The 288358-nt window shown below is 38.0% G+C and overlaps 18 protein-coding genes, 1 long non-coding RNA gene and 6 pseudogenes across 24 annotated transcripts; 9 read left to right on the plus strand and 16 right to left on the minus strand.

Moving 5' to 3' along the window:
- Positions 1–1621: 1621 nt before the first annotated feature.
- Positions 1622–22534, minus strand: LOC131769734 (DNA repair endonuclease XPF). 2 transcript variants are annotated; one of them, XM_066159094.1, is made up of 30 exons: positions 22464–22534; positions 21467–21579; positions 21039–21078; positions 20351–20464; positions 19746–19838; positions 19442–19497; positions 19161–19214; positions 18459–18528; positions 17599–17687; positions 16860–16888; positions 16216–16305; positions 15416–15477; positions 14712–14802; positions 14148–14206; positions 12962–13071; positions 12564–12589; positions 12157–12182; positions 11514–11608; positions 9880–9973; positions 9162–9236; positions 9016–9078; positions 8047–8184; positions 7149–7235; positions 6822–6907; positions 5799–5886; positions 3611–3691; positions 3469–3528; positions 2712–2807; positions 2107–2150; positions 1622–1889 (listed from the first exon to the last, which is right to left on the minus strand). In XM_066159094.1, the coding sequence occupies exons 2-30, from the start codon at positions 21505–21507 to the stop codon at positions 1721–1723; spliced, it is 2226 nt and encodes a 741-aa protein (XP_066015191.1). In that variant the 5' UTR covers positions 21508–21579; positions 22464–22534; the 3' UTR covers positions 1622–1720. The 2 variants fall into 2 exon arrangements, with proteins under 2 accessions (XP_066015191.1, XP_066015190.1); XM_066159093.1 differs by having other exon boundaries at positions 12564–12595.
- Positions 22535–26976: 4442 nt separating this feature from the next.
- Positions 26977–30496, minus strand: LOC136277277 (probable glycoprotein hormone G-protein coupled receptor). Its single transcript, XM_066159098.1, has 4 exons — positions 30276–30496; positions 29623–29694; positions 29061–29132; positions 26977–28351 (listed from the first exon to the last, which is right to left on the minus strand). The coding sequence occupies exons 1-4, from the start codon at positions 30473–30475 to the stop codon at positions 26977–26979; spliced, it is 1719 nt and encodes a 572-aa protein (XP_066015195.1). The 5' UTR covers positions 30476–30496.
- Positions 30497–44574: 14078 nt separating this feature from the next.
- LOC131798287 (tetratricopeptide repeat protein 28-like) lies at positions 44575–47551 on the minus strand (annotated as a pseudogene).
- A 5285-nt stretch (positions 47552–52836) lies between these two features.
- LOC136277275 (uncharacterized) lies at positions 52837–55593 on the minus strand. Its single transcript, XM_066159092.1, has one exon. The coding sequence runs from the start codon at positions 55591–55593 to the stop codon at positions 53077–53079; it is 2517 nt and encodes an 838-aa protein (XP_066015189.1). The 3' UTR covers positions 52837–53076.
- Positions 55594–55640: 47 nt separating this feature from the next.
- Positions 55641–57078, minus strand: LOC131793098 (uncharacterized). The gene is made up of 2 exons (XM_066158838.1): positions 55726–57078; positions 55641–55676 (listed from the first exon to the last, which is right to left on the minus strand). The coding sequence occupies exons 1-2, from the start codon at positions 57076–57078 to the stop codon at positions 55641–55643; spliced, it is 1389 nt and encodes a 462-aa protein (XP_066014935.1).
- A 10812-nt stretch (positions 57079–67890) lies between these two features.
- On the plus strand, positions 67891–71962 carry LOC131769733 (uncharacterized). 2 transcript variants are annotated; one of them, XR_010715832.1, is made up of 3 exons: positions 67891–68337; positions 68479–68721; positions 69172–71962. It is a non-coding gene; the product is annotated as an uncharacterized lncRNA (long non-coding RNA). The 2 variants fall into 2 exon arrangements; XR_010715833.1 differs by having other exon boundaries at positions 68579–68721.
- Positions 71963–83876: 11914 nt separating this feature from the next.
- LOC131769938 (DNA repair endonuclease XPF) lies at positions 83877–112909 on the minus strand. 4 transcript variants are annotated; one of them, XM_066159089.1, is made up of 34 exons: positions 112833–112909; positions 112643–112754; positions 111478–111557; positions 110472–110594; positions 104739–104796; positions 103822–103934; positions 103390–103429; positions 102698–102811; positions 102073–102165; positions 101762–101817; positions 101481–101534; positions 100779–100848; positions 99873–99961; positions 99133–99161; positions 98513–98602; positions 97739–97800; positions 97035–97125; positions 96492–96550; positions 95017–95126; positions 94595–94620; positions 94185–94210; positions 93541–93635; positions 92130–92223; positions 91232–91306; positions 91087–91149; positions 90078–90215; positions 89192–89278; positions 88865–88950; positions 87866–87953; positions 85690–85770; positions 85548–85607; positions 84792–84887; positions 84344–84387; positions 83877–84120 (listed from the first exon to the last, which is right to left on the minus strand). In XM_066159089.1, the coding sequence occupies exons 1-34, from the start codon at positions 112907–112909 to the stop codon at positions 83952–83954; spliced, it is 2748 nt and encodes a 915-aa protein (XP_066015186.1). In that variant the 3' UTR covers positions 83877–83951. The 4 variants fall into 4 exon arrangements, with proteins under 4 accessions (XP_066015186.1, XP_066015185.1, XP_066015187.1 ...); XM_066159088.1 differs by having other exon boundaries at positions 94595–94626; XM_066159090.1 differs by lacking the exon at positions 91232–91306 and having other exon boundaries at positions 94595–94626.
- Positions 112910–115652: 2743 nt separating this feature from the next.
- Positions 115653–122808, minus strand: LOC136277276 (follicle-stimulating hormone receptor-like). The gene is made up of 5 exons (XM_066159097.1): positions 122720–122808; positions 119280–119489; positions 118627–118698; positions 118033–118104; positions 115653–117320 (listed from the first exon to the last, which is right to left on the minus strand). The coding sequence occupies exons 2-5, from the start codon at positions 119477–119479 to the stop codon at positions 115946–115948; spliced, it is 1719 nt and encodes a 572-aa protein (XP_066015194.1). The 5' UTR covers positions 119480–119489; positions 122720–122808; the 3' UTR covers positions 115653–115945.
- A 597-nt stretch (positions 122809–123405) lies between these two features.
- Positions 123406–128189, minus strand: LOC131769900 (actin-binding protein IPP-like). The gene is made up of 3 exons (XM_066159095.1): positions 126878–128189; positions 125915–126058; positions 123406–124667 (listed from the first exon to the last, which is right to left on the minus strand). Exons 1-3 carry the CDS (start codon positions 128187–128189, stop codon positions 124384–124386), a joined length of 1740 nt encoding a protein of 579 aa, XP_066015192.1. The 3' UTR covers positions 123406–124383.
- Positions 128190–128691: 502 nt separating this feature from the next.
- On the minus strand, positions 128692–133183 carry LOC131769880 (lymphokine-activated killer T-cell-originated protein kinase-like). Its single transcript, XM_059085607.2, has 2 exons — positions 132335–133183; positions 128692–129572 (listed from the first exon to the last, which is right to left on the minus strand). Exons 1-2 carry the CDS (start codon positions 133083–133085, stop codon positions 129310–129312), a joined length of 1014 nt encoding a protein of 337 aa, XP_058941590.1. The 5' UTR covers positions 133086–133183; the 3' UTR covers positions 128692–129309.
- Positions 133184–133864: 681 nt separating this feature from the next.
- On the plus strand, positions 133865–141306 carry LOC131769855 (heterogeneous nuclear ribonucleoprotein U-like protein 1). Its single transcript, XM_059085598.2, is given in 9 exon segments — positions 133865–134231; positions 135659–135704; positions 135707–135768; positions 137227–137331; positions 137333–137440; positions 137442–137808; positions 137811–138446; positions 138449–138604; positions 138607–141306. Coding segments are annotated over 9 exon segments (1920 nt in total). The 5' UTR covers positions 133865–133976; the 3' UTR covers positions 138792–141306.
- A 6423-nt stretch (positions 141307–147729) lies between these two features.
- Positions 147730–148785, minus strand: LOC136277153 (adenosine receptor A2a-like). Its single transcript, XM_066158839.1, has one exon. The coding sequence runs from the start codon at positions 148783–148785 to the stop codon at positions 147850–147852; it is 936 nt and encodes a 311-aa protein (XP_066014936.1). The 3' UTR covers positions 147730–147849.
- A 1143-nt stretch (positions 148786–149928) lies between these two features.
- On the minus strand, positions 149929–164963 carry LOC136277456 (succinyl-CoA:3-ketoacid coenzyme A transferase 1, mitochondrial-like; annotated as a pseudogene).
- A 5126-nt stretch (positions 164964–170089) lies between these two features.
- On the minus strand, positions 170090–172670 carry LOC131770002 (uncharacterized). The gene is made up of 4 exons (XM_059085723.2): positions 172571–172670; positions 172137–172268; positions 171798–171929; positions 170090–171372 (listed from the first exon to the last, which is right to left on the minus strand). The coding sequence occupies exons 3-4, from the start codon at positions 171820–171822 to the stop codon at positions 170090–170092; spliced, it is 1308 nt and encodes a 435-aa protein (XP_058941706.2). The 5' UTR covers positions 171823–171929; positions 172137–172268; positions 172571–172670.
- A 1981-nt stretch (positions 172671–174651) lies between these two features.
- LOC131769948 (succinyl-CoA:3-ketoacid coenzyme A transferase 1, mitochondrial-like) lies at positions 174652–189815 on the plus strand. The gene is made up of 18 exons (XM_059085679.2): positions 174652–174773; positions 175352–175463; positions 176585–176675; positions 177228–177270; positions 178026–178118; positions 178986–179135; positions 179688–179794; positions 180049–180109; positions 180401–180508; positions 180663–180777; positions 181182–181276; positions 182158–182206; positions 183868–183940; positions 186202–186277; positions 186703–186789; positions 187057–187137; positions 187952–188053; positions 188547–189815. Exons 1-18 carry the CDS (start codon positions 174699–174701, stop codon positions 188583–188585), a joined length of 1557 nt encoding a protein of 518 aa, XP_058941662.2. The 5' UTR covers positions 174652–174698; the 3' UTR covers positions 188586–189815.
- Positions 189816–190660: 845 nt separating this feature from the next.
- LOC136277154 (adenosine receptor A2a-like) lies at positions 190661–191691 on the plus strand. Its single transcript, XM_066158840.1, has one exon. The coding sequence runs from the start codon at positions 190756–190758 to the stop codon at positions 191689–191691; it is 936 nt and encodes a 311-aa protein (XP_066014937.1). The 5' UTR covers positions 190661–190755.
- A 5568-nt stretch (positions 191692–197259) lies between these two features.
- On the minus strand, positions 197260–198200 carry LOC136277488 (melanocyte-stimulating hormone receptor-like; annotated as a pseudogene).
- A 3954-nt stretch (positions 198201–202154) lies between these two features.
- LOC131769890 (adenosine receptor A2a-like) lies at positions 202155–203210 on the minus strand. The gene has a single exon (XM_059085614.2). It carries the CDS (start codon positions 203208–203210, stop codon positions 202275–202277), a length of 936 nt encoding a protein of 311 aa, XP_058941597.2. The 3' UTR covers positions 202155–202274.
- A 1143-nt stretch (positions 203211–204353) lies between these two features.
- Positions 204354–219385, minus strand: LOC136277455 (succinyl-CoA:3-ketoacid coenzyme A transferase 1, mitochondrial-like; annotated as a pseudogene).
- A 2827-nt stretch (positions 219386–222212) lies between these two features.
- Positions 222213–223942, plus strand: LOC136277155 (uncharacterized; annotated as a pseudogene).
- A 4735-nt stretch (positions 223943–228677) lies between these two features.
- On the plus strand, positions 228678–240097 carry LOC131769960 (uncharacterized). The gene is given in 23 exon segments (XM_066159303.1): positions 228678–228738; positions 229004–229231; positions 229234–229285; positions 229889–230121; positions 230505–230726; positions 231148–231321; positions 232002–232013; positions 232016–232027; positions 232030–232191; positions 232194–232209; positions 232818–232875; positions 233344–233496; positions 234037–234092; positions 234537–234634; positions 234637–234673; positions 235206–235244; positions 235246–235372; positions 235943–236047; positions 237197–237313; positions 237315–237416; positions 237751–237973; positions 238507–238698; positions 239119–240097. Coding segments are annotated over 23 exon segments (2778 nt in total). The 3' UTR covers positions 239418–240097.
- Positions 240098–240352: 255 nt separating this feature from the next.
- Positions 240353–241825, minus strand: LOC131769980 (adenosine receptor A2a-like). Its single transcript, XM_066159455.1, has one exon. It carries the CDS (start codon positions 241635–241637, stop codon positions 240678–240680), a length of 960 nt encoding a protein of 319 aa, XP_066015552.1. The 5' UTR covers positions 241638–241825; the 3' UTR covers positions 240353–240677.
- Positions 241826–245660: 3835 nt separating this feature from the next.
- LOC131769970 (transient receptor potential cation channel subfamily A member 1) lies at positions 245661–262612 on the plus strand. Its single transcript, XM_059085700.2, has 29 exons — positions 245661–245813; positions 246304–246388; positions 247052–247227; positions 247539–247646; positions 248258–248366; positions 248932–249029; positions 249421–249468; positions 249824–250009; positions 250761–250949; positions 251326–251412; positions 251751–251836; positions 252252–252413; positions 253410–253524; positions 253975–254144; positions 254365–254449; positions 254654–254710; positions 255053–255127; positions 255732–255802; positions 256160–256298; positions 257402–257440; positions 257806–257886; positions 258248–258414; positions 258741–258801; positions 259690–259758; positions 260179–260349; positions 260845–260913; positions 261252–261362; positions 262033–262151; positions 262528–262612. Exons 1-29 carry the CDS (start codon positions 245661–245663, stop codon positions 262610–262612), a joined length of 3171 nt encoding a protein of 1056 aa, XP_058941683.2.
- A 10293-nt stretch (positions 262613–272905) lies between these two features.
- On the plus strand, positions 272906–273907 carry LOC136277156 (uncharacterized; annotated as a pseudogene).
- Positions 273908–282408: 8501 nt separating this feature from the next.
- Positions 282409–283238, plus strand: LOC131796262 (uncharacterized). The gene is made up of 2 exons (XM_066159352.1): positions 282409–282422; positions 282593–283238. Exons 1-2 carry the CDS (start codon positions 282409–282411, stop codon positions 283236–283238), a joined length of 660 nt encoding a protein of 219 aa, XP_066015449.1.
- Positions 283239–288358: the final 5120 nt, after the last annotated feature.

The raw sequence follows: 288358 nt of genomic DNA on the forward strand, positions 1-288358 counted from the left end.
CGCTCGCTCGCCAAAATTACGCTTCCTCTGCAGGCTAGCAAGCTTCCCGTGTTTGCTACCGTCGTTTTTAGAGCGACTGAGGGCCAATCGAGCCGAGTTGATATGATGATGGAATCTTCACTTAAATAGATTTATTGTCATGTCACCAACCAGAATGAAGAAAACTAGTCATGCCTATTGCTTATAATTCACGAGAAACATAAGCAACATAGGCAATAGGCTATTTGCTCAAAACAGGTACTCAGAGATATTTCTCCAGGTTTTGACGTGAACGCTTTGGTATGATTGATACCTTGCACAATTGTAGTTTGCTACCCAAGTTTTCCTCAAAGTGAGTCCACTTAGTGCAGTTGTCCTTGCTGCTTATTTGTGATACATCAGTTTCATAAAAATTATCTTCTTTACAAGCTTTTGTGAGTCTGACGATTAATTTAAGCAGTTATTTGCTGGCTGTTTGCAGTACAGTGGTCCTTGGATATTGAAAATTGTAAATGTTCTACATTCAAGGTCTGTGCACAGTTCGTCCACTCAATATTATTAATATCTTGTTCAATTTTTAACACAAAAAACCATCTACGGGTATTTAGATTACGTTTTCTATTTAAAATTTACCTATAGCACGTCGTTTTATTGTTTATCGTTACAGGCCGAATTTTTCCGCTCGGATTTATGGTCCAAGCGCAAAGCGTGCAGGCAATAAATCGAGTGGAAATCGAGCGTTACTAAAACTCGAAGAAACCAACTCTAAAGTTCGGGATGTCTGCCTCTGAGTTTTGTTCCTTCTTTTCGTTTGCGTGCTTTTCTCTTCAATATATTTCAAATTTTTCTTCGAGACATTTTGGCGACCAAAACAAACCTTGGAATTTGGCGGGCCGTGCAGTGAAAAACGGCCCGGAAAATTGACCAATTGCAGCGCACTCACCAACTGAGAGATAAGTTCGAGTGCGCGTCCGTTACTCGGGAACCACATTTTAAATACCACATCGTCACATTAGAGGGAGTGCAAAGGGCAGCAGCCCGTTTTTGTACAAACGACTATGACTGGTAGTCAGGCGTCACGTCTATACTAGAAAAATTAGAACTTTGCACCCTTGTAAAAGGGACAAAAAGATCTCGCTTGATCTTTATGTATAAAATGATTCATGGTTTGGTTGACATTAAGATTAGCGCTTTTTTAAATTTTAGTAATGAGATCCGAACCAGGAGCAGCCATATGCTTCTTTAACCTCACTGAAAGAAAGACGTGTTCAAATTCTATTTTTTTCAAGAACCGCTATAGACTGGAATAAGCTCTTCCCTGCATGTCTGATGTTACGTCTCTAGCCGAATTTAAGAATTACCTTAGTTCATTAGGTTAATAAGAGCATGTCAATTTGTAGAGTTCACTTTTTAGTCTGTATTGAACTTACTGTAGCTTGTAATTTTTACTTTTGCATTTTAAGTGGTTGGTGTGTTGCCTAACCGGCTTTTACCGACCTAATTGAGATGGTGATGATGAAAGAAACCGTTATAATCTACAACAGCGATCCTCGCCTTTCTTTACTCGACCCAGCTTTCCCTGCTCGTGTTTACACATATCAAAGGTGGGCTATCTTATTCAAAGAGTAACTTGCCTGACTTTTTATTGAATATCCAAACAATCGTGTTTGCCCATGGTAAATTTTTATTTCCTCAATACATACTATACTATGACAGCTTGTTTTCAACAAGTCCAAGAATTTCATCTTCTTACTTTCGAGGATGTTTGTGGCTGCACACGACCTTTGTTATTGGTGTGAATAAACTCCCAGAGTTGTTTAGCACTGTTAGCATTGCCCAAAATATTTGCAAGCCTTTCCTGTGGCAGTGTGAAAAGTTCTTGAACACTCTCCACGTTTCTCATGACAGATCTGAAAAAATAAATAGAAAAAAATTAAATTTATCTTTCACAGAGCGAACAAAAAGGTTTCAGGATGAGGTCTAAACTGTCCGTCGTAACCTACTACTGGGCCTAAAACAAGAATTTCAGAACTCCTCCATAAAAGTAGAGATAGAGAGGTCATGTCTTGCACAGGACCAGAACTCAAATAAGGCATATCATTGAATAAAGCGATCCGAAAGTTTTACCGGTAGTTCTTGAAATTTATGCCAGGAAGCTTTAAAATGAAGTCCTTAAACAGAAAAGAAAGCTAGAATAAACAAAATTATAACGTACATGAAAAAACAAATCTACATTCAGAACTATTCAAACGAAATAAAAAAACTATGCTGAAGAGATCAGAACGAGACCCTAGTTTCCATTCGTTTTCCGTTTAACCCAATACTCAAAAGACTATCATTTCACCTTTAACACCAAATTAGACTTAGCCAGTATTTTGTCTTCCCAAGTCAGAAGTCCGTATCGGAAATCTTGATAAGACACCTTAGCACTGACTTTACGTCTTTCTTAAAACTCAAACAACCCATTTCAAAGTCTTATTAGCGGTCAATCTTCGTTGTCTTTATCAACTGTTCCGTCTTTGTGCGGCCTACTGTACCGTTAAGACCGTCAGCTTGTATCATATCCTTAAACAAGCCAGGGTTTTAACCACTTTTAAACGGTAGTCTTTCCTGATACTTCCTATGAACATTGCACCGTACGCGAGTCCTAGCTACCCGTGGCCGACAACAAACATCTATTAAGGTCTTTGGAGACTCACCCGGCCTGTACCAGCATCCCTTTACTGACTCACCTGTGGTCCAATGTTGTATGTAACATCTGAAGCAACTGCTGTGGAGTCAGAGCCCACAGCCATGGCTGTGGCGGCATCTGGTTCAAGACATTTTGCCTGGAAAACAACACAAAAATAGAAAAAAAAGTCAAAATCAAATAAACTACTCTTCGCATCTCCAAAACGATTACTATAATCCATTGGGCGGTATGGCTCCCTTTTTATACCTTTTGCTGTTTATTACGACAAAATGTTAATTTAGTTGCGTGAAAAGGCGAACAATTGCGTAAAGATACATACATTAGCGATCAAAACGATCATTTGTGCGTAAATCAGATTCAATAACGATTTTGCATTTGAATCAAAATTCAATAACATTTTTGGGCATTTTGGGCATAGGCGTCATTCGTCAAACAAAGGAGAAAAATGTATTTTCATTTGCGCCAACTTTCGAGTCATTAACAACATCATTATATAGACAATACACAAACATAGTGCATTTAGTAACATTTTATCACACTGTTTGAAATTCAATAGCGATAGCAAGGACTGTAGGAGGGTGGGGGGAGGGGGGCATTTTAAGTAACTAACCTGCTGGTCACCTCCTACTGCATCAAAATTAAATTAGTGGATCAAGACCACGTTGTGTGGAGTCAGTTAACACGCGGGTAAACGTCACTTGATTTTTCAAAGGCTTCCATAGGTCTGTTCTTTACGACGCCAAGCAAATATTACGAAAGCCATAAACAACAAGGTTGTTTCATCACGAGAGACTCACCTTCAGATCATCAAAAAGCTCAGCTGTTGCATACGGGCTGTGACACCACAAGATTTTCAACTGGAAGATCAACCAGGATCATCATTAATTACCATTATTGCTTTAAGACAAAAAGAAGCCAAAAAGCATTCATAACACGCACCTTAGGAAAATGAAGTGTAAGTAAAGTCAACTTGGAAGATATGTCATTGAAGGATACCTCACTAGACAAACTTGACTTCGCCTGAAGGAAAAACAAACAAACAAACGGGTAAACAGATAAATAATCAGATGGATAAAAAATGTCGATAAAAAACTGTTAGAAATTCACGATGGGCGATTCCAAGTCTTAATTCCTAATTTTAACAAGAGAGTTAAAGAAAAACCAGGGGTAATTACAACATCATTGGATTCTGAGGTTCGGTTTATACGTCACGGAAGGAACAAAGGTCAGTGACAAGAACTATCTGTGTCCGTGTGTCCTACAAGAACTAAACTTGTCTACTTCACACGACCATACAGAAGCATAGAAAATCAAGATCACTTGCAGTGGATTCTTAAGTTTTGGATCACTCCTAAACGAATAACGGGCAGTAATTTCATTCTAATGAAAGATGATGTTTTCAGTGAACAACACAGACATACTCGCACAAAACAAACTCCAAGTACTCTCGATAAGGGACGACCTTACGACCTTCCGAGCTGTATTTAGGATGCTCTGCCACTGAGCCACGGGAGACTCCTGGCAGGCTAGGACTTTTAATTCTTGTAATTAAATGCAAAATTTTACCCGATCCTACCAACTGTGCAGGTGTTGGGAATTTCCGTGTATCAAACAAATTGTTAATTTCGAGTATTAAGAGGTTAGATCTTAATATTTTCATTTTCGTTTTTCTTCCACTTAATCTCACTTTTTCCACCTCAATACAGATGGCTTACATCGGGAGAAGATTTTCCTAATATTTATAATACAAACAAGTTGTTCGATTCAGTTTTTTCTCATTCTAATCTTAGCTCGATTTGTTCTACAGTGTGTTCACAGCGCTTAATTGTAGATATATTTGGGTCTAGGATTCTCGATGGCCTCAGATTCAGCGCTCGCAAAAACCCCTGTGCAGTAGTACGGGAAGGGCACGGTAGATTTCCCACTCGGACGAGCAAGTTTATCTCCCTTCTTGCAATATCTGATAGTTTAAGAGTTGACGCTAAAACATCTTAGTCTTTTTTTTCCTTTTTTCATCCCCTACGAGGTAGGGGTAGCGGAGGAATGCCTCTGAAAGTGACATATGAAAGTTGCTTTCCCGAAGGGCAAGTTGGCATTTAAACTTTTTTCAAGCCCTGCCTTGGATGTTGTTGACTAGCGCAAATAATCCCCCTCCGTTAAATTAAAAAATAATCAGAAAAAGCTACAGAGAGGTCCAGTACACATCCCATCAAGAATTTCCACACATAAATCTACAATTCTCCCACATGTAAAACGGCAAACACTCAAACAAAGAGCCAAAACGATAAAAATTAGGAAAATCATTTTATCACATAAACTACGGTGTTATATAGGGATTTCCAGCCCTGAGAAAAGCGTAACAACACACGTGAAAAAAATAGGATATTTTTCCACGTGTTTGATATCGTCAATCAGGTGCTGAAACGTCCCTCGGCTTTCGCGCCACTCGGGCAGGTTGATGAACGAACGGCAAAGCATTCACCATTCACAATCCAAGGTCGTTTAACAGAATTATTGCGGATTATGGCAGCTGAGACGCTGAAAAATCCGTATCGCTTACAGACAGTGACGTGCAAACTTTCCTAGATGGGGAAGAAAACCAAAATACGAAAAGGGAAACCGCTTTGGTGATAGCATTTCTCGCGGCCGGGAACGAAAATCGACAACTGGAAGATTTGCCACCAGCCGATTTTGGCCGTGTACCTGAAATATTTCTTCTGTCGCTAAGGACGACATAAATAACTGACAATTTTGTATATTGAAAATTAGGCCCATTGTTTGTTTCCATCTCGAGTACGTCAAGCTCTTTAGCGTTTTTTTTTATCAGGGGATTGTCGATCCTTTTATTTTCATTCATTAATAAAGTCGACTTTTGTTGGCAGTAAAGGGCTATTGTGTTGATATGATAAACAAAATAGTACATAGTTGTTTGTAGATGTGATATTTCTGTTCTTGTGTTCAACTCGACATCTCACTCGTGAGCTATCGAGCTGAACACTCCAAGAGAAATTCCATATCTACGCACGCCCATGATCTCATGTTCAACTGTAATTGAAACTTGAAAATTACTTAATGGACACTTCGAAGCTAATTTAATTTTCACCACAGGATTACGATGGATACTAACCTGCAGGGAAAATGACTTGTTTGGATCGAACTCGATCAACAAAATGGGTCTTTTGTAGAACCTGACCATAGCCACAGCCTGGTGATACCTTGAAAGTTAACACAGAAACCATAGACATGGTGGATATCTGCACAGAATCGTATTTAAAAAGCTTTACACTTAATTTGATCAAATTTAAATCTTAGTTTAATCACTCCAAACATCATTAGGATGGGATGACACTAGCACGTGATCAACAGTGGTACAGAACAACTGCAGTGTTCGATAAGCTTGGAGGTCATCAAACGTGTTCATCAAATGCAATTCAAATCAGACAGTGCCGACATTTCTAATTTTTCTCACCTTACGGGTGAAAAAGTAAAAAAAGGGCACGAAGCTGCCAACTTATGTTAGTAGAGAACGTTTGTGTCAAAATCCATGAAATAATTTCATTCTGGCCCCCAACCACTCTACCCAAAATGACGAAAAACCTGTGCGTTATAGCATTGTTCAGTCAACTTTGCACTAGAAATTGGAGGGAAAAGATTCACAAACAGCAAAATCATTTCAAGACTTTTCATCCCACTTCGCAATGACTAGTATTAAAACGAAAAGAGTAGTTATTTATTTCATTACAATTTGTAGAAGAAATCGTTATATTTATAGCATAGTCATACTACGTTACCCAGAGACGAGAAGAGCATTGTTACATTTACACTACAGAGCTAGCAGTTTGCCGATCAATGTTTGTATTTGAGCAACTGCATACCTACCCCTCCCTCAACCCAACTGAAAAGTCAACTGATGACATGTTAGGGTTAATGTTGGGTCAGGGGAGGAGTAGGTGCACAGTTGCTGAAATGCTAACATTGATTCCCGGTTACATAATCATGCGATGTTACTAAGAGAAAAGAGTACAATAAAACAAGTCAAATAACAGATCTACCTTAAAGGCTTTTTTTCCTGTCAACTGTCTAATATTCTATACTATGTAATGACAGATAGAGTCTATAGATCGTGGTAATACTACAGACAAATACTCACAGTCTTCCGTTGTTGAGCGAGCCAATCAAATCACTCACACTCTTACGCTCCACACAAATGTCTGGGGTAAGAATGTAATCACCAACCTGTAAATGTGAAAGAAAAATAACATTATTTTTTGGCAATAGTGGTAAAAATTACAGAACAGAGCCCCACAAGCACAATGTTATGTAAACGCTACAGCTGGCTACATGATCAGATCACTCAAAGCAGGTCACCCAAAAGGCGACTTCCACTGTAACTTTAGTCGCCAGATAATTTCTTTGTGGCGATGGAAAACATATCAGTCGAAGCTTGAGGAGATAAAGAAGATAATTATGTACAAACCTCTAAAGTCACAGGTTCTACATCAATCCCTCTCCGATGAATCAGTGAAGGAAGCTCACTGCGGAACTCCCGCATGTCGACAATGACCTTGAACAACACCAAGTAGTTACTAATGTGTTTGGCTAACTCCTCACCGACTCTAGTCCAAAAACAGTTCAATACCTGAATTTTGGACCTATTTTTTCAATTTCATTGCGCTTACATTGCTGAGTCCAAATATGCTCAAAAAGAAACTTTTTTTCCCGGTGCAATACACCTTACAATTTCTTGGGGACTCTTTGAATTAATTTACGCGTGCACCTCATTTCCTCCCCTAAACACCCAGGCGTTCTTTTCAAACTTTATTGGCAAACTCGGCGTGGCACCGACCGGTAAGGCCAGCGTTTGTTATCGGAGAGCACTTTTGGCCTTTTATAAATTTATGTTGCTTGTTTATCAACCAGCCTCCGAGAATCAGGTTTAGTTGACCGAGACAGAACAATTTTTCCCTTCGTCCCACTCCCGACGCAACAAACTGTTACTGAGTTTTCTATTCGAATCGAAATTTCCATGTAAACACTTTCACGAATGAAATGTGCAAATTATAGAAAGGTTATACCACCGCAGTGCTGCCCGCGAATAAAGTTACATTAAGGGTTGAAAATTCAATTTTGAAACAAATCATGAATAGACACTGAGCTCAACACAAAAGGTTAATAAGAACTTGCTGCGGATCTAGGAGGTGAATTTTTCCAGCCTGTTCTACAAAGAAGTGGTCACTAAATTTTCCATTCGCCCTCTGTTTTAATAAAAACTTCGACCAGAAGAAACCTCGGTTTTTACTGGTGCCCATTGGGGATACCAAAATTACCAAACTGATTATCCATAAAATACTAAGTTGCTAAATTATTTGTTATACCTTTCTTGATTGCTTATTTCCTTCGTCGCATGTTGCTGCTTTCCTAGTGCTCACAGCATCTGTCGCCTTAGACGGGTCTCTACTCAACATCATGGCTGCACTTGTTTTACCTTCACGTTCCTCTGGGACAACCATGGTCTGCCATGTTAAGAGTAAAATTAATAATAATAATAATAATAATAATAACAATAATAATAATGATTAAGAAAGAATAAGCAGCCTATATTAGTCTTAAAGTACGACAGATATGAGATGTGGGTGCTTACGTAGAGTTCCGCTTCGTGAGCCTCATTAAAAAAACATAGTTGTAAAGTTGAAACCCAGTCATTCACATCGATTCATTTTCAAGGAATGAAAGCAGGGGAGAAAGGTGTACATTACCTTACCAAGCTTCACTCCACTAAAATGGCAAGAGGTTCAGTTATACCTTTGTCCTAATGTGCAAATGCAAAACTTTTACAACAGCTAAAAAATAAGAGTGCGATTTCTGATACTTTTATTTCACTACTACGCCATGTTATCATACAAGGGCATCGGAACACACCCAATATGCCACTGTATTACACTGTAGATCAGAGCAAAAATATGGACGGAAAGCACAACAACAAAATGGCCACACTGAATTATCCAACTAGAAGTTGGTTTTTTTTCTGTCTTTTAAGGCTTGGGTTTTTAAGAAACGATCTAATTACTTCTATGACTGATCCCAAACTGCAAACTTGGCGTTAAGAGAACACGCACTTAATCGATACCAGGAAATACTCAGGAAAATTCAACCAAGTCATCCCACTTAACAAAATGTTGAGGCCTCAAGTTCCTGAGTCATGTCCATTATGGTAACTGTTGCTATATTCTGTGGTCAAACCTAAGAGACAGCTTTGGACTTGTTCATAGCTGATTACATATCTGAGCGTGGATCAATAAATCAATGTAATTCAGGTCTAAGAAATAACAGAGAAATGAACCTACCCCTTTATTTTTTATCAGCACTTCAAACGCTTCTTTTTCTTTCCGAAGAGTTGTCAAGTATTTCTAAAATAATGGTTTAAAAAACATGTCTCACCTGCAAAGTTAATTTAACGAAAACTGAAAACAAAAAGCTTTTGAATCACTACCTGTTCCTCGACTGAACCAGCGTAGATTAAGAAATAAACACGAAGAGGAATTCCAGGTCTGGATGCCTTATAAACCTGTGGAAGAGATACTGATGAATTTCTCATAACGATCTGGAATTATTGACTTGTACAAAAACAAACGTAGTACTACATCAACCAACTGATAAACGAACGAAGGAATCAACCAACAAGCTTAAAAATACTCGAAGGAAAATCTAAGAATTAACTTAAATAAAATAGATAACATGTTAACGAAAGAACCAGTAAATTCTCGCGGAATAAAAGATCATCGAACGGACCAACAAACGAAGTGAGGCGAGATAAAGAATCTAAGAACAAGATAACGAATCAAAGAACAATCTTACCAATGGACGAAAGAAATCACGAATCCACAAAACTGAAAGGCTCACGAATACACGAATGAACGTACGAATGAATGTACGAATGAACGTACGAATGAACGTACGAATCCCCAAAAATTGAATCAAAATATGTGCAGTCACAAACACGTCTTCAAACGGTCCAAAAATGACGGCAAAAAAGAAGAGAAAAAGCAAACCAAACAAACACACGTCTAATTTCGTAGATGCAACGAGAAGTTTTTTGGGAAATAAAACAAAAACAAAGAGCAAAGGAAATGATCGGCCAAGACAACATATTGGTAGTACATTGTAAAAGAAAAACAGGGAACCGAAAACGAGAAAAAAGGTAAAAATACCTCAAGTTGGCGTATAAACTGCATTTGCGCATCATAAAGCACAACATATCGAGGCTCTACTTCCCAGAGAGTTCTTAGCAAACTGTAACGATCACTAAAAAAAACGGTTTTCCATCCTTCAGATCAAGTCTCATATTATTTTATAAAATAATTCAAATAGTACGCGCGCTCTGATTGGCCATAAAACCATTTTACATGAGCGTATGTATACAGGGTTTTCGTTCCTCTTTCATTTACTCGATAAGCTGGAAACCACTCCGCTTCGCGTCGTGGTTTCCTACGCTTATCTCGTGTTCTCCCAACCTCCCGCGTGTTTACATCAGGCTATGTAAACACGGAAACCATTTTACATTTCTTCATTCATTTATTAATACAAGACACCGAAGATTGATCATGATTTATTCATCTATTAATTTGTTTATTCATTGATCTAATTGTTACTTAATTCATTAATTTGTGTAATTCTAATCAGTTCATCTAGTTTTGTTTTTCTGTCGACTCGTTTATCTGTGTATCTATTATTTGAGAGAACACGATAAAAGTTTGCCAAATTTTCGAGTGTTCTCTCAACATCCCAAGCAGTTTATTAACCGTTAAACCAATAGCAAGTGTGGTATATTGCTTTTATGACATAAATGTGAGTAAAGTTTGTCAGAGAGAATGATAAGTTACTGATTCCCATGAAACACATCAAGGTGCGAGAAACCAATTAAAGCACCGGAAACTGAATGAACTGGAAGGCAAATGGAATTGCCATAAAATTTTGAGTACACATTCACTTTCCAAGTGGTTTTGACTTCATGCAAATAGGATTTTCATTAAATATCCAAATGACAATACAGTTAGTTTATCGCTACATTCTTCTTGAAGCAAAAACATGCCAACTTTCCCTTCTAGGCGAGCAATTTGGGGAATTCTAGTCGAGAACTTCTGAAGTTCTTCCACATTAACAGCGCAGCTGGTTAAACTTCATTTCAAGTAAAAAATTTGATAATGTTAGAAAAATAAAATCTTTGTCCTTGTTTTTAACGTTCAAAGTTTTCCAAACCAAAGGCCTTTAACAAATTAAAATCTGGGAATTGGCCCCGTGTGGCGCCATTTGACATAACGGGAAGATGCTTCAGTTTTCTATGGGTTTACGGGCAATTATACTATAGATTTTTGACCAATCAGAGCGCGCGCTGTGTCTAAGTTATGTTATAAAAAGGTCAAGAACCTATTTATCACTACATCGATATAACCAAAGCTATTTAGTAAAAGCAATATACGACCCTTTCACTAACTTTCAGTCGTGTTACTGGCATAATAATCCTCTTAGGAATTCCAGTAAATCATTCGCCAGTTGCCCTTTTTCTTGCGTTCTCTCGACAACCCGAGTTGGTTATCAATTCGGTAAAACCGCCAGATTTACATTGTATCGCTTTAATTCGGTCCATTATTGCGCATACGAGTATGGCTACCACTCATTATGGTAATTACAGTAAGACGTTAGAAGTATGCAAATATGGCACGTTTTTTTTGTCAGCCATTGCCGCCGCGGTTTTTTTTAATGAGCGTACTACATGCATTGCTGATAAAATGTTTGCACAGCTGTAGGGAGATACAGGTATTCAAAGCGTGATAACAGTTATTACCTGCAACCTGTTAGAGGATGAATGATGGTCATTCGTGATGACAGCAGTTTTATTGGAGGGGAGTCCTGTTCTGCCGCTTTGTTTACTTCACCTGGCTGAAGTAAAAATGATATAAATACCTCATTACAAATCTCTGTTTTATGACCCGAAGGGTCTCTGTTACGCAAACTAACTTCTTTAATGACAAACGCAGACACAACATTAAATAAAAATTATTAAGCTGAATGCTTTTCGATTGAATGTCAGACAAAACTACAAATTAAAACAACAACAACAAATAAACAAAAAATGAAACAAAACTACAGACAAACAAACACAAAATAAAAAACCCGAAACCAACCAACAAAAAAGGTAATCATAATGGCCTTATGGAACAGAAACTAACATCACAAGCAGACAGTGAAGAGTCACGACAGATTCAGGAAACCTACCCTTAGTGTGTTGTTTGTATGAACCAGCGGCACTTAGGCCTATCTGATTCATCCTCGTAAAAAACGTTTCACATCTATTTTTATAAAATTATGTTTCCCCATTGACATCAATTTTTAATATCTCATTAAGGTCAACGATAATTGTATGTTTGTATTTTTCAATAATATATCCATGTATCACATGCATGATGTGGATACAGTCTATGACTTACCCTCAAAAGAACATTTGATCTTGATCCTTGGAGAGAAAAAAATAATAATTTAAAGCTCCCTTTACTTCTCACTACACCGCGTTTTGATAGTAATTTCAAGATCGTATTTATTACAATTCTTACATCTTCGAAAACTTGGGTACAAATACGTAAATAATGAGAGTGAATATCTAGATAATAACACGTTTATGAATTAGCAGTTTAACCCTTTAGTTTACACCCTAACATCAGCGGGCATATTCTCCATACTGTTCTCTCTACATTTCCTATGGTGCTGAAAAGGAGAATTTGTTTAACAATCAAAAGCTTCGTTAGTCGTTGAACATTTCGTTTATTCTCGTGACCTTACTGTGTGATTCAGGGCGATATTGCTAAAAACTAAATAAAAATAAAAAATTTTAAGATACCTTTGAATAACTGGGTCTTCGATGCACTGTTTCTAAATGGGAAAAATAAAAAATTAGTTGATAAGGAAATGATCCAAAAGACATTTCTTCAGTTAGATTAACGAAGCCAATGGGAAAGCAGACGAATAAAAAAACTACTCCACACCACAAAACGAGCAAACAAATTGACCTTGCTAACGAGTCGATAACCTGGCAAACGTGAAAACAACTACACCAAATAACGACCAAAACAGTTGAAGAGGAAAAACTCAGCGGACACGTCAAGAGAGAGAAATGCTAACATCCTTTAACAGAGACATCTAATCTCCACGACGTTAAGAAATTACTTGTTGGATATTATCGGCCACTGGAGGAGCAATTTAGAGAAACTTTCACTAAGATACTAGGCAATTTCATACCCTTCATCTGACTGATCTAAAGGCGCTTTCTTCCTTGGGGCAGCCACTTTCCTTTTTGAGTTCCCTTTTGTTCCAGGTTGAACACGGCGTTGACGGGATGACGGTAAATCCTACAAAATTGGACGACGACATTATTTTGATCAAAACTTACCGACATTCAACTTATTTACTTACTTCAGGTAATGGTTTGACCCGGGAGTAACATTTGATCGACCTTAAAAGGAAAGCCGGATTAAACTCTGATGATTACTCTTGCTAGGGTAGTCAAAACATCAGTCACTACCGCCTAAAACAGTCCTTCTTGGGACTACTCTCACCTGGACCATTAGACCATACGTGTTGCAATCAGATATTTAGTCAGTACAATAGAGAAAATTATCAGTAAAAAACTATTGAGTAGAGAAATAAAGAAACCCGGATTAACATTTAACCCTGGGTTAGCAGAAATCGGCCTTAGAACAACTGGGCCGCGCGCATTCACCAGTTATTGCTGTTGATGGTAAGTCATCAATCATTAAATAATCAGGGCACTGGATTGTCGTTATCTTGAGGCACGGATGCCCTGAAAACTCATACTTCCGAGTCTAGGTGCAATTAAAACCCGTCTGTCCCGATCTTTCCATCATCCTGCATACCCCGAGGTAAACACAATAATTTTTGCTATTAGCGCATAGCGCCTCTCAGAGGGACATGATTACGACAACTCTGTAGAGAAGGCAGGCGAATCTGTTTTGGACGGCGCATCTTTTTCTTAATATCACCTCTTAATAACCTCGTTATTCTCAATTGTTTCCGTGGTAATGCTCAAAGTTCTTGCCACCATGTAATTTACTTCTCTCCAGAATTTTCAAACTGCTATTTGATAAATTGTTTTCCATTTGAAATGAATTCGAAACGAAGCAGCAACAAACAAACATTTGATCATTATTATAATTAAACATAATTATTTCACATCAAGAAAAATTACTGCCAGCAGGTGCCGCATTTTTGAGTAATTGAGGTATAGGAAATTAAAGAGAAAGAAACAATGAACAGCTTTTCCACGGCATCAAATGGTGGAACGCCGAGAATTCGTTTTAGCTTTACCACGATTGCTATCGGTTGCACAACCACTCCGGTCAACAGATCTGTTTTCGTCAAACAAGCCAGAAGTATGTTGGGGTTGTTTTGCAATTGGCGCCCCTACCTTTTTGTTAGAAATGTTTGCACTAACGTCACTTTGCAGAGTCTCTCCACTTACGGAAGCTACAAAATGAAAACAAATCTCACAATACTACATCACTTAATACCCCTTAGGAATATATCAAGTTTCGAGCATTCGCGGTTCATATCAACGTTATCATTCTGCAGTTAATCCTGGGGAAGATGGGGGGGGGGGGGGAGATTAACTTGATTCCAAGTTTGATAAGGAGGCCAATCATTTAAAGACATGCAAACCCTGACGTAGCGTTTCTTTACACTTTCACCCTGACACCAAGTTATTCTAGCTTTGAGACATTAATGAAAGAAAATCTTATCGTGAGAGCACTGAAATAAACTCGCTTGACTTTTGACATAGCATTTTCTTTTTCTCATCTCTCGAAAAACCCGAGGAACCTAATTTTGACAATCTACTACCTCCTATTGGGCCTCCTTGCCACACCCCTAAAAATCATATCGTGAAAAAGGCCAAGACTGTTTTATTAAACTGAATAAACACAGTTAAGGTGGAATACAAAGCAGTGGCTTGAAGGTGAAAACATACATGTACCTGTCTCTGACGTCTCAGCCACTGTTGCTGCAGGTTTTATTAACTTGTTGTAAAGGCGAGTGAGAACAGCTTCGCTTCCATCACAGAGGTACTAAATTACAAAACGATGAGAACACCATAACAATAAGATGTCCGCAAAAATATTTCAATTCAACAACTTTATCAAGCATCCTGTGCATTAACTTTTGGAAAACTATCTTCCCTCTCTTTTTCTATCACCTGGTTACTGAAAGATTCAATCTGAATGGCAAAATGCAAATGAAATCAATTTCAAACTTCATCGAAAGCTGGATAATTATAGCGAGGGATACTGTTTTGTTTGGCGCAAAATTTGAACTGAAATCATGGCTGCACTATAACAACCACCCCCCCCCCCCCAACCCCAACCACCTCTCCCTCGCTAGATTAAGATTACAACTTCGTCAAAAACAATTGAAAATCCATGCGAAAAAATGTATGACATTCCAATCGCCTAGTTCACCATTAAAGACTTCGCATTAAGCAGTCAGTGAGGTGGAACATAAAAGCGACATCATTCGAAGGGTTTTGCATTTCAACTCTTGAAAATAGCCGGTAAGTACCAAAAGTCGTCCTAGCCCATACCAATAATCAATGAAATAATCAGTACTTCATTAAAAAGTTGGTGCATATCATACGTTGTAAGCTGTTAGCCGAGAGAAAAAAGTCGCTGAATAAACACTTACATCTCTGAGCTGTGAGCACGTCCTTTCGTCATAAGCAGCAATCAGAACATGACCAGGTCCAACTGTAAAATAAGGCAAAACAAAACTAATCACGCAACAACTCGCAAAAGAAACCGCAGGAAAATCCGTATATTGTGTAATCTTTCAGCATCTTGATGTGCGTCTGGTCTCACTTATTGTACTTCTAGACACGATTATGCACTAATGACACTCAAGAAATTCACAGAACCACGAATTTCTGGCAAAGACAAGCAACAGAACAGAAGCTTTGAAAAGACACCAGAATCAAGGACTAATCTTCTGTAAAAACTATCAATGACAATTCTACACAAAGTTTCTTGGTTCTCAAAGATTCCTCTCGTTTTTTCCCAACATCAAATTTGAAGGGTGCAGAGAGATATCAAACATAGATCTCGAGCGTGGAAAATCAACTTCAGGTTAATCTTGGCAGCTTTACGGTTCAAAAACGAAAAAATATTTACGGAAATATCAAATTGCAGTGCTTCGCTAATTAAATACTTCTTCCAAAGGCAATTGAAGATATAAGTAATTCTCAGAGCATTTGACACGCTACGACGAAAAAGAATCTTTTCTTAGTCTTTTCAAAGTTTAAAACACTGACCAGTTCTAAACATTGGGAGAAAGTATTTTGCACGGCACTCTTTGCCCAAAAAAAAAAATTGGAATAGAAAGCGAACGACGATAAGATCTTTTCAGTCGTAAAAGCAATTTAAAATCATTGATTGACGTAAAAATGACAGACAATCAAACGAAATACAGACAGTAAGTGTAACAGGTACATTTGTCATTATCAGCATCATCCCGCTCAATCTCTGCTAACACTTCTGACACAAGCCTCCACTTCGGACTCTCCTCCAGAACTAATTCCTCTGTTAATGGAAAGCAAACCAAAGAAAGAAAAGAGAAGAAAGAAAAAATGTCACAAGTTGTTCTTCTACATAACATCAACTGCTAAATCTTATCACAAGGTACTCAGTCAGCAAGCACCTTACCGGATAATTCTGCTAATTCTGTGATCTGACTGGTTACACATGCACCAGCTAGATGACCTCCTCCACTCAAGATTGCGCACCTTACCGGCTCAACGCGTTCTTAGATTCTGGAAAAATCTTCTTAAAAAAAGGGTATTCAAGGATATTTACAGCAACAGAAGGGCGAATAAAACTGCGATCAATCTTCTCCGATGTTAACTCGTTGGACAAGAAGACAGAAGGCCGCACTTTCACTGTTGCTAACCACTTCAATTTCCTCCTTTTTTGTCTTTGTTTGATTTGTCCTGTTTTGCTTTGTCTACTGTAAAAGTTAACAGCCTGCTAAGAATACAGCCGCTTAGAGTCTTCTGTCACAATACTTTCTATACATAACTTGTCTTTTTTTCAGCTGAGAGAAGTTGCAAAAATAACAAAAGTTATCTACTACAAACCTTTCTGATCCTTGTCACTGCTGTAGCCTCTACAGAAGAGAGAGATAGTGAACTAAGCACAGTTGGAAGAAAAGGGAAAAAGAGAGAAACTTTGGGTGCATCCAGTGTGAAGTCTCCTAACCCTTTAACCCCTAAGAGTGACTAACATCTAATTTCTCCTTACAATATCCCCCTGAATTAAACATGAAGGTCATGAGAATAAGGGAGATGATCACCAACAAAAGAAACTCTTGATTGTTGAAAAAATTATCCATGTCAGAACCCGAGGAAATGTGAAGGGAGTAGTATGGAGAATATGCATACTGATGTTAGGGATTAAAGGGTTATCACATTGTTCATAAGATCACAACTCATAATCAGTATTCACATCACTTAAATACGTTTCGCAACACAGATAATCATAGTCAGCATACATTCATGCATATCACGGTGATCAATTCCCATGAAGGAGTCCTGCGCAAGATAAGATACTACATCGACTACCAGCAAGTCGAGAAAATACAATGTATAACCTTTTGAGTAAGACGAGTGCTTTGGAGACCCAGCCCCTCAGCTTGATGGGGGAAAGGAGGGAGGGGGGGAAAGAAATCAGATCAGAAGATATACACTGGTCACCAAGCCCCCAAAAGACCATCTTCTTCCTTAATTCCACGTCAACCGTATTCACATTAGAAGCCTACATTGTGCAAAGGGCAGTATTGGCAACAGAATGGGAATACTTAGGAGAATATTCACTTACTTAGAATTTTCTTCCTTCTGTTGTGATGTTTCTCCTTTCGTTTTCTTGTTTTTACTTTCAGTAAATTCAATAACCCTTGCCTTTGCATGCTTTGAAAAAGAATTTAAATTAAAGTATTGATTATAAATATATGAAAATCATAATAAGTGCATTACAGTTGAAGAAATGAATATAGAATTGATCGTCGCAGTTATGAACACTACTGAAATAGTAGTTGAAATAAGGCCTGAAAAAGATTCAGGCCCGTACGGGATTTGAATCCATAACCTCTGGGATACCAGTGCAGCGCTCTACCAACTGAGCTAACAAGCCAACTGGGAGCTGGTCATTATGCTGGATCCAAATAAACCTTCCAAGTGGTGAATAATGACTGTAAATATATGAAAATCATATATGTGCACTGCAGTTGAAGAAATGAATATAGATTGAAGCGATCCTCGCAGTAACGAACACTACTGAACTAGTAGTTGAATAGGGCCGGGATTTGAACCCACGACCTTTGCGATACCAGTGCAGCGCTCTATCAACTGAGCTAACAAGCCAACTGGGAGCTGGTTTTTATGTTAGATCTAAATAAACCTTCCAAGAGGTGAATAATGATTGTAAATGTTTGAAAATCATATATGTGCACTGCAGTGGAAGAAATGAATATAGGAGTGATCCTTGCAGTTGTGAACACTACTGAACCAGTACTTGAAATAAGGCGACCCGTATTGCAGAGGTTATGGGTTCAAACCCCGCACGGGCCTGAATTTTTTTCAAGCCTTATTTCAACTACTAGTTCAGTTGTGTTCATAACTGCGAGGATCACTTCTAAATTGATTCTAATACAAATATAACCTGACAGAAAAACAGCTTACCACAAACAAGGAATCTGCAGCATCCATGAACATCCAAAGTGAATGATTCTTGACATCACGTTGACTAGCTCTGATGGTGCATTGTACATTTTGTATGTTAAAACATTACAAAAACAACTCAGTCAAAATGTATCTTTTCTTAACAGATGGTTTGTCATATCATGGGAACGGTTTAAACCACACAGGCAAGGAGGCAAACTAGTGGGGTATTTTGTGAGTATGTTATATGAGTTAAAACCAAGCACTGGACAAACTACATGTAACATTATATGGCAAGTTGAATTTTACACTCATCTACGGATAGATTTAAATTTATTCCTACTTATGATTGATTGGAGGACAGACACATTGATAATGTTACCATTAACAACATTCTGCCTTTTTATCACATAAAAAATAGATTCTTTTTTGTCATAGGTTTTGTACAGTAAAACATCAAAATGTAAAAAGGACGTAAGTGACACACTTGGCTGAACCACTTTTTTCTTCCTGTCACATTTTCACATCATCTGTGATACTGAACAGACACATCCAATGTCACCCTGTGGGCTGTGAGTGCAATACATGAACATGTATGCTGGCCTATTCACCATGCTATATAACTTTTACAGTACATCCAAAATATGTTTACTTAACACATTTTATACATAAATGAAGGAAAATGTGAATGCTGGAATAATTATAAGTACATTTTAAGTATACCTGAGTGATTCCAGAAAGTTGTAAAATGTCACACAGTCATATTGTGTAAGATAGCTGCGATGAGAGAAATAATTATGATCATCATAAAGATTAAAGTTAGACTGAATTATTTCAAATTATTATTTTCTGGATGCATTGGTTAAAAATAAAGCCATCCCAAATGCAAATTTCCAGTAACTTTCAGAGAGAAGTGGCCCATACTTAGAAATCAGTAAGCCTGGCTATCACTATTTAAATCAACAGTTTAACTGTTTTAAGTACTTGAATATGTATGCAATTACAGTAGGATAAGCCGGAGAACTTTAAGATCAGCAACCAACTGTCTTGTCTTGTTTCCCTACAACATACAAATGCATAAAATTATCACTGATAAGGAAATAGAAAGCAATTTCACAAAAAAAAGAACCACAAGCCCCATAAATGCCAGTTAGTTACTAATTCTTTCCTAATAACCTAAGGTCTTTGCATTTTAGCAACTTACATTGAGTAAATCAGTCATTATTTTCTTTTTTTTGCTCTTTTTTTCCCCTAAAACTGAACAATTGAAACTGACTGAGTAAAGGAAATCTTAACATAGAGTCTCACCAGTTGATGCCAAACAGGATTAAGTTGAAATCTCAGGATTTTGTCAAAGGATTTGCTGATACTGTTCTCTACAGTCAGATCATCTGCATCAAGCTACATGATTAAGAGAGAAAATCATGGTATTACTCATAAAAAGCATTATCATGAAGTTTCTCCACAACTGGTCCATTTTCAAAACTTTTACCTAGAAACTTAAAATCTATTCACTTAATATCTTCTCTACAATTTTTAAATTCTTCCAACTACTTTGAAGCTTGTCTAAAATCCTGGCAAACAATTTTTCCCAGTTTCCTTCATTCTTAACACAATTTTATTTGGTGCAAAAAGGCTTCCAATGTCATGACAAAGTTCTAAACCAACCTAAACCTTTCTAGCATGACAAAATGAAATGGTATTGAAATTGTAATTAATTCATAGTTATTAACAGGAGGGAGGCATCTAATAAATACAATCTATATTAACTTCACCCTTCAATTATATCCACATCCGAAAAATTCAAGACATCATCAACAATCTCTTGACTAAATGTTAGATTGTAAATGATGTAGACAATCTCTCTCTTTGTCAAAAAGACGAAATTTTCATTGATGCAACAGGAGACTCACTGTTGGATTTGCTCTCTTCAGCTCCTTAAGGCATGTATTGATCAGATCAAGAGCTGCTGTTTGAATTGCCAGCATGGAAGGTGTTAGATGGAGATGAAGCTCAATAACCTCTGGCTTAAAAGCAAAAATTTGCACAAAACATCACTAACAGAATGAAACACAATGAGCATTATTTGATTCTTTGACAGTGTGTAATTGTCAGTGTAGAGACAAACCATGATGACTTGTTAATAAATAATAAGGGATGTGAGTCTATCCTACTGTAGGTTACTCCAAACATTTCATCAACTTTCCCAAACCACCGACTTCCCACATTCTTTCAGAAAAGTAGTGCCCAAGGACACAACAAATTGACCAGGGTCCACACTAAAACAAAGACTTAAATCTTGCAAACCCATAATCAAATGTGTTAAACCTGTTAAAGCTTGGACCATAGCAATTCCAAAAGCCACCTCTGATGGAATCCTTCATGATTAAAGTCTAAAATGTGCCAAATTAGAGGTGGACCAAACTACATTTGGTGATATATTTTTGGATTTAACATCGTATCCTCACCTTCACTTATTTAAAGTCCCAGTACTAAGACTAAGCATTTATATATGTCCAGTCACTGATAGTTGGTTTTCAGGGAGACATTTTTAAGCTTAAAAGATTCAAGCAGATTGGCTGCCAAAACTCCAGAACATACCTTGTGTTTTTCCAGAAATGCTGAAACTGTTGCATGAAACCTAGATTTAAAAAGAACAAATATATTAAAAGAAAGATTAGATTAATGCTCAATCAATATCATAAGGACTTAAGTACTCAATTTTATTGCTAATTATTGTTTCTGAATAAATAATCCCAGAAGAATCCCTAATCCCTAATTCTACACAGAACAGCAGTTCTGTTGTATTTTACACATGTCAAACTATGATGCCATGAAATTGTTAATCGTTGATCTTCCAAAATTAATTTAGAAATACAAATCTGAGTTCACAATTATACACTGCACACAAATTTGGACCAAACTACTCTTCCTTAGGTGCTGGTTCCATATATCAGACTACATGTAATTCTTATTCAAATACAAATTTTCTTTAATATGCAAGTCAATTTTATTTCTGTTTCCCATACCTAGGCCAAAGATATAGTCTTCTTACAAATAAATTCTTCATCACTTTTTCCACTTGAAAAAAACCTGAAGTAAAAGCCTGAGGATTGTCTGATAAGGCTTTGATGAAACCAGTCTGTAAAGAATCAAGCAACAAAGTCAATCAATAGAAAAAAAGGGCTTAAGAAGGGTAGAATGAGGTGTACAACAAACTTCATCTGTATATGGCGTACATGTATATGCACATGTCCTTGTACATTACACATCAATAACCCACTAAGTACATTTTACATCAATTAAACCATCTAATTCACAACCCATCTCTTTCCTTTCTTATTGCAGTACCTACAATAATGAAGAACTGTTAGTAGTACCCACATAAACTGTTGTAGTGGCTATATAAAGTACAATTACATGATTGTACTGTAGTACCAACATGAATATTGTTGTACCTACATGAAGTGTTATAAGATATTTGATTAGGTTATCTCAAAATGACAATCAGATGGGAGTGGGGCAACTCCTCATCCAGAAGGGGAATTGATAGTTGCTTGACAGTGACACCAAATGAGCCTCAGAGTGTTTGTGGGTCATTAAGAGATGTTGTCGTTTTTTTTTTGTTCTTTGTGGCAATAATGAGTCATAGATTATCAGACCCCTCTACAAGAGTGTGATATAGATCTAGATTCCCCATTCCTCATATATAAAGCAACATTTTTTCTTCTATGAAATAAAAAGGGTATATATACTGTATATACATGTACCGATGCTGTGTATATAATAATTAACAATAATCAAAACACAATTTACTAATTGGTTGAACCAATTATTATCATGAGATTCAAGAGGGACACTATCTTTTTTTTAAAAAACTCGATAATACTATTAACACCTTCAGGTGATAAAATTCAGTATCTCTATTAAATCAATGAACATAAACAGTACTTCACCTTATTGTTTAAATAAAAGCAGATATTATTAAAAAAGCAACAAGGGGTCATTTCATGACATAAAACATACCTCTCTGAAGAGGTGAATTCAGTGGTGATAACTTTTGGAAGTGGAACATCTGAAGACTTAAGTTCATCAAGAATATAGTCCTGCAAACAATAAGCAATTATTGGATGAGGTTGAGCATGATATCACTAATTATCAATGCCAAGGTCTAAATTACTAGCTGAAGCTGAACACTGAGGCAGACAACAGTGACACAAGGTTTGATAATTCACATTATGTAAATACCGAATTTTAGATTTCTTTTAAATAATCTGCAAAAGAAGATGCTTCTCTCTGAGTTTACAAAAGTTTGATAGCACTACATGGATGAGGGGCTTGGAAACTAGGCAGACATTGAACTTGACATGATAGCCCAATATCTGCTGCTGCAAATTATTAGTAATAAGTAATTTTTTTTCAATTAGTCTTGGCCATCTGTTGTTGCACATGCTATTTGTAACTTACTTCAGCTATCACTGTGCCTTTCATCCATAAACCTCAGCTATGAATGCAAATACTGAATTTGAGAACAACAATGAAAGGCACTACATGCAGTATAAAATAATCATTTCAAAACTCATGGCAAATTTGACAAGATTGGACAAAAATTGTGTGAGGCTTCCAATTTTCAAGGCACCTGTACCACTTGCTGCCCCTATTTTGGGGTTGCTTGAGAAGCCATTGACCATCTTTTGATTTCTTTGTATTCCTCTTAAGTTTAACTCCACATCAGCTTGACACCAGTTCTGATTAAGTCTTCATTTTCTTTAAGTTTTGTACATGTATTTGCCTAGGAAAATCTAAACTTGTTTACAAAAGCAAGGTATTTGCAGTTTTTACAAGCAGCACTATTGACCACTGCTAAGTTAAAGGAAAAGATCTCTCTATATTTTTTTAACCTGTTGTTGTTGTTTTCTTTTTGTTGTTGTTATTGTTTGTTTGTTTATTTATATATTTTTTACTAGTTTCATCGGCTTCTCTAAAAATAAAATTCTTTCCAGCCCTGCACAAAAGGGTGTCATCCATTGGAGGGGAGGAGGGGAGTTAACGATCAAAAATGTTGTCTTATTTTGTTCGGAAAAAAATTGCAGCCACATGGGAAAATTTCGACCCAGCTGACAACATTGCACGATGGGACGGGGCTTTTCTTTACGCATCGTAATGATTGATGTGGAGATTTAGTCAGTTTCATTCAATTTATTCCCACCTAGACTCAAGAAAAAGGAATAGGACCTACCTCTTCCTGATCTGTCGTGTTGATCACAAGGACTAAAGATATTGAGGAAGGATCGCTCGTAACACAATGAATCTTCAGAAAACTCGCGATAACTCGCTCAAAACTCAAACCCCTACAAGCCACAAATAAGCAAAAATGAGGTGCGATAGAGTAAAATAATTGAAGCTCTTCTCGCTGATGTACTTACTTGGCTATGACAAACAGCCCGTCATCATCCATAAGCTCAAGGAACATAGCGTTTTCATATTCAGATAATGCCGCCATTTTGGTAGTCCAGAAATTACCGCTGGCCAAGGAAACATCGCTCATTGCTTCTCGAACCCAGGATGTGCAGTAACTTGCCCTAATGATTCCTGCACTGCGTGATAAGAGTAACCACAGAAAAACAAGTTATAGATCCCTCAAAAAATAAGAAAATTACTAACTGTGAGTGACAAAGTCATATGAGTTGAGTTCTAGCGAAAGCAGCAGAAAAACAGCATGGCTGCCCGAGAGCTAAGGAAAATATTCGCGTGACTTCATAACCATACGGTATAAAAACTTTCCGATGTTTACTTGAGGCCTTGCCCTGTAAACTTGATGTTTGTTTGATTGAAAAACACGATACGTTTCCCGTTTTTTCGAGAGCGATCATGTAATGATCACGAGAATTCCATTAAATATACTAGGATCCAACTCCGACTGATTTTCAGCTGAAGCAGAACATAGTAATCATGCGGTAAAAGCAAACCCAAAAATCACTTCCACTCTGTCTATGACAGTGGACTCAACGAGTAGTTGTCTTTGAAAAGAATGAAACAAGCACCGTTTTCAAAACTTCGGTCAGATTTTCCATGATATTTATGACACGTTCGTCAAATGTGGGGGTCAGTTTTGAGCTATTAGTAAAATTAAATGAATAAAAGGGGTAAGTTTCTGTAGAAATTGTGGTGATGCGTCGGCAGGAGAGTATAACAGGGTAATTTAGTATTCGTCAGAACGAAAGACAAAGGGCCAACGCTCGAAACGTCAGCCTTAAACTCTTTACGGTGGCCAATTCACGTTATCAACTCAGTTGATGACAGGCAAGTCGAAGGTCGTCTAATCATTCTCGGAAATGAAGGTTGGATACGATCCAAAGAGGTTCGTGGATGAGTGAATAAATCATTCTCTCTCGAAAAAGCACTGCTTCCCGAGTAACTAAGCTGTGTCATCGTGTTAATAAGATTCTCTATTGTCCTGAACACGCTGCACCGCCTCAATTTTTATTCTTAAAATCTTAATATGCGGCAAGACCTAGACTATAAGCAAATTTAGCAAGTTACGTGACTTGTTTAACTTCATATGTACAGTGTCTTTTTTTATTGCAAATGGACTCTACACAAAATTGTACTAATAATTTTTCAGAAACAGTAGCCCATCTCAGAGGAGGGATTTTTTTTTAACTGAAAGGAGAAACTACACACCATCTTATGAAGCGAATGGGTGGGTGAAAACTGACTGAGGAGACTGAGCTGGAAAAGCCGAGAGGTTCCCCTTCATCATCCATGTCCCGTGTAAATCCTCCACAATCTTCCTCTGTTTGTGCTTACCAACACCTGACATAGGTAAGTCACGTTATGAAATAGAATCATAAAAGTGGGCGATATACTGAAGTAACAATCGAACGAAGGGAATCCTAAAAGTGCATGAGATTCTAACGAAAAAATACAACGAGAAAAAACATTTAAAATTGTGCGAAAGGCAAACATCACAACTGAATGGAGGAAACTCATTAAGGTGCACGAGATTCTAATGAAACAATACAACCAGAAAAAAATTTTAAAATTGTGCGAAAGGCAAACGTAACAACCGAATGGAAGAAACTCATTAAGGTGCGCGAGACATTATCTTATAATCCTATGAAAGAGAAACGTAAATGTGCTTAAGATACTAACGCTACAATCCAATGAAAGAGAATCCTAAAATTTAGCGAAGGAATAACGTTATAATCAAATGCACTAGAATCGAATCTTAAGGGCGCGCGAGATAGTACCGCGACAATCGATCCGCGAATGAAAAAGAATCTTAAAGGTGCATGAGATACTAATGTAACAATGGGGAAAGAAAAGCCTTAAAGTGTGCGAGTTTTTACGTTACAATAGCCAGTATGAAAAAGAATCCTTAAAATGCGCGAGATCATGACTCACGTTACAATCGATTGTTTCCGCTTTCAATTGTTACGTTAAAGTAGCGTGCGAGATATTTACGAAACAAGCGAATAAAAGAGAATCCTCAAAGTGCGCAAGAAACAGAGAATCATACATGGGTGCGCGTAGATATGGAATTTCTCTTCGAGTGTTTGACTCGATAGCTCGGGAGCGAGAACAGCGAGCGAGTGAGATGTCGACTTTAACACAAGAACAGAAATTTCATATCTACAAACAACCATGTATTATTTTTTTGACTGTAAACACAATAGCCATTTACTGACAATAAAAGCCGACTTTATTAAAGAATAAAAATAAGGAAACGACAATTCCCGAATCAAAATCGCATAGGAAAAAAAATGGAAAAATACGTTGAATCATGATTACAAAAACAGCAATGGGCGTAATTTTCAACTCGCAAAATTCTCATTTATTGACTTTGTCCTTACCGACAGAGGAAATCTTTCAGGTAAAAGGCCAAATCGGCTTGTGGCAAATCTTCCAATTGTCGATTTTCGTTCTCAGCCGCGAGAAATGCCTTAACCAAAGCCACTGAATACGTAACTCTCGGTTTTTCTTTTCGTATACTGGTTTTCTTTCGCTTCTTGGAAAGTTTGAACTTCACTTTCTGTAAGTGATACGGATTTTTCAGCGTTTTAAGCCGCCATATATAATCTGAGAAAATTCCGACAAACGACCATGTATTGAAAGTGGCGAAGGCTTTGCCGTTCATCCATCAACCTGACCGCGTGGCGCGAGTGACGTATAAGCAGCTGATTGGCGATATCAAATACACGTGAAAAAAATATCGTATCTTTTCACGTTACGGCTTTTCTAGGGGCTGGAAATCCTTGTATAACACCGTAGTTAATACGATAAATAAAGGTAACAATCCAATGAAAGAGAAACCCTATAGCGCGCGAGAAACAAACGTTTTAATACGATGCAAGAGAGTCCGAGAGGTGTGAAAACATATAATTAGGTTTGAAGGAACTTAATTTGATTACCAGGAACAAATATTGAATTCAAGTATTATGCCATTAGCATATAACTGGCTTTTACAGTCTGTCTATTTCAGTTTCCATAACAACACAGTCTGACTTTAGAATTGTGCATAACACATTATTCCACATCACACACTGCTGAGCTGAGTAATTTTGTAAAGAACTATCTGAGATGAAGCAGTGCTCAATTGTGACTGCGATCTGTTAGTTCCTTGTCTTCGGAGGGCACCAAAGGACGGAGGAATTCTGAGCCATTTGAAGACATTTTTGATCTGTTTCAAGAACACTCCTTGCCTAAAAGCGCCCAGAATTGGATTTATGCAGGAATTTAGGCCAAGACAAGCAATGGGAAACCAAAATCCGAACACAAACAGAATCTGATTATGGCGGTCACTCCTCAGTTTAATCTTATCATGGATATCTTCAACGGGTACAAAGGTAATGATCAAAATCATTGGTGTTAAAAGTAAGATAAAATTGCTTCCAACAACAAGGGCAATTTTCTTGAGGATGGTGGCTTCCCTTTTCACCCCCAATTGAGAACCTGAGTGGCGAACAAATAGAAATATCCGCACGTATAGCGGGATATTAGCGATGTAAAATGCCACGAAAACGCAGAAGCAGATAAGAAATGTGTCTCGTCCCGCCACTGGGAAGCTGCACATCATTATTGCGCTATAAGAGAGATTGAGAAAGTGAAACTCAGAAGAAATGGCGTATGCGAGCGATAGAACCCAGCAAAACACCAAACACATCGTAGCCACCTTTTTTCCCAAACGTCTGTCGGGATTCATGCAGTGTACTATTGAACAATACTTTTCCACAGTTAATAAAAGAGAAGTAACTGCTGCAACACATTCGGCTGAGGTAAATATGGCGGTAGCAAGCGGACAGAGAATTCCATCCCCAAAAACAAGCTTCTCGACTTTCTTCTCAAGCTGAACACTGGAGAGAAAACTGAAAATGTTCAAATTGCCAATGATTATGGAGTAAATCCCAATTAACAAGTCACATAGCGCCATGTTGAAAATCAACAACATGGATGTTGTTTTGCGAAGAGATCCCGCAAGAATGATAGTAATTAGGACTATCAAGTTGAGTAGTATGGCAACTGCTCCCATCACATACGAACTGTAGAATAGTTTCTTCGGAACGTCGATAGTCTTGGTGTTTTCCTCGTGCTTGGGATGTTTGATCGCCAAGGCAGAACAGCTCTTATGTAGACAAAATATCAAATATCCATGCTCGAAAAATTTCTTTGTTGGTCTTTCATCATTGTGATCCACATTTGGTGCTAATGAAAAAGGTATCTCTGCCTTGAACAATGTACAATTCGCGCATTTGTCGCTCCAGGTTACACCCAAAACAGTTACGAGAGATGGAATTTTCAAGATGTTACTATCTGGTGTCCAGACACTCCCGGTCACGACTAAGGTCTTAAGGTTTGGAAGCTGGCTGATGACGTTACCTTCCCATTTGTGAAGTGGATTAAAGCTTAAATCTCTGAAATGTCAAAGGAATTGTCATAAATAAAAAAAAACGTAGAATCTACATTTACATGTGCTATGCTAAGTACTTTGACAAACCAAACTATTGTAAATATACTTACATGGGCCCTTCTAGAGTTTCAAGTTTCGCATAAGTTCCGTTCTCTGGTGAGCACCCCCCCACCACACCCTTTCCTTCTGCTTCCCCCCGGCTAGAAGTCCAAATTTTTAATATAAATAGGTTACGTTTCAGTGCAAAATATACTTATATTCAGAGCTTACACTAGCTTTTGTTCGAAACATGTTCGCTTTTTAACAATACAAGTGCACCAGTTTTCAACATCAATAGTTGAAAATGAATGCCGTGGGAATTGAAAAGCCCTCGTTGACCAATAACAGCATTTATATTTGTGTAGTAGATTTGGCAGCAGGAACGTGACAGACTCTGAAAGAGGTTACATGGATTTAAAATTAATCAACTTCGTCTCTAACACGAAGTTGTGGTGATTGCACTAGGGTTAGTTCAGTGAAAAGAAATACATTTTTTCAATATGGCATTGAACAATGGAAAATTTAAAAGCTTAATTTTCTGCCTTTCATAGTTCAAGTTTATTCAAGCAATTGCCTTTTCTGTTATATGTCATTTTAAGAAAAACATTGGTATCCAATCATTTAAAATCAGCACATTAAAAAAGCCCTGAAATTGAGACAATATATATACTCACAGAAAAGTTACATTGAATAACCTTCCAAAAGCACCATCTTTGATAACGGATATCTGATTGTAAGCTAACGACCTAAAACCAAAACAAATAATATTGTTATCATTATCATCACTATCATTATTCGCCATTACTATTTTTTTGGGCGAGACACTCATAGTTCAAATTAAAAAAGACATGAGCGTTTTTCCTCATCCTTCAGGTAAAGAAATGAGGACTGAGATGCACAACTCTTATCAACTGTGGACGCGTTCGAGAGAAACGGAATACGGCTACAGCGCTCTTAGATGAGTGTCGTAGAACCAAAGCAAAAGTAAAGGACAAAAATAAAAATTATAGGAAGCCAAAGAGACTTTAAGTCATGTGATAACGACCTTAAGTGCGATAAAACACGTGTAACCAAGAAAAGAATCTTGATTGCGAGGGTGCAACAAGTTTTCTACAAAAAAAAACATAGGGTGCAGTTGAAGGAACAAATGTGAATCTATACTTCCCCCACACTCTTCTGAAAATTTCTCTTTTTCTGCTTTTTTTTCCTTTTCGTTTTCTTTCGTCAAGTACTTACAGGTTCACTAAATGAGTTTGATTCACCAGAAAGTCTGTGGGTATGTCCTGTAGGTCGTTCCTCGACAAATCCCTAAGAGATAATGTAAGGTTTGGGGTGGTTAAGGTGTAGTTTAAAAAGTAAATTTTGGATAAACAGCGCGGGCGATATGAAGCATCGTTTCGCCTCAGCCGAGACATGCATCATATCATCTTATAGAATTTTAAGCACATTTAAAGTTCCGTCTGCAAATTCAAGATCAAAGCAGTGCAGTCTGGCCCTCTATCGCAAAGGGATTCCCAACCACGCAAATACACTAACTGTTTTTATAAAAATTCTTAACGATTTTTATTGTAAACATTTGGCTCGTGAATGTGCTCTTAAGTAGAACCTCTGTGACAAATATGATACATACGATCGATGACAACTAAGATTTGCTCTGACTGAGAAACTTTTCAGGGAGAAGAATGTTCTCTCGACGAGCACCTCCTAGCGTGTTGCATATACTTTGCACCATTAAGAATTAGGTTTGAAGAAAAAAAGGAAATTCTGCAGGTGTAAACCTCTTCCACTCTCTGGCTAATACAGTAATTCAGGTAATTGCATCAAGTTTTTTTATTTTTTACTATCAATGTTCCTAAGAGTAACAGTTCACACAAGGCCGTGTAACTTACAAGGATTCGAAGAGCACCATAGGCTTTGGTGACCTTGTAGAACCATTCAGCTGACATCTAGTATCCCATAATCCTTTTGGTGAACAGTCACAGCGTGCGTCGATATCGCAATGGAAGGTAGAGTTGTCGAGGCCCTGGACACCAGTTACCGGATTTCGTAGCAACAGATAAGTGGCAATGAAAAACCAGGGTGTCTCCATGTTACTTCGACTAAAAAGAGCAAGAAGAACGTTAAAAAAAGACTTTTCTTTTAAAAGAAAAATTTTCTTTGTTTCGTCTCAAGCCTGGAAAAAGAGAAATTCCCAGTCCACCTCGACGATTCGAAACGTCTTCTTAAGCTGTAATTACTCAAGAGCTCTAAGCACGGAGTTAAGCGGATTGTTTGCCGATTGATGTCTATTGTTTAAGTGGTTGAAATTTAACGAGATCCGTTCGTCATTGAAATTCACGGTCATTCATAGAATAATTTCGAAGATAAAGAAGTTATCTTACGCCGGAAAATCGGTCATGTTAATTCAGCGCTCTACTACTCAGAGAATAATATTTTAAGATAGGAGTCAAATAATTTATATTCAGTTACCTTCAAAAGTTCCGACTTGTGTAAAAGCTTTTGAATGATTGATTGGCATATGCCAAATTTTATCAACTACGAGTCTCCTCGGAACTGTCTTTCAACTAAAGGTTTGATCGTAATTCGAGCGGCAATCTCGGACAGATTAACAGGAACACTAAACATGTGCACCTCATCTCCAATTTTTTTTTTTCGCCAATGCATTGAAGAGAGAGTGCGAAGTGGTCACAATGTTCCTTTTAGTTTGTTTGAGATTGAAGTTTGACATGATAAGCAAACTTTAATTTTGGCGTAGCAATCAAGAGTAAACATATTTCTAATCAGAAAGAAACTGAATTTAGTTTGAAATTTGAACCACTTTCCTCGCATTACGCAAATTCTCTCCTTCAAACCCGACGAAATGACCACGTGGAGTTACAGGAAGCAATAAGTGCATTTAAGGAATTGAAACAAATGAAAATTGAAAAATTAAACGATAAGGCAGTGTCACTTTCGATATCAAGAAAAATGAGCACTGATCAAAAACCTTCTCATTTAATTTCTTTCTGGACTTACAGGAAATTAAGTCGAAAACCGATTACCTTTGTATTTTTCTAGCATTGGGCAAATAACGTACATTTTAAAAACATTTTCATCTTTTCTGGTTGAAAGTCGAAAATGGTATTCTTGGCTATTTCTTGGTTATTTTTAACTCGAGGATACAAAAATGTTCATGAACTCAGGCTTACTAAGTGAATAACTTAAACAGTGTTCCAGTCAGTTAAGGCAGTTTTTTAGTCGCGCTTTAATGACATTTAGTTTAGGATTTGATTTTTCATTCATTTCTGTTGAATTTAGCCTTGCAATACTAGGAATAATTCTATTTTTATCGCTTTTATAATTGAAATAAGCGAACTAACAGCACACTTACCGTAACTGATTTTCACTAGCTCACAGAAATAGCTGTCAAAAGTCAACCAAGCAAACCTGAACTGTGCTTGACTGCAATCAGTGGTAAGATTGAAAATACAAGTTTGTTTTCCAGCACATGGATGCATAAACAGTCCTCATAAACACCTGTTAGTCCGGATATTGGAGCCCACTTTTCGTCATTTTCATTAATATTACTTGTTTTTTTTTAATCTATACTACCGGAATGGAAGATATCCGTTTCCTTCCCTGCTAGCATTTCGCGTAAATTTTCCATTAAATATTTGCAAAGTGATGCTGTTTTTTAATCGTCTAGTGTGGATCCAATTTTAACATCCTTTAGCTTGTTCATCTTAATAACTATTTTGACAGTTTCCGCTTGATATTTACAGAGGCGTTCCTCATTGTAATTATTATCTCTCTCTCAGACTGCAGGATGAATTTTATGTAGGGGTTTAATTCAGTTCAGAGAAATGATTTGTCCTTGACCGTTCTGCTTTGATCAATTTTAAACTCTCTATATTGCACCGGGTTATCTGCTACGTATGTTTTTAGTGAGAATATGGTTCTATATCAAGCAAGCCTTGTCGACTTTTTGTATTCAATTCTTTTCAATTAGATATGTTTCCCTTTACAACAGCTTTTTACTCATACTAGGATTTTTTTATGTAATTACGTACGGTTTAGTCTCAGTATTGAGTGACACTTGCCAGGGTAAACTTTTAATACAAAACAACACTCCAAAAATGATGGGCGCTCATTCATATTTAACTCAGAAAATAGCCGAAAGCCATTTCAGAGTTTTTGTCCTTTACTGAGCTACCTGAATGGTGTTTGCAATTTCTCTTATCTGTTGCTACCAAAAGCGTACGAATTTAATGTTCTGTCACTGTACTGAGCCAAATGATCAGCATTTTGGCGAAATCAGTATGTAACCAAGGAAATAGTTCTTGAATATACTATCGAATGAAAGTTTAACGGAGATCTTCGGGAGTAGATTACATACAAATGTTTTTGGTTTGTTTCCATGCAATTCCGATTGATGCGCTCAATTGTGAAAGAGCAGATCGATATTGCTTAACTGATATCACTGAATCCGACACTTGAACATGTAATCACACCAGCTAATGAACGTTTCCATTTTAATTCTTAATTTTACGAATCACTTTGTAAGTAACGTATAAGCTTTTCAAATATTATTAACAAGACCTCCTCCGTCTAAATGTATCTCCTAATGAAATTTTCGGTTTGATAAGTGAGGCTAACGGAAGCATTTTCCTCCCAAACGTCTCTTTCGAAACAACGAGCAAACAAATTCTCTCTTACTTTGTCAAGTGACGTCTCTACGCTTCTCCTCCTTCGCCTTCTTCTTCTTCTTTTTCCCCTTTTTCTCTCCCCAAGTAAGATTTAGTTACTGCTGCTATAAAGATTATCACGTTTCTAAGCCGGATCTTTCTTTATCTTTAATTGCATTTATCAGCAATTAAGAATCTACCATTTATTTGAACTGGAAACGACAACCTACTGGTAGTGTTTGTGGGTTGTTGCTTTTTTTTTTCTGGAAGAATCGTCCTCTAAAAATCTACCTCTCAAGATTCAATGAAAGAAACACGATGGATACTCAAAGCCCTGGCTTATGTGTCTACGAATTGCTGAATTACAAGAACTGCGTTCCTTTGGCACTTCAAAGACTCTAATAAAGATTTCTTGTGTACTTTTTACTAAGGGATTTGTTAAAATTCAAAACATACTCCAGATATCCCAGATCAGGGCAACATATACCAGTGAAAAAATAGTCTGTAAATCATTCGAAACTAATAACCCAGTTGGTAAGAACTTGCAAAGGTTTTTCTTGCTTTGAAGATGTTTTTACCGGCTACTAACTTGCTGCTACTTGAATCGTAGGTTTTGAAAATTTACCTTCTTAAGCCAAGAGCACTGTTGAAAACTCGTTGAGAACAAATCTCTCCAATTCAGCAGTTGATACCCCAACTCAAGTCTCCTCGGCACGACAGAATTCTACACTCGTCGTTTTCTACTGCACTCGTTTCATATAGCAACATTTTTACTGGCGCGGCTTCTCATTCTTTTGAAAACAGCTGCCAGTCGGAATTTGACTTACAAAACAAATTATTTCAAAGCAAGGGCATATTGCCAATATCGTGTTAAAAGTTTACAAATTACCTTTTTCCCGTACTTCATAATTGACTCAAACGATCACGACATTGAACCATAAATGCTCAATCTGCAATTTTCATTAAGCCGTTCTTTAAAAAATTATTTCTTGCCAAACATCTTCTTAAATCTTCTCCTTTTTCGCTAAAGTGAAAAAAACTGGAAATAAGCCCACTGGTAAAATCGTATTGAAAACAAGAATTCAAGCTTACAATATTAGGCACGCATGATAAACTTTACAACGAAAATAAAAAATAACAAGGGATCATTAAATTGAAGCAGTTATTAAATTTAACTTTTTCCTTTTGATCTCTAACAAGAAAAGATTTCCAAAAACAGAGTTGCATTTGATTCTCGAACTTTATGTTTCATATTTAAAGGTATTTTCTTGACAACTTTTCAGTTCGTGTTTAACTATTTTTCCTTTTTCCAAATCGAACAAGACATAACATTTTTAAATTTCTGGTTAGCACAATGTACTCACAGGAAATTATCCACGACAATAACTAAGAAATGGATTTATTCCGAAAATTAATTTGCAATATGCCAGTGGATTTTTTTAGACATCACAAAATCCGAACTGTCAAGGAACTATCAAATACCTCTGGCATGTGATTACGCCAAGAGAACCGTTGAATTGGTCGATAAGTCCAAAAGAAGATCGCATAACTGAAACGAAAAGGTCTGTACTTATATATGTCACAATTCCATTTGAAATAGGTATCAGCAAGTAAAGAAGAACATAAGTAATCACGTCAGGAATAATGGCCCGGTGTTATTATGGAAAATCTTCCATAGAGATCTTGCCTTTTCCTTCTGTAATGATAAGGAGAGAAGTTGCAGTTTGTTAAGTAAAGGAGAACGTAATTCAATGCATTATAGCGAAACCGTTACGCAGAAAAAAAAACTAAAAGAGACTTAAAATGATCAAACAGACAGAAAAGACCAAACAAAAGCAAAAGGGAAGCAGTATACTCTCAGCTTACAAAATTACTGTATTGCTTTCTGAACACTCCTTTTCCGTCAAAAAGAAGAGAAAGATAGATTTAAAAGTAAAGAAATAAAAAAAAAACATTCACCATGGGAAATAAATGTTATTATGAACCCGAAAGTAATCATGAAACATTTTATGAATCTTTTTTCACTGCAGTCTCTATGAGCCATTTTAGATTTGCATCACATTGCTATCAGACAATAATTGAAACTGAACGACTAGAAATATACAATTTCTATATGGTGCAATCTTCCTGATGGAGGTTATTGGTCAAGCAATAACTGTATGAATTGTATGTCTACAGTTCATCTGTAAAACAACATTTGGAAAAAAATGGCAGAAGAGAATTTTTCTTGGCTGTCTCCCTCCTCAAGACATTGTTTTTAAGGGATCACAATCATTGACTGCTGTTAAAGTGACAAAAGGACCATGTTCCTCTCTACCCTGGAGTCCACTCCAAAGTTAGACAACTCCAATACCAAAGTCACACCGGCTAAAACACAAGTCTGTGACATGTTTCCATTTCTTCTCCTTGGGATCGTACAATTATCAACTGCTGTTAAAGTGACAGGTGGAGAATACTCCTCACGAGCTGTCCGCCCACCAAACACATACAACAATCCACTGCTAACTGCTACTGACAGCCCAGCCCTTGGGCTGTCCATAGGTGTTACCTCTGTCCATTGACTTGCGTCCAGGTCAAACCTTTCGACACTAGCCAAGGCTCCTTCTGATTCATTAGAGCCACCTATTGACAAAGCAGTAAATATGACCTGTTACTTGCTGCCTGTGAGGTCTGTACAATGCTTAGAAAAAAAAGAATGGGATGTAAATAGAATAAGAGAGATGGTAAGTTTTGAGCTTGGTAAAGAAATAGGGAGAGATGTTTTTACATCTTGCCATGAGTGTGGGACAAAGAAGAAATCCTGAGTTCACCTCAGAACTTAGGATTCTGAGCTCCAATGGTCTACCACTGAGCCAAGGAGACTCTGCGGTGAGTGAGATCTATTACAAAGTTCACATGACACACGTCCTGCATACAACCAAGATCAGCAATGTTAATAGCCTCATGTTTGTAAATAGAATAAGAGGGATGGAAAGTTTTTTTTAAGCATTGAGGTTCGATTCCCCATTGGGACTCAGGATTTGTTCTTTGTTTCATGCTTGTGACAAGATGAAAAAACATCTTTCCCCTGTATATAGGTTGTTCTTAAAATACCAAGGGACTGAAGACCTTACTTGCAAAGGCCAACAATTTTAAGAATTTTTATGTCAATGCTGATTCATTTTCTTTGCTTTGAGCACAACATAAAAATTCACAAAAATAAAATTTTAGCTTGAAGTAGAGCAATAAGCATCAGCTATTGTGGAGTCAAAAGAATATTCTCTACTATTTTAAAAGAACATGCCTTGGATGGTTTCAAAATGTATTTCTTGAAAGGAATTTAATGTGAAGAATATTAATTCACTCTCCCTCTACTCAAATTAACCCTTTCAATCCCAAGATCTCATAAGTAATTCTCCCTACTGTCTACCAAACAGTTCTTGTGATGTTAGTTTGGAGAATTTGGTATTGGATCAACTAATAATCCCCTAATTATTTTTCTTTTTTCTCACCATCTGTCTACTTGATATTGTATTTTATTGAGAAATATATTGTATAGATTGTAAATATATATTGTAAATATATTGTATATATTGTAAATATATTGTATATATATTGTATATATTGTATCACAATGTATTGTAAGGAGAAATTCTGTCTTGGCTACTCATGGGAGTTAAAGGGTTGAGAGAAACTGTTCGAACACACGTGTAAAGACAATAAAAGAATCAAATGACAGGAATCTTATAGTGATCTGAGCATCTGCTGTAAAATTTTTCAGTAACAAAAATTTGAAAAAATCAGCCACATGTAATTGTATATTGAGGCAATCTTTTACTGTACACAAAGTCAAACTGCTATTACCTGGAATATCTCTTTGTTACCACCCATATTGTTGGTTACCAATAAAAAATATATGTATACCTTTTTTAACCATTTCCTTTGGTGTTTACTTACCCACGGCATACAAGACGCTACCTAATGTTGCAAGTCCTAGGTAAGCCCTTCTGTGACGCATGTCTGGCTGCCTCATCCAGGAATCGCTGACAGGATTGTAACACTCAAACACTTTAAGTTCCTCTCCTAGGTCACTCAAACCACCTTAAAAATCATATAAGGAACAAAACAAAAATTGAATGGTATTCATTGTGGGTATGACATATTGATGATGGTAAAAATAAGTAAATTTTTTTTATCAGTATTAATGAAGATTGTTTTTTTCTTCTGCAGTATAATTGATATCAAAACCAGGGTGTGGTCAAAATTTTGTGAACAAAATGTAGTCCTCTTCTGACATTTTTCAGAGCTATCATTTGATTTCTAGCTCTACAGTTATGAGTCAAGTCATATCACTTACACAGAGTAGTTTAAGTTAAGAGTTTAATGTCCCCAAAATGTCAACATTAGGTAACCATGCCAAAAACCATTAGTCCTAGGTACCAGTATTCATGTAGATTTTACACACTCAGAAAAAAAGTTATCAGTTAATTTACCAACCATCAATCTCATTACATCTTTCATCTAACCAGTTCATCATTTCTTTTGCTTTCATGATTTTCTGATCATTTAGTGATAGTGTGTTTTTAATTACGGCCACCACAAAAAAAAAAACAAAAAAAAAAACCAAAAAATCAACTTCTCTGGAATTAACAGTATTTCCACTGACGTTTTCCTCTTAAAGAGGGGAGGGGGTGGGGTTTTGAACCCAGAGATGATCAGATGTACATGTAACTTTCAGTACAGGTACATGTATATGGAACATTGTAAAGGGCAATTCCATGTTACAGGTATTACATTCAGAGACCAATTTTTTGGAAACAAATTTCCTTAACAAAATTTATATTGCACAGTTTTTAATTTACAATTTGTCCAAAAAATCCTCACAGGGTACTAGATTATCAGCAGAAAAGAAACTTTCCTTTCTTTACCAAAGGCTCCCAATGTTTTTGTTTTGAACTCTATTACAGACATTACAAAAAAGTCAACCTATAATTTTATATGTTCATTTGACACTTTTTTTCCTGTGAATTGACTATTCAGACAAAAATCAATAATAATAATAAGAACAAAGCTGCTCTGTGACTTTTTAAAATTTAGTTGTATCCCTTATTCTGTAATTAGATTTAAAGTTTGAGGTAAAAACTTGTTGTTGCGGATGTTAGACCAGGCCTCGCGTGATGCAGTCATCATCTTAGGCGAACTTGGCGGTAATACAGTAGTTGAAATAAATCAATCGATGAATTGAATCGTGCCGGAGTGGTTTCCTCTATGACCGCAGAAGAGTTTCAGAGGGCTAGAGTTGAACGCGAAAGATATGTTTTTCGAGTTCTTAAACACAAAACTATGGACACCCATGGTCCAGCTCAGGTGGTACTAACAAAGCTCTTGTACAGCTACATCAATGTTTTCATAAAGGAAATGAGACCTAGACTTCCTGCTGCACTGTCCGATGGGAAACAGGCGTTGTTTTTGTCATGGTTTGGAAATCAAATAGAGTCAAATCAAATGACCAAGGATCTTAGCTCCATTTTCAAGAAAGCCGGGATCAAGGGACCAGTCCACCACACTCTCTACCGAAAAAGCGCTGTATCTCAATGTCATGTCAGAAGGTACCGCCGAGAAGTACTACAGACTTTTCGAGAAGAACAAGTTAGACAAAGAGTCTAAGTTTTGCGTGTTCACAAATTTCCCACGTGCTCTCGTCCGTCGTGATATCGCGGGTCGGTTTTTTCGCGATAGTAATTCGTTTCGGATAATTCGTTTCATGGCAGCCGCTGCTCCTACAGCTCTTATTTTAGGCCATTCCTTTGTGAAGAGGCTTAAGCGCGATTTAAACTCGGGTTTTAATCGCCGAGCGGCTCGCGATTTCAGGCTTCACGGCACGGCCTCAGTTTGTTTGCATGGAATTGGCGGGCGAACAGTGCATTCATTGAGAGCTTATGACCTCCAATGGTCAAGGACCTGGCTCCAGATGTTATAATCTTGGAAATAGGCACTAGCGATCTCTCTCATGCTCCTCCAGAAGTGGTTGGATCTGCGATCGAAGATCTTGTTAGTTTATTACTCAATGAATATTCTGTCCGCGTGATCGGCGTATGTCACGTTATCCCACGTGGCATCGCTTCTCCTCAGGCTTTGTCCTTTCTTCAGCAAAGTACGGTTTTAAACCAGTATGTTAGTGTTTTTTTGGAGCAATTTACTAACGTTTTCTGCTGGTCTCACGCCGACTTTAACAGCCCCCTCAAGGACTTTTATGTTGCGGATGGGGTTCACTTGAATCCTTCAGGACAGTATTTGCTTTACCGCAGTTATCGCGGCGCTGTTCTCAGAGCGGCGAGCATGTTGTCGGAGCAAAGCTGATCCTGGTTCGCTTTCCCCATTTCCCTTTTTGGGTTTATTTTGTTAATTTTTGGCTAGTCATATGTAGTTATACTAGTCTCTTGATGCATGGCTAGGGTATGTAGTTATCCTAGTCTTATATTGCCTTTTGTCTGTAATCTCAGGCTTTGTTTTTCTTTGGCTAGTCATATGTAGTTATCCTAGTCTTATATTGCCTTGAGGTTTTCGTGGGCTAGTCATATGTAGTTATGCTGGTCTTATGATGGCTAGGGTATGTAGTTATCCTAGTCTTATATTGCCTTGAGGTTTTCGTGGGCTAGTCATATGTAGTTATGCTAGCTTCTGGCGTTTTAAGGGCTGCCAACTCGTCGCAAATTGTCTTGACATGGTTGTCCCTGCCACTTTACTGTACGTGTATTTTGATGCCAATCACTTGGTCTTGCCCTCTGTTTCACTTTGGGCTATCAATTTTTCCTTTTATTTTCTTTTTTTTTCTTTTTCTGCCGAATGTTTCTTTTCCCTTTGCAGAATCATGCCAAAAGCAAGAACACGCACATCACGGCAGCGTCAAGTTAGGCCAGCGGCTGGACCATCCAGGACACGTGCTAGTCCCCGGGCCAGTGTCAGGGCAAGTACTGCAGCATCAGCAGGAGCTGCAAGAGGAGCCCCAGCTGGTACAACCCCCAATGCCACTCCAGTAACCGATGGAGAGTCCCATACACAGATAACACCGCAGGAAGCCCTGTTGTCCAGTCAGTTTATGGAGACCCTGGTAAATAGAGTGGCCGATGAAGTCTCCCGCCGGTTGGCACCGGCTCCGACACCACCTGTTCCGACATCCGATCTTCAGGAAGTCCCAGCTGGTCCTTTAGCCGATAAAATAGCTCCTACCCCAGTGGATGCTTTGGCTAGGAATATAGTGCAGGGTAACCTGCAAAAGGAAGCTGCTGCCATCACGGGCCTGCCACAGCAGTCATCCCACAAAACTGCCCCCCACATACCAGGTCAGTTATTCCAGTCAGTTAGTTTGTCTGTCGACGCTCGCTTATCTGACAAGTTCCGCACCAAGATTTGGGGTCAGGAATATGTTGACTTTGGCTCACTTCTCACAAACCAAGTTTTGGATAATCAATATCAAATAACCGTCCAAAATGCAGCGAGTGACACTGCCCCTTCTTTATGTATTGAGCCCGTTACGAAGCCAAAAAAGATTACTTCTATAGAAGCTTGGATTAGCAGCTTCCATGTGTCTGTGGGTGTGTACACAAAGAAATTTCCTCACGAGGCCCCTGCCCTCATGACATATGGGGAAATTATACAGGATTTGGCAGTGAGGGGTCATAATTGGAAATTCTATGATGAAAATTTTCGTTTTTTAAGACAAGCGCATGGCACTTTGTTGCCATGGGACAGGATCCATGGTGAATTATGGCTTAAGTCACAAAATGTTCTGCGTAAAACCTCTCCACCGCAATTTTCTGCACCGCAGCGCACAAAGCCTGATTCCATCCCAAAGGGCTACTGTTTTCGTTTTCATAAAGGCCGCAAATGCCCTCCGGGTTGTGCTTTCAAGCATCTTTGCTATAGGTGTGAAGGGTCGCACGTGGTGACTAAGTGTAATTTTCGTGACTCGGCCAAACTCAACCATTCCCAGCCCCAAGCTGCCAAATCCTTTCTTAGCCAGCCTTCCCACCCCAATAAAAGTTAATAGTTTAGTTTTTCTTCTTGATGGGTACACACCTTCCACCGTTGAGTTTTTATTATCAGGTTTTACTAAGGGTTTTCCGGTACACTTTGAGGGTGAACGTACTTCGCAAACAGCAACAAATTTGTTATCAGCTCTTGAAAATCCTGAAGTGGTTGATGCTAAACTTGGGAAGGAGTTAGCGGCCCATCGGCTTGCTGGCCCTTTCTTATCCCCTTCACTGTCCCCATTTCGAATATCCCCTTTGGGCATTGTACCAAAGAAAGTTCCAGGTGAATTTAGGTTAATCCACCACTTGTCCTTTCCTAAAGGTTCATCAGTTAATGATGGCATATCCCCTGAGCACACCAGTGTTCGATATGCTACCATCGACGAAGCTATCAAACTGATTATGAATGCTGGCCAAGGTTGTTTTTTGGCTAAGACAGACATTAAAAACGCTTTTCGAATCATCCCACTTCACCCAATTGATTATGGTCTGTTAGGTATGCAGTGGAGGGGTTTCTATTACTATGACCGATGCATGCCCATGGGCTGTTCTTCTTCGTGTTTAACATTCGAAACATTCAGTACAGCAGTGGAATGGATTGCCCGGCATAAGTTAAAGAAAGATTATATATTACACCTGCTCGATGATTTTCTTTTAGTAGCTTCCTCCTCTCAACTTTGTAAGAAGCAGCTAGATTTATTTTTATCTCTCTGTTCTTACCTCGGTATCCCAATGGCACCAGAGAAGACTTGTGGTCCGGCCACCATCATGTCTTTTGCGGGCATTGAATTAGACTCTATTCTTTTGGAGGCTTGAAAAAGTTGAAAAATGTGCAGACTTTCAGACAGCTGGCCCCAGTTCATATGGACCCCTTCCCGACAGAGGTTCCCTTGCATCTGCAGCCTCAGAGCTGGGTTCTGTAGTAGGCATGCTTGCGAAATCTAGCCTCCAGCCTTCTTCCATCCCCACATATAGGCGAGCCTGGCAGTTGTTTTACCAGTTTTTAAATGCAATTTTTCACTCAGTTGTAACAGAGTTACCTATCTTACCCCATACATTGGCTCTTTTTATTGCTTATATGTATGACAAAAACTATGCACCATCAACAGTTAGTTCGTATGTTTCGGCCCTAGGGTACTCTCACAGATTGCTCAGTTTCCCTGATCCTACAAAAGCCTTTTTCATAATCCAAATGCTCAAAGGCTATACTAAATTAGGTTCTCGTTTGGATAGTCGACTGCCAATTACACTTCCAATTCTCCACAGAATTATTGAGGGTGCATCTCAGCTGGCCATTTCCCAGTTGCACTGTTGTCAATTTCAAGCCATGTGTGCAATAGCCTTCTATGGTTTTTTACGAATTGGTGAAATTACTTCCAACTCTCTTAAGAATGCTGATGTTCCGTTACAGGTTCATCAATTGGTTAAGCTCATTGATACTTCACAACACGTTGTTGCTTTAAAGATTGTTTTTGGTAATTTCCAACACAATTACAACCAGCGTCCATTGTCTATCGTTATATCCCGACAGGCTTCTGTTTGGCCTGTGCTATTGTTGCTGGCCTATTTAGCTATTCGAGGTAATAGTCCAGGTCCTCTGTTTATGAATCAGGGTAACAGTCCAGTTTCTCGCAGTTTCTTCACAGACCTACTAAATCGTTCATTACGTACATGTGGGCTCAACCCTGCCCTTTACAAAGGTCATATTTTTTTCGTATTGGGGCTGCCTCTTTTGCTGCAGATCGGGGAATGTCTGACGCACAGATCAGGGCATTGGGTCTAACGCATTCCTTAAGTATATCAGGATACCTTCTATGTCAACATAAGTATTTTTAGTCTGTGCATTGCTTGCAGGGGAAGTAATGCACAGGAACACAAATCTTGATGGGACTGATAAGCAAGGGCAGCAGTACCACCAACGTTTGTACTTAAATTGGTTAGGATGTCATGATTATTTGTTTCTTCAATAATTTATTATATCTCTTTATGCAAGGGTTAACAGAAATGAATGGGACTGATTAGCAAGGGCGGCAGTCCCACCCCCTTTTTCTGTACTTGCATTTCAGAAGGGATATAAGGTGCTGATTATTAAGGGCAGCAGTACCTCATCTCCCTACATTGTATGTAATTTTCGTTTGTTTTCTTGTCTTTAAATAGCACCTTGAACTGATTTGCAAGGGCAGCAGTTCACATTCTCTAGTCTTTTATAACTATATGTGTTGCCATGTAATTCGTGGGCTGCATTTCCCTTGGGTGGGGTGGCAGCATGACCGGCGTCATGCTGCTTTGGCGTTTTTTCAGCCCTCACCTTTACTGGGCAAGCTATTTTTCCCAGATTCAAATATTTTGGGTAATAATTGATTCAGTTTTGATTACTGATTAAACCGGCTTTGGGCCTTTGCCCTCAGCCATTTTTAGTCCAGATCAATGTGTTTGTGTGATTTTTATGTGCCCAGTAAACGAGCCCGGGAGATGCAGCCCAGTATTTTAGTTACTTAGCAAGCTGGATAGGGGGAAAAAGCATAATTAATTTTTTGAGAATAACAATGATTTGCTGCTCTTACAAGTAAAACCGTGTAGAAAAGGCCGCCATTTTGTTGTATGTGCGTGTGGTAAACGAAGCGTAACATTTTGCCTCGTAAGGTTGCACAATGCAATATTGAGCAGTCCTTTTATGGCAATTAAATCTGCAGACAATAGTTCGGCCTTCTTGCATGGATTAAGGAAGCCTTTGCTTTTAACGATAAATTTATGTCATGCAATGTAGTGTCGTGGAAAATTTGACAACGTTCATACATTCATCCATTTCTGATGAGACGTGTACGATGCAGTTCCTTTCCTCTGAAGTATATGTTTAGGAAAGTGTTTCACTTGTTATCTGTAGTAAAAACACACTTTTCAGAAATATGGCGTCACCGAAGTGCCACAAAAGTTAAACAAGTGCCACAAAAGTTACATTAGTGCCACAAAGTTACAGGAATGCCAAGTTACAGTAGTGCCATAAGTTACGTAAGTGCCACAGAAGTTACAGAAGTGCCATTTTAGGTTACATAAGTGCCAAAATGAGGTTACAAAAGCGCCTTTACATCTAGCTCCCCCCTCTCTCTCTCTCTCTCTCTCTCTCTCTCTCTCTCTCTCTCTCTCTCTCTCTCTCTCTCTCTCTCCCCCTCTCTCTTAAGGTAAAGTAAGTTTATTTTGGTTTCTAATTACTCAGACAATAGACCACGAAATAAATACGTGTGAGTTTATTTCAGACAAACAGGAACGTTTTTTTTCTATGTTTTAACTAAACTAATGCGTTATTTTCGTTCTTTTTGAGGTTAAGGTTCTTTTTCTTTAACAAAAATGAAAACATTAGTTACACAGTGTCCCTCCTCAACTCACACAGCCGAAAAAATAACTCTTGCAAGCATTGCATGCCTATGATTTTCCTTTTTGTCCAGTCCACTGTTTCTTCTTTTAACTTTGTTTGTTGCAATTATATTGAGAACTGTTTTTTTTCACTGCCCTGTTTGGTAGTTTTGTTTAGTTGTGTCTTGTACATGGCTCGTTCTCTCCTCCGATTAAATATTTCGTTCAAATCCTGCACAATGCTTTTCTCGTCTTTGTTTGATTTCTTAGCTAAATATCTACATCACTCTTTGTTTCAACTAAAATTTCTTTCCTATATTTAAATCTAGCCCTCTGTTTCTTTCCTTAATTCTGGCTGATTGTCACGTTCATATCTTACGAACTGTTTGCACTCTTCTGTTTGACGTTAGTATCTCGCCCAATGTTTTCTCCTAATTTTATCTTAGTAATTCGTTCACCGTTTGTCTTCTTCTCTATTTGTTAATACTTTTCTTTTAGTATATTGTACTCTGTTTGTTCCCTTCTCCACTTAACTTTTAGATTAATATTTAGCGCCCTGTTTACAACACTGTTTGATTTTTGCGGTAATTCTCAAACATTTTTCTCTTCTCTGTCTGATTTTTACATAATTGCCTTCTCTTTTTTTTTTTTAGATTGTGTCTTCAGTACTTCGGCACTTTTTGTTCCCTCTTCTGTTAGTTTGTTATGTTATCATCTCCTGCACCTGTGAACAGTCTTAATCACTCTTTAATGATCACATGTGCGTCCAACGGGAGAATTGAAAACAGAATTATAATGATTTAAATCAAGGATTAATTTTGAGTTTTGACGAAACTTTGCCACATTCTCACATTTTTATACATTAAGCTGATTTCCTGTGTTCAGTTTTCCCATCCCAATTTACTGTAGTTTCTTATTGATAGTGTACTTAATAGATCAAACGACTTAATTGCAGGTTTTATCGTCGCTGCCTTTCGATTACGCCTTGCTTACAAAAGCACGCGAAATCAACTACTTGACAGTGTCCACTGAATGACAGTGTACAGGAATAAGAATCTTTGTGTAGGATCAGTAGTCGCTCTGTTTCTTCTTCGTCTCGTTGTTGTCCTCCTCGAGTTCCTCTTTCCTGAAAAAAAAAAACATTATAAATTTGTCACTATTTCACCTTAAAGTTAAAGGAACAGATTTCCAATTAAAGAAATTACTTTCTTCTTCAATTCCAGTGGGTATAATTGTCCAAACTTGTCGAACATACCATGCTTGATGCGAAAGTGACTTTAAGATTGTCAATTTATTGTTATTTTTGTTGATTTTTCACAGATAAAGTTAACTTTTTCAGCTTCTCAAGTTACCTTCATCGTCATAACGTGTAGTATCGCATCGAATTTGACTAATTATTTCCGAGTGTATTGCATACTAAAGAAACGCTAATTCAAAGCCAATTTTAGAAAGCCTTCTGTGAAAAACTTCTTGCTCCAAGCGCTAGACAAAATCAAGTTCTTTTTCGAGGCATTTTATGGATGAAAAACAAAGACAAAAACAAACAAAAAAATTACGACAACTGAGTGAACTGAATAAGTTAAGTGTGCTAATCGGTTTATCGTAGAAAATTGCTCATTATAATCAGACTTACCCTTTTTTTATAAAATCAAATGTCACGTTATCCCCCATCAACACAAACGGAGCCCATTGGGAAGGTTTGGAGAATCCATTGCTTCTCAACCATTGAACGGCCTGGTGAAGAGATTCACTGGCACTTTCTCCACGCACAAGGTGTTTATAGAAATGTTTCATGAGCTTCGCCGTTGCTTTGTCTTCTATAGCCCACGATGCTACCAACACTGAACGTGCACCAGATGCTAAGAATGCTCGAGCGATTCCAATAACTCCTTCTTTTTTAACCAATCCACGCCCACTGTGACAACAGCTGAGTACTACGAGTTTAGCTCGCACTTGAACTCCTTCAATGTCGGACATTGTCAGGAGGTAGTCTTCCTCTTGTGGAGTACTGTTAGTAGTACATTGAGGAGAAAGGGCAATCTCTCCTCTTTCGACATCTCCATGTGCGGCAACATGTATCAGACTAACTGAAGGTATTGCTTGAAGAACCGCCTGCTTTGTTGCGCGACTTCCCAATAAAGGCTGAACGCCCAGCAGTTGACCAACCATTTCTGCTTCCTTACTTGCACAGAACAATGGTGTAATGTCAGTAAGACGTCCATTGTATTGCACTTTGCCAACCGTAGGATCACCCACAACCAGTCCGCCAGTTTGACTGTGATAGTCTGCTGGACATTCTTGAATAAGCCGGAGAGTTGTCAATGAAGGGACGATGCATATTCTGTACTTCTCCGATAAATACTTTCCGGCTTGTTCATCGCGCAAGGCAGCAAATGGGACTCGGTACGAAAAACGATCCGGTACAATAATGATTTCGGGCTCTGTGAGTAAATCTACCACAGGTGCGATGATCCATTCGTAGCACAAATGATGACTTCCTCCGGTATCTTTGGTTTCGTCACCTCGCAGATTTGTTTGGCTCTCTTCATGAAGAGATGTCGTCATGTTGTCACCCAGCGATCGGTCTTCGCAGTTCGCTGTGGGTAAAACACCAAAGCATTTGGCGCTCTTTTTGAAAACTCCTTCCACTTCGCAAACTTACTCAGCAATAAGAGTGTCTATTTTCACTTCGTCTGTTTTTCGAAAGAAAATGTCTCCATTTGCTTTCAATACCCAGAGCAGAACTTGCCGATCTTCATACGAAATGTACAAAAAAACACTGTTACTTTCTCTTCTCGCGATGTTTTCAATCCCGAACCGTGGATCAGCTGAGATGTGGCTTTCAGCGGAGTACTTGTCTGCCATGAGTTCTGCGAGGACTCTTGCTCGTCCCAGCTCCTCAGCATAGAGAGCATCTTGAAATTTTCCGGTACCACAAAGGAGGTAAGTGAGTAACTTGTAGGGAAAAGTACCGTGTTCCTCTAATAGAGAAATTTTAAATTCACTGTTTCCTTTCTGAAGAGTTCTGATTTTTTCATATTTTTCAATAGCTTGAAAAAGATATTTAGTTGCCTCCACAACCTCGAACTGCAATATCTTTAAAACTGTAATACCGAGAAGGCTTTGAAACTCAGTCATTTTGTGTCCGATTTGGCTGCTTAAGGAACAAGCTTTCTGTAAATAATATACTGCCTTATCATATTCACTAAACGATCGGAATAGACCACCAACGGATAGGTATAGTTTTGCTTCGAATTCTCTATTGCTGCATTCTCTACTGATTGTAAGCGCCTTCTCACAATGTTCTTTTGCCTTCTGAATGTCATTTACAGAAGCAGAAACATGTGCGAAACCTACAATAGCCGTGACTTCCAGTTCTCTGTAACCGATTGCAATACTGACGCCGACTGCTTTGTCCAAATATTCTTTAGCTTGCAAATTTTTATTGAGATTACTGTACACCATTCCAAGATTGGAGTATGCGAAACCTTCTCCTCGTCTGTCGCAAATTTCTATCGCGATGGCAAGTGCTTTCTCGTGATATTCTTTAGCATTCTGATATTCGCCAAGGGAACGAAACACACTTCCGAGGTTCCCGTTTGTTGCTCCTTCTCCTGCTCTGTCGCCAATTTCTATCTTGATGGCAAGTGCTTTCTCGTGATATTCTTTAGCATTCTGATATTCGCCAAGGGAATCAAACACAGATCCGAGGTTCCCGTATGTTCTTCCTTCTCCTGCTCTGTCGCCAATTTCTATCGCGATGGCAAGTGCTTTCTCGTGATACTCTTTAGCATTCTGATATTCGCCAAGGGAATGAAACACACTTCCGAGGCTCCCGTATATTATTCCTTCTCCTGCTCTGTCGCCAATTTCTATCACGATAGCAAGTGCTTTCTTGTGATATTCTTTAGCATTCTGATATTTGCCAAGGGAATCAAACACACTTCCGAGGTTCCCGTATGTTCCTCCTTCTCCTGCTCTGTCGCCAATTTCTATCGCGATGGCAAGTGCTTTCTCGTGATATTCTTTAGCATTCTGATATTCGCCAAGGGAATCAAACACACTTCCGAGGTTCCCGTATGTTCTTCCTTCTCCTGCTCTGTCGCCAATTTCTATCGCGATGGCAAGTGCTTTCTCGTGATACTCTTTAGCATTCTGATATTCGCCAAGGGAACGAAACACACTTCCGAGGTTCCCGTATGTTGATCCTTCTCCTGCTCTGTCGCCAATTTCTATCGCGATGGCAAGTGCTTTCTCGTGATATTCTTTAGCATTCTGATATTCGCCAAGGGAATCAAACACACTTCCGAGGTTCCCGTATGTTCTTCCTTCTCCTGCTCTGTCGCCAATTTCTATCGCGATGGCAAGTGCTTTCTCGTGATACTCTTTAGCATTCTGATATTCGCCAAGGGAACGAAACACACTTCCGAGGTTCCCGTATCTTGTTCCTTCTCCTGCTCTGTCGCCAATTTCTATCGCGATGGCAAGTGCTTTCTCGTGATATTCTTTAGCATTATGATATTCGCCAAGGGAATCAAACACACTTCCGAGGTTTCCGTATGTTGTTCCTTCTCCTGCTCTGTCGCCAATTTCTATCGCGATGGCAAGTGCTTTCTCGTGATATTCTTTAGCATTCTGATATTCGCCAAGGGAAAGAAACACACTTCCGAGGTTTAGGTATGTTGTTCCTTCTCCTGCTCTGTCGCCAATTTCTATCACGATGGCAAGTGCTTTCTCGTGATATTCTTTAGCATTCCGGTATTCGCCAATGGAACGAAACATAACTCCGAGGTTCCCGTATCTTGTTCCTTCTCCTGCTCTGTCGCCAATTTCTATCGCGATGGCAAGTGCTTTCTCGTAATATTCTTTAGCATTCTGATATTCGCCAAGGGAATAAAACACACTTCCGAGGCGCCCGTATGTTGTTCCTTCTCCTGCTCTGTCGCCAATTTCTATCGCGATAGCAAGTGCTTTCTCGTGATATTCTTTAGCATTCTGATATTCGCCAAGGGAACGAAACACACTTGCGAGGCTCCCGTATGTTGTTCCTTCTCCTGCTCTGTCGCCAATTTCTATCGCGATGGCAAGTGCTTTCTCGTGATACTCTTTAGCATTCTGATATTCGCCAAGGTAATCAAACACAGTTCCGAGGTTCCCGTATCTTCTTCCTTCTCCTGCTCTGTCGCCAATTTCTATCGCGATGGCAAGTGCTTTCTCGTGATATTCTTTAGCATTCTGATATTCGCCAAGGGAATGAAACATAACTCCAAGGTTCCCGTATGTTGTTCCTTCTCCTGCTCTGTCGCCAATTTCTATCGCGATGGCAAGTGCTTTCTCGTGATACTCTTTAGCATTCTGATATTCGCCAAGGTAATCAAACACAGTTCCGAGGTTCCCGTATCTTCTTCCTTCTCCTGCTCTGTCGCCAATTTCTATCGCGATGGCAAGTGCTTTCTCGTGATATTCTTTAGCATTCTGATATTCGCCAAGGGAATAAAACACACTTCCGAGGCGCCCGTATGTTGTTCCTTCTCCTGCTCTGTCGCCAATTTCTATCACGATGGCAAGTGCTTTCTCGTGATATTCTTTAGCATTTTGGTATTCGCCAAGGGAACAAAACATAATTCCGAGGTTCCCGTTTCTTGCTCCTTCTCCTGCTCTGTCGCCAATTTCTATCGCGATGGCAAGTGCTTTCTCGTGATGTTCTTTAGCATTCTGATATTCGCCAAGGGAATGAAACATAACTCCAAGGTTCCCGTATCTTGTTCCTTCTCCTGCTCTGTCGCCAATTTCTATTGCGATGGCAAGTGCTTTCTCGTGATATTCTTTAGCATTCTGATATTCGCCAAGGGAATCAAACACACTTCCGAGGTTCCTGTATGTTGTTCCTTCTCCTGCTCTGTCGCCAATTTCTATCGCGATGGCAAGTGCTTTCTCGAAATATTCTTTAGCATTCTGATATTTGCCAAGGTAATAAAACACACTTCCGAGGTTTCCGTATCTTCTTCCTTCTCCTGCTCTGTCGCCAATTTCTATCGCGATAGCAAGTGCTTTGACGTGATATTCTTTAGCATTCTGATATTTGCCAAGGGAATCAAACACACTTCCGAGGTTCCCGTATGTTGTTCCTTCTCCTGCTCTGTCGCCAATTTCTATCGCGATGGCAAGTGCTTTCTCGAAATATTCTTTAGCATTCTGATATTTGCCAAGGTAATAAAACACAGTTCCGAGGTTCCCGTATGTTGATCCTTCTCCTGCTCTGTAGCCAATTTCTATCGCGATGGCAAGTGCTTTCTCGTAATATTCTTTAGCCTCCTGATATTCTCCTAGTCTAGTACAGACAGCTCCGCTTCTTCCGTGAGTCACTGCTTCTTTTCTTTTGTGACCAATTGTTTTCATGATGGTGAGTGCGCATTGAAGGAGTTGCTTTGCCTCTACAAACCGGCTTTGTGCTATATTTATGTCTCCCAGTTCGATGATTAGTCTCCAGGCATGGTTAAATGTGTCAAGAAGTTTGGTGGCATGTCTTTCTGCATCTGTGTAACCAGAGATGGCGTAGTACGCATTGAATAGTACATCGGAGATATCAAGGTGACTACCAGAGTTGAGGTTTTGAAGTAGAATTAAACATTCATTACATAACTCAGTCGCTCGTAGGCCACGATCAGTGTTCAGAAGAAATATGACGACATTTAAACCTATCTGGACTGATTTTAGGATTTCTGCAGCGTCACTCATAACAGCTCTCTCCTGTTTGTTGTCGTAAGAAAGAATCAACAAAAAAAGGAAGCTTAAAAAAAAGTAACACTGATAAATGTTCGAGTTTCTAAACATGACACGGGAATTTCCCAAAAAGTTCGTTCGTGAAACACGATCAGGATCCTCACTCTGCTGCCCTTCAAAAACCAGGGACTAACTCAGCTCTGATATCCGTTGTTATTCGTTTCAAAATCGAGGCAAATCAATATATCTTGAATCGATTCGGAGATATCCATCTACGTGACGCACAAACGGCCCCAAGCTCCAGCTGTGAGATGATCATCTTGCACAATAACAGACGGAACTTTAAGAGTTTGTATGGGAATATTTACGACCGCTCTAAGGAATAAAAAATTACGCCAAATTCTCAATAAAAATACCTCAACTTACTTCCACAGTGTATCACTTGTTATCTGACCGCTTACTCTGATGAAAAGAAACCATTTTAGTGAGTTGTCCATTTCGAGGTGTTATGCGTACATAGGAAAAACCTCGAAATGGACAACTCGTTAAAATGGGTTCTTTTCATCAGAGAAAGCGGTCTAATAATTCTGCCTTGACTGGTGTTGCGCAAGATGATCATCTCACAGCTGGAGCTTGGGCTGCCTTTGCGCGACATATATCTAGTTTCGTTGCGTGGTGGAAAAATTTGATGGACATAAATCCAACAAAAAAAATCACATTCTACAATTAAAAGAGGTATAAAACTGTTCAATTGATCCCAGATGGAAATATTTGTGCAAGATTTGTGTTGGTATTTCTAACCGTTTGTTCCATCGAGATCAAGCCGGCATGTCAGTCTTAGGGAACTCGCATAATTAATTTGAGAAAAATTCAACCCAACTTTTCAACCGCTCACATGATGCTTTGTTTTTCAGACGAAGGAAAATCTTTCTATTTCATTCAATTACATACGCGTTACTTCATTAACTGATATACCAACTTCTCCAAATTTTTTGTTTCGTAAAATAATAAAGTCAATTTCATTCATGGAAATGAAACTGAGGAAGCAAAAAAAATGCAGAAATTAAATAAAACGAACAGCTCACCTTTTGGAAACAGAACATGCCTTTTACATTGGTGCCTGATAGCGTGACTAATGAAAACAAAAATAAGAAAATGAAATTCCCAGACAAACAAACATAAATGCAAATAGCTGGTGTAATAACATTTTACTCGCACGGTTGGTGAGAAAAAGTCATCAAAATAAGAAAAAAAAAACTAAGATGGAAGAAAGATTGTTTCCTAAGTTGTCCATAAAGTTCATCAAATAACATACGGGATCTTCTTAGTTTCAATCATCACAGAAATTGATCAACTTGTAGTTTCTCCTTACAATATCAATATACACTAAATGTATGGTTCCGAGGGAAACATTTAGTTTTTTTCCCATGAGTCCAATGAGAAAACAAAACTAACTAGTTTCCCGAGGGACCATACATTAAATGCTTTGTTATATCATTAGACTTTCCTTTAACAATCATTTGGCAAAATCTTGCTGTTGTATTCGGCGCGCGGGCAACAACTGCAAAATTGTATCCCAGTCGGGATACATTTGAATTTGATCAGGGTGTCGGAAATGAGACTAAAGAATCTGCTATGTTCCGAAACTTCACGTTTTATTTTATAAAATCAACTTAATCTCCCACTCTCTCTCACCGTTCTCTGTCTCACGCTCTGGTCTCTCTCATTTTAAATATATAATATGATCCTATTGTTCAATCATCTGTCACTTATCGCAAAAAGTCAACCGGAAATCAATTAACGCTGAATAATCTCTCACACACTCCCCTGTTTTTCTCAACGGAGAAAAACACTAGAATGGCGCGCTCGATAAAATTTGAAATTCAATGAACGAAACAGAAAGTTAGTCCAGTATATCAGTTCAGTGTTCCTAAATATCTCTAATCGGCATCAATGTTCGCATCTTGAATGCGATAACGAGCGGCTACCGCTGCATCCCTCCTGGGCCTGAATGTCGGGGCTAAGGGGTTGAGCTGCAGAGGAGCCTGTACATTCTCCCGATCGCAGGACAGCTCCAGTGGGTAAAGGTGTTGTACCGCCCGTTCAAGTGTTCCTTTCCCCGCTCGAAGTTTGGCAGCTCGAACGATTCCGTCTCGTCCCGGAATCAGACCTTCCACGATTCCAATTTTCCATTTATTGCGATTTCGTTCCTCGTCCTTGATGATGACTACCTCTCCTTTGGCCAAGGGCGTGGTTTGACCCTTGTGTTTCATCCGGTGTCGTTCTCTCAACCCTCGTAAATATTCGGTAGTCCACCTGGTCCACAAAGCCTGCTTGCACCTTCGCAAATATTTAGCTCTTCTACGCAGATCAAATTCTCTTAGATGGTGTGGTTCCAGTTCTGGTAGCTGGTTTGATCGAAGAAATAGCAGTGAGTTAGGGGTAAGCACGGGTAACTGTATGTCGTCTTCGACGTAACATAAAGGGCGATTATTCAAAGCAATCTCCACATCCAGTATCACTTCACACAGCTCTGTCCAGGTCAACATTCCGCATCCGATAGTCTTGTTTAAAGCTGTTTTTACCAGTGCGATGAGGCGCTCGAACTGTCCTCCCCACCAAGCGGCGCGGCTGAGGTTGAATTGCCACTTGATGTTCTCATGTGCTAAGTAATCTTGTGTCTTCTCGTCACGCATAACTTGTTTGAGCCACTTCTCGGCGCCAACAAAGGTTTTGCCATTGTCGGAATATATCTTCTTCGGACGCCCACGGCGCTCGATGAGCCGTTTTAGACTTCTTAGGAATTCACTGGTTGCCAGGTTTGGTAGTACTTCCAGGAATAATCCTCGGGTAAGACTGCACGCGTACAATGCAAGATAGGCCTTTCCTTCTGTTTTGGCTTGTAAGTCACTTGGTAAGGGCCTATCCCATGCGATCTTCGTGTCGCAGGCATCTCTGTAGAGCATTTTTCCAGAGAGGGTCACGGGTGAAGCCAGACCGAGTGGATCGTAGATTTTTGCGACTTTTCCAAGAATACCTCTTTTTGTCGGCTCAGCGGTTGAAATCGGGAAGCTGACTTGAATTTCGTCCTTTTCTTTGTCCCAGGGGACTCCTAGCAGTTTTGATTCGCCCTTTCTGGTTCCCAGTTGTTGTTTGGCGTAACTCTGACTTTCTTCATCTACAGTCGCAGTTTCAACTTCTAGTTCCCGATCGTTGGAATGCCACTTGTGCAGCTTGAAAGTCGCCTCACCAAAGATGGTCGTGGCTGTCATCTTGATGTCTAACGCTTGTTCTGTTGTCTCCCCACCACTGATTAAATCATCCACGTACATACTGCGCTCTATCTCCTCTACTAATTCCGGGTTCACCATTTTGTATCGCTGTAGATGTTCTTTGATAACTGCGGCCAAGAGGAATGGAGACGGTGCCAAACCAAAGAGTACTCGAGTGAATCGCAAGGTTTCTACTTGTTTGCTTGCCAGATCCTTTATCCAATGAAAGCGTAAGGCATCTCGGTCTTCTCTTCGGACGCGAATTTGCAAAAATGCTTGTTTTAAGTCGCCAGCTATTGCCACGGGATAGAACCTATTTCGTACCAGCACGTTCCAAAGCTGGTTTTGTAGTGGAGGGCCGATTTCGAGGCACTCGTTGAGTGAGGGGACACTTGCATTAGCTCTTGCAGAAGCATCATAAACAATGCGTATCTTTGTAGATTCTGCATTCTCGCGCACGACCGCTTCATGAGGAATGTAGAACTCTTTTCCGTCCTTGACCACCTCGTCAGCGTGTTCTACGATCCCTTGGCTCAGTTGAGTCTGGATAATGCCGTTGTACCTCTCCAGCTCGCCTTGTATCTCTAACTTCCGCACGAGATTTTTGAGACGTTTTAAACTTCCAGTGTGATTGTTCGGTAGGGGGGGGTGATTTCCTTTCCAGGGCAAGTTCGTCTCGTACCAGCCTTCTGAACTCCTAGTTAGTTGCTCTTTGAATTCTTCGTAAACGGTTTCCTGGTCTCCACTTGGATTGTCCTTCAACCCCAAGACGTCTAACTTGCACAATTCTTCGTAATCAATTGCGGAGGTCTGCGTTAACAACATGTTGCTGAGATCCAACTCCGTTCCAGGTGACAAGATCGTCCAGCCGAACTTCGTGTATTCTGCTACTGGTTCTCCCGAGCGCCCAACTCTTGGTCTTGCCCCTGTTTTGATCTTAGCGTACTCGTTTGTTCCAAGGATCAGATGAACAGGCAACATCGCTTTCTCGTCGTTATCATTTGTGGTTACGCCCTTCAAATGAGAAAACTGAGCTACGATTTCTGCGCATTTTGGGTTTTCCAATGTCAACAACTCATTGCGGTCGACTTTGTTTACTTCGGCTTCTAAGGTGAATTTACCATCAACGCTTCGAATTTTTAGGCCATAGATGTCTATCGCTTTGTTTGAAGTACCAAACATCATTTCAATGCGCTTGAATTGTTGACGGATAGGGCGCAAATGTAAACAGTTCAGAAGCGTTGATGAAGCGTAGGAACTTCCGGCTCCTGTATCCAACAATGCTCGGCATTTAACGCCGTTCACGTCAACTGTAACCATAGGATACACCACTCCTTTCCTTTCTGCGCTCGTTGTGGTCATCAGCTGGTCTCGCGATGTATGTTTGTCACAGATCGACGTATGATGTCTTCGACTGCAGATCTGGCAGCCAGAACGGCATTTGCACTCAGAAGCACGGTGTCGACTTCCGGTGCAGTTAAAACAAAGCTGTTTCAGTCCTAATTGCTTCCTGCGGTCTCCAACTGTCACAAACTTGTCGCAATTCACAGCTCTGTGGTCAGTTGCGTCACAGTAGACGCACCCTCTTTGTGTTGGTGTAGTTTCGTTTGCGTGAAATGTTTTCTCGCGATCGCGGAATTTAGCACCTTGCTTCCCCGCATTATCCGCGCCGCTCCCAATGGGGTTGATTTCCTTCCAACTTTTCAAAGCTTTTATCAACTGTGGGAAGTCCCAGTCCTGCCAGTCCACTTGTCCTCTCACTAGATCTGCTTTTACACCCTTTAGTTTGTCGAGCACACTCCTTACATTTCCAGTGACGTCTTTCAATTTGCCCAGTGTCTCCAAAGATTGCACATTGAACACGAGCTTCTTGTAAAATTCGTGGATAGGCGCAGGTTGTGTTCCTGTAATGACAGGCAAATTTGCGATGTTCTGGACGTACGCATTCACGATCTCGCTCGTTTTCCCATATTCGCCGATGAGGATATTCTTTGCCCTTTCGTAGCCCTCTGTTGTGAAAGGAAGTCCGTCTATCTCCGCTCGAACCTTTGGATCTACCAGCTCTTTTAGGTATGCAAACTTGGTCACAGATGCAAGGTTTGCTTTATCAATTTCAGCTTGAAATTTGTTCCAGAACGGCAGCCATGCTTCATACGTCCCATTAAACTTTGTGATCTGTAGTTTCGGTAGCCTTGTTGTCCTTTGTTCAATCTGATTGGCCTTCTCAACAGGTTGCTGTTTTGCCTTGGTCTCTTCCAGTTGGCGTTCGAATTCTAGCTTCATCTCCATTTGCTCTCTTTCGAATTTAAGCTCCTCTTCACGAGCACGGGCTTTCCTTTCTTCTTCGTCCTTGTGCTTTCGATGTTCGATCTCTCTATTCGTCTCCACGAGCCATTTTTCTAGTCGCGAAACTTCTTCGTCAGCTTCGGCGATCGGTTCTTCAATGCTACTGCTCCAACTTCCAACGTCTTCTGCACTTTTCCCGGCCTTGAACATGGTCTGTTCAACCTTTAGTTTAAGCGCGTCTACTTCTTTTACTAATGCTTGTAGGTTGTCGCGATGTCGCGCGACCGCTCCTAGGTTTCCCTTTTCCACAATGCCCCGTGTTTTTCCATTAGTGTACAGCAACATCTGCAATTTAGTCTCTGCTTCTTTGGTTAGTTCCTCCATGCTTCGCGCGTCCCGTCGGAGGTGCCACTGTGTCGGAAATGAGACTAAAGAATCTGCTATGTTCCGAAACTTCACGTTTTATTTTATAAAATCAACTTAATCTCCCGCTCTCTCTCACCGTTCTCTGTCTTTCGCTCTGGTCTCTCTCATTTTTAAATATATAATATGATCCTATTGTTCAATCATCTGTCACTTATCGCAAAAAATCAACCGGAAATCAATTAACGCTGAATAATCTCTCACAAGGGCAAGTGACCAAGAATCAACCAACCAAAGTCTAAGTATATAACAATATACCATATAGCAATGCTAAAAGTAAACAGACTCATCAATCAGAGGGTGTTATCTTTATGAGTAGCAAGTTTCCATCCAAACCAAGCTAACGCATAATGTTTATGAAATAAATTTTTAGCCGCTCACCTTTAAAAACTAAAAGATCTCTGGATAGGTAGGAGACCAAAATCACAAAAGTGATGTAAACTTTCTCTGCAAAGCAATGAAGAATGCGAAGAGCTACTGTAAGATTGAATAGGAAAATTATCGGTTAAAAGTAATCATTATAAACATAATAAGGATGGAACTTGCATTCCAACTTGCCCATAAGATATCTCAATAAATATTGGAGCTCACATATCATTAATAAGAGTTTGGTGGATTTAATTTTGCTTTGCTCGATTTTTATAATTCAAGTTACAGAAGTGAGGAACATGTTGCTTCTCTTTCCAATATCAACATGTTATTCAGTGAACAATCGACGAGAATACTTATCAGCTGAGGGTTTTTTCTTTATACAACATTAAATTTTCCTTACTGACAAGCAAGGTAATGTGAGGGAGCTAGAAGGAAGAATCCCTGATGAGATCATAAATTTAAAAGGTAAAGATGATGCAGTCTTTTAATATTTGCAATCCAAATCAAAAATTTATTCCAATTTGGAAGCTCTCCACAAATATTATTAAATTGTTTGGAATAACAACCTTTCTTATCACTGAATTTGCTACAGTAAACCAGAAATATATTTTTTTCGAAGCGGGAAAAGAATAACTATTACTAAATTTAGTTTTTTCGCTGATAACCCTTTCAAAAATAAACACGCTTTCTTTGTGTGATGAAACCAAAAGTGGCGAGAAACAAAGATAAATGGAAGCAACTCGCGTGAGAACAAAGTGCTAAGTTTGGCCATGGATATAACATTAGATGAGCCGGTCCAAACGGAGATTTTATGAGAAGACGGAAGACTTCGTTCTCTAAAAATATTTACCGAGGTATTTGTAAGATTTGCAAAGGAATTATATTAAGATCATAGAAGTTAAAGACCTAAAATTGAGTTCATCATTTTATTTTGCAGACTATGATCAGTTGAAGTGAAGTTTCAAGTAATGAATCTTTGCAAAAACCTAAAATTATTTGGAGGTAAATCCCCTGGCTTTGAATGTCCGGTGAAAAAACATTTCAGTTTTGTAAAGCGGGAAAGATTATTTCTAAATACATTTTTTTACTACTAACCTTTTGCACAAGAAGCTTGTCTTGTTTGATTTTCCAGTCGTATGACTGATGAAACTAAAACTGAACAAGAAACCGAAACAAGACTTCCCCTGCAAAACAAAGATAAATGCAAATAGCTATTGTAAGAAAGACGTGAAAGCTTCCGTAAAATAGAAGTAAAATGGGTGAATAAAAAATTGATGAACCGAAGAGAGAAAAATGGTTACCATGTATAAAGATTGAGCTCGATTTATATAGAACACAAGAAAAGGCCATTTAGGAACCTGAAAATCAATCGCTCATCATCCTTTCCATAAACTAAGCTCACAGGATTGAATTATCAGACAGACTAAATTTCCCGCCTCGAATTAATTTGAAATTTAGCAGTACTGTGTGATTTGTGTATACTCGGCGGTTTAACTGACACTGAAAAAAGTTGACCTACCTATGAAGGCCAAGGAAACAACATTAGAAGAGCCGGTCCAAACGGAAATTTTATGAGAAGACGCAACACTTCGTTCTCTAAAAATATTTCTTAAGATATCTGTTACATTTGCAAAGGAGACTTAATAAGATTATCGAAGTTAAAGGCCTGAAATTGAGTTGATCATTTTATTTTGCAGACTATGTTCAATTTAAGTTAAGTTTTAAGCAACAAATCTTTTCCAAAGTCTAAGACTATTTGGAGTTTAAATCCTGTGGCTTTGAAAGTCTAGTGCAAAACATTTCAGTTTTGTAACGCGGGAAAGATTGTTTCTAAATTTATTTATTTTTTTACTATTAACCTTTTACACAAGAAGTTTGTCTTGTTTGATATTCTAGTCGTATGACTGATGAAACCAAAGCAAGAAACCGGAATACGACTTCCCCTGCAAAACAAAGATAAATAAGAAAAGCTTTTGTAAGAAAGACGTGAAAGCTTCTGTAAAATAGAAGTAAAATGGGTGAATAGAACATTGCTGAACCGAAAAAGGAAAACGGTCTCCAAGTATAAAGATGGATCTCGATTTGTACTGAACAAAAAAAACACAGGCCGTTTAGGAACCTGAAAATCAATCGCTCATCATCCTCTCCATAAATTAAGCACACACACAATTATCAATCAGACTAGATTTCCCCGCCTCGAATTAGTTTGAAATTTAGCAATACTGTGCGATTTGTATTATAGAGGATATTATGTGGCCGCTTGGGGATACGAATTTTATCTTCGAAAGCTGAAAGTATCCCTCAAGAGTGAGCGAAGCGGCCATGTAATGTTCTGTTTATTTTATAGATACTAATGAAATTCATACATAAAAGAAAACTTTTTTTTAAAAGAACCGGCCGCGCGCCTGAGAGGGAAGCTCTCTTGTAATTGGCTAATCATGTTAGTAACCATGGCAACACCAATATCCTCACACGTGAAAGATAAATATAGTATCTTCACTGCGCGCGATGAAGATATGATTTTTTAGTAAAAGGAAAAATCTTAGTATTTCATCAGTATCTAGATAATAAACTCTGTTACAATTGACACTAAAAAACGTTAAGTTACTTATGAAGGTCAAGGAAACAACATCAGAGGAGAGGGTCCAAACGGAGATTTTATGAGAGGACGCAAAACTACATTCTCTAAAAATATTTACTGAGATATTTCTTACATTTGCAAAGGAGATTTAGTAAGATCATGGAAGTTAAGGTCTCAAAATTGAGTTCATCATTTTATTTTGTAGACTTTGATCAGTTTAAGTTAAATTTTAAGCGACAAATCTTTGCCAAAATCTAAGACTATTTGGAGGTTAAATCTTCTGGTTTTGAATGTCCAGTGCAAAACATTTCAGTTTTGTAAAGCGGGAAAGATTGTTTCTAAATTTATTTTTTATCGCAAACCTTTTACACAAGAAGCTTGTCTTGTTTGATATTCTAGTCGTATGACTGGTGAAACCAAAAGCAAGAAACCGAAATGAGACTTCCCCTGCAAAACAAAGATAAATGCAAATAGCTATTGTAAGGAAGACGTGAAAGCTTCTGTAAAATGTAGTAATATGGGTGAATAAAAAATTGCTGAACCGAAGAGGGAAAACGGTTACCAAGCATAAAGATGGAGCTCGATTTGTACAGAACACAAAAAGAGACCTGAAAATCAATCGCTCATCATCCTCTCCATAAATTAAGCGCACGAGGTTGAATTATCAAACAGACTAGATTTCCCGGTCTTGAATTCATTTGAAATTTAGCAATACTGTGTGAGTTGTATCATACTCTGCGTTACAATTGACACTGGAAAAATTAAGCTACTTAGGACGGCCATGGAAACAACATTAGAAGAGCCGGGCCCAACGGAGATTTTATGAGAAAAAGAATTTCTGCTCCTTTGATGGACATATTCATGAAAAAAATTTCAATTTCGAATGGCCTCATTTCACCCATTGTTTACATTGGGAACACTAAAAACGGTTACCATCTTTCTCAATCTTAAAACTTGTTTTGCCGAAGATAACTGACTCCCCGCGTAAAACATAATGCGCACATTATGTTAGCATTTGTAAACTTCTCATGACGTTTAAGGCACAGATTGGGCATGTCTATTCAAGTCTGATTAAATTCACACTAGTGGTTTGATTGTTAACAACTGATGGAAAGATATGAATGAAACGAATTTGACTCAACACGGCAGAAGTACCGATGTTAATGCGTCAGATATTCTTTATCCAAGCGATACAAAGGAAATTTTGAAAAAAGATAGAGTTTATTAAAAACGACGTCCTTCTATGGCAATTCATGTTGTGAAATAATATTAATCAGTATAATAATGGTCGATGTAAGAGCAGCTCTGATTACTAAGGGCGCTGAAATATGAATCGGAAAATTGATGAGAGGTCGCATTAACACATCAGCACATTAACAATTAAATCTCGTACTTACCTCGACTCTAACTCTGAACGCTTTATTGCTTTGTATAGGGAAGCAGCCAAATTTAAAATTAGAATCAGCAGCATGTGTCTATTTTAAGGTTACAGGCGCGTGGTAAATATCAGCCCACCCCTGAGGGGCCGAGATTGAGTATGCATTGTAAGACAAGTCGGGGAGAGGTTTTCGGGGAATCTGGCACTAATTATCAGTACCAAAGCCCGGACAGACCTCTCGCTGGCTCATGTTCCTGAAGACCTCATACATTCGTGCGGGCAAAGAAGTGCTTGTGACCAAATACCAATAATGAGGTCTTGTATGCTAGCGTATCCTCCTCGTAGCCTTTGTTCGCTCTCGTCACGCAACAGGAGGAGAGAGAGCGTGTTGCGTGACGAGACCAAACAGTGGCTCTGAAGAAGACAACACTGAGTGTTGCACCAATGCAGTTTATTTTTGCTTATATTTAGACAACAAAGACAATAGACCGCAAAAGACCTGTGCCTGAGTTTATTTCGAATGAATTGAAAGGGCCTTTTTTCGCTCTCCATTAAACTATATTTTCGTTAGAATCCTTTGAAAAGTAATTATTTTTTTCTTGTTCAAAAATGCAAACGTCAATTACTTGGTGGCCCATCATAACCCACAAAACGCTTGCATGCGTTGCATGCCTATGTTTATGAACAGCGTGGCCAAGAGGAGAAGAATCTCGTTTTAATGCGTCGTTTAACGTAACGCTTGATGCCAGTCAGTCTGCAGGCTTTTCCTCTTTAGTGCTGCAGCGGACGCAAATAACATGGACAGTATTTTTTTTTTTATATTTATCAGATATATTCGCTTCAATTCTTGAAAATTAACTTGTAATTTCTCATGCATTACAATATCAATGCATCTGTAATATCCGATAAACAGATACGGAAAAGGACCAAGCTTTTCAGACGAAGTATTCAATTGATGGAACGCCAAGTTCTCTCAACTGATTTAAGAGGCTATAGGGGGAAATTTCTAATTTGATCTTAAGGGGTTAAAGAATAAAGTTTTGTTCTCGATGAATTTTTTAACTAACTTTGGTCTTACAAGCAATACAAAAAGTTGTGCTATTTTTAATTCGGAATGTATGCTTGTGTTTGCTGCTTGTTCCCTCCTCTTTAGAGAGAATCAAGTCAAAAAGCACATTCATCGAGGTCCACTATAGCCTGCCACGAATCTCCCATAGCTCTTTGGTAGAGCGTCCGAACACAGGCATACCACACTATGTATACGTGGTTAATGATTATTGACATGAGACAAACAAAATCTATGAGGGTAATCTCGGTTTGAGTATCTCAGTTGAGGGCTCATTTCCAACCTTGATGCAACGCGCGCCGCGATCCAATTTCCTGTAACACGAAATTCCCAAATCACCGAAAACGTTCAATTCAATTCAATTCAATTCAATTTTATTTGTTAGCAATACAATATTATCACAGTCCTAGGTGACCCGCAATTAGCAAGCTATTCTAGGCGGGCCACCCTTCTAAAACAAGTGCTGTCTCTGCTAAGGATCACATACCGATACAATTAAACAAAGATAATCATTAATAAAAATACAATTGTTAAATAAAATAAAATAAAATTAAGTCCGTTGAATAATTAAATAATCAATTGCAAAGTTATCAAGATATATAATACAATTGAAACAAGACTTAAACGAAGAGTTACTTTATCAAGAGATATTTACAAATTTCTGAGCAGCGTATATCAACATTCATCTCCTCATTTTCCAAAAGTTTTAACAGGCGATTTTTAAGTTCACGCTTAAACGGGGTTCTGTTTTTAATACGAAGTTCTTTTGGGATGCTATTCCACAATCTTACACCTATTCTAGCAAAAGAAAATAAAAGTTGGTTAGTTCTAGACGCTTTAACGTACAGATTAGCCGTTGCTGAGAATCTTGTGAAATGGTGATGAACCTGCTCGGAGTGGATAAAGAGCATAGAAATATTAGACGGGGCACGGTGATTATCAATGTCATGCATCAAAGAGGAAACCAAATGAGAATAGAGCATAGTTATTGGTAAGATTCTGGAGTTAACAAATAGCGGGGCACTATGAGATTTGCTATCCGCAAAATACATTAGTCGTAGAGCACGTTTTTGTAAAATGAGAACCTTATTTAAATGAGTGTTAGCAGCTTGTCCCCAGGCAATAAGACCATAAGAGATATAGGGTTCAATTAAGGAGCGGTAGATGTTAAGAAGTGTGGCAAATGGGACAAGATGTCTTAACCTGGCAATTATACCAATTCCTTTACTAACTTTAGATGAGATATAATCAATATGATACTTCCAAGAGAGGTTATTATCTATCAGAATTCCTAGATATTTCACAAAAGTTTTTTGTTCTAGAGATACACTTTTTTTAAGATCGTTATTATAAATTTTCAAGTGAACTATGTAGTCCAATTTGCGTTGGTAAGGATGGAAAATAACAAAGTTAGATTTACTAGTGTTAAGAGAAAGTTTGTTTGCGTCCAACCAGTCACCCACTTTTGCGAGTTCATCATTAACAACTTTTTCAAGATCCTTAAGATCTTTGTTTGAATAAAGCAAGTTAGTATCGTCAGCAAATAGGTAAAACTCAAAAATCTGGGAGCAACGGTAAATGTCGTTAACATAAATCAAAAAGAGAAGGGGGCCAAGTACAGACCCTTGAGGGACACCACAAACTATCTCTTCTATATTCGACACGGTTGAACCAATTTGAGTCGACTGGTTCCTGTTCAACAAGTACGAAGAGAACCAGTTATTAATTATTCCTCTGACTCCATAATGATATAATTTGTGCAGTAAGATTGAGTGATCCACCGTATCAAAAGCCTTTTTTAGGTCAATAAAAATACCACAAGAGAATAACTTTGCATCAATATTAGTTTGAATTTTGCTTAAGATATCTAAAATTGCATGTTGGGTTGAACACTTGTCTCTAAATCCATATTGAGAAGTAAAAAAGATACCGTTTTTTTCGCAATGTGATTTAAGACGTTTAGCCATCAATTTCTCAAATAATCGATTGAAGACAGAAAGGAGGGAAATTGGGCGGTAATTACATGGATCAGTTTCGTCTCCCGATTTGTAGATAGGAATTACTTTGGCATGCTTCAAAAGATGGGGATAAATACCCGTTGAGATAGACTTATTCATCATGGCAGCTAAGAGTGGAGAAAGGATATGGCGCCCAGATTTTAGAAGATGAACCGGGCAAGAATATAGGCCATATACTTTATTACTGGGTATAGCCAAGATTTCCAAGTCCACCTCGGATGGAACGACGGGATCAAAAAAGAAAGACTTAAAGTGATTAGTGCCGACAAGGTAGTCCTGGAAATTTATCCTGGAAGGTGATATATTGCGTGCAAGCCGCGGTCCAATAGACGCAAAGTACTGATTAAAGATATTGGTTATTTCAGACGGATTTTGTGTTACTCCAGAGTTGTTAGAGCGTTGAAGGGCTGATACTGTTTTTCTGTTACGCTGTCTGTTCAATAGTTCATTAATCCCCTCCCACGTTTTTTTAACATTTCTTAGATTTGTAGTGAAGTAAGCTTCATAATACAATCTTTTACTGAGTCGAGAAAGACTAACAATTCTATTCCTATACAGCTTATATTTTGAGATATCTCCTGAATAAAAGAGTCTATTCTTTATTTTGATAGATTTACGTAGGCCCTTAGTTATCCACGGTTTGGAAAATTGTTTAGCCTTGCGCCTAGATAAAATTTTGAGAGGAGCGTGTTTATTAATGAGCTTGTTAAATTTATTGTAAAAGGAAGAAAAGCATTTGTCTACAGATCCATATGTCATTGAGTTATCCCAATCAGTATCCAAGACATCATTAATAAAGCATTCTTCAGAGAAGTTGGAATAATCGCGAATTTTATGTTTAGCAGTAAAATTTTTTGGTATAAGACTGTGGATAAAACAAAATTGGGAGTAGTGATCACTAATGTCTGACACGATATTTCCACCTGAAATTTTATGATCAAATCTATTCAGAAATATATTATCAATGAGTGTGGCACATACCACACTATGTATACGTGGTTAATGATTATTGACATGAGACAAACAAAATCTATGAGGGTAATCTCGGTTTGAGTATCTCAGTTGAGGGCTCATTTCCAACCTTGATGCAACGCGCGCCGCGATCCAATTTCCTGTAACACGAAATTCCCAAATCACCGAAAACGTTCTAAAATCGTCTTTATCAAGAGCCATCCTGGACATATAGTCAACTGTTTTACGGTAAATACATTCGCCGTTCGTCATTTTACAGTTCCCTTACAGTATTTTGAATTTTGTCCGGAAGAATCCGAAGAAAAATTTTTTAAGCTTTCTAGAAGCTTTGTACCGTAAATTGCACAACAGAAATTCAAGGAATTTTTTGAGAAAAGACCGCATTAAATTCCCTTGTGTCTCGTTGGAGTGTGCCGTTCGAATTTAGTTTTTGTGAAGGAAAGACCAGAGTTAAACACGCCATTACAGCAAACAAACGAGCAAACTCTCACAACTTCAAAATAAAAAAATTGAATTTACTCACAATTACTTTCCTCGCCGTTTACTTAATGAACAGAGGTAAATCTTCGTACATGAAAGAATGGTCGATGAGAGTGAATAATACTTTCCGTTAGATCATTGACTTATTTTGAAGAAAATATTGTCGTGACAGTCCTTGCCAAACTAGTTCTGTTGGTTTTCAAATGTTCCTACACTTTTTTTTTTTCTTGCGCGCTCTCTAATTGACAGGTGTCAGATTGTGACAGATACTTGTAAAAATAATGTTTCAAAGTTTGTTTGGAAGCCTTTTAAATCACCTTTATCGTTACGGAAATGAAAATGTTTCGCTGAGGCATCTCTCTTAAATTTGCATCACCTCTATTTCAACTACCATTTACTCACTCAAAAATTGTTCAGTTTATGGAAGATCTTGCCGTATTTACGGCCATAAATCATTCGCGTTCTTTCAGAAAGAATTTCGTCAAGTTTAAAAACAATAAATATGTTATTTACCGGCTAAGGGTCGGTCCGTATGGTGAAAAACTGTGACCGAGGTCTTGAAAATGCTGCCCTCGGCCTACGGCCTCGGGCAGTATTTTCAAGACCTCGGTCACAGTTTTTCACCATACGGACCTCCCAGCCGGCAAATAACATATATATATCAGACTACTGGACGTTTAGTTATTCGAAGACCGTGTCCAGTGAAAATTTTCTTAGTGTCACGCTTGGATCTCTCCGCACTTTGTGTACAAGGTCAGCGAAACGGAGAACGTCGGAATTTTTTCACTTTCTAGAAGAGCTTGAAGGTAAAATGAAGGTAGAATATTTTCCAACGAAAAATTGGTATATTTCAGAGAGAAATATGGAGTTCTTTGAGGACCGTGTCCAGCCGTGTCATTAACCAATTAAGTGTCAAGCGTTTGGATGGCTTCGTACTCTGTTTACAGGGTTAGCGAAAAAACATCAAGTTCGAAATTTTAGGCTGACTGGAAGCGCTTGAGGATTGTAAATAAAGGTGTAACATTTCGTATAAATATTTTTTGGATTTCGATGAGGAATGTGAAAAATATCGGACTGCCGGACGTTTAATTATTTTAAGTTAAATCACTTCACTGCAGGAACGTCAGCGACACTGACAGTTTGCGTTACAATTCTTATTTGCTGCTTTGCATTGACAACAACCTTGACCACTCTTTCGAGCGCAAGCTCCTCTCTATGAGCAGGAAACTTCAATTGACCCTTGGTCCTATTTAACAAGGATGGCAAATTTGATGAATGGATGAAAACGTGGTGGATCAACATTTTCACCCTCTTCGAAATACTCGCAAGGATTTTCGTGTTCCTTTTTAGCAACAACCGATCCATAAGCGTTTACTGCCTCGGAATCTACAAAGTAAATGGATTCATCTGATTCAATGCCGGATTAAAACGTACAGAATTGTTTTGTACAAGTTATTTTGACAAGCTCTTTATTATCATCGGAGAAAACGCAGAAGGTATTTTGAGACAACGTGACAAGGTAAAAATAGCTGACCAATCAGAGGCGCTATTTAAACAAAAGCGGTGGTTCAAAACAAAAACAAACGACCGCGTTGCATCAAGGTTGGAAATGGGCCTTTGCGCTAAATGGAACGTTAATCGATGCATCTGTGATATTTTAAAGCCTTCGTGGGCTGTTTGAAGCGTCTTTTTGGGAAATAACTTTTTTCTGGCGGCCGTTGGTAGAAAAAATAATTTCTTAAAAAGTCGCTGACAGGGTGAAGAATTATTTTGAAATAAAAGTGACGGAGGGAATGGTTTTTGTGTGGCTTACACAACCTGTGTAGCCACACAATGGCACGATCGGATTTATTTATTAATTTGTACACGAGAGTCGAGCGCCTGTCACGTGGTCTAGTATCTTGTACGGCGCACTAATCTGAGTCAGCCATCTTGATTGTAAGCGTGGTCTCGAGTAATTTTTTTCTGGTGATCGTACCACGAGTTAGTTCCCCTCACACAAGCCAACACATTCAGACCCAGCTTGTGTTATAAGTGCAGCTTGTGTTATAAGTGCAGCTTGTGTTATAAGTGCAGCTTGTGCAAGAGATTCTACGTTCTTAAAAGACAATATTTAACTGCTTGAATCTTCGGTACGGGTTGTACCACACTGAAAGGAGTTATTGCACTTTCACAAGCCAACAACTATCGGCTTGATCTATCGGTGCGGGTTGCACCACTGAGTGTCTGAAAGTGTTTGAAAGTGTTTTAAAGTGTCTGAAGCCACCTGAAAGTGCCAGGAAGTGAAATAAGTTGCAGTTGCTTTCTCCTTGCACTGTTGAGAATTCACGGAGGCATATCTCAAAACGAAAAAGTAAGTATGGGAATCTCGAATGAACAATACCGGTCAAGTATTGGCTCTCATGACAATTTCGTGAAAACCAAGGATATCTTATCACGTTTTAATGATCATTGTTGGAGTTTAATGTTTGTGATGTCCTATTTTACTTGCCAGTATTGAAACAAGTTGTTGGACAACACAAAATGTGGAATGATGTGATGTTTTGGTTTTCACAAATGATTTCCTACAATCCCTATATTCCATTACTTATAAGGCAGGCAAATGATGTAGAGGAAAATCCAGGCCCTACAATATTTGATGTCATCGATCCAACAATATTTGATGTCATCGATCCAACAAGAACAATATGTGCTGACCACAGTCAAGGAAATGAAGCTCTCTTTGGTGAAAATGTTGGTAAGCAATGTGTAGCAATGTCACTTACTGCTATTATTTATCATCACATAGAAGATATCAATTTGTGGACTTCTTCCATTTTGAATAATATTCTTACCATTGGAAATAATTTATATACTTCTATTAGATGTTCTGTCCAGACAAATGATTACTTGCTTTTTGGAATTGGATTGCGATTGGAATAAATACTGTTGCAGTGATTAAGAATTCAGAACAAAGCTTTAAAATTTTTGATGCTCATTGCAGGGATTTGCATGGGATGCCCCACTCACTTAAGGAATGTACTTTGCTTACCATTGAAGGAATCGAAAACCTTATATCATATTTGAACATTTCCTGCTTACAAATAGGGTTTGTTCCTTTTGAAATTAAATGTGTCTTTGTCAGAGATAATGAACTTGATTTGCAAAATGTTCACGAGAGTCCAAAAATTGAACATTTGCCTTTCAGAAATAAAAGAAACCAAGCACAACATATGAAAAGGAAGCAAAAGTCTTTAACTGAAACGCCAGAAGAAAAAGAAAAAGAATTGATTGCAAGACATGAATATGAGAAATGAAGAAGGGTTAATGGAAGTGAGGAATCTAGGGAAAAGAGGCTGGCCCAGCAGCTTCTGAACAGTGAAAAGAAACGTGCAAATGAATCTTCTGAATCTAGAAAAAAGAGGCTGGTAACCCAATCTCAGTATCAAAGACAAAAAATTGCAAATGAATCAGCAGAATGTAGAGAGAAGAGACTGTTAAACCAACGTCAATATCAGAATGAAACTAGATGCATAATAATTATTGTGTTCACCTATGCTTTCTGTTGGAATAAACTTTGTTTTTTGTGCTTACATTTGCCTAAGTATTTATGCAATTATTGGTTTATCCTTTAACTGTTTTTGTGTGGTTTACACTTCATGTAAACCACACTATGTCATGGTCCAAGATACTTATTCCTGGCTGGATTTGTCACAGTGAACAGAACGCTTGTCACGTGGTTTACTATTGTCGAAGATAGGTTCCAGTCTATGCTTGGCTAAGTTACCTAAGCTTCAAAGCTTCAGAAAGCGACCATTTTGCAATGGTGGCTGTAACATGCTGTTGAAGATCGTTTTTTTTATCTAGTTTTTCATTCATCTTTGTTGCTTAGATTTCACATGTCAGCTTTCCTACAGTTGGCTTGTCTTCTAAGTGTGGATTACAGCACGGAGTTGTGCTCTTGCTGGCCAACATTTCATGGTCTGGACCTTTAGTGCAGGTCACGCCACCTTGAAACTTAGGAGTCATTATTGACTCTCTGTGTGGTCACATTTCACGGAAGTCATTTACCGGAAAATTTTTTATCCTGAATTTCTGTCTATACCATATGCTCAGTAAGAAAATTACTTAACTAGTCTTTTTAGTACATGCAAAGATAAAATTTTGGTCAAATTGCAGAATACCCTGCCACCCATGGCATTACATGTCATTGAATACAAATAGAATAAACCATTTTTAGCCAGTAGTGAAAGTAGGACTTTTTTGTTGCCATTGGAAAATCAAACACTGCTGTTGTCTGGAAATTCAATTTGACAGCCTCTCTAATTGAAATTATACTTTCATGTTTACAAAGCTAAACCAATAAAAGTCACAAACATCTAACCCCTAACCTGAAACTGTGGTTTGTTAACATGGTGCTAAATGTCTATTGTGATTGTTTCCAAACTTTGGGGAGTAATCCATTGAAACTCAGTAACAAAGTGGTTTTGCTTTTATTAAAATATGAATAGGAGCCTAGTGCTTTAATGTTAACTGAAATGTGATTAGTGTTATGTTTTCCAAGTTATGGCCAGAATTATTCAGACCTTAACATTTCATGACTTCTTTCAAGCCTGGCAGTCTTCTAGATTCTCTTCATAATGGTTCAGATAAGCATTGGTATCTATACTTGGTGGCAATATATGTGTATTAGGCCTTTATTTGGTAGACTACAACTCCTTTTCAGTTACTTGTTTGGTTTGGTGAATTCATCACAATACTGATATACATGAAAAATTACACTTTTTCGGTTGGCTGAAAATAGCTAGGTACCTTTTTCATTTATCATTAGTGAAAAAGTAATAACTCATGTACAAAATAATATAAACTAGGCTCAGCAACAATAGATCACATTAGAAACCAATCAGATTTACTCAAAGTAGGTTGTTCTGATTGATACATGCAGTAGCTGACAAAAATAAACAAAAGCTTGGATACTTTTATGTATATTGATAAACACTAACAAATTGCATTCCTGAGTAAGAATTCAGCTGAAGGACAAATTTTGATGGCACATACTTCATTTAGTCAATACTGTCAAATTTATCTGCCATCAGTTTGTTGATTTCCTGTGAATGTGCATCTTTCATGTATATGTTATGAAATATTAATAACATGATTTCTCACATGATAAGCACCTGTAAATTTTTCAAATACTTTAAACTACATACGCTATGTGCTCAACATTTGTTATTTGTGAAAAATTTACTTCTGCTTATTTAGAATACCTAAGTAAACTTTAATTAACTTAGCTTAGACTTTGTTGAGTTTTTATGAGGACAGTTCAATGGAACTGACATTTGTTACGTTTATAGTTAAAAGTTAGAGCTACTTGATGTGGATTAGATAACCATCAGATATCCTTGGAGACCCAGGGTTCTGATCACATCTGTAGACCCCTTAAAAGCACAGTCTTAACAGATCAGTTCCAAACTGTCACAGTCATTCTGAATTTTGATTGGTACCAGACGTTCAATCTTGTTCTAGCAAATGAGAGTGAAGCAGGTCTCACAAGTCCTCTTGTGTGTTCTAACACAAAATGATACATGAAGTTCAGTTGCTTACCATGTTTATTTTGGACCTTTTTGTACGGTAGATTAGCACTTTGCATGATGATATTAAGTCGACCATTTGCATGATGATGTCAAGTTCACCCATTCATTTCTCCACATAACTTGAATTTGGTAGATTTACTGGCATGAAATTACAATTCAATAATAAGAAAACTTGAAAGCTTCTGGTAGTGTAAATCATATGATACCATCATGCACTTGCCTGTACATTGAACCTGCTGTGTTTAAGTTATGCCTCTGAGTACTGTTCCTGGAATCTATTATGGCGACACTCTATCTCTATTGAACTTTCTGTTAAATGAAACCTCCAGGTCAAATTGTAAATCTTATTGGGTTAAAAATTATTAGCAACGTTAATGTAATGTCACTTCAGAGTACTTAACTCAACATACATGTATGATTCATTAAAATATTGCTTGTGTTCTGATCTTGTAATGCACCTATCTTTTTTCCCTAGACTTTTCCATTTGCAACCTCATATCTACCTACCTGAACTAAATTTTTCTGTGTTCTTTATTGAAAATAGTCCCACAAAACCTAAATACAATAATTATAGTAAACACTTTGCTCTCAACCAACTGAAAGTTGAACTTTATGCCCTAATGGACAAAAGAAACCTACACCCAGCGTTGTGTTACTTTACATGTATGTATTGTCCAAAATTAGTCATACATTCAAACCAAATCAAGCTCCCAATGGCTTCTAGTGTAGATTACATCATTTCCCGAATGTCCCTGCCCTGCCCAAAGTTTTGTCCTTGTGTACTGGTACATAAAATGTCAAAATATTCATATGAAATTCTTCCCTAGAGTTCATTTCACATCATTTGCTTTGGAAAAGACAATCAACCTACAAACTTCAGAAGTCAATTCCACTTTGTTACGTAAACATAATCATGACTGAATCTATCAGACCACTATGGGAAATTATGCTGATGTTTTTTCAGTTCCTTAAATCCTCAGGTTACATGTGAAACTTTTGTTGTCAAAATGAGACCTCCATAACAAAGTTTGACCAATAACTCTCATCTTCAGAATGAACATTTCAGGATTTTTGTATGCTAGTTGTCTTGTGTTATTGATGAACAGGATCAATATTGAAAACTAACTAATGGTAATCAGATATGAGCAAGTTTCTATTATTCTCTCCTCAGTTAGCTATCACATGGCTCTAAGAACGAAGTGATAGCTTTTCCCAAAATTGAAACATAATGAGATTGAGTTAGCGATGTTCATGTTTACATTAAGTCTGACGCGGTAATTTGATTTTGAAAATATTGTCATGTGAGAACCCGTCAAACATCTAAGAATTAAATTACCGAGCGCGAAATGTGAGGTGCAAACAAACTCACACACACATTAACATGGTATTAATCCTACCAATGAAGGAGTGAATTTCATTGTTTGGTCATGGTACTTTTTAGCGCTGTGTTATCATGCTGTCTACTCGATTCGTTCGAACCTCTAGAAATGGTTTGTCTCACAAAAAATGGAGCCACTTTCTCTTCGCTCGACATCTCGAGGCGTACCTAATGCTCGGGTTATGATAAACATGCAGTGATTCCAACCCCATGTGATGGAAAATAGGGAGTAATTATTAGTGCCAAAGGCGCGAGCTTCTAAGGGGGTCAGGGGGCATGCCCCCGGGAAATTTTACAAATTTAGGTTCTCTCAAGTGCCATTTCCTGAATTTTGACATCATTCCGGCCTGAGTTATAACATACCATAATGCTCTTCGCGAAGAAATAAGTAAGTATAATATGAGTGTTTTACAGTGACAGATCGCCAAAAATTCTAAAGATTAGCAATTTTCCCCTAGTTTTCAGAATTTTATGATAAATCGGGAGAATTTGGTAAAAATCGGGAGAGCGGGAGGCAAGACATCAAATCGGGAGACTCCCGATCAAATCGGAACGGTTGGAATCTCTGAACATGCTTGCGACACGATAAATTTTTCCTAGTGCTGGAATCTGAAGAATCAAACAATCGCTCTGACGAAGGGCTAACGCTCGAAACTTCAGCTTTTTTACCCTTTACGGTGGCTAATTTACGTTTTCAACCCAGTTGTTAACACTAAATTACCTGCTATACTCTCCCACCGACGCAGCATCACAGTTTCTTTAGAAACTTACCCCTTTAATCTCTGAAACTGATAGTCATCACATTTTGCAAGCGGCGTCCGAGCTGTGATCGTGTAATTAAACGGGCTCCTGGCAATATGAGCTCACAAGCACACTGGTAAGCACATGGTTAGCGTAAATAATTGTTGTTCGCACTTGTCGAATTCGAGTTTTTGAGAGTCCGTTTCTGTAACCTTCTTGGATGTTTTCTGTTGAATTCATTGAGGTACAATCTCGGTGATTATGAACGATAAATTCTTATCGGCACCATAATTTTTGGGAGTTTTGTTAACACATTATCAGTTTACAATTCGTGAACCATTTCTTTAACCTGCTTTGATATTTTCTTTTAAATTAATTGTGTCACACTCTCGGAATTTTAATTTTAATAACGCTGTATTTCTCCATGAAGTTTCCATCGGTCGCTACAAAGAAGACAGGAAATGGATATTTTTCATATATGTCAAAAGATTTCCGCTAAATCTGAAGTAAAAACAACAAAAAAGAAAAAACCTTGATTGAACGCTCGTAAACACTGAGAATCTAAGGGTATAAATCGTAACTTGTCAGCGGCAGTACTACATGTAAAACCCAGTTGCAACAATAGCAATTTGAACAACATAGGCATCTCCTTGCAAACAGCAGATTCGGGCAGTTATCATTTCCTTGTGACAGGAACTAAGATATTTCAAATCATCTGAAAACTGTCAGAAAACTGTGAGAAAATTTGCATAAGATATGACGAGGAGAGACTTATCACTGCCGCAGTGCTATCGAGTCAATCAATGTTTCCTTCCATGTCTTGATAAAGAAAAAATCATAACAAAGTTCGAAATAAAACTAAACTTTGTATCTGTTCTGCAGTCTGCATTTTGTACTAACTGGTATCCGTGGCACCAGGTAATTTTGTGTTACATTTATTCGCACAACACACATAATCTACCACAAAATACCTGTGTGTGAGGTAATTCGACATTTTCGTTCTTTTCCGCGTTCTCTTCTTTCCTTATGTCCTTATGTAAGAATGTAGACCACTTACAATGCTTGAGTAATCCACCCACCCTACAAAAAATAACTCTTGCATGCATAGCATGCCTATGTTTTGAAATAGGTGTATGCCCTTAGCCAGATTTGAGCTCACTATTACAGTATACTAGTCCGACACCCGTAGTATGACTACACTTGATTCCAAGGATCCAGTACCTTCCAGGTATCCCAGTTACCCTGCTCACAGGGTCTAGTTTTTTTTTTTTTTTTTTTTGGGGGGGGGGGGTTGTTTTTACTTAGATTGCGCGGAAATCTGCTGATATATCTAAAATGTCCATTTCTCGTCTTATTTGGGGCGATCGATGGAAACTCCATGGAGAATTAAACAGCGTCTGACGCCATCGTTACAACGTACATGTTTATGACAAATGACCGGTGTAAGGATACTTTCGTGTAGATCAGCCGACTTCAACATGTTTCAAATGACATACAAGTATATACAGTGTATCTTCAGAGGACTTCGGATCATTCAAACTCCCATGAAGGAAGGTGCAGCACTCGGAATCTGGATGATATGCACACCATTTGAGGTATATGTTTGTAGTTACGTCGAGTAGTCCTCCATGAAGTTTGATCAATTTTTTTTAAAAAGATGACAACCAGAGGCGAGATTTCTCTTCGGGATATTGCTCATAAGATAACATTTTTCCAAAGCCGTGCATGTTTCATTTTTCTGAAACATTTTTTGTTGGGAACATTAGATGTAAACATCGCCAAATTATGCAACATCTGATTTTGAGCTTTTTTCGCGAATTGCCCCTATAAAAAGTAGAGGCAGGCCTGCAGAGATTTTTACATATTTAAAAACTAGAATATTATAACCAGCTAGGTGGGTAGTTTCAGTTCCAGAATCGGTGTACTTTTTGAGAAATTCAGATAAATATTTTCCCTGTTTTACCCGACAACAGAAATGACCGAAACTGTACCGAAATGAATAATCTATTTGTGTGTTCACATTCATTCTCAGGGAAAATTGAATGAATCAAAGTGAAGACGAATGGTGTCACTATGTATGGTAGAAGTGCCAATTTGTAATGTTATATTCAGCTTGAGACATTTTTGTATGGAAATGAGGCCCCAGGCCTTGAACAAGCAGCTGTTGTTACCATGGCAACAAGAGTGCTGCGACCTTTAAAAGGGGCATTTATGTGCATCTTTGCTGAGTGCCTAACTGTATGCAAAATTTGAAGGGGGGTTGAAAAAATTTTCATTTCCCAAGATGTTTGATTCTTACAGAGACTTGCTCTTAAATCCCTTCTCCTTACTATCAACCCTACGATTCTTACAATGTTAGTTCAACCAATAATCCCCTAATTACTATTTTTATTTACTCTCATCACTTGTCTGCTTGATATTGTATTGCTATTGTTAGGAGAAATTCTGTCTTGTCATACATAGGAGTTAAAGGGTTAAAGGAAGCAGGTTATTAAAAAAATTATAACTTTTCATTTAGGTAATTATTTGAATATGTGAGTAACATTTGATGTTTTCACATGTAACAGGATGATCAAGCTGAAGATAGCCTCAAAAAAGGGTAAACTCCACTGTAACTGAGTTGGGTGACTGATTTGGAAACTTGAGCACTTGGTTAGTACACCTGGGGTAATTGAAATGTCAGTCCCCATGCAGGAACCATCCACATGACCTGTACAGTCATATACTATGAGATAACTTCAGAAAAATGCATTTGTGTCAGTAGAAGTATTTTAAGTACAGTGCCCCCTAGTAACAAAAATGAACAATTTCATGTAAGCATGAGCGTTTAGGAGAAGCTATTGTGGTAATTGACCCTTTTTTACCAGGATGCATAGGATCTGATGATTGTAATGTATATCTTTTACCTTTCAAACTTTCAACTTTGCATTAATTGTAACTGTTTACCATATCTATTTCTCGCTTCACGTTGTGGTTTCCTACGCTTATCTCGTGTTCTCCCAACCTCCCAAGTGTTTACATCAGGCTATGTAAACACGGAAACCATTTTACATTTCTTCAATGGTCAGAAGATATGTGAGTTTTAAAGGGTGGGAATCTGGAAAAGCAATTAATTAGGACTGAAATCAATGGGGGCCCTCCTGTTTTAATTCATGTTTTCACTTTGACCTCCCTCCTCACCTGTAATGTTTAGGCACATGGATGAAGAGAACATTTTTTGTATTTTGATGCATGAAAGTTAAATTAATTGGCATCCACATAATACACAAGGCAAGAATATAAATGCCTTTGCTTGATAAGTAAAAATTTAAAATAAGAGAGTTGTGCAGACCATATCTTACTTTTTATCCTCTTTTAGATATTTATCCAAATAACATAGTCACTATCAGTCTCATTCACTCTCAATTTCCACTGAGCTTGTGGAAAGACGATAACCTCAGTATTTCTTTAAATAAAGAAAGGAAAGCCTGCCCTCTTACCACAGATAGTTCCTTTGGGCATCATCAGTGCAAACCTGGGTTAATTTGTATATAAAGGTTATTGTTCCAGGTAAGCTTACTTTAAAAATTGGTTGTGAAAATTTCTTGAACCTGTTGTAGTATGAATGTTTGACTCAATTTTACCTCACTAACCAGCATGTAAACAGAATAACTAAAAACTTGATATTTATTTGTTCTCCTTTTGAGGTGCACATCAAAATTTCAAAGTCATCACAGGCTTGAAATACAGGTTTAGAGGGAATCTGCATGTGCTTTCAACACATAAACCAGGGATTATGATCCATGACTACTTCGGATGACTTTACTACATGCCATAAAGGTACTGGTAGGTGTTGTAAAAAAGTTTGCATAGCTTTTTCATTAGTACACATTTCTTTTTCTAAGAATGTTGTTTATCCAGCCTATGCTGAATTCTAATTTTTCAACCAAATTTTCTTTCTTTTGAATATTCTTAGATCTCCTAGTATCAGTCAATATTCATGTAATTAAAATAAATCTTGCTGATGTATGGCACATTATTTTTTCTATGATCCTCCTCACATTATATTATGTGTAGGGATAGGTATTGACTATAAAATTTCAGTCAAATTAAAGTTTTGTGCACAGCTTATGTATCAAATTTATATAATAAAATATTGTATCCTTCTTAATACTAGTTTATCAGAATAAGAATGAGTTAACAGCCACAAGTGTGGCTTTCACAATGATAGTTTCCAGGTTTGAAAAAAGTCACTGCCTTCTAAAATCCTCAGTTCCTTTGCCCTGACAGCCCAACCTCGTCAAAACATTGCCAACAGGAGCAATAAGCAAATTCATGATACAGACAAGAGACCCTCCTCGATCCTGTTAGCTTTTTATGGACATGTCATTTCAAACATGGCGTACATGCCACAAATTTTCCATCCCCAGATCAATTATTTTGTAATGTTTTTTACAAGTTGTGGAAAATGGTTAGCTTGAAATATAATACAAAGACTTGCTAGTAGGTAGTCAAATGACTGAAAACTTTTTATATATCAATAAAATTTCTTGTTGTGTTTCATGTTGCAACAACTCCAAATTCCAGTAAATTCAATTAATGGCAAACATGAGAAAATACCATCCATGATTTTTTTTGGGTGTTACGAACAAAGTTTTATACCAATGAAATACCTCTGTCGCTTTTCTCTCAGCTATTTAACCTTTGATTTCAAATATCAAAAATCAACATAAATATAAATATGAGCAAAAGACAAGCAAACTAACTAAAACTAAATAGGAGGACACTGGATAATTCATAATGGTTAAATCATCTACCTACTCATTTGTATATTACGGTTTCTGAACAATTATAATGTATTCAGATGATTTTTCAAGATAGAAAGTTTCCGAAAGATAAAAACTTAAAAAATCTGACCTGGCCATCAACTCATATAGTTTCACAAGAGTTCTGTGACAAGTCGCCAAATCAAAAGAACCTATGGCGCTGAATTACGTCTTTGAGAATAAGCTTTCGCTCTTTTTTCACCAGCTCGTATCTCCACTTTAGAAACGATTTTCAGATTCAGTGATGTTGACCTTATATTCTTACTGCGAAGTAACCTTTTTCTACTGCCGTTATCGTCCAATAACTTGCTATTCCTCTTCACTAGCTTTTTTCTGGGTGTATGTTCAATTTGCACTGTGACAGTCAAAGGGATGGGTTGCAAGGCATTGTATAGCTGTGCATCTTCTTGAAAAGATGGCAATGACATTCTTCTTTCCATCGGTGACTTGTGATACTCTCGGCCTTGTGTTTTCGCGTCTATATATCACTTCCGGACAAGAAAGTGAGCGTCTAGAAGGTAGGGCATTTTTGTTCTCTGCAGGCTTTTCAACATCAAAGGACGAAAAGGGACGCCGGTGCCGCGTGGCAAGACGTCCCATGTCAACTTCTGACTCGATTTTCTTGGTTGTTGAGAATGCAAAAAGCTGAAGAGCAAATTTTCTACAACGTTTGTTTTTATAAAAATAAAGCACAGGATTAACGAGAGAGTTTATCTGAAGGACGACCTCTGCCCACCGAAAAACCGTAAAACTACGAAAAAATGGTAAAAACGGGGCCGCGGTAAAGACAACCAGTAAAGGCACGGTAGCGATAAAAACAGTAACTGTCAGCAAGCACACAGTGTAGGCAATTTTCCTTTCTATTCTAGCTTTGACAAGGACACTCACCTGGCTGGTTTGACATCGCCTTAGTTTTCGCAGTTCTAAGTATAATTTGCGATAAAAGTTCACCATTATTGATATTCCAGTTAGCCAACCAAGGCCAAAGATACCATCTAGGAAAAGGAGGACCTCATAACGGATACCAGCGACGGCCGATGCAAAAAATAGGGCAGTCGTTATGAACGCAGTCACCCAAGCAATTCCTGCATATTTTTTTACGCGCGATTTTGTTATTATAAGTTTATATTCCACCCTCTTTACTATCGCCAAATACCTCTCCCAAGAGATTATTACTAGATGATAAAATGAAGCACTCCAAGCAGTGTACAGCACCAGCGTAGCAACGAGAACTCTTGTGCATATGATATTTTCTGATGCATTACCCTGAAGAATCAGCGTATCTAAACTGATCGTCAGTGGCATACAAACTGCGCCAACCAAAAGATCAGCCACGGCCAAACTTGCGATCATAATGTTGGAGTTTGTTTGTAACTGTCTAACTTTTTTTATTGTTGCAATCACTACGATGTTTAAAAGAACAGTGAATGGACAAGCGACAGTTGCAACGACGATTGCGAGCTGAAGGGAATTTTTTTGCGTCGAGTCCCAAATGAACTTGAACTGGGGTGAGCTGAAGCAAAAGATCTCTAGTGTGGAGGAATTACCACGCGGCTCTTTAGGGTAACTCAGATTCATTTTGATGAGCACGAAAGGCTTAGGGCCATATAATTATAACCGTTTCGTAAACGATCGATGGCTGTTTGTAATCGATCGCGCAAAGGGTTTCCTCTCTTAAGGTGACTTATTATCATGACAAAAATCACTCACGCGTGGGTAAATTCTTCAATGAAAATGTTGCTTGTAAGGAAAAAATAGAAAATAACGTTCTTTGTACTCTTCATTGTCTCTATCTGATTTTTACGGAAATATTTCGGTCATCCTCAAACCTTTCTTAGCGCATATTTTTTTTGAAGCAAATCTCCAAAATTCAGAATAGAAGAAGTAGTCACAGGCGTTGATCTGTAAATTCCTCCAAGAGTAATCATCCGAAAACATTCAAGTAACAAACAATTCTGTCGGCAGCGTACAATTTGAAGGACAGCAGACCACTTCAAATGTTCAAGAATGGTGAATTACTTTGAATTCATAAAAGCATTAAACATATCCATTTGGAAGAACACATAACTGAAATCAAAAGAAAGCAGGTAAAAAAGGTAAAAATTAATACAAAACCGTCAAATTCTGTAAACAAATACGATTTATTTCCATGAAAAAAAATCGCCCACACGTGGGTAAATTTTTCAATGAAAATGTTGCTTGTAAGGAATAAGTACATTTATCTCTCCGGCTTATTCTTAAACGTATTCACCAAAAGAGGAAAATAAGGTTCTGTATACTGTTCATTTTCTCCATCTCATTTGTTATTAAAATATTTCGGTCATTTTCAAATCCATCCTAGCGCAGATTATTTCAAAATAAATCTCCAAAATTCAAAAAAGGAGAAGTAGTCACCGAGGTGTTGATTTGTGAATTCCTCCACGACTAATCAACGACTAATCAACGACAGCATACCACTTCAAATGTCACAGGGACAGTGAATTACTTTCATTAAATGTGATTTCAAAAGCATAGAACTTATCTGTTTCTAAGACCAAAAATGAAATAAAAAGGGGTTGGATCTCAACCTCTATGGCAACGGGTCAACTTTACACCTTCAAAGCCACGTCTGATTGCTTAGAGAGTCGCTCACTGATCGCGAACAAACAAAGCGTGAAAGATGATGAAAATGTGTTCCGTCAAACCCACTCCCCGTCAAAAATCATAACAAAAGAAAGGAGAACACATGGAAAGATACTATTACAATACTGAGATCACTAGAAATCAGGATAAAAAAAGGCGAACATTTATACAAAACAATCGATACAAGTTGGAGATGAGAAACTCAATAACGTACTGTGATTTTCTCCAAATAAAAGAAAAGTTGTTGGATATCAACTTCCATGGCAACGGATCAACTTACACCCACAGAGCCGCATATGATTGCTTAGAGAGTTGCTTATTGAGCGCAAACAAAACAAGCTTGTGTTTCAAGCTACTGATTCTCACTAAAAAATAAAAAACGGAGATGTGAAAGGTATTCAGCCAAACCCAGTCCCCGTCAAACATATTAAAAAAGAAAGAAAGAACGAATAAAAAGCAGAAGTAGTTCATTTAGAATGAGATAAAGTTCAAGGGCTGGCTGTGTGAGAGGCGTTCAGCGCTAATATATTCTAAAATTCAAAGTTCGAATTAAAAATTTGAATTTAAAGCTTGACTGTAAAAGCTACGACACCGAGTTAAAAATTTACTTCCGGCAATCATGAATTCAGAATGTCTGTTGTTGCTTTTGAAAAGCAAACACCCCCTGATTAGTTGCGCGTCACTGCATTCCGGAAATTAGCGAAAGACACTGAAGTACTTCCTCGAAAACAATATTGAAACTAACAACTTAACCGTTTTTCTCTTTTTCCCCAAGAGCGAAATGTTCAAATGACGCGTTTGGATTGTGATTGACAGCTGGAGATTAACCGCACCAATCAAGAATTCCGTTCGTGGGGGAACGGAGTTTTGCAAAATAACAATGACCTCGGGCAGGCGTAATCTTCACTCCCCTTCCCCTACCACTCTCCTTACTATTGACTATCGACCGCCCTCCTGGTGCAACTTTCTCTCTCTCCTCAGCCTTCCGCTGCCGTTAAAATAAAAGATAGCGGCCACGATTTTCGCTAAGAAAATACTGAGCACTCGTTCGCCAAAATTACGCTTTCTCTGCAGGCTAGCAAGCTTCCCGTGTTTGCTACCGTCGTTTTTAGAGCGACTGAGGGCCAATCGAGCCGAGTTAATATTAAAGGAGCTTTTTTTAATCCAGGTCCTACATGCTCGAAAAGTGTGCGTGATGTGATGGAATCTTCGCTTAAATAGATTTATTGTCTTGTCACCAACCAGAATGAAGAAAACTAGTCATGCCTATTGCTTATAATTCACGAGAAACATAAGCAACATAGGCAATAGGCTATTTGCTCAGAACAGGTACTCAGAGATATTTCTCCAGGTTTTGACGTGAACGCTTTGGTACGATTGATACCTTGCACAATTGTAGTTTGCTACCTAAGTTTTTCTCAAAATGAGTCCACTTAGTGCAGTTGTCCTTGCTGCCTATTTGTGATATATCAGTTTCATAAAAATTATCTCCTTTACAAGCTTTTGTGAGTCTGACGATTAATTTAAGCAGTTATTTGCCGGCTGTTTGCAGTATAGTGGTCCTTGGATATTGAAAATTGTAAATGTTCTACATTCAAGGTCTGTGCACAGTCCGTCCATTCGATATTATTAATATCTTGTTCAATTTTTAACTCAAAAAAACCATCTACGGGTATTTAGATTACGTTTTCTATTTAAAATTTACCTAAAGCACATCGTTTTATTGTTTATCGTTACGGACCGAATTTTTCCGCTCAGATTTATGGTCCAAGCGCAAAGCGTGCGGGCAATAAATCGAGTGGAAATCGAGCAGAAATCGAGCGTTACTGAAACTCGAAGAAACCAACTCTAAAGTTCGGGATGTCTGCCTCTGAGTTTTGTTCCTTCTCTTCGTTTGCGTGCTTTTCCCTTCAATATATTTCAAATTTTTCTTCGAGACATTTCGGCGACCAAAACAAACCTTGGGATTTGGCGGGCCGTGCAGTGAAAAACGGCCCGGAAAATTGACCAATTATAGCGTACTCACCAACTGAGAGATAAAATAATTATATTTATGAGCCTAAGCTCGAGTGCGCGTCCGTTACTCGGGAACCACATTTTAAATACCACATTGTCACATTTGAGGGAGTGCAAAGGGCAGCAGCCCGTTTTTGTACAAACGATTATGACTGGTAGTCAAGCGTCACGTCTATACTAGAAAAACTAGAACTTTTCAACCTTGTAAAAGGAACAAAAAGATCTCGCTTGATCGTTATGTATAAAATGATTCATGGTTTGGTTGACATTAAGATTAGCGCTTTTTTAAATTTTAGTAATGAGACCCGAACCAGGAGCAGCCATACACTTCTTGAACCTCACTGAAAGAAAGACGTGTTCAAATTCTATTTTTCTCAAGAACCGCTATAGACTGGAATAAGCTCTTCCCTGCATGTCTGATGTTACGTCTCAACCCGAATTTAAGAATTACCTTAGTTCATTAGGTTAATAAGAGCATGTCAATTTATAGAGTTCACTTTTTAGTCTGTACTGTACTTACTGTAGCTTGTAATTTTTACTTTTGCATTTTTAAGTAGTTAGTGTGTTGCCTAACCGGCTTTTACCGACCTAATTGAGATGGTGATGATGAAGGAAACCGTCATAATCTACAACAGCGATCCTCGCCTTTCTTTACTCGACCCAGCTTTCCTTGCTCGTGTTTACACATATCAAAGGTGGGCTATCTTATTCAAAGAGTAACTTGCCTGACTTTTTATTGAATACCCAAACGATCGTGTTTGCTCATGGTAAATTTTTATTTCCTCTATACATACTATACTGTGACAGCTTGTTTTCAACAAGTCCAAGAAGTTCATCTTCTTACTTTCGAGGATGTTTGTGGCTGCACACGACCTTTGTTATCGGTGTGAATAAACTCCCAGAGTTGTTTAGCACTGTTAGCATTGCCCAAAATGTTTGCAAGCCTTTCCTGAGGCAGTGTGAAAAGTTCTTGAACACTCTCCACGTTTCTCATGACAGATCTGGAAAAATAAATTTAAAAAAAGTAAAATTTATCTTTCACAGAGCAAAAAAAAGGGTTCCAGGATGAGGTCTAAACTGTCCGTCGTAACCTACTACTGGGCTTAAGACAAGAATTTCAGAACTTCTCTAACCTATACAAGTAGAGATAAAGAAGTCATGTCTTGCACAGGACCAGAACTCAAATAAAGCATATCATTGAATATAGCCATCCAAAAGTTTTACCGGTAGTTCTTGAAATTTATGCCAGGAAGCTTTAAAATGAAGTCCTTAAATAGAAAAGAAAGCTAGAATAAACAAAATTACAACGTACATGAAAAAACAAATCTACATTCAGAACTATTCAAATGAAATGAAATAACTATAAGAGAGAAGAACGAAACCCTAGTTTCCATTCGTTTTCCGTTTTACCCAATACTCAAAAGACTATCATTTCACCTTTAACACCAAATTAGACTTAGCCAGTATTTTGTCTTCCCAAGTCAGAAGTCCGTATCGGAAATCTTGATAAGACACCTTAGCACTGCCTTACGTCTTTCTTAAAACACAAACAACTCATTTCAAAGTCTTATTAGCGGTCAATCCTCGTTGTCTTTATCAACTGTTCCGTCTTAACCGGTCTAAGGTCTTTGGAGACTCACCCGGCCTGTACCAGCATCCTTTACTGACTCACCTGTGGTCCAATGTTGTATGTAACATCTGAGGCAACTGCTGTGGAGTCAGAGCCCACAGCCATGGCTGTGGCGGCATCTGGTTCAGGACATTTTGCCTGGAAAACAACACAAAAATAGAAAAAAAAAGTAAAAATCACTCTACTACTACTACGCATCTCCAAAACGATTACTATAATCTATTTAGCGGTATGGCTCCCTTTCTACACCTTTTGCTGTTTATTACGACAAAATATCAATTTAGTTGCGTGAAAAGGCGAACAACTGCGTAAAGTTACATACATTAGCCATCAAAACGATCATTTGTGCGTAAATCATATTCAATAACGATTTTGCATTTGAATCAGAATTCAATAACATTTTTGGGCATTTTGGGCATAGGCGTCATTCGTCAAACAAAGGAGAAAAATGTAGTTTCATTTGCGCCAACTTTCGAGTCATTAACACCATCATTATAGAGACAATACACAAACATAGTGCATTTTGTAACATTTTATCATACTGTTTGAAATTCAATAGCGATAGCAAGGACTGTAGGAGGGTGGGGGGGGGGGCATTTTAAGTAGCTAACCTGCTGGTCACCTCCTACTGCATCAAAATTAAATTAGTGGATCAAGACCACGTTGTGTGGAGTCAGTTAACACGCGGGTAAACGTAACTTGATCTTTCAAAGGCTTCCATAGGTCTGTTCTTTACGACGCCAAGCAAATATTACGAAAGCCATAAACAACAAGGTTGTTTCATCACGAGAGACTCACCTTCAGATCATCAAAAAGCTCAGCTGTTGCATACGGGCTGTGACACCACAAGATTTTCAACTGGAAGATCAACCAGGATCATCATTTATTACCATTATTGCTTTAAGACAACAAGAAACCAAAAAGCATTCATAACACGCACCTTAGGAAAATGAAGCGTAAGTAAAGTCAACTTGGAAGATATGTCATTGAAGGATACCTCACTAGACAAACTTGACTTCGCCTGAAGGAAAAACAAACAAACAAACAGGTAAACAGATAAATAATCAGATGGATAAAAAATGTCGGTAAAAAACTGTTAGAAATTCACGATGGGCGATTCCAAGTCTTAATTCCTAATTTTAACAAGAGAGTTAAAGAAAAACCAGGGGTAATTACAACATCATTGGATTCTGAGGTTCGGTTTATACGTCACGTAAGGAACAAAGGTCAGTGACAAGAACTATCTGTGTCCGTGTGTCCTACAAGAACTAAACTTGTCTACTTCACACGACCATACAGAAGCATAGAAAATCAAGATCACTCGCAGTGGATTCTTAAGTTTTGGATCACTCCTAAACGAATAACGGGCAGTAATTTCATTCTAATGAAAGATGATGTTTTCAGTGAACAACACAGACATACTCGCACAAAACAAACTCCAAGTACTCTCGATAAGGGACGACCTTACGACCTTCCGAGCTGTATTTAGGATGCTCTGCCATTGAGCTACGGGAGACTCCTGGCAGGCTAGGTCTTTTAATTCTTGTAATTAAATGCAAAATTTTACCCGATCCTACCAACTGTGCAGGTGTTGGGAATTTCCGTGTATCAAACAAATTGTTAATTTCGAGTATTAAGAGGTTAGATCTTGATATTTTCATTTTCGTTTTTCTTCCACTTAATCTCACTTTTTCCACCTCAATACAGATGGCTTACATCGGGAGAAGATTTTCCTAATATTTATAATACAAACAAGTTGTTCGATTCAGTTTATTCTCATTCTAATCTTAGCTCAATTTGTTCTACAGTGTGTTCACAGCGCTTAATTGTAGATATATTTGGGTCTAGGATTCTCGATGGCCTCAGATTCAGCGCTCGCAAAAACCCCTGTGCAGTAGTACAGGAAGGTAGATTTCCCACTCGGACGAGCAACTTTATCTCCCTTCATGCAATATCTGATAGTTTAAGAGTTGACGCTAAAACATCTTAGTCTTTTATTTCCTTTTTTCATCCCCTACGAGGTAGGGCTAGCGGAGGAATGCCTCTGAAAGTGACATATGAAAGTTGCTTTCCCGAAGGGCAAGCTGGCATTTAAACTGTTTTCAAGCCCTACCTTGGATGTTGTTGACTAGCGCAAATAATCCCCCTCCGTTAAATTAAAAAATAAACAGAAAAAGCTACAGAGAGGTCCAGTACACATCCCATCAAGAATTTCCACACAAAAATCTACAATTCTCCCACATGTAAAACGGCAAACACTCAAACAAAGAGCCAAAACGATAAAAATTAGGAAAATCATTTTATCACATAAACTACGGTGTTATATAGGGATTTCCAGCCCTGAGAAAAGCGTAACAACACACGTGAAAAAATAGGATATTTTTTCACGTGTTTAATATCGTCAATCAGGTGCTGAAACGTCACTCGGCTTTCGCGCCACTCGGGCAGGTTGATGAACGAACGGCAAAGCCTTCACCATTCACAATCCAAGGTCGTTTAACAGAATTATTGCGGATTATGGCAGCTGAGACGCTGAAAAATCCGTATCGCTTACAGACAGTGACGTGCAAACTTTCCTAGATGGGGAAGAAAACCAAAATACGAAAAGGGAAACCGCTTTGGTGATAGCATTTCTCGCGGCCGGGAACGAAAATCGACAACTGGAAGATTTGCCACCAGCCGATTTTGGCCGTGTACCTGAAATATTTCTTCTGTCGCTAAGGACGACATAAATAACTGACAATTTTGTATATTGAAAATTAGGCCCATTGTTTGTTTCCATCTCGAGTACGTCAAGCTCTTTAGCGTTTTTTTTATCAGGGGATTGTCGATCCTTTTATTTTCATTAATAAAGTCGACTTTTGTTGGCAGTAAAGGGCTATTGTGTTCATATGATAAACAAAATAGTACATAGTTGTTTGTAGATGTGATATTTCTGTTCTTGTGTTTAACTCGACATCTCACTCGTGAGCTATCGAGCTGAACACTCCAAGAGAAATTCCATATCTACGCACGCCCATGATCTCATGTTCAACTGCAATTGAAACTTGAAAATTACTTGATGGACACTTCGAAGCTAATTTAATTTTCACCACAGGATTACGATGGATACTAACCTGCAGGGAAAATGACTTGTTTGGATCGAACTCGATCAACAAAATGGGTCTTTTGTAGAACCTGACCATAGCCACAGCCTGGTGATACCTTGAAAGTTAACACAGAAACCATAGACATGGTGGATATCTGCACAGAATCGTATTTAAAAAGCTTTACACTTAATTTGATCAAATTTAAATTTTAGTTTAATCACTCCAAACATCATTAGGATGGGATGACACTAGCACGTGATCAACAGTGGTACAGAACAACTGCAGTGTTCGATAAGCTTGGAGGTCATCAAACGTGTTCATCAAATGCAATTCAAATCAGACAGTGCCGACATTTCTAATTTTTCTCACCTTACGGGTGAAAAAGTAAAAAAAGGGCACGAAGCTGCCAACTTATGTTAGTAGAGAACGTTTGTGTCAAAATCCATGAAATAATTTCATTCTGGCCCCCAACCACTCTACCCAAAATGACGAAAAACCTGTGCGTTATAGCATTGTTCAGTCAACTTTGCACTAGAAATTGGAGGGAAAAGATTCACTTTTCATCCCACTTCGCAATGACTAGTATTAAAACGAAAAGAGTAATTATTTATTTCATTACAATTTGTAGAAGAAATCGTTATATTTATAGCATAGTCATACAACGTTACCTAGAGACGAAAAGAGCATTGTTACATTTACACTACAAAGCTAGCAGTTTGCCGATCAATGTTTGTATTTGAGCAACTGCATACCTACCCCTCCCCCAACCCAACTGAAAAGTCAACTGATGACATGTTAGGGTTAATGTTGGGTCAGGGGAGGAGTGGGTGCACAGTTGCTGAAATGCTAACATTGATTCTCGGTTACATAATCATGCGATGTTACTAAGAGAAAAGAGTACAATAAAACAAGTCAAATAAGAGATCTACCTTAAAGGCTTTTTTCCTGTCAACTGTCTAATATTCTATACTATGTAATGACAGATAGAGTCTATAGATCGTGGTAATACTACAGACAAATACTCACAGTCTTCCGTTGTTGAGCGAGCCAATCAAATCACTCACACTCTTACGCTCCACACAAATGTCTGGGGTAAGAATGTAATCACCAACCTGTAAATGTGAAAGAAAAATAACATTATTTTTTGGCAATAGTGGTAAAAATTACAGAACAGAGCCCCACAAGCACAATGTTATGTAAACGCTACAGCTGGCTACATGATCAGATCACTCAAAGCAGGTCACCCAAAAGGCGACTTCCACTGTAACTTTAGTCGCCAGATAATTTCTTTGTGGCGATGGAAAACATATTAGTCGAAGCTTGAGGAGATAAGGAAGATAATTATGTACAAACCTCTAAAGTCACAGGTTCTACATCAATCCCTCTCCGATGAATCAGTGAAGGAAGCTCACTGCGGAACTCCCGCATGTCGACAATGACCTTGAACAACACCAAGTAGTTACTAATGTGTTTGGCTAACTCCTCACCGACTCTAGTCCAAAAACAGTTAATTAACTGAATTGTTGGACCTATTTTTTCAATTTCATTACGCTTACATTGCTGAGTCCAAATATGCTCAAAAAGAAACTTTTTTTCCTGGTGCAATACACCTTACAATTTCTTGGGGATTCTTTGAATTAATTTACACGTGCACCTCATTTCCTTCCATAAACACCCAGGCGTTCATTTCAAACTTAATTGGCAAATCCGGCGTGGCACCGACCGGTAAGGCCAGCGTTTATTATCGGAGTGCAATTTCGGCCTTTTATAAATTTATGTTGCTTGTTTATCAACCAGCCTCCGAGAATCAGGTTTAGTTGGCCGAGACAGAACGATTTTTACCTTCGTCCCACTCCCGTCGCAACAAACTGTTACTGAGTTTTCTATTCGAATTGAAATTTCCATGTAAACACTTTCACGAATGAAATGTGCAAATTATAGAAAGGTTATACCACCGCAGTGCTGCCCACAAATAAAGTTACATAAAGGATTGAAAATTCAATTTTGAAACAAATCATGAATAGACACTGAGCTCAACACAAAGGTTAATAAGAACTTGCTGCGGATCTTGGAGGTGAATTTTTCCAGCCTGTTCCACAAAAAAGTGGTCGCTAAATTTGCCATTCGCCTTCTGTTTTAATAAAAACTTCGACCAGAAGAAACCTCGGTTTTTACTGGTGCCCAAAATTACCAAACTGATTATACATAAAATACTAAAGTGCTAAATTATTTGTTATACCTTCCTTGATTGCTTATTTCCTTCGTCGCATGTTGCTGCTTTCCTAGTGCTCACAGCATCTGTCGCCTTAGACGGGTCTCTACTCAACATCATGGCTGCACTTGTTTTACCTTCACGTTCCTCTGGGACAACCATGGTCTGCCATGTTAAGAGTAAAATTAATAATAATAATAATAATAATAATAATAATAACAATAATAATAATAATAATAACAATAATAATAATGATTAAGAAAAAACAAGCAGCCTATATTAGTCTTAAAGTACAACAGATATGAGATGTGGGTGCTTACGTAGAGTTCCGCTTCGTGAGCCTCACTAAAAAAAAACATGTAATAGTGAAGTGTTGCAAACGAGAGTGAAGTTGAAACCCAGTCATTCACATCGATTCATTTTCAAGGAATGAAAGCAGGGGAGAAAGGCGTACATTACCTTATCAAGCTTCACTCCACTAAAATGGCAAGAAGTTCAGTTATACCTTTGTCTTAATGTGCAAATGCAAAACTTTTACAACAAGCAAAAACAAGAGTGCGATTTCTGACACTTATTATTCCACTACTACGCCATGTTATCATACAAGGGCATCGGAACACACACAATATGCCACTGTATTACACTGTAGATCAGAGCAAAATATGAACGGAAAGCACAACAACAAAATGGCCACACTGAATTATCCAACTAGAAGTTGGTTTTTTTTTCTGTCTTTTAAGGCTTGAGTTTTTAAGAAATAATCTAATCACTTCTATGACTGATCCCAAACTACAAACTTAGCGTTAAGAGAACACGCACTTAATCGATACCAGGAAATACTCAGGAAAATTCAACCGAGTCATCCCACTTAACAAAATGTTGAGGCCTCAAGTTCTTGAGTCATGTCCATTATAACTGTTGCTATATTCTGTGGTCAAACCTAAGAGACAGCTTTGGACGTGTTCATAGCTGATTACATATCTGAGCGTGGATCAATGTAATTCATGTATAAGAAATAACAGAGAAATGAACCTACCCCTTTATTTTTTATCAGCACTTCAAACGCTTCTTTTTCTTTCCGAAGAGTTGTCAAGTATTTCTAAAATAATGGTTTAAAAAACATGTCTCACCTGCAAAGTTAATTTAACGTAAACTGAAAAAAAAAGCTTTTGAATCACTACCTGTTCCTCGACTGAACCAGCGTAGATTAAGAAATAAACACGAAGAGGAATTCCAGGTCTGGATGCCTTATAAACCTGTGGAAGAGATACTGATGAATTTCTCATAACGATCTGGAATTAATGACTTGTACAAAAACAAACGTAGTACTACATCAACCAACTGATAAACGAGCGAAGGAATCAACCAACAAGCTTAAAAATACTCGAAGGAAAATCTAAGAATTAACTTAAATAAAATAGATAACATGTTAACGAAAGAACCAGCAAATTCTCGCGGAATAGAAGATCATCGAACGGATGAAGCATCATACCAACAAACGAAGTGAGGCGAGATAAAGAATCTAAGAACAAGATAACGAATCAAAGAACAATCTTACCAATGGACGAAAGAAATCACGAATCCACAAAACTGAAAGGCTCACGAATACACGAATGAACGTACGAATGAACGTACGAATGAACGTACGAATAAACGTACGAATGAACGTACGAATGAACGTACGAATGAACGTACGAATGAACGTACGAATGAACGTACGAATGAACGTACGAATGAACGTACGAATGAACGTACGAATGAACGTACGAATGAACGTACGAATGAACGTACGAATGAACGTACGAATAAACGTACGAATGAACGTACGAATCCCCAAAAATTGAATCAAAATACGTGCAGTCACAAACACGTCTTTAAACGGTCCAGAAATGAAGGCAAAAAAGAAAAGAACAAGCAAACCAAACAAACACACGTCTAATTTCGTAGATGCAACGAGAAGTTTTTTTGGAAATAAAACAAAAACAAAGAGCAAAGGAAATGATCGGCCAAGACAACATACTGATAGTACATTGTAAAAGAAAAACAGGCAACTGAAAACGAGAAAAAAGGTAAAAATACCTCAAGTTGGCGTATAAACTGCATTTGCGCATCATAAAGCACAACATATCGAGGCTCTACTTCCCAAAGAGTCCTCAGCAAACTGTAACGATCACTAAAAAAAACAGTTCTCCATCCTTCAAATCAAGTCTCATATTAGTTTCGTTTATTAATACAAGACACCGAAGACTGATCATGATTTATTCATCTACTAATTTGTTTATTCATTTATCTAATTCTTACTTAATTAATTAATTAATTCTAATCAGTTCATCTAGTTTTGTTTTTCTGTTGACTCGTTTATCTGTGTATCTATTATTTGAGAGAACACGATAAAAGTTTGCCAAATTTTCGAGTGTTCTCTCAACATCCCAAGCGGTTTATTAGCCGTTAAACCAGTAGCAAGTGTGGTATATTGCTTGTATGACATAAATGAGTGAAGTTTGTTAGAGAGAATGATAAGTCGCTGATTCTCATGAAACACATCAAGGTGCGAGAAACCAATTAAAGCACCGGAAACTGAATGAACTGGAAGGCAAATGGAATTGCCATAAAATCTTGAGTACACATTCACTTTCGAAGTGGTTTTGACTTCATGCAAATAGCATTTCCGGTAAATATCCAAATGAGAATACAGTTAGTTTATCGCTACATTCTTCTTGAAGCAAAAACATGCCAACTTTCCCTTCTAGGCGAGCACTTTGGGGAATTCTAGTCGAGAACTTCTGAAGTTCTTCCACATTAACAGCGTAGCTGGTTAAACTTCATTTCAAGTAAAAAATTTGATAATGTTAGAAAAATAAAATCTTTGTCCTTGTTTTTAACGTTCAAAGTTTCATCTTCAATTCCTCCAAACCAAAGGCCTTTAACAAATTAAAATCTGGGAATTGGCCCCGTGTGGCGCCATTTGACATAACGGGAAGATGCTTCAGTTTTCTATGGGTTTACGGGCAATTATACAAAAGATTTTTGACCAACCAGAGCGCGCGTTGTGTCTAAGTTATGTTATAAAAAGGTCAAGAACCTATTTATCACTACATCGATATAACCAAAGCTATTTAGTAAAAGCAATATACGACCCTTTCAGTCGTGTTACTGGCATAATAATCCTCTTAGGAATGCCTGTAAATCATTCGCCAGTTGCCCTTTTTCTTACGTTCTCTCGACAACCCGAGTTGGTTATCAATTCGGTAAAACCGACAGATTTACATTGTATCGCTTTAATTCGGTCCATTATTGCGCATACGAGTATGGCTACCACTCATTATGATAATTACAGTAAGATGTTATAAGTATGCAAATAAGGCACGTTTTTTTTGTCAGCCATTGCCGCCGCAGTTTTTTTTAATGAGCGTACTACATGTATTGCTGATGAAATGTTTGCACAGCTGTAGGGAGATACAGGTATTCAAAGCGTGATAACAGTTATTACCTGCAACCTGTTAGAGGATGAATGATGGTCATTCGTGATGACAGCAGTTTTATTGGAGGGGAGTCCTGTTCTGCCGCTTTGTTTACTTCACCTGGCTGAAGTAAAAATGATATAAATACCTCATTACAAATCTCTGTTTTATGACCCGAAGGGTCTCTGTTGCGCAAACGAACTTCTTTAATGACAAACGCAGACACAACATTAAATAAAAATTATTAAGCTGAATGCTTTTCGATTGAATGTCAGACAAAACTACAAATTAAAACAAAAACAACAAATAAACAAAAAATGAAACAAAACTACAGACAAACAAACACAAAATAAAAAACCCGAAACCAAACCAACGAAAAAGGTAATCATAATGGCCTTATGGAACAGAAACTAACATCACAAGCAGACAGTGAAGAGTCACGACAGATTCAGGAAACCTACCCTTAGTGTGTTGTTTGTATGAACCAGCGGCACTTAGGCCTATCTGATTCATCCTCGTAAAAAACGTTTCACATCTATTTTTATAAGATTATGTTTCCCCATTGACATCAATTTTTAATATCTCATTAAGGTAAACGATAATTGTATGTTTGTATTTTTCAATAATATATCCATGTATCACATGCATGATGTGGATACAGTTTATGACTTACCCTCAAAAGAACATTTGATCTTGACCCTTTGAGAGAAAAAAATAATAATTTAAAGCTCCCTTTACTTCTCACTTCACCGCGTTTTGATAGTAATTTCAATATCGTATTTATTACAATTCTTACATCTTCAAAACTTGGGTACAAATATGTAAATAATAAGAGTGAATATCTAGATAGTAACACGTTTATGAATTAGCAGTTTAACCCTTTAGTTTACACCCTAACATCAGCGGGCATATTCTCCATACTGTTCTCTCTACATTTCCTATGGTGCTGAAAAGGAGAATTTGTTTAACAATCAAGAGCTTCGTTAGTCGTTGAACATTTCGTTTATTCTCGTGACCTAAATGTGTTATATAGGGCGATATTGCTAAAAACTAAATAAATTAAAATAAAAAAATTAAAGATACCTTTGAATAACTGGGTCTTCGATGCACTGTTTCTCAATGGGAAAAATAAAAAATTAGTTGATCAGTAAATGATCCGAAAAACATTTCTTCAGTTAGATTAACGAAGCCGATGGGAAAGCAGACGAATAAAAAAACTACTCGCACCACAAAACGAGCAAACAAATTGACCTTGCTAACGAGTCGATAACCTGGCAAACGTGAAAACAACTACACCAAATAACGACCAAAACAGTTGAAGAGGAAAAACTCAGCGGACACGTCAAGAGAGAGAAATGCTAACAAAAGAACCGACAGAGTAACATAGCATCCTTTAACAGAGACATCTAATCTCCACGACGTTAAGAAATTACTTGTTGGATATTATCGGCCACTGGAAGAGCAATTAAGAGAAACTTTCACTAAGATACCAGGCAATTTCATACCCTTCATCTGACTGATCTAAAGGCGCTTTCTTCCTTGGGGCAGCCACTTTCCTTTTTGATTTCCCTTTTGTTCCAGGTTGAACACGGCGTTGACGGGATGACGGTAAATCCTATAAAATTGGACGACGACATTATTTTGATCAAAACTTACCGACATTCAACTTATTTACTTACTTCAGGTAATGGTTTGACCCGGGAGTAACATTTGATCGACCTTAAAAGGAAAGCCGGATAAAACTCTGATGATTACTCTTGCTAGGGTAGTCAAAACATCAGTCACTACCGCCAAAAACAGTCCTTCTTGGGACTACTCTCACCTGGACCATTAGACCATACGTGTTGCAATCAAATATTTAGTCAGTACCGATTACAAAAAAAAGTTGCTGTTGAGAAGCAAAGAGCCTAATGGTTAGCGCACTGGACTGGGTTCTCGGGGTGAGAAACTTAACTTGTACATTGCCTTTCTAAACCCGGAAGTACTGCTGAGTACCAGTGAACTGTTTAAGAAATATCGCTGAATAAAGGGGAATTAACTACAAAGGAAGAACTTAGCCTCCAAGAATTAACCAAAGCTGGGTTAAGAAAACCCACGGTGTGAAATTTAATTTCAAATCTGAAAGCTTTAAGAGAAAATTCAGTTTAATTCTTTTCGTCTACAATTTGATTATTTGATATTCTAAAAGGAATAGAGAAAATTATCAGTAAAAAACTATTGAATAGAGAAATAAAGAAACCCGGATTAACATTTAAACCTGGGTTAGCAGAAATCGGCCTTAGAACAACTGGGCCGCGCGCATTCACCAGTTATTGCTGTTGATGGTGAATCATCAATCATTAAATAATCAGGGCACTGGATTGTTGTTATCTTGAGGCACGGATGCCCTGAAAACTCATACTTCCGTGTCTAGGTGCAATTAAAACCCGTCTGTCCCGATCTTTCCATCATCCTGCATACCCCGAGGTAAACAAAATAATTTTTGCCATTAGCGCATAGCGCCTCTCAGAGGGACATGATTACGACACCTCTGTAGAGAAGGCAGGCGAATCTGTTTTGGACGGCGCATCTTTTTCTTAATATCACCTCTTAATAACCTCGTTATTCTCAAAGTTCTTGCCACCATGTAATTTGCTTCTCTCCAGAATTTTCAAACTGCTATTTGATAAATTGTTTTCCATTTGAAATGAATTCGAAACGAAGCAGCAACAAACAAACATTTGATCATTATTATAATTAAACATAATTATTTCACATCAAGAAAAATTACCGTCAGTAGGTGCCGCATTTTTGAGTAATTGAGGTATAGGAAATCAGAGAGAAAGAAACAATGAACACGGCATCAAATGGTGGAACGCCGAGAAGTCGTTTCAGCTTTACCACGATTGCTATCGGTTGCACAACCACTCCGGTCAACAGATCTGTTCTCGCCAAACAAGCCAGAAGTATGTAGGGGTTGTTTTGCAATTGGCGCCCCTACCTTTTTGTTGGAAATGTTTGCACTAGCGTCACTTTGCAGAGTATCTCCACTTACGGAAGCTACAAAACGAAAAAAAAAACTCACAATATTACATCACTTAATACCCCTTAGGAATATATTAAGTTTCGAGCATTCGCGGTCCATATCAACGTTATCAGTCTGCAGTCAATATGGGGGAAGATAGGGGGGCGATAAACTCGATTCCAAGTTTGATAAGGAGGCCAATTATTTCAAGACATGCAAACCTTGACGTAGCTCGTTTCTTCATATTTTCACCCTGACACCAAGTTATTCTAGCTTTGAGACATTAATGAAAGAAAATCTTATCGTGAGAGCACTGAAATAAACTCGCATTTTCTTTTTCTCATCTCTCGAAAAACCCGAGGAACCTAATTTTGACAATCTACTACCTCCTATTGGGCCTCCTTACCACACCCCTAAAAATCATATCGTGAAAAAGGCCAAGACTGTTTTATTAAACTGAATAAACACAGTTAAGGTGGAATACAAAGCAGTGGTTTGAAGGTGAAAACATACATGTACCTGTCTCTGACGTCTCAGCCACTGTTGCTGCAGGTTTTATTAACTTGTTGTAAAGGCGAGTGAGAACAGCTTCGCTTCCATCACAGAGGTACTAAATTACAAAACGACGAGAACACCATAACAATAAGATGTCCGCAAAAATATTTCAATTCAACAACTTATCAAGCATCCTGTGCATTAACTTTTGGAAAACTATCTTCCCTCTCTTTTTCTATCACCTGGTTACTGAAAGATTCAATCTGAATGGTAAAATGCAAATGAAATTAATTTCAAACTTCATCGAAAGCTGGATAATTATAGCAAGGGATGCTGTTTTGTTTGGTGCAAAATTTGAACTGAAATCATGGCTGCACTATAACAACCACCCCCCTCCCCCACCCCCAACCACCTCTCCCTCGCTAGATTAAGATTACAACTTCATTAAATTCAATTGAAAATCCATGCGAAAAAATGTATGACATTCCAATCGCCTAGTTCACCATTAAAGATTTCGCATTAAGCAGTCAGTGAGGTGGAACATAAAAGCGACATCATTCGAAGGGTTTTGCATTTCAACTCTTGAAAATAACCGGTAAGTACCAAAAGTCGTCCTAGCCCATACCAATAATCGATGAAATAATCAGTTTACTTCATTAAAAAGTTGGTGCATATCATACGTTGTAAGCTGTTAGCCGAGAGAAAAAAGTCGCTGAATAAGCACTTACATCTCTGAGCTGTGAGCACGTCCTTTCGTCATAAGCAGCAATCAGAACATGACCAGGTCCAACTGTAAAATAAGGCAAAACAAAACTAATCACGCAAAAACTCACAAAAGAAACCGAAGGAAAATCCGTATATCGTATAATCTTTCAGCATCTTGATGTGCGTCTGGTCTCAATTATTGTACTTCTAAACACGATTATGCACTAGTGACACTCAAGAAATTCACAGAACCACGAATTTCTGGCAAAGACAAGCAGCAGAACAGAAGCTTTGAAATGACACCAGAATCAAGGACTAATCTTCTGTAAAGACTATCAATGACAATTCTACACAAATTTTCTTGGTTCTCAAAGATTCCTCTCGTTTTTTCCCAACATCAAATTTGAAGGGTGCAGAGAGATATCAAACATAGATCTCGAGCGTGGAAAATCAACTTCAGGTTAATGTTGGCAGCTTTACGATTCAAAAACGAAAAAATATTTACAGAAATATCAATGCCGAAAATTGCAGTGCTTCGCTAATTAAATACTTCTTCCAAAGGCAATTGGAGATATAAGTAATTCTCAGAGCATTTGACAAACTTCAAAGTTTAAAACACTGACCAGTTTTAAACATTGGGGGAAAGTATTTTGCACGGCACTCTTTGCCCAAAAAAAAATTGGAATAGAAAGCGAACGACGATAAGATCTTTTCAGTCGTAGAAGCAATTTAAAATCATTGATTGATGTAAAAATCACAGACAATCAAACAAAATACAGACTAAGTGTAACAGGTACATTTGTCGTTATCAGCATCGTCCCGCTCAATCTCTGCTAACACTTCTGACACAAGCCTCCACTTCGGACTCTCCTCCAGAACTAATTCCTCTGTTAATGGAAAGCAAACCAAAGAAAGAAAAAATGTCACAAGTTGTTCTTCTACATAACATCAACTGCTAAATCTTATCACAAGGTGCTCAGTGAGCAAGCAATGTCTGCTAATCCTGTGATCTGATTGGTTACACATGCACCAGCTAGATGACCTCCTCCACTCAAGATTGCGCACCTTACCGGTTCAACGCGTTCTTAGATGCTGGAAAAATCTTCTTAAAAAAAAGGGTATTCAAGGATATTTACAGCTACAGAAGGGCGAATAAAACTGCAATCAATCTTCCCCGATGGTAACTCGTTGGACAAGAAGACAGAAGGCCGCACTTTCACTGTTGCTAACCACTTCAATTTCCTCCTTTTTTGTCTTTGTTTGATTAGTCCTGTTTTGCTTTGTCTACTGCAAAAGTTAACAGCCTGCTAAGAATACAGCCGCTTAGAGTCTTCTGTCACAATACTTTCTATACATAATTTGTCTTTTTTTCGGCTGAGAAAAGTTGCAAAAATAACAAAATTTATCTACTACAAACCTTTCTGATCCTTATCGCTGCTGTAGCCTCTACAGAAGAGAGAGATAGTGAACTAGGCGCAATTGGAAGAAAAGGGAAAAAGAGAGAAACTTTGGGTGCATCCAGTGTGAAGTCTCTTAACCCTTTAACCCCTAAGAGTGACTAACATCTAATTTCTCCTTACAATATCCCCCCTGAATTAAACATTAAGGTCATGAGAATAAGGGAGATGATCACCAACAAAAGAAACTCTTGATTTTTGAAAAAATTCTCCATGTCAGAACCCGAGGAAATGTGAAGGGAGTAGTATGGAGAATATGCATACTGATGTTAGGGATTAAAGGGTTATCACATTGTTCATAAGATCACAACTCATAATCAGTATTCACATCACTTAAATACGTTTCGCAACAAAGATAATCATAGTCAGCATACATTCATGCATATCACGGTGATCAATTCCCATGAAGGAGTCCTACTCAAGATAAGATACTACATCGACTACCAGCAAGTCGAGAAAATACACTGTATAACCTTTTGAGTAAGACGAGTGCTTTGGAGACCCAGCCCCTCAGCTTGATGGGGGAAAGGAGGGAGGGGGGGAAAGAAATCAGATCAGAAGATATACACTGGTCACCAAGCCCCCAAAAGACCATCTTCTTCCTTAATTCCACGTCAACTGTATTCACATTAGAAGCCTACATTGTGCAAAGGGCAGTATTGGCAACAGAATGGGAATACTTAGGAGAATATTCACTTACTTAGAATTTTCTTCCTTCTGTTGTGATGTTTCTCCTTTCATTTTCTTGTTCTTACTTTCAGTAAATTCAATAACCCTTGCCTTTGCATGCTTTGAAAAAGAATTTAAATTAAAGTATTGATTATAAATATATGAAAATCATAATAAGTGCACTGCAGTTGAAGAAATGAATATAGAATCGATCCTCGCAGTTATGAGCACTACTGAACTTGTAGTTGAAATAAGGCCTGAAAAAGATTCAGGTCCGTACGGGATTTGAAGCCATAACCTCTGCGATACCAGTGCAGCGCTCTACCAACTGGGAGCTGGTCATTATACTGGATCCAAATAAACCTTCCAAGTGGTGAATAATGACTGTAAATATATGAAAATCATATATGTGCACTGCAGTTGAAGAAATGAATATAGATTGAAGCGATCCTCCTGTCCTCCCAGTATAGTTATTACTGATTCAGGAGTATCTTGATTAAAGATTACAGATCCTCGCAGTTACGAACACTACTGAACTAGTAGTTGAATAGGGCCGGGATTTGAACCCACGACCTTTGCAGCGCTCTATCAACTGAGCTAACAAGCCAACTGGGAGCTGGTTTTTATGTTAGATCTAAATAAACCTTCCAAGAGGTGAATAATGATTGTAAATGTTTGAAAATCATATATGTGCACTGCAGTGGAAGAAATGAATATAGGAGTGATCCTCGCAGTTATGAACACTACTGAACCAGTACTTGAAATAAGGCGACCCGTATTGCAGAGGTCATGGGTTCAAACCCCGTACGGGCCTGAATTTTTTTCAAGCCTTGTTTCAACTACTAGTTCAGTTGTGTTCATAACTGCGAGGATCGCTTCTACATTGATTCTAATACAAAACTACGACTAAATATAACCTAACAAAAAAACAGCTTACCACAAACAAGGAATCTGCAGCATCCATGAACATCCAAAGTGAATGATTCTTTACATCACGTTGACTAGCCCTGATGGTGCATTGTACATTTTGTATGTTAACACATTACAAAAACAACTCAGTCAAAATGTATCTTTTCCTAACAGATGGTTTGTCATACCATGGGAACGGTTTAAACCACACAGGCAAGGAGGCAAACTAGTAGGGTATTTTGTGAGTATGGTATATGAGTTAAAACCAAGCACTGGACAAACTACATGTAATATTATATGGCAAGTTGAATTTTACACTCATCTATGGATAGATTTAAATTTATTCTTACTTATGATTGATTGGAGGACAGACACATTGATAATGTTACCATTAACAACATTCTGCCTTTTTATCACATAAAAAATAGATTCTTTTTTGTCATAGGTTTTGTACAGTAAAACATCAAAATGTAAAAAGGACGTAAGTGACACACTTGGCTGAACCACTTTTTTCTTCCTGTCACATTTTCACATCATCTGTGATACTGAACAGACACATCCAATGTCACCCTGTGGGCTGTGAGTGCAATACATGAACATGTATGCTGGCCTATCCACCATGCTATATAACGTTTACAGTACATCCAAAATATGTTTACTTAACACATTTTATACATAAATGAAGGAAAATGTGAATGCTGGAATAATTATAAGTACATTTTAAGTATACCTGAGTGATTCCAGAAAGTTGTAAAATGTCACACAGTCATATTGTGTAAGATAGCTGTGATGAGAGAAATAATTATGATCATCATAAAGATTAAAGTTAGACTGAATTATTTCAAATTATTATTTTCTGGATGCATTGGTTAAAAATAAAGCCATCCCAAATACAAATTTCCAGTAACTTTCAGAGAGAAGTGGCCCATACTTAGAAATCAGTAAGCCTGGCTATCACTATTTACATCTACAGTTTAACTTTCTTAAGTACTTGAATATGTATGCAATTACAGTAGGATAAGCCGGAGAACTTTAAGATCAGCAACCAACTGTCTTGTCTTGTTTCCCTACAACACACAAATACATAAAATTATCACTGTTAAGGAAATTGAAAGCAATCTCACAAAAAAAAAGAAAAGAACCACAAGCCCCATAAATGCCAGTTACCTACTAATTCTTTCCTAATAACCTAAAGTCTTTGCATTTTAGCAACTCACATTGAGTAAATCAGTCATAATTTTCTTTTTTCTGCTCTTTTTTTCCCCCTAGAACTGAACAGTTGAAACTGACTGAGTAAAGGAAATCTTAATATAGAGTCTCACCAGTTGATGCCAAACAGGATTAAGTTGAAATCTCAGGATTTTGTCAAAGGATTTGCTGATACTGTTCTCTACAGTCAGATCATCTGCATCAAGCTACATGATTAAGAGAGAAAATCATGGTAATACTGTCTCATAAAATGCATTATCATGAAGTTTCTCCACAACTGGTCCATTTTCAAAACTTTTACCTATAAACATAAAATCTATTCTCTTAACTTTTCTACAATTTTTAATTTCTTCCAACTACTTTGAAGCTCGTCTAAAATCCTAGCAAACCATTTTTTCCCAGTTTCCTTCCCTCTTAACACAATTTTATTTGGTGCAAAAAGGCTTCCAATGTCATGACGAAGTTCTTTAAAATCCAGTTTAGGCACATCCAACCTAAATTTTCTAGCATGACAAAATGAAATTTGGTATTGAAATTGTAATTAATTCATAGTTATAAACAGGAGGGAACCATCTAATAAATACAATCTATAATAACTTCACTCTTCAATTATCCACATCCGAAAAATTCAAGACATCATCAACAATCTATCGACTAAATGTTAGATTGTAAATGATGTAGACAATCTCTTTCTTTGTCAAAAAGACAAAATTTTCATTGATGCAACAGGAGACTCACTGTTGGATTTGCTCTCTTCAGTTCCTTAAGGCATGTATTGATCAGATCAAGAGCTGCTGTTTGAATTGCCAGCATGGAAGGTGTTAGATGGAGATGAAGCTCAATAACCTCTGGCTTAAAAGAAAAAATTTGCACAAATCATGACTAACAGAATGAAACACACTGAGCATTATTTGATTCTTTGACAGTGTGTAATTGTCAGTGTAGAGACAAACCATGATGACTTGTTAAAAAAATAATAAGGGATGCAAGTCTATCCTACTATAGGTTACTCCATACATTTCATCAACTTTCCCAAACCACTTACTTCCCACATTCTTTCAGAAAAGTAGTGCCCAAGGACACAACAAATTGACCAGGGTCCACACTAAAACAAAGACTTAAATCTTGCAAACCCATAATCAAATGTGTTAAACCTGTTAAAGCTTGGACCATAGCAATTCCAAAAGCCACCTCTGATGGAATCCTTCATGATTCAAGTCTAAAATGTGCAAATTAGAGGTGGACCAAACTATGTTTGGTGATATATTTTTGGATTTAATGTCATATCCTCACCTTCACTTATTTGAAGTCCCAATACTCAATGACTAAGCATTTATATATGTCCAGTCACAGATAGTTAGTTTTCAAGGAGACATTTTTAAGCTTAAAAGATTCAAGCAGATTATGGCTGCCAAAACTCCCAAACATACCTTGTGTTTTTCCAGAAATGCTGAAACTGTTGCATGAAACCTAGATTTAAAAAAGAACAAACATATCAAAAGAAAGATTAGATTAATACTCAGTCAATATCATAAGGACTTAAGTACTCAATTTTATTGCTAATTATTGTTTCTGAATAAAATAAACCCACAAGAATCTCTAATCCCTAATTCTACACAGAACAGCAGTTCTGCTGTATTTACACATGTCAAATTATGATGCCATGAAATTGTTAATTTTTGATCTTCCAAAATTAATTAAGAAATACAAATCAGTTCACAATTATACACTGCATGTACAAATTTGGACCAAACAACTCTTCCTTAAGTGCTGGTTCCATAATTATCACACTACATGTAGTTCTTATTCAAATACAAATTTTCTTTAAATATGCAAGTCAATTTTATTTCTGTTTCCCATACCTAGGCCAAAGATATAGTCTTCTTACAAATAAATTCTTCATCACTTTTTCCACTTGAAAAAAACCCGAAGTAAAAGCCTGAGGATTGTCTGATAAGGCTTTGATGAAACCAGTCTGTAAAGAATCAAGCAACAAAGTCAATCAATAGAAAAAAAGGGCTTAAGAAGGGTAGAATGAGGTGTACAACAAACTTCATCTGTATACGGTGTCCAATGTCCTTGTGCATTACACATTAATAACCCACTAGGTACATTTTACATTAATTAAACCATCTAATTCACAACCCATCTCTTTCTTTTCTTATTGCAGTACCTATAATAATGAAAAACTGTTAGTAGTACCCACATAAACTCTTGTAGTGGCTATATAAAGTATAATTACATGTACTGTAGTACCAACATGAAGTATTGTTGTACCTACATGAAGTGTTATTAGAAATTTGATTTGGTTGTCTCAAAATGACAATCAGATGGGAGTGGGGCAACTCCTCATCCAGAAGGGGAATTGATAGTTGCTTGACAGTAGACACCAAATGAGCCTCAGAGTGTTTGTGGGTCATTAAGAGATGTTGTCATTTTTTTTTGTTCTTTGTGGCAATAATGAGTCATAGATTATCAGACCCCTCTACAAGAGTGTGATATAGATCTAGATTCCCCATTCCTCATACATAAAGCAACATTTTTTTCTTCTAAAGTATGAAATAAAAAGGGTATACTGTACATACATGTACCGATGCTGTGTATGTAATAAATTAACAATAATCAAAACACAATTTACTAATTGGTTGAACCAATTATTATCATGAGATTCAAGAGGGACACTATCTTTTTTTTAAAAAAACTCGATAATTCTATTAACACCTTCAGGTGATAAAATTCAGTATCTTTATTAAATCAATGAACATAAACAGTACTTCACCTTATTGTTTTCTCTGTATAATCGAAGAATGAAAGCCTCCTGACAAGATTCTATTATTCTAAGCAAATAAAAACATATTTGATTGATTTCAGTTTAAATTTAAAGTGCAAACTGCAAATCAAACAATTGGGATGTCATGCAATGACTTCACAACAACACTGAATTAAGCACTAATATCTTCAATTTTTTTGTCAAGTGCTTTGCCTAATGTTATCATGTTTGCAGTCCAAGTCAGGGTTTTCATTGAGTCCCTGTAAAGAGTTTCAAGAGCTAACTTAAATTTTGAAACTCTTTACAATAGCCAATTTACGTTATCAACTCAGTTGATGATATTTAATTACTCTGTTCTACTCTGTTACTGATGCAGCACCACAGTTTATTTAGAAACCTACCCCCTTTTTTCATTAGGTCTCTTGTGTTAGGCTGGGAGATTTGGTGGCCTAAGGGCTAGTGTACGTGACTGGAGTAGAGAAGTCTGTCTTTGAGACCTGGCCAGGTCAGTCATGGTGTTTTTATTTCAAGTACACTTTAATCTCACAGAGACACTGGACTAATATTCAATGTACTGGACTCCAGGTCAAGAAGTCCAGGTACAAGAACTGGCTAGGTCAATGTGTTGTGTTCTTATTAAGCAAAATACTTTACTCTCATAATGCCTCACTCCATCCAGGAGTATAAATGGGTAGTGGCTAACTGTCAGCAAAGCTCAACTGGAGGGGAGGAGGGGGGGGACCTTGCAATGAACTTTATCCAGGGAGGAGAAGTAAATTACTCCTGATCACTTCATGCTATGAAACCAGAATAAGCTACAGCCAGATGGGCTACTAGGCTCAAGAACATGTACATACTTTGCCCTTTTTGCTTAATCTAACAGTGCCTAGTATCTGTGCTGTATTCGATTTACGTTTACATTAATTCAGCCTCGCTTCCGTTCATGATTCGATGTATGATCACTTCCGGTAATGGCGACGACACATGTTAGAAGTTATTAAAAGTTCTGTGTTGAAATCAAAGAATATATCTCCGTTTCTCGTGCCATCCGAACACCACATGGTGTCAGAAGTGAACAAGAAGATATAAACTGTGTCCAGAACGGATATTTAGCGATCAGTGATCAGGAATTACGCGGAAATATGGCTACGAATCTTCCACCACCGAAAGCTCTTTGTCTATCGGGAAATGCAAGTGAGAATTTCAAGTTGTTCAAGCAGCAGTACGAATTATATGTGAACGCCATTGGATTATCTACTGCCAGTAAGGAAAGGAGAAGTGCTATACTGCTAAATCTCGCAGGTGAGGAGGCGCTGAAAATCTACAATGGCTTCACATGGGCTCCAGCGGTAGGTGACCCCGAAGGGGAGGAACATGTACCAGCAGAGGACAAACTGGATCCGGAATTAATTCTGGAGAAATTCCAGAGGTTCTGCACGCCGAAAACAAATGTTACTTATGAACGTTACAAGTTTCACAGGTATACGCAATCAGAAGGTGAGAGTTTCGATAATTTCTTATCACAAATTAACACTCTCGTGTCTACGTGTGCCTATGGTGAACTAAAGGATGATTTTGTCAGAGATAAGATCGTATTGGGTATAAATAGTGATAAGGTCAGAGCACGGCTGTTGAGAGATGGTGAACTGACTTTAGAAAAAGCGATAAATGAGTGTAGAGCAGAAGAATGTTCTGGAAGGTGGGCTCAGGATATAAAAGGAGAGACTTCTAAAGTGCAGGCAGTTCAACATAGGCGGAAAGGAGGCCCTCGTGACAAGGGACCACGTAGTAACAGGCAGCAAAGAAGTGCATCAAATTGCTCCCAGGCGTCGAATAGCCGGTCATGCCGGTGGTGTGGAAAGGAGGTGCACCCCAGAGAAAGATGCCCTGCAAAAGACAGTAAATGTAACAAGTGCAAACGCCCAGGACATTGGGGCAAGGTCTGCAGGAGTAGTAAAGGAAAAGGGTCTGTACAAGAGGTAGCAGAAGTGCAGTCTGACTCAGATGAGTACTACTTCTTAGGAAGCATCAGTGATGAAAGTTACTCTATTGAGAGTATCAACAACAGGAAACGTAGGAGTGCATGGTTTACGGAAGTCCAGGTGTCAGGTCAGAGCCTGAAATTTGCTGTTGATACTGGAGCAGATATGACAGTCATTTCCAAAGCTGTGTATGATACACAGTTTTCACACTTCATTTTGCAGAAGCCTGACAGGCCTCTTAGTGGCCCAGATCAAAGCAACCTTTCAACTCTTGGATTCTTTACTGCAGAACTAAAGAAAGGTGATCAGACAATCACAGAGGATATATATGTGTTCCCCAAAGGCTCTCTATTGCTAGGTAGAGACGCTTGTGCAGATCTAGGTGTCGTTAAGTTCATTGGAAAAGTTACGTCAGATCCTATCCAGTCAGCGGAGTTCGGATCAATGTTCAAAGGCTTAGGAAAGCTAGAAGGAGAATATAAGATTAAGATCGAGCAAAACGCAGAGCCATACAGTGTGATGACTCCCAGGAGGATATCTATTCCATTACTTCCTCTAGCCAAAGCTGAACTTGACAAGCTTATCGAGCTAGATGTTATAGAACGGTGCATAGAACCATCGGAATGGTGTTCTCCTATGGTCGTGGTGCCTAAAGGAAATGGCAAAGTGAGGATCTGTGTGGATCTCACGAAGCTTAACGAAGTAGTGAAGAGAGAAAGAATCATGCTCCCCACAGTGGATTATACAATTGCTCTGATGGGAGGTGCTAAGGTTTTCTCTAAACTGGATGCCAATGCGGGCTTCCACCAAATCTGCTTGGATGAAGATTCAAGGAAACTGACCACGTTCATCTCACCATTTGGTCGATTTCGATATAAGCGAATTCCCTTCGGTATCAAATCTGGCCCTGAGAAGTTTCAGAGTGAGATCTACCGAATACTAGGTGGTCAACAAGGTGTGGTATGTCTCATGGATGACATTGTCGTGTTCGGAAAGAACCAGGAGGAACATGACGAGAGACTCGTACAGACATTAACACGGCTGAAAGCAGCAGGTGTTACCTTGAATAAGGATAAGTGCCAATTCAGCAAAAGCCAGATTGACTTTCTAGGTCATCGGATCAGAGTTAATGGTGTGGAAAGCTCTCCAGAGAAGGTTGAGGCTATATTGAAAATGCGTGCTCCAGAGAATGTGAGTGAGGTAAGAGGTCTGATGGGTACAGTGAACCAGCTCATGAAGTTTGTACCCAACCTTGCTACTATGACACAACCTCTACGTGAACTCTTGAGCTCTCACAGTGCATGGTGCTGGGGTCCAGCACAGGAACAGGCTTTTAAAGAGATTAAACAATGCTTGACGAGCAGCCCAGTGTTGCAAATATATGATCCTTCACTAGAGACCAAGGTGTCAGCAGATGCGTCTTCATACGGACTTGGCGGAGTGCTGTTGCAAAAGCACGGTGACAGGTGGGCGCCAGTGGCGTATGCGTCCAAAAGCCTTCTGGATGTAGAGAAAAGGTACGCCCAGATTGAAAAGGAGGCCTTAGCTAGTACCTTCGCATGTGAACGATTCACAGATTACATTCTGGGAAAGGATATTATACTAGAGACTGATCATAAGCCTCTTGTACCACTGCTATCCACGAAGGAGTTGGATCAACTACCCGTACGTATTCAACGAATGAGAATGAGGCTCATGAGATACTCGTTCACACCTGTTCATGTGCCAGGAAAACTGTTGTACACTGCCGACACGCTATCCCGTTCTCCAACACCAGCCAAATCAGGTGATTCATTTCATGAGGAAGTGAACTTATATGCTCATCAAGTCATAGCTGGAATGCCTATCAGTGATAGCAAATTAGATGATATTATGATCCATCAACAGGAGGATGAAGCATGCAGGCAAATTATGAACTATGTAGCTGAAGGTTGGCCTGAAAAACATAATGTCAAGGGTTTAGTCAGCCCTTATTTTGCTCATAGAGCAGAGCTGACAGTGGTTAAAGGGCTGTTGATGATGGGACCTGGAGTCGTTATACCATCGTCTATGAAATTGGAAGTCCTGGATAAGATCCACGACGGTCACCAAGGGATTGTCAAGTGCAAGGCATTGGCCAGAAACACAGTGTGGTGGCCAAGCATGATGAAGAATATAGAGGAGTTAATTGAAAACTGTCGCAAGTGTCAGTCTAACAGGAAAAATCCTCCAGAACCTCTAGTTCCTACCATGCTCCCACAACGACCATGGCAATACATAGCCACTGATGTCTATGAACTCAATAAAAGACTGTATTTAGTAATGATTGATTACTACTCCAGATGGATAGAGGTAGCTAGTCTGAGTTCAACCGCCTCAGCAGAGGTCATAGACAGGATGAAACGTGCATTTTCCAGATTCGGAATTCCAGATCAAGTAAAATCTGACAATGCCAGCTACTATACATCAAGGGAATTTAAGATGTTCACTTTAGATTACGGGTTTCGACATGTCACTAGCAGCCCAGGTCATGCTTCAGGCAACGGTGAAGCAGAGAGAGCAGTGCAAACAGCTAAACGTCTCCTAGCTGGCTCTCAAGATCCTTATCTTGCTTTGCTACAGTATAGAGGGACACCATTGGCTAATGGTTATTCTCCAGCTGAGCTAATGATGTCAAGGAGGCTAAAAACCAAAGTGCCGGTGGCCCCGTCTCAGCTGTCCCCAAACCTTGTGCAGAATCATGCCCTACGTCAGTTTGAAGACAATCACAAAACCAAACAGAAGCTGCACTTTGACAGAAGGCATTCAGCGAGGCCTCTTGTTCCCTTAGAGAAGGGAGATGAAGTGATGGTACAAGACAGAGGACAGTCTGGAATAGTAGTGGAGAAGTGCACACCTCGTTCTTATGTGATCCATACGGACACTGGGTCATATAGAAGGAATAGAGTACAGATCAACAAGATACCACCCCCACCCCCAGCTGCAGCTACATCTCCAGCCAAACCCACACCGGTGCCAGTACCTCCATCACCTAAACTTCCTTCACCCCAAACTGCTAACACTGCAGAAGGAACTGGCACATCAAAAGTGTACACCAGATCTGGCCGTCAATCTAAGCCCTCATCTAGATTGAAGGATTATGTGCCATAAGTGAAGTTATACTTTCTGGCCAGATTTTCTCTGGTTTCTCAGACAGAAAGTCATAACTATGAACGCGTATTCTAGTGTGTGTGAGACTTAGTGCAGAGACAAACGACAATAGCTACCCAGGATGTGTTTCTTAACAAAATGACGATTACTTGAGGACATTTGATTGACGTTGTTTTGATTTTGAATTTCACGCTAGATAAGAAACAAGTATGTCTAAGTAGTTTCTCTTTTATTATCTTAAAGGGGGAGATGTGCTGTATTCGATTTACGTTTACATTAATTCAGCCTCGCTTCCGTTCATGATTCGATGTATGATCACTTCCGGTAATGGCGACGACACATGTTAGAAGTTATTAAAAGTTCTGTGTTGAAATCAAAGAATATATCTCCGTTTCTCGTGCCATCCGAACACCACATATCCACACAAGAATGCAAATGGGTACCAGAGAACTGCATGGGAAGTCAGACAAAAATTAATGCTAGTAAGCAGCCTGATGTTAACCTGTGGCTTTATGCAATAAAAGCAGGATAAGCTCCAGAACTATATAGTACCACTAATCACTCAAGAGCACTCTTTACCTGGTGTTATTAAACAAATTGTCAACTGTAGGAGACTGAAACTATTACATACTTGTGAGCACGTAACACAACAATTCCTGTCACCAGATGAATGGGCAGCTTCTTTGTCAGCATGTCTACAACCAAGATTCTTGAAGTGACAAAAAGGACACCTCCAGAAAGATACACAGACTCTCTACAAAAACAAACATTTAACTTTTACACAACAAGCAAATGGACATCGAAAGGCTCTTTTGAATGACTAAAATGACAGTTTAATTTTTTACATCACAACATGTATTAAATATTGTCCACACTATTTTCTAAACATTTCCTTAGGTAATGACAAGTATAAATTGTTTGACAATCAAGAGCTTCTTATATTGGTAATTATTTCTGGTGCTCTCATGAATGTTACTTTGATTCAAGGGAAATACAACAATGACAAATAGAGGCCAATTACTTGCAGAGGTTACAGGGTTTTTTGCCAATTTCATTCAGGCGCTAAAAAAGTTGAGTGGATTTTTGGCAAGTTACCATTTTTTAAGTACAGAATGATATATCTTAACATTTTAATTTCAAGTCTCCCTGTTAGCTTAAACTTAGTCTTCAAATAACAAATTAGAAGTAACCTCTCTCCTCTCTAAGGAGTTGATATAATAATGACAATTGCCTCAGTAGTAGGCTAAAAGCTCTTAACTTGCAAAGTTTTTAAGATAAAAAATTGAGTCACATTACTTAATATATTGACAGCAAGTACTCAGTCTCTTAATCATTCACTCTCATGATCAGACTGTTGATTCTCCTGTCTAACTGCTATGCAATTCCTTTCAAATTAGTGTTCAGAATTTGATGTTAGATCAAGATAACCTCTACCTGATAAGTTTCCATATTCTTATTACCAGGGAGAAATTACATGTTAATCACTTAAAGGGTTAACCACTTTAATTAGAACCTTAATTTAACCTTAGCAGTACCCTCCTGACAAAATGTATGTTTTCAGTTTAATATCAATATCATCATAAAAGCAGATATTATTGAAAAAGCAACAAGGGGTCATTTCATGATATAAAACATACCTCTCTGAAGAGGTGAATTCAGTGGTGATAACTTTTGGCAGTGGAACATCTGAAGACTTAAGTTCATCAAGAATATAGTCCTGCAAACAATAAGCAATTATTGGATGAGGTTGAGCATGATATCACTAATTATCAATGCAAAGGTCTGAATTACGAGTCAAAGCTGAACATTGAGGCAGACAACAGTGACACGAGGTTTGATAATTCATATAATGTAAAAACCGAATTCTAGATTTCTTTTAAATAATCTGCAAAAGAAGTGCTTCTCTCTGAGTTTACAAAAGTTTGATAGCACCACATGGATGAGGGGCTTGGAAACTAGGCAGACTTTAAACTTGACATGATAACCCAATATCTGCTGCTGCAAATTATTAGTAATTAGTAATTTTTTTTTTCAATTAGTCTTGGCCATCTGGTGTAATGCTATTTGTGACTGTTACTTCAGCTATCACTGTGCCTTTCATCCATAAACCTCAGCTATGAATGCAAATACTGAATTTGAGAACCATAATGAAAGGCACTACATGCAGTGTAAAAATAATCATTTCAAAACTCATAGCAAAGGTTGACAAGATTGGACAAAAATTGCGCGAGGCTTCCAATTTTCAAGGCACCTGTACCATTGACCATCTTATGATTTCTTTGTGTTCCTCTTAAGTTTAACCCCACATCAGCTTGACACTAGTTCTGATTTAGACTTCATTTTCTTTAAGTTATGTACATGTGTTTGCCTAGAAAAATCTAAACTTGTTTACAAAAGCAAAGTATTTGCAGTTTTCACAAGCAGCACTATTGACCGCTGCTAAGTTAAAGGAAAAGATCTCTCTTAATTTTTTTAATCTGTTGTTGTTGTTTCTTATTTGTTGTTTGGTTATTTATTTATTTTTTTAACTAGTTTCATCGGCTTCTCTAAAAATAAAATTCTTTCCAGCCCTGCACAAGAGGGTGTCATCATTGGAGGGGAGGAGGGGAGTTAACGATAAAAAATGTTGTCTTTTTTTGTTCGGATAAATTGCAGCCACATAGGAAAATTCCGACCCGGCTGACAACATTGCACGATTGGACGGGGCTTTTCTTCATGCATCGTAATGATTAATGTGGAGATTCTAGTCAGTTTCATTCAATTTATTCCCACCTAAACTCAAGAAAAAGGAATAGGACCTACCTCTTCCTGATCTGTCGTGTTGATCACAAGGACTAAAGATATGGAGGAAGGATCGCTCGTAACACAATGAATCTTCAAAAAACTCGCGATAACTCGCTCAAAACTCAAACCCCTACAAACCACAAATAACCAATAAGCATGAGGTGCGATAGAGTAAAATAATTGAAACTCTCCTCGCTGGTGTACTTACTTGGCTGTGACAAACAGCCCGTCATCATCCATAAGCTCAAGGAACATAGCGTTTTCATATTCAGATAATGCCGCCATTTTGGAAATCCAGAAATTACCGCTGGCCAGGGAAACATCGCTCATTGCTTCTCAAACCCAGGATGTGTAGTAACTTGCCCTAATGATTCCTGCACTGCGTGATAAGAGTAACCACAGAAAAACAAGTTATAGATCCCTCAAAAAATAAGAAAATTACTAACTGTGACTGAAAAAGTCATATGAGTTGAGTTCTAGCGAAAGAAGCAGAAAAACAGCATGGCTGCCCGAGAGCTAAGGAAAATTTTCGCGTGACTTCATAACCATAAGGTATAAAAACTTTCCGATGTTTACTTGAGGCCTTGCCCTGTAAACTTGATATTTGTTTGATTGAAAAACATGGTACGTTCCCGTTTTTTCGAGAGCGATCATGTAATGATCACGAGAATTTTATTAAATATACTAGGATTCAACTCCGACTGATTTTCAGCTGAAGCAGAACATAGTAATCATGCGGTAAAAGCAAAGCCAAAAACCACTACCACTCTCTCTATGACAGCGGACTCAACGAGTAGTTGTCTTTGAAAAGAATGAATTAAGCCCTGTTGGCAAAACTTCGGTCAGATTTCCATGATATTTATGACACGTTCATCAAATGTGGGGATCGGTTTCCAGCTATTACTAAAATTAAATGAATAAAGGGGGTAAGTTTCTGTAGAAATTGTGGTGATGCGTCGGTGGGAGAGTATAACAGGGTAATTTAGTATTCGTCAGAACGAAAGACGAAGGGCCAACGCTCGAAACGTCAGCCTTAAACTCTTTACGGTGGCCAATTCACGTTATCAACTCAGTTGATGACAGGCAAGTCGAAGGTCGTCTAATCATTCTCGGAAATGAAGGTTGGATACGATCCAAAGAGGTTCGTGGATGAGTGAATAATCATTCTCTCTCGAAAAAGCACTGCTCCCCGAGTAACTAAGTTGTGTCACCGTGTTAATAAGATTCTCTATTGTCCTGAACACGCTGCACCGCCTCAATTTTTATTCTTAAAATCTTAATATGCGGCAAGACCTAGATTATAAGCAAATTTAGCAAGTTACGTGACTTGTTTAACTTCATATGTACAGTGTCTTTTTTTATTGCAAATGCACTCTACACAAAATTGTACTAATAATTTTTCAGAAAAAATAGCCCATCTCAGAGGAGGGATTTTTTTTTAACTGAAAGGAGACACTACACACCATCTTATGAAGCGAATGGGTGGGTGAAAACTGACTGAGGAGACTGAGCTGGAAAAGCCGAGAGGTTCCCCTTCATCATTCCATGTCCCGTGTAAATCCTTCACAATCTTCCTCTGTTTGTGCTTACCAACACCTGACATAGGTAAGTAACGTTATGAAATAGAATCATAAAAGTGGGCGATATACTGAAGTAACAATCGAACGAAGGGAATCCTAAAAGTGCTCGAGATTCTAACGAAACAATACAACGAGAAAAAACATTTAAAATTGTGCGAAAGGCAAACATCACAACTGAATGGAGGAAATTCATTAGGGTGCACGAGATTCTAATGAAACAATACAACCAGAAAAAAAATTTAAATTGTGCGAAAGGCAAACGTAACAACCGAATAGAAGAAACTCATTAAGGTGCGCGAGACATTATCTTAATAATCCTATGAAAGAGAAACGTAAATGTGCTCGAGATACTAACGCTACAATCCAATGGAAGCGAATCCTAAAATTGAGCGAAGGAATAACGCTATAATCAAATGCACTAGAATCGAATCTTAAGGGCGCGCGAGATACTACCGTGACAATCGATCCGGGAATGAAAAAGAATCTTAAAGGTGCATGAGCTATTAAAGTAACAATGGGGAAAGAAAAGCCTCAAAGTGTGCGAGTTGTTACGTTACAATACCCAGTATGAAAAAGAATCCTTAAAATGCGCGAGATCATGACTCACGTTACAATCGATTGTTTCCGCTTTCAATTGTTACGTTAAAGAAGCGTGCGAGATATTTACGAAACAAGCGAATAAAAGAGAATCCTCAAAGTGCGCAAGAAACAGAGAATCATACATGGGTGCGCGTAGATATGGAATTTCTCTTCCAGTGTTTCACTCGATAGCTCGGGAGCGAGCACAGCGAGCGAGTGAGATGTCGACTTTAACACAAGAACAGAAATTTCATATCTACAAACAACCATATATTATTTTTTTGACTGTAAACACAATAGCCCTTTACTGACAATAAAAGCCGACTTTATTAAAGAATAAAAATAAGGAAATGACAATTCCCGAATAAAAATCGCATAGGAAAAAAGATGGAAAAATACGTTGAATCATGATTACAGAAACAGCAATGGGCGTAATTTTCAACTCACAAAATTCTCATTTATTGACTTTGTCCTTACCGACAGAGGAAATCTTTCAGGTAAACGGCCAAATCGGCTTGTGGCAAATCTTCCAATTGTCGATTTTCGTTCTCAGCCGCGAGAAATGCCTTAACCAAAGCCACTGAATACGTAACTCTCGGTTTTTCTTTTCGTATACTGGTTTTCTTTCGCTTCTTGGAAAGTTTGAACTTCACTTTCTGTAAGTGATACGGATTTTTCAGCGTTTTAAGCCGCCACATATAATCCGAGAAAATTCCGACAACGACCATGTATTGAAAGTGGCGAAGGCTTTGCCGTTCATCCATCAACCTGACCGCGTGACGCGAGTGACGTATAAGCAGCTGATTGGCGATATCAAATACACGTGAAAAAAATATCGTATCTTTTCACGTTACGGCTTTTCTCGGGGCTGGAAATCCTTGTATAACACCGTAGTTAATACGATAAATAAAGGTAACAATCCAATGAAAGAGAAACCCTATAGCACGCGAGAAACAAACGTTTAAATACGATGCAAGAGAGTCCGAGAGGTGTGAAAACATAATATAATTAGGTTTGAAGGAACTTAATTTGATTACCAGGAACAAATATTGAATTCAAGTATTATGCCATTAGCATATAACTGGCTTTTACAGTCTGTCTATTTCAGTTTCCATAACAACACAGTCTGACTTTAGAATTGTGCATAACACATTATTCCACATCACACACTGCTGAGCTGAGTAACTTTGTAAAGAACTATCTGAGATGAAGCAGTGCTCAATTGTGACTGCGATCTGTTAGTTCCTTGTCTTCGGAGGGCACCAAAGGACGGAGGAATTCTGAGCCATTTGAAGACATTTTTGATCTGTTTCAAGAACACTCCTTGCCTAAAAGCGCCCAGAATTGGATTTATGCAGGAATTTAGGCCAAGACAAGCAATGGGAAACCAAAATCCGAACACAAACAGAATCTGATTATGGCGGTCACTCCTCAGTTTAATCTTATCATGGATATCTTCAACGGGTACAAAGGTAATGATCAAAATCATTGGTGTTAAAAGTAAGATAAAATTGCTTCCAACAACAAGGGCAATTTTCTTGAGGATGGTGGCTTCCCTTTTCACCCCCAATTGAGAACCTGAGTGGCGAACAAATAGAAATATCCGCACGTATAGCGGGATATTAGCGATGTAAAATGCCACGAGAACGCACAAGCAGATAAGAAATGTGTCTCGTCCCGCCACTGGGAAGCTGCACATCATTGTTGCGCTATAAGAGAGATTGAGAAAGTGAAACTCAGGAGAAATGGCGTATGCGAGTGATAGAACCCAGCAAAAAACTAAACACATCGTAGCCACCTTTTTTCCCAAACGTCTGTCGGGATTCATGCAGTGTACTATTGAACAATACTTTTCCACAGTTAATAAAAGAGAAGTAACCGCTGCAACACATTCGGCTGAGGTAAATATGGCGGTAGCAAGCGGACAGAGAATTCCACCCCCAAAAACAAGCTTCTCGACTTTCTTCTCAAGCTGAACACTGGAGAGAAAACTGAAAATGTTCAAATTGCCGATGATTATGGAGTAAATCCCAATTAACAAGTCACATAGCGCCATGTTGAAAATCAACAACATGGATGTTGTTTTGCGAAGAGATCTCGCAAGAATGATAGTAATTAGGACTATCAAGTTGAGTAGTATGGCAACTGCTCCCATCACATACGAACTGTAGAACAGTTTCTTCGGAACGCCGATAGTCTTGGTGTTTTCCTCGTGCTTGGGGTGTTTGATCGCCAAAGCAGAACAGCTCTTATGTAGACAAAATATCAAATATCCATGCTCGAAAAATTTCTTTGTTGGTCTTTCATCATTGTGATCCACATTTGGTGCTAATGAAAAAGGTATCTCTGCCTTGAACAATGTACAATTCGCACATTTCTCGCTCCAGGTTACACCCAAAACAGTTACGAGAGATGGAATTTTCAAGATGTTATTATCTGGTGTCCAGACACTCCCGGTCACGACTAAGGTCTTAAGGTTTGGAAGCTGGCTGATGACGTTACCTTCCCATTTGTGAAGTGGGTTAAAGCTTAAATCTCTGAAATGTCAAAGTAATTGTCATAAATAAATAAAAAACGTAGAATCTACATTTACATGTGCTATGCTAAGTACTTTGACAAACCAAATTATTGTAAATATACTTACATGGGCCCTTCTAGAGTTTCAAGTTTCGCATAAGTTCCGTTCTCTGGTGAGTACCCCCCCTCCACACCCTTTCCTTCTGCTTCCCCCCGGCTAGAAGTCCAAATTTTTAATATAAATAGGTTACGTTTCAGTGCAAAATATACTTATATTCAAAGCTTACACTAGCTTTTGTTCGAAACATGTTCGCTTTTTAACAATACAAGTGCACCAGTTTTCAACATCAATAGTTGAAAATGAATGCCGTGGGAATTGAAAAGCCCTCGTTGACCAATAACAGCATTTATATTTGTGTAGTAGATTTGGCAGCAGGAACGTGACAGACTCTGAAAGAGGTTACATAGATTTAAAATTAATCGACTTCGTCTCTAACACGAAGTTGTGGTGATTGCACTAGGGTTAGTTCAGTGAAAAGAAATACATTTTTTCAATATGGCATTGAACAATGGAAAATTTAAAAGCTTAATTTTCTGCCTTTCATAGTTCAAGTTTATTCAAGCAATTGCCTTTTCTGTTATATCTCATTTTTAAGAAAAAACATTGGTATCCAATCATTTACAATCAGCATATTAAAAAAGCCCTGAAATTGAGACAATATATATACTCACAGAAAAGTTACATTAAATAACCTTCCAAAAGCACCATCTTTGATAACGGATATCTGATTGTAAGCTAACGACCTAAAACCAAAACAAATAATATTGTTATCATTATCATCACTATCATTATTCGCCATTACTATTTTTTTGGGCGAGACACTCATAGTTCAAATTAAAAAAGACATGAGCGTTTTTCCTTATCCTTCAGGTAAAGAAATAAGGACTGAGATGCACAACTCTTATCAACTGTGGACGCGTTCGAGAGAAACGGAATATGGCTACAGCGCTCTTAGATGAGTGTCGTAGAACCAAAGCAAAAGTAAAGGACAAAAATAAAAATTATAGGAAGCCAAAGAGACTTTAAGTCATGTGATAACGACCTTAAGTGCGGTAAAACACGTGTAACCAAGAAAAGAATCTTGGTTTAGCTCTGCTACATTTTTGCATCCTATTGATCGCGAGGGTGCAACAAGTGTTCTAGAAAAAAAAACATAGGGTGCAGTTGAAGGAACAAATGTAAACCTATACTTCCCCCACACTCTTCTGAAAATTGCTCTTTTTCTGCTTTTTTTTTCTTTTCGTTTTCTTTCGTCAAGTACTTACAGGTTCACTAAATGAGTTTGATTCACCAGAAAGTCTGTGGGTATGTCCTGTAGGTCGTTCCTCGACAAATCCCTAAGAGATAATGTAAGGTTTGGGGTGGTTAAGGTGTAGTTTAAAAAGTAAATTTTGGATAAACAGCGCGGGCGATATGAAGCATCGTTTCGCCTCAGCCGAGACATGCATCATATCATCTTATAGAATTTTAAGCACATTTAAAGTTCCGTCTGCAAATTCAAGATCAAAGCAGTGCAGTCTGGCCCTCTATCGCAAAGGGATTCCCAACCACGCAAATACACTAACTGTTTTTATAAAAATTCTTAACGATTTTTATTGTAAACATTTGGCTCGTGAATGTGCTCTTAAGTAGAACCTCTGTGACAAATATGATACATACGATCGATGACAACTAAGATTTGCTCTAACTGAGAAACTTTTCAGGGAGAAGAATGTTCTCTCGACGAGCACCTCCTAGCGTGTTGCATATACTTTGCACCATTAAGAATTAGGTTTGAAGAAAAAAAGGAAATTCTGCAGGTGTAAACCTCTTCCACTCTCTGGCTCATACAGTAATTCAGGTAATTGCATCAAGTTTTTTTATTTTTTACTATCAATGTTCCTAAGAGTAACAGTTCACACAAGGCCGTGTAACTTACAAGGATTCGAAGAGCACCATAGGCTTTGGTGACCCTGTAGAACCATTCAGCTGACATCTAGTATCCCATAATCCTTTTGGTGAACAGTCACAGCGTGCGTCGATATCGCAATGGAAGGTAGAGTTGTCGAGGCCCTGGACACCAGTTACCGGATTTCGTAGCAACAGATAAGTGGCAATGAAAAACCAGGGTGTCTCCATGTTACTTCGACTAAAAAGAGCAAGAAGAACGTTAAAAAAAGACTTTTCTTTTAAAAGAAAAATTTTCTTTGTTTCGTCTCAAGCCTGGAAAAAGAGAAATTCCCAGTCCACCTCGACGATTCGAAACGTCTTCTTAAGCTGTAATTACTCAAGAGCTCTAAGCACGGAGTTAAGCGGATTGTTTGCCGGTTGATGTCGATTGTTTAAGTGGTTGAAATTTAACGAGATCCGTTCGTCATTGAAATTCACGGTCATTCATAGAATAATTTCGAAGATAAAGAAGTTATCTTACGCCGGAAAATCGGTCATGTTAATTCAGCGCTCTACTACTCAGAGAATAATATTTTAAGATAGGAGTCAAATAATTTATATTCAGTTACCTTCAAAAGTTCCGACTTGTGTAAAAGCTTTTGAATGATTGATTGGCATATGCCAAATTTTATCAACTACAAGTCTCCTCGGAACTGTCTTTCAACTAAAGGTTTGATCGTAATTCGAGCGGCAATCTCGGACAGATTAACAGGAACACTAAACATGTGCACCTCATCTCCAATTTTTTTTTTTCGCCAATGCATTGAAGAGAGAGTGCGAAGTGGTCACAATGTTCCTTTTAGTTTGTTTGAGATTGAAGTTTGACATGATAAGCAAACTTTAATTTTGGCGTAGCAATCAAGAGTAAACATATTTCTAATCAGAAAGAAACTGAATTTAGTTTGAAATTTGAACCACTTTCCTCGCATTACGCAAATTCTCTCCTTCAAACCCGACGAAATGACCACGTGGAGTTACAGGAAGCAATAAGTGCATTTAAGGAATTGAAACAAATGAAAATTGAAAAATTAAACGATAAGGCAGTGTCACTTTCGATATCAAGAAAAATGAGCACTGATCAAAAACCTTCTCATTTAATTTCTTTCTGGACTTACAGGAAATTAAGTCGAAAACCGATTACCTTTGTATTTTTCTTGCATTGGGCAAATAACGTACATTTTAAAAACATTTTCATCTTTTCTGGTTGAAAGTCGAAAATGGTATTCTTGGCTATTTCTTGGTTATTTTTAACTCGAGGATACAAAAATGTTCATGAACTCAGGCTTACTAAGTGAATAACTTAAACAGTGTTCCAGTCAGTTAAGGCAGTTTTTTAGTCGCGCTTTAATGACATTTAGTTTAGGATTTGATTTTTCATTCATTTCTGTTGAATTTAGCCTTGCAATACTAGGAATAATTCTATTTTTATCGCTTTTATAATTGAAATAAGCGAACTAACAGCACACTTACCGTAACTGATTTTCACTAGCTCACAGAAATAGCTGTCAAAAGTCAACCAAGCAAACCTGAACTGTGCTTGACTGCAATCAGTGGTAAGATTGAAAATACAAGTTTGTTTTCCAGCACATGGATGCATAAACAGTCCTCATAAACACCTGTTAGTCCGGATATTGGAGCCCACTTTTCGTCATTTTCATTAGTATTACTTGTTTTTTTTTAATCTATACTACCGGAATGGAAGATATCCGTTTCCTTCCCTGCTAGCATTTCGCGTAAATTTTCCATTAAATATTTGCAAAGTGATGCTGTTTTTTAATCGTCTAGTGTGGATCCAATTTTAACATCCTTTAGCTTGTTCATCTTAATAACTATTTTGACAGTTTCCGCTTGATATTTACAGAGGCGTTCCTCATTGTAATTATTATCTCTCTCTCAGACTGCAGAATGAATTTTATGTAGGGGTTTAATTCAGTTCAGAGAAATGATTTGTCCTTGACCGTTCTGCTTTGATCAATTTTAAACTCTCTATATTGTACCGGGTTATCTGCTACGTATGTTTTTAGTAAGAATATGGTTCTATATCAAGCAAGCCTTGTCGACTTTTTGTATTCAATTCTTTTCAATTAGATATGTTTCCCTTTACAACAGCTTTTTACTCATACTAGGATTTTTTTATGTAATTACGTACGGTTTAGTCTCAGTATTGAGTGACACTTGCCAGGGTAAACTTTTAATACAAAACAACACTCCAAAAATGATGGGCGCTCATTCATATTTAACTCAGAAAATAGCCGAAAGCCATTTCAGAGTTTTTGTCCTTTACTGAGCTACCTGAATGGTGTTTGCAATTTCTCTTATCTATTGCTACCAAAAGCGTACGAATTTAATCTTCTGTCACTGTACTGAGCCAAATGATCAGCATTTTGGCGAAATCAGTATGTAACCAAGGAAATAGTTCTTGAATATACTATCGAATGAAAGTTTAACGGAGATCTTCGGGAGTAGATTACATACAAATGTTTTTGGTTTGTTTCCATGCAATTCCGATTGATGCGCTCAATTGTGAAAGAGCAGATCGATATTGCTTAACTGATATCACTGAATCCGACACTTGAACATGTAATCACACCAGCTAATGAACGTTTCCATTTTAATTCTTAATTTTACGAATCACTTTGTAAGTAACGTATAAGCTTTTCAAATATTATTAACAAGACCTCCTCCGTCTAAATGTATCTCCTAATGAAATTTTCGGTTTGATAAGTGAGGCTAACGGAAGCATTTTCCTCCCAAACGTCTCTTTCGAAACAACGAGCAAACAAATTCTCTCTTACTTTGTCAAGTGACGTCTCTACGCTTCTCCTCCTTCGCCTTCTTCTTCTTCTTTTTCCCCTTTTTCTCTCCCCAAGTAAGATTTAGTTACTGCTGCTATAAAGATTATCACGTTTCTAAGCCGGATCTTTCTTTATCTTTAATTGCATTTATCAGCAATTAAGAATCTACCATTTATTTGAACTGGAAACGACAACCTACTGGTAGTGTTTGTGGGTTGTTGCTTTTTTTTTTTCTGGAAGAGTCGTCCTCTAAAAATCTACCTCTCAAGATTCAATGAAAGAAACACGATGGATACTCAAAGCCCTGGCTTATGTGTCTACGAATTGCTGAATTACAAGAACTGCGTTCCTTTGGCACTTCAAAGACTCTAATAAAGATTTCCTGTGTACTTTTTACTAGGGGATTTTTAAAATTCAAAACATACTCCAGATATCCCAGATCAGGGCAACATATATCACTGAAAAAATAGTCTGTAAATCATTCGAAACTAATAAATCAGTGGGTAAGAACTTGCAAAGATTTCAAGAGCCAAGTTTTTCTTGCTTTGAAGATCTTTTTACCGGCTACTAACTTACTGCTACTTGAATCGTAGGTTTTGAAAATTTACCTTCTTAAGCCAAGTTGAAAACTCACCGAGAACAAATCTCTCCAATTCAGCAGTTGATACCCCAACTCAAGTCTCCTCGGCACGACAGAATTCTACACTCGTCGTTTTCTACTGCACTCGTTTCATATAGCAACATTTTTACTGGCGCGGCTTCTCATTCTTTTGAAAACAGCTGCCAGTCGGAATTTGACTTACAAAACAAATTATTTCAAAGCAAGGGCATATTGCCAATATCGTGTTAAAAGTTTACAAATTACCTTTTTCCCGTACTTCATAATTGACTCAACCGATCACGACATTGAACCATAAATGCTCAATCTGCAATTTTCATTAAGCCGTTCTTTAAAAAATGATTTCTTGCCAAACATTTTCTTAAATCTTCTCCTTTTTCGCTAAAGTGAAAAAAACTGGAAATATGCCCACGGGTAAAATCGTATTGAAAACAAGAATTCAAGCTTACAATATTAGGCACGCATGATAAACTTTACAACGAAAATAAAAAATAACAAGGGATCATCAAATTGAAGCAGTTATTAAATTTAACTTTTTCCTTTTGATCTTTAACAAGAAAAGACTTCCAAAAACAGAGTTGCATTTGATTCTCGAACTTTATGTTTCATATTTAAAGGTATTTTCTTGACAACTTTTCAGTTCGTGTTTAAATATTTTTCCTTTTTCCAAATCGAACAAGACATAACATTTTTAAATTTCTGGTTAGCACAATGTACTCACAGGAAATTATCCTCGACAATAACTAAGAAATGGATTTATTCCGAAAATTAATTTGCAACATGCCAGTGGATTTTTTTAGACATCACAAAATCCGAACTGTCAAGGAACTATCAAATACCTCTGGCATGTGATTACGCCAAGAGAACCGTTGAATTGGTCGATAAGTCTAAAAGAAGATCGCATAACTGAAACGAGAAGGTCTGTACTTGTATTAGTCACAATTCCATTTGAAATAGGTATCAGCACGTAAAGAAGAACATAAGTAATCACGTCAGGAATAATGGCCCGGTGTTATTATGGAAGATCTTCCATAGAGATCTTGCCTTTTCCTTCTGTAATGATAAGGAGAGAAGTTGCAGTTTGTTAAGTAAAGGAGAACGTAATTCAATTCATTATAGCAAACCGTTGCGCAGCAAAAAAAAATTAAAAGAGACTTAAAATGATCAAACAGACAGAAAAGACCAAACAAAAGCAAAAGGGAAGCAGTAAACTCTTAGCTTACAAAATTACTGAACACTTCTTTTCCGTCAAAAAGAAGAGAAAGATAGATTTAAAAGTAAAGAAATAAAAAAAACATTCACCATGGAAAATAACTGTTATTATGAACCCGAAAGTAATCATGAAACATTTTATGAATCTTTTTTCACCGCAGCCTCTATGAGCCATTTTAGATTTGCATTACAACGCTATCAGACGATAATTGAAACTGAACGACTAGAAATATACAATTTCTATATGGTGCAATCTTCTTGATGGAGGTTACTGGTCAAGCAATAACTGTATGAATTGTATATCTACAGTTCATCTGTAACACAACATTTGGAAAAAAATGGCAGAAGAGAATTTTTCTTGGCTGTCTCCCTCCTCAAGACATTGTTTTTAAGGGATCACAATCATTGACTGCTGTTAAAGTGACAAAAGGACCATGTTCCTCTCTACCCTGGAGTCCACTCCAAAGTTAGACAATTCCAATACCAAAGTCACACCGGCTAAAACACAAGTCTGTGACATGTTTCCATTTCTTCTCCTTGGGATCGTACATATCAACTGCTGTTAAAGTGACAGGTGGAGAATACTCCTCACGAGCTGTCCGCCCACCAAACACATACAACAACCCACTGCTAACTGCTACTGACAGTCCAGCCCTCGGGCTCTCCATAGGTGTTACCTCTGTCCATTGACTTGTGTCCAGGTCAAACCTTTCGACACTAGCCAAGGCTCCTTCTGATTCATTGGAGCCACCTATTGACAGAGCAGTAAATATGACCTGTTACTTGCTGCCTGTGAGGTCTGTACAATGCTTAGAAAAAAAAGAATGGGATGTAAATAGAATAACAGAGATGGTAAGTTTTGAGCTTGGTAAAGAAATAGGGATAGATGTTTTTACGTCTCGCCATGAGTGTGGGACAAAGAAGAAATCCTGAGTTCACCTCAGAACTTAGGATTCTGAGCTCCAATGCTCTACCACTGAGCCAAGGAGACTCTGTGGTGAGTGAGATCTATTACAAAGTTCACATGACACACGTCCTGCATACAATCAGGATCAGCAATGTTAATAGCCTCATGTTTGTAAATAGAATAAGGGAGATGGTAAGTTTTTAAGCATTGAGGTTTGATTCCCCATTGGGACTCAGAATTTGTTCTTTGTTTCATGCATGTGACAAGATGAAAAAAGATCTTTCCCCTGTATATAGGTTGTTCTAAATACCAAAGGACTAGAGACCTTACTTGCAAAGGCCAACAATTTTAAGAATTTTTATGTCAATGCTGATTAATTTTCTTTGCTTTGAGCACAACATAAAAATTCACAAAAATAAAATTTTAGCTTGAAGTAGAGCAATAAGGGTCAACTATTGTGGAGTCAAAAGAATATTCTCTACTATTTTAAAAGAACATGCCTTGGATGGTTTCAAAGTGTATTTCTTGAAAGGAATTTAATATGAAGAATACTAATTCACTCTCTCTCTGCTCAAATTAACCCTTTCAATCCCAAGATCTCATAGGTAATTCTTCCTACTGTCTACCAAACAGTTCTTGTGATGTTAGTTTGGAGAATTTGGTATTGGATCAACTAATAATCTCCTAATTATTTTTCTTTTTTCTCATCACCTGTCTTCTTGATATATTATATATTGAAAATATATTGTATATATTGTATCACATTGTATTGTAAGGAGAAATTCTGTCTTGGTTACTCATGGGAGTTAAAGGGTTGAGAGAAACTGTTCGAACACACATGTAAAGACAATAAAAGAATCAAATGACAGGAATCTTAAAGTGATCTAAGCATCTGCTGTAAAATTTTTCAGTAACAAAAATTTGAAAAAATCAGCCACATGTAATTGTATATTGAGGCAATCTTTTACTGTACACAAAGTCAAACTGCTATTACCTGGAATATCTCTTTGTTACCACCCATATTGTTGGTTACCAATAAAAAATATAATTATGTATACCTTTTTTAACCATTTCCTTTGGTGTTTACTTACCCACGGCATACAAGACGCTACCTAATGTTGCAAGTCCTAGGTAAGCCCTTCTGTGACGCATGTCTGGCTGCCTCATCCAGGAATCACTGACAGGGTTGTAACACTCAAACACTTTAAGTTCCTCTCCTAGGTCACTCAAACCACCTTAAAAATCATATAAGGAACAAAACAAAAATTGAATGGTATTCATTGTGAGTATGACATATTGATGATGGTAAAAATAAGTAAATCTTTTTATCAGTATTAATGAAGATTGTTTTTTTCTTCTGCAGTATAATTGATATCAGTTGGCAATTGAGCCAAGTTGCTCATCTGGCCTGACCTTATTCCAGTTATCCTACCATGAAAAAAATTAGTACCATATATCATAAGCAGAATTTACACCCATATTAATTGGTTCTTACTTTTGACCTACTGGAGGACAGACACATAAATGAGATCACCACTGACAGCATTTTTCTTTTTTGACATATGAAACAAATACATTCCATGAATATCTGTCAAAAAAAGATATTAAAATATGGCAAAACATTGATGACACACTTGGCTACGCCTCATGTGTCAATTCTTTCTTTACACAGTCAAATAATACCTGAAAGTGACCCACTCTTAGATCTCGTGGTTTATTACTAGTCAAGAATAATTAACATTTATTTGATAATGGAAGGTCATTAAACTAGAAGACTTCTCCAACTCCTAAACTTCAAATTAACTTTTTCCTGACTGTATCATCTGCTTAAGATCACAAATGGTATAAATGTGAAATTGAAGGAAAAAAATTACCTCTAACTAAATGACTGCTGCGTTAAATTTGTAAATTAAAGATAGTTATATAAAACTGATATTATGACAGCCTGCATGATTCGATATTAAAGGTTGTAAATTGATGAAATCCATAGAAAAAACCCTGTTCAAACATAATTGAGCAACACAAATAATAATAAAAAATGACAATGAACTTACCAGCCACATAAATTAATCCATCCATTTCAGCCACACCAAGATGAAACCTCTTTGTTTCCACCTTACCAACAACTACCCACTGATCAAGACCTGGATCATATCTTTCAATATTCTCTGCAATCTCTGACCCTACCCAACCACCCATCACAAAAATAAAGTCTTCAACAACACAGACACCACACGCTACCCTGGGTGCAGTCAAAGGTGCAACAACTGACCATGAATTTAACACTGGGTCATAGCATTCCACAGTATCATATATCAAAGAATCATTTTCACCACCAATAGCATATATCAGCCCTCCAATTGATGTCACAGCATGCCCACTACGTGCAAAGCTCATCTGTGCTGTGGTGAAGCTGTCACAGGTTTGTGAAAAGGAGTCAAACTTCTCAACAGTGTAAAGAGAGGACGTATCACTCCATCGCCCTCCCACTGTCCGACTGTAACCTCCAATGATAAAAAAGCACTTTCTTGAGGCCCTTCTTGGTTGAGTGTGCACCCGCTGTTGGCTTCTAGCTAATGATTGGTAATTTCGGTACCCATCGAGAATTCCTGCAAGCATTCTTTTAATGCTTGCACTCTGACACGTGACAAGGTATTGTTCAAGGAATTTAGGGGAGACCAAAGGAAGTCTGATTTGTTCCAGAATATTTCCCAAAGCTTCTCTTCCTCTAGATAAGTCATGCACTACCCACCGCATAGCTGCTTCGAATACCTGTTCCTCAGATTCAATTTTCAGCTCTTCTGATTCTAACATTTGTAGCAAAGAAGTCTTAGTGAGTTGTAAAAACTCATCCTGTTTGGAAACTTCGACAAAGTTTCGGTGTATGAAATCCAATGCTGATTTTGATAAATTAAAACAAGAATGAGCATCTGAAAACGTATAGATCCCGACGCAATTCGATGAGTCGAGTTCATGTTTCAAAAAATCGCAACAAATTACCTCGATGTCTTCGATTTGTAACATCTTTGATGCCGGTAAAAGCTGTTGGACATTATCCTCACTGACCTCCACTTTACCAGTGTAGATAAAATCGAGGATTGCATCAAAGATATCGGCTTGAATACCGTGAATTTCGACATGATCTGCAAAGCTTTCTGCCATTCCGCTCGTGAACATGACTTGAAAATAAGCACTCGAGGCACACAAAACGTTTCGATGAACAGGGAACTTCTTGCCCTCGACTGACAAAGTTGCGTCGCACATCGAATTCTCTTTCCGTAATAAATGCAACTTATTTAAAATCTTAAACGAGTGTTCTTTAGCAAATGATATTTTATCTATTTTCACCGTTCGATGGTCCTCCATTTTTCATGAAATTTTGTTGTTGTCTTCAAAGGTTTGCGGGCTCAATCGGGAATAAAGTAGAGGGGAGGGGTGAAGTGGAGCATTGATGTGTGTACAGAAGTGGAAATGTACGAGTACCTCTCAGTTGCCTTAGAAGGCGGAAAATTATCGAAGGCGGAAAATTATCAGTGATTGCTGTAAATAAGATAGGTGGGGCAAGAAAATAGTGAAGCTAGCTTTTTTCCAATCCCATTTGACAAAATTTATCGTGATTTTTCGTTAGAGCTACTTTTTCTTTATATGACCCCCTGGGGAGTGTTTCTTCGAGGGGAGGAAAACGGGGAGGGTCCTCCGATTTGTCATTGCCCACAATTGCTGCATTTTCATGCCCAAGTAAGTTTGAAGGGTCCAAATTCTACACATTTTTTTCTTGTGATAAACTTGTGCCCGAAAATTCATCTTTAAACATTCATCCAAAAGTCAAGTAATGGTTACAAAAGGGAAAATCTTCATTTTCCCCTATATTGTTCTGACTTCTTTTTTCTATTCTCTTCTATGTTCCAGTAAACTAGACTACAGATTTCCATGAGGTTTTGTCATTTACATCTTTAACCCTTTAACTCCCAGAAATGATTAATAAGTAACTTATCCCTCTAATAAGTTAAAATTATCCAGCTAACAGGTCATGAGGATATTCAATCTTGTCAGGTTTGAGATGCCATAAATGACCATCTAGTTGTTTAATTATTAACACTATAGTCCTATTTACTCTCTACATTTGGCACTTGTGTTTAATTTAGAGCCTTTCTGTACTGGCAAAACAGTTGTTTGTTTAGACAATTCTGCTCTTGTTGTGCATTCGATATAGGCCAACAGACCATACTCAATACAAATAACTTGTGTCTATTACAATTTACTATATTTACTATATTTTAAATGAAAAGCTTCCGACTATGAAATCTAACATCAAATAAATGCTTCCAGATGAGTTTCATTCTCCTCTAGTCATCATGTAATAATGCACTATAGTATCTACAGTGTTATGTCATTCCACAAAAATTTTGTGCATTAAAAAAATGATTACTAGTCCTTTAAAAGTTTATATTTATTACAGGCAAAACATGTTTTCCTTTTTTACCCTTTACTCTGAAATTGTGATATCATTAGCCAAGATCTCAGGTTTGAGAGCTGCCACAATGTCTTTAGCACTTGGTCTCTCTTTAGGGTCTTCAAAGGTGCAGCAGTGAAATAATTCAATGACTGGAAGCATTGAATTTGCATTTTCAAACTTGGCAGGTAATGGGGGACGTGTCCCTAAAGCTGCCAGGTATTCCTCTGTGTCACACGCACCATCATCCTCCTCATCATCACTGGTCAACCCTGTGTCAGTTTCTTCGTCGCTGTCTGAAATAAACAAAACAAAACCAAAAACAAATAAATAAACAAACAAATGACAATAAACATGTACATTATGGAACTTTGTAACATCGGAGGAATAAACTTATTCAAAACCAGGGTGTGGTCAAAATTTTGTGAACAAAATCTAGTCCTCTTCTGACATTTTTCAGAGCTATCATTTGATTTCTAGCCCTACAGTTATGAGTCAAGTCATATCACTTACACAGAGTAGTTTAAGTTAAGAGTTTAATGTCCCCAAAATTTCAACATTAGGTAACCATGCCAAAAAACCATTAGTCCTAGGTACCAGTATTCATGTAGATTTTACACCCTTGGAAAAAAAGTTATCAGTTAATTTACCAACCATCAATTTCATTACATCTTTCATCTAACCAGTTCATCATTTCTTTTGCTTTCATGATTTTATGATCATTTAGTGATAGTGTGTTTTTAATTATGGCCACCACAAAAAAAAGAAAAAAAACAAAAAAAATATCAACTTCTCTGGAATTAACAATATTTCCACTGACGTTTTCCTCTTAAAGAGGGGAGGGGGTGGGGTGTTGAACCCAGAGATGATCAGATGTACATGTAACTTTCAGTACAGGTACATGTATATGGAACATTGTAAAGGGCAATTCCATGTTACAGGTATTACATTCAGAGACCAATTTTTTGGAAACAAATTTCCTTAACAAAATTTATATTGCACAAAAAATCCTCACAGGGTACCAGATTATCAGCAGAAAAGAAACTTCCTTTCTTTACCAAAGGCTCCCAATGTTTTTGTTTTGAACTCTATTACAGACATTACAAAAAAGTCAACCTATAATTTTATGTGTTCATTTGACACTTTTTTCCCTGTGAATTGACTATTCAGACAAAAATCAAGTAATAATAATAAGAACAAAGCTGCTCCGTGACTTTTTAAAATTTAGTTGTATCCCTTATTCTGTAATTAGATTTAAAGTTTGAGGTAAAAACTTGTTGTTGCGGATGTTAGACAATTTTTGTTACAGAAAGTACACAATAAAAATGTTTTCAAATTACTAAACCAACTAACCACAGATTGCAGTAGTTAAACATTGCATTAATTACTGAAATTGTATTGTTCTGAACTTCTTGTCAGAGCACCATCCATTGACTCTTAATAAGCCAGTTGACACTATTTCAGAAAGTTACACTGCAATGAACTGTATGAATTAACAATTTTTGCTGTAGTATGAAGACAGTCATTACCAGTGCAATGGCCTTTGAAAGTTGAAGTATTACTTTTTTTAAGCTAAATTTCTGAAACATTGCATTTTTTTTTTCAAATTTGTTCTTATGGATATTTTAAAAGAAATTACCGACTCTGAACATATGTCTTTCAGTAAACTTAATTCACAGTTGGACTTAAACTTTTTGAAAATTTATACTCCTCATGTTACCATAGTGTTGCTAATGTTATGTATGTAGTTGTTGTTATGGTTATTGTTATTAGTGTTTAGTTAAAAGCACCGTAAACTTGGATGTGATAAATTTGAACAAAACTGGTTTGCATATAGCATTTATTCCTCCCAAAAGAATTACTATAATAAAAGCCATGCAGCCATAATGTCTGTAAGGTAACTTCCATAATGTAATGTCCATAACATAATGTCTGCAACATAAAGTGGGCTTCATTTTTTTCAGTGTTTTTCCAGGATTTTGATAATTTACTGCACTTAAGTTTGGGCCCCTAAAAACAAAAAAGGAGCCAAGCTTACAAAAAATGAATTTTATTTTCAGAGAAAAGCAAAAAAAGACTCTTTTTGTTATGGACATTACATAAAGTCCATAACAAAATTGTTACTTGCTCTTGTTTACGATGTACATCCATTTTGGAAATATTCTTATCTGCAGGTTTACCTTTGTGTTGAATTCTATTAGTTTTGTTCCCCTGGTGAGATTTTGGGAATAATTGTGTCTTACTTAAATCATTTTAGATCTTACAGCTTGCCAGCTATTTTCACCCACTTTTCACTAGACAAAAATAATTTCTGTAAAGTCAACTATCAGATTACTATATTTTAAAAAATTTAGGGTCTCCTCATTCCAAAAATCCATGACTGGGCTTGATATGAAATATTTTAAATTTCACCATTTAAGCAGTTCTAAAATGGAATGGCGGTCAACTTCTCTTGAATGAAAAATATTTCCACTGAGGTTTTCCTCTTAAAGAGGGGGTGTGTGTAACTTAACCCACAGATGGTGTAACTTTCAGTACATGCATACGGAACATTGTAAAGAAATGGTGTTCAGAGTAACTTAACTTAAAATCAGCTACCTAGGAGTTTTTTTGATAAAAATATGCAATTCCCTTTTCTAATTTTATTGGTGGACGTTAAAAGCGATGAAATAGTTTTAATTCTGCCAAGTTGTTTTCCACCTAGGAAACAAATGGGCAAGATTTCCGCCAAGCCCATAATGGCAAAACTATAGATTGTATTTGGGACTGTAGTTTTGTGTTTAAACACAATGGGTTTAGATGGAGATCTTTCCAAGAGAAAAATGGAAAGTTATGATCGTAAGTTTGGATAACCCTTAAACTTGTCTTATGCTCCTAAATGGAGGTGCTTTGAACCGAGCATCAAGGTCAGAGTAGTATTACAAATCCAATGAGCGAAGGGCGAGTTGAAAAAACAGTTCGGCTTATTGATTGTAAAGTTATAGCGAAAAAAAAAGGTCCAAATTTTACTTCCAAAAGTTTGGATGAAGCAAAACTCATTTCATTTTGTCTCACTAACCTGCAAGCAAGTCCACATGAGGTACATTCAAAGCTAGCATCTCCCAGATTAATAAACCATAAGCAAAGATGTCTGCCTTATCTGTGATAACTCCCCCCTTCAAAGCTTCCTTACATTTCCACGGCTCTGTGCCGATGTATCTACCTCCAGGATTTTTCAGTCCGCTCAGATCATCATTCAACCACAGCGCCACTCCAAAATCGCACAGTTTGACAGCCTCAAAATCACCCCTTATAAGAACATTACCACTTTTGATATCGCCATGGAGGATCTTTTTTTCGTTGTGTATATAACTCAAGGCATTGGCAACAGACCAAGAAACTTTCAGCATTTCATCGTAAGTGAAATCTTCTTCCAGATACGCTTTTTCTTCAATAATGTCTTCGAGAGCTCTCTCGCAGTCTTCCATTGCAAGGCAGAGATCGCCATCCACACTCCCCGAGATGGCACGAAAACCGACAATATTTGGATGCTTCAGTTGTCTCAAAATGCTTGCTTCTAGAGCGAGTCGTTCGCTTATCCCTGATCTTGCCTTCTTATTTACTTTTTTCACGGCCCAAGGCGATCTAATGCTGTTGTTGCTCGGTTCGCGTTTGAATCGATAAACCGAAACACCCGTGCCATGACCGAGTCGTGTCATGAAAGGAGATGGAGGAATCATGAAAGGAGACTCATTGTAGGGTGACATTTCGGCCTCCTCGCATAAGCGACTTCCAAATCTTTGGCTCACTGGCGTAGAGAGGTCGCCCATGTTCGAAAAAGAGGCGCAAAATGGTCTCAGTGCTGTGACAGTAGTAACTCCTCTCTGCCTTTTAGCAGTTTACAGTTGTCAGATTTCAAAAATTCCGCCTTTGCTATTGGTCAGGGCTCCCAACGGTTCATGGGACTAACACAGCGGTCAAAATGATTGCACATGCGCACCATAGGGAATAATGTCACAACAGTAGTCACGAAGAACTAAGTGAGACGTTGTTTTCCGCAGTTTCTAGGGAAAGTTCGAAGTTTCTGAGGCCAAGACTAATACACATTGTTATTCTGGACTTTACCCACTATGCGTTAGTTTATACTTTCGTGCCTTTTTTAACACTGCACGGCGGCGTGATGAAGTCGTCCGTGAACTTGGCCGTCGGCTGGCTGTAGTTATTCTTTGTTGTGTTCTTAATGGAGTTGCCGGTAAACGCCGAAGAAAATGTGTGAAAATAAGGGAGAACTAGAAACACACGAGATATTTGTAACGATCACAGGTCTATGTTTATAGCGGACAGTAGACAGTGCAGCAAGTAGTGTGGAAGAAGGTTTTGTGGTTTTCCTTTATCACCGAAACGAAGCGTCCGCGTTTAACAACAGTTGGGATATCGCACTATAAAATAAAGACAAGAGTTAATCTTTTCTCCAAAATCTTTTTCCATTTGTCTTACGCTTTAGAATAGTTTGGAGTTTAAATTAATCTCCTTTTCCCGACCATATTAACTTTATGCTACACCCCTCTTGATATTTTCAAACTCACGTGCATGCGCGTTGTTTGACCGCTGTGCTCATCGGAGTATATCAGACAAAGCCGCCATATTGACTTTCTTTAATCGTTCTTGGATCTTCCAGGCGCTACGAATTGGTTTGATCCTTTGTTTTGGCGTTTTTAGTCATGTATCAGCAAGAATACAATCAGAACTACGGCCAGCATGGATCGTACAACCAGTATGATGGACATCATGGTGGCCACAACAGTAACCTGGCTGAGAATAACTCATATGCACCTCGCATTGTTTTGGATGATTATAACAGTGACCTGAACTTTGTAGTTGAGCCCGGTGGTGTGACAGGATCCAGTTTGCACCAGGATGGCTTTGAATATATGTGGGCTGGAGCGAGGGCAACTCACGGTGTGCGGACTGGGAAGGTAAAAAGATTGATTTATTTGGAAAGGTATATATATGTGCAGGATACCCATAAAGATTATTGTCGGAAACTCGGTGGACTTTTGTTATTTTGAGAATTCTTAATTGTGTCTGGACATCCTAAGGGAATATCCGATCACAAATCGAAATGTCAATGTGTGAAGGATGTAGTTGGAGGTCTAGTCAGTTGGTATGAATTAATTTATTGGCGGCAAGATTTCCCTATAACGCCATACCTCATTGCGGTTATTTTTCTAGATCTAAAGAAAGCTCTTGTTACTGTTTAGCAAAACACTCCTCTATGTAAGCTTGACCTTTATGGTATATCTGCGAATTCACTTATTGGTTTCAGTTGTATTTGGAGAATTGCATATAACAATGCTCAGTTAGTGGGTCCTTATCTAACAGGCATGTATTAACCTGGGGTGTCCTTCAGGGGACCATCCTCGGTCCACTTGTACTCTCATTATACATAAATGACTTTCCAATTGTTTTTCAAACTGTGAATCAAGTATTTAGGCAAATTACATGCATATCACATATCCAGATAATGATGTAGGCAACTTTGAATCATGTGCATACTTGGTTAAACACAAACAAACTTACTCTAAATATGACTAACACTGAATTTATACTGATAGGATCTGGCCAAGGGCTAAATACTCCTAGTGCTTCCTAGTCAGTCACATTGATTATAATTAATATATAAAATGGTTTGATCCTTTTTTTAATAGCTGATCAATTGCCAGTGATTAAATAAAGTTTATTGATTGATTGATCATTATGCATATAGTCATTTGCTTATATAAAACAATGCTAATAACAGTTGTTAAATCATGTAGTGCTACACGGAAACCTTTCCATATCACTCAACAGTTAATGGTGAGCTAAGGGTTTTCTTTCTCGCAAAGAGCAATCAGATTGTTAGCTGAATGCAAGACTCATAGAATGTGTTAACTCTTGCCCTGATAAAATTTGTCTATTGACAGTCAACGCTCAACTAAGCTTTGCCTGATTGACAGTGTGATATCTATATCCCATAGCATGAGTTTGTAATAATCAGAATGGACTTAATGATACTTTGACTATTGTCGATTTGTTAAATGGAACAAAATGATAACTATTAAGTCAAAATACCAAATAAATATTGTTAAAGAGATTTAAACAAATGCAGGAGTGATTTTTAATAACTAAAGGGAGGAAAAATTGTAAAGGCCAGACTGATTTTTGTTGAAAATGATTCTGTCTCATTAGAAGAATTCCTTTTGGTTCATCACAACCTGACAGGTGTGCCTTGTCCTGGTGGATAATATGCCATGTGGCTTAGACTTCTTGTAATGCATGTTACATAGCTTGTTCATTGTCAAGTAATAAGTACAGTGCTTCGCCTTGCTTTAAGTTCCTACTGTCATCTTTTTATGATTTGCAGGTATGCTTTGAAGTTCATGTGCTAGAAAAATTGCCAGTAACAGTGCCAGAACAGAAACAAATCCACATGTTGTGAGGGTTGGATGGTCTGTAGATGAAGCAAACCTGCAGGTTACTGTTATTCATGATTTTTTCCTTCTAAAAGTTATTTTTTGAAAAAATAATTTAAAGCCAAAATATGCTGAATTTATCCAGGAAGGATCCATGGACAACAAGTCTGTTTTCCAGTCTTTTCGATTCTTTTCAAATAAATATCCAAGCTTTCTTTTGCACATTCTGCTGTTTTTTAAGAGAAATGAGCACCTTGCCCCTAATAAGCACCCTCCCTTGTGGCACCTGAATTAAATAAGCGTCCAGGCACAAATCGAATCATTACTAACGGTAAATTCGTTTCTTCACTTGTACTATATACAACATATATGATATACAATATACAACAGGGGTTAAGTGCACTTCTCTCATGAAAGTTGACTTATAATATGATTTGGTCGACAAAATGACTTTTATCATATATTAAAGTTCACACAGCAACCAGGTGGACAATCAGACATGGTTTGATGCTACTCTGGTTTACAGATTTAATGAATGTAACCGAAGAAGTTACAATTCATAGACCCAACGTTTCGACACTCCTGTCTAGTGCCTTCATCAGGGGTGATCTAAACTCTGCAACAAGAGGTCGTTTTATATGATCACTAATTAGCGGCCTTTTTCTGACGAGGTGTAAATAGGCGTCAGGAAGCAAACCGCCATCGTCACGATTTAAAGGAGCGTGGGCGGAGTTAATATGCCAAGCCTCCAAACAAAGGCGCTGGTGGTAACACCGATTAGTGGTGATAATTTTAGAATTATCCCATCCAATTGTATGGTTAGTTAGGCATGTGTGCTCCGATAAAGCTGAAATTTCCTTTTTGCAAAGGAAAACCGCTTTTTGGTGCTCTTTTAACCGTGTACTAAACTGACGTTGGTCTGTCCGATGTATTCGTTGTCACAGTCATTGCAAGGAATAGAATAATTGGCGTCGGTTCGTTGTTCTTTCATGACAGGATCCTTAGGTTTGGCGAAAATATGCCCCAAAGTCTGAAAAGGTTTTTGCGCAACTTTAACGTTGTGGCTATTGAAAATTCTCTTGATGGGTTCCGTAACACCCTGAATGTAAGGAATAACAGCAAAACCATTCGCTGGTTCCCTTTCATCAAGAGCGTTACTAGTTGTAACTGGTTTTTGGCAGTTACGGAGAAAGGTTTTTGTATAGCCATTTGCCTTTATGACATTGGAAACTTATTTCCTCTCCTCAGCCTTCGAATCGAGTGAGATGGCAGACAGCCCTCCTAAGTAAAGTTTTGGCTACAGACGTTTTATGGCAAATAGGGTGGTGAAAATCGAAAGCGAGGTATTTGTCGGTGTGGGTAGGTTTACGGTAGACACTTGTCTCTAAATTACCCTGAACCCTTCTGGACACATTTAAATCAAGAGCCCCTCTTGATAACTTCTTCAGTTACATTCATTAAATCTGTAAACCAGAGTAGTCTCAACCATGTCTGACTTTTATCATGTTGCACTGTTTAGGTCGGAGAAGACAAGTTGTCTTACGGTTATGGTGGCACTGGCAAAGTTTCCGTAGACAACAAGTTTTTTGACTATGGTGAGCCATACTCTACTAATGACACTATTTTGCTGCTGTATCAACCTCGATTCTAATCCGAGAGTTGTGCTTTTCACCAAAAATGGAAAATACCTTGGTGTTGCTTTCCGTCTTGGTGCTGAAGCAAGTGGAAAGGCGTTTTTTCCCTCATATCACCGTTAAGAACATGCGCCTTACGGTCAATTTTGGCCAGTATGAACCATACTTTCCACCTCTCCAGGGATTTAGCTTCATCTCAAGACTACCACCACAATGTTTGCAACGTGGCTCAGCAGGTCCGGTGTCAAGGAGCGCTTGTGAAGTTATCATGATGGTAGGCCTACCTGCGGCTGGCAAAACCGTCTGGGCCGAGAAATACGCCCGTGACCATCCAGAGAAGAAGTACTGCATCCTTGGGACAAACTCTATCATGGACAGGATGAAAGTTATGGGTTTGACGCGCAAACGGAATTATCACGGACGGTGGGATGCGCTCATTAAACAAGCTACTGACATCCTGAATAAAACATAAAAATTGCCGAGCTGAAGAATCGCAATTATATCCTGGATCAGACCAATGTGTATTTCAATGCTCGGAGAAGGAAGATGAATAACTTCCGTGAGTGCCGCAGGATTGCGGCTGTTGTTATCAACACCAACGAAGTTTTGAAAGAGCGAGCTTTGAAGAGAGAGGAGGAGGAAGGCAAGGTTGTCCCTGAATCGGCGGTCATGGAGATGAAAGCGAACTTTGTGCTACCTGAAGTCGGTGAGATTTTTGAGGAAGTGTGGTATATTGAAGAAGACAAAAATAATTCTGAACGTCTTGTAGCCGAGTTTCAGTCTGAAGGAAAGGCTTTCAAGGAAAATGAGAATAAACGAAAGCCAAAGGAGGATAAAAGTTCATCCTCGGATGTCAAGCGATACTGTAACGACCGGCAAGGACCTTCTGTACCTTTGCCAAGAGGATCACAAGGTCAATACTCAGCTCATAATGATCGTGGAGGTTTCCAGGGAAATTACCATGCGAGAGATGGCTCAAGCAATGTGCCTGGTCGTGTTCATCCACCGGGGAGTCAAGGAGTATCTGGGAGACCCTATAATGATTTTGGTCCTCCCCTGGGACACGCAAGACCAGGAGATCAATGTAGAGATTATGGCGGTGGTCCTCGCAAGGGTACAGTAACCATTGGCGCCCCCAAGGAACATACGACTCTGGGCCTCAGAATAGGGGCAATGGTTATGGACTTTCTTACAAACAGCAAGGAAGCCACGGGAGTAACTATGGTCACAATCAGGGACCGTCATATGTCTATTCTCCATATCACCGCCCAGCAGTGGCGACGCTAGATACAACCAATCAGTGCCCGCATATGGTCAGCAATATGGGCCAAATTACGGAAGCCAAAATAACGCACAACTTTACCCCAGGGATCATGGATATTATGGAGGGGGAGGGCAGGTGCCCCAGAGAGGAAGAACGGACCAGTATAGGTATGGTAGGGGTTATTAGACTTTCCCATTGCTAATTGTACATGAAGCACTGTAAACAAAAGCCGTTCGGCGACTACGGTGGCCTAGAACTGTCACGGCAAAACACCAATAATTCACGCCAAAACAAAATTAACTCACGGCAAAACAAAGAAAACGAGTTGGTCAGCGGTTGTTATTTGCATTTGAAATGGTACGTCGTGTAACAGTAACACACTCGCTCAAATAACCGCCATTTTTCGAGCGCACGATGTTTTGCTTCGCGTGTGATTCGGTAGTGGATGAAGATGCAAACTTTTGTAAAAGCTGTGGTAGAGGTACGTTTTTTAATTCTTAGTGTTCGTATTCGCATTTCTTTTAGTTCCAAATAACGATAGGCGTGAGAAGCTACAAATTAGCTGACTAGCACGTATCTGGAATAAGATTGTGCATGTAGCCTGTGTGTAAAAAGAAAACATTCGTAATGATGAATTAAGGATTTTTCAACAGGTAGAAAATATATTGTACGCCTGCAAATAGTCAGTCAATTTTATTTTTCTCTTTGTATTGTATTGTGTTGTACTTGTTAAAAGGTAGAAAAAGTGGCCTGTGTTCATCCCTATATTTTTGTACGTTGACGTTTAGACGAGGAAGAAGACTCTAGCAATGAAGTTGAGGTGGAGATTGATGAAGAGACCATTATCAAATATTGTTTTCAACGCAGTGTTAGTTATGAAGAAATCATTCATTTCCTTGCTAAGCGTCATGACCATGAAATAAGTAACAGCAAACTTTTAAGGCGATTAAAAAGATATGAACTCAAGAGAAGGAGTTTTTAAGGCGGATGATTCTGGTGAGGTTTTAGAGGCAGTTAGAAAACGTATCCTTGAGATTATCCATGGACCTGGATCATGTGGGGGATACAGGACGGTATGGCACACCTTAACGATAGAAGACTAACGAACCACACGCGGAGCAAAACATCGTGAGCTCGAAAATTGGCGGTTTTTCGAGCGAGCAGTGTGTTACTGTTACACGACGTACCATCTCTTACGTAAATAACAACCGCTGACCAACTCGTTTTCTTTGTTTTGCCCTGAGTTTGTTTTGCCGTGAGTAAACTTTGTTTTGCCGTGAGTAAACTTTGTAGTGCCGTGACTTTGTTTTGCCGTGACAGTTGTGGGCCACCGTAGGTGACAGTAGTAATAAAAAGGTGGTTCATTTTAATAGGAAAACTTTTAAAAAGGTTAATATTTCTGGTTAGCTTCACGTAACTAAAAACAAATTTGTCCCAGATCGACTAGTATTAATTTTTTAAGGATTTTACTTTTTAGAGGATTTTACGGAGCGCTGTGCTATAGTTGACTGAGCTTTTCTACCTGTGTTTGCTTAGTAACTTACAACTCAACAGAAAAAACGAACGCTGGTTTTTTCAACACTGTAATCAAATTTTATTGGGAGCTGATGACAACTCCATCTGATTAGGGAGAATATGTAAAAAGGCAAAATTGGTATCTAGTAATAATTTTCTGCGTGTGTTTTTGACTTATTTTAGTGTTGGAAAATGAATATATCGTCATAAGCCATTTAGTTAATATATATATATATACATATGTATAGAAACTTTTGTGTACTTATGTATGTATCTATGAGAAGCCAGTGGATAATTTACTGTTTCTTTTTCTAATTATTATTATTTCTTACTGTGAGAAAATAGTTTATTCGACTCTACAGAATATTCCTATCAGGCTGTTATTGATATTATGTAAGTTCCATACTCTCCTATAGCGAATGTGAATGAAAATAGATGTTCAGTTTGTACGGTAATGGAATTTGTGGTAGAATATTTCAATTATCTTACGGCAAGCTATAGTTCTATTACGTTAATCCGTGTGATAAAGAAGAAAGTAAATTGACTTTAAAGTCAAGTAGTGAAAGTGAGAGGTCACTGCTGTGAACTCTGGTTTCTCAATTTCAAACCTCAATTTAAGTTGCAGATTATTCGTTGCATGGTGGAATTGGTCTGCCATTTTCTCACCAGTTGTCGAGGTAAATGTCGTCAAAATATCCTCAGTATAAGCATAGACACTGGTGTGAGGAGAGGGCAATGGTGCTAGTCTGTACATGAATAGGATGGCCAGAATGCTTAAAATGTTAGAACCATAGGTAGGCCTTCTTTCTGGCGGAAAACTCGACTATTGAAGAAGAAGTACATGTGGTTTAGCGTAACTGTGAGAAGGTCTATTATCTCTAGTTTGGTGGGATGGAGTATTTGGGTATAAAGTCTATCGTTGGGTCGGTCATGATGATGGTGATGGCTTATTGTACGGGTCTTGAGGTGAACAAGGATACCATATCGAGGCTGCATGGATATGGTTGCGTTTTACTGGTGGTAAAATCGCCGGCTTGGATTACACTCGAGCTCAAGGCTGTTTCTAGATTTTCTAGGACGTCCTTCAGCTTTGGTTAAGGGCATTGGCGAACAGCCATGAGATACGCTGGTTTGCTCATTAGTGTTAGATATAAGGGGTCGTATTTTCATATCTGGACCAGTTTATGGGTCTGATGAGATGGTAGAACAGGGAGATGGCGTTAGAGTTGATGAAGCTTTTCCGAATAAAGGGAGGGAAATGTAGGTAGATGCTTTTCAAGTGAGTTGACTTTGTTCAGCCTATTGAGGTATCATGTTAGTGTTTTCAAAGTACAAATAGAAAGTGACCACCTGTACAGTCGTCGATGCACTTCGTTATACTTCGACGGTTGAGTTTGAACATGAATACCCACTTTCAGTTACCCCTATGCGATTGGCTTTATCCAATGCCAAATTCTTTCCTTCTGATCACGTAATTCTTTCTTTTTTCCAACGCTATATACTGTAATTTTGATTCTTATTTCATTCTTTGACGCGGGGAACATCCGCTGGACATACCAGAGGTTTTAATCACTAACAAATGCAGCAATCACATCAATTCCTAGAGTATTTTTTGGTCAAATTCTCTCTGATATTCAGATTACAGACTTCAGCTCAATTACTAAACAATAATATATGGGCCGCAAAAAACATCTTTCGCCGTAAAGTTCGAGTTAAGTCAGTACAAATTAATTCTAGTTAGTCAACACGGCAAACTTAAAGCATCGGTTCATTATCGTTTGATAGTGCCGACAAGAAAACTCCCTTTAATCTCTTTCTTAATGAAATGAAAAGCATGCTATTTTAATAACCTGTCATCTATCAGGGCCGGTAATCAATATATATATCCCACTGTATGTTAGGAAACCCTGAACTCGAATAAAGCTTTGTAAAACGACCAAGAATGGAAAAATGGGAAAGTGAAGGAACTTTAGTCGGTGGGAGGTGGTAAACAAAGAACCAATAGCACTAGGAAACACCTTTGATGCACATAGGTATACACCAGCAACATAAGTTCTCGTTGAGAATTAATATCAGAAATACGATCGATCTCAGAGAACTCGTAAAGAACTAGTAATAATAGTCAATTTTTTCTATACGTGGACGCAAATATCCCTTACAATTCATCGTGATCACAATAAAATGTCGTAGAATCAAGAACACTTTTCTTCAGACGTGATTCAGAGTGGTTCGCTTTCCTGTCCTTTCTTCGTTCATATTAAAATAAAGATTATCGAAAACAGCTCGTTAACTATGTTATTTAGCTTCCTATTTCTTCCTATCCAATAACGTAAACACGAGCGTTGGGCTGATAATGAACGAACTCTACAGGTCAACTCGGAATATTGTGATATGATTTAACTCGAGGAGGATCTAACTCCATGGGCAGCAAAGTGCTTGTCTGATTGTCTGCTTTACTGCTCGTCTTAGTTCACTAATCTTCCAGCAGTAAAGAAACGGGTTTAACGTCGAGTTGAGGTAAACTAAGGTAACTGCTACTCTCCGTGTGATGATTAAGTGTGATGTGTATGTTTTAGAATGGGCGACTACAATTTCCACTGTAGTGATTGGTGCATGACAAACAACTAATGCCAACTGCACCCACAGTGCAATGCATACTGCCTTTCTGTATCGGGCCATTTTCAGTGTATTTAGTTGGTTCGGCCGTTGTTGAAAAGGAGCTGGATCTGGCCTGATGATATCGAGAGTAGGGAAAATTTTTCGATAAGAGGCGAGCGAAACGACCAGGCAAGTGGTATAATTATGTAGCCGTACAGTAAGGTTTATACGGTGATCAAAAAGATGCGTAAAGAAGCAACGAGCTGCAAAACCCAAAAGGCGGCTACAATGAAATATGTACGCTTTAAAGTTACAATTTGTGGTATCTCAGCCCAACAACAGGGCGAGAGTCTGTCTACACTTATGGCAGCCGTTGTCATCAAAGACACTCCACTTAATTCTAGGCTGTTATGTTAGACCGGTGCCATTTACATAGCGACAAAGACTCCAGTGTTCGTGAACCACGAGCATACAGTGACTTAGTAGCGAGGGGCGGCTAATAAGACCCAACTAACAGGTCAGTTATTGCCAGACAACGATACAAGAGTTGGATAGTGAATGAGGGGAAGATTCTTTATGAAGGGCAACAAGGATAAGAGAATTTCCAAGAATATTTTGTGATTGAGAGGAGAATTAGCACGCTGAGGAAAAGAAAACGATTCGGGAGTTGAAAGTACCCCCATCAAAAGAAGGGGAGCATAGCAGTTCATGAAAGGTTTGGGTGTGTGTTCGCTCTATACTGCAATTTGTTGTCGACATTTTTCTGTACATCAGGTCATCTGTAATGGCAAGGAAATGTATTTGCGTGCAGTACGCCACCCTCCCCGCTGCGATTACTGCAACCTTACTTTCTTAGTAAAAACTCATAGAAAGACTTCCATATCACGGTTTCTTCATTTAAATTGTGGCGAGACAAATTCTCTGCTCTGTCAAAAAATGAATTAGGTATTAATAAGTAGTATGAGGCAAATGAAAAGACACCTTAATTAAAATTGTTCATAATGCGACAAGCAATCCTCTTACACGTAAGATGGAACTATATTGAGAAAGTGGAGATTAAAGTGTTAATATGTAAAACTATGAATTGGGACTGAAAATAAAGTCTTCAAACTTTGCAGTGTACATAAAGAAAAAAAACAAAGAATTCGCGACAGATTCTTCCCAATACATAAAAAACTATTAAGACCTAAACTTGGTTGGGAGATGCTCTAATTATCTGAAATATTGAGTTAAACTTTGTAATTATTTCGCCCCCGTTTCGTCTCCAATTAACAAATAGAGAAGCCGGACTGTGCTCTGTTCTGTTATAAAGCAACGCAGGAAAGCGGCTAGAGCACGAACGAAGGTGTAGGGAGAAACACGCGAGACGAAGTCGAGCGACAGTCAATTTTTCAAAACAATACTTATCTCCAAAGCGAACAACAGTGTCGTCAGCAGTCTCTATACTCTTATAGAGCACGCAACAGAATAATGCCAATCAGAGACCTGTTAGAATGGTTCAAATAAATGATTGGCTGTACACGGACTAAAGCTGTCAAAAATGTCAAATCATCAAGTTAAAAAAACCCATCAAAGTCACTTCCTGCGATCGTTTACAAACTAAAATAATGCGGTAAGTCTGGAAATTTAACACTTTTGCCTGAAGTTTTTAAGTATAATACAGAATCTTGAAGTGAAGATGTTCAGTGAACTTCAGCCGAATATGGCTCATAAAACCACAGCGAGTTTTTCAAATGACAAGGTATAAAAACAAACTGTTCCAAGGAGAGTGTTTTGAATGAACGACCAGCCGAATGCATCGAAACATGAAGATCGCTCGGGATCTACGGCAAAACTGCGGCTGCAGTGACTTTCCACTCAACGCATCGGAAAGGATATCAGAGGCAAGCTCTATTTTTCACTCGAAGGGCGGCCGCCGATATCGGTTTCTGAGGACTTGCTTTACTGTGATGACCGCAGATCGCCATGATGAGCGAGTCGCGATGGACTTCAGTATGATCATATTCGCTCAGACCCCGTCATGATAGAATAAAATTTAACAGTGATGCCAGTTTTGGTTAGATTGTTCATCATTTCTGTTTTGGTCTGTTGTTTTTGTTTTTGAACACTGAACTTAAATACTATATGAGTTTTAGCCTGGGTTTGATTTGTATTGCCGTACGTAAGCCTTGCAATCTAACTGAGCGTGAATTAATCTTTAAAACTCGGAATGTCTATTTGTTTTTCTTTGCGGATTTTCGTATGTGCTCACGTTTTAATAACGTAAATTACGGCGCCGGTATGTCTTACAAACCTTTAGTTGGCTTCTCGTGCTACTTGCCGGCTCGCTTGTTCCGAAAAACTTCACTTTCAATTATTGGGAAAAAAAGCTAAAAAGAAGTCCCGGAAAAAGGTCAACATAGTACAATTTGGCAGATGGCGTGACAGCTTTAGCTCAGCTCTATGCTCTATACTTCATATGAGCACGCTCTTTCAACATGACAGTGCGCGTTATATCCTGAACTTTATATTCAACTCTATGAAATAAAGTTCGGCTCTAACGAGCGCTGTCAGTGGTTGAAGAGCATGCTCTATGCGAGTATCGAGCATAGTAACTGAGCTAAAGCTGTCACGCCAGGGATAGCCAAATGGTACTTATGTTCGACCTTTCTGGGACTTCTTTTTAGCTTTTTTCGATAATTGAAATTAAAATTCGGAACAAGCGAGCCGGCAAGTAGCCAATAGTAAGAACCAAACAAAGGCGAGTTTGCGGCGCTGTCATCCCGAGCGATCTTCATGTTCCGGTGAATCGGATTAGTTCATTTAAAAACAACTCGCCGTGAACAGTTTGTTTCTACCTTTTCATGTGAAAAAATTCGAGTGTGTTATTGAGCCATTCAAATTCGGCTGACGTTAAAGAACATTCACGTGAAGATGCTGTATTAAAACTTCAGGCAAAAGCGTTTAAAATCGACCGGCCGAAACGATCGCAGACGTGAAACTCCCTCGATGGTTTTTTAACTTTGATGGTTTGACACTTTGACAGCTTTTGGCTGTAGAGCCACTACAGTATTTGAACCATGCTAACAGGGATTCTGATTGGCTTATTGTATGTGCTCTCTGGAGAGTATAGAGCATGCTGGACGACATTGTTGTTCGCGTTGGAAATAAAGTTTGTTTTGAAAAATGAATGTAATGCTCGAATACGTCTCGGGTTCTCCCTACACTCTTTCGTGCTTCAGCCGCTTCCTGCGTGCTTTTAACCGAACAGGAGCACAGGTCAAGGGCTCTCTATTTGTTACTTAAAACCCAAAAACAGCCCAAAAGCAAGGACCATTTTCTAAAACCATTTTATGCTACTTTTTGGGGGGGGTTCATTCTCCACTTGTTCCGCTCATTCGAGTGACTAATTCTTAGAGATGTCTGAATGATATAAAATCCCAAATTAGCATATTCAGATCCAGATGCCATTTCGTTTCGAATCAACTTCTTAAGTTTGCAAGAAGACAAGAATGAATATATTCCTATCAAACCATCTGTCAGTAAAAGACAAGTTAGATTCTTCCTGTCCTGATTCCCTTCGGCGACTAAAAAAACTCTCGTTTGAAAATTATAGATTCCATCAAAGACTACAGTGAGCATGACAATTTATTGATGAGGAGATGGCTAGTTTTTTAACGTTATTAACTCTCGATCAACAAGTTATTTCATTCTTCTTGTATCAAGCACAATTATCACTTATGAACCATAGTTGCTCTCAGCTTCGTCTAAGCAAATTTACACATTATTCGTGCTATGAATATAGTTCTCGGCCATGCGGCTATCTTGGTGAACGGACACTGGACGTACGAATCAGGGTTGTAATAAACTGTCAGCGTTGGGTAAAAGTTTTATTCACGACAGTCTCTTTACTTGTTCTAAACTACTTAAACTGCTAAACAGCATATGTGGCTCGCAACCAGCTGTTTCTCTCAAACTTGTAAAGTCTAATGAAGCTCAAATTAGTATTGCAGTCCAATTTTCTTTTTTTTGTCCCCCCCCTTTGGCAACAGAAAGACCAGGGTTATAGATTGGTAATAGCGGTACGATTAAGAACCATATGTCAATTTAGGGCCTATTATCAAATGGAAATATTCTTGATGTCGTGGTTGATGCCTGAATTGCAGAAAGAAACCCTTTTAAACGACTTGAAAGCAAATCAGGTGAGAGCGACAATTTAGTCGAGGAGCGACAATTAGCGCTCGGAGGTGATAGCGAGTAGAATCTGAAACTAAAAACACCTAGAGGAGGAAAATAAGGACATGCGTGGATATATAACACCACTTTAAAAAATATTTATAAATGTGAAGTATATGATTCATTCGAAATCCCTTTTCGCTTAATCATATTAATTTCACGAGAATCGATCGATCTGAAAGAAAACTAACAGGAAACGATGGCAATTTTTTTCATACACTTTCTTAAACTACGTTGAATACATACCAGTAACAAATAAACAGTCACATATTGATACGAATTCTGGAATTTTTCAGAGCAAACAGATCAAATTTCGAGAGGGACACTTGACCAGTTTGTTGAGCAATATCGGCGTAACCTCGAAGTCCTCTCAGGAAACATCAATATTGGAAGTTCCCTCTTTTGCTGTCGAACATTTCTTTACTCGGCCAACTCTGTTAAACTACTCTTTAATCCGATGCTTTCATATGTTTTAGTGGAGTAAACATGTGAGGAGTATAGTACGTGCACAGTCTTCTTGGGATTTTTTTCTCGATATTATACTTACAGATGACTACACTATACTTTACCGATGCTGACACTACATTAACCTGTACTACTTACAATACATGTATTTACAATTACAAATTACACATTACACTTTTCTTGGTTATGACTTGTTGAATTCACGACAAACTTCAGTAGCCGGAAACATTGTTTCAAAAGATGTTATAAGTGTTTCCATTGCCTTTCATTCAGTTTTTTTACGTGCGGAAAAAATATATTTACAAGCCTCGAGGAGCGATTTTTTAGAACTACTTATTTCCTCTAATCCAGTGATATATTTGACACTGAAGCATTCTGAGAAGGGGTTGTGACTAATTAAACGTCAGCCTTGAAGGTGTCCATTTGAGTGTGGCCTAAGACGAATTTAACTCTATAGACAAAGTGTTTGTCTGATTGTCTGCTTTACTGCTTGTTTTACTTCACCAATCCTCCAGCAAAAAAGAAAAGGATTTAAAGAGGAGTCAAAGTGGGCAAAAACTACCAGAATGTCTTTACAGACGATGAGATGTGATGAATATGACTTTCTTAAAATGATCATAGTTACCACAATATCATATGGTGCATAACAAATAACTAAAGCAAGCTGCACCCACAGTGCACTGTACACTGCTTTTCTGTATCTTGCGATGTTCAGTGCATTTGGTTGGCCTGGCTGCTGCTGAAAACGATCTTGTACTCGAGCCTGTTGATGCCTGAGAGTGCGAAAAATCTTTGAGTACAATGTGATTGAGATCACTAGACAAGATGGTATAACTGTACAACCAAAAGAAAGGGTTATGCGGTTATCTAAAATGTAGCATAAAGCGGCGACAACAGATACAATCCAAAAGGTAGTTGTAATGATACTTGTGCGCTTCAACGTTACAATTTGTCTGTATCTCAGCCCTAACAACAGGGCCAGAAGTCTGTCCACGCTTATGGCCGTTATTGTCAACAAAGACACTGAATACAAGGTAAAGCCTGTTATGCAGGCGGTGTAGTATGTATATAGACAAAGACTCCGTTGTTCGTAAACTAAGGACATCCAATAAGTAGCATAAAGAGGCTGAGTAACAAGACCAACCAACAGATCACTTATTGCCAGACATCGATATAAGAGCTTGGATGGCGGACAAAGGGAAGACTCCTTGCGAAGGGCAACAAGAATGAGAAAATTCCCAAGAAACGCAGTGACTGAGAGGAACATGTTGACTGCAGCGAGATAAATTGATGGTTGTTGTAATCCATCAGCTGAAGAAGGGGAACATGCCAGTTCTTGGATTGTTTTTATCTTAGACCCACCATCTGTAAAATTTGTTGTCGCCATAATTCTGCTATCGTTTTCTTTTTTACCGCGGTTTATCTGGGCAGCCCAGCTATGATCAAAAACCTTGTTTCTTGAGAATGATGACCTACAGACTTCCTCAGACTCCTCAGTAGTTTGTTTTCTCTAGAATGCACGAAAAAGCTGTCTGTGGTGTCAAACAAATGTAAATTTGTTCCTGAATTTGTTAGATATATACCTCATCAGCTACGACTAAACACTGAGAGGCAAACACTAAGACATCTGGTAGGACATATGTTAATTGTACGACAGAGAAAACCTTCTTTACTTGTAAAAGTTAATTGAGTATTGACATCAAGATGTCGTATATCATTCTCAACCTTAGGTCACTGAAAATTAAAAAAAACTCACATTTTAACGGGGTACGCGGCCTAGGAAATTTTTCTTCGACGTGAATACATCACAGAACATAACGATTGACTAATAATCGCAAAGAGAAATCGCTTAATGGATTGTGACGCAGACCAAATAACACGCGTAAGACTTGTCTTTTTCAGTTCCAGTTTATTTAAGAAAAAGACCGCACTTTCTATCAGTTTACCGGCGTAATAACCCAACAAGATGTTGGGAGAGCGTGAGAAAAGTTTGTAAATCAAGCGCCTAAGTGCACGATCACTAAAGCGACAATCGTGCCGAATTGCCGATCGTAGGTGATGAGGGGTGACTCAAATGAACCTACGCCCGAAGGCAATGGTACGGTCAAAACCTTTAGAGTCGACGAAAATAGAGTGCACTTGACTTCTTCCTGCAATCGACCATGTGAGGCAGAATTTACAAGCTGAGTTAGAAGAAGACTGAGAACAGCAATCTCCGAAACAGAATCAAACTTTGAAGTGCCGACTGTTTTCAAGAAGGAAGCCCCGAGTAGCTGCTGTTCTCATTGGCTTACTTATATAGAAAACACATAATTTTTAGCGTGTGAATCTTATATGTAGTTAAAAAAATGAATCTTTGAATTTTTCGCCAACCAACATAGGAGCATAGAAGAAGGCAATATTCTAAGTAGCGTGGTGGTTCAGAAACAGAAATGGCGATAACTTCCAGAGGAGCCACTTCGCCTGTTGGTCAAAAGCCTTGTAACATCATTATCAGATGACACCCTAGTTAAATTAAGGTAGGCGTTAAGATGTATTTTTTCCTTTATTTCATCATTAATTGTTGCAAAAAATGGAATTCCAACTTTTTTCTTTACCTTATACAGACGGACGGTCGTAAGGTTACGTGACAAACCAAACTTTCTCGGCATGATGGGTCCCCACGATTTATGTTAAGTATAGGGCATCGCTGCGCGAGCTACGAGCTCCGCTATAATTATTTGACAGCATCCTTCTGTCTTCTATCGTTCAGAGATTTATCTGTTATTGTGATGTCAGGAAACGATACTTTATTGCGTGAAACGTTTCAAAATCTTTAAAAAAGTACTCACCCTAGTGTTGTGATTTACATACTTGTCTAGAGCACGGAAATGGTAAGTAACAACTTTGTTCCCGCTATTTATTTGAATAGTTACCGCACGAAAGATGATTTCATTAAACCGATTACTTACACTCCTAAACATAATTAGTTGCGTCACTGCTCTGGAAGAGGGTCTATGATGTTCTTTGCCCCTCTCCTCCATTCAATGCCAACAGACCAACATTGAGAGGGGAAGGGTAGACAGTAGGTATCCCAACAAATGTGTCTTGCAGTCTAGCTAAGATCATTTTTTTCTGCCTAACTATTTGTAACCAGCTAAATTTGTACTCATCTTCATGTCAGCTACACTTCATTTCAGTTCCATTCGACAAACCATGCTATAATACATTTTTACGCAACTTTGCTTTCCTATTTGTGTACTAACTGCAGGGATTGACTGTCCTGACGATTTTTCCACCGGACAGTGAAATCATTTATGATATTATCGATTCTTCAAAAATGTTTCACTTATTTTCTTGTTGTTGAGTAATCCCAACCAGTGTTTCAGGGAGATCTGAGTACGTTTTTAAAAATACTTGACCCTGTTCTTTTTCATTACACAAGATTCTCTTTATCTTGCCAGCACACCTGGAGGATACATTTTCCCTTCCATTAGTTTTTAAAAATAACTTATTAAATACTTAGTATATCATTTACGGGAAATTTCCCTCTTCTATGATATTTGTTCCATTTCCTTTAGGTCAGGGGAAACCTGCAAATGGTGAAAAAAAATAAGTAAAAATGTTCAGGATAATTCGAAAGAGAATTACTGAAAGAAATACATTTAACCCTTTACACTGCAACATCAGTATGAATATTCTCCATACAGTTCCCCATACATGTCCTAGGGTACTGACAAGGAGAATTAGTTTAAATAATCAAGAGCTTTTTTTTTGGTGATAATTTCCTCTACTCTTGTGACCTTGATGCGTCATTCAGGGGTGATGTTGTAAGTATAAATCAGATGCTTGTCACTCTTAGGAATCAAAGGTTTAAGGCCGCTAGGCAAAAACAACTAGCTAAACTTTTAAAGACTTTCCAGTAAAAAGGAATGGAGGAATGGCAATAGCTAAGCATAGCTAAGATCGAAGCAAATTTGTCGTCTAGATTGACGGCAAACGATAATGATTTATGACGAGAATGTCAAACATTATACCAAAGACATTGATAACAATGAAATCAACAACAACGACAATAAAAATTCCAGAGATTTAAGGATCGTGCTCACTTGGAAGGTACATCCAGTGGAAATTTGTATATCTTGAATAGATACTCCAGGCCATAACTCTGTCAGTATGAGACCATTCTCTTTTACTTACTTCAAATACGTACTGAAAGTCAAATTCATAAATAACAAAATATACGGAATTCACAAATCCATCATCGTACGAAGGCATTGCGTCGACATGCAACTCCTCGAAGTTTGCAAAATGTAAGCTTTAAGAACCCAGTTAAATCAATAGCCAGGCTAGAACAAGCCTCCTAAGGCTCAGAAATAGGGCATCCGAAGTACCAATCACAAAGTAATTCGATCAACCTCTGTTTAGAGGCACGTACAATATCTTCTCCTATGAGTTAAATTTTGTCAGCGTGAAAAAATCTCCTTCATCCCTTACAAGCACACGTTTAAGCTAGTTTTCAGATATAGTAGGAATTTTTTTTCAGTTTGTCCAGTTTTCCTTCCAGTTTGATTGTTTATTGTCTTTGGTAGACGTACCTTAATATTTTCAGTTTTTTTATGTAGCTAAGATTCGTTAGAGAGATTGGATTTTGAAGCCGGTGGGAATTCCCTGACCGTGCAAAATCTTTTAATAATAAGTTCTGGAAGTATGACTTTTATATAACTAGGACCTTTCCATCGGTCAATTATTTGAAGATGATTGAGGCGCATCAGGTAATATCCTGTAATGCTATCGTAAACATGTATAAAGAAAGGAACCGGTTAGGCTTCTCAACAATTGCACCTAATGACTGTGATTTAGCAAAGCGTTTGAAACCTGTTTTAAGATCCGACTCCTTCCTTAACTTGCCTTCGAGTACACAGAAACTCCGATAGGAAAACCAAGATTTTTTTGCGGTGTATTTATAACAAAAAAAAGCCACCTTAAATCAACTACCTTTTCGGTGATGATCATGTTTACGCAGTTTGTGCCCGTCAAGGGAAGTGTACACTTTTCCAAGATCTTATGTTTGTCTCCCTGTAGCAGAAAAACATACACATGAACAAGGTGACAATGAATTGTCGCATCATCCACTTTGGATTTTAAATCACAAATTAACTGGTCTTAGGACACGATCGCCAGAAATTGGTCCTGCACTTTTGAGATCTTTTTTTTTTTGTCGTTTTTCGTTCCTCTTAACCCATTTCTTTTTTTTTTTTTTCGTTTTTTTTTCGTTCCTCTTAACCCATTTCTTTTTTTTTTTTTTTTTTTTTTTTTTTTTTTACTGCAACGGCTTGCAGTCTTAGACGGACCAAAAGTAAAATTAAATTTAAGCACTATGAGTGCAAGATAGAACACCCACCTTTGCCAGATGTTCCATGGTAACTATAACTTTAGACCCACTGGAAACTAAATCCATGGCACCTCCCATTCCTTTCACCATTTTGCCCTGTCAATCAATCAATCAATCAATCAATCAATCAATCTATCAATCAGATAATTTGGTTTTATTAAAGAGTTTCTAAAGCTGAAGTTTTGAGCTTAGCGCTTCGTCAGAGTGAAATCAGTTTGCTGAAAGCAGTCTGTCAGCCAGCTGATGCGTTTAGTTCTTCTCTGTGCCTGCTTCTTATGGTTACATTTGCTCGTAATGGCCGTCGCAATTGGAGTTATTTTCAGCTAATTTTTGTAAGTAATCAGCCATTGCTTTAGTTTTACTCTGTAATTGGTCGAAAGAACTCACCCAAACATTTCCAACTAATCAGAAACAAAACAAACACCAATCGCTGCTCGCTCGCTTTTATCGACAGGCGCTTCAGGCCGACTACAAGTGACTGAGTTCTCATTTGTTCCTTTTGATATATATTGATATAATTACTTACCGGGATCATCCAATTAGCAATGTCTCCGAACTGTGACACTTGCATAGCTCCAAGAATAGTGATATCTATGTGACCTCTGCAATAAAACAAGACAAAAATCTTTTAACTTTAACCTTACCTTTCCTTAATCTAACCTACTGGTAAGACTCCTTCTGACGTCCTATATCGGATAATAATTTCTGAGATACTTGAGGAAACTGAGAATACGCGAGGTACTGACGAAACAATCAACTAAAGGAGGAAACTGAGCATGCGCGATACTAACGTAACAATCGATAAAGGGAGTGAAATGCGCGTGCGCGAGATAACTAGAGATATCTAGCCTCTATTCTCTTGTAAGCCTGATGACCAAGTTCTTGCCGTTGTTGTTTTTTTTTATGGCGAAACGTAGTTTAAATTTTACCTCTCAGGCTACATTAATTTTCTTAACTAAGGGAGCAACTCCTACGACCACAGCAACTATACATACATAAAGGGCATTCTGAGAACATCTCGCGCATCCTACAACCATTCAATATCCGCGTCGCCACAAACCTATTACCACACTACGTCAATTACCGACTAACGTCAAAGACAAAGACGAACCGAGGAACAGACAGGGAGAAGTTTATACGATCAATTGCTCCGACTGCCACGCCTCCTACATCGGTGAGACTGGCAGAAACCTCACAATTAGACTGACTGAACACAAACGAGCGACGAGGAAAGGCGATGTCAACAATCACATTGCTGAACATCACCGACTTACGAACCACACTATTGACTGTGACTCTGCGCAATGCCTAACCTACAGCACCAACTACTTTCAACGACTGACCCTGGAAAGCTGGTTTACTAACTTGGAACAGACTCCCTTCAACAGGTGTCAACCACTACTGGCACCATACAAACGACGACTCATTCACGACATTAACATTACAAACGAACCGAACAGAACGACCTAACTTCACTAACGGATCCAAACCGACCAATCACGACTGACTTACGCCACTTGAGTCTTACAGCCAATAACATCACGGCAAAACTGACCAATCAGTTTATACAAACCGGACTAAGTACATTCGACTGACAACAACTATTCACTTGACTCTGATGATGACTTCCGCTCAGGTTGTCGAAACATCAGTCACCATTTGACAACAGTCCTTCTCAGGATTACACTCACGGACGATCAAACTACACTATTACTGGGAGAGAAATTATCCATATCTTTGAAAACGAAATGGGTTTTTTGTGTCCTGTTTGCGCCAAAACGAATGGTGCACTTGTTCAATACTTATTGCGTCTTCATTGGGTTTCAGCCGTTCATTAAAAACTTTATTAGCTGAATGCTGAAATGTTAAACTCCATTGATTGGCTGCAAGTGAGTGTATTCTTTGCTTTAAGGTGGTTGCTGAGTGACGTAAACGTGGTGCTGTGCTTAGGTTGTTAACCAAACTCATCACAGCGCCAGCAAAGCGCTTCAAATAAATGAGTGAGTCGTTTCTACCTACGTATAATCAGCAGTTAAAGATATCATAACTATTTGTATGCCAAAGCGACCCCTGCGTGTTCGAGATTTTGGTTTGAAACTATGATTTTACCCAGCATCGCGATGAAAGTTAATGTTAAACCTACGTAGGAACAGTGAAGATAAATAACTCCATAATAAGAAATAAATTCTGATTTGCTCGCGTAACGCCCTCTAAAGAATCTCACAGGCATTCCGAAATGGTTTTAGGATATACGCTTCTGCCTATACTATAGCAACTTAATTGCTACACCTCGTGTGCCACTCGCGTTTCGACCGGTTCTTAACTTATGATCTATTGGAGGACAGACGCCTAGATGACGTCCCGTACAAAACAAATAGATTCCACGTTGCAATCGTGGCCCCCAAATATTTTTCTCGCCTTGTCTAAAAAATTTGCAAAACATTTTTGAAGGGGCCCCGTAAGAGCTGTTACCATGACTTGTGAAAACAGGCTTTTGGTATTAACTTGTGAAACTCCCTGAAGAAGTCTACGACAGTTAGACAAAACGCGTCGGAGAATAAAGAAGTTTTACAATTATTGTTCGTAAAGTGCTGCTGACTAGTTTAGTTTAAAAAAAAAATTGTGATGGTTTCAAGCAGTCAAGCCTTTAACCTCTAAGAGAGATTAGTAACTATTTCCTCCTATCGTATTACTCTTAAAACAAACATTAAGGTGATGAGAATAAAGGAAATGATCACCAGCTAAAGAAGTTCTTGATTGTTACACAAATTCCCTTTGTCAGTATCATAGAAAATGTATAGAGAACTGTGTGGAGAAAATGCATACTGATGTTAGGGTGTAAAGGGTTAACAACACCTACCCTCTGATCATGGCAAATGATTCATCACTGGAAAAGTACGAGCTGCCCGGAAGGACAGTTACTGTTTCTTTACCTGCAAATATTCAAATCACACAATCATCATTAAAAATCTTGCAAAACCATTTTGATTCTACCCTCTCTCTTCCAGTTCTCAAAGGCGCCATTTAATGCTTTTGAAATGTCAATTAAAACGATAAGGGCAAGTTCATAATAATTAGTTGAATTCAATAGTCGTGTTGACCAGACGGGCAATAAGAATTGAGAATGACATCAACTTGCGGTGCCGCGTTGATATACCACCAAATTCTTAAGAAGAGCTGACAAAGTTTACAGTCGTGGAAGACCGTCTGTATGGTAAATGGCTTTCAGTTGTTAGGAACACTAATGCGGAAACATCCTTACTCACATTTGGTTACTTATAATCCTGTTTACAAGTCATGGTAATAGGACTGAGTAGAGTCCAATACGGTCTGTAACTACAGATTGAAGTGATAACAAATTGGACTCCCGCTTCGCGGTTGTCCGATCTCGTTTATAATGACTCGTATGATTACAGACCGAATTGGACACCACTCGTTCCTATTACCATTATTAATCATAAAAAATTACAATTTCCGAGAAAAAAGAATAGCTAAGTTATGAAAGAAAGGGAAAATTTGCATTAAAAGACTGACAAAAGGCGTAAATTGTTTAATGTCGCTCTATGGTGATTAAAATTGTGATTGGTTGATTTAAACTACAACTTTGAATGTAATCGGCTTATTGATCTGTCCGATAACAAGCTTCTGATAGCTATGTGCCAAGTGAATTAGCGGAAAATAGGAGTTTTTTCAGCCAATCACAATCAAGGAAATAATATAATTTTTATGATAAGTGTTTTTATCACGCTCATGATATGTAAAAAGTATGTAGATTTCAAGACCAACAACAATCCACTAAATCAGTCAATCACTCAGTCAATCAATTTGATCAATCAAAGAGAATTATAAATTCGATCTATTGACCAATCGAATTTTGCATCCACTCCAAATGCTAATACTTTCCAAAAATGGGCTCTCTTAATACAAACATGGTGTTTTGGCCCCGCAAACGGGAAGAATTTTTGTATTCTGTTTCAATAAGAAATTCCAACCCTCTCAAAAGTGAAGATATCAGATTCAATTCCTGTTCGTATGTGAAATATGGGCCCCAATCCTTCATGAACATGACCCAGGTGAAAATTGATATCCAGTAACTGAGATTTCAGTTCTAAGTGTTTCCTTCATGAACACATGTCAATTTTTTTAATGAAAACAGTGGTAAGGTAAGGTAAGGTAAGGTCTTTGAAACCAAGTGAGATGATGAAATACTGAAAAAGAGTCTACTGTTCGACAAGCATTCTGGAAAGACTAGGAATAAAAGGTGGAGGACTTTCTATGATAGAAGTGTTCAGCTTTTAAGTTTGAGGTTTAGAGCAGCTTTAAACCCAGTATGAAAGGCAGTGCAGAGTTGCAGTTATTTACTTTTGCTTATCCAGATTTTTCATTTTTTTCAACTTTTCCACCTGCTTTTTAACCAGCAAGAAGCAAAACTAAAAAAAAAATCATGAAAACTAAAACAAATCATGATTAAAAAATCCCTTTTCACACACTCAGGAAGGTTGGGTGTTTTAACTTTGAGTTTTCATGGCTCCTTGTAAAACCTTTGTTCCGATCAGTTCATGTGATTGTTTAGCCTTTCCTTTCTGATCAAGTGCAAAGGTTGTTTCTTTTACTCACCTGCATTGATGAGGTCAGCATCTACCTCTCCAGGTCTAGGAAAGGGACCCTGAGGAAGTATTCACCCCAGTCAAGTAAACATTAGCTAAAATTAAGCCTTTAACTATCAATTTCAATGAAACAATGAAGTAGTTTTTCATTCCACAACCTTTAACCCTGTATCACACATTTAAGGTCACCAGAATAAAGGAAATAATCAAAGACTAAAGAAATGATTTTTAAATACATTCTCCTTATCAGCACCTTATGAAGTGTTTAAAGAACAGTATGGAGAATATGCATACTGATGATGAAGGTGTAAAGGGCGAAGATTCATGTTCCTCTTTTTGCCCACTTTTGGCTGGGCTTCATTTTAACCTAATAATATGAAAGGGTTGTCTTCACATCACCAGTTTATGGAAAAAAGAACTGATATTTAGAGAAGTTACTTATTAAAATGAATGTTCATTATTCCAGACTGACAGGGTTGATTTACACCTCCATCAAAGTAACAGTTTCCAATTCAAGATTTCAAATTAAATGGCATGCATTCATGTTCAGATCAGACCACATTTTACCACTTTATCAAAGTGCTAGTTTTAATTCATTACAAATTTTGAAAAGAGAGAAAAAAGAACGCCCATGGCTGTTTCAAAAGGGAGTACCACAAATTGATTGGCTAACTAACACACATTCAAATGTGATATTTATTCACACCCTTAAATAACTGACCCCAGGGTATATATTAGTTTCATCACAAGTCAAATATAATCCCACAGTATAATTCCCTATTAAATAGCCTGCAAAACTATTGATTTCCTGAACTGCTGAAAATAACAAATGCCCTTCATCTGACTGAAAAGTCCCAGAAAAAAACACTAAAAGAAAGGCTAAGCCAACAAAGGTTAAAAGGCAAAAATTGTAGCCACATCTATAGACTAACTTACCAGACCAAGAACTCCATTTTCACTTTGCAAAACTACATTCATTCCCTCAGGTATGTAGTTACTGGCTAACATAGGCATACCTATTCCAAGGTTTGCTAATATTTTGCAAAACAGTCAAGAGGCCAAACTGCAGATTTCACAGGGTAATAAGGACACAAAATACTTCACAATACAGCACACAACAGTGACAAAGCTAAAAAGTGGTCAGGGCTCTTCCTTCCCCCTCCCCTCCCCTCCCCAGAACCCAGGAACAACTGGGTTACACTAGATTTACAGGTACATGCAGTGATAAATGATTTGCACACAACATGTTTTGGCTGCACACTGAAATAAACAGGACTATAAATAGTTGTAGGTTAACTGTCAGGGAAACCCAAGGAGAGGCAATTCCCCCCCCCCCCCCCCTCTTGAGAAACTGCAAATTAGAGTATAATAAAAAAAAAAAGCACTACAGCAATTAATTTTCCACACAAAACCTCATCAAGGATACCATACATTCCATCCTTGAACTCCAAAGCTGCTCTTTTTATGATTCTTTCTCTGAGTTCAGCTCCAGGTGATTTGGGTTTGTCATTGTCTGCTTCATCCTGGGTCACAGTTAACCTCTATGAAAACAGATTAGTTTGTCAGACAGTGAGTCAGTTATTCATGCCATCAGTTTCTCTGTGAGTCTGTTTTTCCATCCATCTGTATTGTATTGTAAGTTCATTTATTTTAGTCATTCAACCTGCCTGAATACATAATGATTCTAGACTTACCTCTATCCTTTTCTGGTAGTGTGAACCTTTCAAGATCCCTTGCACATAAACACCAGGAAGATGAACATCTTCCTCTGGAATTTCACCACTTTCCACAATTTCCTCAACCTTGAAAAATAAAAGAACATCCATCATATATTATGATGATATAAAACCAGTACTTAGGTCAGCAAGGCTGGAAACATTTTCCTGGAAGATGACAGTCAAGTTGTACAGTCAAAACTATTTTTGCTTGGACACAACCCATTTTTGGCCTGACAAATATCCATAAGTCATAATTCTCAACACATTATCCAAAGCATACATCCTCGCTACAAACAATGCATATTGTATCTTTGTGAAGATCTTACACTCCCTGTTAATTCCCGTAAGCTAAATCTTTATACAACATTTTACCTCTGCTATGGTGAACTTTGCAGCTTTTCCCATAGGTGCATTGAAATTTCTTGCAGTTTTTCTGATGATAATCAAAAAAATTATTCGAATGAAATTTTATCAGAATTACTGTAAATCTCTCCTGTTCCCAGTACTTCTTGATTAAAAAACTTACAATCTCCAAAATAAAAACATACTAGCAAAGTAACATTTTTATTGCTAATTAAGATCATGGTTAAGAACCATTATGATGGCATATTAATTTGAAATAGTCCAAACCAATTCAACTTGGGTTAGTTCATTTCTCTATCTACCAAAGAGTCAAATGTTTTTTTGTACCTAAAAGTAAGATTCCCTTCCTTGTCAGCTTTCAAGGCTTTAATGAGAGCAAAGTCTCCAGTGATGGCCTCTTCCATGATATACTGACGATCATTAAATGTTCTTGCCTAGAAAAAGGAATCTGCAGGGTTACATATCAATTTACAAAACTGTATGCAACTTTTTTTTTATGATTGTTTGCAAAAGTTTCTTACTACTTCTCTTAATTTTTTCAGCTCAAGTCAGCACTTCAAGCTGTGACTTACTGTTTGTAATGGCAACTAGAGAAGATTTTGCCACCTAATTTTGCAGCATAAATCACCAATTTGTTTATCTTTGCTTATGTAGCAAGTTGCAATGATTTTATGTCATGTTTTCTATGGTCTAAAGTCAAAGTTCACTATTCTTCATCACTTTCAGCAGTAAATGCAAATGTTACCTCAAGATTTTCACCCATAATAATTTTGGGATGTGGCATGAATCTCCAAAAACATAAGCCAGCTGTATTGCTTGGAGCATTGTAAGGTCCTCTTTTAATCACTTTTAATTATCTATTACAGCTGCCATATCCCACAAGAGTACAAAACTCATTGAATTTATATGCAAAGGGCCCTCTTTAAAGCACAGGAAAATTATTACTGGGAATTAGAGAATAGAGATCAGTGTCTGAATTGGTACCTCTCGTTGTTGGCTAGCAATTTGAATGGACCCATCCTTGCTGTATTTTATAGGAGAGCCACCATGATGCACCAAGGTCCCATATCCGGTAGGGGTGTAGAAAGCAGGGATTCCTGCTCCCCTGCTCTGATCCTCTCGGCAAGGGTTCCCTGACAGAGACAAAACACTAGATTATAGATCTGAATTGAAATGAAACTGCATTCTGTCTTTACAGTTTATATAGTTCTGTGACTGTCTGGTTTTCATTCTATCACAAAAGTTGTCTTTTATAGGCACCCTAAAAAAAACGCATGATGAAATCATGTTTATCTCAAAATAACCATACTTAGTGCACTTATTTATTTATAGCTCAATTTAGTATAATTGCTCTGCTATGCACTCTGAATGGTCAAGGATTGCATCACATTTCTCTATAATCAACTTGTGCAAGGTGAAAATAGCAGGGGCACTAGATTTCAAAATGGCTGCCTCTTGTTTTCTCAGTATTACACAGGAAGTGATAAACAGAATAAAAGAATATACAATTCTGAAGAGCACAGAAAATTCTACAAAGTTTGGCATAATAAATCAAAAGAACAATGTGAAGGTTTTGCTGATAGAATTGAATAAAACTGTTTAATTCTAGTGGAAACCGATTCTTATTTCTGCACAAGTAATCAAACATTGCAACAGAATGGTTTCAACAACAAAAAAACTTGATAACAAAATTCAAAAGCACATGAGTAATTATACAACACTGTAATAAAAAAAATTTTCAATCACCTCAGGTGAAGTGAATATTGTGAATTCATGAATTAATCCAATTTGTAATCACATTCAGCAAATATTTGTTCAATAATTACTAGATATTTCATTTTCCTCAGCATAATTTCTTTCTTCTAATAATATACTCATTCATGTTTGAAGGAGAATTTCCATGTTCAAGAGCTCAATAATGTGATTTTCTTCAATGAGATGATTTCCAAGAAATAACGGGGAAAAACTCTCCCAGTAATCTGAATGGTTTTAAACCAAGGAAACAAATAAGTCACCTGAGGTGTGAGTTCCACCTCCAATTCTCCTGAAAGGTATTGTCGTTCAAATTCAGCATTCTCCCCAACATATGAGGAAATCATCCGTTTAACCTGTAGTGAAAAAATTGTTCAGCTCATAAAAAAAATACTTTTGCCAATTTATTGTATTTTGTATTATTTTATTTATTGTAGAGGAGTTTTTAATCTGGAATTTATTATAATTTCTCGTCAAAACACACCAGTTTTATCAACAAATGAGAGGACAAGATTCACTCAGTTATTATACTTTACAATGCAGTTGACTTAGCTGACCATACTGGACCACTACCCTCCCTCCAGGGCGTGAAGTAATATTTTTTTTTTGATAGCCGCTTGGCTCCTAAATTTTTCAAAGTGGTAGCCAATTCAAAAAAAGTTTCTCGCCATTTTTACCAACAAACAAAACCTTTTTTTTTACGCTGTCAGCGTTCTAGATAGACCCTCCAAAATTAAGTTAGGGAAAAGATCTTTAATGTGCTAGAAAGTGAACACTAGGATGGATGATGTATAACGTTCAAGCTCATTTAAACCAAAGATTGCATCTAGTTATCGATCAAGATGCATGTGCTGCGTTTTGGACATAACTTAAAGAGGAAGTTTGCCACGGATTTATCTTTGCAAATCTTTTTAATTCACTGTATCTCTAGGTAAGGTTATGATGAAACATTCTAGTCGCCAATCTGGCAACTAATTTTCTGGATTTGGTAGCCAAAGTGAAAGATTTAGTCACATTGGTGCCTGTATTAGGTGCAATTTCATGCCATGCCCTCCCCTTCCCCTTCCCCTTCCCCCACTGTCAATATCAAATATGGTCTCAACAAACCTGTTTTGTTTTAAGAAGCAAGCCAAGACCAAAGTCATCCACCCTGGAAATTAATTCAACAATCATATGAATCAATAGTAATATCATAATGAATGACAATTCAAAATAATTGGTTCAGAATAATTTGTGACAGTCTGACTATACTTGTGTTCGGTTCCATTTTGACCTCAACATAGCTTTATTTTGAGCAAGTTTTCAATGCACTGAATTAGGACTGCAACTAACTGATCATTTCCCTACTGTTTGCAACAGTGCATGTTTTATTTAGTATACAGCTGTTTTGGGAAAGGGTGTCAGAAAAAAAAAGCCTAAGTATTTGAATATATCTGGTGATCAATTAGTTTTATTTGGTCAAATAAATAAATATATTCATTAAACCCACACTGCCTTGACCTCAAGGTACATTTTCCCAGATTTCATGAAATTCTGAGGTCAAGGAAACATTACCTGAAAACTTTTAAATAACTTTTCAGGGTTATCACATGCACTTACATCCTTTTTTCTGACAACCTTACTCTAGATAATTATGTATGGTACATAATTATGCAATTGACTTCATAAAATATGCTGGGCTTGTTATAGACTTAATTACCCTGCATTATTGCTGACACATGTCAAATCTTTTTTTCCTGTCTTCAGAAGACCATCTATCAGGTTCTCAGGAATTCCACACAGTCCAAATCCTATTTATAGTATGGAAAATAGGATATTCAACTTTATGTAACAAGTTTAAAATCATTTATACTGTACAGTCATACTGTTTCATCTAAAGTTGATTCAGAATTCCTTTATTCTACTGGCAAAGATCAGTGAATGTAAGGTACAAGAATTTAACCATATATTAATCGCTGTTTTTAATGTAACTTCTCTTCACAGTTTTTCAATATACTATCTAGCAAAAAAAAGATTATGAAAACAGACGTACTTATCAACTCAAGAGAGTGTATCCCAAGAAAACACCAAAATCTGTTATGATTTTAACCACAAATATATAAGGGATGTTACAACTGCTAGTAAAATCCTGGGCATTTAAAAATTAATAAAATGGTCCTGTCTTAAATTTATTAGGCCACTATTGATAAAAAAAAACCTACTTATATCATTTAATGGAAATCATTATCTACATTGTGCCTCCTCCCCCCTTGCAAAGAAAAAGAAATATGATAAGGGGGAAAGTCAGTTCTAAGAAAATTTCATACAAAATATTTGTAAGATGTATTATTTTATTCCTCTTGCATGGAAATATGAACTGTATTGACCTTGTTAATTTAATACCAATCCTGTCTGTATATGTTCATTTACGTACAGTAGTGCAACCCACACTCTGGTACTTAGACAGACTAAGAAAGACACAGATGCTAGAGAAGTCTAGAAGGAAGTCTAGTGGAATTTCAGTGTCTTTCAGTCATGGATTCATCCCTTTCCCAAAAACACATAGTGTTAGTTCAAAATGGCCTTGTTTGCTGAACAAACATAGACTTAATGATGGTATACTCATACTGAACTAAATAAATTCAAGTCTAAACAAAGTGTTAGTTCAAATGCCCTTGTTTGCTGAACAAACATAGAACTAATGATGGTACTCATACTTCAAATTAAATAAATGTAATACTAAACAAACCTATAATTTGTCCCAAATTTTAGAGTGCAATTTTCAAATGACCAGAGGCCTAAATTTTGGTATGATTAGAAATTGGTTGTATAAAAGGAATACTTGTGCATGTATTTTTCAGTGGAAGAAATTGGTTGACCACAGCGACAACAGTGGGCACAAACTTGAAAAAAAATTAAGCAAACACACACACTGTATCGCACAAGTAAACTAACCCCCAACTAGCAGTTTTGCACCATGTGGAATGTCTTTCACAGCTTCCTCTGCATTGTTGTAGAAATGTAGATTTCTTGATGAACTTGTTGATAATTTGCAACCTAACACAACCTATTTGAAAATACAAAATTAATTATTGTGGCTCCAACTTAATGCCAGTGTGTGTCCTGACTGTTAACGTATGAACTGTAACGCGCGTCACGCACGTCTAAGCTGATAAAGTCACGCTTTAAAATCTTCATTTTCATTAAAGCCACAGGAAATAAGCAAAATTCAGTCGAATTAATATTTCCTATTTCAAGCAGTTTAATCTGATTCGACACTGATGTCTACTTTTTCTTTTGAAGAGAAGAACAGATTCGTAGGGTCCTCGATTATCAACGAATTGTTGAGGTCATCTTAGCTCAGAACGCGAATAATCAACATCACAACAGTTAACATTTTCATTGTGATATACAAAATAAAGCCAAAACATCAAAAAATAGCAACCAAAATATCAACCCGTATCGAAACATAATAAACTTTACTGGCAACTTATCCAATCACTCATTTCACTGGTGGCTCAAATTCATAATCGAACGTTTCTTTCGGACATGTACAAATCTGTACCACACAATAATCAATCGAACGAATCGTGGAATTTTCAGGCAATAAAATGAATACAAGGAAATAAATAAAGTTATACTTACCAAAGGGTAGTTTCTGTGTTTTAAAAGGGGTGTTAACTTCAAAAATTTGTCAAAACCACACTTATTCAATGCCATACTTTAGCAACTGTTCTTCCCGTGTTTAAGCAACAGACCGAACGACTGGGTCAGCGGCCTGTTTTTAATGAAGACGAGCCTTCGAGAACACCCCTACCCAAACTTCTGCGTGGGAGGGTGGGGAGGTAGAGTGGCTGTTTGTCCCACCACCAGGGCGAACTTCTTACAAAGAATTAAGACGTAAATATATCGCCTTAATTCGTAATTTCGTTCGTCTATACACAGGCAGACTACACTATGTATTCGAGGTTATAATTGTTGACATGAGACGAACAAAATCTATGAGGGTTATGAATATCTCGTTAAAGTTTCAACGATGAAATGTCGACGTATTTGTGATATTGCAAATTGCTTTTGGCCGGGAGGCCGTTGAGAAAAGAAAAGGAGACAAGGCTTGCAAATTGGTGACCGCCGGCCGCGACCTCCTCCGCTTCAAACTGAAATTAACGTTGTACTACCTGACTACCGAAAATATTTTTCTACTCCTCGGGGATAAAAGAGGGTTTTCTAATGAGACGTTAGGCCGACTCGTGAAAACACATGATGCTACGGCGTTTTATTGCTCAGGAATTGCGATCAGAGTGCACAGGTTTCCTCCATTCCTCCGTGATTAGCCTTCGTCAGGTTCTCTTGAAACTGCGGCTCGAATGAGGGCGAGTCTGCCGTAAATACTTAGACACTTGGAAAAAAGGGCTTTGCTTTTATAAGGAAACAAAGCAAAACTTACAGATGAAAACAGGATAGTTTAATTTTATCAACTGAGTTTCTTACGTAAATTGGACAACATAAAAAGTTTAAAAGCTGACATTTCGAGCGTTAGCTCCAATCCCTCTGACGAAGGGCTAGCGCTCGAAACGTCAGCTTTTAAACTCTTTACGGTGGCCAAATACCGTTTTCAACTCAGTAGATAATACCCTTTCATGATACTCTCCCACCGACGCACCACCACAGTTTATTATTTAGAAACTTACCCTCTTTACAGATGAAAAGTATGAAAACAACCACGATCATTACAATCTATAGTTGACATCCTTTTCATAAATCTACACAGTTCAGAGCCTATTCAATTAATGTATTCACTGCTTCAGGAGCTTTCAAGTATTTGCTATTCTTTAGCTTCGGTCCTTTCTTAGCCCTCTCGCTCACTGCGTTTTTTCGCAAATTTCACGGTCTTTTTTGCAGCGTGCTTAGGACCGTGGCGGTAGATAATTCTCAAAACAGTTAATAACACTGTCTTTCATAAAGCAACTCTGCCTTTCCAAGTGATATTTCTATCTTTTACGAAGGAATCACACAATTCAAACCATACATCCGAGTTATCAGGAAATTTTTAGCTGAATGGAGCTGCGTTTCTCGAACACAAAGGGTGTACCTCAGAAAGAGCTCAGTGTCTCTCAGTTCCAATCCTGACTCCGCAAAGAAACCGTGGATCACGGCGTTTTTTTCTACTAAGCAAGGCTAGAGTCGCTATAACATTTAAACCTCCTTAATTCGTTAAAATGATGGGAGGTAATTTTGTTATCAAGAAAAAAAAATCACCGTAAGATTCACAATCAAATGTTTGTCAGTAGAAGATCAAATATTAAAATGAAAACCATAACGTTTGCGGTCGTGTAATGTCGAATCACCTCTAAGGCGCCCTATCGTAAAGGCGTCATTCGAAGTTCTTCTTCCGTCTGCGTAATTTTGGTCGCTAAATTCTAGTCTTTGGCATATTCGAAAACTAAAATGATCACCGCAAACAAAAAATTCAATCTGCGTTGACATGTACAGGTGGCCGTCTTGTATCAAATCACAAAATCAAATAACAACCTGCAGGACAACGGGATCACCGTTTGATCACTCGACCGCTACAAAAACAAAACGATTTGACCCTTAACTCCTAAAAGTGATTGACATGTAACCTCTCACTAGGATATCCATGCATTATCCAGCAAACAGGTAATGAAAATACTCACACTTATCAGGTAGATGTTGTCTTGGTCTAACACCAAATTCTCGAAACTGTTTACAAGGAAATCTGTAGCAGCTAGAGCGGAGAATTAACAATCAGGTGTAAGAGCTCCGCGACAGTGTATGCACACTAGGACCCCAACCCTACAATGAGGGCCTTGCTGGGGTGATGGCTTTTACGGCTAACGATTTAAATTTTGGCTATTTTACGGCTAACGCTTAATTTTCATGGGGATTAAAAGAATTAATTTTAACGGTTTATTTTTTAATGACTAACGGTTAGAATTTGTCGATTTTTACGCTTACGACGGTCAACCCCATTGAGACTATACAATGTAGGAGTTTATCATTTCAACTCCGTATCAATCTTCTCCCTTCTCTGCCATTCGTGCTCGTTCTTTCCTTATCTGACAGATTATTGTCCACTTTACATAGGAAATAAACCGCACTTTCCATCGGTTTACCGAGTACTCCATCTTATGAAGAGGATAGGTGAGTTTTGAAGAGGTGAGTATAAACGCCCACGGTGTCACAAGGACATAAGTGATCTTAAGGTCTTGCAGTATCAAGTGGAATCAAACTGGAGAATTTTTTAAACCTTTTATTTCAAATCCACTTCGTGCAAAGTAACCACTCACTTACGAATGTAAATTAACTGAAATGCTATGAAATATTAACATTTATTTAGAACTGTTTGAGAACTACTGAAATTAGGATGGCTCTGTGTTTGGCAATTGTTCAGGCTTGTTAGATTATCTTGAAATCCTTCTGCGAGTCTTCAAAGCCTTGGTTAGTCATGTGCTGCAAAACTACGCGGCATTTATTTCTATCTTCTTAGTGTGTGTCCTGCACCGTTTTAGTGGGATTTAATTCTCGCACAATGATCGTCATCGCTAGTCGTGTTTGAGTTTGCCCTTAACCTTGCTTAGAGTCCTCAACGGGGTGTTTTGTTTGCGTTTTAGTTCTCGAAGATTGGTTGTTTTTTCAAGTACTTTTTTTTTCATTTCGAATGTGTCATGAAATTGTTTGGATTAATTGTTCTTAAATACTCTGCCAAGGTCAGTTGTCCCGTAAGCCCAAACATGCCTACCCATAGGATATTTAAAAGCTTGTACTTAGGGCTACACTAGTGAGAGAGAGAGTCAGTCTCAGAGAGTGAAATAAAGTTCCTGAACAGACTGGTTGTGCCTCCTCTTACGCGAGTTGCTCAAGTTGGTTAACCCCAACAGTTTAACATAAATATCCCTTGGACGCCAGCCCTAGATGCAGCCAAATGCACGATACGCTCGCATTATATTACAACAGGCTAGAATTCGTATCAAGTAAAGGAAACACGGGTCAGGTATTAATCTATCATGTTAAAGTAGCTATAAGTTACACATACAAATTTTCATGTACGCAGTTCTTACTGTTGGGCAACAAAGGCATAACCCCTTTCACATTGATGATAACAAAAAAGGTGGACGGTCATATGCAATAAAAACTCGAGGAAAACACTTCCCTTTATCTATTTATATGAAGGTGGAAATATTTCCGAAGTTCAGTTTGTCTCGTCGTGCTTTGCCTCTGACTAATACATACTAACACGGGTATGCTGGGTGACATTGGGTCCCAAGCCATGTTTTTTTTTTCGTAGCATAGTCTAATTTTGGATTAAAGGTCATCATTTGTCAGTGTTTTAGGATCATTTGTTTTCTTCGAGGAAATCTCCTGGCTTTGAATTTCCCTAGTCTTAGGTTATATAAATTGCAACTGAATATCTAGTAGGATTACAGTGTACATCGGAGACACCAGCAGAAACCTCAGAACAAGACCAGCTGAACACAAGCGGGCGACGAGGAAAGGTGATCTCAACAATCACATTGCTGAACAACATCGATTTGCGGACCACACTATTAACTGCGACTCTAAGCAATGCCTAACCTACTGCATTAACTACTTTCAAAGACTGACTCTGGTGAGCTGGTTTACTAACTTAGAACAGACGCTCCTCAACAGGTGTCAACTACTACCGGCATCCTACAAACGCAGTATTCATAACTAACATTGCAAACCGACCAGGACACTCCGAACGACCTAACTTTAACATCGGATCGAAACAGACCAATCACGACCAGCTTACGCCACTTGAGTCCTACAGCCAATAATATCACGTCAAAACTGACCAATCAGTTGATATACGAACCGGCCTTAGAACATTCGACTGACAACAACTATTTACCAAACTCTGATGATGATATCCGCTCAGGTTGTCGAAACGTCAGTCACTACTACCTAGAACAGTCCTTCTCAGAACTTAACTCACAAAGACGATGTAAATTGGCCGCCGCGAAGAGTTTCCATAGCTGGTGTTTCGAGCATGAGCTCTGTCATGGTGAACAGATCTCCCCAAGTAGTCTGCCATATCTAACCATCGGTCTGACATCTTTGCCGGATTACATGAAATGTACTCCTCAGACTTCTATGTGCTAACCCTGAGAAATTAGCAGATCGCATGTTCACATTACTTCACTTCCACTTTTGCATAGCTATGAGCAAAACTTGATCTTGTACCTTTCTATCGGTGACCTTTTTACATGTACGTAAAAGAAGCGGTGTTTTGAAACATTTAACGATAAAAAATTGCGATAAAACATTTTGTAAAAGCATATTAAAAATATGTTGACGACGTTTCGACGTTTGGCTAACGTTATTATCAAGTCAAAGAGTGAAAGATAAAAAATGTTTTATTACTAAAAAGACAAAAGTTAATGGAATGTTCTTTTAAACAAAGAGTTTTGCGCAAATGGAATCGGTCTTCGTGTTGAGACAAGGGTTGCGCTGCATGATGAAAAGCATCTCATAGACAAAACAGTTAAATTTTCCTTGGCACTTTTTTAGAATGCGGAATTGGCTATCTTTGAGGAGGCTTGTATCCTCAAGCGCTATAAAGATTGCTTGCTCAGAACAACGATCCATCGTGCATATGCTCTATCCTCAACGACTGAAGCCTTCAATCAAAAATGCACCGAGCTACGTTCCATCTTTACCCGACTTGATGAGATGCTTTTCATAAAGCAGCGCAATCCTTGTCTCAATACGCAGATTGAATCCATTCGCGCAAAACTCTTTGTTTAAAAGAAAATTCCATTACCTGTTGTCTTTTTAGTATTTTGATATTTTTTTCCTTTCACTCTTTGACTTGATAGACCTTTTTAAAGGAAGATGAATTTAATTTTTGTCTGTCTAAAGTGATTCTTGTATGAAGTTTAGAAAAAGCTGGGCTTTAACCATATTTAGTCCCATCCCAAAGTGTGTGCCATCTATACTCCGTACGCCATTAGTCAAACTAAAAGTATCAAACACTGGAATGCCGTAAGCTGATAGATATTTTTCCATGCTCAAGTTAAAACGTGCGACACGATCGTTTTCAGATGGGACATCGTAGTTTGTATCCTTTACACTTCCAAGAGCGTGCACTGAAAGCCATATTATATACGGCCACGTTGCACCATTGGATTTCTTGATATTAAGCAAAGGATCCATGATTTGCGTTTGTATTTTTTCTGCGTTTAAATCCATATGAAGTCCAACACCCACAGCAATAACTGTTCTCTCTCTATTTATGTTGCGGCGAACAGTGGCCAAAATATTTGGCGCCTCGTTCATGCTGTGGTATTCTTTGAGGGCAAAATCAAAGTTATACTTTCCCTGACAAAACGATGTTTCATCTGCGACCGGAATACTTGTCAGGGTTTTGTTATGACAAGCAGTTTTACCCCCATCGACAAACTGCATAACACCTCGGCAATTCTTTACCTTAGGATCTTGCACTCGTTTCAAACTTCCTCTTTCCTTATCATTTGTAAACAAAATCATCAATGCGTTAAAAAGATGTCTTACTAAAGAGTCTCCAATTAGAATCAGTCTCGAAACTCGGCTTGACGTGAGACTGCAGGCTCTTTCAGTGGTGAAATTGGCGAATATGCAGCCATCAAACGGAACCCAGTTGTAAAGTTCGGCGGAAATCTCTTCCCTATAGTCAGTACATCTATGGCAGTTGCAGTTGTTGGGTCCAGCCCCACACCATTTTGTTTTGTGGTTGCAGCAAGGTGCTGTACTTGTAACGTCACAGAGAGCAGGAATTTCTAAATCAAGGTTGGGAGCGTGGAGGAAATATGGTTTGCCTCCACATCTTCTGTCAGTTCTATGTAGGATCAGAGGCAACCCACGTTTCTTACGAATCTGAAGCTCCGTATTACTTTGCTGAATTTCCTCTCTTGCTGTTACAGTCATACGTTTCACCCATCTGGCATTTCGCATTAGGCTCAGTACATTGTGGCACGTCGTTGATTGGTTCTTTCTTACATCATATGAGGCTTGAATACTGTTCAGCATAAATGGCTTGTTTGCACGAATAAGTCGCTTATAATCGTATTCCAAGAAAGAGCTTTTCCAGTAAAATATGACTCCCAAAAGGCTTAAAATTATGATGGTAGACAGCAAGCTTTTCACATAATACTTCACGGCTGCACGTTAGGGAGAGGAAGGTGAAAAAATACAGAGTGAGTTCTTAGTTTATCAAGTTTCACAGGATTACCATGGAATTTAGAGATGGGTTGGTGCGATCCATTTTTTAAAATCCGCACGACCGTCGTGTTTATGGATCAGGTTTGAAATCGGCCGAGAATATACTAGGTCAGTTACCAAATTTATCTATTTGGTTGCACTATTAACACACCATTGATTGTAAAACAGACCTAGTTCAGTTGCTTCGTCAAAATGTAATATAAGCAGCAGAATAAGTAACCCTGGCCCAAATGGGGAAAATATTTCAACCAGGCGTACGATAAAGACCTTTGAATTGAGATATTTCTTAATTGGTTGCTATTTTACAGTAAGTGTAGTTACTAAGATAATGAGAAACGTTATACCACGAAAAAACAATACCCACATTTTGGAAACCAAGGAATAGCCATGGCAAGGTTTCTTCTTCTCGCAAAGCCTGATTCTCTTTTATCCTGTTTCTTTCATTGATCCAAATCTTCGCTGATTTTAAAAAGGCTTGTGATAAATGGTTTATTCTCTAAAAAGAAACATTGGAAAAATTAGTGGAGATGTTAACGTCAATATTGACTGGGATCATGACTTTTCATCGAACTGCTGTCCTGAGAAGTTTAACCATGACAAAATACAGTCCTTAAGTGGACACGAAGCATCTACATGAAGAACCTGTTAACTGCATGAATCATACGTTAAAAAGGTACTTGTAAAAGAGATTTCCCTTGCTTACCTTAAGAAAATGATGCAAATACAAACCAATTTAAAAACTCATTTACATACAGAAATGATACTTTTACCTTTCATTCAATTCCTTGCGTATTGAGGCGCGCTCAATCTACCCAGCTTGGAGCTATTTAAAACACTAAAGAGAAACTTCAGTTGATATTTGAACGGTAGCAAACATTACTAGTTCTTTTCAGGTGGCATTTAGTGTTGAGGGTGACCAAATTGTTTTCTGGTACCATGGTTACTACCTGATAAGGCTTCGTTTTGTTTTTCAAGTTTTAAATTAGTAGGGATTCCTTCTTATAACCGTCCCTAACGGCGATTTAAAAAGTATTGAGCAAAGTTTTCCTCCCCACGAGTAATCGGACCCCTGCCTTAAAAAATGTTGTTTAGACTAGGCTTCTACTTAACTAAAATAATTAATAATCGTCGAGAGACCTTTGCTTCGGTTCCTAAGGAAACCTTAACTTTGACCTCGACGATTTACCAATCGATCACGCTCTTGATGTGCAGTGGGACACGACACGGAAGAAGAAACCATTGGTTTCTGAAGCATTTCAGAAGTTCGAGCTGTGTAAAGAAGAGCTGAGCTGATATGAAATGGTTCCAGAAGAAAACCTTATACTAATGCTATCGCGAAACTTATTGTCACACCGTTTCCTGTATGTATTGCGTTTACGTGCTAATTACCTGTGTGTGTTTGAACGTTTCATTAGTTGCATTGTGCGCTTGTGGTTGGTGTTTGAGTTGATGTTTTTGCCTGTAAAGCTATACACTGTTAAGGTTAATTTTTTGTTCATTGTGAGTTTATTTGTTAGCTTTCGTTATTTAAAATACATTTTCTTGCTGATGTTTGGTACCGTAAGCTTGTCCATGTTTTAAATAAATTATAAACACAATTACGAGTGACTTCGGTTACAAATAATAATAATAATAATGATTTACTGGCGAAATCTCTACCGAGTAGCTCTACATCCACCATTCGAAGTTATATAACATAGAAATGATAAAACTAAGGAAAAATAAACGCTAAATAATAAATTACATTATGAGAAAAATGGAAGGAAATAATTTTAACGAATTAAGGAGGTTTAAATGTTATAGCGGCTCTAGCCTTGCTTAGTAGAAAAAAACGCCGTGATCCACGGTTTCTTTGCGGAGTTAGGATTGGAACTGAGAGACACTGAGCTCTTTCTGAGGTACACCTTTGTGTTCGAGAAACGCAGCTCCATTCAGCTAAAAAATTTCCTGATAACTCGGATGTATGGTTTGAAATTGTGTGATTCCTTCGTAAAAGATAGAAATATCACTTGGAAAGGCAGAGTTGATTTATGAAAGACAGTGTTATTAACTGTTTTGAGAATTATCTACCGCCACGGTCCTAAGCACGCTGCAAAAAAGACCGTGAAATTTGCGAAAAAACGCAGTGAGCGAGAGGGCTAAGAAAGGACCGAAACTAAAGAATAGCAAATACTTGAAAGCTCCTGAAGCAGTGAATACATTAATTGAATAGGCTCTGAACTGTGTAGATTTATGAAAAGGATGTCAACTATAGATTGTAATGATCGTGGTTGTTTTCATACTTTTCATCTGTAAAGAGGGTAAGTTTCTAAATAATTAAACTGTGGTGGTGCGTCGGTGGGAGAGTATCATGAAAGGGTATTATCTACTGAGTTGAAAACGGTATTTGGCCACCGTAAAGAGTTTAAAAGCTGACGTTTCGAGCGCTAGCCCTTCGTCAGAGGGATTGGAGCTAACGCTCGAAATGTCAGCTTTTAAACTTTTTATGTTGTCCAATTTACGTAAGAAACTCAGTTGATAAAATTAAACTATCCTGTTTTCATCTGTAAGTTTTGCTTTGTTTCCTTATAAAAGCAAAGCCCTTTTTTCCAAGTGTCTAAGTATTTACGGCAGACTCGCCCTCATTCGAGCCGCAGTTTCAAGAGAACCTGACGAAGGCTAATCACGGAGGAATGGAGGAAACCTGCGCACTCTGATCGCAATTCCTGAGCAATAAAACGCCGTAGCATCATGTGTTTTCACGAGTCGGCCTAACGTCTCATTAGAAAACCCTCTTTTATCCCCGAGGAGTAGAAAAATATTTTCGGTAGTATAACGTTAATTTCAGTTTGAAGCGGAGGAGGTCGCGGCCGGCGGTCACCAATTTGCAAGCCTTGTCTCCTTTTCTTTTCTCAACGGCCTCCCGGCCAAAAGCAATTTGCAATATCACAAATACGTCGACATTTCATCGTTGAAACTTTAACGAGATATTCATAACCCTCATAGATTTTGTTCGTCTCATGTCAACAATTATTAACCTCGAATACATAGTGTGGTCTGCCTGTGTATAGACGAACGAAATTACGAATTAAGGCGATATATTTACGTCTTAATTCTTTGTAAGAAGTTCGCCCTGGTGGTGGGACAAACAGCCACTCTACCTCCCCACCCTCCCACGCAGAAGTTTGGGTAGGGGTGTTCTCGAAGGCTCGTCTTCCTTAAAAACAGGCCGCTGACCCAGTCGTTCGGTCTGTTGCTTAAACACGGGAAGAACAGTTGCTAAAGTATGGCATTGAATAAGTGTGGTTTTGACAAATTTTTGAAGTTAACACCCCTTTTAAAACACAGAAACTACCCTTTGGTAAGTTATAACTTTATTTATTTCCTTGTATTCATTTTATTGCCTGAAAATTCCACGATTCGTTCGATTGATTATTGTGGTACAGATTTGTACATGTCCGAAAGAAACGTTCGATTATGAATTTGAGCCACCAGTGAAATGAGTGATTGGATAAGTTGCCAGTAAAGTTTATTATGTTTCGATACGGGTTGATATTTTGGTTGCTATTTTTTGATGTTTTGGCTTTATTTTGTATATCACAATGAAAATGTTAACTGTTGTGATGTTGATTATTCGCGTTCTGAGCTAAGATGACCTCAACAATTCGTTGATAATCGAGGACCTACGATAATCTGTTCTTCTCTTCAAAAGAAAAAGTAGACAGCAGTTTCGAATCAGATTAAACTGCTTGAAATAGGGAAATATTAATTCGACTGAATTTTGCTTATTTCCTGTGGCTTTAATGAAAATGAAGATTTTAAAGCGTGACTTTATCAGCTTAGACGTGCGTGACGCGCGTTACAGTTCATACGTTACCCGTCAGGACACACCTGGCATTAAGTTGGAGCCACAATAATTAATTTTGTATTTTCAAATAGGTTGTGTTAGGTTGCAAATTCTCAACAAGTTCATCAAGAAATCTACATTTCTACAACAATGCAGAGGAAGCTGTGAAAGACATTCCACATGGTGCAAAACTGCTAGTTGGGGGTTAGTTTACTTGTGCGATACAGTGTGTGTGTTTGCTTAATTTTTTTTCAAGTTTGTGCCCACTGTTGTCGTTGTGGTCAACCAATTTCTTCCACTGAAAAATACATGCACAAGTATTCCTCTTATATGAAACCAATTTCTAATCATACCAAAATTTAGGCCTCTGGTCATTTGAAAATTGCACTCTAAAATTTGGGACAAATTATAGGTTTGTTTAGTATTACATTTATTTAATTTGAAGTATGAGTACCATCATTAGTTCTATGTTTGTTCAGCAAACAAGGGCATTTGAACTAACACTTTGTTTAGACTTGAATTTATTTAGTTCAGTATGAGTATACCATCATTAAGTCTATGTTTGTTCAGCAAACAAGGCCATTTTGAACTAACACTATGTGTTTTTGGGAAAGGGATGAATCCATGTCTGAAAGACACTGAAATTCCACTAGACTTCCTTCTAGACTTCTCTAGCATCTGTGTCCTTCTTAGTCTGTCTAAGTACCAGAGTGTGGGTTGCACTACTGTACGTAAATGAACATATACATTAACAAGAGGTCAATACAGTTCATATTTCCATGCAAGAGGAATAAAATAATACATCTTACAAATATTTTGTATGAAATTTTCTTAGAACTGACTTTCCCCTTTACCATATTTCTTTTTCTTTGCAAGGGGGGAGGAGGTACAATGTAGATAATGATTTTCATTAAATGATATAAGTTTTTTTATCAATAGTGGCCTAATAAATTTAAGACAGGACCATTTTATTAATTTTTAAATGCCCAGGATTTTACTAGCAGTTGTAACATCCCTTATATATTTGTGGTTAAAATCATAACAGATTTTGGTGTTTTCTTGGGATACACACTCTTGAGTTGATAAGTAGGTCTGTTTTCATAATCTTTTTGCCAGATTGTAAGTTGAAAAACTGCGAAGAGAAGTTACGCTAAAAACAGCGATTAATATATGGTTAAATTCTTGTACCTTACATTCACTGATCTTTGCCAGTAGAATAAAGGAATTCTGAATCAACTTTAGATGAAACAGTATGACTGTACAGTATAAATGATTTTAAACTTGTTACATAAAGTTGAATATCCTATTTTCCATACTATAAATAGGATTTGGACTGTGCGGAATTCCTGAGAACCTGATAGATGGTCTTCTGAAGACAGGAAAAAAAGATTTGACATGTGTCAGCAATAATGCAGGGTAATTAAGTCCATCACAAGCCCAGCATATTTTATGAAGTCAATTGCATAATTATGTACCATACATAATTATTTAGGGTAAGGTTGTCAGAAAAAAGGATGTGAGTGCATGTGATAACCCTGAAAAGTTATTTTAAAAGTTTTCAGGTCATGTTTCCTTGACCTCAGAATTTCATGGAAATCTGGGAAAATGTTACCTTGAGGTCAAGGCAGTGTGGGTTTAATGAATATATTTATTTATTTGACCAAATAAAACTAATTGATCACCAGATATATTCAAATACTTAGGCTTTTTTTTCTGACACCCTTTCCCAAAACAGCCATATACTAAATAAAACATGCACTGTTGCAAACAGTAGGGAAATGATCAGTTAGTTGCAGTCCTAATTCAGTGCATTGAAAACTTGCTCAAAATAAAGCTATGTTGAGGTCAAAATGGAACCGAACACAAGTATAAGTCAGACTGTCACAAATTATTCTGAACCAATTATTTTGAATTGTCATTCATTATGATATTACTATTGATTCATATGATTGTTGAATTAATTTCCAGGGTGGATGACTTTGGTCTTGGCTTGCTTCTTAAAACAAAACAGGTTTGTTGAGACCATATTTGATATTGACAGTGGGGAGAAGGGGAAGGGGAAGGGGAGGGCAGGGCATGAAATTGCACCTAATACAGGCACCAATGTGACTAAATCTTTCACTTTGGCTACCAAATCCAGAAAATTAGTTGCCAGATTGGCGACTAGAATGTTTCATCATAACCTTACTAAGAGATATAGTGAATTAAAAAGATTTGCAAAGATAAATCCGTGGCAAACTTCCTCTTTAAGTTTATGTCCAAAACGCAGCACATGCATCTCGATCGATAACTAGATGCAATCTTTGGTTTAAGTGAGCTTGAACGTTATACATCATCCATCCTAGTGTTCACTTTCTAGCACATTAAAGATCTTTTCCCTAACTTAATTTTGGAGGGTCTATCTAGAACGCTGACAGCGTAAAAAAAAGGTTTTGTTTGTTGGTAAAAATGGCGAGAAACTTTTTTTGAATTGGCTACCACTTTGAAAAATTTAGGAGCCAAGCGGCTATCAGAAAAAAAATATTAACTTCACGCCCTGGAGGGAGGGTAGTGGTCCAGTATGGTCAGCTAAGTCAACTGCATTGTAAAGTATGATTAATAACTGAGTGAATCTTGTCCTCTCATTTGTTGATAAAACTGGTGTGTTTTGATGAGAAATTATAATAAATGCCAGATTAAAACTCCTCTACAATAAATAAAATAATACAAAATACAATAAATTGGCAATTGTATTTTTTTATTAGCTGAACAATTTTTTCACTACAGGTTAAACGGATGATTTCCTCATATGTTGGGGAGAATGCTGAATTTGAACGACAATACCTTTCAGGAGAATTGGAGGTGGAACTCACACCTCAGGTGACTTATTTGTTTCCTTGGTTTAAAACCATTCAGATTACTGGGAGAGTTTTCCCCGTTATTTCTTGGAAATCATCTCATTGAAGAAAATCACATTATTGAGCTCTTGAACATGGAAATTCTCCTTCAAACATGAATGAGTATATTATTAGAAGAAAGAAATTATGCTGAGGAAAATGAAATATCTAGTAATTATTGAACAATTATTTGCTGTATGTGATTACAAATTGGATTAATTCATGAATTCAGCAATATTCACTTCACCTGAGGTGATTGAAAATTTTTTTTATTACAGTGTTGTATAATTACTCATGTGCTTTTGAATTTTGTTATCAAGTTTTTTTGTTGTTGAAACCATTCTGTTGCAATGTTTGATAACTTGTGCAGAAATAAGAAGTCGGTTTCCACTAGAATTAAACAGTTTTATTCAATTCTATCAGCAAAACCTTCACGCCGTTCTTTTGATTTATTATGCCAAACTTTGTAGAATTTTCTGTGCTCTTCAGAATTGTATATTCTTTTATTCTGTTTATCACTTCCTGTGTAATACTGAGAAAACAAGAGGCAGCCATTTTGAAATCTAGTGCCCCTGCTATTTTCACCTTGCACAAGTTGATTATAGTGAGATATCATGCAATCCTTGACCATTCAGAGTGCATAGCAGAGCAATAAGTTATGAATAAATAAGTGCATTAAGTTATTTTGAGATAAACATGATTTCATCATGCGTTTTTTTTAGGGTGCCTATAAAAGACAACTTTTGTGATAAAATGAAAACCAGATAGTCACAGAACTATATAAACTTTTAAGACAGAATGCAGTTTCATTTCAATGCAGATCTATAATCTAGTGTTTTGTCTCTGTCAGGGAACCCTTGCTGAGAGGATCAGAGCAGGGGGAGCAGGAATCCCTGCTTTCTATACCCCTACTGGATATGGGACCTTGGTGCATCATGGTGGCTCTCCTATAAAATACAGCAAGGATGGGTCCATTCAAATTGCTAGCCAACAACGAGAGGTACCAATTCAGACACTGATCTCTATTCTCTAATTCCTAGTAATAATTTTCCTGTGCTTTAAAGAGGGCCCTTTGCATATAAAATTCAATGAGTTTTGTACTCTTGTGGGATATGGCAGCTGTAATAGATAATTAAAAGTGATTAAAAGAGGACCTTACAATGCTCCAAGCAATACAGCTGGCTTATGTTTTTGGAGATTCATGCCACATCCCAAAATTATTATGGGTGAAAATCTTGAGGTAACAATTTGCATTTACTGCTGAAAGTGATGAAGAATAGTGAACTTTGACTTTAGACCATAGAAAACATGACATAAAATCATTGCAACTTGCTACATAACCACAGATAAACAAATTGGTGATTTATGCTGCAAAATTAGGTGGCAAAATCTTCTCTAGTTGCCATTACAAACAGTAAGTCACAGCTTGAAGTGCTGACTTGAGCTGAAAAAATTAAGAGAAGTAGTAAGAAACTTTTGCAAACAATCATTAAAAAAAAAGTTGCATTCAGTTTTGTAAATTGATATGTAACCCTGCAGATTCCTTTTCTAGGCAAGAACATTTAATGATCGTCAGTATATCATGGAAGAGGCCATCACTGGAGACTTTGCTCTCATTAAAGCCTTGAAAGCTGACAAGGAAGGGAATCTTACTTTTAGGTACAAAAGAACATTTGACTCTTTGGTAGAGAAATGAACTAATGCAAGTTGAATTGGTTTGGACTATTTCAAATTAATATGCCATCATAATGGTTCTTAACCATGATCTTAATTAGCAATAAAAATGTTACTTTGCTAGGTATGTTTTTATTTTGGAGATTGTAAGTTTTTTAATCAAGAAGTAGTGGGAACAGGAGAGATTTACAGTAATTCTGATAAAATTTCATTCAAATTATTTTTTTGATTATCATCAGAAAAACTGCAAGAAATTTCAATGCACCTATGGGAAAAGCTGCAAAGTTCACCATAGCAGAGGTAAAATGTTGTATAAAGATTTAGCTTACAGGGATTAACAGGGAGTGTAAGGTCTTCACAAAGATACAATATGCATTGTTTGTAGCGAGGATGTATGCTTTGGAATAATGTATTGAGATATGACTTAGTGGATATTTGTCAGGCCAAAAATGGGTTGTGTCCAAGCAATAATAGTTTTGACTGTACAACTTGACTGGCATCTTCCAGGAAAATGTTTCCAGCCTTGCTTACCTAAGTGCTGGTTTTATATCATCATAATATATATGAATGGATGTTCTTTTATTTTTCAAGGTTGAGGAAATTGTGGAAAGTGGTGAAATTCCAGAGGAAGATGTTCATCTTCCTGGTGTTTATGTGCAAGGGATCTTGAAAGGTTCACACTACCAGAAAAGGATAGAGGTATGGACTAGAATCATTATGTATTCAGGCAGGTTGAATGACTAAAATAAATGAACTTACAATACAATACAGATGGATGGAAAAACAGACTCACAGAGAAACTGATTGCATGAATAACTGACTCACTGTCTGACAAACTAATCTATTTTCATAGAGGTTAACTGTGACCCAGGATGAAGCAGACAATGACAAATCCAAATCACCTGGAGCTGAACTCAGAGAAAGAATCATAAAAAGAGCAGCTTTGGAGTTCAAGGATGGAATGTATGGTATCCTTGATGAGGTTTTCTGTGGAAAATTGTGCTGTTGTTTATTATTGTTTACACAACAAGAAGGCACTCTAATTTGCAGTTTCTCAAGAGGGGAGGGGGAGGGAGAATTGCCTCTCCTTGGGTTTCCCTGACAGTTAACCTACAACTATTTATAGTCCTGTTTATTTCAGTGTGCAGCCAAAACATGTTGTGTGCAAATCATGTTATCACTGCATGTACCTGTACATCCTAGTGTAACCCAGTTGTTCCTGGGTTCTGGGGAGGGGAGGGGAGGGGGAAGGAAGAGCCCTGACTGCTTTTTAGCTTTGTCACTGTTGTTTGCTGTATTGTGAAGTATTTTGTGTCCTTATTACCCTGTGAAATCTGCAGTTTGACCTCTTGACTGTTTTGCAAAATATTAGCAAACCTTGGAATAGGTATGCCTATGTTAGCCAGTAACTACATACCTGAGGGAATGAATGTAGTTTTGCAAAGTGAAAATGGAGTTCTTGGTCTGGTGAGTTAGTCTATAGATGTGGCTACAATTTTTGCCTTTTAACCTTTGTTGGCTAAGCCTTTCATTTAGTGTTTTTTTTCTGGGACTTTTCAGTCAGATGAAGGGCATTTGTTATTTTCAGCAGTTCAGGAAATCAATAGTTTTGCAGGCTATTTAATAGGGAATTATACTGTTGGATTATGACTTGTGATGTAACTAATATATACCCTGGGGTCAGTTATTTAAGGGTGTGAATAAATATTACATTTGAATGTGTGTTTAGTTAGCCAATCAATTTGTGCGGTACTCCCTTTTGAAACAGCCATGGGCTTTCTTTTTCTCTCTTTTCAAAATTTGTAATGAATTAAAACAAGCACTTTGATAAAGTGGTAAAATGTGGTCTGATCTGAACTATGAATACAAGCCATTTAAATTTGAGATCTTGAATTGGAAACTATTACTTTGATGGAGGTGTATATCAACCCTGTCAGTCTGGAAATAATGAACATTCATTTTAATAAGTAACTTCTCTTAATATCAGTTCTTTTTTCCATAAACTGGTGATGTGAAGACAACCCTTTCATATTATTAGGTTAAAATGAAGCCCAGCCAAAAGTGGGCAAAAAGAGGAACATGCACCTTCACCCTTTACACCTTCAACATCAGTATGCATATTCTCCATACTGTTCTTTAAACATTTCATAAGGTGCTGATAAGGAGAATGTATTTAAAAATCATTTCTTTAGTCTTTGATTATTTCCTTTATTCTGGTGACCTTAAATGTGTGATACAGGGTTAAAGGTTGTGGAATGAAAAACTACTCCTCATTGTTTCATTGAAATTGATAGTTAAAGGCTTAATTTTAGCTAATGTTTACTTGACTGGGGTGAATACTTCCTCAGGGTCCCTTTCCTAGACCTGGAGAGGTAGATGCTGACCTCATCAATGCAGGTGAGTAAAAGAAACAACCTTTGCACTTGATCAGAAAGGAAAGGCTAAACAATCACATGAACTGATCGGAACAAAGGTTTTACAAGGAGCCATGAAAACTCAAAGTTAAAACACCCAACCTTCCTGAAGTGTGGAAAAGGGATTTTTTAATCATGATTTGTTTTAGTTTTGCTTCTTGCTGGTTAAAAAGCAGGTGGAAAAGTTGAAAAAAATGAAAAATCTTGGATAAGCAAAAGTAAATAGCTGCAACTCTGCACTGCCTTTCATACTGGGTTTAAAGCTGCTCTAAACCTCAAACTTAAAAGCTGAAAACTTCTATCATAGAAAGTCCTCCACCTTTTATTCCTAGTCTTTCCAGAATGCTTGTCGAACAGTAGACTCTTTTTCAGTATTTCATCATCTCACTTGGTTTCAAAGACCTTACCTTACCTTACCTTACCACTGTTTTCATTAAAAAAATTGACATGTGTTCATGAAGGGAACACTGAGAACTGAAATCTCAGTTACTGGGATATCAATTTTCACCTGGGTCATGTTCATGGGGGATTGGGGCCCATATTTCACATACGAACAGGAATTGAATCTGATATCTATACTTTTGAGAGGGTTGGAATTTCTTATTGAAACAGAATACAAAAATTCTTCCAGTTTGCAGGGCCAAAACACCATGTTTGTATTAAGAGAGCCCATTTTTGGAAAGTATTAGCATTTGGAGTGGATGCAAAATTCGATTGGTCAATAGATCGAATTTATAATTCTCTTTGATTGATAAATTGATTGACTGAGTGATTGACTGATTTAGTGGATTGTTGTTGGTCTTGAAATCTACATACTTTTTACATATCATGAGTGTGATAAAAACACTTATCATAAAAATTATTATTTCCTTGATTGTGATTGGCTGAAAAAACTCCTATTTTCCGCTAATTCACTTGGCACATAGCTATGAGAAGCTTGTTATCGGACAGATCAATAAGCCGATTACATTCAAAGTTGTAGTTTAAATCAACCAATCACAATTTTAATCACCATAGAGCGACATTAAACAATTTACGCCTCTTTTGTCAGTATTTTAATGCAAATTTTCCCTTTCTTTCATAACTTAGCTATTCTTCTTTTCTCGGAAATTGTAATTTTTTATGATTAATAATGGTAATAGGAACGAGTGGTGTCCAATTCGGTCTGTAATCATACGAGTCATAAACGAGAGCGGACAACCGCGAAGCGGGAGTCCAATTTGTTATCACTTCTGTAGTTACAGACCGTATTGGACTCTACTCAGTCCTATTACCATGACTTGTAAACAGGATTATAAGTAACCAAATGCGAGTAAGGATGTTTCCGCATTAGTGTTCCTAACAACTGAAAGTCATTTTACCATACAGACGGTCTTCCATGACTGTAAACTTTGTCAGCTCTTCTTAAGAATTTGGTGGTATATCAACGCCGCACCGCAAGTTGATGTCATTTTCAATTCTTATTGCCCGTCTGGTCAACACGACTATTGAATTCAACTAATTATTATGAACTTGCCCTTATCGTTTTAATTGACATTTCAAAAGCATCAAATGGCGCCTTTGAGAACTGGAAGAGAGAAGGGTAGAATCAAAATGGTTTTGCAAGATTTTTTAATGATGATTGTGTGATTTGAATATTTGCAGGTAAAGAAACAGTAACTGTCCTTCCGGGCAGCTCGTACTTTTCCAGTGATGAATCGTTTGCCATGATCAGAGGGTAGGTGTTGTTAACCCTTTACACCCTAACATCAGTATGCATTTTCTCCACACTGTTCTCTATACATTTTCTATGATACTGACAAAGGGAATTTGTGTAACAATCAAGAGCTTCTTTTGCTGGTGATCATTTCCTTTATTCTCATCACCTTAATGTTTGTTTTAAGAGTAATACTGATAGGAGGAAATAGTTACTAATCTCTCTTAGAGGTTAAAGGCTTGACTGCTTGAAACCATCACAATTTTTTTTTAAACTAAACTAGTCAGCAGCACTTTACGAACAATAATTGTAAAACTTCTTTATTCTCCGACGCGTTTTGTCTAACTGTCGTAGACTTCTTCAGGGAGTTTCACAAGTTAATACCAAAAGCCTGTTTTCACAAGTCATGGTTAACAGCTCTTACGGGGCCCCTTCAAAAATGTTTTGCAAATTTTTTAGGCAAGGCGAGAAAAATATTTGGGGGCCACGATTGCAACGTGGAATCTATTTGTTTTGTACGGGACGTCATCTAGGCGTCTGTCCTCCAATAGATCATAAGTTAAGAACCGGTCGAAACGCGAGTGGCACACGAGGTGTAGCAATTAAGTTGCTATAGTATAGGCAGAAGCGTATATCCTAAAACCATTTCGGAATGCCTGTGAGATTCTTTAGAGGGCGTTACGAGCAAATCAGAATTTATTTCTTATTATGAAGTTATTTATCTTCACTGTTCCTACGTAGGTTTAACATTAACTTTCATCGCGATGCTGGGTAAAATCATAGTTTCAAACCAAAATCTCGAACACGCAGGGGTCGCTTTGGCATACAAATAGTTATGATATCTTTAACTGCTGATTATACGTAGGTAGAAACGACTCACTCATTTATTTGAAGCGCTTTGCTGGCGCTGTGATGAGTTTGGTTAACAACCTAAGCACAGCACCACGTTTACGTCACTCAGCAACCACCTTAAAGCAAAGGAATACACTCACTTGCAGCCAATCAATGGAATTTAACATTTCAGCATTCAGCTCATAAAGTTTTTAATGAACGGCTGAAACCCAATGAAGACGCAATAAGTATTGAAAAAGTGCACCATTCGTTTTGGCGCAAACAGGACACAAAAAAACCCATTTCGTTTTCAAAGATATGGATAATTTCTCTCCCCGTAATAGTGTAGTTTGATCGTCCGAGTGAGTGTAGTCCTGAGAAGGACTGTTGTCAAATGGTGACTGATGTTTCGACAACCTGAGCGGAAGTCATCGTCAGAGTCAAGTGAAAGGTTGTTGTCAGTCGAATGTACTTAGTCCGGTTTGTATAAACTGATTGGTCAGTTTTGCCGTGATGTTATTGGATGTAAGACTCAAGTGGCGTAAGTCAGTCGTGATTGGCCAGTTTGGATCCGTTAGTGAAGTTAGGTCGTTCTGTTCGGTTCGTTTGTAATGTTAATGTCGTGAATGAGTCGTTTGTATGGTGCCAGTAGTGGTTGACACCTGTTGAAGGGAGTCTGTCCCAAGTTAGTAAACCAGCTTTCCAGGGTCAGTCGTTGAAAGTAGTTGGTGCTGTAGGTTAGGCATTGCGCAGAGTCCCAGTCAATAGTGTGGTTCGTAAGTCGGTGATGTTCAGCAATGTGATTGTTGACATCGCCTTTCCTCGTCGCTCGTTTGTGTTCAGTCAGTCTAATTGTGAGGTTTCTGCCAGTCTCACCGATGTAGGAGGCGTGGCAGTCGGAGCAATTGATCGTATAAACTGCTCCCTGTCTGTTCCTCGGTTCGTCTTTGTCTTTGACGTTAGTCGGTAATTGACGTAGTGTGGTAATAGGTTTGTGAGCGACGCGGATATTGAATGGTTGTAGGATGCGCGAGATGTTCTCAGATATGCCCTTTATGTATGGTATAGTTGCTGTGGTCGTAGGAGTTGCTCCCTTAGTTAAGAAAATTAATGTAGCCTGAGAGGTAAAATTTAAACTACGTTTCGCCATAAAAAAACAACAACGGCAAGAACTTGGTCATCAGGCTTACAAGAGAATAGAGGCTAGATATCTCTAGTTACGCACGCGCACGCGCATTTCACTCCCTTTATCGATTGTTACGTTAGTATCGCGCATGCTCAGTTTCCTCCTTTAGTTGATTGTTTCATCAGTACCTCGCGTATTCTCAGTTTCCTCAAGTATCTCAGAAATTGTTATCCGATATAGGACGTCAGAAGGAGTCTTACCAGTAGGTTAGATTATAGGAAAGGTAAGGTTAAAGTTAAAAGATTTTTGTCTTGTTTTATTGCAGAGGTCACATAGATATCACTATTCTTGGAGCTATGCAAGTGTCACAGTTCGGAGACATTGCTAATTGGATGATCCCGGTAAGTAATTATATCAATATATATCTAAAGGAACAAATGAGAACTCAGTCACTTGTAGTCGGCCTGAAGCGCCTGTCGATAAAAGCGAGCGAGCAGCGATTGGTGTTTGTTTTGTTTCTGATTAGTTGGAAATGTTTGGGTGAGTTCTTTCGACCAATTACAGAGTAAAACTAAAGCAATGGCTGATTACTTACAAAACTTAGCTGAAAATAACTCCAATTGCGACGGCCATTACGAGCAAATGTAACCATAAGAAGCAGGCACAGAGAAGAACTAAACGCATCAGCTGGCTGACAGACTGCTTTCAACAAACTGATTTCACTCTGACGAAGCGCTAAGCTCAAAATTCAGCTTTAGAAACTCTTTAATAAAACCAAATTATCTGATTGATGGATTGATTGATTGATTGATTGATTGATTGACAGGGCAAAATGGTGAAAGGAATGGGAGGTGCCATGGATTTAGTTTCCAGTGGGTCTAAAGTTATAGTTACCATGGAACATCTGGCAAAGGTGGGTGTTCTATCTTGCACTCATAGTGCTTAAATTTAATTTTACCGTTTGGTCCGTCTAAGACTGCAAGCCGTTGCAGTAGAAAAAAAAAAAAAAAAGAAATGGGTTAAGAGGAACGAAAAACGACAAAAAAAAAAGATCTCAAAAGTGCAGGATCAATTTCTGGCGATCGTGTCCTAAGACCAGTTAATTTGTGATTTAAAATCCAAAGTGGATGATGTGACAATTCATTGTCACCTTGTTCATGTGTATGTTTTTCTGCTACAGGGAGACAAACATAAGATCTTGGAAAAGTGTACACTTCCCTTGACGGGCACAAACTGCGTAAACATGATCATCACCGAAAAGGTAGTTAATTTAAGGTGGCTTTTTTTTTGTTATAAATACACTGCAAAATCCTGGTATAATACCTCGGTACCTCGGTTCCAATCTACGGCTTCCTATCGGAGTTTCTGTGTACTCGAAGGCAAGTTAAGGAAGGAGTCGGATCTTAAAGCAGGTTTCAAACGCCTTGCTAAATCACAGTCATTAGGTGCAATTGTTGAGAATCCTAACCGGTTCCTTTCTTTATACATGTTTACGATAGCATTACAGGATATTACCTGATGCGCCTCAATCATCTTCAGATAATTGACCGATGGAAAGGTCCTAGTTATATAAAAGTCATACTTCCAGAACTTATTATTAAAAGATTTTGCACGGTCAGAGAATTCCCATCGGCTTCAAAATCCAATCTCTCTAACGAATCTTAGCTACATAAAACAACTGAAAATATTAAGGTACGTCTACCAAAGACAATAAACAATCAAACTGGAAGGAAAACTGGACAAACCGAAAAATTCCTAACTTTATCTGAAAACTAGCTTAAACGTGTGCTTGTAAGGGATGAAGGAGATTTTTTCACGCTGTCAAAATTTAACTCAAAGGAGAAGATATTGCACGTGCGTCTAAACAGAGGTTGATCGAATTACTTTGTGATTGGTACTTCGGATGCCCTATTTCTGAGCCTTAGGAGGCTTGTTCTAGCCTGGCTATTGATCTAACTGGGCTCTTAAAGCTTACATTTTGCAAACTTCGAGGAGTTGCATGTCGATGCAATGCCTTCGTACGATGATAGATTTGTGAATTCCGTGTATTTGTTATATATGTGTTTGACTTTCAGTGCGTATTTGAAGTAAGTAAAGAGAATGGTCTCATACTGACAGAGTTATGGCCTGGAGTATCTATTCAAGATATACAAATTTCCACCGGATGTACCTTCCAAGTGAGCACGATCCTTAAATCTCCGGAATTTTTATTGTTGTTGTTGTTGATTTCATTGTTATCAATGTCTTTGGTATAATGTTTGACATTCTCGTCATAAATCATTATTGTTTGCCGTCAATCTAGACGACAAATTTGCTTCGATCTTAGCTATGCTTAGCTATTGCCATTCCTCCATTCCTTTTTACTGGAAAGTCTTAAAAAGGGTAAATAGTTGATCCTTTGATTCCTAAGAGTGACAAGCATCTGATTTATACTTACAACATCACCCCTGAATGACGCAAGGTCACAAGAGTAGAGGAAATTATCACCAACCAAAAAGCTCTTGATTATTAAACTAATTCTCCTTGTCAGTACCCTAGGACATGTATGGGGAACTGTATGGAGAATATTCATACTGATGTTGCAGTGTAAAGGGTTAAATGTGTTTCTTTCAGTAATTCTCTTTCGAATTATCCTGAACATTTTTACTTATTTTTTTTCACCATTTGCAGGTTTCCCCTGACCTAAAGGAAATGGAACAAATATCATAGAAGAGGGAAATTCCCCGTAAATGATATACTAAGTATTTAATAAGTTATTTTTAAAAAGCTAATGGAAGGGAAAATGTATCCTCCAGGTGTGCTGGCAAGATAAAGAGAATCTTGTGTAATGAAAAAGAACAGGGTCAAGTATTTTTTAAAAACGTACTCAGATCTCCCTGAAACACTGGTTGGGATTACTCAACAACAAGAAAATAAGTGAAACATTTTTGAAGATAATATCGATAGCGAATAATTATTAGTATATTTGATGATTTCACTGTCCGGTGGAAAAATCGTCAGGACAGTCAATCCCTGCAGTTAGTACACAAATAGGAAAGCAAAGTTGCGTAAAAATGTATTATAGCATGGTTTGTCGAATGGAACTGAAATGAAGTGTAGCTGACATGAAGATGAGTACAAATTTAGCTGGTTACAAAAAGTTAGGCAGAAAAAAATGATCTTAGCTAGACTGCAAGACACATTTGTTGGGATACCTACTGTCTACCCTTCCCCTCTCAATGTTGGTCTGTTGGCATTGAATGGAGGAGAGGGGCAAAGAACATCATAGACCCTCTTCCAGAGCAGTGACGCAACTAATTATGTTTAGGAGTGTAAGTAATCGGTTTAATGAAATCATCTTTCGTGGGGAACTATTCAAATAAATAGCGGGAACAAAGTTGTTACTTACCATTTCCGTGCTCTAGACAAGTATGTAAATCACAACACTAGGGTGAGTACTTTTTTAAAGATTTTGAAACGTTTCCCGCAATAAAGTATCGTTTCCTGACATCACAATAACTGATAAATCTCTGAACGATAGCAGACAGAAGGATGCTGTCAAATAATTATAGCGGAACTCGTAGCGCGCGCAGCGATGCCCTATACTTAACATAAATCGTGGGGACCCATCATGCCGAGAAAGTTTGGTTTGTCACGTAACCTTACGACCGTCCGTCTGTATAAGATAAAGAAAAAAGTTGGAATTCCATTTTTTGCAACAATTAATGATGAAATAAAGGAAAAAATACATCTTAACGCCTACCTTAATTTAACTAGGGTGTCATTGGATAATGATGTTACAAGGCTTTTGATCAACAGGCGAAGTGGCTCCTCCGGAAGTTATCGCCATTTCTGTTTCTGAACCACCACGCTACTTAGAATATTGCCTTCTTCTTCTATGCTCCTACGTTGGTTGGCGAAAAATTCAAAGATTCAATTTTTTAACTACATATAAGATTCACACGCTAAAAATTATGTGTTTTCTATATAAGTAAGCCAATGAGAACAGCAGCTACTCAGGGCTTCCTTCTTGAAAACAGTCGGCACTTCAAAGTTTGATTCTGTTTCGGAGATTGCTGTTCTCAGTCTTCTTCTAACGCAGCTTGTAAATTCTGCCTCACATGGTCGATTGCAGGAAGAAGTCAAGTGCACTCTATTTTCGTCGACTCTAAAGGTTTTGACCGTATCATTGCCTTCGGGTGTAGGTTCATTTGAGTCACCCCTCATCACCTACGATCGGCAATTCGGCACGATTGTCGCTTTAGTGATCGTGCACGTAGGCGCTTGATTTACAAACTTTTCTCATGCTCTCCCAACATCTTGTTGGGTTATTACGCCGGTAAACTGATAGAAAGTGCGGTCTTTTGCTTAAATAAACTGGAACTGAAAAAGACAAGTCTTACGCGTGTTATTTGGTCTGCGTCACAATCCATGAAGCGATTTCTCTTTGCGATTATTAGTTAATCGTTATGTTCTGTTATGTATTCACGTCGAAGAAAAATTTCCTAGGCCGCGTACCCCGTTAAAATTTGAGTTTTTTTAATTTTCAGTGACCTAAGGTTGAGAATGATATACGACATCTTGATGTCAATACTCAATTAACTTTTACCAAGTAAAGAAGGTTTTCTCTGTCGTACAATTAACATATGTCCTACCAGATGTCTTAGTGTTTGCCTCTCAGTGTTTAGTCGTAGCTGATGAGGTATATATCTAACAAATTCAAGGAACAAATTTACATTTGTTTGACACCACAGACAGCTTTTTCGTGCATTCTAGAGAAAACAAACTACTGAGGAGTCTGAGGAAGTCTGTAGGTCATCATTCTCAAGAAAACAAGGTTTTTGATCATTGCTGGGCTGCCCAGATAAACCGCGGTAAAAAAGAAAACGATAGCAGAATTATGGCGACAACAAATTTTACAGATGGTGGGTCTAAGATAAAAACAATCCAAGAACTGGCATGTTCCCCTTCTTCAGCTGATGGATTACAACAACCATCAATTTATCTCGCTGCAGTCAACATGTTCCTCTCAGTCACTGCGTTTCTTGGGAATTTTCTCATTCTTGTTGCCCTTCGCAAGGAGTCTTCCCTTTGTCCGCCATCCAAGCTCTTATATCGTTGTCTGGCAATAAGTGATCTGTTTGTTGGTCTTGTTACTCAGCCTCTTTATGCTACTTATTGGATGTCCTTAGTTTACGAACAACGGAGTCTTTGTCTATATACATACTACACCGCCTTCATAACAGGCTTTACCTTGTATTCAGTGTCTTTGTTGACAATAACGGCCATAAGCGTGGACAGACTTCTGGCCCTGTTGTTGGGGCTGAGATACAGACAAATTGTAACGTTGAAGCGCACAAGTATCATTACAACTACCTTTTGGATTGTATCTGTTGTCGCCGCTTTATGCTACATTTTAGATCACCGCATAACCCTTTCTTTTGGTTGTACAGTTATACCATCTTGTCTAGTGATCTCAATCACATTGTACTCAAAGATTTTTCGCACTCTCAGGCATCAACAGGCTCGAGTACAAGATCGTTTTCAGCAGCAGCCAGGCCAACCAAATTCACTGAACATCGCAAGATACAGAAAAGCAGTGTACAGTGCACTGTGGGTGCAGCTTGCTTTAGTTATTTGTTATGCACCATATGATATTGTGGTAACTATGATCATGTTAAGAAAGTCACATTCATCACATCTCATCGTCAGTAAAGACATTCTGGTAGTTTTTGCCCACTTTGACTCCTCTTTAAATCCTTTTCTTTTTTGCTGGAGGATTGGTGAAGTAAAACAAGCAGTAAAGCAGACAATCAGACAAGCACTTTGTCTATAGAGTTAAATTCGTCTTAGGCCACACTCAAATGGACACCTTCAAGGCTGACGTTTAATTAGTCACAACCCCTTCTCAGAATGCTTCAGTGTCAAATATATCACTGGATTAGAGGAAATAAGTAGTTCTAAAAAATCGCTCCTCGAGGCTTGTAAATATATTTTTTCCGCACGTAAAAAACTGAATGAAAGGCAATGGAAACACTTATAACATCTTTTGAAACAATGTTTCCGGCTACTGAAGTTTGTCGTGAATGCAACAAGTCATAACCAAAGAAAAGTGTAATGTGTAATTGTATTGTAATATATGTATGTAAGTAGTACAGGTTAATGTAGTGTAAGCATCGTGTAAAAGTATAGTGTAAGTACATATGTAAGTATAATATAGAGAAAAAAAATATACCAAAGAAAAGATGTGCACGTACTATACTCTCACGTGTTTACTCCACTTAAAAACATATGAAGGCATCGGATAAGAGTAGTTTAACAGAGTTGGCGAGGTAAAATAATTTTACGACAGCAAAAGAGTGAAATTCCAATATTTTGTTTCCTGAAGAGGACTTCGATGTACGCCGTATTGCCAAACAAACTGGTCAAGTGTCACTCTCGAAATTTGATCTGTTTTCTGAAAAATTTCCAGAATTCTTATCAATAGTGACTGTTTTTTGTTACTGGTATGTATTAACGTAGTTTAAGAAAGTGTATGAAATAAAATTGACCATCGCTGCCTGTTAGTTTTCTTTCAGATCGATCGATTCTCTGAAATTATATGATTATAGCGAAAAAAGGGATTTCGAATGAATCATATACTTCACATTTATAAATATTTTATTTAAAGTGGTGTTATATATCCAGCATGTCATTATTTCATCCTCTAGTTGTTTTTAGTTTCATTATTCTACGTCTATCACCTCCGAGCGGCTAATTGTCGCTCTCGACTAATTGTCGCTCTCACCTGATTTTCTTTCAAGTCGTTTTAAAAAGGTTTTTCTGCAATTCAGCATCAACCACGACATTAAAAGAAGATTTTCCATTTGATAATAGGCCCTAAATTGACAATATATCTTAATGTACCGCTAGTACAATCTATAACCCGTGTCTTTCTGTTTGCCAAGGGAATTGACTGCAAGTACTAATTTGAACTTAATTAGACTTTACAAGTTGAGAGAAACAGCTGGTTGCGATCCACATATGTCTGTTAGCATTAAGTAGTTTAGAAAAGTAAAGAGAAAATGTCGTGAATAAAACTTTAACACAACGCTGACAGGTTTATTAAACAACTGATTCGTACGTCAGTGTCCGTTCACCAAGATATGACGCATGGCCGAGAATATTTCAGAGCACGAAGAATGTGTAAGAGTTGCTTAAGACGAAGCTGAGAGCAACTATAGGTTCATAAGTGATAATTATGCTTGATAAAAGAAGAATGAAATAATTGTTGATCGAGAGTTAATAACGTTTAACTAGCCATCTCCTCATCAATAAATTGTCATGCTCACTGTAGTATAAGCGGCTAGAGCACGAAAGAAGTGTAGGGAGAAACACGAGACGTAGTGTTTCTCCCCACTTCTTGAGTGCATTACTTCAATTTCAAAACAAACTTTATTTCCAAAGCGAACAACAATGTCGTCAGCATGCTCTATACTCTCATAGAGCACGCTACAATAAGCCAATCAGAATCCCTGTTAGAATGGTTCAATAATCTGATTGGCTCTACAAGACAAAAGCTGTCAAAAGTGTCAAACCATCAAAGTTAAAAAACCATCAAAGTTCACAATCTGCGATAGTTTACAAACTAAAATAGTTCGGCAGGTCGATTTTAACGCTTTTGCCTGAAGTTTTTAATACAGAATCTTCAAGTGAAATGTTCAGTGAACTTCAGCCGAATTATGGCTCATAAAAAACACGCGAGTTTTTTCACATGATAAGGTAGAAAACAAACTGTTCAAGGCGAGTGTTTTTTAAATGAACGACAGCCGAATTCACCGGAACATGAAGATCGCTCGGGATGACAGCGCCGCAAAACTCGCCTTTGTTTGGTTCTTCTGTTGCTACTTGCCGGCTCGCTTGTTCCGAAATTTTACTTTCAATTATCGGAAAAAAAAAAAAGCTAAAAAGAAGTCCCAGAAAAGGTCGAACATAGTACAATTTGGCAGATGGCGTGACAGCTTCGTGCTCTATGAGAGTATAGAGCATAGAGCTGAGCTAAAGCTGTCACGCCATCTGCCAAATGTACTATGTTCGACCTTTTCCGGGACTTCTTTTTAGCTTTTTTTCCGATAATTGAAAGTGAAATTTCGGAACAAGCGAGCGGCAAGTAGCAACAGAAGAACCAAACAAAGGTTTGTAAACATACCAGGCGCCGTAATTTACGTTATTAAAACGTGAGCAGATACGAAAATCCTCAAAGGAAAAACAAAATAACATTCCGAGTTTTAAAGATTTTCACGCTCAGTTAGATTGCAAGCTTACGTACGGTAAATAAAAATCAAACACAGCTAACACTCGTATATAGTATATAAAGTTCAGTGTTCAAAAACAAACAGAACAAAACAGAAATGATGAAAAATATAACCAAACTGGCATAACTGTTAAAATTCATACTAATCATGACGGTGTCTGAGCGAATATGATCATGCTGAAGTCCATCGCGGCTCGCTCATCATGGCGATCTCCGGTCATCACAGTAAAGCAAGCCTCAGAAACTACACATCGGCCGCCCTTCGAGTGAAAAAATAAGAGCTTGCTCTGATATCCTTTCCGATGCGTTGAGTGGAAAAGTCACATCAGTCACTGCAGCCGAGTTTTGCGGCGCTGTCATCCCGAGCGATCTTCATGTTCCGGTGAATTCGGCTGTCGTTCATTCAAAAAACACTCGCCTTGAACAGTTTGTTTTCTACCTTGTCATGTGAAAAAACTCGCGTGTTTTTATGAGCCATAATTCGGCTGAAGTTCACTGAACATTCACTTCAAGATTCTGTATTAGAGACTTAAAAACTTCAGGCAAAAGTGTTAAATTCGACTTGCCGAACTATTTTAGTTTGTAAACTATCGCAGAATGTAACTTTGATGGTTTTTTTGAACTTTGATGGTTTGACACTTTTGACAGCTTTAGTCTTGTACAGCCAATCAGATTATTTGAACCATTCTAACAGGGATTCTGATTGGCTTATTGTAGCGTGCTTATGAGAGTATAGAGCATGCTGACGACACTGTTGTTCGCTTTGGAAATAAAGTTTGTTTTGAAAATTGAAAGTAATGCTCGGGGAATTTAACGGATTCTTTATTCGTGTTTCTTGACTGTCTCTGTTCTGTTTGTACCTAAAGCACTTAGTGCTCTAGCCGCTTCCTGCGTGCTTTATAACCCTAGAACAGAGCACAGTCCACTTTATCAATATAGGTCCATCTTAGTTAAGAGGGATTGCTTGTCGCATTATGAACAAGTTTATTAAAGGTGTCTTTTCATTTGCCTAATACTACTTATTAATACCTAATTCATTTTTTGACAGATCAGAGAATTTTCTCCAACAATTTAAATGAAGAAACGTGATATGGAAGTCTTATATGGTTTTAATAAGAAAGTAAGGTTTCAGTAATCGCAGCTGGGAGGGTGCTGTACTGACGAAATACATTTCCTTGCCATTACAGATGACCTGAATGAAAGAAAAATGTCGACAACAAATTGCAGTAGAGAAGGAACACACACCAAAACATTCATGAACTGCTATGCTCCCCTTCTTTGATGGGGGGACTTCAACTCGAATCAGTTTCTTTTCTCAGCGGTGCTAATTCTCCTCTCAATCACAACATTTCTTGGAAATTCTCTTATCCTTGTTGCCCTTCATAAAGAATCTTCCCCTCATCACTATCCAAACTCTTGTATCGTTGTCTGGCAATAACTGACCTGTTAGTTGGTCTTATTAGCCAGCCCCTCGCTACTAGTCACTGGATGCTCGTGGTTCACGAACACTGGAGTCTTTGTCGCTATGTAAATGGCACAGTCTACATAACAGGCCTAGAATTAAGTGGAGTGTCTTTTGATGACAACGGCTGCCATAAGTGTAGACAGACTTCTCGCCCTGTTGTTGGGGCTGAGATACCAACAAATTGTAACTTTAAAGCGTACATATTTCATTGTAGCCGCCCTTTGGGTTTTCGATCTCGTTGCTTCTTTACGCATCATTTTTGATCACCGTATAACCTTACTGTACGGCTACATAATTATACCACTTTGCCTGGTCGTTTCGCTCGCCTCTTATCGAAAAATTTTCCCTACTCTCGATATCATCAGGCCAGATCCAGATCCTTTTCAACAACGGCCGAACCAACTAAATACACTGAAAATGGCCCGATACAGAAAGGCAGTATGCAGTGCACTGTGGGTGCAGTTGGCATTAGTTGTTTGTCATGCACAATCACTACAGTGGAAATTGTAGTCGCCCATTCTAAAACAACATACACATCACAAATTAATCATCACACGGAGAGTAGCAGTTACCTTAGTTTACCTCAAATAGATGCTTAGCAGAACCCGTTTCTGGTGAAGATTAGTGAATACAGAAAGAGACAAAAGGAAAATTCAAGACATTTCATACAAGCCTTTGTTCAATGGTAGATATAGGGACTCCCGAAAAAAGAGACATTCACCAGATTTTTTCGGCGAAAATCCAAGTTTGAAAATTTCCTGTAAAGTTCGTTCACCTTTACAGCATTTGTTTCGTATTTCCTCGAGTTCCAACCATGTTATGCAAGTACACTGACAAATTTTACTAGGAAAGGCATGTTTAAAAGACTTCATTTCAAAGAACATAGTAAAGTGCAGGAGTCATTACGTAATTTCACCGCTTATGAAAGAGGCTGGATTTTAAGAATGCAACTAGTTAAATTGTTTACGATGAATTATTATGCAATAAACAGACAGCGAGGACTAGAACAAAACGATTGATAAGGAGTACTGTTCCAAACAGCCGAGTTCTTAACGTAGATGATCTTACCATATAACCGCTTAACTAAACAAACAAGAAATACTTCAACTTTATGTTCATTGTGGGTTAAAAGCCCTCACTGGAGACTGCTACATTCCGATATGAATTTGGCTTCCAAAATCTGGGAAGCGAAACGAGTCCGAAAGAGTTTTATCTGGCACCACTTTTACGTTAGTCAGTGCGTTTATAAGTGCCAATCATTACAAACTTCTCAATGGTTGTTCCAAGACTTGCCAATCCTCCTCGACAGTCAGAAACAGACTGAAATGTTTGAACAAGCAAGCTAACAATTCTGTTTGCTGGGCTTTGGACTGATTATAAGTTGTTGGTAACTTCAGCAAACCTCAATCCTCGTCCTCATAGCGTTCCTGCGTAACGAGTTCTGTAAGATGTCACTAAGAGTCATAGGCCTCGAAACTACGTTATTTCCACGGAGACTGAGAACATGCAGTCTAAAATAATTGGAAATGTCAGTATCGATTAAGAATATTACTCAAGCCATTGTTTGGAGTACTTAACAATACAAAAAATTTTCGTTTAGTCCCTCAACTCGGAATATTGTGATATGATTTTAACTCGAGGAGGATCTAACTCCATGGGCAGCAAAGTGCTTGTCTGATTGTCTGCTTTACTGCTCGTCTTAGTTCACTAATCTTCCAGCAGTAAAGAAACGGGTTTAACGTCGAGTTGAGGTAAACTAAGGTAACTGCTACTCTCCGTGTGATGATTAAGTGTGATGTGTATGTTTTAGAATGGGCGACTACAATTTCCACTGTAGTGATTGGTGCATGACAAACAACTAATGCCAACTGCACCCACAGTGCACTGCATACTGCCTTTCTGTATCGGGCCATTTTCAGTGTATTTAGTTGGTTCGGCCGTTGTTGAAAAGGATCTGGATCTGGCCTGATGATATCGAGAGTAGGGAAAATTTTTCGATAAGAGGCGAGCGAAACGACCAGGCAAAGTGGTATAATTATGTAGCCGTACAGTAAGGTTATACGGTGATCAAAAATGATGCGTAAAAAGCAACGAGATCGAAAACCCAAAAGGCGGCTACAATGAAATATGTACGCTTTAAAGTTACAATTTGTTGGTATCTCAGCCCCAACAACAGGGCGAGAAGTCTGTCTACACTTATGGCAGCCGTTGTCATCAAAGACACTCCACTTAATTCTAGGCCTGTTATGTAGACTGTGCCATTTACATAGCGACAAAGACTCCAGTGTTCGTGAACCACGAGCATCCAGTGACTAGTAGCGAGGGGCTGGCTAATAAGACCAACTAACAGGTCAGTTATTGCCAGACAACGATACAAGAGTTTGGATAGTGGATGAGGGGAAGATTCTTTATGAAGGGCAACAAGGATAAGAGAATTTCCAAGAAATGTTGTGATTGAGAGGAGAATTAGCACCGCTGAGAAAGAAACTGATTCGAGTTGAAGTCCCCCCATCAAAGAAGGGGAGCATAGCAGTTCATGAAATGTTTTGGTGTGTGTTCCTTCTCTACTGAAATTTGTTGTCGACATTTTTCTTTCATTCAGGTCATCTGTAATGGCAAGGAAATGTATTTCGTCAGTACAGCACCCTCCCAGCTGCGATTACTGAAACCTTACTTTCTTATTAAAACATATAAAGACTTCCATATCACGTTTCTTCATTTAAATTGTTGGAGAAAATTCTCTGATCTGTCAAAAAATGAATTAGGTATTAATAAGTAGTATTAGGCAAATGAAAAGACACCTTTAATAAACTTGTTCATAATGCGACAGCTCTGTTCTGTTATAAAGCACGCAGGAAGCGGCTAGAGCACGAAAGAAGTGTAGGGAGAAACACGAGACGTAGTCGAGTGTTTCTTCCCACTTCTTGACTCTAGCCGCTTCCTAAGTGCTTTATTCAAGGCTTCTCTATTTTCAAATTCCAAGCATTACTTTCAATTTTCAAAACAAACTTTATTTCCAAAGCGAACAACAGTGTCGTCAGCATGCTCTATACTCTCATAAAGCACGCTACAATAAGCCATCAGAGAATCCTGTTAGAATGGTTCAAATAATCTGATTGGCTGTACAAGACTAAAGCTGTCAAGTGGTTCAAACAATGTCAAACCATCAAAGTTAAAAAAAAAAAATCAAAGTTCACCTTCTGCGATAGTTTACAAACTAAAATAGTTCGGCAAGTCGAATTTAACACTTTTGCCTGAAGTTTTTAAGTCTCTAATACAGAATCTTGAAGTGAAATGTTCAGTGAACTTCAGCCGAATTATGGCTCATAAAAAAACACGCGAGTTTTTTCACATGACAAGGTAGAAAACAAACTGTTCAAGGCGAGTGTTTTTTTTGAATGAACGACAGCCGAATTCACCGGAACATGAAGATCGCTCGGGATGACAGCGCCGCAAAACTCGGCTGCAGTGACTGATGTGACTTTCCACTCAACGCATCGGAAAGGATATCAGAGCAAGCTCTTATTTTTTCACTCGAAGGGCGGCCGATATAGTAGTTTCTGAGGCTTGCTTTACTGTGATGACCGGAGATCGCCATGATGAGCGAGCCGCGATGGACTTCAGCATGATCATATTCGCTCAGACACCGTCATGATTAGAATGAATTTTAACAGTTATGCCAGTTTGGTTATATTTTTCATCATTTCTGTTTTGTTCTGTTTTTTTTTTGAACACTGAACTTTATATACTATATGAGTGTTAGCTGTGTTTGATTTTTATTTCCGTACGTAAGCTTGCAATCTAACTGAGCGTGAAAATCTTTAAAACTCGGAATGTCTATTTTGTTTTTCCTTTGAGGATTTTCGTATCTGCTCACGTTTTAATAACGTAAATTACGGCGCCTGGTATGTTTACAAACCTTTGTTTGGTTCTTCTGTTGCTACTTGCCGGCTCGCTTGTTCCGAAATTTCACTTTCAATTATCGGAAAAAAGCTAAAAAGAAGTCCCGGAAAAGGTCGAACATAGTACAATTTGGCAGATGGCGTGACAGCTTTAGCTCAGCTCTATGCTCTATACTCTCATAGAGCTGTCATTGGTTGAAAGAGCATGCTCTATGAGAGTATAGAGCATAGAACTGAGCTAAAGCTGTCACGCCATCTGCCAAATTGTACTATGTTCGACCTTTCTGGGACTTCTTTTTAGCTTTTTTCCGATAATTGAAATTAAAATTTCGGAACAAGCGAGCCGGCAAGTAGCAATAGAAGAACCAAACAAAGGCGAGTTTTGCGGCGCTGTCATCCCGAGCGATCTTCATGTTCCGGTGAATTCGGCTTTAGTTCATTTAAAAAAACACTCGCCTTGAACAGTTTGTTTTCTACCTTATCATGTGAAAAAATTCGCGTGTTTTTTTTTATGAGCCATAATTCGGCTGAAGTTCACTGAACATTTCACTTGAAGATTCTGTATTAAAACTTCAGGCAAAAGCGTTAAAATCGACCTGCCGAAACTATCGCAGATTGTGAACTTTGATGGTTTTTTAACTTGATGGTTTGACACTTTTGACAGCTTTTGTCTTGTAGAGCCAATTACATTATTTGAACCATGCTAACAGGGATTCTGATTGGCTTATTGTAGCGTGCTCTATGAGAGTATAGAGCATGCTGACGACATTGTTGTTCGCTTTGGAAATAAAGTTTGTTTTGAAAATTGAATGTAATGCTCGACTACGTCTCGTGTTTCTCCCTACACTTCTTTCGTGCTCTAGCCGCTTCCTGCGTGCTTTATAACAGAACAGAGCACAGTCAAGGCTTCTCTATTTGTTAATTAAAAACAAAACAGCGCCAAAAGCAAGACCATTTTCAAAACCATTTTATGCTACTTTTTTGGGGGGGTTCATTCTCCACTTGTTCCGCTCCCTTCGCCGACTAATTCTTAGAGATTGTCCTGAATGATATAAAAATCCAAAATTAGCATATCAGATCCCAGATGCAATTTCTTTTCATTTAACTTCTTAATTGTTTGCAAGAAGACAAGATGAATATATTCCTATCAAACAATCTGTCATGTAAAAGACAAGTTATTGGATTCTTCCTGTCTTGATTCCCTTCGGCGACTAAAAACTCTCGTTTGAAAATTATAGTTCCATTCAAATACTACAGTGAGCATGACAATTTATTGATGAGGAGATGGCTAGTTAAACGTTATTAACTCTCGATCAACAATTTATTTTCTTCTTCTTTTATCAAGCATAATTATCACTTATGAACCTATAGTTGCTCTCAGCTTCGTCTTAAGCAACTCTTACACATTCTTCGTGCTCTGAAATATTCTCGGCCATGCGTCATATCTTGGTGAACGGACACTGACGTACGAATCAGTTGTTTAATAAACCTGTCAGCGTTGTGTTAAAGTTTTATTCACGACATTTTCTCTTTACTTTTCTAAACTACTTAACTGCTAAACAGACATATGTGGATCGCAACCAGCTGTTTCTCTCAACTTGTAAAGTCTAATTTAAGCTCAAATTAGTACTTGCAGTCAATTCCCTTGGCAAACAGAAAGACACGGGTTATAGATTGTACTAGCGGTACATTAAGACATATTGTCAATTTAGGGCCTATTATTATCAATGGAAATATTCTTTTAATGTCGTGGTTGATGCTGAATTGCAGAAAACCTTTTTAAAACGACTTGAAAGAAAATCAGGTGAGAGCGACAATTAGTCGAGAGCGACAATTAGCCGCTCGGAGGTGATAGACGTAGAATAATGAAACTAAAAACAACTAGAGGATGAAATAATGACATGCTGGATATATAACACCACTTTAAATAAAATATTTATAAATGTGAAGTATATGATTCATTCGAAATCCCTTTTTCGCTATAATCATATAATTTCAGAGAATCGATCGATCTGAAAGAAAACTAACAGGCAGCGATGGTCAATTTTATTTCATACACTTTCTTAAACTACGTTAATACATACCAGTAACAAAAAACAGTCACATATTGATAAGAATTCTGGAAATTTTTTCAGAAAACAGATCAAATTTCGAGAGTGACACTTGACCAGTTTGTTTGGCAATACGGCGTACATCGAAGTCCTCTTCAGGAAACAAAATATTGGAATTTCACTCTTTTGCTGTCGTAAAATTATTTTACCTCGCCAACTCTGTTAAACTACTCTTATCCGATGCCTTCATATGTTTTTAAGTGGAGTAAACATGTGAGAGTATAGTACGTGCACATCTTTTCTTTGGTTATTTTTTTTTCTCTATATTATACTTACATATGTACTTACACTATACTTCTTACACGATGCTTACACTACATTAACCTGTACTACTTACAATACATATATTACAATACAATTACACATTACACTTTTCTTTGGTTATGACTTGTTGCATTCACGACAAACTTCAGTAGCCGGAAACATTGTTTCAAAAGATGTTATAAGTGTTTCCATTGCCTTTCATTCAGTTTTTTTACGTGCGGAAAAAATATATTTACAAGCCTCGAGGAGCGATTTTTTAGAACTACTTATTTCCTCTAATCCAGTGATATATTTGACACTGAAGCATTCTGAGAAGGGGTTGTGACTAATTAAACGTCAGCCTTGAAGGTGTCCATTTGAGTGTGGCCTAAGACGAATTTAACTCTATAGACAAAGTGTTTGTCTGATTGTCTGCTTTACTGCTTGTTTTACTTCACCAATCCTCCAGCAAAAAAGAAAAGGATTTAAAGAGGAGTCAAAGTGGGCAAAAACTACCAGAATGTCTTTACAGACGATGAGATGTGATGAATATGACTTTCTTAAAATGATCATAGTTACCACAATATCATATGGTGCATAACAAATAACTAAAGCAAGCTGCACCCACAGTGCACTGTACACTGCTTTTCTGTATCTTGCGATGTTCAGTGCATTTGGTTGGCCTGGCTGCTGCTGAAAACGATCTTGTACTCGAGCCTGTTGATGCCTGAGAGTGCGAAAAATCTTTGAGTACAATGTGATTGAGATCACTAGACAAGATGGTATAACTGTACAACCAAAAGAAAGGGTTATGCGGTTATCTAAAATGTAGCATAAAGCGGCGACAACAGATACAATCCAAAAGGTAGTTGTAATGATACTTGTGCGCTTCAACGTTACAATTTGTCTGTATCTCAGCCCTAACAACAGGGCCAGAAGTCTGTCCACGCTTATGGCCGTTATTGTCAACAAAGACACTGAATACAAGGTAAAGCCTGTTATGCAGGCGGTGTAGTATGTATATAGACAAAGACTCCGTTGTTCGTAAACTAAGGACATCCAATAAGTAGCATAAAGAGGCTGAGTAACAAGACCAACCAACAGATCACTTATTGCCAGACATCGATATAAGAGCTTGGATGGCGGACAAAGGGAAGACTCCTTGCGAAGGGCAACAAGAATGAGAAAATTCCCAAGAAACGCAGTGACTGAGAGGAACATGTTGACTGCAGCGAGATAAATTGATGGTTGTTGTAATCCATCAGCTGAAGAAGGGGAACATGCCAGTTCTTGGATTGTTTTTATCTTAGACCCACCATCTGTAAAATTTGTTGTCGCCATAATTCTGCTATCGTTTTCTTTTTTACCGCGGTTTATCTGGGCAGCCCAGCTATGATCAAAAACCTTGTTTCTTGAGAATGATGACCTACAGACTTCCTCAGACTCCTCAGTAGTTTGTTTTCTCTAGAATGCACGAAAAAGCTGTCTGTGGTGTCAAACAAATGTAAATTTGTTCCTGAATTTGTTAGATATATACCTCATCAGCTACGACTAAACACTGAGAGGCAAACACTAAGACATCTGGTAGGACATATGTTAATTGTACGACAGAGAAAACCTTCTTTACTTGTAAAAGTTAATTGAGTATTGACATCAAGATGTCGTATATCATTCTCAACCTTAGGTCACTGAAAATTAAAAAAAACTCACATTTTAACGGGGTACGCGGCCTAGGAAATTTTTCTTCGACGTGAATACATCACAGAACATAACGATTGACTAATAATCGCAAAGAGAAATCGCTTAATGGATTGTGACGCAGACCAAATAACACGCGTAAGACTTGTCTTTTTCAGTTCCAGTTTATTTAAGAAAAAGACCGCACTTTCTATCAGTTTACCGGCGTAATAACCCAACAAGATGTTGGGAGAGCGTGAGAAAAGTTTGTAAATCAAGCGCCTAAGTGCACGATCACTAAAGCGACAATCGTGCCGAATTGCCGATCGTAGGTGATGAGGGGTGACTCAAATGAACCTACGCCCGAAGGCAATGGTACGGTCAAAACCTTTAGAGTCGACGAAAATAGAGTGCACTTGACTTCTTCCTGCAATCGACCATGTGAGGCAGAATTTACAAGCTGAGTTAGAAGAAGACTGAGAACAGCAATCTCCGAAACAGAATCAAACTTTGAAGTGCCGACTGTTTTCAAGAAGGAAGCCCCGAGTAGCTGCTGTTCTCATTGGCTTACTTATATAGAAAACACATAATTTTTAGCGTGTGAATCTTATATGTAGTTAAAAAAATGAATCTTTGAATTTTTCGCCAACCAACATAGGAGCATAGAAGAAGGCAATATTCTAAGTAGCGTGGTGGTTCAGAAACAGAAATGGCGATAACTTCCAGAGGAGCCACTTCGCCTGTTGGTCAAAAGCCTTGTAACATCATTATCAGATGACACCCTAGTTAAATTAAGGTAGGCGTTAAGATGTATTTTTTCCTTTATTTCATCATTAATTGTTGCAAAAAATGGAATTCCAACTTTTTTCTTTACCTTATACAGACGGACGGTCGTAAGGTTACGTGACAAACCAAACTTTCTCGGCATGATGGGTCCCCACGATTTATGTTAAGTATAGGGCATCGCTGCGCGAGCTACGAGCTCCGCTATAATTATTTGACAGCATCCTTCTGTCTTCTATCGTTCAGAGATTTATCTGTTATTGTGATGTCAGGAAACGATACTTTATTGCGTGAAACGTTTCAAAATCTTTAAAAAAGTACTCACCCTAGTGTTGTGATTTACATACTTGTCTAGAGCACGGAAATGGTAAGTAACAACTTTGTTCCCGCTATTTATTTGAATAGTTACCGCACGAAAGATGATTTCATTAAACCGATTACTTACACTCCTAAACATAATTAGTTGCGTCACTGCTCTGGAAGAGGGTCTATGATGTTCTTTGCCCCTCTCCTCCATTCAATGCCAACAGACCAACATTGAGAGGGGAAGGGTAGACAGTAGGTATCCCAACAAATGTGTCTTGCAGTCTAGCTAAGATCATTTTTTTCTGCCTAACTATTTGTAACCAGCTAAATTTGTACTCATCTTCATGTCAGCTACACTTCATTTCAGTTCCATTCGACAAACCATGCTATAATACATTTTTACGCAACTTTGCTTTCCTATTTGTGTACTAACTGCAGGGATTGACTGTCCTGACGATTTTTCCACCGGACAGTGAAATCATTTATGATATTATCGATTCTTCAAAAATGTTTCACTTATTTTCTTGTTGTTGAGTAATCCCAACCAGTGTTTCAGGGAGATCTGAGTACGTTTTTAAAAATACTTGACCCTGTTCTTTTTCATTACACAAGATTCTCTTTATCTTGCCAGCACACCTGGAGGATACATTTTCCCTTCCATTAGTTTTTAAAAATAACTTATTAAATACTTAGTATATCATTTACGGGAAATTTCCCTCTTCTATGATATTTGTTCCATTTCCTTTAGGTCAGGGGAAACCTGCAAATGGTGAAAAAAAATAAGTAAAAATGTTCAGGATAATTCGAAAGAGAATTACTGAAAGAAATACATTTAACCCTTTACACTGCAACATCAGTATGAATATTCTCCATACAGTTCCCCATACATGTCCTAGGGTACTGACAAGGAGAATTAGTTTAAATAATCAAGAGCTTTTTTTTTGGTGATAATTTCCTCTACTCTTGTGACCTTGATGCGTCATTCAGGGGTGATGTTGTAAGTATAAATCAGATGCTTGTCACTCTTAGGAATCAAAGGTTTAAGGCCGCTAGGCAAAAACAACTAGCTAAACTTTTAAAGACTTTCCAGTAAAAAGGAATGGAGGAATGGCAATAGCTAAGCATAGCTAAGATCGAAGCAAATTTGTCGTCTAGATTGACGGCAAACGATAATGATTTATGACGAGAATGTCAAACATTATACCAAAGACATTGATAACAATGAAATCAACAACAACGACAATAAAAATTCCAGAGATTTAAGGATCGTGCTCACTTGGAAGGTACATCCAGTGGAAATTTGTATATCTTGAATAGATACTCCAGGCCATAACTCTGTCAGTATGAGACCATTCTCTTTTACTTACTTCAAATACGTACTGAAAGTCAAATTCATAAATAACAAAATATACGGAATTCACAAATCCATCATCGTACGAAGGCATTGCGTCGACATGCAACTCCTCGAAGTTTGCAAAATGTAAGCTTTAAGAACCCAGTTAAATCAATAGCCAGGCTAGAACAAGCCTCCTAAGGCTCAGAAATAGGGCATCCGAAGTACCAATCACAAAGTAATTCGATCAACCTCTGTTTAGAGGCACGTACAATATCTTCTCCTATGAGTTAAATTTTGTCAGCGTGAAAAAATCTCCTTCATCCCTTACAAGCACACGTTTAAGCTAGTTTTCAGATATAGTAGGAATTTTTTTTCAGTTTGTCCAGTTTTCCTTCCAGTTTGATTGTTTATTGTCTTTGGTAGACGTACCTTAATATTTTCAGTTTTTTTATGTAGCTAAGATTCGTTAGAGAGATTGGATTTTGAAGCCGGTGGGAATTCCCTGACCGTGCAAAATCTTTTAATAATAAGTTCTGGAAGTATGACTTTTATATAACTAGGACCTTTCCATCGGTCAATTATTTGAAGATGATTGAGGCGCATCAGGTAATATCCTGTAATGCTATCGTAAACATGTATAAAGAAAGGAACCGGTTAGGCTTCTCAACAATTGCACCTAATGACTGTGATTTAGCAAAGCGTTTGAAACCTGTTTTAAGATCCGACTCCTTCCTTAACTTGCCTTCGAGTACACAGAAACTCCGATAGGAAAACCAAGATTTTTTTGCGGTGTATTTATAACAAAAAAAAGCCACCTTAAATCAACTACCTTTTCGGTGATGATCATGTTTACGCAGTTTGTGCCCGTCAAGGGAAGTGTACACTTTTCCAAGATCTTATGTTTGTCTCCCTGTAGCAGAAAAACATACACATGAACAAGGTGACAATGAATTGTCGCATCATCCACTTTGGATTTTAAATCACAAATTAACTGGTCTTAGGACACGATCGCCAGAAATTGGTCCTGCACTTTTGAGATCTTTTTTTTTTTGTCGTTTTTCGTTCCTCTTAACCCATTTCTTTTTTTTTTTTTTCGTTTTTTTTTCGTTCCTCTTAACCCATTTCTTTTTTTTTTTTTTTTTTTTTTTTTTTTTTTACTGCAACGGCTTGCAGTCTTAGACGGACCAAAAGTAAAATTAAATTTAAGCACTATGAGTGCAAGATAGAACACCCACCTTTGCCAGATGTTCCATGGTAACTATAACTTTAGACCCACTGGAAACTAAATCCATGGCACCTCCCATTCCTTTCACCATTTTGCCCTGTCAATCAATCAATCAATCAATCAATCAATCAATCTATCAATCAGATAATTTGGTTTTATTAAAGAGTTTCTAAAGCTGAAGTTTTGAGCTTAGCGCTTCGTCAGAGTGAAATCAGTTTGCTGAAAGCAGTCTGTCAGCCAGCTGATGCGTTTAGTTCTTCTCTGTGCCTGCTTCTTATGGTTACATTTGCTCGTAATGGCCGTCGCAATTGGAGTTATTTTCAGCTAATTTTTGTAAGTAATCAGCCATTGCTTTAGTTTTACTCTGTAATTGGTCGAAAGAACTCACCCAAACATTTCCAACTAATCAGAAACAAAACAAACACCAATCGCTGCTCGCTCGCTTTTATCGACAGGCGCTTCAGGCCGACTACAAGTGACTGAGTTCTCATTTGTTCCTTTTGATATATATTGATATAATTACTTACCGGGATCATCCAATTAGCAATGTCTCCGAACTGTGACACTTGCATAGCTCCAAGAATAGTGATATCTATGTGACCTCTGCAATAAAACAAGACAAAAATCTTTTAACTTTAACCTTACCTTTCCTTAATCTAACCTACTGGTAAGACTCCTTCTGACGTCCTATATCGGATAATAATTTCTGAGATACTTGAGGAAACTGAGAATACGCGAGGTACTGACGAAACAATCAACTAAAGGAGGAAACTGAGCATGCGCGATACTAACGTAACAATCGATAAAGGGAGTGAAATGCGCGTGCGCGAGATAACTAGAGATATCTAGCCTCTATTCTCTTGTAAGCCTGATGACCAAGTTCTTGCCGTTGTTGTTTTTTTTTATGGCGAAACGTAGTTTAAATTTTACCTCTCAGGCTACATTAATTTTCTTAACTAAGGGAGCAACTCCTACGACCACAGCAACTATACATACATAAAGGGCATTCTGAGAACATCTCGCGCATCCTACAACCATTCAATATCCGCGTCGCCACAAACCTATTACCACACTACGTCAATTACCGACTAACGTCAAAGACAAAGACGAACCGAGGAACAGACAGGGAGAAGTTTATACGATCAATTGCTCCGACTGCCACGCCTCCTACATCGGTGAGACTGGCAGAAACCTCACAATTAGACTGACTGAACACAAACGAGCGACGAGGAAAGGCGATGTCAACAATCACATTGCTGAACATCACCGACTTACGAACCACACTATTGACTGTGACTCTGCGCAATGCCTAACCTACAGCACCAACTACTTTCAACGACTGACCCTGGAAAGCTGGTTTACTAACTTGGAACAGACTCCCTTCAACAGGTGTCAACCACTACTGGCACCATACAAACGACGACTCATTCACGACATTAACATTACAAACGAACCGAACAGAACGACCTAACTTCACTAACGGATCCAAACCGACCAATCACGACTGACTTACGCCACTTGAGTCTTACAGCCAATAACATCACGGCAAAACTGACCAATCAGTTTATACAAACCGGACTAAGTACATTCGACTGACAACAACTATTCACTTGACTCTGATGATGACTTCCGCTCAGGTTGTCGAAACATCAGTCACCATTTGACAACAGTCCTTCTCAGGATTACACTCACGGACGATCAAACTACACTATTACTGGGAGAGAAATTATCCATATCTTTGAAAACGAAATGGGTTTTTTGTGTCCTGTTTGCGCCAAAACGAATGGTGCACTTGTTCAATACTTATTGCGTCTTCATTGGGTTTCAGCCGTTCATTAAAAACTTTATTAGCTGAATGCTGAAATGTTAAACTCCATTGATTGGCTGCAAGTGAGTGTATTCTTTGCTTTAAGGTGGTTGCTGAGTGACGTAAACGTGGTGCTGTGCTTAGGTTGTTAACCAAACTCATCACAGCGCCAGCAAAGCGCTTCAAATAAATGAGTGAGTCGTTTCTACCTACGTATAATCAGCAGTTAAAGATATCATAACTATTTGTATGCCAAAGCGACCCCTGCGTGTTCGAGATTTTGGTTTGAAACTATGATTTTACCCAGCATCGCGATGAAAGTTAATGTTAAACCTACGTAGGAACAGTGAAGATAAATAACTCCATAATAAGAAATAAATTCTGATTTGCTCGCGTAACGCCCTCTAAAGAATCTCACAGGCATTCCGAAATGGTTTTAGGATATACGCTTCTGCCTATACTATAGCAACTTAATTGCTACACCTCGTGTGCCACTCGCGTTTCGACCGGTTCTTAACTTATGATCTATTGGAGGACAGACGCCTAGATGACGTCCCGTACAAAACAAATAGATTCCACGTTGCAATCGTGGCCCCCAAATATTTTTCTCGCCTTGTCTAAAAAATTTGCAAAACATTTTTGAAGGGGCCCCGTAAGAGCTGTTACCATGACTTGTGAAAACAGGCTTTTGGTATTAACTTGTGAAACTCCCTGAAGAAGTCTACGACAGTTAGACAAAACGCGTCGGAGAATAAAGAAGTTTTACAATTATTGTTCGTAAAGTGCTGCTGACTAGTTTAGTTTAAAAAAAAAATTGTGATGGTTTCAAGCAGTCAAGCCTTTAACCTCTAAGAGAGATTAGTAACTATTTCCTCCTATCGTATTACTCTTAAAACAAACATTAAGGTGATGAGAATAAAGGAAATGATCACCAGCTAAAGAAGTTCTTGATTGTTACACAAATTCCCTTTGTCAGTATCATAGAAAATGTATAGAGAACTGTGTGGAGAAAATGCATACTGATGTTAGGGTGTAAAGGGTTAACAACACCTACCCTCTGATCATGGCAAATGATTCATCACTGGAAAAGTACGAGCTGCCCGGAAGGACAGTTACTGTTTCTTTACCTGCAAATATTCAAATCACACAATCATCATTAAAAATCTTGCAAAACCATTTTGATTCTACCCTCTCTCTTCCAGTTCTCAAAGGCGCCATTTAATGCTTTTGAAATGTCAATTAAAACGATAAGGGCAAGTTCATAATAATTAGTTGAATTCAATAGTCGTGTTGACCAGACGGGCAATAAGAATTGAGAATGACATCAACTTGCGGTGCCGCGTTGATATACCACCAAATTCTTAAGAAGAGCTGACAAAGTTTACAGTCGTGGAAGACCGTCTGTATGGTAAATGGCTTTCAGTTGTTAGGAACACTAATGCGGAAACATCCTTACTCACATTTGGTTACTTATAATCCTGTTTACAAGTCATGGTAATAGGACTGAGTAGAGTCCAATACGGTCTGTAACTACAGATTGAAGTGATAACAAATTGGACTCCCGCTTCGCGGTTGTCCGATCTCGTTTATAATGACTCGTATGATTACAGACCGAATTGGACACCACTCGTTCCTATTACCATTATTAATCATAAAAAATTACAATTTCCGAGAAAAAAGAATAGCTAAGTTATGAAAGAAAGGGAAAATTTGCATTAAAAGACTGACAAAAGGCGTAAATTGTTTAATGTCGCTCTATGGTGATTAAAATTGTGATTGGTTGATTTAAACTACAACTTTGAATGTAATCGGCTTATTGATCTGTCCGATAACAAGCTTCTGATAGCTATGTGCCAAGTGAATTAGCGGAAAATAGGAGTTTTTTCAGCCAATCACAATCAAGGAAATAATATAATTTTTATGATAAGTGTTTTTATCACGCTCATGATATGTAAAAAGTATGTAGATTTCAAGACCAACAACAATCCACTAAATCAGTCAATCACTCAGTCAATCAATTTGATCAATCAAAGAGAATTATAAATTCGATCTATTGACCAATCGAATTTTGCATCCACTCCAAATGCTAATACTTTCCAAAAATGGGCTCTCTTAATACAAACATGGTGTTTTGGCCCCGCAAACGGGAAGAATTTTTGTATTCTGTTTCAATAAGAAATTCCAACCCTCTCAAAAGTGAAGATATCAGATTCAATTCCTGTTCGTATGTGAAATATGGGCCCCAATCCTTCATGAACATGACCCAGGTGAAAATTGATATCCAGTAACTGAGATTTCAGTTCTAAGTGTTTCCTTCATGAACACATGTCAATTTTTTTAATGAAAACAGTGGTAAGGTAAGGTAAGGTAAGGTCTTTGAAACCAAGTGAGATGATGAAATACTGAAAAAGAGTCTACTGTTCGACAAGCATTCTGGAAAGACTAGGAATAAAAGGTGGAGGACTTTCTATGATAGAAGTGTTCAGCTTTTAAGTTTGAGGTTTAGAGCAGCTTTAAACCCAGTATGAAAGGCAGTGCAGAGTTGCAGTTATTTACTTTTGCTTATCCAGATTTTTCATTTTTTTCAACTTTTCCACCTGCTTTTTAACCAGCAAGAAGCAAAACTAAAAAAAAAATCATGAAAACTAAAACAAATCATGATTAAAAAATCCCTTTTCACACACTCAGGAAGGTTGGGTGTTTTAACTTTGAGTTTTCATGGCTCCTTGTAAAACCTTTGTTCCGATCAGTTCATGTGATTGTTTAGCCTTTCCTTTCTGATCAAGTGCAAAGGTTGTTTCTTTTACTCACCTGCATTGATGAGGTCAGCATCTACCTCTCCAGGTCTAGGAAAGGGACCCTGAGGAAGTATTCACCCCAGTCAAGTAAACATTAGCTAAAATTAAGCCTTTAACTATCAATTTCAATGAAACAATGAAGTAGTTTTTCATTCCACAACCTTTAACCCTGTATCACACATTTAAGGTCACCAGAATAAAGGAAATAATCAAAGACTAAAGAAATGATTTTTAAATACATTCTCCTTATCAGCACCTTATGAAGTGTTTAAAGAACAGTATGGAGAATATGCATACTGATGATGAAGGTGTAAAGGGCGAAGATTCATGTTCCTCTTTTTGCCCACTTTTGGCTGGGCTTCATTTTAACCTAATAATATGAAAGGGTTGTCTTCACATCACCAGTTTATGGAAAAAAGAACTGATATTTAGAGAAGTTACTTATTAAAATGAATGTTCATTATTCCAGACTGACAGGGTTGATTTACACCTCCATCAAAGTAACAGTTTCCAATTCAAGATTTCAAATTAAATGGCATGCATTCATGTTCAGATCAGACCACATTTTACCACTTTATCAAAGTGCTAGTTTTAATTCATTACAAATTTTGAAAAGAGAGAAAAAAGAACGCCCATGGCTGTTTCAAAAGGGAGTACCACAAATTGATTGGCTAACTAACACACATTCAAATGTGATATTTATTCACACCCTTAAATAACTGACCCCAGGGTATATATTAGTTTCATCACAAGTCAAATATAATCCCACAGTATAATTCCCTATTAAATAGCCTGCAAAACTATTGATTTCCTGAACTGCTGAAAATAACAAATGCCCTTCATCTGACTGAAAAGTCCCAGAAAAAAACACTAAAAGAAAGGCTAAGCCAACAAAGGTTAAAAGGCAAAAATTGTAGCCACATCTATAGACTAACTTACCAGACCAAGAACTCCATTTTCACTTTGCAAAACTACATTCATTCCCTCAGGTATGTAGTTACTGGCTAACATAGGCATACCTATTCCAAGGTTTGCTAATATTTTGCAAAACAGTCAAGAGGCCAAACTGCAGATTTCACAGGGTAATAAGGACACAAAATACTTCACAATACAGCACACAACAGTGACAAAGCTAAAAAGTGGTCAGGGCTCTTCCTTCCCCCTCCCCTCCCCTCCCCAGAACCCAGGAACAACTGGGTTACACTAGATTTACAGGTACATGCAGTGATAAATGATTTGCACACAACATGTTTTGGCTGCACACTGAAATAAACAGGACTATAAATAGTTGTAGGTTAACTGTCAGGGAAACCCAAGGAGAGGCAATTCCCCCCCCCCCCCCCCTCTTGAGAAACTGCAAATTAGAGTATAATAAAAAAAAAAAGCACTACAGCAATTAATTTTCCACACAAAACCTCATCAAGGATACCATACATTCCATCCTTGAACTCCAAAGCTGCTCTTTTTATGATTCTTTCTCTGAGTTCAGCTCCAGGTGATTTGGGTTTGTCATTGTCTGCTTCATCCTGGGTCACAGTTAACCTCTATGAAAACAGATTAGTTTGTCAGACAGTGAGTCAGTTATTCATGCCATCAGTTTCTCTGTGAGTCTGTTTTTCCATCCATCTGTATTGTATTGTAAGTTCATTTATTTTAGTCATTCAACCTGCCTGAATACATAATGATTCTAGACTTACCTCTATCCTTTTCTGGTAGTGTGAACCTTTCAAGATCCCTTGCACATAAACACCAGGAAGATGAACATCTTCCTCTGGAATTTCACCACTTTCCACAATTTCCTCAACCTTGAAAAATAAAAGAACATCCATCATATATTATGATGATATAAAACCAGTACTTAGGTCAGCAAGGCTGGAAACATTTTCCTGGAAGATGACAGTCAAGTTGTACAGTCAAAACTATTTTTGCTTGGACACAACCCATTTTTGGCCTGACAAATATCCATAAGTCATAATTCTCAACACATTATCCAAAGCATACATCCTCGCTACAAACAATGCATATTGTATCTTTGTGAAGATCTTACACTCCCTGTTAATTCCCGTAAGCTAAATCTTTATACAACATTTTACCTCTGCTATGGTGAACTTTGCAGCTTTTCCCATAGGTGCATTGAAATTTCTTGCAGTTTTTCTGATGATAATCAAAAAAATTATTCGAATGAAATTTTATCAGAATTACTGTAAATCTCTCCTGTTCCCAGTACTTCTTGATTAAAAAACTTACAATCTCCAAAATAAAAACATACTAGCAAAGTAACATTTTTATTGCTAATTAAGATCATGGTTAAGAACCATTATGATGGCATATTAATTTGAAATAGTCCAAACCAATTCAACTTGGGTTAGTTCATTTCTCTATCTACCAAAGAGTCAAATGTTTTTTTGTACCTAAAAGTAAGATTCCCTTCCTTGTCAGCTTTCAAGGCTTTAATGAGAGCAAAGTCTCCAGTGATGGCCTCTTCCATGATATACTGACGATCATTAAATGTTCTTGCCTAGAAAAAGGAATCTGCAGGGTTACATATCAATTTACAAAACTGTATGCAACTTTTTTTTTATGATTGTTTGCAAAAGTTTCTTACTACTTCTCTTAATTTTTTCAGCTCAAGTCAGCACTTCAAGCTGTGACTTACTGTTTGTAATGGCAACTAGAGAAGATTTTGCCACCTAATTTTGCAGCATAAATCACCAATTTGTTTATCTTTGCTTATGTAGCAAGTTGCAATGATTTTATGTCATGTTTTCTATGGTCTAAAGTCAAAGTTCACTATTCTTCATCACTTTCAGCAGTAAATGCAAATGTTACCTCAAGATTTTCACCCATAATAATTTTGGGATGTGGCATGAATCTCCAAAAACATAAGCCAGCTGTATTGCTTGGAGCATTGTAAGGTCCTCTTTTAATCACTTTTAATTATCTATTACAGCTGCCATATCCCACAAGAGTACAAAACTCATTGAATTTATATGCAAAGGGCCCTCTTTAAAGCACAGGAAAATTATTACTGGGAATTAGAGAATAGAGATCAGTGTCTGAATTGGTACCTCTCGTTGTTGGCTAGCAATTTGAATGGACCCATCCTTGCTGTATTTTATAGGAGAGCCACCATGATGCACCAAGGTCCCATATCCGGTAGGGGTGTAGAAAGCAGGGATTCCTGCTCCCCTGCTCTGATCCTCTCGGCAAGGGTTCCCTGACAGAGACAAAACACTAGATTATAGATCTGAATTGAAATGAAACTGCATTCTGTCTTTACAGTTTATATAGTTCTGTGACTGTCTGGTTTTCATTCTATCACAAAAGTTGTCTTTTATAGGCACCCTAAAAAAAACGCATGATGAAATCATGTTTATCTCAAAATAACCATACTTAGTGCACTTATTTATTTATAGCTCAATTTAGTATAATTGCTCTGCTATGCACTCTGAATGGTCAAGGATTGCATCACATTTCTCTATAATCAACTTGTGCAAGGTGAAAATAGCAGGGGCACTAGATTTCAAAATGGCTGCCTCTTGTTTTCTCAGTATTACACAGGAAGTGATAAACAGAATAAAAGAATATACAATTCTGAAGAGCACAGAAAATTCTACAAAGTTTGGCATAATAAATCAAAAGAACAATGTGAAGGTTTTGCTGATAGAATTGAATAAAACTGTTTAATTCTAGTGGAAACCGATTCTTATTTCTGCACAAGTAATCAAACATTGCAACAGAATGGTTTCAACAACAAAAAAACTTGATAACAAAATTCAAAAGCACATGAGTAATTATACAACACTGTAATAAAAAAAATTTTCAATCACCTCAGGTGAAGTGAATATTGTGAATTCATGAATTAATCCAATTTGTAATCACATTCAGCAAATATTTGTTCAATAATTACTAGATATTTCATTTTCCTCAGCATAATTTCTTTCTTCTAATAATATACTCATTCATGTTTGAAGGAGAATTTCCATGTTCAAGAGCTCAATAATGTGATTTTCTTCAATGAGATGATTTCCAAGAAATAACGGGGAAAAACTCTCCCAGTAATCTGAATGGTTTTAAACCAAGGAAACAAATAAGTCACCTGAGGTGTGAGTTCCACCTCCAATTCTCCTGAAAGGTATTGTCGTTCAAATTCAGCATTCTCCCCAACATATGAGGAAATCATCCGTTTAACCTGTAGTGAAAAAATTGTTCAGCTCATAAAAAAAATACTTTTGCCAATTTATTGTATTTTGTATTATTTTATTTATTGTAGAGGAGTTTTTAATCTGGAATTTATTATAATTTCTCGTCAAAACACACCAGTTTTATCAACAAATGAGAGGACAAGATTCACTCAGTTATTATACTTTACAATGCAGTTGACTTAGCTGACCATACTGGACCACTACCCTCCCTCCAGGGCGTGAAGTAATATTTTTTTTTTGATAGCCGCTTGGCTCCTAAATTTTTCAAAGTGGTAGCCAATTCAAAAAAAGTTTCTCGCCATTTTTACCAACAAACAAAACCTTTTTTTTTACGCTGTCAGCGTTCTAGATAGACCCTCCAAAATTAAGTTAGGGAAAAGATCTTTAATGTGCTAGAAAGTGAACACTAGGATGGATGATGTATAACGTTCAAGCTCATTTAAACCAAAGATTGCATCTAGTTATCGATCAAGATGCATGTGCTGCGTTTTGGACATAACTTAAAGAGGAAGTTTGCCACGGATTTATCTTTGCAAATCTTTTTAATTCACTGTATCTCTAGGTAAGGTTATGATGAAACATTCTAGTCGCCAATCTGGCAACTAATTTTCTGGATTTGGTAGCCAAAGTGAAAGATTTAGTCACATTGGTGCCTGTATTAGGTGCAATTTCATGCCATGCCCTCCCCTTCCCCTTCCCCTTCCCCCACTGTCAATATCAAATATGGTCTCAACAAACCTGTTTTGTTTTAAGAAGCAAGCCAAGACCAAAGTCATCCACCCTGGAAATTAATTCAACAATCATATGAATCAATAGTAATATCATAATGAATGACAATTCAAAATAATTGGTTCAGAATAATTTGTGACAGTCTGACTATACTTGTGTTCGGTTCCATTTTGACCTCAACATAGCTTTATTTTGAGCAAGTTTTCAATGCACTGAATTAGGACTGCAACTAACTGATCATTTCCCTACTGTTTGCAACAGTGCATGTTTTATTTAGTATACAGCTGTTTTGGGAAAGGGTGTCAGAAAAAAAAAGCCTAAGTATTTGAATATATCTGGTGATCAATTAGTTTTATTTGGTCAAATAAATAAATATATTCATTAAACCCACACTGCCTTGACCTCAAGGTACATTTTCCCAGATTTCATGAAATTCTGAGGTCAAGGAAACATTACCTGAAAACTTTTAAATAACTTTTCAGGGTTATCACATGCACTTACATCCTTTTTTCTGACAACCTTACTCTAGATAATTATGTATGGTACATAATTATGCAATTGACTTCATAAAATATGCTGGGCTTGTTATAGACTTAATTACCCTGCATTATTGCTGACACATGTCAAATCTTTTTTTCCTGTCTTCAGAAGACCATCTATCAGGTTCTCAGGAATTCCACACAGTCCAAATCCTATTTATAGTATGGAAAATAGGATATTCAACTTTATGTAACAAGTTTAAAATCATTTATACTGTACAGTCATACTGTTTCATCTAAAGTTGATTCAGAATTCCTTTATTCTACTGGCAAAGATCAGTGAATGTAAGGTACAAGAATTTAACCATATATTAATCGCTGTTTTTAATGTAACTTCTCTTCACAGTTTTTCAATATACTATCTAGCAAAAAAAAGATTATGAAAACAGACGTACTTATCAACTCAAGAGAGTGTATCCCAAGAAAACACCAAAATCTGTTATGATTTTAACCACAAATATATAAGGGATGTTACAACTGCTAGTAAAATCCTGGGCATTTAAAAATTAATAAAATGGTCCTGTCTTAAATTTATTAGGCCACTATTGATAAAAAAAAACCTACTTATATCATTTAATGGAAATCATTATCTACATTGTGCCTCCTCCCCCCTTGCAAAGAAAAAGAAATATGATAAGGGGGAAAGTCAGTTCTAAGAAAATTTCATACAAAATATTTGTAAGATGTATTATTTTATTCCTCTTGCATGGAAATATGAACTGTATTGACCTTGTTAATTTAATACCAATCCTGTCTGTATATGTTCATTTACGTACAGTAGTGCAACCCACACTCTGGTACTTAGACAGACTAAGAAAGACACAGATGCTAGAGAAGTCTAGAAGGAAGTCTAGTGGAATTTCAGTGTCTTTCAGTCATGGATTCATCCCTTTCCCAAAAACACATAGTGTTAGTTCAAAATGGCCTTGTTTGCTGAACAAACATAGACTTAATGATGGTATACTCATACTGAACTAAATAAATTCAAGTCTAAACAAAGTGTTAGTTCAAATGCCCTTGTTTGCTGAACAAACATAGAACTAATGATGGTACTCATACTTCAAATTAAATAAATGTAATACTAAACAAACCTATAATTTGTCCCAAATTTTAGAGTGCAATTTTCAAATGACCAGAGGCCTAAATTTTGGTATGATTAGAAATTGGTTGTATAAAAGGAATACTTGTGCATGTATTTTTCAGTGGAAGAAATTGGTTGACCACAGCGACAACAGTGGGCACAAACTTGAAAAAAAATTAAGCAAACACACACACTGTATCGCACAAGTAAACTAACCCCCAACTAGCAGTTTTGCACCATGTGGAATGTCTTTCACAGCTTCCTCTGCATTGTTGTAGAAATGTAGATTTCTTGATGAACTTGTTGATAATTTGCAACCTAACACAACCTATTTGAAAATACAAAATTAATTATTGTGGCTCCAACTTAATGCCAGTGTGTGTCCTGACTGTTAACGTATGAACTGTAACGCGCGTCACGCACGTCTAAGCTGATAAAGTCACGCTTTAAAATCTTCATTTTCATTAAAGCCACAGGAAATAAGCAAAATTCAGTCGAATTAATATTTCCTATTTCAAGCAGTTTAATCTGATTCGACACTGATGTCTACTTTTTCTTTTGAAGAGAAGAACAGATTCGTAGGGTCCTCGATTATCAACGAATTGTTGAGGTCATCTTAGCTCAGAACGCGAATAATCAACATCACAACAGTTAACATTTTCATTGTGATATACAAAATAAAGCCAAAACATCAAAAAATAGCAACCAAAATATCAACCCGTATCGAAACATAATAAACTTTACTGGCAACTTATCCAATCACTCATTTCACTGGTGGCTCAAATTCATAATCGAACGTTTCTTTCGGACATGTACAAATCTGTACCACACAATAATCAATCGAACGAATCGTGGAATTTTCAGGCAATAAAATGAATACAAGGAAATAAATAAAGTTATACTTACCAAAGGGTAGTTTCTGTGTTTTAAAAGGGGTGTTAACTTCAAAAATTTGTCAAAACCACACTTATTCAATGCCATACTTTAGCAACTGTTCTTCCCGTGTTTAAGCAACAGACCGAACGACTGGGTCAGCGGCCTGTTTTTAATGAAGACGAGCCTTCGAGAACACCCCTACCCAAACTTCTGCGTGGGAGGGTGGGGAGGTAGAGTGGCTGTTTGTCCCACCACCAGGGCGAACTTCTTACAAAGAATTAAGACGTAAATATATCGCCTTAATTCGTAATTTCGTTCGTCTATACACAGGCAGACTACACTATGTATTCGAGGTTATAATTGTTGACATGAGACGAACAAAATCTATGAGGGTTATGAATATCTCGTTAAAGTTTCAACGATGAAATGTCGACGTATTTGTGATATTGCAAATTGCTTTTGGCCGGGAGGCCGTTGAGAAAAGAAAAGGAGACAAGGCTTGCAAATTGGTGACCGCCGGCCGCGACCTCCTCCGCTTCAAACTGAAATTAACGTTGTACTACCTGACTACCGAAAATATTTTTCTACTCCTCGGGGATAAAAGAGGGTTTTCTAATGAGACGTTAGGCCGACTCGTGAAAACACATGATGCTACGGCGTTTTATTGCTCAGGAATTGCGATCAGAGTGCACAGGTTTCCTCCATTCCTCCGTGATTAGCCTTCGTCAGGTTCTCTTGAAACTGCGGCTCGAATGAGGGCGAGTCTGCCGTAAATACTTAGACACTTGGAAAAAAGGGCTTTGCTTTTATAAGGAAACAAAGCAAAACTTACAGATGAAAACAGGATAGTTTAATTTTATCAACTGAGTTTCTTACGTAAATTGGACAACATAAAAAGTTTAAAAGCTGACATTTCGAGCGTTAGCTCCAATCCCTCTGACGAAGGGCTAGCGCTCGAAACGTCAGCTTTTAAACTCTTTACGGTGGCCAAATACCGTTTTCAACTCAGTAGATAATACCCTTTCATGATACTCTCCCACCGACGCACCACCACAGTTTATTATTTAGAAACTTACCCTCTTTACAGATGAAAAGTATGAAAACAACCACGATCATTACAATCTATAGTTGACATCCTTTTCATAAATCTACACAGTTCAGAGCCTATTCAATTAATGTATTCACTGCTTCAGGAGCTTTCAAGTATTTGCTATTCTTTAGCTTCGGTCCTTTCTTAGCCCTCTCGCTCACTGCGTTTTTTCGCAAATTTCACGGTCTTTTTTGCAGCGTGCTTAGGACCGTGGCGGTAGATAATTCTCAAAACAGTTAATAACACTGTCTTTCATAAAGCAACTCTGCCTTTCCAAGTGATATTTCTATCTTTTACGAAGGAATCACACAATTCAAACCATACATCCGAGTTATCAGGAAATTTTTAGCTGAATGGAGCTGCGTTTCTCGAACACAAAGGGTGTACCTCAGAAAGAGCTCAGTGTCTCTCAGTTCCAATCCTGACTCCGCAAAGAAACCGTGGATCACGGCGTTTTTTTCTACTAAGCAAGGCTAGAGTCGCTATAACATTTAAACCTCCTTAATTCGTTAAAATTATTTCCTTCCATTTTTCTCATAATGTAATTTATTATTTAGCGTTTATTTTTCCTTAGTTTTCATTTCTATGTTATATAACTTCGAATGGTGGATGTAGAGCTACTCGGTAGAGATTTCGCCAGTAAATCATTTATATTATTATTTTTGTAACCGAAGTCACTCGTAATTGTGTTTATAATTTATTTAAAACATGGACAAGCTTACGGTACCAAACATCAGCAAGAAAATGTATTTTAAATAACGAAAGCTTACAAATAAACTCACAATGAACAAAAAAATTAACCTTAACAGTGTATAGCTTTACAGGCAAAAACATCAACTCAAACACCAACCACAAGCGCACAATGCAACTAATGAAACGTTCAAACACACACAGGTAATTAACACGTAAACGCAATACATACAGGAAACGGTGTGACAATAAGTTTCGCGATAGCATTAGTATAGGTTTTCTTCTGGAACCATTTCATATCAGCTCAGCTCTTCTTTACACAGCTCGAACTTCTGAAATGCTTCAGAAAGCAATGGTTTCTTCTTCCGTGTCGTGTCCCACTGCACATCAAGAGCGTGATCGATTGGTAAATCGTCGAGGTCAAAGTTAAGGTTTCCTTAGGAACCGAAGCAAAGGTCTCTCGACGATTATTAATTATTTTAGTTAAGTAGAAGCCTAGTCTAAACAACATTTTTGAAGGCAGGGGTCCGATTACTCGTGGGGAGGAAAACTTTGCTCAATACTTTTTAAATCGTCGTTAGGGACGGTTATACGAAGGAATCCCTACTAATTTAAAACTTGAAAAACAAAACGAAGCCTTTCAGGTAGTAACCATGGTACCAGAAAACAATTTGGTCACCCTCAACACTAAATGCCACCTGAAAAGAACTAGTAATGTTTGCTACCGTTCAAATATCAACTGAAGTTTCTCTTTAGTGTTTTAAATAGCTCCAAGCTGGGTAGATTGAGCGCGCCTCAATACGCAAGGATTGAATGAAAGTTAAAAGTATCATTTCTGTATGTAAATGAGTTTTTAAATTGGTTTGTATTTGCATCATTTTCTTAAGGTAAGCAAGGGAAATCTCTTTTACAAGTACCTTTTTAACGTATGATTCATGCAGTTAACAGGTTCTTCATGTAGATGCTTCGTGTCCACTTAAGGACTGTATTTTGTCATGGTTAAACTTCTCAGGACAGCAGTTCGATGAAAAGTCATGATCCCAGTCAATATTGACGTTAACATCTCCACTAATTTTTCCAATGTTTCTTTTTAGAGAATAAACCATTTATCACAAGCCTTTTTAAAATCAGCGAAGATTTGGATCAATGAAAGAAACAGGATAAAAGAGAATCAGGCTTTGCGAGAAGAAGAAACCTTGCCATGGCTATTCCTTGGTTTCCAAAATGTGGGTATTGTTTTTTCGTGGTATAACGTTTCTCATTATCTTAGTAAGTACACTTACTGCAAAATAGCAACCAATTAAGAAATATCTCAATTCAAAGGTCCTTATCGTACGCCTGGTTGAAATATATTCCCCCATTTGGGCCAGGGTTACTTATTCTGCTGCTTATATTACATTTTGACGAAGCAACTGAACTAGGTCTGTTTTACAACAATGGTGTGTTAATAGTGGAACCAAATAGATAAATTTGATAACTGACCTAGTATATTCTCGGCCGATTTCAAACCTGATCCATAAACGCGACGGTCGTGCGGATTTTAAAAAATGGATCACACCAACCCATCTCTAAATTCCATGGTAATTCTGTGAAACTTGATAAACTAAGAACTCACTCTGTATTTTTTCACCTTCCGCTCTCTAACGTTCAGCCGTGAAGTATTATGTGAAAAGCTTGCTGTCTACCGTCATAATTTTAAGCCTTTTGGGAGTCATATTTTACTGGAAAAGCTCTTTCTTGGAATACGATTATAAGCGACTTATTCGTGCAAACAAGTCATTTATGCTGAACAGTATTCAAGCCTCATATGATGTAAGAAAGAACCAATCAACGACGTGCCACAATGTACTGAGCCTAATGCGAAATGCCAGATGGGTGAAACGTATGACTGTAACAGCAAGAGAGGAAATTCAGCAAAGTAATACGGAGCTTCAGATTCGCAAGAAACGTGGGTTGCCTCTGATCCTACATAGAACTGACAGAAGATGTGGAGGCAAACCATATTTCCTACACGCTCCCAACCTTGATTTAGAAATTCCCGCTCTCTGTGACGTTACAAGTACAGCACCTTGCTGCAACCACAAAACAAAATGGTGTGGGGCTGGACCCAACAACTGCAACTGCCATAGATGTACTGACTATAGGGAAGAGATTTCCGCCGAACTTTACAACTGGGTTCCGTTTGATGGCTGCATATTCGCCAATTTCACCACTGAAAGAGCCTGCAGTCTCACGTCAAGCCGAGTTTCGAGACTGATTCTAATTGGAGACTCTTTAGTAAGACATCTTTTTAACGCGTTGATGATTTTGTTTACAAATGATAAGGAAAGAGGAAGTTTGAAACGAGTGCAAGATCCTAAGGTAAAGAATTGCCGAGGTGTTATGCAGTTTGTCGATGGGGGTAAAACTGCTTGTCATAACAAAACCCTGACAAGTATTCCGGTCGCAGATGAAACATCGTTTTGTCAGGGAAAGTATAACTTTGATTTTGCCCTCAAAGAATACCACAGCATGAACGAGGCGCCAAATATTTTGGCCACTGTTCGCCGCAACATAAATAGAGAGAGAACAGTTATTGCTGTGGGTGTTGGACTTCATATGGATTTAAACGCAGAAAAATACAAACGCAAATCATGGATCCTTTGCTTAATATCAAGAAATCCAATGGTGCAACGTGGCCGTATATAATATGGCTTTCAGTGCACGCTCTTGGAAGTAAAGGATAAAAACTACGATGTCCCATCTGAAAACGATCGTGTCGCACGTTTTAACTTGAGCATGGAAAAATATCTATCAGCTTACGGCATTCCAGTGTTTGATACTTTTAGTTTGACTAATGGCGTACGGAGTATAGATGGCACACACTTTGGGATGGGACTAAATATGGTTAAAGCCCAGCTTTTTCTAAACTTCATACAAGAATCACTTTAGACAGACAAAAATTAAATTTATCTTCCTTTAAAAAGGTCTATCAAGTCAAAGAGTGAAAGGAAAAAAATATCAAAATACTAAAAGACAACAGGTAATGGAATGTTCTTTTAAACAAAGAGTTTTGCGCGAATGGATTCAATCTGCGTATTGAGACAAGGATTGCGCTGCTTGATGAAAAGCATCTTATCAAGTCGGGTAAAGATGGAACGTAGCTCGGTGCATTTTTGATTGAAGGCTTCAGTCGTTGAGGATAGAGCATATGCACGATGGATCGTTGTTCTGAGCAAGTAATCTTCATAGCGCTTGAGGATACAAGCCTCCTCAAAGATAGCCAATTCCGTATTCTAAAAAAGTGCCAAGGAAAATTTAACTGTTTTGTCTATGAGATGCTTTTCATCATGCAGCGCAACCCTTGTCTCAACACGAAGACCGATTCCATTCGCGCAAAACTCTTTGTTTAAAAGAACATTCCATTAACTTTTGTCTTTTTAGTAATAAAACATTTTTTATCTTTCACTCTTTGACTTGATAATATCGTTAGCCAAACGTCGAAACGTCGTCAACATATTTTTAATATGCTTTTACAAAATGTTTTATCGCAATTTTTTATCGTTAAATGTTTCAAAAAACCGCTTCTTTTACGTATATGTAAAAAGGTCACCGATAGAAAGGTACAAGATCAAGTTTTGCTCGTAGCTATGCAAAAGTGGAAGTGAAGTGATGTGAAGATGCGATCTGCTAATTTCTCGGGGTTAGCACATAGAAGTCTGAGGATTACATTTCATGTAATCCGGCAAAGATGTCAGACCGATGGTTAGATATGGCAGCCTACTTGGGAGATCTGTTCACCATGACAGAGCTCATGCTCGAAACACCAGCTAGGAAACTCTGGAAACTGTGAGTCAAGTTCTGAGAAGGACTGTTCTAGGTAGTAGTGACTAACGTTTCGACAACCTAAGCGGATATCATCATCAGAGTTTGATAAATAGTTGTTGTCAGTCGAATGTTCTAAGGCCGGTTCGTATATCAACTGATTGGTCAGTTTTGCCGTGATATTATTGGCTGTAGGACTCAAGTGGCGTAAGTTGGTCGTGATTGGTCTGTTTCGATCCGATGTTAAAGTTAGGTCGTTCGGAGTGTCCTGGTCGGTTTGCAATGTTAGTTATAATACTGCGTTTGTAAGGTGCCGGTAGCAGTTGACACCAGTTGAGGGGCGTCTGTTCTAAGTTAGTAAACCAGCTCACCAGAGTCAGTCTTTGAAAGTGGTAATGCAGTAGGTTAGGCATTGCGTAGAGTCGCAGTTAATAGTGTGGTTCGCGAATCGATGTTGTTCAGCAATGTGATTGTTGACATCACCTTTCCTCGTCGCCTGCTTGTGTTCAGCTGGTCTTGTTCTGAGGTTTCTGCTGGTGTCTCCGATGTACACTGTAATCCTACTAGATATTCAGTCACAATTTATATAACCTAAGACTAGGGAAATTCAAAGCCAGGAGATTTCCTCGAAGAAAACAAATGATCCTAAAACACTGACAAATGATGACCTTCAATCCAAAATTAGACTATGCTACGAAAAAAAAAAAACATGGCTTGGGGGGACCAATGTCACCCAGCATACCCGTGTTAGTATGTATTAGTCAAGGACAAAGCACGACGAGACAAACTGAACTTCGGAAATATTTCCACCTTCATATAAATAGATAAAGGGAAGTGTTTTCCTCGAGTTTTTATTGCATATGACCGTCCACCTTTTTTGTTATCATCAATGTGAAAGGGGTTATGCCTTCGTTGCCCAACAGTAAGAACTGCGTACATGAAAATTTGTATGTGTAACTTATAGCTACTTAACATGATAGATTAATACCTGACCCGTGTTTCCTTTACTTGATACGAATTCTAGCCTGTTGTAATATAATGCGAGCGTATCGTGCATTTGGCTGCATCTAGGGCTGGCGTCCAAGGGATATTTATGTTAAACTGTTGGGGTTAACCAGCTTGAGCAACTCGCGTAAGAGGAGGCACAACCAGTCTGTTCAGGAACTTTATTTCACTCTCTGAGACTGACTCTCTCTCTCACTAGTGTAGCCCTAAGTACAAGCTTTTAAATATCCTATGGGTAGGCATGTTTGGCTTACGGGACAACTGACTTTGGCAGAGTATTTAAGAACAATTAATCCAAACAATTTCATGACACATTCGAAATGAAAAAAAAAAGTACTTGAAAAAACAACCAATCTTCGAGAACTAAAACGCAAACAAAACACCCCGTTGAGGACTCTAAGCAAGGTTAAGGGCAAACTCAAACACGACTAGCGATGACGATCATTGTGCGAGAATTAAATCCCACTAAAACGGTGCAGGACACACACTAAGAAGATAGAAATAAATGCCGCGTAGTTTTGCAGCACATGACTAACCAAGGCTTTGAAGACTCGCAGAAGGATTTCAAGATAATCTAACAAGCCTGAACATTGCCAAACACAGAGCCATCCTAATTTCAGTAGTTCTCAAACAGTTCTAAATAAATGTTAATATTTCATAGCATTTCAGTTAATTTACATTCGTAAGTGAGTGGTTACTTTGCACGAAGTGGATTTGAAATAAAAGGTTTAAAAAATTCTCCAGTTTGATTCCACTTGATACTGCAAGACCTTAAGATCACTTATGTCCTTGTGACACCGTGGGCGTTTATACTCACCTCTTCAAAACTCACCTATCCTCTTCATAAGATGGAGTACTCGGTAAACCGATGGAAAGTGCGGTTTATTTCCTATGTAAAGTGGACAATAATCTGTCAGATAAGGAAAGAACGAGCACGAATGGCAGAGAAGGGAGAAGATTGATACGGAGTTGAAATGATAAACTCCTACATTGTATAGTCTCAATGGGGTTGACCGTCGTAAGCGTAAAAATCGACAAATTCTAACCGTTAGTCATTAAAAAATAAACCGTTAAAATTAATTCTTTTAATCCCCATGAAAATTAAGCGTTAGCCGTAAAATAGCCAAATTTAAATCGTTAGCCGTAAAAGCCATCACCCCAGCAAGGCCCTCATTGTAGGGTTGGGGTCCTAGTGTGCATACACTGTCGCGGAGCTCTTACACCTGATTGTTAATTCTCCGCTCTAGCTGCTACAGATTTCCTTGTAAACAGTTTCGAGAATTTGGTGTTAGACCAAGACAACATCTACCTGATAAGTGTGAGTATTTTCATTACCTGTTTGCTGGATAATGCATGGATATCCTAGTGAGAGGTTACATGTCAATCACTTTTACGAGTTAAGGGTCAAATCGTTTTGTTTTTGTAGCGGTCGAGTGATCAAACGGTGATCCCCGTTGTCCTGCAGGTTGTTATTTGATTTTGTGATTTGATACAAGACGGCCACCTGTACATGTCAACGCAGATTGAATTTTTTGTTTGCGGTGATCATTTTAGTTTTCGAATATGCCAAAGACTAGAATTTAGCGACCAAAATTACGCAGACGGAAGAAGAACTTCGAATGACGCCTTTACGATAGGGCGCCTTAGAGGTGATTCGACATTACACGACCGCAAACGTTATGGTTTTCATTTTAATATTTGATCTTCTACTGACAAACATTTGATTGTGAATCTTACGGTGATTTTTTTTTCTTGATAAAAAATTACCTCCCATTCGTATCAGTGATCAAAATATTCACCTAAGAGTCTTCCCTAATGATTAACGTCGTGAACACTGAGGGCGAAAAAGTAGCTGGTGTGGGGTCTTCAAGTTTCCTGTTAAACCTTCATAATGAAACAGGTGTGACTTCAGAGTGACTATCTTGTGGATTTCAGCAAGTAATATCACAAACCCAGTTATCGCAACACATAAGGTAAGTGCTTCAAACCTTCAATTCTTAAGTAGACTAACTTCGGTTATACGAATTACTTTGAATCCTTTGACTCTTAGATGAATGATAGAGGGCCCGAGTGACATATTTTAATTACTTTTTTTTTCAACGATGACATGCAGTATTTTCGTTTTGAGATTTCCCTTTGAAAAATTGCCATAGAAGTACAGACTCTTATATGGTAAATAAGCAAGTCCAGCAAAGCAAAACACTCTCTGAAATATTGATTCTTTTCACGAGCACCCTATAAGCAACGTGTAAGAAATTTTATTTGCCGCACCACAAGCATGGAACAGAGAAAAACCGAACGAAGTCTCAAAAGAGATATTGCATCTCAGACCGTCACATTTTGCGCGCCAACGCTCTTCCACTGAGCAACAGACAACGTCGATAAGAGCCATGTTATATGCTAAGTTGATGTGTGACAAGAGCCTGCTTTCTGCTGGATCAGGGCTAGGATCAGTGCTAGGATCAGGGCTATGATCAGTGCTAGGATCAGTGCTAGGAGCAGTGCTAGGATCAGTGCTAGGATCAGCAATGTCGAAGAACACCGTGTGTGTACCTGGAAAAGAAAACTGGCAATTTTTAGCGCGCTGCTGGAGTAAAGAAAGATACTTTTCCTTTAGAAACGAGCTCAGTAAAATATGTTAATTCATTCGACGAGCTAGCCTAAACTTTCTCTTATTTCTGATCCAATTGTTATAGTCGCGGGAAAAATAACGCATTTATTTTTAACGCTTGTACTGATTGTAAACTAATTGTGGGATGTTTTCCTTTTTTTTCTCGTTTTGGCTATTTTCTTAGGTTTAGAGAGTTATAAGAAAAAACTGCCCATTCTAACCAAGGCCAACGACTATGAAAACTCGATGAAACCTACCTTGATATTTCTGCTGTTGCAGTCCTGCATACTTCTGGCGGCACAGAAAGGTAAACCAACTTAAGTTTCAGTTACTACCAATGATTATTACGTGTATCTTGTGATAAACGCTCGTTCTGGTTGGCTACATGAGGCGGCGAAGTTGGGCATCAAGGTTCTGTTATGCCCATTGGCTGACTACAGATTACAGATCCTTCATCACTACAGTACAGAATAATTTTTACGCCTCTAATTATCCTTTGGTAACAGGCCAATAGTTTATTGACATGATACCCTCAATGGTAGTTCATTAACTTTCCTTTTCCACTGTCCTAGTTTATGATTACCTAGGCTGCTGGAAAGACGACAATCTCTTCCACAAATAAGATTGAACCTGCCAGAACGACCAGTCACACATTTCACTACTGCGTCAGTGTTCTAAAGCTGCTTACTCTCACGGGTTTCCAGTGTTTGGAGTCGTAAACAACTCAGCATGTGTAGGCAGCGTTCATGGAGCACTCACCTACATGCGGTATGGTCCCTCCACTAAATGCCACAATGGCACAGGGGACTCAGCGCAATGGAGGTTTACAGCTTGGCTGGTAAGACGAAATCCCTGTGACCTGTGAAATGGTTTTGACAGCCTACTTCAGTAAACACGAATTTTGACTATTTAACCCAGTTCATAAGTTGCTTCACGGACATTTTTGGTCGTAGGAAGGCAGAAAGAGCGCAGTTGAACATGGTTTAATACTATGAAGGATAGATCAGCTTATAAACTTTGCCTCCCTTAGACTTAGTTTGTCCTTCTTCTCCAATAGTTCGGTCACTAAATTCTGTGATTTTTTTAGAGGAAGGGAAACCTAAAAGAGAATATAATGTACCCACACCTACCGCCGTCTATTTTGACATAGGCAAGAACACGAGGAATACGAAGGAAAATGCCGTAACGTATTTACCGAACAACAATGACTTGAAGAATTGCGCCATGCTTGTTAAAGGAAATTTAAGAAACTTTCTAAACTGTCTTTATTGTCTTTATTGTCTGTGTTGTTGAAGGCCCATTTGTCAGTGAACCATCCGTGAGTTTTTTTCCAATGAAGCTCCGCTCTACATTTTTCCAGATGACTCTGGTTTCATTTCTTAAGATGTGGCCCTCTTACACTGATGGTGTTCTCTATACTTTAATGCCCTCTTAATAAAGGTACCACCGGAAGCAAGCGTCTCTTTTTATGAAGAGGACCAAGAGAAGAGAAATTTCATCAGTGATTTGTATAATTCTGCTTACGGAGATCATGTCTCAAATAATGTGATGGCCGCGTTAAACAATGCCTTGGATCAAAACACGGTCATTCCTGGAAATGCTGCGCGACACCCATTGGTTAATAATGGTCGAGTAAAGCCACTTATGTTACAACCTCTATTCAAGGAGATTGACGAAAGTGACTTTAGAGGTAGGAGAGTGTCCCATCAACTTAAATTGGGACTCGAGTTAAAATTTAAATGTACACTTTTTGAGTTAGCTTTGAACTCTAACGTCGTAGAGTTCTGGACTGTGTGTTCTCCACATTTTTAGACCAATTTGCCTTAAGTAAATTGAGATTTATCAACGAGGTTGATAACGCAAATTGGCCACCAGTTTCTAAAAGTGACGTTTCGAGCGGAAGGGCTAACGCTTGAAACGTTAACCTTACAAACTTGTTTACGATGGCCAATTTACAATACGTACTCAGTTGATAAAACTAAACTGTCTCGAAATTTTTGCTGTTTCTTTCTCTTCTTCATTACTTTTCAGGTGCAATTATGATCAAATAATCCTGTGTTGTCCCATTTTCAGCATACCGACCACCAACTAGTGGCATCAACATTTTGACCAACCCAGGATTTGAACAGCCACTGGTAAATGATCCGATAAAGGGATGGAGCTGCCAAGGCGAGACAGATGATCCTCGTGGAGGTTTCATTGCCCGATACAGTCGGCAGAGACCCAAAGAAGGAAAACACAGCGGTATATGTCTTGCACGTCTCTCTGAATGGGCTGGACCTGGTCAGTATGTAGGTAAGAGCTCCTACACCACAAAAACGGTCGTTGGTTAGTTTTGTTACACTTTATTTGACATTGTGTATTTAAAGCAAAAGTCAAAATATTCGTGAAGTTCTGCACAAGGCAAAGTTGACCAATAAGATAAATAACGTAAATGAAGATGGCAAATATTTAACGAGCCCTTCAACTAGGTCCGTGGTGACAAACTTCCTAAATTCTTATTTTATTTTGGCGATCAAAGTATGTGATTTAGTGGGGTAAAATTATGTGGAACAGGGCGTAAAGCAACCAGCCATCAAGAGAACTCCCAAAGAGGATTAATATCTTCCTCTGGTTTTATAATTAGTAAAGAGTGCGGATTTTTTTAAAAGGTATTCTCTATTTGTTGAAGTAAACTACCTTGCTACAGATAAAATCCTTTTTATAACTTACTCAGGTAGCAGAGTTTTGCCAGGACGCATCTACAAATTTATGGGATGGACGAAACTTCTGGACCGTGAAAAAACTGGGGATGTTCATAGCCTTGAGTTATGGATACGCTTTAAGAAAAGGGGAGACAAGAAACAGAAGAGCAAGCGTCTTGCTAGGAGGACAAAATATTCCCAGGTTAGTAAGGTTACACATGAAAGAAACACCATTTTACCAACTTCGGAACTGTCCCACCATTTTCCTCAGTTGACTCTTTCCATCTCTTTCGCAGCTTTAAAGCTGTTGCCAAGTGTAACTTGTGTTGGTTTTGCCCTATCCCAAAACACAGACCTTTAGTCAGGTTATCACTACCATTACAATTTCCTCAAATGTGACTGATACATTAGCTTCTTTATTTTTCACTAATCATTCTGTACAGTTGTTATTAGACAGTGTAATCGGAGAGGTGGCTGTAATCGGGCACATATAATCGGAGAGTTGAAGCAGCCAACCATACTACTTCCACGCAGCTAAATCCACCAATCACAGAATTGATCACAATAACCATAGTGACAACCACTTTATCCTGCTTAAAAAAAAAAATGAACTGGGACATTTCCAAAATGGAGGAGTTTTTACTTCAGACATTGTTTGTCCTAAATATGTTTGTTTTTACGGAAATCATAGTGGTTATGATTAATTGGTAACAGGACTTCTTGTCATCCAATTCTGTCTGTAGTCATACTCTTAATTGACAAATCGGACTTCTGCTTGGCGGTCATGCGATTTTGTTAATCACTCGTCTGATTACAGACCGAATTGGACTTCACTCTGTCTTACTACCATTATTTATTACCGTTAATATGTTTCACTTTTTCCTAGATTATGGCTGGGTCCTTGGCATACTGCATTGAAATGCCAGCGGCTAAGGCAGGCTTCCAGTACATGTTCATTTACTTCAAGGGTCCCAAACCTACGGTTGACATCTTGTTGGACGATTTGTATCTCGGTGAAATTCTTCAAAGGCCTGACTGGAAAGAACATAGCGATGCTCTCATTGATAAATACAGAAAAAGAACGTGAGATTAAGGTCCGTGGAAGCAGGCATTTATTACAGTTCTTTAAATGCTGTTGGGAAGCGTAGTGGCCTAATGGTCAGTACGTCGAGAGGCCCGGGTTCGAGACTTAGCCGAGACATGACACTTTAATCTCACAGTGCCTCTGTTATAGGCACACTAAATTTTGGAACCTCGATCTGTTGTGTGTCCCGCATCTTCATGATGAAAGCGATTAAAACCCATTTGCTTCTCCAATCTTCTTTTCTATGGGAAGTCAGAAAGTTCAAAGACTGAGGTAGAACCCTAAAGAGCCTTTCTTGTTGAAATTTATCAAGAGAAAAGCAACTCGAGTCCCTTCGTTAAAAATGCACAAAATCACCTTAGCAATACAAACAGCTCTCATTCTTGAAAAATGATAGTCGCTAACAAGGAGTAACCCTAAGCTTTATATTCATGTAAGCAAACAATTTTTTTTTGCGATTTTTACTTTTTTTTATTTTCTTTACCTTGGAATGACAAATTTTTTTGCCTTTCATTTTTAGTGGAAGTTACGCATTTTATTGAAGAATTTCTTCACACCTTATTTGTAGATTATTGGCAATTGCAAACGAGTTTTGTTTCCGTTTTTCTTTTTCATTAGAGTGAATATCCAAGGCACACGATACTCTGCGGACTTTCTTCAAAATCTGAAAATGACAGTGAGTAGAACATTTTTTTTGTCCCATGCAATCAAAGATCAAAAAAAAATAAAAGTCATAGGCATGAATCCAAAGGTCTCAAGTCCCATATCTCACGGAGACTCAGCTTTCTTTTCAGTTATCCACGCTCGTGACAGGACGAAAAAGCGTCTCTCCCTATTTCGTTACCAAACACAAAATTTACCACTTTTTTTTTCTCTATACATTTGACATTCCCTGTGCTAACAGTGTACAGGACTCTTGTCACATATGGCTTCAATAACGGCCTTTCTTTCCATAGACTTCTTTGAAGCTCATTAGTAGAATGTCGAAGCGCGGAGGTCTGAAGCTCAGAATTATTCCTTCAACCACGCACTCTTGACAAGTCGAAGAAATTGTCTTTCTTTAGGAATTAGCTGGTTCTAATCTAAAATGCTTCATCAATTAATCATTAAATAAAACTTATAACACCTCGTTTCTTAATCCTAGGTAAGACAAAAATCTCACCTCTTTGCATTCGGCGCGGCCGTTAACAGCAAGTACCTTTTACATAAACCAAAATATCGTGATTTTTATCTAAAAAACTTCCAGTGGGCAGTATTGGAGAGTTCTCTGAAATGGAGCTATGTCGAACCTAGTCCGGTGAGTAACCACAACATAGAAACTTGTAAACTTTAACAGTTCTAGCATACACTGCAATTGATAAATGTTTGCAGATTAAATGGTGGTGTTCAGTCAATCTAGCCATTTCAAACGTTCTTCAACTAACTACATACGAATGCGTTCCTATGCACTATAAATGAAGGATTTTCTCAACTCATAAAAATGATCTGTCACTTATAACTTAAAATTACCCATAAAAAACCTCTTAATGTTGGTACGATTTAAAGTTGAAAGCTTTAGAACCCAGTAGTGTTGGAGTAAAGGCAAACGGGAAGCTCAGAAAGTGGAAATTTTCTTTTTGCTATAAGCCATCCAAGGAGTACCTAGAAGAAATTGCGGTGCTGCGTTGGTTAGGGTATTTCGAGACAGTTTAGTTTTATCACCCATGAGTACGTTTTGTAATACGTTATTATCAAGTTTTTTTCTTAACTTATCTATGAGTGATTTGGGGAAAGTTCATTTTAATTAACTGACGCATCATTTGCGTTTTGAACTTATTATAGGTACGTTTCACTTCAGGGCGCTTTCAACTACAAAATTTCGGACGAGGCTGTAGATTTCCTACAAACACACAAGTAAGAGATTAACTGAAAAAAAAAATTTATTTTTCTTTCTCTATTTTTGCGAATTATTCTCTATTTTAGTTACTTAAACTTAAATGCGGGACTGCACCCTTGGTGCAATCTGAAGATTAATTGAGAAGGCCACAAAATGGGGGGGAAAAATTTTATTAACAACGTGCATTTTGGTTCTTGATGATTGACGCGAAAACCGAGCACTTGAAGTTTTTCCTTAATTGGCTATGCACACATTCCTTCAAGCCGAGTATGATGAGCAAGACAAATGTTATGGGTGCAGCTACCTGTAAACCAGTTTACTGCGAGCAAAACCGCATATTGTTGTTTAACTTGAGTTGTAACTAGAGGAGCGAACGATCAACTCTCAGTTCTCTGTGTCAAGGGAATGTTATTTAGAATTTATCATTTCCTTAACAATTTGCCTCCTTAACCAATTTTCAGCAAACTGATTCGTGGCCATTGTGTCTTCTGGGCAGTTGATACACAAGTTCCGTTTTGGGTGAAGAACTTATCAAATACCCGACTGAGGGAAATACTGCATGAAGATTGAATAATCTCCTTGAGAGATATAGAGGCCGGTGAGTGTATGAAGACAGAACTTGGATCTTGTGGTTGCTGTTGCTGCTATCATAGTCGATGTCCTTTTTTGTTGTTGCTGAGATCGTCGTGAAAATGTTGTTGTTGCTGTTACTGTCGCAATCTTTTGCTATTAATGGTAAATGTGATGTAAGTATCATTCGGGTTGCACTTGCTAATTAGAATGTTCCGTAGGAAAGAAAAGAAACGGGAGCCAGCAGTACCATTTACTCACCTTCGCGAATGCCAGGATCCCTTTCGAAAAAAGGAAATGTGATATTGATCCGTTTGAGCTACCTGCAACGCGAAAAATGTAACGGAAAAATTGTATTTTCAGTTTTGCGTAAACTACTCAAAAGGTCGTAGTTTTTTCGGATTGTTTCGAAGTAGAAAATGCCATCCTAACAGTTTGTCGACCGAAATAATTAAATTCTACGAATAAATTTAGGAATAAAAGTTGTGCGACATAAACCAGAGACGTATGTTCTATATTTATGTCTAACATTTGCCGTTTTTCATCAATATCTTTTTTAGTTTTATGCAGTGGGATGTCAATAACGAATGCTGCACGGATCATTTTTGCGGATCGTGAAGGTGTCACCATTCGTGATTGGATGTACCAAGCAGCAGCCCAGGCAGACCCGGATGTTGATTTATTTCTCAATGATTTTGATGTGGTAGAAAATGGACAACTAACTCAGGTGAATAGGACTTATATAGGTTGAAACAAAAGTAAGCGTACATAATTATGTTACATGTACATCTTAAAAATAAACTTTTTTATCGCCAGTCACTGTTTCAATTTTCCTTTTCCAACAGTGTAAGTACTCTCGCCGCGCCTCGAGCAACTCTTACGCTTTTCTCGTGCTCTCCAAACTTCCCGCGAGCATCCATAACTCGATCTACGCACCGCAAGCATGAACCAATTTTATACTCAATATATACCCTTTTATACTCAATATGCTTTGAAAAGATTCATGTCTGTAATAACATCTAATTTTACAAGTCGTAATAGGTGTGTACCCAACTGTTTCGATCCCTTACGGCCTTGGAGCAAGTGAGGGGTGGAAGTATGTTTTCTTTAATATTCTTCTCAGTGAATTAGCCCAGCAACAAGGATCAGGAATAAAATAACCTTAGTTTAAGAGAAATGTGTCTCAGTTGGATAAAATAAAGCGGATACAATGGAATGAGTTGAGAGCCTTTACTCAGTTTCATGATGGATGGTAGAGATGTATAAGCATAAAAAACTTCTCTTATCATGATTTCAGGCTTTCTTGGAGGAGGCAAAGGGTTTGCTATTACGTGGAATTCCGCTGGACGGAATTGGAGTTCAGGGCCATTTTACTGGTCACGTGAATCCCACGCTACTCCAGGTGAGCGTACTGCCAGGCGATAAATTTGTCATACAAAGACAACAAAATCCATGTCTTTAGCTGAAGAAGACTCAAGATATAGAGAATACATGGGCGCGCGTAGATATGGAATTTCTCTTCGAGAGTTTAACTCGAAAGCTCACGAGTGAGCGCAGCGAAACAGTGAGATGTCGAGTTGAACACGAAGAGAGAAATTCAATATCTACAAGCAACATGTATTATTTTGTTTATCATATAAACACAATAGCCCTTTGCTGGGAAGAAAAGCCGACTTCATTAATAAATGAATAAAAGTGAATCGACAATCCTCGAATAACAATCGCAGAGTGCGTTGGCGCTGACTCTTAAGATGGAAAAATGCGTTGAGTCATGAATACGAAAACAACAATGGTTGTAATTTTCAAGTTACAAAATTGTCATTTATTGACTTTGTCCTTACCGACAGAAGAAGTCTTTCAGGTAAACGGCCAAAATCGGCCGGTGGCAAATCTTCCAGTTGTCAATTTTCATTCTCAGCCGAGAGAAATGCTAACACCAAAGCCACCGAATACGCAACTTTCGGTTTTCCTTTTAGTATATTAGTTTTCTTCCCCTTACAGGAAAGTTTGAACCTCATTGTCTGTCAGCGATACGGATTTCTTAGTGTTTTAGCCGCAATAATTCGAGAAAGCTCCGACAACCAACTTGTATTGAGAATCGTGAAGGCTTTGCCGTTCATTCATCAACCTGACCGAGTGGCGTCAAAGGCGAGTGACGTGTAAGCAGCTGATTGGCTATATCAACACACGTAAAAAATAAGATATTTTCTCACGAGTGTTGTTACGACTTTTCTCAGGGCCGGAAATCCTTGTATAACACCGCAGTTTATGTGATAAATAGTTGTATTAGACTAAAGCGGCTTGCAAGGTTCTTAGGCATGTAAAATAGATAGATTGCATTTAATGATAAATTAAAAGATAATGCTCGCTAAGCCAGGGTAAGAACTATGTCGTACGGGGGTTTTGGCATCTTGACCTCTACATTTCACATGCATGGTTCAGGCTTCAGCCAAGCAGTGCAGTATTTTTGCTCAATTTTGTTAAAAAAGCGCTCTCCGGATTTTCTTCTTTTCGAAGATTTTTAGAGTTCTTCATCATTCTTGTGTTTTAGTATCGCCTTAACATGCTAGGTGAAGCCAGGATTCCAATATGGTTGACAGAAGTCGATGTTCTTGAAAAGGACCCTATGAAAAGAGCAGATAGCCTGGAAACCGTCATGCGCACTGCATTTTAGTACTCCTGGCGTTCAAGGTTTGATTCTGTGGAGTTTCTGGGGCTATAGTTCATGGAGGGGACCGTATACTTCACTTGTTGATGGAAACGACTGGAAGGTTTGAGTCACTGTTGATTCCCCATACTAAATTTTTTTTCATAAATGTATAAATGTAGATCTATAGGCATCTAAACAGAGTTTACGACAAAATATGTCGCAGGTGAACATGTATTTGGTATTTTAGATTAAATATTCTTATTGATTAAATGAAAAGAAGTATCCAGAAGGCAAGTGATTTGCAATGGTCTGGTTTACCCGAGGTAAAGCCGAGTTTATCTCGAGAAATTGTTGTCTCAAATCCCGACAAAACACAGTCACGATCAGAGCCCTACAGTTAGACAGAGTTGGCGTCCTTATCGTAGCAACTCAATATCAACTCTTTAAACAAACAGATTAATGCCGCTGGTTTGCGTTACCGCAGTCTCCTGAAACAGTGGACTACCCACGCCACATTATCAGCGACATCTATTGACCAATCAGATGCCTACTTTGACTTTCGTGGTTTCCTTGGAGATTATGAAGTATTTCTGCATCTTCCCAATGGACAGAATGTCACTCACACTTTTAGTCTGGATCCAGGAAATGATCAACTCGATATCACTGTCCCTTTGCCAGGTGTGTTACTATCAGTCACTGAACTATAAGGTGCATATATGTTTCTATCTCGGTAAAGTGGCTTCTCATTATGACAGTTGAGTAATTCAAGTGTGATGGTGTACTATGGCACCTGCTATGGTACGTGGTGCAAGAAGGGAGATCTATTGTATTTTCCTGTTAATTCGACATAGATTTTTTTTAACCTTCTTCTCCATCCTCACACCTCTACCCCGACTAGAAATTTCAATTCCACAACAATTTCTTTTAATTAAACGGTTTTTGATAACTCATGGTGTGTTTTGTCCCTCGCAGCGCTAGTTACCCTAGGAACTGTAAATTACAGATGAAGAAGTTTAAGAAAGGTTTTTTCACTTACAATCGAATTCGGGATATGATGCTACGGGCAATTGATAACAGAGGATGGGACGACACACGCCTTGAAGTCATATAAAATGAAAACGTAAAAAAACAATTGACAGAATGAACGTTAGAACGTATGTAATAATCATAATAAAAACAAACAGAAGAACTTTTGCCATCTATTTCTGTAGGTTCTACCCCAGTGAAGAGTAGTTCACAGGCTACGTCGACGTTTCCAACGGGGGCCCATTTTATACCAAACATACCTCAGTTCACCTTCAACCAGGTCCAATCAAACTTTAAAGATCTCAGTGATGAAGACGACCAGGACACCGACGATGAATTTCCGGAATCCAAAGGGATTGCTCAATCAAGCTTGATGGGTAAATAATCAGTTCGTGATAGGGGGAAAACGTTTTTCTCCTTCTTCTCCTACTTCTGTCTTTTTTCCTTGCGCCTTCTGTCTTCAATCAAACGGGGAACCAAGGATCACATGAATGTACCGTCATCTCTGTCGACGAAAATTAATAATTTTGCATGTGTAATTGGAAATCGCAGTCATCCCTCTCATGTATTCGGTCCTTAGATGAGACGTTACTGTAAACATCCTCCCCCACCTTCCCCAAACTCTTTTAAAAATCCCTGCTCCGTACTCCCGGAATAATTATTGCAACATTGTCACTAACAAAGATTTGTGAACAAAGACGGCAGGCGTGGTGTACATTGTCGCAGAATTCGTAAAAGTTGTTAAAAAAGTGTTCTCGTATTTCTGTTAGAATTTCGAAGTCTCTTTTTTTCCTCAGATACCTTTAGATCCTCAAGCGGAGCATATATAGGTTGTTTTCACAACTCTGACCCTCTACAGCAACTGAAGCACAGATATGAGGGACACCCAGCCATGGTTCCAGACATCTGTGTGCAGCACTGTGGTTCTAACGGCTTCACTTTTGCTGGCTTATTAATGGCGTCTGAGTGCCTCTGTGGACTTTATTTCAAAGGTGAATCGAAGGTCAGAAACGAGGAGTGTATGTTACCGTGTCAAGGAGATCGCGAACGAAGCTGCGGCGGACAGAAATTTATTGCAATTTATTCAACGAATTAGGAGCAGAGTGCATTTTTGGTAAACCACTTACTGAAGAGAAGTAAGAGCCGCAGAGGAGTCAGCCAAACCATGTATTTTTCTGTTTAGATAATCGGAGATGCCATTTTCCTTTTATCTGGGAGTATTTTCAACAAGTGAAAACAAGGAAAAGCGTTGAGACTTTTTTTCACATTTGTCTTGAGAGTAGAGAATGTTACCGCCTCTTTTGAAATGTACATTTTTCACTCATAAACTTACTGTTTTCTAAATTCTTCCAGTTGGAATTAGATGACTCTCGAAACTAAAAATGATGACAACCGCACGGTTTTGCGTGTGGTTATCAACTTTGATCTTGGATTAATGAATAAGTTTATTAAAAGATCCTTGAATTTTATATCGGAACTCCATCCATACATCTCGTCTGGAAAAATACCCCTGATCAGAGCGCGCTAATTGTTGCCGGTGTAATTTGAAAACGAAAGTTCACTCTTTGCAGATACTTGGATCTGATTTGGGATTTCTAGCCTTCCAAAAGGATTGCATTTATTTTGCAGTATCGTATACGTTATTGATCTCTCAAAACGCGCGCGCGATATGCGGTTATCCATGATGGAGTGCGAAAAGTGTATGACTGACCCAATTCAAGAGACAGGCTCACCTCACCAGTAGCCAAGTTTAATTTTATCATTATTACAGGAAGGTTTAACTGGCCCCTTATACATAATCAGAGAAAGACCTATGCGTTTGACTTGTAATTCTTTATTGAATTCGTTTTGCAAAGCAATAACCTAATAAAGGTGGTAAGTTTCTCAACAAACTGTGGTGGTGCGTCGATTGGGTGTATAATAAGATAACTTGGTTTCATCAACTAAGCTCATGATGTAAAATAGCCACCGTAAAGAGTTTCTAACGCTGACGAGCATTAGCCCCATGCTGATATATTTCTAATAAATAAGCTCATCGACAAGATAATAATTCCATTCTCAACATGTGCCTTCTAAGGGATTAAGACCGAACTTGCAAAATGCACCGTGAATTCAGATTTGTCTTAGTTGTAATACTATGCGACAGCTCGCGTAAAATTGAACGTGATATGACCAATCACTTCTATTAGTGTCCTGCAACTAATTTTCAGCCTTTCATTTTCCTGATAGATTTCTAAGGTTTTCTGAAACTCTTTCAATTCAGTTGCTAATACTAAATTACCCTCACAGCAGACGGTTCAATTATACAATATCTGTAGTGGCTGGTATAAAATATGGGTGGAATCACTGGTGACCTTTAGGTTTCTTCACTGGATAAACAGCAGAACCGCCTAATCTTCTCCTTCACGTCTTGTTTTATTTCCCTCATCCTCCAACAATATAAGAATGGATTAATAGTCGAGTTCGACAGCAGCAGAGAAGTGGATAAAGTCAAGGCTAAGCTAAGCGATGGCGTATTCAGTCCAGTGATAGCTTTAGAAGCTCCGACTAGACCATACGGAAGATAACAAGCCAGTAAGGTCATTTGAACCCACACTGCTGTGGACACTGTCTCTTTGTACCGCACTTTGCTTTGTTGAATTCCTTCTCCATTCGGTTGACCTTGGTGACCTTGTCTTTGTGCTGGAGATAAACGAAGGCGAAGTGCATAGTAAATTTTGATGTAGCAAAAGGTTGAAATGATTATGCATGATAACAACACTGCAAACGCGATGCCAAGAGCAATACGAACACTTTGAAAGACCACCGTGGCAAGGAGAGCGATTGAAACCCAAAAACAGGCAATAAGGGCTCTTACTCGCTTCACAGTTACAACTTGTCTGTACCCTAGCCCTAGTGAAAGAGCAAAAAGTCTGTCTACACTTATTGCAGTAATTGTCAACAAGGATAAACCAGCAAACACGAAACCCGTGACAAGATAAACGAGTGATAAGTAGTGGCACGTCTTCGAATGGTCTAATGACAGATAACGTCCAAAGCGCAAAGGATGCACGATGAGGCCCACTCCCAAATCTGTGAAGGCAAGGCAACCGAACAAAAGTTTTGACGGCGGATGAAGGGAAGACACCCTCTGTAGAGAACAAATGATCACAACATTCCCTAGAAAGGCAATTATGGAAAGAGGGAGACCTGTAGCTAAAATAAATGTCTTTTCGGAAGTTCTAACCACTGAGGTGCATAAAAAATATTGGTCTGTAGTCGTATAGTTTCCATCCTCAGTTAAATTCGCCATCATTTCATCCACGCTTTTCCTCATTCGCTATTCATGTTATGGTGGCATATTTTGTGTTTGATTTGCAGCAGTTTCTTTCTATCGTCTCAAAGTTAATACAATATACCTCTCTTCTGAAATAAAGGAAGCAATATTTTGATCCACTGAATCATATCATATAAATTGTCTGCATGATACGATGGGAATGTATTCACCTCCAGATATGGAACTTTTTTCGCTCCCATCGGTTGCAAGCTGTTGCGGTTCGAATTCGTGCTTCATGTAAACTTCATGACGTGTTTACGTACGTCATACTAAATATGATATTCATGAAAAACCACTGAATTGATTTAATGCATTGTTGCTTAAGTCGGGCAATTTCTGCAACTTCGGAAAACACAAGTATTATCAATTCGTAATTTTACCCGGCCCCATTTAGTTAATTTTTTATAATGTAAAGGGCAAAATTTTCTTTTATTAAGACGGTCCAAAACACACGCTGTTGCACAATTTCGTAGAAACCCATTTCAATGTTCAGTTTCGTGTCAATTAAGTTAAAAAAAAACACTCGAATCAGCTGCATGAAATTTTATTTTCGTACAACAGTGCAAGGCAATTAATAAAAACAATCCCTACTAAGAAACGTTCGCCATCAGAGAATTATATCAATTTTAGGCAAGTTAAGTCCTTTTTTAATGCTTTCTGTTCAAAATGGATTCTACGTTGCAATATTTTGTTGCATAAAATAAGAAAATGTATTAATTATCCAGAAACAATTCGCTCTAGAGAGAGAAAAAAGTGTATTTTTTCCTTATTATGTAAATATACGTTTCCTTGTGTCCGTCACTTGTTGACATTTCTGTCACATTATTTTACTTTTTATCAACGTTTCCGGCTCGTAAAAACGGTGCTTTTAGGTCAATACTCTGCCATCGTTTTGAGTTACATGTTGTGCTAGTTTTTATCAAAGTCTTCCGTCACGTACAAGAAAATTTGTGTTGGCCATTTTAATCCTTAAAAAGATAGTACTTTGGTCTTCCCAGTAAAAGATAGTAGCGTAAATTTTCTGATGTAGATCACTGAACAACTTAAAAAAAAAAAAGATTGGGGACAGCAGGTTCGGCTGGCTTATTTATGGTGACTACCACAGCTTATAACTGAGGTGTGACTGAAGCGAATGATCCTTTACTGAAAAATACTAAGAAAAAGGCAAAGTTCCGGTAATAAATATCACATCAATACACTTCAACTAAAAAGGACTTCAGCCGTAATGACGGAGGAATAATGCCGAATATTAATTATATAAACGCTGGATGCTGGGTCATTAGTTGAAGTTTGCCCCTCGATCTCATTTTTTTTTCAAGGCTTTCATAGGGTAGTTCGTTAATGGAATGGATCCAGTACTGAAAAATTCATTTAAAAAGTTTCCTTTTACTCCACAAAAAACTATACGTGTTCAAGTACCTGAAAGATTATTTTTCCAAACTCAGTGCCAGTTTTGTACCCTGCTATAGTACAATCAAAATAAACTACACTTTGCATGTCTTTAATTATTCGAAATCAGCTCAGAGAGCCGTAAACATTAGCTGATGCGGATTACTTTATTCTGCTGATGTAAACAAATCAGTAACTACGTTTGTGGCAATTTTCAATCTTTTTTTTCTTCCGGTCGCGTTCATTTTGCGACGCTAAAATGTGTACTTCACATAACTATCCGCAGAAGAAAGCGATTGACAACGCAAGTAGGTTGGGGCTCTACTAGAATGTATTGATTGCAGTGCCCTGAAACTAGGCAGCAGCCGCTGGACACTTCTATAACATGTAGGAACAATTAAGTAAACAACCGACAGTTTACTGGTTTGTCCGTCATTTATCACATTTGTAAAATTAGGAAATGGTATATCAATGTTTTTGGAGAATGAAATCACCGACGAGTCGTACTATCAGTTTCTTTCTGATAAAGCGATCTTCTTCGATTAGATATTTGACGTTTTAGAAACTTATCTTGAGTTGTAATTGTAACGTAACTGGTATATATGGCGAAAGTAACGTGTACCCGTGAAAACTGAGGGTGTGAATTTACATGTATATATCTCCTTTGTAGGTCATCTAAATCTGACGCGCATTGGATACATGAAAAGTTGTCTTGATCGTAAAAGCGGTTTTAAACCGGTGTCCCGTTCGTCTCAGATCTTGTCCGTTCTAGTAACCAGTATTCCGTTCTTTTATCACTTTGACTTACGAGAAATTTTTTTATGGTTTCCTTATTTACTTATATCAGTATTCTGTCAGATACCTTAAAGGATTAGAAACGAGAAAAGGGTCCATTTTGCCTTCGTGTTTGTCGCTTAGGGGTGCAACAGAATGAAGAGCAATTGGGTTGTACATCATTACTTGGGCAAAACCATATTTTGACCAAAGGGGGTAAGTTTCCAAAGCAACTATGGTGCTGCGTCGGTGGGAGAGTATAACGAGGTGATTTATCATTAAATAAATGTAAAAATATGAAAATCACATATGTGAACTGCGGATAAAGAAGTGAATACGAAAGCGATCTTCGCAGTAATGAACACTACTTAAACAGCAGTCAACATAAGGCCTGAAAAAAAAATTCTCTATTTTCACTACTGCTCAAGTAGTGTTCATAACTGCGAAGATCGCTTTCATACTCACTGAGATGGTATTATGGACTGAGTTAATGACGTAAATTAGCCACCGTAAAGAGTTTCAAAGCTGAGCTTTCGAGCGATAGCCCTTCGTTAGTTTCGCTCTGACGAATAGTTATCACTCGCAACTTCAGCTTAGAAACTCTGTACGGTGGCCAATTAACGTCATCAACTCGGTTGATAATACCGAATCACCGTATTTTGATAAATTCTTTCCGAACCTTCGAAATCGTTAAAAATAACCAGCAGATAACAATGAAAAGGGCGATTGTGTCGCTCACTAATTCTTTGCTGTTTTAGAAACAATCGAACGCAAGAAAAGTAATTTGACTAATTTGAGTTCCAGAATTCCTGAGTTGCTTGCACTTGCCTTTACCAGCTGGGAAGCTGCTCAGATCTCTGGTGAAAAGTCGCCTTGATTATCCGAACTCATTTTAAAGAATCATGCGTCCCTCCGGAAAAAATGAGCGGTCCTTTAAAGAAAGCTTCATTCCTTAAGAGTTGACGGTCTTTGTTCTCCAGGAAGACAATACCCCATTGTCTTCCTGGCTGTTTTTATTCCCTTGTGACTTAATTGGTCATATGCAAAACGTTTGAAGGATTTGCAACTCAAATCACAGAACAACTGTGCAGTAACTTGATTCTTCGAGACCTTGAAATCAAGCCGGGAAGAGACTTCCTCCCAGTCGGTGAGTATTCGAAGGTGGTATCAGTTTATTTACAGTTTGATCCTTTTTCTCTCTGGTGACATATCAATCTTTTGAAATCCGTGAGTTGAGAACCAGTTCCTGTGTTACCTATTTTAAACTCGAAATGAAGTAAGTTCGCAAACACAAGAACGGTGCAATGTACGTCTCTAAAAAACTCCGGTCTTTTTACTCGGACGTTACGTCTTTTCGTGATGGTAGTACTAAATTGGCCTCCAAAGTACTCGAACATCTCTCTATCTCTCTCTCTCTATCTCTCTGCATCATTTTACTAAAGTAAAGTAATTTAGAAATTAGCATCTCCAGATTATTGATCACTGTTATTGAACCGAAAAAACCGATTCAGGCTAGTGATACGTGGTTGATATGCATCAATTTTGTTTTTAAGATACGCAGTGCAGTATGCGCAGTAAAATACCGTCGCACGAGAATCAAAGGGAACCATTTTATCATAATCTCTCTGCATCATTTTGCTGGAGCAGCTTAGTATACAAAATTAGCATTTCTAGATTATATTGACCACTTGCTTGACAACGCGTCTCGCAAATGTATGTTGTCCGGCCTTAAAACAAGAACAACAAACTATTATAAAAATTTAGTTCCTCACGTAGAGTAGAGCGCATTGATTTAGAAAGTGGATTTCCTTTAAAAGCAAACTTTAGTTATCATCTATCCCATTGTTTTCACTTAAAGTGATGCCACAAAAAAAGAGGAAAAGAAGTGCATCAAAAGGAAATGCAATGGAGATGAAAAAGAATCGTTTGTCAAGAGACAGACATTATACACTCAGTATTAACTCACTCGAGAAAGTGGAGGAAGAAGAAGTTGATAAAGACGTCCCCAAAGATGTAAGGAACGCCTTCTGTGTGTAACCTTTCATACCGAGTTGTTAAACTAAGATACACCCTGTAGGTTGATTTAGCTGAGGCCCCTATAACCATGTAGCTAGTGGTTCAAGAGAACCTTAGCTGATTCTATTTACCGTGCGAAGAAGAATATTGATAATATGAGAAGCAAAAGGCTGCATGCTTGATCAGAAGGATTACAAAAACAATAAGCCCCCAATGGCTGAACTGGTATTACGGCCAATGATACCCTCAAATAGCAGATTTTCCTCGAACTTCGCGGGCCTGTAGCTTCATATTTGGGCAATCTTCCCCATCGGGTATTATCAGCCTACTCAAAAGGCTTGTTTTACGAAAAAGCTTCTTTGCTGGGTTAGTGCACAGTTTCTCAGATACTGAAATTGATCCAAAAGTAAATAGGCTTTAGAGCAAACTTCTCCTCCAATTCTTCTCCTGCACTAAACAAATATTATCTCATCACATTATTTTTTAGAGAGATTCAAGGGAAACACAGCTTCAAGAAGCTGCCATATCGGGAGACGTTGAAGTCGTAGAAGAGTTGATTTCAAAAGGAATAGGTGAGTCAAGCAAAAGTTGCTGATGCACACTGTAAACTAAGTACATTTCACCTGAACGAAATACAATTTGCTTTGTGGCTCGTTTTCACACGTGCATGTCCGACATTGGTAATGTAACAAGTTTCTCTGTGGAGACAGTTCTCTTTCGCTGGATCCTTTTGTCGCTGGCTCATCAATAATAGAATGCATTTGGTTAATAACCATTAACCAGAATGTTTTCACAAATTGGAAGTTTCATCAGCTGCGAATGAGAGTTCAGTCGCCCTTACGTGCAAGATTTATAATAGGATCATTATTTTATATAGCTATGACTGCTAAAGAGGTAGGAAAATATTATTTTTTCAGTTTTTAGCCACAATGGAAAAAATATTTCAGGATGCTCTAAAGGGCTACACACTTCGTCCATAGCTACAATTCTTATTGCAATACCTAAATCCTTTCTCAGAATTATCTGATCAGGGTACTCGGAAATTCAGCTGGGTTTAATCCTCACACTGTTCCTCTCATCCATTTAAGAGTCAACTCAAGGGATCCTTAGACTATCAAATAGCTTTTGATGAAACATGATCCCAATTGCCATAAATAACAATACATAAATTTCCAAATCGCGATAAGTAGTTGATATATTTCAAAATAAAAGATATTGTGATGATCCTGTTACAGCACCGTCTATAACTGATGGGTTTGGCCGCACTCCACTGCATAACGCCATACTAGGCAATCAGCTACGTATCGTAGAGATTTTACTCGGCAAGGGTGCAAATGTCCGAGTCCAGGATGAAAGAGGTGACACGCCTATTCACACAGCTGTAAGAGCTGGTAACGAGAAAATATTGAAGGTACGTCGCGCACTGAAAACAAAAGGCCAGATAGGCGTCTCCTTTTATAGTTCTATGTTACGTATCACTTGTCACAGAGCTTTCATGCCCAAGAACCTCCAATCGTGGCTCGGTTATTAGAACATTCGTCAGGTTTTTTAGGAAATTATGGATCCAGTTCCTTAAAGGGCACCTCTCGCAGTCGTAATAAATCAGTTTAAGATGTTTGTTTATTTGAAAGATAATAAAACGACAATTTCAACAAGGCTATTGAATGACTTTGATCCCACGCTGCATGATAAACTGAACAATAACGTCTATTGTGTTTCTAGAGATTGTTGCAAGAACCTGAATGTGACGTCAACGCAACTGGTCGCAGCAATGTCACGCCGCTTCATCTGGCGGCTGGAATGGATCGTGTCCAAGTCTGCAAACTGCTGGTGAGCAGAGCTTATTGCCATAGCTACTGAACAAAAAATGAGATACGCCAATGCCAAACCAATGAGCTTTCTCAAAAGTATTATTGCAAAGTTTTTGTAATCTGCTAGTAGCGCGCATTAACAATCAACTCAGATTACGCAAATGAGGCGTTTTTTAGCTACCTTGTCTGTTTGAAATTACTGGACACAGTAAAAACAACGATTTCTTTTTTTTCTTACGTGTTTCAGTTTTACTCCAGCTATTTTTCGGACGTGTACAAAAAAACTATTTTTAAGCATTAAAATTAAAAAATGGACACTTTCTCATCCTTTGAAAACCAACCGCTGTACAAATCTTACCTAATTCTAAACCTAACGAAACGACCAGAGCTGAAAATTGCTACTTTTATCAACTGATACAAAGTCTAACAGATGCCATAACGCTGAATCGATCATCCTCACAATCAGAAGTAAATCTATTCAAGATTAAAAAAAAAAACTTTATTTCGAACAACAAGCTATTTTCCTCGCAAAATGTGTCATATAACAAGGAAATTGCTATGTATTTTGCAAAAAAAATAAAATCAATTATGCAAATTAACTTACATCAATAATCGACTGACCTCTTCTAGATTGAACATCAAGCTAAGATAAACAATAGAGATGACGATCAAATGACACCTCTGGGTCATGGTGTGGAGAGAGGAGCCAAAGACGCCGTCAGCTATTTGTTTTATTATGGTGAATATGACTTATCTTTGTAAGCCAAGAAGCATAAATTGCATTGGGAAAGACATGTGCAAGTTTAATTGATACAGGCAGTGAGCAATTATACCTTCAAAATTAACATTTTCCTTATCATAAGCAAGAAGCGATTGTGAATAATGCTACTTGCCCTGGATGAATTTCTAGTTCATCAAAGGTTACCCCTCAAAATTTTTCGGCTTGCAGCACACTTTAGTGAAGATGAAAACTTTGTCTCACTACAAAATACAAGATGATGACTTCTCTCAGGGCAAAAGCCCGGACCTTAATTCTGGTGCCCGAACGATACATTCTGTGCAACATGCTCACCATTTCAGGTTACGTGTCTGAGTCTGATCAGACTGATTATCATCAATCGGTCAATCATGAAAAAAAAAATGACATGACATCTCATCAAGGCTACTTGTTGTATAATTTAAGCTACATCTATATACCATCGTCCCTCTAGTGATTCCTTCCTTAACGGTCATTGTTGCAATGTCTAATCCGATATTTTAGTTGGTGGTAACATTAATCATGAGCTTTTTCGTCCTCATTTTAGCCCGCTCCCAAAAGTTCGATTTGGATTCATTTCTTTACAAGGCTGATTTGGATGGCTCTTCCCTTCTACATATGGCAGTTGATGGTGGAAATATTAAGGTAAATTTTGTGCGTAAAACGTCTTCTTAAACGTTAGGACGATAAACAAAAAAATTAATGTACTTACATTACAAACATTCGCTTGCATAAGGATATAATACATTGACATCATTAACGACTAGGTGGGTGGAAAGTAACATCTATAAAACAATGACTATATCCCGATTTACATATGATTGCTGCGGTCGGAGACAAGCTGCAAATGTCAACAATCTCAAACAAAAATGCGTGCGAATATTTTCTTTCCTAGGTATGTAAACTTTATTACAAAGACGGGTGAAATCATTCTCCTAAATGCTCTCTACAACTGTTTTTAACCGAAGGTGGTATGTTGCTGCTACTATTGTCAACTGTCACTTTTGGATGAAATCCTTGATTTTTTTCCCCTCAGATTGTAGAGCTGTGTCTACTAAATGGGTCCAGAGTGCGATGTCCAAAGGTTGGTTGCATAAAGCTGATTAAGAGTTCCTTTTACTGACATATCATATACTTTGAAATTAAAAAAAAAAAGCTTGCAAAGTTACATGTATCCAGTGCATTGTGTTTAATTCTCCTGTGAGTTATGATTTTCGTCTGTACAAGGTATGATATGACGTAAGCATGGCTACCCTCGTATCGAGAGTGCTCTGAGTAATCTCAGAGTTTTTTACCATGGAATCTACGACTTAGAGCATATCATGACGTCAAAATATTTGTCTTGATCTTTTTTATTTTTTGTCATTCAGTAAAAGAGTCATTATCATAAATAATATCAGTCATAACATTATATTACTTTTTCTTTTATTGTTTTCCAGACCTCTGATAAGAGCACAGCCTTTCATTTGGCGTGTGCACAAGGCTCCATGGAAATTGTCAAACTTTTGGCCAGTTATGACCTTTCAATTTGTCGAATAACGCTGCTCGACGCCGAGGGACAGACACCTCTCCATAGAGCTGCCACTAACAATCACGTGTCTGTGGTTGAATATCTTCTGGATCAGGTAGGAAAGATTTGTTGGTTTCTTATGTTCTACTTTTTCTTTTGTTGAGCAAGAACGTTGATTATTTGCGAATGGTAACTAGCCAATTAGACGTTCATTTTCGTTTGTCTGTCTTGTTTTGTTTCTAAATTCATATTTTTAGATTTTTACACCTTTTTTCATTTACATCACCAAGACTAGGTGAACGAATGACTTACTCACCATTTTTTGTTTGTTTTGTCTTGTCTTGTTAAACGTTTTAAGTGTCTCCATACAGACAGAATGGAATCTTTCTCTTCTTCTATCTCTCTCTCTCTCTCACTCTCTATCTCTCTCTCTCTCTCTCTCTCTCTCTCTCTCTCTCTCTCTCTCTCTCTCTCTCTCTCTATATATATATATATATATATAAATATATATATATATATATATAAATATTATGAGAGGAAAAAAGGACGTAACTACATTTCCCGACAAGCCTGTTTCGTGAATCGCTTCACTCTTCAGGGGAGTGAAGCGATTCACGAAACAGGCTTGTCGGGAAATGTAGTTACGTCCTTTTTTCCTCTCATAATATTTATTCTGCTCTGCTTCAACGTATTGAGCACTGTTCCACGCGAAAATCGACTTGCAGACTTCCTATATACATATATATATATATATATATATATATGTATGTATATATAAATTAGTCAATAAGAAAAACAGATTTTACATACTCAGAAAATATGAACTTCAAAATGTTAGAATAAGAAAAGATACATTACCTATACAGGGCGCCGCAATAGACCCCCCTGACAAGTCACGACGCACTCCCCTATACCAAGCAACTTCCAAGGGTGCAGTAGACACAGTGGGTTTCCTACTTAAGCGAGGTGCTGACGTCACTGTGAAGACTATACAACTGAGATCAGTGATCCATGCCGCTGTTCCTTTCCCCAATGTCATGGAGTTGCTGTTGAGGGTTTGTAATGATTATCTCAAATTCTTTGCAAACCTTTTTGGATAAACCATAGCGTTTACGAATTATTGTCCTTTCTTTTTCTATAGTTGCGGTATGACGAAAGTCAAAAAAGAAAATTTAGATGATTCAAAGATTCTTGCAATATTTTCAGTAACATTGTAATATACCTATTCAGGGAAAATTGCCATCAATACTTTTTTTGTTTTTGTTTTTTTTGTTGTTATTGCTGTTGTGTTGGTTTCCAGCACAAACAACCAAATCCCTATGTTCTGTCTTATTACGGCCGCCATAAACGTTTAATCAGGCTGTGAGCCCGATACCTCTTACAATGCTAGACGATTCTGTCACTCGTAATAATTGGTTGTATCAAATGCAGGTGCCTTCCTCTGCGTATCTTATCACAGATAAGGATTACAAAAGCCTGACACCAGCTGACTACGCGGCAGCAAAGGGACAATCCAAGGTAAAAATTGCACCCACGATGAAGATACCCACGCCAGCGCTCGCTGGCTCCGAGTAAAGATTATAACAACCCTACTGAAAGTTTACCAAACGTTTCTCGAATGTGTTGAACGCCATTTTGAAATTGCATGAACTGTAAACGCTAAGGAGTTACTTTATGATTGGAAACGTAAAAGGTCACAGAATATTTGTTTCACCTGAAGTAACAATTCATCCAATCACAGTCACACAAACTGCACCGATCTTTGCATTACAATTATGTCAGGCTTCAACCCTTCACTAACCCACCCTTTATTTGAATTGTTTTCTCATGGATTAACACATCGTTATCTCTTTTAGACCATCTCACTTCTGATGGAAACCAACAAAGCTGCCGCTAGTTCGACGTCAAACGAATTGGACACACCTCTGCATATCGCAGCAAAGTAAGATGTACATGAAATGACGACGACTTTCATTCAGGGTTAATTTAATTTGATCAATTGCGAAAAAAAAACCTGCTACTCCAACTTCAGAGGAATCATCATGTAGTTGCAACTTTTGAGGAGGGTAAATAGTCATTACATCAGTTTGGAAGAGTTAGCATCCCTTTTGTATCCCGGAGAAGAATTGTCAGATTACAATCAGAAAGATGTAGAGCAAGCAAGTATCTTAGCAAAAAGAAAAAAACAAAGAAACAAAGCCATCTAACTTACTTCAGGAGGGAATACAAGAAAAATAAAGCAAAAAACTACAAAAAAAAACACCGTTTGTGTCGCTCAAAAGCTGACATGATCACCAATCTTGGTCTTAGTAATCTTTTACCAATGGAAAGATACTGATGAAGTTCTCTTGTTGCAGATTCGGGTGGTTGCCAATAGTGGAGAGTCTCTTGGTTGGACGAAATGTTCGTATGATAAATTTACAAAACAACAAAGGCATGACTCCTCTTCATCTTGCTTGTTCCGAAGGAAATGACCTGGTGGTCGAGTACCTCATGACTAAAGCAGCAACCATAGAGAAGTACGTCGGGTTCTATTAACGATTTTCTCACCCATCAGTTACTTGGGCTTTGGATACATAATGTTAGAAATGAAAATGGAATAGCAGAATTCTCCCCCGGCTTTGATTCAAAACTGTTCAAACGTTTAATTTTTTTTCCACTTGTCAAATGATGATTACTTTAATTCAATATTAAAAAAAGATAAAATTATGACAATGGTAGTGATAAGGAAATTCAACATTTAGATTTGAAAAAAGTCTGAAGCGTAACGATTGTACTCAGTAACTTCGTGTAACATCATCAATTGGGATTGGACTAGTTTTATTCCACGTGCCAAGGGGAGAAAAAAAATAATGGTCATCAAATTCGTTCACCAGAAAATTTTGAATTACCTTTCTATCCAGCTTAAACCAAAGAGAAAAAGTCGTCATCTTTAAAGGCATGCGAGCCAATCATACGAAGGGATAACTTTGATAGCAAAATAAATGGTGATCCCAAAATTGTTCAAAGTTAGCCAACCGTTTTCATTAGCCACTTCTCGTCCTTAGAAAACTGTTGGACTAACGTTTTGTTAAGTCGATTGCCGAAACGAGACGATGCTAAGCCCTAAGTTTCATAAAGTTCATGGAAAAAAATTGTCATACAAGATGTCATACAACAGTTTATGACCGAGTACTTTCACCGAGACTAACCGAGTATGAAAACATACAGTACTATAAAATAAAGGTGAAAAGTTCCAAATGGTCGGAGGTTACTTGGTGGCTATGTAAAGAGAACTCGGGGCAACTAAGAACAAATCCTGGGACCAGCAGAATTGAGGTGAGCCCTTGACATACAGATCACAAGTTCAGCGCACTACACCACACCACCTTCATGAAGTAAAGCAGTTTCAAAGTGCATGTAATGAACAGCTTATGATGCAAAATCTCTTCGAACCTGAGAGAAACTGTTCAAAGCCACCGCTTTTCTGGCTGGGGTTGGGGACTAATGTCAGTTACTTTGCTCACTCCATATAGGGACCAAAATCAAAAGACAGCCTTGCATCTAGCAGCCTCCCGGGGTTCAAAGAGGTGCATTGTGTCCATCTTGGAAACACATCTGGAGTGCCTGAACAATGTGGACGAAAATAAGGTCAGCCAAGTCAATTTTCATTAATTTCAAATGAAACATTAATCCAATCGTTTCCCTCCAAAAAGTTGTTGTTTTTTTTTTTTTGACGTTTCTATGGTGGGATTTTTATCGATATTTTTTTGTGAACTGTATTTAAAGTGCATGCGGGAAAATTGGAAAAAAGTAATTCTGGCCTTTTTTCAGAGAAATGAGTAACACATTATGTTTACTTTCTTCAGTGTGGCTTCGAAACTTGGTTGTTAGTTTTCAGTCAGTCTTTGGAAATAATCAGTGATTTCAAGCGTTCGTTTTCCAGATTATCATTTCCATAAGCATAAATAAAGGAGCATAAATTGTGTTTTTACTTTTGAGGACAAGTTCGAAAGCTACAAAAAAAATTGATGCGTTTCCAACATATTTACTACAAATGCTTTTAAGCGTTAACCCAAAACTCTCCTTTTTCTTCGACAGAATACAGCTTTAAACCTGGCCTCATTTGAAGGTCACGCTGAGATTGTTGTGTATTTATTGTCACTTAAAGATCAAGAAATTCTGATGAACGCCTATAATCAGAATGTACTGGACATAGCACTTAAGGAGGATAAAAAGAACGTTGCCATTGCGATTGCAGAGCATGATCGGTAATGATGTGCAACTAATTCCTAGCATGTGATTTTAGGACACCTGACCTTGAAAACTAGTGCAGTTGTTAATTTTGTGAAAGGGACAATCGCAACAGGCGTTCCTGTGAACATTTTGTAACGTTCTCGATGCCTTCGTTAATTTATCAATTACTCATTAAAAAAAAAAACTAGGACTTCTGAAACAGTCGTGAAAGACCATTTTCTTCTATTTCAAAAGATGGAGGGAGATTCTGAATTCATCAGCGCCAGGCTCCTTGCTCATGATGCAAGATCTGGTTATCAAGATGCCAGAAGTTGCGGAGGTAAGAACAAGAGCTCGATTTGATATTACGTCACTGTTTTAATAAGTACTAATGACTTTAGGTCCGTTGTCTTATCTGCATGGTACGAGATATGAACGGCGCTTAAAAAGAATTATATCAACTTTTACCCAATAATGTTCCCAGTTTTACTTTTGTGGCACTCGCAAGTTGCGTTAACATTATGATATTTTTTGAAATCGACAGGCTATTTTGGATCAGTGCGTGACGGAGGAAGGTGACGAATTGAAACCTCATTTTAGAGTAAGTAAAAAACTGGCTCTTAGTGTATCTAAAATAATTTCCAAGGTGCAACCTCCCCCGAGGCCCCAACCTCACTACCTGCCTTGGTTCCTTATTCTAAAGAGTTGTCCGTTTAGGATTTTCTTATCTATGTGATTGTTAATAAGGTCATTGGATGTATTGCAGTTGGTGACCTTTGACAGTAAAATCACCTCACGATATGCATAAGGTGCAGTTTGAATGCTTATTTACTGCAAGAACCAACATTTCCCTCTTGAAGCAGACATTATCATCGTTAACTGCCCGGAAAGTATCTATACTTGCAGTAATGTTTTTTGTTGATGCGACTTCTTTTTCTTAAAGATCAGGAGAGATTTAACAATAATTCAACCAAAGTACGTCCCAAATCCTGAGAAGGACCAGCTGACTGTGCTGAAGGTAATCACAGTTTCTTTCTTCACGTCGATCTAGCAGTCCTTTGTTAGGAATTTACTTCCCTGCTCCCTCGCTACCGCCTCGTCACTTAAATAAATCATTCCTTTCCAATTTTTTGTTTCACCGAGGACAATCAACATTTCGGCATGACTGAAGAATACCCAGTTAGGATTTTTGTCTTTCCCTCGGTCCAAACTTCAACAGTTAAAGCGCGGGAATGCCGTTCGAAAGGACGAGAGGTGGGAGGGTCTTAAAATAACAATAGTTTACGAGCGGCCTTTGCAAATACATCAGCTACATCTTCGAATAGTTTCACATCCGTTTATTTTGACGAGCTAATTCTCTCTGAATGATTATTTGTTTCGATTTATTAAAAATTCTGGCAAAGGAAATGATTCGCTCAAAAAGAGGGGACTAAAGGTTAGATTTAATGACCGAAAGTCAGCTGCTTTACGCGATTCTTGTACTTGGAGACAGGGCGGTGTTAAAAGGTTCAGAGGCCTCTTGAAAGACCCTCCACTAGCCTACGTGGGAAGCCCTGAAATTCGAAACGATACTGGCTGAATTTTACAATAATAACAGTGTTCTGTCTTTTCTTTTATGTTAGACTATGGTAAAATATCGCCGTGATAAGTGCCTTACTCACAAAGTCGTCTTCAATCTCATGCATTTAAAGTGGTAGGTCTTGAGTTACAGTAAGATTGGACCAAGCTTTGCTCAATATTTAACTAACGAAATTATTTCAAGAAATAATTTAGAAGCTCAGTGTTCTAGTGAATGTATGGCAACAAGCACGATAAGGCTGTGACGACAAAACATGAGCCACTTCACAAACACATTCCATACATATATCGCTCCGTCTTTCTGTTTCGGAACCAAATATGCTTAAAGATGTGTTAAGAAGTAATAGGTTTTTTTTTTAGAGGTTTCATAAAAACAAAAAAAGCAGCTTGCCCTAAGGAAATAACCCCAAGGACAAAAAATTTGTTTTATAAACGAATATATAAACTTTTAATGCTGTAATCTTATTTCTAGGAAGAAGTTCGGTTTCACATCCCTCATTTTGAGCCTATTTCTCTATCTCACGTACCTACTATCGCTGACTGCCTTGGCTATGTACTCTCGAGACAACGAAAAGAAGATCTGTGCGCCAAACGACACAGACATGAGAAGGGTAAGTGTTATTCAATTCAATTCAATTCAATTTTATTTGTTCAATTCAATTTTATTTGTTAGCAATACAATATTATCACAGTCCTAGGTGACCCGCAATTAGCAAGCTATTCTAGGCGGGCCACCCTTCTAAAACAAGTGCTGTCTCTGCTAAGGATCACATACCGATACAATTAAACAAAGATAATCATTAATAAAAATACAATTGTTAAATAAAATAAAATAAAATTAAGTCCGTTGAATAATTAAATAATCAATTGCAAAGTTATCAAGATATATAATACAATTGAAAAAGGGAAAGTCATGCTGACCCCAAAATTTGTTCAATGAATATAAACAACATTGTTATTATTAGCAGATATTTAAAGAAGTACTCGTCATCAGTTCATAATAGAAAATTTCAACCATTAATAGTGATAGTCACACGTTCCACAAGTTTGGACGTAAATCAGATTCTCTTGATGCTTACATGCCAAAAAATTCGCAAAAGAAGTGTCACTTCATCATACTCACAAAGTACCTTGATGGTACGAACCAAATTTTTTTAATAGGAAGAAAAAGCAAGAACAAGGCAGTCAAAAAGGGAAACTTCATCATTATCTTTCTTGAGCAAAGAATTTTCCAACGAGCTCCGACTTGATGTACTGAGCAAGTTGTGAGTCTAGACGTGGTTAAAATTGACGACCTGTAGTTGTGACATGTCTTCGATCTCTTCATCATGAATAACTATAATCAGAGCTTAATAAATAAACCTGGGACCCATTTTGAATTTTTTTAATAATTACGTATTTTAATGTTTACAGTAATAGGGTGTAGATTTCACTAGGGGGCATTTCCCCTCTCCTCCATCGATTAGTCAAAGATCTAAAAGAAATGCTTTTTGGTTTTTCGATTTTTTTATCACCAATACCGTTGATGAAGAAGACATTAAGCGTCCCTTTTCATCTATTCCATGGCAGAGTCTATCTAGCTATTAGACAACCAACAGACGGAGGTTGAACGAAATACTAGACATGATCCTGAAAGTTATTTTATGCCTAGAAACTATTTTTGAATAAAGAAGCAATCAACAAACTGTCGTATTTTTTCTGCTTAATCTTAAAGGATTATCTTGAGAACATGCCCACCACTCGCTCCGATATGGTAAGTCAGCGCAATAATTTTTATAATTCCACGGTTATTAACGACTTGATTTCAGGCAGTATATCTTTTTACAAATATTGCGTCGAACCCAAACGTGTGAAACTACAACTCGTGGAGGAATTTAAGCACGCCTTGCAGAAGTGAAGAAATTGTCTGCAATCTTTTTCAGCAAAATATAAAACAGATCCGGCTTATTTCGAACTATACTATGATTATAATAGTTAAGGAGAAGATCCACATATATTCCAAACAATCTGAACTCCCATAGAGGTTCAGTTCATTTGCTGCAAAATCCTTTTTTCTTTCTTGTGTCGCTTAGAATATTCATTCAAATAGTTTTCCGTGCTCTTCTCCTCTTACTCCAGTTCATTCAAGTGCTTACTTACGTCGTTCTTCTACTCACGCTTGTCCATTTAGCGAGTGAAGTTTTTCAATTGTTCAAAAAGGTAAGGAAGTTAAAAGAATGAGAAAATTCATTATTATATAGCAAAAAGAAACCAAAATGAACTCATTGAAATAAATCAAATACTTATTGTGTAACTCTGATACATATGAAATATTATATTAGAGCAAATAAGCTATACTTGAGATGTTTCAAAACTTTCTCTTTGTTAAAACAACCAGACTTTCATGTAAACTTTTGGGCCAAACTTTAATTTTGTTCAGGATTTTGATAATCTATGCTATTCCTGTGGAGGTACTATCTTTTCTGATGATGGTCGATATGCTAACGGTGTTAAATTTCTGGATTTGTTCCTTTTGTAAGTTTTGCAGGTTGACTATTATGAATTTGTTCTTTTATTTTAGCGTGCAAACTACTTGGTATCCGGCTCAAACTATATTGTGCTTACTGGATACATCATTGCAATGTTGTACATTTTCCCCTCCAACGACTGCAAGTCTGGCTTCCAAATCCAAATTGGAGCCCTTTCTTTGTTCTTCGGTTGGATGAATCTGATCCTCTATTTACGAAAGTAAGTAAAATATAATTCCAATTAATACGAACAGTGTTAATAAAATATCACTTCACGAGTTTACTGAAACCAACATAATGACCAGCTCCCAGTAAGCTTGTTAGGTTAGTTGGTTGAGCACTGCACCGGTATCGAAGAGGTCATGGGTTCAAATCCCGTACAGGCTGGAACTTTTTTCAGGCCTTATTTCCACTGCTGCTTAAGATCTTTTTCCGGTTTGTGAGGCCACGTTAGAAAATTTATGCAGTTTGCGTTTAATTTGCGTAGTTACATAATATTTCATATGTATAGGAGTCGACTGTCACGTATATGCATTTTATATTCAGACTTTCCTTTTTGGGATCATACGTCATCATGTTGGCCACGATGTTTATCACGTTGTTTAAGGTGAGTCATAGTTATATTTCATTCGAACAGTTAAATAGTTTTCTTCATTCTTTTATACAATACGTGTTCCTTATTGAACAGTTTAACATATTATATAACCCAGTCATTAATTTTTGCACGGATCTATCGGCGACTTTACATCACGTGGCGCAAATTACACGTTATATCCCGCCCATTAATTTTCCCGCGATTCCATTAGCTATGTTACATCACGTGTTGCAAACCTACAGGACAGTCACCTCGTGATAACCCCCGAATACGTCACTGTTTATCCCCTGTTTATATCTGTTCAAAAGAAACTAAGCCAGCGGAAAAAAGCCAGCTCAAGAGTTTCACTTTTTCACTTTTGTTAATTTGTTGACTTGAAAAAAACTCATCTTCTAGAGTCCAGTGATTGTAACCTTAAAAAAGCTGATCTCAAATAGTGCCTTTAAAAGTGCAAGAAAATTAACAAAATTTGCCGTCAACGCGCGCTATGAAAATTAATAGAAGGGTAATAAAATAAATAAAGCTCTGTCTGGCTTGCTGGCATGTTGATTGATGATATCCTTAGCTAAGAAAATGTCCACAAAATTTCACATTTTCCCTTCGACCTTCACTTTTTGGCCAAATTTTTATTTCTTGGACAATATCTCAGCCGCGCACATTACCAGACGCCTAGAGGCGTTTATTTATTAAATATGCAGGGAAATTTTGCGATTAGCGTCGTTGTTACCGAGCTCAGTAGGGGCGAGGCAAAATGCGAGTAATGTGCCTTTTTCGCGCGTTCCGATGTCCTAAAGTGGCGTAACAGTGGAATAATTAATTCCGTTATTCAGATGCATTTTCTTTTGTTACGATCTAAGTGATTCTTTTTATAAAAATAAAGGTACTTTGTATTTCAAACAGGTGTTAGTGCTGTTTCTTTTGTTCATCTTGGCATTCGGTACAACTTTCTACATGCTGATTGACGAAAACGTGAGTTGAAACATTAGCCTTTCTCTATCAATTCCTTAGAAGTCTCTGCTATTGGATACATTGGGCGTAGCGCTACTGTTAAACCTTTAAGGTGATAGAGAGCTTAAAAGTTACTTCCTGAATCTTAAGGCTGACTTAATACAACGAGATGACTTCACCATTCCTGGTAGTGCGTAAAGGCTTCATGACTCTAAAGCAACAGGTTAGGAGGCACTGAGTGGCTCGAGGCTTAAATGCCTAAGGGCTTAGAAATCCAAGCGACGTAATCAGCAGTTGGGATATGGGGATACAAACAAAGCTCCTTGAGTCTTTAGCACTTCGGAGCTCTACATATTGAACCAAGTTGCATTATTTGAGTATATTATGACAGAATGTTTGTTCATTATATTTATTATTACGCTCATTCCCTTTTTCTCTCAGGAATCAGCAACTTCACTGCCGAAGTGGATTCTGACTATTTTTGTGATGACTCTGGGAGAGTTGAATTACGCTGATAACTTCATGCCCTGGGAGTACCCTTTCGCCACCCTGATCAATACCCTCTTTGTCCTCTTCGTCCTTGCAATGCCTATCATTCTCATGAATATGCTGGTAAGAACCGTTTTTCTATATTTAAGTATTATTCTGTCAACTGCGAAATGAAGTAATTTAGCCTAACAGTAAAGCAAACAGTTCCCTCCTTTTTTAATAAAAGCTCATACCTCTGATAAACTCGTACCCTCACCGCGGTACCTGGGGTGCTTTTTCGATAGAATACCCCAAATAGCCATTGATACGTTCTACACGGGATGTGGGATGAACATCTACATGTAGGGGACATTTTTTTCCTGCCATTTTACTTTGTGTCCTCTTTCCTGTACTTATCATACTGCGATAGAGATCGCAGTATGAAGGAATTATTACCTACTACCCTTAGGTCTAATTCAGTGAACAATGGAAATTGGGCGGTGGAATTAAGTAATAAAAGCATTTCCAGTTACGCTAAGTAATGTTTATATATTAACCCCTCTACGACCAAAATCATATAGTTCATTATTTACAAAATGTTTCGATTTCAATTTGACGAAATCTTTGCCTCTTTCACAGGTAGGTCTTGCTGTTGGGGACATTGACAACATCCAGAAAAATGCCACAATGGACAGATACGTTATGCAGGCAAGTGTTTATATCAAAACTTTTTAAATCAATCTTCTTTGAAATGTCAAGTTTTTGACACTTAATAGTTCTGCAAATAATAAATCTTAATAAAACCCGAATTACTTGCACTGTAATATATTTTTCGTCTCGTCACGAGAATGGGACATAGAAAAATGAGTCCCCATGAAGAAAGGATAATTTGCTGCTTTCTTATCTGTAGTTTGACCTCACTAAATACAGAGCTGTCCAGTTTCTCGACAGGCTTGCATTTGCAGTTCAGACTATATTCTCAATGAACTGAACAGTCGTATAGTAGTCAACCACTGAACTATTTTTATCTTTATTTACTTTAACAGATAAAGATGTTACTGGAAACCGAGGAACAACTTCCACGCTGTCTACGCAAACATGTTCAATTCGAAAAATTTGTCGAATATCCCAACAAAAAACTTCCGTTGAAAACAAGGGTATTAATTTTTTCTCAAATTCTTGTGTTGATAAATGATGGTAATAGGACCGAGTACAGTCGCTTAACAAAAATCGGACGAACGCGAAGCGGGAGTCTTATTTGTCAACCATGAGTATGATTACCGACAGAATTGGACGACACGAAGTCCTATTACCAATTAATCATAACCGTTACGATTTCTGAGAAAAAGAAATAAATTTAGGATAAACATCTGCGGTAAAGACAGTGTCTTAAATAAAAAATTCCTCTATTTTGAAAAATTCCCCATCAGTTTTTTTCAGTATAAATGGCTGTTGCTATGGTTATTGCGATCAATTTTGTGATTGGTGGATTTAGCTAAGTGGACTAAGTATGATTGGCTGCTTCAACTATCCGATTACAGGTGTCTGATTGTAGCCAGCTGTCCGATTACAACCGTACAGAATGGTTAGTGAAAAACTAACGCAGCTGATGCACCAATCACATTTCAGGAATTTTTAATGGTTTTGATTATCTTTATGACAACACTTATCTGTCCATAATCTCAAAACTGATGCAAGTGCATATTTTTCTTCCAACAAAGAGACTCATACTTTTCTCGTTTTTTTTTTTTTTTTTCATCCCAGCAAATATGTCATTTTATTGCAAAGTTTTATGCTGCAAAGTATTACCCCAACCTATCATTTCAGTTATACGATGCCATATGTGGTTTTGGTCATCCGGGAGGTGATGAGAACGAAAAAGACGAACATGATGTCCCTCGTGAAATAATTGACATAAAAACAAAAGTAGAGGAACAGGAAACAAAGTGAGTTGCCTTTTTTTTTTGTCTGGTTTTTAATCCGCTCGAAGCTTCAGAGAAAAAGTCTGAATGAACATATCAGCTCACTCGAAAATTGTCTCAGTTTCCCATTAAGTAATTTTCCAAGATGTCAGAACAGTTTCGCAGGCTTGAGTTTCGATAGTATGAAGCGGAAAAGGAATTCAATTTTCAAAGAAAAAAAAAAGAGGAAAATGAACAACAATAAACTTACTGCTTTTAAAACATCGCTGCCAGACTTTATCCAGCATGATTCTAAAATATCTATTTGTCTAATGATGTTCACAGTAAGTAAGATTTTTTAAATAATATTCCCGTACATTTGGTTTCTACTTTTATATTTCATTTTTTTCTCTATTTTCAGAATTAATGAGATCAGCAACATGTTAAGGAAGCAATCAGAGATGTTGGAAGTCCTTGCTCAGAAATCGAAACTGAAGGAAGGATAGAACGATGAAGATGTAAAAAGGGCAGGACAGTTCAAATCTCTGCTGAGACCTCTTTAAAGTTCTTTTTTAGTATTTGCAGTTCCTTTCTATTTCACAACAGTTTGAATTTTTTTCTTAGCTTTAAAGATTCTAAAATGACTCGCTGATGTAGAACAACTTACTAAGAATGAACCACTAAACGGTTCCTGGTCGGGATAGGGAAGATTTACACAGGTTGTAAATGACAAACTTGAAAAATAAGGCGATATACTCCAAGAGGCACAAACGGTAACGCAAGCACTTAAGATTTTATTTTAGAACATGTGTACATGTAGCTGCAACAAAGATTTCCAAAGGGATTTTACTCAGAGACCCACATGCTTATAAGTCTTGTTTTACGTTTGAGGATAGCTTCACGACTACATATGCGTATACTAGATTTAGCTTAACTTGGTTTGATTTTTATAAAACGTGTAGCTGTCTTTGGATTGAGTTCATCAAAGCTAAAAACAACTTTAATTTCAGACTTACCAGCACAAAGAGAAATATCGCAGTGAGCCAATGAGAATTTAGAGTGAAAAAAAGCGGAAAAAAAAACAACCTGAAGGCAGGTTAATATGATTGAACATGCATGTTAACATGCAAGTCGCAATCACTTAAAGGCTTGAATCTGATAGGCAGTAAAATGACAAAGCACAGTAAAGCAAACTCGTGCAACACCGGATTAATTCTTTTCCAATCTATTCTCTAGCATTTTTATCATGAATCACTGACACTCCAAGTTAAGTCATCACCTCTTATTAACACCACACAAGATATTATAATTTCCTGCGCTACAGGAATCAGTTTTATTGTAGATTAATATATTTTTTTCAATAGTTTTTCAGTCATTCGTAAGCAGCTGTTGCCTTGAATGACTATCCGCACCCATAATCTGAGTAGTCCATAAAAATTTCAAGAGGGATAAGCTCCACAATAAACGACTTTTTCACCATTGTAAACTATTTGATAAAATATGTATCTCCATCATCGAATCCTGATTCTATTCCTCCGCATTTTCAATGCCTTCATTTCAATCTATAACTGAAACGGTTTCTTTGCAAATTGTAGGTGGAATTTCTGAATCCTACCTTTGGTGTCCATGCTTTCCCTGACCGTCGTAAAATTGTTCGTCAAAACAGTGTTTGTTTTTTCTAACAATTCCACCAGGAAATATTGGTTATGATTTTTCTATCGAGGTCTCACCCCCTTCTAATGGGAGATATCCTTTCAGAAAAGCTCGAAAGAAAATATGCAAGACATTGTAATAAAAAACTTTTGAGAAGAACAGTGGGTGCCAGAAAGGCAGAAGAGTTGTTAGTAACATGTAAGAAAATATAGGAACGTAGAGGAACATTTTCGAATGCATAAAAACGAGGCATAGAGAAGTGTGATAGCGGCCATACATTCATCGTTTGCAGATCAACAGTCAAATTCTACCAAAGTTACGGTAAAAAAAGTTGAGCCGATACAAGTTTATTGCTTTCTACAATTTTAATGATTTTCTCAACGTTTATAAAGCTCGCCTTGGTATAGAAGCAGATTTTTTACCAATCAAATTTAAGAGGCAGTCAGCGTAAGTACGTATAAGGCAAATTTCGGTCCTGCACCGATTTCCCTAAGTTTTTCACTGAAAGTCAACAATTCTATTCCATGTACAAATATCACATTTGTTTTGATCAATTTTATTTTTTTTTTTACGAGACAATTTTAAAGGTCACCCCCAAACTGCTCAGTTTGTCTTCTGTGACCCATATAATTAAGCTATAAATATCGAGCGCTACCAAATCCTTATTTTCCAATCTATAAAGCTGATTATTTTACGTATTTAAGAATGGCTTTCTTTAAATAATTAAAAGGTAAAACGATTGCATTCTGTAAAATTTTTACCGAGTTATGAACTTTCAAAATACCTTATCGTGAGCATTAAAATTTGTGAGGAGTGAGGTACATGCGGTTGAAAGCTATTTTCTCTTATGTGGGACCTGATCTAGAGTCAAGTCTATTGCAGCTTAAAGGTACTTAGATAGAGCAAGTTAAATATAGAATAATCTGCGCCGTAGAGAGCTTTGTGAATTTAATAAATATTCGCCGTCTTGATCGAAACCAACGATAACGCAGTCCGACCAGCAGACAGGTTTTTAAAGCTTAACAGCCCTAAAACACTTAAAGGTGCAGGAACAATCATCTGATGGAGTATCAAGATCGATATTAATCATCATTTTGGCCTTTTTTTTAACTAAATGGCTCAAATATTCCAGAAAATACTTTTTAATCCCTATATGCAAATTAACTGCGGCCTCCTGGCTGCAGCGACCGCGTTTATACGATACACGTCACAAACAGTTTCCGTAACAACATTTAGCCATTCAAAGAAGTGTTTTTAAGAATGTGGAAACTCAACAGTTGTATCATTTCTTGAATGCATTACGTATAATTTCAAGAGCCATTTTCTTTGAACACAATGCGCCATCTGAATCCAGTCTGTTTTGATAAATAAAGTTGTTCTTTTGCGCTCAAGTGTTTTTATCTCGATAAAACACGGTCCGACGGTTTATCAATATCAGGACCGAGAACCATCATAAAATCAAGTAATAAATAATGAGAGGTTGGTTTGTACATTAGAAATAAGTAACATATCACGTTTACACCGTTGTATTTGAAATATAGGTGTGTTGAAGAACAAACAAGGAGGGAGAGCTTTCTTGCGGTTAATAAATTACCGTATGCAAATTAGCTACAGAAAGTTATGCAATGTGTAGTCCAGGACACATTTTTTTAGCGTTTTCTTGATGACAAAGAGTTGTGTTTTTCTTTTTTTTTGCTTTGTATTGTAGGAATTTTTTCGGTATTTCATGAAAAAATTTTGTATTATATTTTTATGACCATTTTCATTTTCTACGAGGCGCCAAAAAGGAGCCGTGTGTTTCTGTTTCACCTAATTTAATTACTGATCAATTTTTAAAAAGGAATTCGACGGCAGCTACATTTCCTTTCATTACAGGTACATCTCTTCAAAAAGACACGAAATGTTTTTTGCTTAAAGCTTATTAGAGTAAAACTTTTCAACTTTTCTGTGTGGCATTTCTATTTTTGCAAAATAATATTTGGCAAACTTGTTTATTTCTTCCTAATTCAATTAAAATCTGTCGGGAACAAAAAAATTTTTCGGCAAGATTTTCAGACAAATCCGAGATAGTGTTTCTTGGGACGTCTTCTTTGTTAGCACTAAAATGTCTGCTGTTCCCCCAAATTGTTCTCTTTACGAAATACTTCAAAGTCCGTGCGGTTCTAGTAGGGAGGAAGTAGAGCATGTCTTGCTCTCGGAGTGTAACGCAGATATATCCGCCCATTTGGCTAGTTGCCACTTGTCAAAATGCAGTGAAGTTACAGAAGCCAAGTTATTTATGGCGAGAGCGGGAATTCAGCATTTGTCGAGAATTCAGCTCGAGGGAATGACCATCTGCCCGAGGCACAGACACTTACTGGGAAGATTCTGGCGAGGTCCAAAATCGTGCCAATACCCTGGCCATACTGGGAAAGTTACAAGTTTGACGGGCAGCACGTCATAACCTTCCGAATAGCTGACGAAATAAGACTTAAATTCAAAGAAATCACCGCTGTAGGATCACGTAAGTACCAATAGCCTTGTGGCTCTCTCTGGTTCTGTTTCCTCAAATGTCAATACCCCAAAAAGTTTCTGTTGTTGTTGGTCACATGTCCATTTCCCTTGGTTAATTATTGGTGTCGCAATCGTAAATACAAAAATGCGTGTTTTATCATCAACCAAGGATATTTCTTTAATTCTTTTATGCTATTGCTACGCTAAGACTACTGGGCAGCCTGGCTAATGGTAATGAAGGAAACAAATATAGTCCAGAGCGGTGAATATGCATCTCCTTCCCATGCCTCGCGCGATGTCGCCCCTCTTTTACTCGTCTCCACGGTTCGAAAAAACTTTTCCTTTATCTCACACAGCGACAAGTGTTACGCACGATAGAGACTATAGGTCTCCTAGATGTGTTTGAAACGCCTAGTATTTCTCTTAGAAATGATTTAGGCTAAGCTAGACGATGACGATGATGAAGAAGACGACGATTTATTAGTTGTATTTATGCAATTTTATAGCTATTTGCACCACTTGCCGGAAGAAGCATTCTGAGCGACTGTTGGGTTTGGGATGGCACAGTTCTACCAAAGGTTCAGTCAACCAGGAAGCTGCGGATTCTGAGAGGTTTGTTGGATATTTTATTGTTTCTAAGATACCTCACCACGCAAGGTGTTTATTCGCATGCCACGCCATACATCGAAAGCGCATGCCAAGTACGAAACTGAGACAAAGATTGTGTTGGTGGCTGCAGATTTAACTTTCTATGGGATAACACAGTTACCCCTCTTTTCCTTTGTGAATCCCTTTCTTTACCAACTCGTTCCTTCGAAGAGAACATGTCCAATAATGTCCGTTCATACCGTCAGTAAGATTGTTTTATTGTGTGGCTTACATAACGTGTGTAGCCACATTATGACACGATCGGATTTATTTATTTATTTGTACACGAGAGTCGAGCGCCTGTCACGTGGTGTAGTATCGTAGTATTGTACGGCGCACTTATCTGAGTCAGCCATTTTGACTGTAAGCGTGGTCTCGAGTAATTTTTTTCAGGTGATCGTATCACGAGTTAGTTCCCCTCACACAAGCCAACACATTCAGACCCGGCTTTTGTTATAAGTGCACCTTGTGTAAGAGCTTCTACGTTCTCAAAAGACAATATTTAACTGCTTGAATCTTCGGTAAGGGTTGCACCACACTGAAAGGAGTTATTGCACTACCACAAGCCAACAATTATCGGCTTGATCTATCGGTGCGGGTTGCACCACTGAGTGTCTGAAAGTGTTTTAAAGTGTCTGAAGCCACCTGAAAGTGCAAGAAAGTGAAATAGGTTGTATTGCAGTTGCTTTCTCCTTGCACTGTTGAGAATTCACGGAGGCATATCTCAAAACGAAAAAGTAAGTGTGGGAATCTCGATCGAACAATACCGGTCAAGTATTGGCTCTCATGACAATTTCGTGAAAACCAAGGATATCTTATCACGTTTTAATAATCATTGTTGGAGTTTAATGTTTGTGATGTTCTATTTAAATGTATTTTACTTGCCAGTATTGAAACAAGTTGTTGGACAACACAAAATGTGGAAGGATGTGATGTTTTGGTTTTCACAAATGATTTTCTACAATGCCTATATTCCATCGCTTATAAGGCAGGCAAATGATGTAAAGGAAAATCCAGGCCCTACAATATTTGATGTCATCGATCCAACAAGAACAATATGTGCTGACTACAGTCAAGGAAATGAAGCTCTCTTTGGTGAAAATGCTGTAAGCAATGTGTAGCAATGTCACTAACTGCTATTATTTATCATTACATAGAAGATATCAATTTGTGGACTTCTTCCCTTTTGAATAATATTCTTACAGTTGGAAATAATTTGTATACTTCTATAAGATGTTCTGTCCAGACCAATGATTATTTGCTTTTAACTGATTTTCCATGCATTGTTTCAATGTACAATAATGTAGAGACTGTTAAACCAACGTCAATATCAGAATGAAACTAGACACATAATTGTGTTCACCCAGGCTTTCTGTTGGAAATGAACTTTTTTTTGTGCTTGCATTTGCCTAAGTTTTTATACAATTATTGGTTTATCCTCCAACTGTTTTTGTGTGGTTTACATGAAGTGTAAAACAAACCACATTATGTCATGATCCAAGATACTTATTCCTCGCTGGATTTATCACAGTGAACAGAGCACTAGTCACGTGGTTTATTATTGTCGAAGATAGGTTCCAGTCTATGCTTGGCTAAGTTACCTAAGCTTCAAAGCTTCAGAAAGCGACCATTTTGCAATGGTGGCTGTAACACGCTGTCAAAGATCGGTTTTTTATCTAGTTTTTCATTCATCTTTGTTGCTTAGATTTCACATGCTGGCTTTCCTACAGTTGGCTTGTCTTCTAAGTGCAGATTACAGCATGGAGTTGTGCTCTCACAGGCCAACATTTCATGGTCTGGACCTTTAGTGCAGGTCATGCCACATTGAAACTTAGGAGTCATTATTGACTCTCTTAGCAGTCACATTTCACATAAGTCATTTACTGGAACATTTTATCCTGAATTTCTGTTTATACCACATGCTCAGTGAGAAAATTACTTAACCAGTCTTTTTAGTACATGCAAAGACAAAATTTTGGTTAAACTGCAAAATACCTTACCATCCATGGCATTACATGTCATTGAATATGAATAGAATAAACCATTTTTAGCCAGTAGTGAAAATAAGCCTTTTTTGTTGCCATTAGAAAATCAAACACTGCTGTCGTCTGGAAATTCAATTTGACGGCCTCTTTAAATGAAATTATACTTTCATGTTTACATAGCTAAACTAATAAAAGTCACAAACATCTAACGCCTCACCTGAAACTGCAGTTTGTCGCTAACAAGGTGCTAAATGTCTATTGTGATTGTTTCCAAACTTTGGGGAGTAATCCATTGAAACTCAGTAACAAAGTGGTTTTGTTTTTATTAAAATATGAATAGAAGCCTAGTGCTTTAATGTTAACTGAAATGTGATTAGTGTTATGTTTTCCAAGTTATGGCCAGAATTATTCAAACCTTAACGTCTCATGACCTCCTTCAAGCTTGGCAGTCTTCTAGATTCTCTTCATACTTCAAAAAAATTACACTTTTTTGATTGGCTGAAAATAGCTAGGTGGCTTTTTCATTTATCATTAGTGAAAAAGTAATAACTCATGTACAAAATAATATAGACTAGGCTCAGCAACAATAGATCACATTAGAAACCAATCAGATTTACACAAAGCAGGTTCTGATTGATACATGCAGTAGCTGACAAAAATAAACAAAAGCTTGAATACTTCTATGTATATTGATAAACACTAAAAAATTGCATTCCTGCGTAAGAATTCAGCTGAATGACAAATTTTGATGGCACACACTTCATTTAGTCAATACTGTCAAATTTATCTGCCATCAGTTTATTGATTTCCTGTGAATGTGTATCTTTCATGTATACGTTATGAATAATTAATAACATGATTTCTCATATGATAAGCACCTGTAAATTTTTCAAATACTTTAAACTGCACACACACTATGAGCTCAACATTTGTTATTTGTGAAAAAGTTACTTCTGCTTATTTAGAATACCAAAGTACACTTGAATTAACTTAGCTTAGACTTTGTTGAGCTTTCATGAAGACAGTTTAATGGAACTGACATTTGTTACGTTTATAGTTAAAAGTTAGAGCTACTTGATGTGGATTAGATAACCATCAGGTATCCTCGGAGACCCAGGGTTCTAATCACATCTGTAGACCACTTAAAAACACAGTCTTAACAGATCAGTTCCAAACTGTCACGGTCATTCTGAATTTTGATTGGTACCAAAACCTCAATCTTGTTCTGGCAAATGAGAGAGAAGCAGGTCTCACAAGTCCTCTTGTATGCTCTAACACAAAGTGATACATGAAATTCAGTTGCTTACCATATTTGTTTTGGACCTTTTTGTATGGTAGATTAGCACTTTGCATGATGATGTGAAGTCGACCATTTGCATGATGATATCAAGTTCACCCATTCATTTCTTCACATGACTTGAATTTGGTAGACTCACTGGCATGAAATTACAATTTCAATAATAAGGAAACTTAAAAGCTTTTGGTAGTTGAAATCATATGATACCATCATGAACTTGCCTGTACATTGAACTCTGCTGTGTTTAAGTAATGTCTCTGATTACTGTTCCTGAAATCTATTATGGTGACACTCTATCTCTATTGAACTTTCTGTTAAATAAAACCTCCAGGTCAAATTGTAAATCTTATTGGGTTAAAAATTATTAGCAACGTTAATGTAATGTTACTTCAGAGTACTTAACTCAACATATGATTCATTAAAGTATTGCTTGTGCTCTGATCGTGTAATGCACCTATCTTTTTTCCCTAGACTCTTCCATTTGCAACCTCATATCTACCTACCTGAACTAAATTTTTCTGTGTTCTTTATTGAAAATGCAGTCCCACAAAACCTAAATAAAATAATTATAATAAACGTTTTGCTCGCAACCAACTGAAAGTTGAACTTTATGCCCTAATGGACAAAAGAAACCTACACTCAGCATTGTGTTACTTTACATGTGTGTATTGTCCAAAATTAGTCATACATTCAAACCAAATCAAGCTCCCAATGGCTTCTAGTGTAGATTACATCATTTCCCGAATGTCCCTGCCCCTCTCCAAAGTTTTGTCCTTGTGTACTGGTACACAAAATGTCAAAAATATTCATATGAAATTCTTCCCTAGAGTTCATTTTACATCACTTGCCTTGGAAAAGACAATCAACCTACAAACTTCAGAAGTGAATTCCACTTCGTTACGTAAACAGAATCATGACTGAATCTATCAGACCACTATTGGAGATTATGCTGATGTTTTTTCAGTTCCTTAAATCCTCGGGTCACATGTGCAACCTTTGTTGTCAAAATGAGACCTCCATAACAAAGTTTGGCCAATAACTCTCATCTTTAGAATGAACATTTCAGGACTTTTGTATGCTAGTTATCTTGTGTTATTGATGAACAGGATCAATATTGAAAACTATCTAATGGTAATTAGATATTAGCTCTTCTGAGAGAAACCCAATGAGACACCAGACACTAAAAAGCAGCTCAATTTCGTAAGCGACACATGTACGCATTGCGGACCTATTTTCTTATAGAGCGGCCAAAGCTGGTGCAAGAACAGCCATAGGAGCACATGCTGTTGAAATGGAGACAACGCCATTTCGTCAGATTTCTACCCCTAATAGGAAACCCTTTTCTAGTCCCTGTTGGACTCCAGCAACTTCTGAAGCAACTTTCCGTCAGATCCCCGAGACAGAGATTCTCGGTACTTGCAATGTTGTGATGGACAAGGTTGCCAGAAATATTCCTCGCGAGCGACAGCCACTACCATCACAGCTTGTGTCGTGGGAAGAAAGCGGTTGAAGACTGTATGCTCGTATGTAATGTGATAGCCCCAAACGACAGCAAGACGCTCTTTCACGCCTTGGCTTCTCCAGGTGGAGAAAAGGATGAGACAGCAGAAGCTGATGATTTGTTGAAATCTTTGATGACCACTTACAAAAACTCCAAAACCAAAAGCATAAAGACGCAAATTCTTAGGCGTATAAGTACTCGTTCAGCACATGAAAAGAACTTCACTCGCCATATGGAAAGTTGTCTACACTACAGATACAGAGAGCGCGGTGTCATGCAAGAACGATAGGTCCCGGTCAAGTGCCTGAGGAGAAGGTACATCAACGTGTTCGCATTGCTATGACCAAAGTCGATCATTTCGTAGAGTTCATTTTAATCGTAGTGAAAAACACTACTTAAAGACCAATTATCGCGTTCACTGCAATCCAGAGGAAGCTTTATGTCCTGATCATTGCCGCAAGTTCGCTTTAAGTGACGAACAAGACCCCGACTTCCAGGAGAAATGCTCCCATCAACACAAAGAAAACTGTAACGAGTGTCAAAATCTGCGAAATGTCCAAGATGAAGTCGAAGACAAAGTTCAAGGTCAATTTTGGATCCCTTACGGCAGTGAACATCGAGACAATCTGCTATACGACTTCAAACTGGCACAGATATTTTCGAGTGGAAGGCTCATATTGTTCGCTCTGTAAACCAGGAAGCAGCAAAGCAAGATCAGCTGAAGACGATAAGTACTAATCAGAACTGTGCAATGGTAATAATTGACTGGGCAATGAAATTCCTTCAGTTTAAATATCTTGAGAAGCACTCTGATTAGTTTGGCAAGAGAGCTTTGAGTTGGCGAATCTCGACGGTGATCACACGTGATGCGAACCTTGAAGGAAGACTAGAACTGCGGTCGTATGCCCATCTGTTTGACGCGTGCCAGCAGGACTGGTTTGCCGTGTTTTCCATCATAGAAAGCACACTGAGAGAAATTAAGACCGAAAAGCCTCACATCACCTGGGTTTATCTGCGGTCAGATGAAGCTGGCTGTTATCATACTAACTCCCTCATTGCAGCAGCAAGAGGAATTGGTAAGCGGGTTGGTTTAGAAGTTTGTCGGTACGACTTTTCAGAGCCACAATATGGCAAGGATGTATGTGATAGAATTCTGTGTCCGATGAAAACATGCATCCGACGTTTCCGCAACGAAGGACACGACATTCTATCAGCGGGAGACATGAGGATGGCACTTTCTGAAAGACCAGTGAAAGGTACATCCGCATGCGTTTGCGAAGTTGACGAGGCGAAGATAGCCCTAGAAGTGAATAAGATAGATGTTTTTAGCAAGCTTCACAATATCCAGTTTGAGGAGAAAGGTATTCGTGTGTGGAGGTCATACCGAATAGGGTGTGGCAAGGAAATCTCTTTTGACCAGCTGGTGTTAAAGGGCCAAGGGGACACTGGTATCATTGTTAGCGAAAAATGTTTCCCTCTTCATGATGCACGTGTTTATCAATGCTCAGATCCTGTGACAGAGAGTTCAGAAGAAGAGAATGACTGGGACGATTCGAATATAGGCATGTTTGAATGTTCCGAGCCTGGATGCGTGAAGAGTTTCCAAACATTTTCATAGCCTTAGTCACATTTGGACGTAGGGGATCATTGCGTCAAAGATGAAAGGCCGTCAGAAACGCTAAATGACAAGCTTTGAAGAGATTGGGCACACAGATTTACTAAATCAGTCAACGTCACTGAAAATGAACCGTCTGAACCTAATATCCGCCAAAGTGAAAATTTCTCAATACCCGCATTACACACTGTCATTATGGGCTGGGCCTTACACAGGCCACGAGCAGGATCCATTAGATTAACTGACAAAGTTAAGAAATATCTAACTGCAAAGTTTGACCTAGGGGAACAATCAGGGCTAAAAGCTGACCCTCAGCAAGTCTCAAATGATATGTGCAAGACAAGAGATGAGCAGAATAGAAGGTTGTTTGAACGAGACGAGTGGTTGACTAAGAGCCAAGTACAGGGTTTATTTTCTCGCCATGCAGCAAGCAGAAGAAGGCAACAAGCACACTCAGAAATCGAGCACAATCCAAAGGAACTATTTCTAGAGGAAAAAGAAGCTGAAAGACAACAGCTAATGACGCACATTTCTAACGAACTAAGGCCGCAACACCCTCTGTCTTACGACGCCTTTAACTTGTGCGAGTGTTCAGCGGAGATAAGCTGAGTCTTTTTAATGTTTCACTGCTTAAAGAAATCTAGCGCTTTTTTGAAGTACCATTTAAATCAAGAGACAGGAAAAAAGACCTGATTGAACAACAGGGTGTCTAAAATAGCAGACCCTACCTTAATTTCAGTCCTAATTAAAGGGTGATCCTTGTTTTTCCAGTTTTCCATCCTTTAAAACTCACATATTTTGTAACCGATTCCTTATGTCAATGTTTAGTTTGGGTATGAGTATTGGTAAGAAACACCACGCATCAATGATAGCTTGAGCAACAGCATTTATTGCAATCTAAATAATATTGCATGTTACAATGTGGTAACTTACACAGCAAAATTATTAAATCACACAATTCCAAACAAAGGAAGTCAGGTTATTGACTCACCTGTTTTAACTTTTGAGGGCTTATGATACTGAAAAATAGATATGGTAAAAAGTTACAGTTAATACAAGGTTGAAAGTTTGAAAGCTAGGAGATATACATTACAATCATCAGACCCTATGCATTCTTGCAAAAAAGGGTCAGTTACCACTATAACTTCTCCCAAACATTCATACTTACAGGAAATCATTAATTTTTGTCACTAGGTGGTACTGTACTTACAGTAGCTCTACTGACACAAATGCATTTTTCTTAAGTCATCTCATAGCTTATCACTGTTAAGGTCATGTGGAAGATCCCTGCTTGAGGACTGACATTTCAATTACCTCAGCAAACTGTAATCATCAGACTTGCAAGCCAAGGTGTATTTCTCAAGTGCTCAAGTTTCCAAAGTAGTCACCTAATTGTTACAGATGAGTTCACTCCTTTTTGATTCCATCTTCAGCTTGATCATCCTGTAACATGTGAAAACATAAATATTACTCTCATATTCAAATACTTGCTTGGATCAAAAGTTCTAATTTTTTAATAACCTGCTTCCTTTAACCCTTTAATCCCTTAGAGTGACCAGCATGTAATTTCCCCTTTCAATATCACCCCTGAATCAAACATTAAGGTTATAAGAATAAAGGAAATTATAATAAACTGAAGAACCTCTTGATTGTTAAACAAATTCTCCCTGCCAGCACATTGGGAAATGTATAGAGAACAGTATGGAGAAAATGCATACTGATGTTAGGGTGTAAAGGGTTAATACTGCTCCAGAAACAGTAAAAAGTATTGGAGAGAAAATAAGAAAGTTCTTGAAACATTCTATATTAAAATGAAACTTTATTATAAATGTTAGTTAAGACGGCAATGAAGCACGATATGAATAAATTTAATCTCACCCAGTTTAAATGAAAAATCTGAAATCTAATTAACTTACTAGTGAATAGGAAAAAGCTCAATGTGTTTTTCCTGCTTCTGTCAATCTAAATATCACAAATCATTTACACCAACACTTCAGTGTAATTTTTTTGAAGATGTGAACTTTTCCTTATGGTCATCTATTTTTAGTATCTATCTTTTACCAGCTGACATCTGAGAAGAATCAAGTCCACACTGGTGATTTGACACATTGTGAGCAAACCCTACAACTGATTAAATCTTATTTCATCTAAAACATGAAGGGCAATAAAGGAAATTGCCTAGCATTCTGTATTCTGTGATTGTTTCTTCTATCATATGGTTAAGTTTACAGTTTCCTTCATTTAACTGTCATCTGTTCATCTGTTTGCTTTCCTAACAATCTTAACTATTGCTGCCAATGAATGCACGGAGCATATAAAATGTGTGCAGTTATTAACACTTTAATCCTGAGAGTGACTAGCATGTAATTTCTCCTTTCAATATCATCCCTAAATCAAGCATTGAGGTCATGAGAAAAAAGTAAATCATGATCAACTAAAGAACCTCTTGATTGTTAAACAAATTCTCGTTGCCAGCACATAAGGAAATGTATAGAGAACAGTATAGAGAATATGCATACTGATGTTAGGGTGTAAAGGATTACAGACATCATGTAGTCAGTTTCATATACGTAGAGTATAGCTTGAATATATAATTGTGATGAGTGCAAGTGCCTAATAAACATCAGTCTATGGTCTTCTACTCTTTCACCTTGGAGGGTGCCTTGTGTGAATAAAAATTGAGGTTCTGTGCCTTTACCAGCTTTTTTGGCTTCAAAGATCAACAAAGAACAACAGCCACACTAGGAGGATACAGATTAGTTTTCAAAGTGGATAGAAATAAGTTGTTTGCAAGTAATGAAAAGCAAACTGACAGTCATACCTTAATGCTTGACATGCTTCACTCAAACATGTCAATTGTGTGTACCTACCATTATAGAGGTGTCCTTCATGAAAAATATTTTGTCAAGCATTAAGGTATGACTGTCAGTTTGCTTTTCATTACTTGCAAACAACTTATTTCTATCCACTTTGAAAACTAATCTGTATCCTCACTTTTAAAGAAAAGCATTTCCCGTGAACATTTAAAAATTAAAGACATAAGCTACCAGCAACAGGTTTTTCCATTGTTTCACAACATCAGATTCTCATCACATTTTTTTGTTACATTTGAAAGCATGAGAAAATTTTATTCATTACAATATAATGAAATCCCCCATTTTAACCCTTTTAGTCCTACTGGTGACCTAGACAGAATTTCTCCTTACACAATCAGTACAATATCAAGCAGACAAGTAATGAGGATAAAGAAAAATATCAATTAGGGGATAGTTGGTTGATCCAATCCCAAATTCTTCAACCTAACATCACATAAATTGTATGGCAGACATTAAGAAGAATTACTGATGAAATCTTGACAGTTAAAGGGTTATGTAATCACATGTACCAGAAAGAAAGTGCATAAATGTAACATAGTCCAGTAAAGTGTTCTTATGCACAATGAAGTTTCAGACTCATTAAAATTAAGTTGACTTGATATTTCACATTTAAGATAAAGAAATGTGAATATCTCTTTACATGGATGAAAAGAGAATGCCATTTATGAATTTAAAATAGTAAATGCAAAAAACTTAAAGATAGAATTTAAAAGTACTACAAAAATATGGCATATGTATTCACTAAGATTTTTATCATTAGATGCCACACAGAGATATAAGAAAAGCTTTGTGAAAAAAAACCCAGGGCAATCAAATTAAAGAATCAGGAGTAGCATATGCCATCAACTAGTTTACTGATATTCTCACCTGAATTCAGTCTGGAAAGAGACCTCTGCAACACTTTTGTTTTATCTTTTCACACTTGAAATGAAAAACAAAATTTGATTATTTGCAGGCAGGTTAAGGAGGAAATTTAAGGAATGAATATATGTTACATAAAAAGAAACCCCTTACAATAAAAATAAAGCAGAAGCATATTACCTACGTGTCTTTGCTTCTGAGTACAGCTATAATAGGTATTTTTTTTAAGCAATCATCTACATATGTAAACCGGGTGCAATTTGCGGTCGTAAAAGCAATTTTATTCTAACCTTCTCCTTTAAGAGTGCATTGTGTATCAAATATATCGAGTTCAGTACCTCCGGAGTCGTAAGCCGGGCTTTTGGGGCTACAAAATAATTAAATAATTAACGCGTTATGGCAGGTCAATTATTTATCGAGAGTCAATTGAGTATAGTTTCCTAAAATCGTATGGAAAGTTTAAAATGTGCTTCACTTGTGCTTCGTATACGGATTGACCGTTCTTAATTACTGATGAAATTCCGGGAGTGTGACTGAATTAATTCAAAAGAAAATATCCAAGAAGGTTACAGAAATGGTCCACGAATTGTAGACGGATAATTTGTAAACAAACCCTCCCCAAATTATGGTGCCGACATGAATTTATCGTTCACAATCACTTATGGAATTCCGAGATTGTTTCTCAATGAATTCAACAGAAAATATCCAGGAAGGTTACAGAAACGGACCTTTAAAAAACGGCTTTCGGATTAAACAACTGCAAACAACAATTATTTACGCTAACCATGTGCTTACCAGCGTGCTTGTGCACTCGAATTGCCAACACCCCGTTTAATTACATGATTACAGCTCAGACGCTTCTTGCAAAATGTGGTGGCTATCGATTTCAGAGATTGATTCCTCAGTTTCCAGCTTTAAGAAAAAAATATCGTATCGCAAGCATGTTCATAATAACCTGAGCAGTAAGTACGCCTCGAAATGTTAAGCGAAGAGAAAGTGCCTCCATGTTTTAAGAGACAATTGAAATCATTTCTTGAAGTTCTTAAGAATCGAGTAGAAAGCATGAAAATATAGCGCTAAAAAGTACCATGACTAAACAATGAAATTCACTCATTCCGCACCACAACCAACTCCACCTTACCTGTGAGTTTGTTTGCACCACACATTTGCGGTTCGTAATTTAATTCTCAGATGTTTGACGGGTTCTCACATGAAAATATTGCCAAAATCAAATTACTGCGTCAGACTTAATGCAAACATGGACATCGTTGACTCAATCTCATTTTATTTCAATTTTGGGAAAGGCCAGTACTTCGTTCTTAGGCTAAAACAACACTTTTTCGACAAAGCGCGATTTTTTAAACGAATAGAGTAAATCCTGAGATAGTTGACTGAAGAGAGAAAGGGGTAGAAACTTGGGCTCGCCTCTTACTGGTCGTTTCGTAGCCATGGATCTTTCGTACCCAGACGATTCGTACCCATCCACTTTAGATCAGTTCGTACCAACCCTCTTGTCGATTCGTAACCAACAAATTATGACACAAAATGTTTAAAGCAAACATAAACATTTATTTCATTTATCCTAGTAATCGCAAAAAAGCTAATTTCTAATAACAAAAACATTGAAAAGTTATCTTTTAGTTAATACTCTTGAAAAATCGTGACCTAATTGACCCATCCTTATTTACTTTGCCTACTACCACGCAGCGCTTACAACTAAACGTACTCATTCTCCTTAGTAAAAAGTTAACTTCTTAATCATAGTAACGTTGAAAAGTTATCTCACTCTTGAACAATCGTGACCTAGTTGCCCTAACTGACGTATCCTCATATATTTTGCCCATTATCACGGAGCGCCTATACGACTTAACGTACTTACTCTACTTGGCAATAAAGAAAAATCCTAGTAGTAAATGCAAATAATGTCTAAGTTCAGTTCAGTTCAGTGCATCAGTGGCCTGTTTATATTGGCACATCCCTTGAGACCTAGTTGCCCTAACTGACGTATCCTCATATATTTTGCCCATTATCACGGAGCGCCTATACGACTTAACGTACTTACTCTACTTGGCAATAAAGAAAAATCTTAGTAGTAAATACAAATAATGTCTAAGTTCAGTTCAGTTCAGTTCAGTGCCCCAGTGACCTCTCTAAAAGTCAGCGGTAACCTCCTCCAGGCGGCTTTTTTCTTGATGGCAGCAGTCAATTTAGCAGTCTCTGGGAGCCAAAGTGTGCTGCTAATCCAGTTTTTCTCGATGTAGCTGACGAACTGCTGTAAAGGCTCCGTCTTGGCCTCTGGTTTTAGGCTGTCGAAAGTTGCAGCAATGGTCTCAAACGGAAGGAAGGGTAGTGCCATTAGTCGCCTAGTGCAACTATTCGTAGTCCGGTCTCTCATATACGCAGTCTGAAGGCCTAGCTCTTGACCTTTTCTCCAAGGGGCCTGGTTCCAGTGGAAGGCACACCCCAGCAACTGCACTTCCGGAAAGACTTCGAAATGCTCCCCGCACGACGCTCTAGAAGTCAGCGGTACCTGCTCCAGGTGGCTTTTCTCTTGATGGCGGCAGTCAATTTAGCAGTCTCTGGGAGCCCAACTTCTCCCGCATGGTTGTGTTCGACTCCAACGGTAAGGCCCTCAGGATGCTGAATCACTGACGCCGGACAGTGGTTGGACTTGCCATGGAAGCTACAGTGCCGGTATGTGATCGCATTCCTCCGCCGTTTAACACAATACAAGTAGCCGCGGCTGTCGAACAGTTTCTGCTGGCCTCTCTTAAATGCTCCTTCGACGACTTCAAAGGTCATCGATGGTTGGCTCTCCCATAGACGATTTCTCGATTGGCACAGGTAACTCATATTGGATACTGGATGGAGGGCTACTCGAGGCAGAGAACATTGTAACTTCCCTCACGGTTCCCAGTTCTGTTAATAGAAAAACCCGCATGTTAAAAACCTTGTCTTTTAAGAAACTCCTGGCAGAAATTTGCCATTCAAATTATGCCGATAAACAATAAACTTTTAAACTTTTAGATTTTGAAGACTGTAAATTTGTGTTATAAATTTGCAAATATAACTTTAATAACAATATAACTTTCTTTCTCTAAACGGCAAAACTAGCCAATAAAACGATAAAAACCTATACTAGCCAGTAAAGGTTAAGTAAAGTATGGGGCGATCTTTGCTGACGTCATTGTCTACATTCTGCCTCAACCCAGATTTAAAGAATCTCAATATTTCGACTGTGAATTGCGATTTTCTCACAGGTATATTAAAAATATCTTTATTTGCATCTTAATCGTTTTCAGAAGTTTCGCAAGCAAAACCTTCAAAAAACGTTCTATGGGTGGATCGTTAAACCAAAAGGATCGAAATTCTGACCATTTCGATAGTTAATGCTACTGTTGTTTACTCTCTTTGTTACAATATTCTAATTTACTACTTTTGAAATGAAAGAGAAAAAATCACACCTATCTTGCGCGCGATAATAATTAGCTGTTATTGTCAAGAAACTCGCAAGTATAAACAATTGAAAAGCAAATATAGCAGCCGGCTACTCCAGAGTAAAGTAACACTTAATAACATAAAAATAGCAAATATTTTCAAAGACGCGATTACTTCTAAGAAAAACGGGGGTGACCTTTTTCTCAGACGGAAGGCGGAGATGAAAACTAGGAGTTAGAGGGGAACAGCCAAACCAATACCCAGCTGGTAATGCCCACTGCTGATCCCACTGCTGATGTGCCCACTGATGACGTTGCCATAGTCGGTGATAATTTCACTGAGGAAGAGCAGCTAAGCAACTTAGAATCACATTGCAAGTAAGTCTTCCATTAGTGCACAGAGTGAACATGTTTGGGTGAACGTAATTCTTAAAATTTGCCACAGTTAAAAGAAAGAAAACTGACACACTCTTTTTTGACACACTTAAATCTTGCGCTCAAACCAACACGTCCTTAACTTAATGTAACATGTGTAAACAACTAAAATGAAAACATTTTTTTTACAGGGCTGTAAAGATAACGAGAGTTGAAACCACTTCAGAAAAAAGAAGAAGACGGGCTGTATACTAGCGGCGTTTTCCTTGATGCACTTTCTGCATTTTGGAACTCTTTTTATGATTTTTGCACTAATGGCAAGGACGAGAGAGTTCCAGTCATCAGGCACGACTTGCAGGTTGCTGAGTGGAAGGCCATAGCCAGAATAACAGTCAAAGGGTATCAACAAGTTGGTTTAATTACAATTAAATAAGGCAAAGCCTTTACAACAGCCTTTCTCTTTGGCGAAGAAGTTGTAAAAGAGTATCTTTCGTTGGAATCCTTCCTAGCATACCTCAGTAGTGACGAAAGAGAACTGGTTAACCTGTCTCTGAATAGGAAGCTAGAAAAAGAACAGGAAAATGAATGGTTAGATCTTCTGGAACGTTTTAACTTGGAGATTGTTCCCAGAGCAAAACAAGTCAAAGATGTCGTCTTCGAGATTGCTCACAAAGAGGTCATTCAAACTCCAAGATACATTGTAGACAGCTGGAACACACCGTTGTCAGCATTTCACCGCGAGTTTTCGTCAACAGATTGCCTTCTGGAGATGTTTTCACGAGGAAAACTAACCAACAAGAAGATCATCACATCTCACGCAAACCTTAAGACCTGAGCACAGGGAGAATCCTTATCCTGTTTGAAACACTTTTTTCGGGGGAATGGAAGATGAGAAATTAACAAAGTTCTTAAGATTTTGTACAGGCTCTTATATGGTGTGCCTTGAAAAAAAACACATCGGTTTCAACAACCTAGAAGGCGCGGAAAGGTGAGCAGTCGCACATATCCCCAGAGCAGTGCTGAATCTCCCTGCCACATATCCATCCTTTCCGTTGTTCGGGGAGGAATGGAACAGCACATTGTCCTCAGAGTATTGGGTCATTGACTTTGTTTGAACTCTCACTTAAATCTGCCAACGAGAACTGCCTTATTGCTGTACATCTCGGAATCCTTGGCAGTCCTAAATCGGGCCGAGTTTTACGCAATTGATTGTTATTGGTGTGATTATACCACAAGCGAATTGTTTAATGTAGTGGCCAATCTCTGTATGGAAGAAATCGAGGAAAGTGCGATTAACAGTTCATCCGTCCCTCCTAAAATCTGGAAACGTTATGTCGATGACAGCTTCTGCATCATCAAAAAAGACAAAGTGCCATCTTTCCATGACACATTAAGAGTGAATGTCTCTAAAAATCAAAGAAAAATTTTAAAATCACGGACACGGTCAAAAATCGTTTTGTCTCATTTTTTGTTTACAAGTAGCTATAGGTACTACTTAAAGTGATGTGAGGTTAGTTTGTGTAAATATTCATTTTAACGAAAATAAACCGTTACTAATTGCATGATCGAAAATGAGTGCGTGCGAGCTTAAAATTATGCAGTTTTCAGGCCGTCCTTGCATGAACTAAAATGCAACAGCTGGACTTCTTTAGCTGTAAATATATACATGTGGCCTTCCATTACCAAGGTATAGTGATATTTTTTGTATCGTGTCCTTCCTGACGAAACCACGGGTTAATTACCAGTGTCGACTGTGTTTCACTCTTAGGTCTAAATATTGACAGCACGCTCTCTTTCAATGCACACGCTGATAAAGTCTGCAAAAAACTGGCTTCGCGTATTGCCATTTTGCGAAAAATTCGCACGTATTTACCGCTTCCTCAACGCATTCAGTATTACAACTCTATTATTAGTCCGGTTATGAGTTATGTCAGCGCCATCTGGTCTAATTGTGATAAAGAATTGTTATATAGAGTTTTTAAGCTGCAGAAACGCGCTGCTAGAGTCATCCTTTACGCAGAGCGGATGGCTCCATCCGTAGAACTCTTTAATAGACTGAAATGGATTCCTTTTTACGAGAAGTGTAAGATTGACAAAGCGTCGATAATGTTTAAACGAATCCACGGTGCACTACCTAGCTATTTAAACGAGCATATTCCGATCAACAACTCAAGACATTCAAGAACTACGCGCTATTCAAACTTTAATGTACTGTGCCCCAGATATAACAGGGAAACTGAAGGTGGGCGCACTTTTCTCGTCACCGGAACCAAAATTTGGAACGAGATACCACTACGCATACGGATGGCGGACAGCATAAGGTGCTTTAAGCACAACATGTGGACTAATATTTTTTCGCAGCAACAATTTTTAAGTCATTTTCGTGTATAGTTTCCTTTTTAGTTTCTTTACTTATCTTGCAATTTATTATATTATATTAGTTTCTATTTTTATATTGTATTATACTAGTTTTTATATTGTAATTATTTCTGAGTGAGGGCCACAAGTTTATTAGCTATGCTATTATGTGTTACCCTCGTAAAATAAAGTCTTTATTATTATTATTATTATTATTATTATTAGTGTACGTGTTCGCCATTTTTAATTCATGCCGAACCCGGCCTAATGCAGTGTGGCAAAAATGCATGTGGTAGTTTCTCAAAATCTCCAGCAATACTATCACGAGGGCTTATAAGGTGAGTCTTAAAATTCATCGTTTCATTTTTCTGGTATCTTCTGCTGTTTTGATATACCAACTAACCAAACTTCGCTAAAATTGTAAATGGCGCCATATTGAAATGAACAAAATCAACATTGCAATGACACACGCAAAGCATTGTTTGAGTCGCAGCCGCACTTACCTTTCTATGTTTGCTTGGACATCAATAGTTCCTTACCTTAGAAATCTTTTATAGGCCCTTGTTATTCCGCTTGGAAGATATTTTCGAAATACTGTCCATTGGTGTAAAGGGGGCCGACCGGCTGACTCATTGAAGCCACTGAGCCGGGATGAGTAAAATAAAGTTACTTGTTGTTGTCATTTCCTACTTCGTGTCGCAACCCAGTTACGTTTAGTCTATTTCGATTCTAATTTTGGCTTTTCTGACGTCCCACACTAAAAGGGTCCCTTACAAAACGACAGGTAACGCTAGGGATTTGCCGGATTTTTCATAGGTTCCTGTCACTCTGCGTGACATATGATAATCCGTCACGTAACGAGATCAACGAACAATTCATTCTGCCCCACATATAAAATCTAAACAAATATATTGCCATCGTGAACGAAAACGATACAACAAAGAAATAGACTTTACAAAATTTCACAAATATAAACCGTACAGTGAAAACCTTATGGAACGAAAATAACGATACAATTTTCCCACGGAAAAACAGTGTGATCAGTTAACGAAAGTAAACAAAAAACAAAAGCGTAATAATCGTCGGTGAAAGGAATAAAGACAACGGTTGCTTTAACTCCAGCAGAAAAAGAATGTCTTATTCTTTACTTGATATTGTTGATGGCGTTTGCGGTGCAGAGGAACGCGCAAGGCATCAGTCCACTCAGACGGTATCTCTGTCATCATGCAGCAAGGATATCAGAAGCCACAAGCGTTTTTTACAATTTTCAGGTGTTGAGACAGAGAATGAACTTATCTTAGTAAGAAGCGGGATTTTCGAGAAGCCCGCCAATTTTTCGGAAATGACTGTTTGCCCTTTACATCGATCAAGCCTCGGAATCGGATGGAGAAGAGCTAGTAGATTATGTTCTGTGCCACAGGATGTTTCCGGTCACAAAAAGGAATCTAAAGAAGTACCCGCAGCAGAAAGAGGAATTACTTTGCAGCACTCAAAACAAATTTTTGAACTTACGAAAAACCTCGTACCCGTCGGATCAGGTAAGCGACTACAATGAGTCATGATCTTGTAAGAACTGACGTCCCTCTAGTTTATTCTCATTGTATGTAAGGATAAACATCCGTATAGCTTCTCATTTCACGCAGGGTAGTTGGCGGGAATCACAGACTTCATATCCTAACTTCAAACCACTTCACTGTCGCGTAAAACAGTCGCCAAGTTTGACAGGAAATTTATTTTCATGTCTTTTCAGGATTTTTGCAAATATTTTTACGTCGGAAAACACTGGCGTTCACTCAACATTTTCGTCTCTTTCAAAACTTGTTCAAAACCAGTGATGGGCTCCTGTCAAAATTAATTAATGGCGTGGAGAACGCTCTAATTGAAATATTCACAGATATTAGAATTCCTTTTAAAAATGCCGACGAAAAAGGAACGGAATGTAAAATACTGACTCGTGACAAGGTTAACTACAGAATGCGTCATCAGTTTGGGATTTGTGGGGCTTTTGCCTAGTTTTTTTCTTTTGCCACATGCAGAGCTATTTGTTCAAGGAGGATGTGCAAGGTTAAAAAGTATAAATTAATTCTTTCTCTCAAAATATTAAAGGAATTTGTGTGCGATGTCGACAGTCCCTAGCAAAAATAAAAAATCAGTTACAGTCGCAGAGCTTGGAGGCCACAGGAGGTGTGGAAAACATCACAGAAGGTCTAAGTGGTCTAACCTTGGTGAGTTTCTTCAAAGTGTTATGAAGAATTTCCATCCAATATAATTAATAAAAATGGAAAACCTTAACGCATTCTCTGAATTCTCCCTTCTCCGCCCTTTTCATGCCTAGGGATTCAACCCAGGTGGGAGAAGGGCGTGTCCAGGCTAACTTGCATGCGCATGCTCAAACGCCGCCATTGCCGCCCGTCAACGACTTGGCAAAACCATACATGGCACAAGAATTGGATAGGCGTGCCCTTCCCAGATAGCATATCACACTCCAGGATATATCCAAATAATAAAGGTTTTTAGTCAGTTATATTATAAGGTGAAAATAATCATCGACTATAAACTTCCGCCTTGCATGCGACACCCCGCGCGTGTATACGGTTGATCTCATTTTGAAGCCATCCAAAGCAATGTGTTCACCTTTTCGTCAGGTTGATGAACAAGGGAGTGACTCTGATATTCCTGCCACTTGTGCTGTCACTGTTGGTGATGAAGCATTGCCAGAAGGTTTCACATCCAAACGGCAGAGCCTATTTGTTCCGCAAGAAGATTGCGAAGAGAGTGATGAAAGCTCGAGTCTAGACAACGAGTCCCAGGTGCAGCTAAATCACTTCTTACACCCTCGAGACGTCAGTCCAGTACGTCACACGTTATCAGTGCCGTGGAATACAGCGCACGAGCGTACTAAACGTAGATACCTACGGAAAGCTCAACAATGTATTTCTGCAATGCTGGATGTCCTGGCACCTGAAAATTCGCAAGAACTGTGGACGGAGCTTTGTGATCGTTACGCTGTATGTAGCGAGAGTCAGGTTGTGGTCGAAGGCAGAAGTGAAAAAGAGACGGACCTTCTTAATGCATTTGCTGAAAGCTACTTGAACGCACACCATTGGAGCACCAGACGGCAAATACTTTCTTTGATGGCAGACAAGTTATCCCTTAAGGAGATGAGGGAGTTTATTCCAACCGTTACTAGCTATCGCTACAACATTGCCCGACGCCACAGGCTGATACATGGAAGAGCTGCTCCTCTTCCAAACCAGGAGAAAAGGAGAATGAGAATTGAACCTGTAAAATTAGAACATTTTGTTTCTTTTATAACAAGTCCACACGTTATTCAAGATGTTCCTTTCGGGGAAAAACTTCTGAAATTGTCGACTGGCGAGATCATAAAAACACCCAATGTTATCAGAACAATGATATCAGAGCGTATTGTCCAGCAGTATCAACAATACTGCTGTGAAACCAACTTTGAGCCTATGAGTAAGAGAACGCTACAGAGAGTTTTGGCCGTGTGTTCTTCATCTGTTCGGAAGTCTCTGCAAGGACTTGATAACTTTTCAGCATCAGGGGTGGAAGCATTTGATGCTTTAGAAAAACTCGTAGATAAGCTTGTTGACTGTGGCAAGACTCAGCAATGGGCGAGGGAAATTAAGCAGCAACTTCGTTTGTCGAAGCAGTACCTAAAGGGCGACTACAAAGTGGATGCATATTTTATAATTATGCGTTGCCTTTGCAAATGCAGTAAACTTCTTACTATGATTCACGGCTACCTCTTTCTTTCCCTCCAAGTCTTCTTCATGCTTAATTTATGAAACAACAGTTTAAAAATTCACTGTAATACGCTTACACACATGTATACAACGCTGAGAATCGGTTAAGTAATCTTTTTTGTAATGTCGATCATATGCGCATGCGTTGCTTTGCAACTATACACTGAATCACGCGCTCGTCATTTTACTTTTTATTTTAGGCACATGCAGTGGAGGCCTCTGAGGTTCCCGATCATTGTCGAATTTACGCGCTAAGTGACCCAAGCAGTGCTGAATTTCGGGGCTCCTGCGACCATCTCCACAATGAGTCATGTGAACAGTGTTATGACTTACAAGAAGTATTGTGTACCATAGAAGATGAGTGTTCAAGTGCGCTCTCGTCAGCAGAAGATCAAGCTGACATGCTGCATACCATTAAACAGGCAAGGGATGATATCATCAGCCGGAAAGCCCATCAGCTACGTTCAGTCCACCAAGCTGAGGCAAATCATTCAGTTTTAGCCAAACTCGACAGCCGATCGGTGCTGTTAGTCCAGGACTGGGCAATGAAATATATGCCCCGAAAATATCGAGAGGCACAGTCAGATTGGTTTACGAAGCGAGGATTGCCATGGCACATTAGCGTTGCCATAAGACGGTCAGAGGATTCTGAGCACTTTGAATCGCAAACACTTGTTCACGTATTTCAAAGCTGCGTCCAAGACAGTGTGACTGTGGCTTCGATAATGCTTGACTGCCTCACTACCCTGCAAAAGGAAATTCCAGAGCTGGAAATGGCTTATTACAAACAAGATAACGCTGGTTGTTATCACAGCGGAAATTCAATCATCTCAGCTAAGCTGGCCGGTGATGCCGTGGGAGTGGCTGTTGTAAGAAACGACTTTTCGGACCCTCAAGGTGGAAAGGGGGTATGTGATCGCAAAGCGGCAACAATCAAGGGAGACGTTGGAAGGTACGTAAACGAAGGCAATGATGTCATCAACGCTCTACAGTTCAAAACAGCCATTGAATCTGGCCAAGGAACCACAGGAGTGAAAGCAAGTTATGTTACTGCCAAACCGTCATGCACCTTTAATATCAAATGGGATGGCATAAGCTTACTCAACAATTTTGAGTACGATGAAAGTGGCGTACGAGTGTGGAGAGCATTCAATGTGGGTTCCGGTAAAGTAGTGCCATGGGCCAAGTTCGAAGGAGTCATGAAGCAGCCCGAAAAATTGGAAATCCTAGACCCGCCATCGCCAAATCCAAGTGGTTCACCGACGTTCAAGATTGTGGGACACCGACATATTAAGAAAAGCTCTGTCAAAGCAGATTTCTCAACTGAAAGCGAAAACCAAGATCGACGATAAGCCAGATGACATGCTTTTCCCGTGTCCAGAAGAA

This window comes from Pocillopora verrucosa, chromosome 12, assembly GCF_036669915.1.
Source record: "Pocillopora verrucosa isolate sample1 chromosome 12, ASM3666991v2, whole genome shotgun sequence".
Lineage (NCBI taxonomy): Eukaryota > Metazoa > Cnidaria > Anthozoa > Scleractinia > Pocilloporidae > Pocillopora > Pocillopora verrucosa.

Bases quoted from the DNA above. Each gene is read 5' to 3' on its own strand.
- LOC131769900 (XM_066159095.1), bottom strand. From the start codon at position 128,189: ATGGAGGACCATCGAACGGTGAAAATAGATAAAATATCATTTGCTAAA. The intron at 126,059-126,877 runs GTAAGTTCATTG...ATGATTTTTAAG, and splicing joins TGGATTAATTTATGTGGCTG to GTGGTTTGAGTGACCTAGGA. The intron at 124,668-125,914 runs GTAAGTAAACAC...CTCTGTCAATAG, and splicing joins TAGCGTCTTGTATGCCGTGG to GTGGCTCCAATGAATCAGAA.
- LOC131769970 (XM_059085700.2), top strand. From the start codon at position 245,661: ATGCCACAAAAAAAGAGGAAAAGAAGTGCATCAAAAGGAAATGCAATG. The intron at 258,415-258,740 runs GTAAGTAAAATA...TTTTATATTCAG, and splicing joins CTGATCCTCTATTTACGAAA to ACTTTCCTTTTTGGGATCAT. The intron at 262,152-262,527 runs GTGAGTTGCCTT...CTCTATTTTCAG, and splicing joins GTAGAGGAACAGGAAACAAA to AATTAATGAGATCAGCAACA.
- LOC131793098 (XM_066158838.1), bottom strand. From the start codon at position 57,078: ATGGAGGAACTAACCAAAGAAGCAGAGACTAAATTGCAGATGTTGCTG. The intron at 55,677-55,725 runs GTTACAGTTGAC...TGTTGGATACAG, and splicing joins AAGGAGTGGTGTATCCTATG to GAGCCGGAAGTTCCTACGCT.
- LOC131770002 (XM_059085723.2), bottom strand. From the start codon at position 171,822: ATGGCTATTCCTTGGTTTCCAAAAT. The intron at 171,373-171,797 runs GTGGGTATTGTT...CCTAACGTGCAG, and splicing joins TATTCCTTGGTTTCCAAAAT to CCGTGAAGTATTATGTGAAA.
- LOC136277276 (XM_066159097.1), bottom strand. From the start codon at position 119,479: ATGGAGACACCCTGGTTTTTCATTGCCACTTATCTGTTGCTACGAAAT. The intron at 118,699-119,279 runs GTAAGTTACACG...ATTATCTCTTAG, and splicing joins ATGGTGCTCTTCGAATCCTT to GGATTTGTCGAGGAACGACC. The intron at 117,321-118,032 runs GTGAGTATATAT...TTGACATTTCAG, and splicing joins TTATTTAATGTAACTTTTCT to AGATTTAAGCTTTAACCCAC.
- LOC136277277 (XM_066159098.1), bottom strand. From the start codon at position 30,475: ATGGAGACACCCTGGTTTTTCATTGCCACTTATCTGTTGCTACGAAAT. The intron at 29,695-30,275 runs GTAAGTTACACG...ATTATCTCTTAG, and splicing joins ATGGTGCTCTTCGAATCCTT to GGATTTGTCGAGGAACGACC. The intron at 28,352-29,060 runs GTGAGTATATAT...TTGACATTTCAG, and splicing joins TTATTCAATGTAACTTTTCT to AGATTTAAGCTTTAATCCAC.
- LOC131769880 (XM_059085607.2), bottom strand. From the start codon at position 133,085: ATGGGCGACCTCTCTACGCCAGTGAGCCAAAGATTTGGAAGTCGCTTA. The intron at 129,573-132,334 runs GTTAGTGAGACA...TGTTTATTTCAG, and splicing joins TCATGTGGACTTGCTTGCAG to ACAGCGACGAAGAAACTGAC.
- LOC136277275 (XM_066159092.1), bottom strand. From the start codon at position 55,593: ATGATGTTTGGTACTTCAAACAAAGCGATAGACATCTATGGCCTAAAA.
- LOC131769890 (XM_059085614.2), bottom strand. From the start codon at position 203,210: ATGGCGACAACAAATTTTACAGATGGTGGGTCTAAGATAAAAACAATC.
- LOC131769938 (XM_066159088.1), bottom strand. From the start codon at position 112,909: ATGGCGGCATTATCTGAATATGAAAACGCTATGTTCCTTGAGCTTATG. The intron at 102,166-102,697 runs GTGAGTCTCCTG...TTAATCATGTAG, and splicing joins TGAAGAGAGCAAATCCAACA to CTTGATGCAGATGATCTGAC. The intron at 95,127-96,491 runs GTAGGGGCGCCA...CCAATTTTATAG, and splicing joins CAAACATTTCCAACAAAAAG to GATTTACCGTCATCCCGTCA.
- LOC131769980 (XM_066159455.1), bottom strand. From the start codon at position 241,637: ATGAGGAAAAGCGTGGATGAAATGATGGCGAATTTAACTGAGGATGGA.
- LOC131769948 (XM_059085679.2), top strand. From the start codon at position 174,699: ATGGCATTGAATAAGTGTGGTTTTGACAAATTTTTGAAGTTAACACCC. The intron at 180,509-180,662 runs GTATGGACTAGA...CTATTTTCATAG, and splicing joins ACTACCAGAAAAGGATAGAG to AGGTTAACTGTGACCCAGGA. The intron at 180,778-181,181 runs GTATCCTTGATG...GCAAAATATTAG, and splicing joins GTTCAAGGATGGAATGTATG to CAAACCTTGGAATAGGTATG.
- LOC136277154 (XM_066158840.1), top strand. From the start codon at position 190,756: ATGGCGACAACAAATTTTACAGATGGTGGGTCTAAGATAAAAACAATC.
- LOC131769734 (XM_066159093.1), bottom strand. From the start codon at position 21,507: ATGAAGAATTTATTTGTAAGAAGACTATATCTTTGGCCTAG. The intron at 14,803-15,415 runs GTAAGTGTTTAT...TTTGTAATTTAG, and splicing joins CGTGCTCACAGCTCAGAGAT to TACCTCTGTGATGGAAGCGA. The intron at 2,151-2,711 runs GTGAGTCAGTAA...TTTCTGTTTAAG, and splicing joins CATACAACATTGGACCACAG to GACTTCATTTTAAAGCTTCC.
- LOC136277153 (XM_066158839.1), bottom strand. From the start codon at position 148,785: ATGGCGACAACAAATTTTACAGATGGTGGGTCTAAGATAAAAACAATC.